Source organism: Atractosteus spatula, chromosome 1, assembly GCF_055471065.1.
Source record: "Atractosteus spatula isolate fAtrSpa1 chromosome 1, fAtrSpa1.hap1, whole genome shotgun sequence".
NCBI lineage: Eukaryota > Metazoa > Chordata > Actinopteri > Semionotiformes > Lepisosteidae > Atractosteus > Atractosteus spatula.
In genome coordinates, this window is record NC_142706.1 from 57,143,910 (window position 1) to 57,357,317 (window position 213,408).

Sequence of the window (213,408 nt, forward strand, 5' to 3'; positions counted from 1 at the left end):
ACAATTTCTTTAAATCATTTTTGTAAATAAACAAAGTTTCAATTAAATTACACTTATGTTTTGGACTTTTGTTATGGTTAACCATCTTCATATGGTAAATGTTATAACAGCTTTGGCAATACATTATTTCATAACCAAGGCAAGACTACAAGTCATTAAACAATGTCATTAAAAAAAACATTACCACAGTCAAAGTCCCTGCTTTTTATGGATTTGTAAATGTTTTAATACTTGCTTGATGAAGTTTTTTATCTGTTTTGATCTGAAATTTTAATAATGATACAGAGATTTATTTAAGATACCTTGTCACATTCCTAAAAATAGTGTTTCAGGACTGAATAAGTAATGATAGCTAGTCTATGTATCCATACATGAAAAGAGAGTTAATTAATTAAATTAACATTTGCCATCCAAACCTAAGACTTTCTGTGTCACTAATCAGACCATTCTACTGTTACAATGTTTTTTTTAAATAAAGAACATTCAAATGTTAACATTGTTAGATTGGCAGCATGAGTACACATACTTTTTGTATTCATTTTTCTTATATTTCTGGGCTACCCAGTCTGAGTGAGGTCTTGGACACATCTGTATGCATTGTTGACATTGCTATTGTCTCATAATCTTCATCCTTTGAGGTGAGCTTGCAAAACCGGAAAAACACATTCAAATCACGCTGAAAGTTCCTGTTGAGGAATCCATAAAAGATGGGATTTACACAAACAGAAACCATTGCTGTCAAGTGACACAGAGAGAATAGGGGGTTGTGGTTGCAGTTCATTATGATTTCATGATTCCAGTCAATTACTGCATTGAAAATATTGAGAGGAAGCCAGCAGATTGCAAATGCCACCACTATGGAAAACAGCATGACATTTATTCTTTTAGTTTCACTGGATCTGTATTTATTTTCTCTCATTTTGTCCATCATGTTATTTCTTCTTTTGAGACGCACATAAATCTGAAAGAAAAATAGTAATTATAAACAGTACAAAGACCAGTATTCATATTATTAAAATATGTTCAGACTCATTGTAATTCCATGTGTCATTTATTAGCCTTATACTAGAATGGATATCACAATTCAGATACAGTGTATCACAATGACTAAAATATATTTTCAGAACACACACATTAAAATAAGTTAATAAGAAGACTAAACTTGTACTTCCAATTATTTACTTGATAAAGAGAAATAAGAAACCACACTCTAACATTAAGAAAACATGTTATACAGTTTACAGTACTGTGCTGGAACTCATGAGAAATTTTAATGGATGCATTATGGAAAAATAAAAAGATTACATTAACAAAATGAAAGAAAAATATTAGATTTTTTTCAATAGATATTATTGTAAATAGATGTTCCTGTGTGATCTTTGTCACTTGAAGTTAGTAACTGACAAAAAGATAATTATTGTAACTGACAATAAGAGGGTTTATTTTTCACTCATTCCCTGCTTGTGTATCTTTACATCCGCTCCTCAGAGGCTAGACCCGGAATAACACTAGACTAATTCCACAGGCAAGTCTGGTTCAATTGCCCCATTTAGGGCCAGTGCTTTTCTAGGTCAATTCTTGACTGTTTTCACCACAAAGAACAATCTATTCTGTCAGCTACCCAATTTCTATTTTCTATTTTAAAAGCCACATTAAATATTTTCTGGTCAGCGGAGATTAAGTCCAATTCAAATTAGTTAATTTTAATTATGTATAAAGAAATAGAAAGCTAAGCACAAAATTACATCCAATATAAAAATTAATATAAAAAAGACAGACTCAGTAAATTGTAAAAACAAAATGTCAAATTTAAAATATGAGGTAATGCATATGAATCTAAATGACTTCTTGTAGAGTTTTTTTACCACAGTAATGTTTTTGTACTGTATTGTATGGTTGTTATTTCTCTTTTCATGATTTTCATTTTTTTAAGAGATTTAAGAGATTTAATTTATGTCAGGTGTCAGCATATATCATATGAGACACATACATTCAATTTAAGTCCTTACATGCAATTATAGATATCAGGCACATTAATGCAAAATGCATTAATGTTAAATGCATAACATACAGATAAATATTTGGTCATTAGACAGGAATTTAATATCTGAACTTGTCTTTCAGCATTGCCTTTGCAATGACATACCTGTATGGAAGACCAGGCCGTCAAATCTGAAAACATACTCGGATAATTATAACGCCCTCCTTCAATAAAAATCTGTAGAAATCGGTTACATGTAATCCCTTCGTGTTTAAAAAACATATTGCCTGCCTGCTGTAACTTTGGTTTTTTATTTAGACTGACCAGGGACCCTAGGGAATGTTTGACAGCTGGATATTCATTTTGTGTAATTTGCATTTTATGTTAGGTTTTAAATATATTCATGCCAAATATGTCTTTTATGGCATTTATACTAACACAGGAGGCTATACCTAAGGTATAAAAACACTCAGAAATGCTTTGTGCTTTAAAGCTTAGGGAAAAATATATGATTGGTGCCTCTTTGCACAACTCTCTGGAGGGCCTGTGAAATAAACTTACTTAAAAACTACCCTGAACTATGCCGTGCCTTCTAGCATCCCTACAAAACTAACCTGATTGTTTTTTATCAAACAACTGATTATTAATCAGATTTGTAGTCCTACTGTACATATAATAAATATTCTGGCACATAAAGCAGATTATTTAATAAGTGTCTTAAAATAATCTGTGATATTATAATTTAACAAAGAAAACCTGCAGAGAATTATATTTCAATGAGTCCCTAAGACTGTCTCCCTGTGGAAAAATGAATTACTTAGTCAATTAATGGTTAGTTTAGATCACCAAAATGGCTATGATTTAGATCATAATATTAATAAATTATGATCTTGTATTTATATTTATTTGTATTTATATTTGCAGGTGTTATTCATAATGAACATCATAAAAGTATAGTTAATTTTAAATAAAACATCTGTATCAGTGATATTTCCAAAATAAATCGAGCTCTATTTTCATTTTTGCACTCTCACAAAGTCTGTTTTTGTCGAGTGCTAAATACAGTATAATTAAAATAATTTAAACAAAATAAGGAAAATGCAGATCCGAATCAATCATCACTAAGTTATATACAGTACCAACTGGAAAAGATTTCCAGATGCTCTGCTGCATCCTTTTCAAATAAAGTACTGTTTTGTCACTGCCTATTAATTTGGAAGCATGCACAAAACAACTGTCGTTCATATGGATACATTTTTTTCCATTGTGGTGACCATTTAAATTATACTCAAAACATCACTCCATTGCTGCACTAGATTGTATACCTTTTATCTGGGCACTTTTAAGGCAAATAAACACAAAACTGCAATTTTAGTTAAAATGTAATATGCATACCTTACCTTTAAGTAACATATGAATATGAAGCAAAGAGGTCCAATATACTGTATGATGAGCATACATGTGGTGTAGGTGAGCCTAAATGTTCGTGAAGGCCACTCCTCAACACATACAACCTTGCCAACATAATGTTCGTAGAAATGTGGCAACAACTTCAAAGGATCATCAGTCACTAAGGAGAACAGCATGAAAGGCAGGGATGTGAGGATAGCTAAGACCCATATTATAGTTATCCCAATGTAGGCGTGCATATTGTTGGGCCTCCATCCGCGGGGATTGAGAATGAGCTGATGACGTTCAACAGCTATTAAGACCAAAGAAAAGATGGAAACAGAAATAGAGAAGCACTGCACCATGCTGTTCAACTTGCACATGGCTTCTCCAAAGATCCAGTGGTCCATGAAAGTATAGACAAATGTAAAAGGTAGGCACATGACAGCCATGAGCAAATCTGAAACTGAAAGATTGGCAATTAAGATATTGGTGACGTTATGCATTTCCTTCTGCTTTGTAATTACAACAATCAGTGCGAGGTTTCCAGACACCCCCAGGAGGGCTACAGCACTGTAAGCAATAGCCATGATGAAGAACATAGGAAGATGAGCTTGGCATTCCTCTCCAAATGACAACATTGAAATGTTCCTACGAGAGCAGTTCTCGGTGTCTGAACAATTGAAAGGATAATGGAAAAGTATTTCACCCATTTTCATTTCCTAATATGCAATGTCAGCTCTCAATCAGTAATTCCATTAGGTTCCAGATCTTTTTGTTTAGGGCCATGTTTGTCTGACGTTCTTCCTCAGAGTACTGAAATAAAACACAAACAAGTGCACTTTAGGTATGTGGTGTGTCCATAGTAACAATATAATTTATGTAAACTGGATTGTATATAAGAAAATAACAATAACAAAATAAAAAATCTCAAATAAAGGTTACCGACAACCAGGAAATGAATCTGTAAAATGAATCTTTTTTTTCTATTTGTATCATTATCGTTATCTTTCTAGGTACATATTTTATGTTCTCAGGCATGTGTTAAAAAACAACATCACAAACATGATGATTCTAAAAATGTCGTGTTGTAACTGTAAGATAAACACAGCTTACTATCACAGGACATCCGCAACATTTCTGTCATAAATCTTCATCATCAAGGAACAACAGCCAAGAGTTACATAAGTTCTAATGTTTCCACCTGATAACATTCAGCACTCAGCTTTCTGTGCAGTGTTAGTGTGTCAGCCTCAACAGAATCACGCATCTTATTAAAATAGCTCTTAAGCTCCAGCAGTAATTGTTGCTTTGGCTCTATTTCCTCAAGCACTTCAATTGTATTGCTTAGCCTCATCCACCCTTATCCAGTCCTAATGTGTTATCTTCTTTGAAAACACATAGAATACAATGTTTAGGTACATCTCTGATTGTAATTCATCAGAAATTAAATTAATTAAATGAATCTATTTGTAGTTCAACTGAAATATGATTTAGGATAAAAATGCCTGCTGTACCATAGACTTGTTATGTATTACATCTTTAAACACAACAAAGAGCAAGCCAGTCTAACAGCAGGGAACCTAATGTGTTTGGTGGTTAAAGACACAAATGTGAGGTTAAAGTTCTTATTTTCAGATTGAAAAGACATAACACTTAACAAACGTTTGTCAAAATAATGAGGTCCACCACCATTTCTCAATGCAATATTTCTCACCAAATTATTTCAACAATGTTTTACCACTGTCTGCTTCATCCTGGGGTGGTATGAACTTGACTCCAAATGTAGTCATTCTAAGAACATTATAATTATTAAAATCCGAAAAATCAAAATGCCTACAATACATTCTATAGATTGTTAGTCTTTCCTGTTTGTGTATCTGCCTCAACTCGACACTTACACATACTGTAGCAGGGAAAGAATATCAATATAAAAATTTAATTAATTAATTCAGTTTCATGAGAAGAATGCAGAATTTAATCTGCCCTCCCTTACCGTGCTTTACACACCAATGGAAACTGCTTCCATTTAGCTTCTTGTATAAATGATTGACTTGTTATGTTAACTTAGCTGTATTAAACTCAAATTTTGTTTTATTTTATTTGATAAACATAACAATGATCCTTTTACGGATTTTACACATTACATATCTAGGACCATGGCTTCTTTTGATTGGGTGAACATTAATATCAATTATAAATGTAAGAATTTTGTTTTGCAATGAACACACAATGCCTAAAAAGAGCTATCTTCTAAATTAACCCCTCACTTCATTCATCCCCTCAACATATGAAATGAGACAAACATTGACTGAAAAACTACCTTCATTTTTTGAGAGATTTTCACAAAATACATCAGCTATAAGATCTGTAAAATAAAGAATTTAGACCAACGTGTAATTGTTTGCTTTCTAATAGGACAGGTTTGAGGGCTTCCAATATGTCACACTTGAGGTATTTCATGAAGTTTAGACATGCATTTTCAAATTAATTTCTGCAGACTTTTAATAAGAATGGACTTTGTATTACGAAATATACATAAATGTCAGGCTTAAAGCAAAAAGATACTGACATATTGTCATAATTGTATTTTGAGATCAGCTATCATTAATTAAACTTGACATGACATTACTGCCATAGAGAAAGGATGGGGGAGCTGCAGCTTCAATGTCCTTGCATGTTTAACAGTTCAAGGTATAAAATGAGTATTTTAAGCAGACAGCACTCCTCTGGTCTCTGAGGGGTTTTTGAATGCCCTGCATGTAATGACCAGGATTTTGGCATAGTTGCTCATGTGTGCTGTGCAGTCAGAGAGCTCAGAAATGTGTCTGTGGTGGTTTTCGAATCCAAGATCACTCAGATTGACTTCTGTCAGTCACTGTGACACAATGACAACAGCTTTGCCACAAAGTGTCTTGAGGTGTAGGAGTCCCTCTCATAATTTTGTGAAGGGAGGTGTCCCCATCGATGCATTGCGAATTTTCTTCATTCAAAAAAACGAAACATGAAAAAAGCACTTTTTGCAATGTTTTTTTTCCAACATGTTTTTCCAAAAATACATTTCAGAAAAACGCTTTGCATATATGAGCCATGGTAACTGGTAACTTGGTGATAGCTGTGATAGCTGGTTTAACAATGCCTTCTGTGTTTAAAATGATGCTGATATAGTGGAAACACTCCCCTATTCTAGTCTCTAGGATCATGCATATTCCCATGGCAGTACAGAGGTTGCAATGTTATTTTAAGTTGTGTAATTTGAGCATTCAGAGGTGTGTATGGGTTGGTGGCTATAACCCTGAGTCCAGAAGTACTGTACACATTACATTATAGCATGGCACCTAAGCAAAACAGAATAGCTGAATCAAAGCAGTTTGGGCTCTATAATGCCAAGGTTGTAGTTCAAACCTGAATCACATCACAAGCTGACTGAGACTGGGATTCCCAATGTGACCACCTGAGCAGTGGTATACAATCAGAGTGTCACCAGGGTAAAGTCTGGAAGACTGCCAAATACCATAGAGGTAGAAAACTAAATTCGGAAAGATTTAGATAAAATTCAAGACTGAGCAAACTCCTGGTAGATCATGTTTCATGTAGACTAGTGCAGAGTTTTGCATGCAGGTAACAAAAACAAAACTATAAATACAACTTTAGAAACACTAAGAGAGAGGGGAGTGTTTACAAAAAGACTTAAATGTTTATGTTGATATATTTTATGTTGTTTATGTTGATGTTTCATCTTCTAGACAATGTGGGGAAGCAATTAAAAGGCAAATAAAATGTTAGAACACGTTGTTAAAAGTGTAGAATTCAAGTCAAGAAATGTTATGTTAAAACTGTATAATACACCTTTAGGAAGGCTTTCATTAGAATATTGTGTATAATTTTAGTCATAATGTTATAAAATAGATATTGCTGCCCTGGAATCAGACCATGGAAAAGCAACCAGATATATTCTGAGGATTCCTTACCCAAAGGGTTGTGGGAAACCAATCTAATCTTTACGATTGCTTTGACCACTGAATCTGGGACAAACATCCCCTTTGGCTCGAAGTTGGAAAATTTGACACCAGCCAGGTGTTACCCATTGTATCTAGATTCACTTCATAATAGCCTTAAGTTTGAGTGTGTGTCCATGGTTGTGTCATCCTATCCAGGGTGTATTGCTTGCCAGAATAGGCTCTGGCTCCCCTGCGACCCTGTATTGGAAGAAGCAGTTAGACAATGGATAGATGGAGTAGTGCATTACAAGTACTTAATTGCTTTTTATTTGCAGGTAAGTCTTCTCAGTTGCACATGTGTGTAATCAATGATTCCAAAGATCTTCGGAAATCAGAGTTCACCAAAAAAGATTTTTTTTTTATTTACCATTGCAACTTGTCAGATTGTGGAAATTGTATGGTTTTCCATGCACTACAACTGCACTCACATCTTGAATACCTCGATTTACTGTATAGTATTTACTGTGCCATGCCTGCTTACTATAGCAGTCCTATGCAAAGAACCAGTGGAATAAAAAGCTAAAGCTGCTGACATTTTTACTGCTTTATGGAGACTATGTTTTCCACTTTCATTTTTTACAAGTAGGTCTGCCTGCAGTGACAGATGTCAGTTACTGTTTGTTTATATACAGTATCCCAAGCTGATGCCAATGTTGTATCTCAGAAAGGGCTAAGTAATTTATTGCTTTGAGGTACTGGTTCCGTGTTACTCATTGTTCTGAGTGTACTGTGTCTGATGATCATACAGTAGTATCTGAGACAGAGGAAGATTTATTTACATATTCTTATTTGTGATTCATTTGTGTTGAGTTCTTTTGCTTGCATTCTGTAGTTTTCTCCATCTTTCACTGTTCAGTCTACTGCGTTTTTTATTTTCTTATTGTGTTCTGACAGTCAGTTGCAAATTGCAACGACAAATTGCAAACATTTGCTCTTTATACTGTACAGTATGTCTGTCTTCATAAACTCTGATTAGCACTAATCATTTACTGATTTATAATCTAATTTATTCCATGATTAATGATTGATATTTGTGAAACTGGACTACAGAATGCTCAGTGCTTGAAAATTTGTATTTATTAACGTTTCTGAATGTTTCTATAATACCTTGAAGATGTTAAAACATTAAATATCACAAATCTACCACAGTTTATTGTAGTTGTCTGCCATAATATTATCTTCCCTCTCTTCCGGTCACACAAGAACTTCAGCACGTGGTTCCATAAAGCATAATATACATCACATCCATTACTTTCCTCCCCCTCAGGGTATAATTTAAACTTTTACATTTATTTTTTAACTACAGGTTAGAGGTAGACTCCTCCAACTTTGATCATTAGTTCAGGGGATTTTTCTGCCCTATTAACAAAAATGGGTCCCTGTTCTATTTACAAATATGGTCTGATCAGCCTCTTCACTGAAATCACTCATCCTCCAGAGCCTTTTCAGTCACTTTAGTTTCTTTACACTCTTCAGAACTCTTTAGTCTCTGGAAGGATGGCACAGATTAATTCAACTCAACTACACCATGTCTCTGCATTTTAAACACACTGTTTCTTTTCTATCATACCCATTCCTTCCAAAGGTCTCCTTTAGGACCTCTATTGTAACAGGTGAACCTACTAATCGAGAAGTTACCACCTGCTGCAGAAGAAGATCTGTCCCACCTGCGCACATTCAGCTCGGGGCAATTTAAGAGCTACCTGTACCTGTGCATTTCTAGGATGCTCAGTCACAGTAATTCATTGCTTGTGTTGGCACTCTCATTATTTCACTCTGATATTGTTTGCTTGTGTGTCTGTGATTCTTGGATTTCCCTTGCACTGCTTTCTGGGTTTTCCTGGCCTTGGACTTGCTTAGACTACTTGGTTTTGTGTTTACATCTCCCTTTGGAATTTTTGTCTGCCTTTGGATTATGGTTCTACACAGTGTGTTGTTTTCACCTGAATCTTGCTGCCTTTTTTCTGCTTATCTGGCTGACTGCTTACCATAATGCCCAATCTTCCAATTTCACTTAAAATCAGTACTAGTCACCCCCCCTAATGAGACACTGGAGCCTTATAAACTAAATACTGGAATAGTTTACTTAGATAAGCTATAAGTATAAGCTACAAATTTCTGGATCTTTCCTTCAATAGTCACACAAATCCTTTATCTCAATTCTTGAAAGTTCTTCGTTCACACTCTCACTCCTATTAGACACGCTCTGACAGAGAAACTGCAACCCTGATAGCTGCTGCTGCTAAGGCGCAGTAGCCAAAAGATTACACCTGTGCTATCCAGGCTCTCTACATTCATTTCTGAGCTCTTACTCTTTTTGAGTCCTGCAGGAGCCTAGATACAGCTTTCTAGCCCTTTTCCTCCTGGCTGCAAATATACGCCAGATTTTTAATCCACGGGAGTGGCCAGTTACCCACATATGTACAGTATGTCACATTGTTGTACTTTATCTTCTGTATCTTGATCAACACCTAGCCACCTCGCAAAGCTCCAAGCAAAAGCTTTCTTTCGGCACATTTCAGGGTGCACTTCATGCCTCTGACAGTACGTACAATAATATGGTCATGTCCAGAAAATTGTAATATAACAGACGAAGGAAAAAAAAGAACAGAAATCAATTTGAATTTGTATCTTTATGTACTGTATGGGTTTATTGGGGTTTTGGTTTGACTTTGTGCATTCTGCCAAAGCACATTGTTCATCCCTGCTGTAGCACATAGTATTAGCAAAGGGAGATATAGTGAGGCATTTGTTAACAGTTACAATTTATTTCTGCAGCATTTTTTGGTTGTCTCTGTTCTTTTACCTCCAACATTGATCCATTGGTATGTTGGGGGGATTTCTGGATTTAAAACTACTATCTAAACACACTGTCTAAATGTGAATAATGAACAGCATACATACTTTTATGCATGTTTGCTGTTGGCATCTGGTAAATGAAGACCTTGTATTGCACATCTTTTAGAAACAAATGTTATCATAAATAATAGTAATTTCATGGATTTGTGTATTTACACAGAGTGCAAAGTACATTAGTCTAGTACAGATAATTCCATGATAGTATAGAATTAGCATTGACATTTATAGTAATAAATGTTCAGAAGGGAGCTGTCTAGTTCTGCATCATAGAAATAAAAGAGAAGTCACAGACAGACTAAAAGAAGAGCAAATAAAAAATAAGCAAAAAGAACAGATGGTCTAGACACTTATTATCTGGACTCGGTGACATATCTCACATTTTGATGCAGAAACAAAAGAACATTTATTTCATTTTTCTTGATGTGCCAGTGCAGTGAAAGCAATGTCCCTGAAGTGTACCACATGAAAAGATAAACACAAAACCTTTCACTTGGCTTTTCAGTTTTAAATCATATTTTATAGGTGCAGTGTCACTTTTACTTGTACTCCTATATAATGTGCTTTAAGATTTATTATACATTTGTCCGTGAAACACATATTATATATTTCTTTCATTATATTCTGTCGTCTGCTTGTCTGTTCATACTCTGGGTTAATACTTTTAGACTACACATAAATAAAAATGGTAAAAAAAAAGGTCCTTTCAATTTCAGTGATTTACTGGACACAGAAAGCTGTCCACAGTGACACAAAACAAATGCCAACAAATATGTTCTCCTCTGTTTAAGTCTGTCATATTTTTGTTAAAATTTTCTGGCTTTGAAAAGAGGATCTGTAGCTTAAGCTAGCACAAAGGATACACCCTGTATGGGATTGAATATCTTTAAATTGTGAGAAAAAACAGACCATCCACTAAAAACCATGTGGCTTTGTTGAGACCATACATAGTTCACACAGAAATTGCCCCAAGCCAGAATTAAACCCAGGACCCAAGACATGTGAGGCAGCAGTCCTAACTGCCACATCTCTGTGATGCTTGAGTGAGAACAAATAAGGCTTAACATGATGTGACAAAACCTGACCTCCAGTTCAGCTTTGATGGGAAGGAATATGTACTCCAGCACTATGAACTTTTAATGATATCAATAAAAAGTGGCTATTTACTTTTATATAATTTATCAATTTAATAAATTTTACAGAGTTACCAGTTGTGCCCAGTAACATTCCAGAGTTTCTTGAATATTTGTATTTGGCCCATCTGGCCCATTTGGTGCTTTGGTAGCTTTTCAATTGAAAACACTCATCCTGGCATTTCTTAATAAAGTTCTGGGCAAATGATTAAGTGTCAATCAACAGTACAGGAACAGGGAGACAGAAAAACATAAAACATAAAACAAGCAGACAGAAAAATTGGGACAGACAACAGGACAACCAGGGAAAGAGGAAGACAAAAGGCATATGTTCCTTGTTCCAAATCACCCAGAAAACCTGACTGCAGCTCAATATTTGAATCTTCTTCTGTGCTTTTTAGTAAACTAATGTAATCCCTTGGTTAAAAACACCCTCACCTGATTAGTGGGTGCATTTTTAGAATACTTAGATAGGTTCCCATTCATTTTGTAGCAACCGGGATTGCAGAGAGAAAGGCTTAAACCTTGGTTGTGTTCTGTTTGGCTTAGAAGGTTACTTTCTCTTACTTTGGTCTTTGTAGACAATGTACATTATAAGAGTTTAAATATTTGTTTACAAAACAATCTAGAGTTTTTCTGGGTGGTTAAGAAGTTATGTTGTGTGATGTTTAGTGTGTGTATTGTCACTGCTAATAAATATTAGTTTATTCCAGTGTTCCTGAATTCTTGCTCTTTTCATCAAAGCTGTGCCAGAGAACAAAGAACTCATGTGCCTCTAACTATACCAACTACTCAAGTACTGTATATTGGCAAAATCTTTACAAGCTGGGGGTTATTATGATTTAATTTACTTACTGATTAATTCACTTGGTCATTTCCTGACATTTTTCTATTTTCATAACTCCCTGTTTGTAACAAGGCCAATTTCTCAGAAACCAACTGATGTACCAGTATGTTTTTGGACTTTGGGAGGCAACTAGAGGACCCAGAGGAAGCCCACAGAAAAACAGGAGAACATACAAACTGCATGCAGACAGCACCCCAGGTCCATAACTGAACCCAGGGCTGTAATGCTAACCACTGTGTCACTGCAATGCACTGCTCAAATGTGTATAATCATGCATGTGATTTTTGGTTCAGCTTATTACTTGTACAGTCGACTTGCAACTTACGCACACTCATCATTGTGGACATAGCTTTACATCGTTGGCTCCGCAAATTAAAAAATACTGAAAAAATGCTTAATTCCCCGAAAAATTTATCAAGCACACCTATAAGAGCTAGTTAGTGAGCCTATACAGTCGTCTAGTTTACTATTATTTACTGCTTGGATATTTAATATCTTAAATTACCATAAGAAGCTAGTAAGTGTTTTTCATAAGGGTTATATGGTAAAATGTGACTATACGGGAATTTGGTTTTACATGCTACTTGAAATCCCTTACCTGCGTAAATTGCAAGTGGACTGTATATCCTTGCACACTCACGCCTGACTACTTTTTTAAGTGGGAAAATAGCCTGAATGTCCATCTGTTAGATTTCTTTGGATATCTACTTAAAAAATGGACCCATGAGGCTTATTGCACACCCCATTACCTCTGTATAGAGCCATCACCTCTATTTAAAGTGTCATTGAGCACACATTTATAATGCTGAAAACATATATAAAGTTTGCATATAAGAAAATGCAATTTGTTGATTGCTCGAATGGAAAACAGTCCTCTGAAGACGTATAATATCTGTTACAATTTTTACAGTTACTGTACATAATAGATTTTACTTCAAAATGTACAAATACGCATTACACATTCAGAGGGAAGGTTGGACTTTGTGGGAATAAGTCACAGGTGTGAACAGCTCTCTTCCTCTGTTGCTGGATAGGATCAAGGCTGTTCACAACAACAGAGCAGACAACCACAGTGCCACTCCCTAGATAGTGGTGAACTCTGCTGTGTCAAAAAATCAGGTTTTCTGCTGTTGCAAGAAAATTTGACAATGTCTAGGTGTCAAGGGAGCAATGTATAGTAACTTTCTGTAACAGGCTCTTGCACACTGAGACATTACACCTGCACATAAAACTGCTGCCTTTTGTTACTAAGCACGGGTTCTTATCTATGAATATTTTGTAAGCTAAACCTGGAGCTAACATTCAAGTGAATACCCATTTAAGACAGAAGCACAGAAGGCTGACTGAAAGAAAAGTATATGGTCTTTATCAGACAGAAGTTGTTACATCATTGGATATAAGATGTCAGAACACAAAACATTGTGACTGGATGGGTTTTAGAAGCCTTGAATGTTCTCAATTATAAAATGGCTAATGACAGAATATTCCATTTGTGCAGCTATCCTGATAGATTTATCCAAGGATTTTGATTGTGTGGATTACTTAAATCTTCTCAAACTGATGTGTAGTATTGATCTTGATATTAACTGCTATTCCTGGTTTTAGAATCACAGCCTCTTCAGGTATTGAGATGCCTCACAAGGTTCTATAATGAGCCCTACTCAATTCTCCATCTATTGTAGCAATGTTACTTTGGCATTAGTTAACTCTTATCCACGTCTATGCTGACAGCACCATCTTATACTCAACGAGACCCATTTTATCATCTGTAATAAAAGATTTGCATCTCAGTTTCAACATACTTCAGCAAGCTTTCTACAAACTGCATCTCTCCTGAACTGAATAATAAAAATAAATTTCTGCTATTAAAAAAAATGAATACCAGTATGCTCTCTTAATAATGATCACAAATTTTTTACTTTACCCAAAACAAAGTTAAAACAAAAGGCCACAGAGAGTAAATATTTAGATATCTGTCTAAATTTAGAGTTAAAGACTGTCAAAATGTATATACTGTAACAAACTGACGTGATTTTCTTTATCACAGCAAATCTTGATTTACATATTCTACTAGGCATACATGGGAGTGTAAGTGTGTATCCCAAATGGTAAATCTGCAAGTATTGCAATTGGTGCAGTATCATATGTATCAGTATCAACATAGATGTGCATTGGGACTACAGCTCTTCCTGATCTATGTCAATGATCCACATTATTCATTATTTTAAGATAATCACGTTTACAAAGGATAACAAAATAAAAAGATTAGCTAATTCTGTAGCAGCTAAAAAATAAAGAGATGTATAATGTAAAATAACAACCTTAAAATGGCATATTTTAGCCTTCTAGACAATGTGAGGAAACAAGATACACATTCAAACTACATGTAAGATATATAGTTAAAAGCACAGAATTTAAATCAAGTGAATATATATTAAACTTGTATGATGCAAATACTAAACTGAACTTTCAAAAAAGCAACTACCTACTCGATCATTTCATTTAATTTCATTTCAACATTTAATTTAATTTCAACACTCATTTCAACTTATTGCAACTACTGGCCCAGTTGTCCTCATTAATAAAAACCTGTTTTCAACTGACTAATCTAATTAAACCACCTGGGATTTGTTACATTCCTTCAGATTTTTTTTTTTCAAATTAAATGAAAGAAACACATTAGGAACATATATTTAGACGCTGATGAAAAAGCCATTCATGGCTTGACAGTAATACTGGGTTACCCGTAAAAATAATGTATCAAGTCTTTTTCTAATAAACGTTCTTTATGCACTTGTATGTGCAATCATTGAAAATAAACTAGTATAAAAAATCACATTCTACAATCTTACAATCTCACAATCTCTTACTTCACAATGTACTTCAAACATCTGTTCTGTAGTATAAACCTCAAATAAATCCTTTACTGAAATATTTATTCAGATTAAATTTTTCCTCTGAAAAATCAAAAACAAGAAATAGCATACAAAGCACACATTTGTTGACAATTTCATTGTAATTGGAATGACTAGATGTCACAGGATGCAATAAACCAAGACTACTTCAACCTGTGAAGTATATAGTAGATCAACATCAGCAAATTTAAAAGCTGCACTTAGAAGACAGAACAGAAGACACTCAGTTTTTGGAAGATGGTTTTGATTGACATCTTAATTTAAGTAATGTTATATTTCAGCACATATTTCTGCTATTATGTTAGGATTTCAAAGCAGTAAGAATGCTTCCCATGGCACAATCTAGATTTCACAAAACATGACATGAGTCATTGATAGGAATCAAAATACTATCTTTAGTACTGACTGACAGTCACTCCTCTGTACAAAAAAAACGTTTTTATTACTATAGATTCTGTAGGTAAAATTATTCACCGCCAAGCATCTGGGTGCAAGCAATTTCTCAGATTTAATTTGGACATTAAATATCAGTAACAAAAAAAACATTGATGGTACAGAAAAAATTACAAATTTTGAATTAAGCACAAAAATCGTGAATTTTGTGAAAGTACTGTACAGATGCAGCCATTCAAAGTGCGCGTCACAGACACGTACCGCAGGTGACGTCGCTCAGTATGACGCAAGATGACGCGTGGCACCGCAGTACGTGATTGGTTGACCGACAGGGGCACTCGTGGTCCGTTGGTCTGTCGTAGAAAGACTTACAGTAAAAACGTCTTTGCTGTGCCCGTTGTAGATATTGAATTTTACCACTGAAGGGAAATCTTAGTAGCTGAGCATAAAAAGAATAGGAGCATACTGTAACGCGTGTGAAGGCCATAAACGATATTAATTTTGGAACATAAACATACAGTATATACTGTAGCTGGTCTTGGTACTTTAAAGAAAAAAATACACACCAGTATTCCATTTCTCCCTAAACATTTTAAGCTTTGAAGTCTTTAACTAACATGATACCGGAGTCAACAAGCATACTTTTAGAATTTGATTAAAAGGGAATATAATATGGAATCGCGTATCTAAAGAATTTAATAACGGTATTCGTGTGCTGCGACAGGGCTGTGTAGGGCTTTTTCGCCTGCCTGTTCATGTGAGCTGTCTTCTAGCCGACTGGTCTAGGTGCGTGACTAGCAACTGGGAGGTTGTGTGATCGAATCCAGCTGGTGCCGGACTTTTCTTTTAACAAACATTTCTTCGAAAAAATAGAATAGCGATATTATGGACAATAAATTGACTTTTATATTTCAAAATATCGCAACATGAACGATATTTGCGATATTTTGAACATATCTTCCCTTCTGACAGCGGTTCCTCCTTCTATTGTGTGTGTGTGTGCAACAGAGTAAATTTTTATAGAGAAATGGAGGCTGGACAGTATGCGTTACAATATAAACATTTATATTGATTTAAATCGTGTTCTGATTTAAATCGCAAACGCGTGTTTAATTATGTGTTTTTTAATCATAATCAGGCTAATGCATTTCTACATTTTCTGTATGAACCAGCTTAGAGGTTCATACAGAAAGACAGCTTGTGTTTAAATTGAGTGTAAGGTAATTTATGCTTCTAAAGTCATGGTCAGCATTTATTATTGTACTGTGCTGTAAACTTTTTCTGTGCCTAGTCACATTATTTTATAGCGTTTTTATTGCGTTATTAAATCCGGTGGCGCTGTGTGTTACAGTAGTTTCCTGACTCCCATGTCACATGGTCTGTGATTGAATCCCATAGAACTATGACTTTATTTTTTAACAAACATTTCTTTGAAAAAATGAAACGTTTCCCTTGGTCAGAGATTAAATAAAACCTCACTCGCACCAAACAAATTTATATTTCTAAATATCACAAAATACGTTCATTGTCTTCCAATCGAGTCGAGTTGACATTGGAAGCCTGCCACACCCGGACTGTTAAACCAACGCATTAGCACGTCAAAGCCCATCGAGGGTATTGAGCCAGTATTGGCTTTAGTATTCCCCCCTCTCCCCTCAATTCAATTCAATTCAAGGTGTTTTATTTGCATGACAGATGGGTACAAGCAGTGTTGGGTATGTATATTGTAACGCTTACGGCAGACAGGCACTGTGTAAGAGCCGGCGCACCAGAGCAGCGCACCGAGGGAGCGTCTGCATTTCTAACTTAGTTTTTAAAATTAGTCAAGCAATATGAAGCATCTCCTTTTACTTAGTGCCTGAGCATAAAAAGAATAGGAGCATACTGCAACGCGTGTGAAGTCCATAAACGATATTAATTTTGGAACTTAAACATACAGTATATGGCTGGTCTCGGTACTTTAAAGAAAACATACACACCAGTATTCCATTTCTCCTAAACATTTTAAGCATCGAAGTCTTTAACTAACGCGATACCGGAGTCAACAAGCATACTTTTAGAATTTGATTAAAAGGGAATATAATATGGAATCGCGTATCTCAAGAAATTAATAACGATATAATTATATTCATGTTGCAAAAGAACTGCAACGGACATAAAAACTCCCTTGCTTTTAACAGAGCGTTCCATAATTTCTAACTACGAAAATGCCAGGTGAAAGGATTTGTAAACATATTTTGTTAAAGCAAGTCAGAACCCATTCAGAGCCTACATTACATTTTAGCGTTTCATTCTGAGCAGAAGACCCTCACACCTGAAGAAGGGGGAGGTGTTTTTCGCTGGAAATCTCGCCTGCTTCTACTTTACAACCGGAGTGCTGGCTGTGACGAATTAAACCGGTATTACAGGTTACAATCACAGACCATGTGACATGGGAGTCAGGAAACTAACACAGCGCCACCAGATTTGATAACGCTATGAAAACGCTATAAAATAATGTGACTAGGCACAGAACAAGTTTACAGCACAGTACAAAAATGCTGACCATGACTTTAGAAGCATAAATTGCCTTACACTCAATTTAAACACAAGCTGTCTTTAGCCCTCTAAGGTGGTTCATACAGAAATGTAGAGATCCAGGCTCAGAACACACAGCTTCATTAGCGAATACATATGCAGGACAACTAGAGAAGACGTTTTACAGAGGATGGATTTTTAGAAACATCCCATCAGTGACATCACTGAAGTCAACTCCTAGGTACTGTAACTGTCGTGTGGATAGTTTCACAAGAATCAGACAAAGGTTTAAGCATCGCTTGTTCTAGATAAAACTGCAAAAAAAAACAACAACCCATAATGTACTTCTTTGCGGTTCTGTTTGCCCAAATCATATATTCACAACGTGAAATCTAGAAAATAATATTACGTAACCAAAATCCGCAATATGGAAACAGAACCTGTGTAATTGTTGATAGATGATGTACTCGTAACATTTTTTCAAGACGAACTACAACATTTAAAAAATGACTTGTATGTACTTGATATCTCTAATCAATCCACGGGTCCCAGCACGAAACGAAAGTAAAACGCATACCGTTTCGCGCTTCTTATTAGTTGCTCAAAAGTAATTTGACCGTATGAAATGCATAATATAAACCTAGAAACATATACGTGAGTAGTACTTAAGCACTGTAGTATCGGTGTTAAGACATACCTCTCAAATACTGTAAATCAAGTTAAAAATATCTCAAGATTCTGGTCATAATGAAACCATGTTTCGTGTATGTTTTCTTTAAAGTACCGAGACCAGCCATATACTGTATGTTTATGTTCCAAAATTAATATCGTTTATGGCCTTCACACGCGTTGCAGTATGCTCCTATTGTTTTTATGCTCAGCTACTAAGATTTCCCTTCAGTGGTAAAATTAGATATGAATATTCAATACTTAAACGGGCACAGTTAAGACATTAAATATACATATACATACTGTATACAGTACAGTTTGCATACGGTAATATGTTTATGTCCCTAAATCAATCTCTTATGAGCATGTGAAAGGCATGGTGAATCACTGTACTTTGCATGATTGGAAAAAAATGCGTGATTGCGAAATGCTGTGGCGTTACTTTTACAAAGACGGTCAATGAAAAAAAGAATGTGGACCAGGGCAATACTTTGAGTTTACAGCTTGTCCAAGGTCATTTATTATTAATACTATTATTAATATCTTCGTTAAAGACTTTGATGGCTACAGCTCAAACATGAGAGGTTGAGCTTTATTAGCTCCACCTTGCGGAAATTCCGGATACTATTATTTTGCTAGCGGTATTTACCGGTAACTCGCGGTATTTACCGGTAGCTTGCGGTAGACTGCGTACAGCGTACCGGAAAATAATGCGGTATCGCCCGCGCATTTTGAATGGCTGCATCTGTAAGTCACCATGTTGTCTCATACGCCTGGTCTCACCACATGTGAGAGCGAGAGTTCCCAAGAGTTGTAACATTATGCAGGCCTTCTGCTTGTGATGTGAGAATTAACAAGCAAGTTCCATTTATCAGCAAAACGGTCTTGAAATCAAGAGCAATATTTCTGTTGGATTTAAAGAGAGGTATTCACAAACCTGCTTGTTTACAATGAACTGTAATAGCGCAGCTTCACATCATGCTTCACATCATCTATGAATATGGTGATGCTCATTCCTTGAAATTTAGACTGTTGTGATGTACTGTTTATTGGAGGTTTTACACTGTAGCGGCGAGGCTTAATAATAAGGCAGAATTAAGTGTTTCTGAGCTTCCCAAATGAGGCCCCATTTCTCTGTTCATCTCTGTGGAGCAGCCACAGAGAGACCATTAGTGCAGGGTGATTTAAGGTTTCCTAGGACAGCTCCCAAAGGGGGATGCACTTAGCTAAGTCTGGCTATCATGATCAATGGTCATCCACTGGCGCCTATCAGTCTAGGGAGTGCCGGATGGACATCTGGACTGCATTACTAAGTGTCAGGACTAAGTGACTCATATCTCACCTTGATCAACCAATCAGGGACTGGTAGGGCTGAGTAACCCACGTGGGACTCTGATGCCCATGGAACTTTCAGCCAATCAACAAGCTGAAGTTCCTCCAGGTAAAACAGGCAACACAGGCCTGGAGATTCAGATTCAACGAGATTCAGATTCGGGAGATTCAGTAAGATTCTGGAGAGGATTCTGTGGACTGTTCTAAAGGGAATTCAAAGGAGAATTCCAGGGCAGGACGGCCCAGGAGCAGAAGGCTCCCAAGGGCAGGACATTCTCGCAGCGCGCCTCCTGACCATCCCGAGACTCAGCCCGGACAACCACGGAACGGCCAGGGTGTCCGAGTGCCAGAACTTTCCTTTGTTCTAAGAGTCTAGAGTGGAGGTTGCCAGAGAATAACCAGCAGCAGGCCTCGTGAACAGGTCGGAACTGTGGACAGCTGAATCACTATTCAGAACTAGCGCTTCATCAGGAACGAACCGGTCCTCTTCCTGACTTGCTGGGACCCACAGTCATCTTTTCTCCTGTGCACAAACTTTGCTAGTTAAAGCCAACACTAACTAGCCGGTCAGTGAGCATCAGCAGCGCACCGTCGCAAGCCGCACAGCACAACCTGGCACCGAGCCAGAGAGCGCGGATTGGACAGCAACAGCCTGCAACTGTTTCTTTGTGCCCGCTGGAGATCTGAATCCCCAGAAATTGGATGAGTATTCAACTTCAATGCATTACAGCTCGAGAATTCAATTGTTATCCCAACCAGTTGATATCAATTTAATTCCTAAGAGTTATGTACTTGTTTTGAGTATCTAATGTAGAAGTTGTAACCAAGTTCACTTTACGAAACGGTCTTAATGAATGATATACTGAACGTATGTCCTCTTGATATATGTAACTCTTCGTAACTGATTGAATATATATCTTTTGTATTCTGATAACCTTCTCGATAAGATCTGTTAGGTTTACATGCATATTCTATGTATTAATAAATGTATCCTCGTGTATTAGTACCTGTGTGTGTGCGTTGTTTGAGTTATGTCGCATGGTTGGATTCTAAAGCCATCAAAAGAATCAATTTTGTGATTTACTGCTACAATTAATAATTGTCTCAGTAAATGCCCAAACCCTACAGAACTGGTGCCTTCAGAGAGCCACTATGATTACATATTTGGCGTCCCTGAACGGCTATGAAACACTACATTTATGGCGTCCCTGGCACGGGCGTGGCAAGACTGAAATGAATCAACCAAGCGGAATAATTCAATATAAAACGCCGCGGGTTTCATTCACGATAATACAGTGTGCTGAAAGCCGAAAGAAAAAGTTCCCCTTGCTCTTTAAGCAGTGCTTGATTGTTTTGTGATCTTTTGCAATCTACCGGTTTGATTGCATACTTGATCTTAAACTGTGATTTCGTACTTAAAAGTAATACTCTTTAAGTTTAACGATGGTTGCTAAAAGGTCTGAATTCGAGTCGCTATTAAGCACTCTCTCTAGCAGCGACAAGTCTGACCACGATCTCCGTCATATCTCCGTCAGCGGAGAAGCTAGGAGAATAAACCTCCATTCTCTGAGAGAGCTAGCGAAGGACATAGAGAGATTTGACCCCGCAGTGTCAGAGAATAATATCGAGAGTTATATTCAAGACCTCAGGTATAACCTGCAGTACCTGCCAAACGCCACAGAACAGGAGAAAGTGTTTCTGGTCAGGAAAACTACCAGCAGAGCTGTACATGAGTGGATGGCTAGGCAGATGAAAGAAGTCTGTAATGACTTTGAACAGCTTTGTCATGCACTTATCGAAGAATACAGTGCGTTTATTGACCCGACTGCCGCGATAGCCGCCGCCCTTAACATTAAGCACGAGAGAGCAGAGTCCCCTCGCGAATATTACGAGAGACTTAGACGAACTTATTTTGCAGGGCGAAATGATGAGGGTTGCGAAGAGAACACACATTTCAAGGGTTTATTCATTGCGAATCTCCACCCATCAGTCAGAAAGATGATCTTAATGCATACAGATGCACAGACCATGAAAGTGACTGATATTAAGAGATTCGTGCAGAAAGCCTGGGAGTATGATGTCCAAAGTCGCTCTGAGCAAAAAGCTGCTAAAGCGACTGTGTTCGCCGTCAGAGCCAGCAGGGTTAATTCCCCCCTGCTCGAAGGAGCACAGGCTCCTGAGCTGGCTAAGCCCCGTTCCAAAGCAGGCACACAGGACCGCACCCAGCGTCCTAAGTGCCATGAGAACACCGGGGGAGGGAAAGGGCTAGATAAAGCTGAACAAAAGGATTCAGTAGCCACCCGCCTGGCCAGGCTTGAACAAGCTTTATTAGGACAGGGACAACCGCTCCCCAAGGCTGCCGGAAGCGTGAATGAGCTGATACTCTCCACTGGAGGAGGCGGAGACCCGCCCCCTCCCACTCCCTCAGTCTATCTGATTGAGCGGAAGGGTTCCTGCCTGGATGAGGTCAGCCACTCCCAAGTGAGTGCTGACTCCACCCCTGAAGTCACAGAGCAGGCAGTAAAACACAGAGGAAAAGCAGGAAGCTTTTACCTCAAGACAGCCATGGGAGATGTCTTACCCAGTGAGACACTGATTGACACTGAGGTTGAAAGGTGTTTGATGTCACACGGCAAGCTCAAACGGGTTGAAAAAGAAAAGGGCATGCGACTCAGAGTGGAACCTTTGGTGGATCACCAGAAAGGCAAAGTGTGGAAACAGGTCAAGGCTCCTAAGCCTTCTGTACAGAAGGAAAGGGGGGCCAAGAGGCAGACTGTGCTCACACAGTGCCCACCGAACACAGAAGCCTATGTGGAGATTCCTTCTGTTCCCTCTGGACAAGAAATAAAAATATTTTCTTGTTCCCCGGATATACAGGGAAGTCGTGTCCCGGCTGAGGTCACAACAGCCTCCCTGCCACAGGAGCGGTGCTCCAAGCAGCCGCCTGATCCACCAGGTAAAGCACACCCCTTTTACATCCCTAAAGAGGAGCAGATCTCCCCACCTGGCGATGAAAAGGAGCTTTCCCTGTGCACCCTGGCACCCAAGAGGGGTCAGGACCACCACCCTGCAGTGGTGGAAGGGATCCAGATGGCAGGAGAGCAGGTTGGTGATGTAGCCCTCACCCTTAGCCCTGAGAGGTCCTCTATTAGTGAGGATCTGCTTGAGCAGCTGTCACGGGGCCACCGCCAGGTGCCCCTGGTGCAACATTCACAGGTTAGACAGGAGGTCCAGCTGGACGCTGAGACTACTGCGCTGTGGACACACCTGATCCCAGATGCCGATTCCCTCTGCTGTGACCCAGGGAACCTGCAGTCAGGTAACATTATTTCTCACAACTACCAGGTAGTGAGTGAGACTGACCTGATTGTTCCTGCCTCGACAGCAGGGTTTCCAACACACCCAGTCCCCCAGAAGGGACAGGGAATGAAAGCCGAGCCGGTTTTCTTACAGCCACCAGCTCAGTCTGTCAGTCTGAGTCTGACCAACAGTGGTTCAGCCAGACTGGAGCTGGATGGTCAAGCCACCCGCCTGCCAGTGCAGGACATCGCAAAGAGGGGTGTCAGAATCCCTGCCTGCACTGACATGGGCCTGGTGGGTGATAGCGAGTTCGAAGACAGTGAACTAGCTATCTCAGTGCTGGGGCAGCTCCCTGAACCCCTAGCGAGGGAAGGGGGGAGCGAGCAGGTGTCCTACACCTACCCCCAGCGAACGATTGTAAACATGCCGATAGAGGGATTCCTCAATCAGGAAGTGTGCACGGTGGACCGGAACAGTGAGAATGGGGTAACAATCTCAGATCACTTAGGTGCTCCAGATGACCACTCAGCCGAGGGTCAGGCATGCTCCACCGCTGCACCACCCCCTGCAGGGTTCCTAGAGCACAGGCATGAACAAATCGAAAAAGCAGATGCCCTGGAAATGGAGGAGCAGCATCAGCCGCTGCGTCAGATCTCCCCAGATTTCCAGGATGTTGGTGCCCAGGATGCCACATGGCATACTGAGAAAGACACCATGTACAAGCTGTGCCAGCTTAGAAAGGCAACAGTCACTCAGAAGGAGATGACTGGGATCAGCCACCCTAAAAGACTTTTGGGAGGACTGATTGCTGCCACCACTGTTGTGCATTTGCTCTTTTTGGTAGGTTTGTTTGTTACTGGCACTCTCACCATGACTGCCCCAAGAAGGCAGGTGTCAGAGATGCCAGAAGGTAGTGACAGACTGTATCAACAGCAGCAAAAGCTGGAAAGCTTAGGGAAAACCCTACAGGCAACTTCCTATGCAACAGGGTTAAACCTTATTCCCCAACCAGTGGACATGATTGTTGGTGTTATACAGTGGGTTTATGCTTGTGTGCAACAGGCCAGAATGTTGACACAAGACCTGTTAAGGGAGTTTAGTGCCACTGTAGCCAGTCTAGCCACGGCACAATTCCCAACCCACTTGATTCCACTCTTCTCAGTAGAGGAGTATGTGACATTAACCCCATCACTCATAGCTCACCCAGAAGGCAATCCAAGATTGAATTTGGTTCCAAATCTTGAGATGGGTATGGCTACCAAAGCTATCCATTGGCTGTGTCTAAACGATTCACCAATGAAGGGTGTAAAGCTACTAATGGGCAGAGGGAGGTTAATGAACCCCATGAAGAGCAGGTGGGAAGTAAATGGCTGGTCAGCACACCACATTTAACTGTCACCATGACTTGTGACAGGCATGATACAGCTACCGCAATGCAGCTACCTAATCAAAACAGTTTTCCTGTAAGTTCCCGAGGAGGCCATAGTACAGCTTGAACTTAACACTGTACGGTCTGGAACCAGACAATATAAGACCAAACTTGAGGTCGTGGATGCCTTCAGGTGCCACACTATTGAATTGGATAGAAATCCAAGAAACAGTAAGCCCTGAAGAGGTACAGGTAGTTAGTTTGCTTTAATGGAACAAACCTCCAAACCACCCTGGCAGGTGCCCAACACAGGTGTTGTGGTTCATCAGGTGGGCTGGGAACAGGAACTGTTGTTATTGTGACACTACTGCCGGGTAGCTGGATCATGACTGGATGTACTCTGAATGCTGTACTCTCACATCAAGATGTACTCCGGGTAGCATGAATGAGTCAAAGGTAGCATGTCAAAAGAAAGGAAGTGACTTCTCCCCAAATATCTACTACAGAGGTATCAGATATTGACAGTGAGCTTCCTGATGTGTAATTCCTAGACTTAGATAATGTCTCCTACCGTGTTTATACATACTCCAGATGTTATTCATCCTGTTTGTATCCAATGCTGGTTCTGGTATGAATTCTCGAGGAGTAATGTGGACATTTAAGATTAATGTTCTAATGGCAAGGGACATCACTTAACTCTGTTTTGTTTTGAAGGCAACAATGCCTCGGGACCTCGTGACCTTCAAAAAGGGGGGATATGTAGCGGCGAGGCTTAATAATAAGGCAGAATTAAGTGTTTCTGAGCTTCCCAAATGAGGCCCCATTTCTCTGTTCATCTCTGTGGAGCAGCCACAGAGAGACCATTAGTGCAGGGTGATTTAAGGTTTCCTAGGACAGCTCCCAAAGGGGGATGCACTTAGCTAAGTCTGGCTATCATGATCAATGGTCATCCACTGGCGCCTATCAGTCTAGGGAGTGCCGGATGGACATCTGGACTGCATTACTAAGTGTCAGGACTAAGTGACTCATATCTCACCTTGATCAACCAATCAGGGACTGGTAGGGCTGAGTAACCCACGTGGGACTCTGATGCCCATGGAACTTTCAGCCAATCAACAAGCTGAAGTTCCTCCAGGTAAAACAGGCAACACAGGCCTGGAGATTCAGATTCAACGAGATTCAGATTCGGGAGATTCAGTAAGATTCTGGAGAGGATTCTGTGGACTGTTCTAAAGGGAATTCAAAGGAGAATTCCAGGGCAGGACGGCCCAGGAGCAGAAGGCTCCCAAGGGCAGGACATTCTCGCAGCGCGCCTCCTGACCATCCCGAGACTCAGCCCGGACAACCACGGAACGGCCAGGGTGTCCGAGTGCCAGAACTTTCCTTTGTTCTAAGAGTCTAGAGTGGAGGTTGCCAGAGAGTAACCAGCAGCAGGCCTCGTGAACAGGTCGGAACTGTGGACAGCTGAATCACTATTCAGAACTAGCGCTTCATCAGGAACGAACCGGTCCTCTTCCTGACTTGCTGGGACCCACAGTCATCTTTTCTCCTGTGCACAAACTTTGCTAGTTAAAGCCAACACTAACTAGCCGGTCAGTGAGCATCAGCAGCGCACCGTCGCAAGCCGCACAGCACAACCTGGCACCGAGCCAGAGAGCGCGGATTGGACAGCAACAGCCTGCAACTGTTTCTTTGTGCCCGCAGGAGATCTGAATCCCCAGAGATTGGATGAGTATTCAACTTCAATGCATTACAGCTCGAGAATTCAATTGTTATCCCAACCAGTTGATATCAATTTAATTCCTAAGAGTTATGTACTTGTTTTGAGTATCTAATGTAGAAGTTGTAACCAAGTTCACTTTACGAAACGGTCTTAATGAATGATATACTGAACGTATGTCCTCTTGATATATGTAACTCTTCGTAACTGATTGAATATATATCTTTTGTATTCTGATAACCTTCTCGATAAGATCTGTTAGGTTTACATGCATATTCTATGTATTAATAAATGTATCCTCGTGTATTAGTACCTGTGTGTGTGCGTTGTTTGAGTTATGTCGCATGGTTGGATTCTAAAGCCATCAAAAGAATCAATTTTGTGATTTACTGCTACAATTAATAATTGTCTCAGTAAATGCCCAAACCCTACAGAACTGGTGCCTTCAGAGAGCCACTATGATTACATATTTGGCGTCCCTGAACGGCTATGAAACACTACAACACATTACTGTTTACATTTTACTTTTACCGTGGTTTCAAATACACTCATCAATGCTGACTGTTTCAGTTGCAGTTCCCCTTTATTCATTGGTATCAGCAGGGTGGAAATTTTTAAGACACCTTTTTTTGCCCATAACAATGTTTAATAAACCAGGTTATATACTGTATATCTTAGGTCAGGATGATATAGTGACACAGTGGTTAGTAGTGCTGCCTCACAGCACTGGGACCCTAGGTTCAACTGTGGACCTGGATTGCTATCTGTGTTTGTATGTTTTCCCCATGTTCGTATGAGTTTCCTCAGTGTGCTCCGGTTTCCTCCCACAGTTCAAAGACATACTGGTAGGTTAATTGGCTCCTGTGAAATTAACCCTGATGTGAGTGTGTGCGTGTTTATGTTTGTGTGTGCCCTGAGATGGACGGACATCCTATCCAGTCTGTCTCCCACCTTGCACCCCAGTGCTTCCTTGGATAGGCTCTGGGCCCCTGTAACCCTGAATTGGATAAGCGGTTATTGAAAGCAATGTGATGATATTAAAAGTCATTAAAAATTCAGATTATGTGCCTTCTATGTGAATCAAAAGTGAAGTAAATTAGTGGACCTGTGCCATTTACTACTAATGTAACACGAAACATGAATCTACTGAGGGTGTTTTTATCAATGAAAACCCAACCACAAATCTTTTATCGTTTCAATAACAAAAACAAAATAATTAATCTTAAAGTTTCTGACATTTATAATGAATGCCCAAAGAAACATTGCTTAACTGTAGCAAACACAAAACACAAAGCTATTATAAGGAGAGGAAATTACATTTTTCGTAGCAGCCAGACCGACATTTTATTGAACAGGCATTAGATAAGTAAATCTATTCTATTGATTTTATATGTGTAATCAAAGAGTTGATCAACTTGGAAGCAGCAGGGAAAGTCACAAGTTAGTAGTGTGTGTGAGACACATGTTTTGCAGCAGGTTGTGGATGCTGTCTTGTGGGATTCTTGTACTGTTGCCTCTGCAGTGCCTGCTTCATCATTTGTCTTTGAGCCCTAGATATCAGGCATCTAAGTCATGACTTCTTACTTTCCAAAAATGCTGTGATGTCTTGAGGAACTTGAGGACCAGTACTGTCCTCCTGGAATACTAGCATGTCAAGAAATGCCCACAGGAAGAGCAGCAGGTTAGGGCCTGGGGCTTGTTCAATGTAGAGGTGCATAGCCAATTTGCAATAAACCACAAGTCGAGTTCTGTATTGAATAGATACTCCTGGAAGACCCTCACACCTGGACCTCCTTATTGATCTTTGGAAGGTGTCATGTGTATTATAATATACTTATTGATGAACTATGCTGGGTTGTAACATCCTGGCACATTAGAAATTGCTGGTTCTGAGCACCCCAGATAGTGAACAACAATGTACTGACTTACCAATAGCACAAAGGCATTGTTGTCCTGATAAGCAGGATGCATTGGTTTCTGTCTGGGTTCTCCTTTCCTGATTTTCACCAGCTTGAATAATAGTTTGCTTGTTTCCAATCAATGCCATCAACTAATGAAGTAATTTAGCACTTAGGCAGCAAATTCAAATTAATCCCAATATTCCAGTGAATTATGAACAATCAATTAATCAAAATAGTGACAAAAATATTTAATCAATGTTCAAAATATCTATATTTGTATAGAATTTGGATACACCAAATTATATGTTTCTTTTCATACTCATTATATTATGAACAGCTTTCCTAAATACCCAATTTCAAAGACAGAAGAATAACAGAGAAAATGAATCATACCTAATTACAAAGAAAATATTAGCAATCAAGCAGAACAAGAACTTGTACCAGCTTGAGTATGAAGCAGTACCAATCATGTGTTTTTTATGTAGTTTATTTGGCAAGGAAATACTCACGTAAGTACCACAAATGATGTAAAGATGAAGACAATAAAAAACCACGACAGTAATTCCAGAAGGTCACTACCCCACATCTTTCTTAAAGGATGCTGCAGGGAAATGGCATAAAATTGAACTAATGGAGCATCTACTGTAGAGACAGTATAATGTCCATAACTTTCATTGTGCAGTATTCTACCCTTACAGGTCACAAGCAAGGTTATGTAATATAAAGCATATAAAAAAAAATACAGTGGTTTTGGCAGTGCTTGAATATAAATGCCCTGAGAAGGACATTTTTACTAACAAATGTAATTGAACATAATATAAAAGTAAAATACTTGATAACTCTATTCAGTTCGCCCTAAGTCTATTGATGTATTATACTTGTAAATGAAAGGCAATGAAGACTGACCATCTTTCACAGGCAGATTTTTTCCTGCCTTCACTTTTCATGTTTCTTCTCACACTTTTCAAAGGGATAAAAACATTTAAGTTCTCTTCCACTTAATTAAGCACAATATTTTTGTGTTACTATAAGCTTGATGTAATATTAAAACTTAGAATTGAAAACTGTACATTTTGCTAATGAATGACTTAAAAACGTTTGCCATTAAATACAATGGTCTTGTTGCTCATTATCACAATTTATTTTTCTCTAATTTGCGGTCAGAAAAAATCACAAAACTCTTACAGTCAATTTAAATTTCTATCAAACTTAAATGACTGAACATTTAAAAGAATAATATGTATTTAGTCTACGTAGCATACAAAATGCTTTATGTATTTTATTTTGATTTGTTTACGTAAAGACATATCAAAGCACTCCTGAAAAAGCAGGGCATTTGGGAATCACTGCTATTTCACAGGACATGAACCATATAGTTTCTAGTGTTGCAACCCCCCCCAAAATGTACAGTATAAAAAAAGCATATCTGACCATATAGTATAAGATCCTTTAAAACCTGGGCATGAAGAAGCTTTGTGAAAAATTCTTTAATATTCACAAATTATTTCATATTAATAATAAACACAATAGCTTTGATTACAAGTAACATACACAATAATTAATTATCTTGTCATTCTACATAGTGTTTTAGTTCATTTTTAACACTGAATGGAATTTAAGCCAGATGGAGGATTTTCCAGTGAAGTAATGAGGTAACATTTAGTCACTACCCAATAAAAGAAGATTTATAAGTAGAGTTCCTCAATGACAAAACATATATCTTTGAATATAAGTCATGGCAATAATATTATAGTATTTAAAATATTCAATTTTATATTTTTATATATTTAATATTTATATTTATATAATTTAATTTTTGTATAATTGTATATTTTACACTAAAACTACAAATACACTTGTATAAGAGCTTTTCTTATCATTTTTATTTTTCTGTTTACTTTGACTTTGCAATACCCCATACTATGTTTGCTTTGATCCATCCTATAATGTTCCACCAATTACAAATATATATAAGCATATTGTTTTTAACTTAATATTTTGTCCACGACCTGAAGGCTCAAATTTAAGTCTTCTAAGGGCAAGATGAATTGCAGTAAAAGTCAGTAAAAATGCACCTTTGGCAGGAATTACAGCAACAAGCCTGTGTCTAAGTTTTGTATAAGTCTCTACCAATGTTGCACACTGGTTTGGTGTTAATTGTGCCCTTTTACTTGCCAGATTTGCTCAAGCTCTCTCAAGCTGCTTCAGAATCGTTTATGGACAGCAGCTTTCAGATCTTTCCAAAGATTCTCAATACTGTAGGATTCAAGTCAAGACTTTGACTAGGCCACTCAAGGACATTCACTTTCTTATTCTTAAGCCACTCCAGTGTGGTTTTGGCCCTGTGGTTTGAATCATTATCCTGATGAATGGTGAAATTATGTCTCGGTTTTAGATCTAAAGCAAGTTTCTGTTGAAGATTTGCCAGTAATTTTCTCCATTGGTGTTCTGGACAGGAATGCCCAGTCACCGTTGAGCACTGGTAGTGTTGCCAAAGGCAACTTTGCTGTACAGAAATATTTCAAACAAATCCTGGGACTTTATTTGCTGTCCTATCAGTGGACCCATCATGAAGTACCAACATACAGTACTAGCATGACAATACTCATCCTTATACTTCTCAAGTTACGATGGTACTCTTGTAAGATGAGAATGTGACAGTTGTGCTGTGGATGCACTAATCATCACATGTGATCCCCAGAATGATCTGGGATGACACGCAGTGTCTAGCGCCCACTCCTAGACACATGCTTGTCTGAGCTCTCTATGAATAGAATAGGATAGGCTCCCACAAAAAAGCATCTGCAACATGGTGCAAAGCATGTATCACAGATGTACAGCTTGTGTTTATCCAGTTTAAACATCTACAAGCTTGTACAATACAACAGATTCTCATAAAAAAACATAAGAATAAAAGAAAGGATAAAAATGAGAAGAAAAATTTGGTAATAGCTAATTCATCCAAAGATATCACAAGATATCAAAAAAAAATAAGGGCACTAGCATCAACAACATACAGTAGCTGGGTCTTTTTTATCAGACCGACCCATACAACCCATTACATAAAACAATGTCTACTGTTTTCAGTTTACTGTTTGTATGGCTACCCACTTTGTCTAGAAGACGTAAATTATATGCCAACATAAAGACTTAAGTGCTTTTCATAAGCAGCTTCTTCAAATTTAATGTTTTCCATTTTATATCTATTGTTTATCTTTTTCTGAATTTGAATGTAATATTCTTCATTACTTTTTCATCTGAAAGGTATTTGCCATGTTTTAACATAATCAGATTTTAACATAATCAGATTTAACATAATCTGTATCATTGAATTAATTTAAGACAAGCAGTGTTCTTAATATGGATCCCTGTTGTACTCCACTAATTACTTCACCCCAGTAGTGCACTCACTCCTTTTCTGTACTCTCTGTTTTCCATAAGCAACGCTATGGAATACTTTCTGAAAAATCTAAATAGACCATACTGTGTGCACTGTGTAAGTCCATTACTGCTGTTATTTGCTGATAAACTCTAAGAAGTCAGTTATGTAGGACCTATGTTTTCTAAAATCATGTTGTCTGCTCCACTGGATCTTATCTTCATATAGCTGATCCCCTAGTTAATTCTTAATTACTGTTTCCGTAACCCTACACGTAATAGAATAAGCTACACTGGTTTACAAATACCCAGTTCACCCATTTAATGAATGAGCACAAGATTAGAAATGTTAATGGTGTTAATGGTCTATGAATGGCATCTCTTGTTGCTTATATATAGTACTATATATATATGATAATTATATATAATTTGTAGAATATAATCAGGCCCTGGAGATTTGATAATCTGCAGTCTAGTATCTGTAATGCTTCTGTCAGTTTTATTTTATTATTAACATTTAATACATGATTTTGTCCTTGTGCAGATTGAGGCATGTTGTTGAATTTTTCATTAGTGAACACCTGTTGTAACCTAGAAAAAAACATTTTTTATTTTTTTTAGCTCTTAATGCTACACTCCTTTGTACATCTTTCTTTGTATTTCTAATTTCATTTTTTTTACCTGTGCTTGCAATTTATTATATTCCTTTGTGTTTAACCAGATCTTGCTCTTTTTTAATATATTATATTTTTGTTACTTGATATTTAACACCACTTGGGCCAATGCTTTCATGCCTTTGACTTACGTTTGGGATATATCTGTATTTTACATCCAGTGGAATATCTTTAATCTGTTTCCACCCATTCTCTACTGACTCTATATCCGTCCCATCCCATCTGTAATATTCTTATGCGCTCTCTCATTGCTTCATTTCTTATTATAATCTGCAGTTCTCCGGGCTCCAGATCCTAATTGTTTAGAAATTCTGTTTAAGGAAAGAGTCCAGCTCTCACAATATAACTAATTTATATTGTAACACAAATGATCTAAAAATTAATTTTAGTCAAAATCATATCTTTCTTCCCATATGTGTGCAATGTACATACTTGTGCAATAGTATACATGCAATGTCTAATTTCGACTCCTATCTAAACAGTAATTATGTTTGGCAGGTATCTTTAATTTAGGAAACACTGCCAAAATAAGTTAAATGATCTTCACTCTGTGGATTTCCACTGTCTAAACAGTAAATGGCAGCTTTGAACTCAGAGGTGTATATTCAAACCAATAGAAACCCATGGGTCAAAGATAAACTATACAGTACAGTATACACTTTTTACAACAAAATTGAACATTTAAGTGAAGCTAAGTGCCATTCTTTCATTCTGCAAGCAACGTATTCAGTTACATCTTTTTAGTAAATCTATATATTTGTTTAAAGGGAATTATCATCAATTTGCTTCAAGGGCTCCAAATTTTATTCAGACTATCCCTGCCTTAAATTTATTTTTTTTTAAACTCAATTGTCTGAGTCCAGTTTACTTGTTGCTGTTAAACATGGTTACTGTATATTCATTTTCAAATAAATTTTGAAATAAAGACTTTCAATATCACCAAGGAACTACTTGTATCTTTGATTTTGCCATCATAAACACTTATTGAAATACATAATATCTAATTAGTGAAAATGAAGTAACTTTAAAAGTGATTAACTTTTCAAACTACTGTGAAGTCTAGGCATCAGAACAAAAAAAAATGATTTAAATGAAGCTACCGGAGTAAATTAACAATAAAACAAATTACACAACTCGATTAACGACTTACCGCTAGTACAAAGTAAAATCAACATATTAAAACACGATTTAAGAATGAGTACTAGGGGATTACTGTACATCAAGACTAGTGCTAAAGATGGTTCTTGTGTGAAAAATCCAATTGAAATGACAATATATATTTTATTCATATCATTAACAAAACACTTTACTGGGTTATGTAATTATCTTATTAAACCATTCTGTAATATTTATTTTACTCCGTTCATCCACAGTAGACGACAACTTAATTTACTGATAGATGTCCGTTTCCATGTAAAAAAAAAAAGTATCGGGTTACTAGTAGTAGAATAGAATAGTAGAATACAACTACTAATAACATTAACTAATAATAATACTAATACTGCGTCACGTGTATTGCTGTATATTCTTAAAGGGACTGAAAATATCCTAAGCAAAATTTTTAATCTAAGCTTAACTTTGAATAAACTGTAAAGTGAAAGTGTGTTTGTCTTCGGCAGTATACTTTTTGGATTTCCTTTTTGCAGTACAGGACTTTTAGAGCGACATTATTCTAAACATTAACCAAATAACTGCAGGTAAGACAGTAAAATTAGTGAAAGCGGGTTGTAAAAATTCCAAGGTGAGTCTTTTCCCTACATGACATTCTTTGGGGTCAAGGTACAGCACAGCATGTGTAAAGCTGTACTTTTACCTAAACATTCCTTACTTTACCCTTAAAACTTGACGTTTTATACGTTTAGTTGAGTAGAGGTTTTACACTTCAAATTAAAATGCAATAATGAGAAACAATACTCCACATCACCGACATGATTTGATATTAAAACTCCTGAAATAGCGGTGGAAATACAGAATTGCCAGCAGCAGCTTGAAAACACATTTTCAACTACTTTATCACTCCACATTAAACCTTCCTAACATCTGAATATCTCTCTGGTATTATAGCACATGCTAAAAAAGATGACAGCAAACTTTAAATTGTAGGAGCAATTAGTCTTTTTAAAATATTCTTAAAATATTCTTTAAAAATGTCACTACACTTAGGCATCCATCAACGTGAAGAAATGAACTACAAAAGAAATATACTGAAGAAAGTGAACAAAAAAAATCAATGAATACCTACCTACACAGCAGATAGTTCTGCACATGCTTGCTTCTACTTCATCCAATAACTACAGTACAGAAATAAATTGGCGACGGAGATGGTAGTATTTCCCCAACAGTTTAAAGAAGGAAGGAGGAGGTGCTCTCGCTGCCCAGCTCCACCTCAAACACCATCACATGTTTATAATATTCACCAAGTTGTTCAAACACGTCTAAGAACATATACACAAACAATGAGCACAGAGCTATAACGTCGCTGCTTGGCATTTTTTTTCTATTTCATTTTATCCCATATATTTCTTGGATACACTTCAAACACTATTTCGCGTCCTGATTACCGAACCTTCAGGTAATTTTAAACGAGATGCACACGTGTTTACTTAGAAGTTAGCGCCATCTACCGCGTATGCACTAACAATGTACAAAGTATAACGAGGCTTTATTTAAAATGGTCAAAAATTGCATGCGTTGGTATCCGTGAAAAAGACTGGAAATATTTTCCTAATTACCGAAAAAGCAGTTAGAAAGTGGATGGATGGGAGCATAAAAAGATATATTGTACTTTAAAAAAAGAACAGTGTAATGTCCGTTGTGCAACTTGTCTTGAACATTCAAGCTGTAAATGTACTTTATGGAAAGATGTTTGAGTGCAGGATACGCAAAAACCTCAGTATCATCTGTATGGCAGTCCACCGTGTTATCATTTGGGTTTTACACACTGAACCCAAAATCCAATAACTGACATATTACATTTGAGCTATACTGAAATGGTACGCGCGTTTCAATTTACAAAAGGGAAAATTACCAGTCATTAAGCTTGGATAAAAACGGCGAATTCACAGCAAATCAAAGGATGCAAGCAAAGAAATGGGTATTTCTTTGTTGCCTCGGGGTTTGTTATTTAACTACAAACAAGTCAAAAAGACCATGCATGAAATTCACTCTGCTGTAACAGAGAGACAGTAATGTTAAGGAATTAATGGTGGTACTGTCCTGGGTGCTGAAAACCGTTTCCACAGAGCTCTAACACAAAGCTGGAACCGCGGAAATGGCGTGTGAATATTAGGCAGGGCTGAGGCGGTGGGGTTGAGTTAAATAAAACTATTTTATGATATTTAGCTTTATACCGTTACAAGGTCTATGTTTAATTATCTTTTCAGTTCTCAGAATGTTAGCACTACAAATGCAGCTTTATAAACGGTAAATTACTGCTGATAAACTGTGAAGTACCTATCAGAAATGGTGAGAAAGATCACCGCATCGCAAATATCCCTGAGGAAAAGCTGGGACTGTTTTACCAGTAATGCGTACAGCTTTAAGACGGACCTCAAAACAAATATTAGATAGAGATTTTGCAGAATATGAAATGTTTGCTTTATTTATTTTAGCACATTATATACAAAGTGCTGTATTTCTACACAGAGAAGCTTTAGCTTAAAGAAAACTCGATTTAAGCTTAATGTCGATTCTCGAAATTCTTTTACGACACAGAGCACGCTCATAAGGAGGATTTTATAACAGGTAAAACTTCCAAACTCTGCGGTTGATTAATCTCGAACGATAACAGGATCATTCAACTAAAGTACAGTTAAGAAAATGCAACTGTTCACAATAGCTTGCTCGTAGGACATAAAACACACTTGTTTAATATTATACTTGTATTTCGTCTAGTAAAAATTTTGAAACTTTTGTTAACATACATTAACAAAATATACAGTACTAACGGTGATCACTAGATATTTTCCAAATGTGAGTTGCTACAGTACGTGACCTAGAAAGCTCACATAAGAAGAACGAAAGTTACGCAGCAAAAGCAACCCGCAAAACCCAGAACAGAAATCTAGTGTATGAGGGTAACATAAGGGGAGGCGTTTCCACTCAAACTATAGGGATGGGAAATTGCTTCCCCAGAGGGAAAAGGCTGTGAGCATAAACTTAGGACGTAACGCATGAAGTCTTGCGCACTGATGACACAGACTGTACAATATCATGCTGGGCATGGTTACAACCCATATATATATACAGTATAACAATTTATTTTGAAAATGAAGATTCGAAAGTTAGAAAAAAAGTTCTTATTTTGATGTCTATGGATATTTAGTTGATTTTATCAGTAGTTTTATCATTATCCTTATTTTACTTTAAAAATAACACGATTTAAACATACTGTAACTAGACAGACAGAACCACTTAGTTGTCAATGAAGATAGCCTCAAACTGCCGAATAAATGACTAAAAGAACAGAAGGGCGATGATAAAAATAAAAGTGTGAATACAGCCAAATGCAAATATTTCTGATGGGAATAGTTCAGCTGACTAGCCTGTATTAATTTACAAATACTAAACTTCGGACTACTGAGAGCAGTAGTGAGCATCACGTGTTAAAGAAACATTAAAACCAGAAGCCCTTATATTTTCACTGTGGACTAGACAGCCTGAGTGAGAACAACATGAAGCAGTGATCGGAAGACGTCCAGAGGGTGCATGAAGGTAGCGTTCTCCTTAATTCGTGTGTTTCCGTAGTGAAATGTATCTCATCTTATACCATTTTAAAACTACAGGTTATTATTATACGAAACAGATTTACGCGCCGTTATGCGAATAGCTTGATTTTATAGAACAGACGGTTTCATATTAGTAGAGCAACTTATTTATTCATCAATTAATATATATTGAAATCGCATGTTTTCCTTGTACAAAATGTTTAATTTGTCCTGTGCCACGACATTGGTTTGCATTTCCACGACTTACAGCATGGTGAGTTAATAAGAAAAATCCTCCTTACTCTAACAAAGGCTGTTTGTGAAAGCATTAACAGTATAAAATATTCATTTTATGTTAATCATTTTATGATGGTCGTATTCCTCTATCACTATGCATATTAAAGTGTGATGTACACAAGAAGTGTTATAATCAGTAGGTAGAACATTGCATTCCAAGAAAATTTGGGAATGGGAATCCTCTGATAATTAGAGTCAGTTTGGGAGTTTTTTTATAAGATTTATTTTAATGATGTAATTTGGCAATTTAGGATTGTATATACGGTAGGTGAAATCAGTATAATATATCAACTGAGTAAGTGACAACTGTAGGGCATGTTTAGAGTTCTTTGACAAATACAAAATACAACTTCTTAGGTTAGAACAACAACGAAATCAATGCAACAACAAATTCATACTATAGAGTTTAGTATATCCATGAATGCATGCTTTATGTTAGTTATGAGCTCCTTTTGCAATTATTTTTGTTTTTGTATTCCATAGACTATTGTATTATTATACTATGAGATTTTATGTATTGAGTGAGTGAATACTTACTGTAGCTCTGCAGTAGATATTTTCTGTAAAAAAGAGGTCCCTTTGCCAGAACACCCTAAGGAGGCAAGCATAGCCATAGCACAATGAAAAAGAACTAGAGATTGAATAGAAAATTACATCTTCTTAGGATTTGGAAATATGGGATTTGAGAGGAATTACTGGTGATTTTGTACATGTATGTGATTTTAATAATTGAAACGATAGCATTCAGGAGAAATAAGATATACTGTAGCTAAATTGGAGAATATTTATTTTTTTATATATAAAGATGTTAAAAATAGTAAAAGTTGAATAAGAAAATAAAGCTAGTGCAGTCATATTAAACAAGGTTTACACAAAGAGGATGAGTGTACACCAAAATATCTTAATAAGAACAAGACAGAGAGTGGTAAAACAAAGAGTTTCCACAAGACTAAACAATATGCCAAGTGAATTATTGCTCATTAAAGAAATTCTACAAAAGATAAAGAACAAACTCATTAATGGGGTGGATGAATTGAGCAAACAGTGGTTTTAACACCCTGTTTTAAGATTAACTTGAATAACATTTAAATACTGTCACTATCAACTTTTTTAGGTTTGCAATAACGATTCTTCTTCAGTTCATATGATTGGGGTGCATAAATGTCATCTACTGCTACAGCTTCACAGTTTATGAGGACTTGGTCCATGCTGGGGAGAATTCTGTATGGAGTTTGCAGGTGCTCCCTGTGTCTACATGTTATTTCTCTTGGTTTCCTTCCATCTCCAAAGAGATGTTATTTAGATTTGATTGGCTTTTTTTATGGCCAGCAGCCATATCACTCTGCAAATCACAACTGGCAACCCACTGAAGCTAAGCAGGTATGATCCTGGTCAGTACCTGGATGAGAGACCTCCTGGGAAAAACTGCTGCTGGAAGAGGTGTTAGTAGGGCCAGCAGGGGGCGCTCACCCTGTGGTCCATGTGGGTCCTAATGCCCCAGTATAGTGACAGGGACACTATACTGTAAACAGGCCCGTCCTTCGGATGTGACGTAAAACCGAGGTCATGACTCTCCATGGTCATTAAAAATCCCAGGGTATTTCTCGAAAAGAGTAAGGGTGTAACCCCGGCGTCCTGGCCAAATTTCCCATTGGCCCTTACCAATCATGGCTTCCTAATAATCCCCATCTATGAATTGGCTTCATTACTCTGCTCTCCTCCCCACTGAGAGCTGGTGTGTGGTGAGCGTTCTGGCACACTATGGCTGCCGTTGCATCATCCAGGTGGGGCTGCACATTGGTGGTGGTGGAGGGGAGTCCCCATTATCTGTAAAGCACTTTGAGTGGAGTGTCCAGAAAAACACTATATAAGTGTAAGCAATTATTATTATTATAATTGTTTAAATTGTCACTTTCCCTGTTACGCTTGAATGGCTGGCTTCCCACCCAGGGTGAGAGCTCTCATGTATTCTCAGTCCTGCCTTGCACCCTATGCTTCTGGGACACCCTATGCTTCCATGATCCTCAGTAGGACATCGAGCCTTCTGATTATGGCTGGATTATTGCAATGGAATATATTACATTTTTCCACTATGGAACACAATAATGATAAACTTAGTTATTTAGCCTCTAAGTTTAGTTAGTTAGCCTCTTGAAGTAAAGTCTGTGAACTACAAGATAAAAGAAAGTGCACAATATAAAACAACAATATAAAAATGTAAAAGACAATTAAGGCTTACTTAATATGTCATCTTACTTTGGATCACATTTTGTTACATTGTGATATGAATATACATGTGATTCTCATGCATCTCTTATATGACTTATTGGTTTTAATTTCTTGTTGACAGATTACTAAGAGAGCATCCAGAATGGATCTGGAATATCCCAATGGAAGTGAAGTATCCAAAGATAATACCTCAGCTTTATTTAATTCAGATTTCCCATTATGGGAAGATTTCAATAGCAGTGTAGATGATGTTCGATACTTCTTGATAGGGCTGTACACATTTATAAGTATCTTGGGTCTCCTGGGAAATATTCTTATATTAACTGCCTTGACTAGAAAATGGAAAGAGAAGACAATCATAAACTTTCTTGTTGGAAACCTTGCATTTTCAGACATTTTGGTTGTTTTGTTTTGTGCACCATTTACATTGACTTGTGTACTGCTGGATCACTGGGTTTTTGGAGAAGTCATGTGCCACATTGTTCCATTCTTACAATGTGTTTCTGTTATGGTTTCAACCTTAGTACTGATGTCAATTGCTATAGTTCGATATCACATGATAAGCCATCCATTGTCCAGACATTTGTCTCTGAATGCTGGATATATCCTTCTTGGAATAATTTGGACACTTGCTCTTTCCATCTGCTCCCCCTTGCCAGTGTTCCACAAGACAGTAGACCTGAGTGAAACATTTCACTTAGAATCACTAAAAAACAAGTCACTGTGCATTGAGTCATGGCCTTCAGGTGGGTACAGAACAGCGTTTACGATAAGCCTGCTTTTTGTACAGTATATTTTGCCAGTAGTGTGTCTCACAGTTAGTCATGCCAGTGTATGCAGAAGAGTCAGTTCCAGTGTTCCAAGCCACCTGCAGGTGCAGACAGAAGAAAAGGAAATGATAAATCTGACTTTACAGCAACCTGACCAGAAGAGCTGCATTCCCACCCAGTTCGCGGACTCGGAAAAGTGGAAATTAGTACTTGCACAAAAACAGCGAAAACGGTATAACAAAAAGACATCCAGTGTGGTTCCAGCCATGTATAGCCATGAAAATGATTCTGCTGAGTACTTGCATCCTCAAAGCCAACACCACCCTTCAACTTTGCTCTTATCTGGTGTACCAGTGTGTTTTGAGCTAAAAGAAGAGGAAGCTACAGAGCTACATAAAATGCTCACTATCTCAAAATCAATCTCTAGAATGAAAAAGAGATCCAAAAGCGTTTTCTTCAAGCTGACCATTGTGGTTTTAGCATTTGCTATCAGCTGGATGCCGCTACATATTTTCCATCTTGTTACAGACTTCAGCGCAAACCATATCTCCAGTCGACACTTTAAATTGATATATTGTATCTGTCATTTGCTGGGAATGTTGTCATGTTGCTTAAATCCTGTTTTATACGGGTTCTTAAATAACGGTATTAAATCTGATTTGCTATCTCTTCTCAAGTGCTTCTACATATCTTAATTACACAATTGTGAGTAATGTTTGCAAACTTTATAAATAAAAAGAAGATTCACATTTTCCTAGATAATATTTGCTTTATACACACATATTATACTGTACATACAGTTCAAGTATGAAGCTGCATCAGCATGTATAGGCTGCAAAGGAACAGATAAAGTTTTATTCCATGCTGAAAGGAAAAGAAAAGAGACACAACATTCCATACTGTTTCACACCTGAAGAGGCTTCACAGCCAAAACGCTGTATCTCTTTTCTTTTCCTTTCAGCATGGAATTAACCTTTACCCATTCCTGTACAAACAATAAATACACTATAAACATATGCAAATGTATTTCGGAGTACTTCACTTAAATCAGTTTTGCTAATTTAAATTAATATAGCAAGAGTATTTTAGAAAGTATGTAAGTATATTGTGTATTTTGGGAATTCTCATATGTCTGCAGTATTTTCTATATTTGCCTTTACATTGCATTGTTTTGTGTGTTTGGGTAGTGGAAAATCCAGCACAATAGATTGTTTAATTAACCAAAGAAAATCTAAGAAACCTGTTGATTGGAACCAAGGTTTAAGAAATGATGGCTAATCTATTTAAATATATAATGACCTTTTCCAGAAAAGTAAAGCCTTTTCATGACAAAAGATTGATTTATACCCCTGGTAGCAGTACAAAAATATTAAATAAAAGCAATTGTGAAGAAGTGATGTAAATAGAAGAAGCAACATTTATTTTCAGGATTTCACAATTTATTTGTGTTTGAAACCTAGGTGTGTGATGTGTGTGATTTGGGTGATTTTTATGGATATACTAAATGTGTCTCTATAAATACTTTGGTCCTAATGGAATGGTTATTGCTGTTTCGACTAATATGTTTTCTGAAATGGTGTTATAGTGTATTTGACAATGCATTCTTCTGTATGACCTTAGTCTGCTAATACTGTATTTACAACTACATTTAATGGTATAGCAACTGATTATTAGAGATTTCCAAGAGACTGATTTAAAAGCCAGTGTATGAGTACCATAAAGTTAATGTAAAATGAAAACCCATAACAGTAAATAGTAACATCTTGAAATTATAATCAGTTGCACACTGGAGTGCAGAATGAGCATGCTGAACATTCAATGCTGAAGATTGACTGAACATCTTCTAAATATTTTAATAAAAACAGAAATTTACATTAAATTATTCTGTTACCAGCCTTTTGTTTAATTGTTTTATTTTATATTCCCATTGTTATTTAGTAGACACAAACATGCAGATAATGTTAAGATCTTAAAACCTTCTGTCATATTACTGTATGTTTGACTGGAGTGAGCTTATGCTACCTGTAACATTGATTAAAAATGAGAAGAGGTCATTTGACCTATCTAGCCTATTTGATTGTCAGTAGCTAGTTAATTTCAGAACCTCATCCAACAGTTGGCAGGCTTCTTGAAGGAAGCCAGGGAATAGACAACACAGCTGGGTAGCTCTCACCATACTCCCACAATCCTTTGAGTACCTAAAGAAGTGACTAAAACATATTCTATAAATATTTTTAGAGTGCTTAAATTGATCAAAAAAAGTTAGCTCTGCCCTTGAAAAAATTGCCACATAAACATTTGCTAAAATGTATAAAATTATTTAGACAATATTACAGAATTTAAAGATAAGATCTTGAAAACTCTAGATTATTCTGATTTATTTGAGATCATTATTTTTTTGCGTGTTTTTACTTTTTTAGTTTTTTTTTATATTTAACATGAAGGTTAAACAACTTTCTCTGGATTTACAGAGAAATTGTTAAATACTCAAAGATATTTAACCAGAATTGGAATGGAGGGAATTCAAAGAAAAAACTGTGAGGTAAAATAAATACAGAGTAGAGAAAGCACTGTTTTTTTCTGACAAATGCTTCAAATTTGAGCCCTTAGTGGGCTGCAGACCTTGAATTTACTATTTCCAAAAGGAATGTTTATCTTCGGATTACTGATTTGGCTCAACCCAATTTCTAATGTCTTTTTTAATCAGAGTTCTGCTTATCTCATGTCAGTAGGAGACTTTAATTACAGTGTCCTGCTTACTTTAATTCTAGAGTTCACAGGAATTAATCCATTGTAATTCATCTTGGCTTCCGGGCTGGTGTTTATTACACATTACAGCAAAAAGCCTTTTAAGTAAGACGAGATAAATTGTCATAATGAGTGTACATTCTGATGACTGTTGGAATTGCAATACAGCCTCTGACACACCTAAAAGTTTAACTAAAAAACAAGCCACAATTGTTCTACCCATAATAGCTCAAAGTTTGCATTCTACCACAGTTACATCAATTTTATTAAAATAGAATAACCCCCTTATCTTTATACACAGGTTTCCCTGTGTACATTTGAGTAATTACCTTTTTAGTCATTGGAAGCCCCAGCAGACTGATGGACTGATGAAGCTCACAGTTGTGCAGAAACCTGTCAGCACCATGCTAAAACTCACAGTGTTACTTAGGTGGTGGTCAAACATAAGTAATGGTGTATTGCTATTACTTAGCAATGTCATCAAATAGTTTAAGTAGGTAGCTGCATCAGCATGCGTAGGCTGCAGAGGAACAAGCAAAGGTTTTTTCCATGTTGAAAAGAGAAGGAAGGAAACACAACGTTTTGGCTGTGGAGCCTTCTTCGGGTATCAATTGCAAGCTCCGAAGAAGGCTCCACAGCCAAAACGGAATGTCATCAAATGCCAGACACCACACATAAAACAGAAAATAACCCAAAACACCGTAAATGCTAAACTCTTCCTGTGCATTGCTATACAACACAGCATACCAATGGTTTCACCACATTACCACCAAGAACTCTCTTACTTTGTTTCTTCAAATATACTGGATTTTTAAACTTTATAACAAATATTGATACTTACTGTTAATTATTGATACTCTATCAATAACAATAAATCTTATTTCCTGAATTGTCTTTAACAAACAATTATTGCAAAGTTGCAGGTTCACCTCATGACACAGTTGTTCTAATTTGATAAGAACAATTTACAGTATGGCCATGAGATATGTCAGTTTTCTCAGGCAAAAATTCATGGAGAAAGGTGGAACAAATAGGGACGACAAGTATGGTAAGTACAGTACAAGAGCGCGCAGATGGTATGGATGATGACAATTCATATACTGTATGCCACATATTTTTTTTTAATGGATTTGATATCACGATTGACCATAGCAGGGTTTTGAAAGGGAATCTCAGTAGGAAATTTATTCCTGGCCAGTATTCCCCATGGAGTCAGCCAGGTTGAGTCCACTGCACTTCCTTAGGCCCACCATCCTGGTGTACTGAAACATGGCTACCAGGCTGTAGTCTTCGAGTCACAGTCTCCACAACCTGGTAAGAGCCTCCTTCCGTTTCGCCCTTATCTACTAATTTATCCATTCCTGCACATTCAGGCATCCTATTATTATCTTGCCTGTGAGTCATCTAATCTGTATTGAAAAATCCCCCAACTATTATATTAAATGGACCTCTAGTGGCCAATTCTCCGACACTGCAGTGCATCCTCACCAGGGATATAGTTACATTATGTTGTAGGACAGTAACTGCCATTATACGCTATATTTTGGTCAATCATTTGCATTCTGTAAATTTCAATTGTATTTAACAAGCTTAATTTTGTCCTTGAATGAAACATCATTTTGATTATTTTATTTTATATCCCTTTGATACAGTGCAGAAAGAAGGACGTTCTGATCACACCTTTGATTTGCCCCATCATCACATCATTTCACACACAGTATACTGTAGGCAGACTTTATTATTTGGAAACTTCTTTCTTTCATTTCTGTTTACACATTATGCATTTTATATGGTCTAATCCAAGCAATATCATCCATACGGTATTCTGCCTTTAACACTGTCTTAGACTGATCAGGTCATAGAAAAAAGTGGGCCTGTACAGTGCTGTTTATCTGCGTATCGCCAGCCCTTGTCTGTGTATGTGAGTTGCTATTGTTTTTCTTCTGAAGAAAAGTGATTGACGGGGATTAGCTGTCTGCAGGAAGGATTGCGCTTGGAGGACTTGAAATTGTCATTACAGGTTTTAACTGCAATGTTTGTTTTAATTAAATGTAATGACTGAGAATTTCTATGGGGAATTCATATGAGAATACCCAGTATCTACCATTGCCAGGCTTTTTTTGCATTGTATTTCTGCGATCAATATAAAGGGGAAACTTCTCACAAAACCTTACAAATAATATTTAAATAGCATTACAGGCTGAGGTTGTTGACAGCAGGGGTCTCTAAGAATCTAGACACAAGCCGTAACGCCTAACTAGTACCAATATTTCCACTTCCAAGAGTTTCAAACTAAGGGATGTTTGCTTAGTAGTGCTGGCTGTGAGACACACTAATCAAAAGAATCTTCTGCTTTACCATATTTCATTAACTTCTGGGTAAATGATTATGAATGTCAAGACTGTAGGATAAAAGACAGAAGACAGAACAAGAGAGAAGAGACCACAAGAAGAGGGAACAGGAAGAGAAAGCCTGGAGTGTGTGCCTGGTGAGAGGCCCTTGTTTGAGATCATCCAAAAAAACCCGATTGGAGCTAAGTATTAAACCTTGCTAAGAGAGCTTGCATTTAGGGAACTTGGAGTTCCTGAATGAAAAATCCTGTTAAGTGGGTGCAAATAAGTTATTTTCTGGCATCTGGGCTTGCAGAGAGAGATTTAATCGTAGGTTGTATTCTATTTAGATGAGAAGGCCATGTGTGCTAAATAATTGCTCTTTTCACCAAAACTGTGCCAGATAAGAAAGAATTCATATGCCTTTAATTATACAGTACCAACTGCTCGGGTGTATTCTTGGAGAAATCAAGAATACGCGAAATTTGTGGTATAATTGGTATAATTAGAGGACAGTTGGGGGCTAATTATGCTTGTATAATTACAAGTTGGGTGTAATTATTTATTTTAGTTATTGACTAAGCCACATGGTCAATTCCTGTTATTCATAATTTTTGGAACCCTCCATTTGTAACAATAGCATATTTTTTCCTCTTTTCCTTGTTCTCTGTATGACCATACATGGCTGATTAAATGTGCAAATAACATTAATAACATTCAATATTGCATCAACATGTTTTCCTAATTCAGAAATTGTACTCTGGGTATGTCCATTTGGAGAAGGTCACAAAGCACATCTCTCTAATAGCACATTACATTAACCACTTATTCATATGCTGCATTTTGCTCTCTATATTCTGAACATCATTGTTATTAAGGTTATCAGCTGATAAAGGACAGAAATGAATTAGCAACTGAATGGCATTGTAACCTTGGAGAACTATGCTCAGCTACTGTATATGGGGTCTCCAGGCCCTTGTTTTATTTTGAACCTATATTTAAAGGTTAATTTTTCATACCCACATAGTAGGTTAGGCTGTAGTAAGTATTCTCTTTAGTTAAAAATACAAATAATCTGGTTTATTTCAAACAAAAAACATCAATATACTTTTGAAAATACAGTATTACATAAGTCTTTTATATCTTCTGTGATGTATCAATATTTACTTGTTGATCAGACATCCTAAGGAACATACATTTAGAGAGCTTTTTGCATTGCCATTTTGATTGTGCATGAGTTAATATCTTTTTTTTTCAAGTGATTATCCAGCTCTTCCATAACTAATTGAACAAATCACAATTGTTTTGGTTAACATGTAGAAGAAAAAGACTAATAGCAAATATTATAAATGGTGTGTATCTTTTTTCGCAAGTATATTAATAGTCTGTCCTAACAATGGTAATTCTAAGGTGCAGAATTAGTACAACAAAAAAATAAATTTGTTTAAGTCCTTTCAAAACCAGGTCTTGTTATTAGAGGCACTATTAGAAGCATATGATTTTTTTTCTTATCTGGCACAGTTTTGTTGAAAAGAGTAATAATTCAGGGACACATGGTCTTCTCAGCTACTGTAAATAGTCCAGGGAGTGAAGTCCAGTAATAATGATTCTCTCAGTGACGTGCCAGAATGCTTCAAGCCATCTCTGCAGGGTCATCCTGCCACACAGTGTGGACAGGCTAATTTCAATCCAAATTTAAGATTTCCAGAGGACTAATACAAAACTATATTAGCTCATGATAGTATGAAATCAATATAGTTAATAAGTATTATGTAAGATTTTTTAATGTTTTGTAATTTATTTGTGCTGTAATTTAGGTGCTTTTCAATGGTGAGTGTTGCACCAAAATCAGAGAAACTAATGTCTATACCATCTGGATGCAATCATAAGGGTATGCCAGCTATCTAAATTGCAGAAAGCATTTTTTTTAGTAAAAAGCTGTTATCAACATTTTTCCAATAGGTTCCTTCAGTCAACAGATCTGTTTGTAAATTCTGGTTATTTTCAGTCAAAACACCAGAGATGAGATGATAATTAATAAGTATTTGAAAATAAACCTTAGAATGGAGTTGTGCATAATTATGTGCAGAGCACAGCATTGCTTGATTGAACATTTTGTTTATTAGCTAAGATTGACAAGTTTAACAAATATTTTACTCTTTTTCTTTACAACAATTTATTTGCCATTATGCAAGTACATCCATCCCTACATTTTCTAATGGCTTCTAATGTAATCTTTCATTAGCGCTATGTAAAGTTTATTTAAAAACAGATGGAAATATATTAACTACTAATAATTAAAAGTGCACAGATTTACATAAATAAAGTCCGTCTATGGTAAGTTTCTTTGTAATTTTTTTTTCAAATTATGATCAGACAGTACAATTAGGGAAATACTTAAGTCTGTGCAGTAGCCTAGAATATGTTAAAAATCACACCAAAGGTTTGATTTCAGGGCATCAACAGCAACCCTGAAGAAATCAAGTATGTGGAAGCCTGTGAGCATAGCCTCGGTGTTGTTACATGTTAGCATTAGGATGTTAATTTGCATCCATATCTTGATATCAGGGAAAGTGCAGTAAGCACAACAAGAGTATCTGATTTGATTTGCATCAGAGTGTCATCAGCACAGTGAAACCCAAGTCCATGATCTAAGAGGAAATACGTAAATATTTATATAAATATATACGTAAATATACATAAAAATAAAAATAAAAATCTTGGATTCAAACAGCCATTTTTTATGCATTGGTTACTGGTAGCCAAATAGGAGCAAAACCAACAAAGGGAAGGGCAAGTGATCCCAAGATTATGTTGTGTACAATCCACGCAGCAGGATAGTGTGATTGACAGTATCTAAATCGAGAAGAAGAATCTTAAGTGACCAGGATCACAATCTATCAAGCAATTGGTAACTACCTTAACAAGGGTTGTGCCATTCCAAATTGAAGACTTCCAGATGAAGAAAAGAAAACTAAAATCCACATTTTAATTAAATATAACTGACATTTTTAATGGTGACTGATAGAAATGAAGCTACAAAATTCGTTGCATGGGCAGCACCATGTAATTATTTTGTAGTGAAATAATTGCATGCAGTTATTACGTTGTTTATTAAAGGAAGGAACAATACTTACCTGGCTCAATCATTTACTGATAGTAGAGAAAAGGACTTAAGGAATACTGAGATTCCTCTCAGTAACACTGGAATAAAGGGAGGATCTGACTGCCTTGAGAGCATTTCTAGAGGCCTGGAGGTGTTCATAATTCTATAGCCAAACAGTCAGTCCTGTCTTCCTCCACATCCACACAACATGTTGTCCTGCTGTGACCGTCACGGTTCCGCACAGGCTCGTACCCTCGCCGTTTCGCCCTGCCAGTTTCTCCCTCACTACCTGGGCGCGAACCCACTCCGGCTTCACACAAGAGAGAACCAGCCGGTTGAGCTAAAGGAGACCTCCCCCGCTACCTTCACCTCGGCGAAGGACACTGCCGTCTGACACGGTTCTGCGCAGGCTCATGCCCTGGCCGCTCCGCCCTGCCAGTTTCTCCCTCACAACCTGGGCACGAACCCTGGTCTCTGGCGTCACACAACAGAGAACCAGCCGGTTGAGCTAAAGGAGACCTTCCCCACTACCTTCACCTCGGCGAAGGACACTGCCGTCCGGGTCACGGCACCAATGTGACTGACACGGTTCTGCTCAGGCTCATGCCCTCGCTGCTCCGCCCTGCCAGTTCGTCCCTCACTACCTGGGTGTGATCCCAGGTCTCCAGCGTCACACAACAGAGAACCAGCTGGCTGAGCTAAAAGAGACCTCCCTCAGTATGGGCGGCTGAGTTCCCTGTTATGCGCAGGGAGGGCAGTGACATCACCATAGCTCCACTACACTGACGATTTCGGAAAGTGTAGTTTGTGTTTCAAGAGAATGAACAAACAAAATAAAACAGGTTTTTGCAGGAGCTAGAGTATCAATACCTTCATTGTAAATGGCAAGAGAATCTTCAAACAAAAAACATATACAGGTAACAGGGTGTGTTTTGTGATTTCTTCCATCAGACTAGCTAAACTGATCTACAGGAAGTCCAAATACTATAATAATTTACTATTGATAGCAAGTAGAGGGCACTGAGGTGCAGGAAAACATCCCTGTGTACAGAAATGCCTCATCCAAATGTAATCATGAATTAGTTTTAGAATCTTTTAAAAGGCTACAGGGTATCCAAGCCAAAGAAAACAGATTGACTAAAAGGGTATGAATTTGTTTGAACATTGTGCATTGAATAACAAGCAAAGGTTGAGTTTTACTTAATTCAGAAAACGCTGAATATATACTGATGGAAAAAAGAAACACAACATTTTCTGGAATAAGAATACTAGGGCTGGGTACAGCCTCTGGAAAACGTACTGTGGTACACATGGACGTACAGCAATACGTACCGTGGCATACCGCAAACTATTTTGCATGTTTATATATGGAGGCTCTCTCATAGTTTGATTTCATGATTAGTAAAGCATATTGAGTTGTATACAAAATAAAGTAAATTAAAATGATGTTGTTTTGTTGTTTTATTGGAACCAAAGAACTAGAAATAACACTGAACAGCAGCAGAACAATTTAAGAACATGCAGATTTTTGTCAATTATTAAATCTTTTATCACAAGGTATTGGAGGTTAATTATGCTTAGCAAGGTAACAATGTAAAATTCAAAATATGACAAGTGCTTGTAAGTTGTAACATTTTTTCTTTACAAGGAGTAAAGTTGACATTCACAGCCTTATGAAACATGTTTAGCATGTTCGATTGCCCATGGTTATTTCATCTAAAACTTCAAATAATCCTCAATACTTGTTTAAAATAATGGTGAGACAAGACATTCTATATTGACTTAAACAGCTTAAGACAATCTTATTTGCAAAAAAGAAAAAAATCAAAGCATGTCTAATAGTAGTAACGGGATTAAAAACATGATCAAGACTATATTTCCTTCCCAACTAGAGTTACAGTAGAATCAGAAAAACAAGAAAAAACAGCACATGTTCAATGGGTCATTGGGAATGCCCATATTGATGAAAGTCAAGGTCGTTCTGAACCAATCAGCTATGATTATTTCCACTGTCCTGACTGCAGAGAAGGTTACTGCAGGTTGGCAGGACCATTCAAGATCCGGTCGCCCTCGAGTGACCACACCAGAGCAGGACAGACACATCAGACTGGTCCATCTGAGAGATTGTTTCAGATCTGCCACCCCTACTGTTGTTGAAACTGCTGGCAAGCACAATGACAAGACACTGATGCTGCTGGCCTTAGAGCAAGGTGACCTGTCAGAGGCCCTCTCGTCACACCTCCTAGACCTCACACCCTAGACATCACACCGGCTGCAATGGACTTATCAGCAGTGGCATCAGGTTCACTTCATGGTTGAGTCCCTCTTCAGCCTGTTCCACGATGACGGGAGGGCCAGAGTGTGGAGGAGGAGGTGTTACGTTTCTTTCTTCCATCAGTATATATGAATATTTTTATGCTTAGTAAACATTTACAGTTTATGAAACACATGAATGAATTTGGAGACTATTGAAGGTTACAAAACACAACACAAGATATGAACAGAAAGTGTAAACAAAAGTGATGTCGTTTTAGTACTATAACTAATTATATTGGTATCAAAGGTTATTATTCTGTTTGGAAGAGATTATATCTGTTCTTCAGTTGTACTCCAGTTCTCATAAATGTGACAGACCCCAGCACTTTTACAAGTTTGTCCTCCTACTGTATATGCCTAATTCTTCCCATATGTGGGACTCATAGCTTAATAATACTACATAACAATGCTACTGAATAATACTAAAATAATAATACATAGCTTTATAATAATACAGAATCAAACCCCAAATACATATCCTTAATGCATCTGTTCCCCATACCTTGTAAATTACACCCAATTATGTTTATATAAATGTATTGAAAATATTTTTGGTTTGCTTCTTGACATCAAAGAAAAAGGGAGAAAATGTCATGATTTGGTTTTCCTTCTGAAGCTCTGCTTTTATGTGATATCAGATGGAATAATAAACAGAATTTAAAAGTGGATTTAAAAATCAATAACATTTTGAGAGATGTTTGTGTATAAAGTGTTTCACACTAAGAGGAAACCATACTATAATGTTTTCACAGGAAAAATATAATTGCCTAATCAAATCTACAAGAACCTGACAACTTGTAATGACCTAATAACTCACTAATGTAGTTTATTGTTGTTTTAATGCACTGCCACCTTTAACATATTACTCCAAGAAATTTTAAGTGTCTTTATTTACAGTATATTGCTGACAATTAGTTGATATGGAGCTGGAGCTGACATAATGACTGTATTGTAGTGGTTGTGTGTCTAGTCACTAATTTTCTATCCATTAGCCAGTTTCAATCCAGTTTATGCATAACTTGTATATAACACCAATGGCCTTCAATTTAAGAATTGAAGAATCTATTATGTTGGATTTTCTCAGATGAATTTTGAAAATCTAAATATACCCTATTGTATTTTTTATTTGTATTTATCACTGTTATTCATTTTTTATAAAGAACTGTTAAGTTAAACAAGGACATCACAAATTAGTATTGGAAGCAATGTGTTTCAGTACCCTTCCCTATGAGACACATTTTTAAAGGTTTGATTAAAGTGCTCCATGAGTCTGTCTACCTTAGGATGGTAGATGGAGGTTCTTAAGAATTGTATTCCCAAAAATGTGTCAACTTCATGCATCAGACATGTGGTCAACAAGTTTCGTAAGTTTACCTAAAGTCAAGATTTCATGGGTGATGCCAAATCATGTTTACATTTGTAATTTAGCAAGTGTATTGATGAAGGTGCTTTAGACTGGCATAGCTTCAGGGTATATCATCGTGAAGACACATTCATGTCCATCACTATTCAGCTAAATGGCAAATCTGTAATGGGGAAAACTTGAGGATGAGTGCATGGTCTGGACTGGGAGAAGGTGAGCTGGCAATCAGGAAATGACATGCAGTATCATTGAATGTCTACATACTGTATACACCAGGCCAAAACACCCTGAATGTCCCCCAACTGATGCATTGAATGCATATGAAATACAAAGTGTGCATAACATTGGGGAACTACTGTATTAGGCAGTTCTCTTCTTCTACATGGTTATAAACGCCTCTACTCTACTACTACTCTACTACCCTTTGCTGTTTAAATGACAGAGTAAATGATATATAATATAAGAGGCTGAAGATTTATTCTCCACCTCGAATGGTATCCCCTTTATCTTGATGACCTGAGCTCTGGTATCACTCAAGGTGTTATCACAATGTGTCCAAAAAGGATCCCCTCTCCCAGGTCTCCACAAGATTGGTGGGTGATGGTTCAAGTTTATGTTCCAGGGTCCTGAACATCACCTTCCCCAGTTTGGATTTATTCCATTTTTTATCCATATACTGTATATCCTATATATGTATATCCATTTTCTTTCCCAGATAAGTAATGGTCTTTCTTGGCACTTTCAGGAAAATCATTGATTCTTTTCACCTCTTATCCACATATTGGCTTAGATGTACCTGTGAAAGGATAGACATAAATTAATTTAAATCCTACAGATTTGATTCTCCAGTCTATTCACCAGATCTCTTCAGGTAAATTATGCAGTTACTTTTCTAACAACTGTCTTTCCATGACTTGACAGGGGATTTGGAACTCCAATTCTAACCATTTTTGATGAGATATGATATCATATATTTATGAATAAGATGAAAGGTGATGTAATAGTGTTGCTCGTGGTATTGCTGGAACTATTCATGGGAGATGACCCATTAGGGATCAAGGATTTCAGCTATGAGGGGTTTGTGATTTGATGTAATATCGCTGTCTAGATCAGAGTAAGTCTTTTGTGCCACATCGCTTAAGAAGAGGAACATAGTCCTCATGGGACTCCGGCCTCTAGACAACAACCACGTCTCGATTTGCTCATAGTCATCACGTACACTTCGACATCATTATGTGAGGTCATTTTCTGCAATGCATAAGTGGGTTGCATTTCCACTTGTCATTCTACTCCAGTTATTAGATTAGCCTTAGCCAGATGCTTGAGTGGTTCTCAACCATCCTTTTTAAGCTTTAAACTAGCTTTGTAAGCATCCTGTGGGATCCAAGCAGTTTTCTTCTAGTCTGTTATTTTTATCTTTATATAATCTTGGGCTTTTTTTTCACTGTATTTTGCTTCCTGCTGGGCAGCAACAGACTAGACCAGAAATACATCCTTCATTCCTGTTAGCTTTTCTGTCATCCTTCCACTTCGGTTACTATGTTGTGACAAGGTCCACTGGGCTCCTGGTATGGTGGTAATGATTTCTGCCTGATAGATTGATTTCTTTGATAGATTAATTTCTTTGGATGTATGTATGCATGTGACTACAGCCCAGACTGAGAACACTGAGCTCTTCCAGGTCTGACAAGGGTTCTTTCTTCTTTTCTGTCCAGTCTCTTCCTGGGCTTGTATCTTAAGGTTCAGTATATTTCTCTATTTCTTTCCTTTTTTGAGTTTTCAGAAGTGGTCAGCCACATTCAGTTGGCCTCACTGTAACGGGAGCCGGTCCAGGCTCCCGTGAAGCGTAGTTCAGGAACCTATGCAAACGGTATAATCCAGAAGTAAGCGGAGAAGGACTTCAGGGAAAGGTACAGCAGGATTAAGACGGCTTGAGTGACGGCGGTGATCTGGTGCTCGGGGGGCGTGGCAAAGGCAAACAATCCAGAAGGGGAAACCAGGTAGCAGTCCAGAGTCCAGGAACTGGGGGATCCATCCGAGACAAAGTTAAAATCTGGAACAGGATCCGGAGCAGGAACAAGGAGTTAAAATAGAGTAACGAGGCCAGGCGCTCCGAGCCCCGGACTCAGACGGCCAGGATGCAGGGGAATAAGGTCTGCCCTCAGGCTACCAATGAGCCCGGGGAATAGGCAAGCCTTGTGGCGTCCATCTTCCAATGTTGAGCCAGAAATACCGAGAGCACCCACCTTAAATAATGACGGACAAACAGGGGGCAAGTGCACCTAATGAACTAAAATACAAAAGGGTCGGAGCGCCCTTAAGAGGATGGATGACGATCGTGACACTTACTCCAATGAGTCCAAAGGTAGACTGTCTCTTTCTCTCACCATTTCCTTTATAAACTCCTCTCCTGAATAACAGCTACTGAAGGAGTGATTTGAATTCCATTTGAGCCTTTATCCTGTGAAATTACTTGTAGAATTCACAGGGTGAATACTTTGTAGAGCAGGATCCAGGGCTGATGGCAAAAGTTGGTATACAGTACCACTCAGCTTTTGTGATTACCTACTTCTTTAATAATGCAGTGAACTCTGCTGCAACTAATCAAAGCATTCTTTTATTAAATCATTCATCTCCCTTGTGAGCCAAATAAAGATGCATTTCAGAAGACTGAAAAGTTTAATAAATTAAATATTATGGAATGTTCCAAAGCATCAGACATACAATATTACAATGAAAGAAAAATCTTGTCATTCTCTTGCTGACTGACAGAATATTAAAACAAGAAACAAAATATTTGCACCTGACACTCGGAACCGGAAACAAAATTAGATGAAAGTTGCTTGTAGCCCACAGACACAACACTGTGAAGTATACAGTAGGTTCTTTAAACCTATAGTGTACTGTATGGGCATCCTGAATTCAGGTGGCTACCACAGGTTGCAGAATGTACAGTATATATTGTACAACCAAGGCACTTCTTTTCAATAAGTAGTACGGTGTCACATTTCTGATAATAAAGTTGGCTAAACTTTTATTTGAGTAAAATTTATTATATAAAACAGAACTTTCTATACATTACTATAGGTGCAATATCCTTAGGCACATTCCTGCAGGACTCTCAGTAGTTAATGACACTTAATTTTAATAATCTAAGACATCCTCATGATTTTGTACATTATGCTCCATATTTACAAAACATTTCCACCCACCAAATTGACACCTGTTTTTATCCAGGATTTTGACTATTTTTTATGTTTTGAATTCTCATTACAGCATCCCTAAAGGAAGTTTTCTTTCTTGTTGTTGTACAAAGTTTATTTTCCTTCTGGAAAAACACATGGATTTTAGGATATTAAAGAAATTATATCTAAATGTTATTTAGTAACTTAATCACAGTAACAGATTATATGCCAAGAAAGAGGAACCCCAGAGTCTTCACTGTAGACATTTTGTCCCAAGACTAAGAAATAGACTTAAATGAACAAACCCTGCACATCCTTTATATAACAAACTATTGTATGTGAGATTGTGCAGAAACCCTCCACCATCAGTCTAAATCATAACACATATTATTTTACTTGCTGTAGTTATTTGAGGATTAAACCTAAACTCTCTTAAGAATTCTCTTGGAATGTGACACTTAACTTTTTCTATTTCATAACGTTCTAGTACATTTCTCAGTGTTGAGAAATACTCAGCTGTGTATTTGATAATACATAACTGTTACATTTATTAAATAATATTTAATATTAAATAATAGTGTTTAAAGAACTTCATTTGGTTAAATTCTGTATTTTTTCAGTTAATTAATGTTTGAAAATTGCTCTTAAATTACCTTTGATCAGCGATACATATCGATCAGCATATTCCATTTTCCCATTCATTTTTATTTTAAATAGAGATTGTACAGTATATAGTGTTTACACTCACAACATAGCAATATCTTTATTTTGTAAATTTAAGCGTGTATACAGAATTGTAATAGGGTGGTAATATAGCCAACTAGGACTCCCTGAAATGTGAATTATCCCATGAAACAGATTGGTCTTTTTCTGTAGACGAATTCACTCATGTTGAATGGGGGCTTTTAAAGATAATTGAGTAGTGGTTGATGAAACTCCTCATAACAACTAAAAGTAATCAGACATCAGACAGGCACTGATGCAAATTTGTACTAAAAAAGGTGCAGAGGTGAACTTTTCTTTTTCATTTATGAGACATCTTACTTAATGACGTCTTTAGTCATTTTTAATTCACATTTTACTTCCATCTGCCCTAAAGAAATGAGCTTAGAGTGAGTACAGGTGTTAGACACTTATTTTTGATTGCAGTGAATTGGGCTGGAAATAGACTCCATCTCCCCTTCACCTGCCGACTGTTGTCTGGTTTTAACAGATTGATAATCTTGTCAGGGCCATGCTGGAAGGCTGGGTTAATGGGAGCATCCTGACAGAAAACAAAACGAATCAGTGCAGAAAAGAAAATGTGTTTTCCATATGTAGACAAGTAGTTGGGTAGGTGCTGAAGCTGGTCTTAAACTTGTTTTGATGCTCAGGCTTCTCTTTTGCCAGCCTCCAATATATGCACGAGAAACTTATCACATACAAAATGAAGAAATATGGGGAAGGATGGTCTAGAACTGAATCCTTTTGACCAGGGCTCTGCTCCTGTTCCCTGGCCAGAGATTTAACTGTACAGACTGAGTAATCAGATAACCTTTAGATAACTTCCAGGTCCAGTGCTGCTGATTTTTTTATAATGCTGCTGCCAAACCAACCCTATCCTTTGCAGGGTGTCAGGATGTCTCCTCCTGACATAAAAAACAAGCAGTAAACAGGGATCTGTAAACCTACAGATACCAATGCCTACCTGCGCAGTATTTACACCTAAATGTACTCAGTTCCAACCAAGCGAAAGCCTGAACTCAAATTAATCCAGACCTTACAAAAAAGCATTCACACACAAAATTCAAGCATGCCTAAGAATAAGGTATTGTAGCGAATTCAGGTTCTTGGGGTTTCTGCCCTTACCGCTCTTGCCCCAAGTCGTCCTCCGCCTCAGAATCAAACTCAGGTCTCCAGCATCGCTCAACAGAGATATTGCCGGCTGAGCTCAGCCCGGACGGCCAACATCTCTGTTATGCCCAGGGGAGTAGAGGGCAGTGCAGTCACCGCGCTGCAACCGGCTTGTACAACCTGTATGTCGGCCGTGCGTTACAGTATACTCAATAATAGGGAAAAAAAAACAAATAATGAGGACACATTAATAATCAAAGCTGTGAAGTTTTCAGTCCTAGCTCAGCATTTTCCTTGGTAATAAAAACATAGGAAAGGTTGAAAACCAGAGTAAATATTTTGATTGCTAGTAGCTAACTACAGTAAGTGGAGAATAAATGAGAGTTTACAAATAAAGATCTTATCCAGCCCTTTCTTGAAGAAACCACTGTTATTGGCTTCTACGACTTGAATGGCTAGCTTATTCCAACATCTTACAACCTATTGTGTAAAAGAAATGCCTCCTTTTGTCATTTATTCTGTGTCTCACCTATTCATGTCTCACCACTTTGCTACTTTGTATTTGTAACCCTTGTCCTCTGATTCCTGGTAGCAGGCAATAACTATTACTATATTCTCCCTTACGAAAATGAAATACATTGCAATATATCAGACAAAATTTGTGGACATATTTTTCAGTATAATGCAAAATATATTTACTTCAAATATATAGATATAAGATTATATTTGAAATATAATGAAATATATATTTCCCATAATATATTTTAACAAACATATTTCCAAATATATGGTGCATAAGATATGCAATATACTGTCTCTCCAGACCCACGTTTCTACCAGATCATTTACTTATTTATCTTATCTATTTATCTGGAAAAAGTTAAACAGTTTTTCCACATGAACACTTTATTTTGAACTCCCTGTAGCTCACTATAAGTAGTTCATGTAGGTAGTTGCGTCAGCATGCATAGCCTGCAAAGGACCAGGTAAAGGTTTATTCCATGCTGAAACAACGTTGTTTTCTTTCTTCTCTTTTCAGCACGACTGCTACACAAATTGCAGAGATTAGGTTTAGAAACCTGGCTAGTAGTGTAGGTCTCAATGGCTCAGAAACATTGCACCCCTAAGAGAACTGTACACCCCCCCGTAATCACACTGAGCTAGTTCTTCTAGTGTTTCTACTTGCTGAACTGCATTGTCCATTGTGACGTCCTACGGGTCCAGTCCAGGTCTCTAATGGTTTCACCTGTGGTAGTCAGGTGTTTGAGCCGAGAGTTAACTGTATCAGTAGCATTCATAACGATTAAATTTCTACCATGGGCAAGGGAGTAAGGTGGAAAAAGTGAACAATTAAAAGGCATTTGTTGCACCGTTATTCTAATACAGGAATAAACCGAGGATTTCCTGTACCTGTTTTTTTTTTAAGAATTAGGAATGTGAAGTAGCAGAGTAAATGGAAGACGAAAAACATATAATTTCGTTTATATGATAAGATGCTCCTTTAGGTGTTGACGTGTGGATCACCAGTTCATTATTATTATTATTATTATTATTATTATTATTATTATCACCAGTTTGAAAAACAAATTGTTGCTATGATGAAGAATGAGGGAATTTCAGTAAAGGCTAGTGTGAATCTCCTTCATATTGTAGCGTTGCAGGTTCTTTTCAGAACTAAAGAACAGTGGAGACGCGATTAACCAGCCAAAACACTGACTTTATTTGACAACCACACCAAAACCAAACACAGGATCTACACACACATGAGGAGACTGACGGAACACGTACACATATTTAGGGTGGTAATTACCTAACAACACACTACACTTTTACAGGACTACACAGGGCACTCGAATTACTAGGACATTATTTACACAGGTAGGGTCAGCCGCTGGTCATCGTGCTGACCCTCATACTCTCCCCGGCTACCACTCCCAGCATGCCCCGCGGTACTACGAGCGCCTAGGGGCGCTTCCTCCTCACCACCAGGCGAGGGCGTTACACTGCCCCCACCTGAAGCGTCTGGCGTCTCGCCGACGTCGAACACCCCCCTCAGGCTGTACTCGTATCCGGCCAACTGCTGCGGAACCCTGCGTGAGCGGCCGCTGCGCCGCGGTGACGGCTGGCGACCCACGGACGCCCCACTATCGGCCGGCTCCAGCCCCGGCTGCTCCTCTAGAGCCTCCCCACACGGCTCCTCCTCCCGGGCCCGGTAGGGGGCCAGGCGGTCTCGGTGCAGGACCACCACTCTCCCCCGTGTTCGCAACCGGACACGGTAGCAGACCTCGCCCACCACCCCGAGTACCTCAGCGGGCCCCTCCCACGACGGCGCCAGCTTAGGGCTGAGGCCTTTGCGGCGCCGCGGGTTGTACACCCAAACCGAGTCCCCGGGCTGGAAGGCAGGCCCCCTGCAGCGCAGGTCGTAGTACCGCTTCTGCCGGACCCCCGCCTGTGTCAGGTGGGTCCGTGCAAAGCTGTGCACCCGCTGCATCCGCTGCCGCAGGTCCCACTCGTAGTCCGGTCCAGCCGGCGGTGCCGACCCGTCTCCGGGCGGCGGGCCGAAGACCAGGTCCACCGGTGTTCGCATTTCCCGGCCCAGCATGAGCGAGGCCGGGGTGCACCCGGTGGATTCCTGGACCGCGGTCCTGTACGCCCAGAGCGCAAGGGGGAGGTGGCGGTCCCAGTCCCGTTGGTGCCGGGACACCAGGGTGGCCAGCTGGGTGGCGAGCGTCCGATTAAACCGCTCCACCAACCCGTCGCTCTGGGGATGCAGCGGTGTGGTCCGCGTCTTAGTGATCCCCAGGCGCTGGCACACTCTGGCGAAGACCTGGGACTCGAAGTTACGCCCCTGGTCACTGTGTAACTCCTCCGGCACCCCCAGCCTGACAAACATCCCCTCCAGCAGTGCATCGGCCACCGTGGGGGCACTCTGGTCCGGGAGGGCGTAGGCCTCCGGCCACTTCGTAAAATAATCCATGGCCACCAAGACGTAGCGGTTCCCGGCCTCAGTGCGCGGAAACGGGCCCAAAACGTCCACTCCCACCCGCTCCATAGGAGCCCCCACCTGGTGTTGTTGGAGGGGGGCCCGGGAGCGCTCGGGGGGGCCCTTCTGTGCCACGCACACCGCACACGTTCGGCAGTACCGCTCCACGTCCCGGTGGCAAAGACCCCAATAAAAATGGCTTCGGAGACGCTGCAGGGTTTTTTTACCGCCGAAGTGCCCCACGCCCGGCTGGCCGTGCACCGCTCGGAGCACCGCCCCGCGGAGCGACCGAGGCACCACCAGCTGCCACCGTACCTCGCCACTGGAGGGTACCCGCCACCCCCGGCGCAGCACCCCGTCCTTTACCTCCAAGGCCTCCCACAGGGCGCAGAGGGCCTTGACGGACTTTGGGTGCGGGGCGAGCTCCTCTCGCGTAGGCCGCACTCCTGCTGCCCTCCAGCGGAGCACCGGCCCCACGTCAGGATCAGCTGCCTGACGCTGCGCCAGGTCTGGCAGGCCCACCCCCAGCGGCCCCTCCCGGGCCGTGGCCGCGGTGCTCACCCCCGCCACGGGGCGGACAGCCCCCTCACGCTGCTCCCGCCGGGCGCAGTGGTGGCAGTCCGCGGCCTCGCAGGGGCGCCGCGAGAGAGCGTCGGCATTGAGATGGCGAGACCCCGCACGGTGCACGACAGTGAAGTCGTACTCCTGCAGGATCTCTATCCATCGCGCCATCTGCCCCTCCGGCTCCTTAAAGTGGAGCAGCCAGGTGAGGGACGCATGGTCGGTCCTCAGCCGGAACCGGGTCCCGAACAGGTACGGCCTGAAGTGGTGGACCGCCGCCATCACCGCTAGCAGCTCGCGACGGGTCACGCAGTAGTTCCGCTCGGGCCTAGTCAAAGCCCGACTATAGTAGGCCACTACGCGCTCCCCATCCGGCCCCTCCTGCGCCAACACCGCGCCCACCCCCGAGTCACTCGCGTCGGTATCGAGAACATACGGCAACCGCGGGTCGGGGTAGGCCAGCTCGGGGGCCCCCACCAGAGCTTCACGCAACCGGCCGAAGGCAGTCTCACAGCCCGAGTCCCAGTCAAAACGGCGGCCCTTGTCGGTGAGGCGGTGCAGCGGGGCAGCGATGCTGGCAAAATCCCGGACGAACCTCCGGTAGTATGAGGCCAACCCCAGAAAGCTGCGCAGCTCCGCGACGGTGCGTGGAGTCGGCCAGCCCCTCACTGCGGCGACCTTACCTGGGTCCGTAGCCACCCCTCGCGGTCCAACAACATGTCCCAGGAAGGTCACCTCCCGCCGCAGGAGCTCGCACTTGCGGGGGTTGAGCCTCAGGCCAGCACGGCGGATGCAGGCCAGCACCGCCTGGAGGTTCGTCAAGGCCTGATCGAAACTCCGGGCATGGACCAGCAGATCGTCCAGATACAACACACACTGGTTCCGCGGGACCGATGCCAGCACCCTCTCCATCAGCCTCTCGAACGTCGCCGGGGCATTGCACAGGCCAAAAGGCATGACAGTAAACTGCCAGAGGCCCTGGCCGATGGAAAAGGCCGTCTTCGGGCGAGCATCGGGAGCAAGCGGTACCTGCCAGTAGCCGCAGCGGAGGTCCAGGGAGCTGAACCAGGTCGACCCGGTGATGTAGTCCAGGGCGTCATCTATCCTCGGCAGGGGGTAGGAATCTTTCCGGGTGACCTCGTTCAGCTTGCGATAGTTGACGCAGAACCTCCACGAGCCGTCTTTTTTTTTGACCAGTACGGCTGGCGCCGACCACGGGCTCGCGGAGGGCTCAATCACCCCCGCTGCGGCCATCTCCCGGATCTTTTCCTCGGCGGCGGTCCGCTTGGCATGAATCATGCGTCCCGGTGGGATGCGGATGGGCCGAGCGTCGCCGGTGTTGATCTCGTGTTGGACCAGGGCAGTGCGGGTGCAGTCCTCATCTCTCGCCGCAAAGAGATCTTCGTTCTGGGCGAGTAGCTCCTGGAGCCGCTGCCGCTGGTCCTGATCGAGGCCTTCGCAGCTCCGCTGGAAGAGGTCCTCCACGGCGCGCCTCGCTTCCACGCAACGCTCGGCCCCCGCCGCCGCCGCCTTGTCTGGCCCCTCGGCTGACTCGGGAGCAGGATCCGGCACGCTCGCTCCCCGGCTCACAGGCCTGGTCTGCCCCGGCGACTGACGCCGCCGCCGCCGCCGCCGCCTCTTGTTCCCCCGGCTCCGGCAAGCCCGCGTCCCTCGGCCTTCGCCGGGCCTGCCCTCCACCAGGTGCAGTCGCTCCCCCTGCCACACCAACTCCTGCCGGTCCAAGTCCAAACTGGCCCCCACTCGCTGCAGCAGGTCCAGCCCCAGAATGCAGTCCTCCTGGATGGGTGCGAGGTAGCAGGGGTGGCGCACCGTCGCTGCACCCAGACGGAAGGCAAGCACCTGTTTCCCCCGGACTGCAGCGAGCTGTCCCGTCACGGTCCTTAGCCGCAGGCTGGAGGCCTCCCATCCTGGGGGGTTGGTGCCCTCGGTGTCGGGGAGGACGCCCGGTCGGAGTAGGGTCACCGAAGAACCGGTGTCGAGTAGGGCCAGGCAGGGTTGGTCCTCGATTCGGCATTGGAGGTACAGGCCTCGGCTACAGCCGACTCGCCCCACGGTGGCGTGAGGGGCACCGGTTTTTACAGCGCTCTCCGGAGCGGGGGTTGAGGTGTTCAAGGGCGGCCTTCCCCGCGCTGAGCCGCCCCGTTCCCGTTTCCCGACGCTGATCGGGGAGGACGAGGCTCGGGTGCCCGGCAGAGCCGGGCTCGGTGTCCTCTCTTCCCGCAGCGGTCGCAAATCAGCGTGCGGGGCTGTTCCGCGGGGGTCGCTGCCCGGGCTGGCTCCTCTTCCCCCTCGCTGGATTCCTCCGTCGCCGTCTCGGTCAGCCGGCAGGGCGCACTGCGTCTGGTGGCGCTCCCAGCCACCCCGAACACCGCCTCAGCCCGTGTGGCAAGGACCAAGGCCTGCTCCAGCGATGTTGGCGCGGTCAGCTGCACGTGGCGCCGCAGCTCCTCTGGCGAGAGGGCCTTGAGAAAGGCCTGGAGAGCCATCTCCCGCTGCGCCTCCCGGGGGAAAGTTGGGTATCCTCGGCGGGCGAGGAACATGACATCCGCGGCGACCGGGCCCAGTCGCTCTCCTGGTCGGCGCCGCCGCAGGGCCAGCCTCTCCCGCATCAAGTCCGGCGCCTCCTCTACACCGAAGCGCAGCTGGAGGGCTGCCGCCAGCGCCGCGTAGTCGCCTCTGTCTTCCTCCGGGACGTCCAGGAGCACCTGGCAGGCCGCTCCTTCCAGCGCCGCCGCCAGGTGGCCGGCCATCTCCGCCCGGCTCCAGCCATTCGTCCGGGCCGCGAGCTGGAACTGTGCCTCATAGGTTTCCCAAGGCGCTTCACCATCGTAGCGACCTGGTCGCACCCGCGCCGATGGGTGTGGGAATCGCTGATCGGCTCCGGCAGGGAGGGCATCTTCTCTCCGGGGCAGCCGCCCCAATTCTACTGGCGGGGCCACTACTGGATAGCCCTGGTAAGGGCTGTGGCCACCTGTCGCACCCAGGAGTTGCTCAGGCTCCCTATGTGTGCTGCCGATGGGTTCTGCGTCTGTCAGCGTCAGCCGGCGCTTAACAGAGTCGGGTAATGTCTGCCACGAGTTGCTCATTCATCCCACTTCTGACACCAATGTAGCGTTGCAGGTTCTTTTCAGAACTAAAGAACAGTGGAGACGCGATTAACCAGCCAAAACACTGACTTTATTTGACAACCACACCAAAACCAAACACAGGATCTACACACACATGAGGAGACTGACGGAACACGTACACATATTTAGGGTGGTAATTACCTAACAACACACTACACTTTTACAGGACTACACAGGGCACTCGAATTACTAGGACATTATTTACACAGGTAGGGTCAGCCGCTGGTCATCGTGCTGACCCTCATACTCTCCCCGGCTACCACTCCCAGCATGCCCCGCGGTACTACGAGCGCCTAGGGGCGCTTCCTCCTCACCACCAGGCGAGGGCGTTACAATATATAAGCAAAAAATCGTTTACAGTCTATTCCATCTCTAATAACGAAACACCCCGTCTTTTCAAAGGACTGTAATATAAGGGAAGGGGTTACCGATATTGCTGAATGTCTATTAAATCACGAATGACGGTTTTTCAACGCCGAAACACATATGAGAATATATATATGTGTGCTTACTGGATCACAGTCTGAAATTAATTATCATAAATATACGATCTTATTCCCTGTACCGTATATAAAAACTTTATAAAAATCGCTGAGGCAAATGAAACACAAATATCCATGGCAATGTAACTGACCTATCCCGACAGAGTACCATCGCTGTTCCTGAATTTCAAGATTGTATAACATTTAACGATGTTTTATTATTTGTGCATTTCATCGTTGTTGCGTGTAAAGTCAGGTTTTTCTGATTTTACAGACATTATTCCGCTTTAGCAATTTTTGTTCTTTAAATCCAAAATCCGTTAAACTGGAGGTTTACTGTACTCATTCTCTCCGGAACATCACATTGCGGTTTACCGAGATAGGGGAAGAAAAATAATGTCGTACCATTTTCCGTCCTCTCTTACTGACGGAGTTGTGCACGTGGGATACAGCTCCTTTACAGAAATGGTGAGTTTTGTATAATATATCATAAGGTAACTTTACTTGTAAAACCAGAGTGATGGCATTTTATACGATTAAATATTTTTTCCCTTTAACATTCTCTAGTTCTAGTTTAAATTGTAAATTGAAATATCTGTTCATGTCGATTACTTTTGATGTTACTTCTAAGTAGCAACTTGTCTGATTAATATATAGATATCAGTATGTAATGCAGAGTTGATATAGTAACGTCCTTATGTTGAGATGGTTTCAAGGTAACATACACCGAGGTAAAAATAAAAAAAACGTATGCCTATTTTATTTTAATTTAAACTCCTTGATAGCCAGCACTACACCAAGTGAACACTAGTCGTGTTCAATTGCAGTACATGTAAACTATCTCTATCAAGTACTACTGTGCAGAAAAGGCACCCTTTTCCACAACTGAATAATCCAGACATTATTCTCAAATGTTAGTCCGCCTAAAATGGGGTTTCTGTTTTATCGTACGTAAGAGAAAATTTCCAATTTAATTAAGTGTGCGAAGCGTTTTCAGTAGCATTCCCTAAAGATTTTTGTTTTTTTAGTGTAGAGACCTTTAATATATGTCTTAATTTTTTGGACACTTTATGTATGTCATAGTGGGTAAAGCACTAACCGACACACTTGTTTCACACTGCCTTGTCTTAGCCTAAAGCCCCCAAAGGCAAAGGAGCGACGGAGAAGAAGGTTGTGCACCCTTACAGCAGAAAGGCTGCTCAGATAGCGAGAGGGGTTATCAAACAGGAAAGGAAGGAAAGGTAAGAACACCTGGCGGATTCCATAGTGCTCTTGATCTCTTGGAAAAAGAGCGAGCAAAGAAATACAGTAATTGAAAAATACCATCGACCCATGAGACCTGCACGTGTGTCTCCTTCCTGTATTTCCACAAGAATATGCCAAGATTTTTATAGGGTTATTTTTCCACATGATTATGATGTTTTTATAAGTAAGATGCACTACGTTAGTATGTAGAATGTCCTTTCTCAGAAGAATGTAAATAGTGCATTGGTTGGTTTGGCTTACTCCCACCAGTAAAGATCACATGCTTTGATGTTGGGTAATGAAGGCATCACAGGCCAGTCCTTTTCAATGTGTATCAGGCAACTTTTTTTAAAGAATTCTAGTGTCAAAATTTGGGTTAACATTTTGCAGACTTCAAATTATATTAAACTTCCATGTTGCAGCAGAATTCCCAGTCTAATAAGATTTTCATAAATACTCAAACCGGTTAATTCATGTCCTTTTTGCTCCCTCTTCTGAATAATGTAAGACCTTCAAGCAATTATTTAACAGCAAAACACTTATAACAATTGCAGTCTCAAATGACATTTATTAAACTCTTTGAACCTTTTCAGTCAGATTTAGACAGACATAGCATTGGAACAGCCCTTGTTAAATTACTTAACGATTTGCTCCCCACTCTAGGTCACTGCATTTTCATTTACATCTGTACCTAAGTGCAGCTCTTGACACTGCTTGATACAACCTTTGCACTGGGAAAATTATGTATGTATCACTTCTGTATTCTTTCATTGGTTTGGCTCCTTTTTGACTACCTAAGAGGCAATTTATAAATCTAATCTTGGCTGTTTAAAAACTGATGCTATTACGTTTAGGTTTTGTGCTGGGGTCTTTACTATTTCTTCTTGCATCTTGGTGTAATTGTTTGCCATCTTGGACATGAGTTTTGATGTCATGGTGACTGAATTATTTTCAGAGCAGATCAGATACTGCTGCTGTGGATTTTGCACATTACCGGGCCATTGATATTAAAAGAATGAATGCAAAAGAACTCAAGCTAAACTGTGGGAAACCTAAAGTTGTGCTCATAAGCTCCTGAGCTTTGCAAATGTATTGAACTTGGTGTTATTTCTGGACCTGAATTGTCATCTTAAGGGATGTGTCACAAATGGGTTTTTTTTCCTCCCACCTGTAAATATTTCTCACTTGAATTAAGAAATGAGAAATGTTGTTACGCTTGTATGTAAGTTGTACATAAAAAAACCAAATGGACAGCATTTTCATTATTATAACCATCACAGGTTTCATTATTAACGCCCTCATTTTTTATTTCCTCAAAAGGCTTGCATAGAACATTTCACAACATCCATTTTATAACTGAAACTCATGATGTATTCTAATTATCCACTTCATCACTCCCATTGAAAAAGTAGAGCTCTTTAAAGGTTTGAGTCCTGTGAAACGTGTTTTTTCTTGAATAGACTAAGGGTTACTTTTAAAAAAGGAGTCCATGGTGTATCTGTGACAGTGAAGTTGCATATTTTTGTGAAGCAGTTTGGAAGCTGTAGAATACAGGGGGTTGGAGGAAGCTCACCCAATGACAGAACTGCTGGTACGCAGTCAGTGACAAAACACAACATGTCAGTACAACTTCAGCCAACTCCGGCATTGGTCAGGCGATTCTTTTGTCACTATTGGGAACTCGGAAGTAACAGAGGGTGTCGCAGCTTGTATTCAAACTGCTGACATGCAGGATGCAACACTGCTTATGGAGTGGAAACTTCATCAGATGGGCTCTTGGCAGCATAGTTGGGAATATTTTAACTGCTACAGTCCAGTCCCCCACTTTTTATGTGCTTTCCTCTTTTTATGCTAATATGAAATGCCTTAGAATTCAGCAGAATTTCTTAAAACTACACTTCTTACTTTGTATCTTCTAGGACAACTTCTTCAGTGTCATTCATGAGTTGATTAGAGACAATAATACAGAAATATGTTATTTGCAACAACAGCAGTTTTTTTCTTAATGAAATAAAATGTGCATTTATGAGAAATTGAAGTATATTGTTCTATTGTGCTATTTATATTTTGAAATAATCTTATTTAACACCAGAAAAAAATGTAAGGAAAAAAGGAAATACACCAGTATGGTGAGCACAAATAGTACACAGTATTCAAAGAAAACTAAATATATTAATTTGTAAGTGTTCACATCCTTTCCAGCTGTAGTGGTTTGCTAGAAAATGCTTGATACATTGAGCCCCAGTCCTTATTTTAAGGTTAGAGGTATAATGCATGTTTTCATTTTCCTTTCAGACAAAAAGTTGAAAAAGCTATTCGTCTGAATGCCATAGGTGAGCTATATATTTTTTTACTTGCAAATTTGAAAATGGTACTGTACAGTGTATTGCTTCTGTTTGCTTATTTGCTTTATTTCCTTCTAGGGGATAAACTTCTTTGGTTTCAGAATCAGCTTGACCCTAATAAAGCTGAGTATACAAAAAAAGATGCATGTGAAATTGTAGAAAGGTAAGGGATTTGTTTGAAATAATGAAATATAGGTATATATATTGTGTATTAATGCTCACTTACAGAAGTGGCACCACCTCACTCAGAAATGTAGACATTATAAAGCTGCACTTTACACTAGTTCCATGACTTTGCTTTTCTTAGTCTGTTGTCTGTCAGTTGCTAAGGCTGCTGTGGAGGGAAGGAGGGATTTAGAGGGGAGAGTGTGACTGGGCTCTGTGTCAGTTACAGAAGTGACACTATTCCCCTCTGAAATCTAGGCATTGTAGAACTGTCACAGCAGAGGACCTGGTCTTTTGGCATGTCAGAGGTATTCTTTATCTAAGGTGTGGCATTGTGTGTGCTTGGAGCCTACAGGAGACCAGCATTGGATCCCTGCGGGGTCAGGGGAGATCTGCACAGATTACATTCATTCCTAAACATGTCCTGTATTTCAGATGTGTTGTTGTAAATATTAACAATGTGCTTTCCATATTTTTTCTGAAAACCTTAAAGTGAAAGGTCATGGGGCAGACGTTCATTGGGCTATTTAAAATTTAAATAATTACCTGCAGCTTTTCCTTCTGCTTTGAGGACAGAGTATTTTTAGACCAGTTGTCTAAAGAGAAAGCTTAGTATTTTGTCAAACTTGCCTCTTGATGTTAAATGAGAACATTCTTATAACCCATATTCATTCTATACCCCCCATTGTATTTTCCTATAAAGTAATTGCATTCAATATCTGTAAGTGCAGAAACAAAAACTGATGCATTGTTGTTAGTCATAAGATCTGACCTATTTTTGTCTCAAAATTGAAAGCATACTATTATTTTCCATTGTCCTGTAGTTATTGAGTCTTCTTTTCATCCCTCCTTTTCACAGATACTTGCATCGATTTGACAATGAACTGGAACAGATAGAATTAGCAAATAGCATTAAAGGCAGGCAAGGAAGACAACACAGCTCCCGAGAGAATGTCATCAAACAAGCCATTGAACGGGAAAGAATGCAGTATGAGGGATATGGAATAGGTCTGTTTTCTTTTTTCTTTTCTTACGGATAACATTTTCATTGTTTACTTTTGACCTGATGCAATGAACTAAATTATTATTCGAATTTAAGCAGATACATTTTTTAGTTATTTAGTTATGAGATTGCTTGAAACTTCCAAATTATAACATGCTATGTCTAAAAAGAAAATAAGAAACTCAATACACTAGTCTTCCTTGCACACTAGTGGTTCTTTCAGATATAACTTATTGTTGTCTAAATTTTATTAGTATGTTAGTATGTGTATAGATTAGCATTGCTCGGATTTTCTAAGATTTGAAATGACCTGTACAACTTGCAACTCTTAGTATAGTAGATAAATTGAATATCTCTTGAACTAGGTTTTAATGTATTACGTTATTGACAATCAAGTTCAGAAATATTATTTTGCTTATGCAGTTTTAAGTTTTATAATTAACTCTGCAAGTGGAGTATATGCTCATTTGATTTTTTTAAATCTTTTCCTAGAAATTCCGGATATTTTAAACAGTAAACATCTGAAGGCATTCAGGTGAGACACATCTCATTACTTGGACGAATAATCAATTGTGACGATGCACAGGCAAAAATGCCTTTCACTGTAAATACCATTCAAACATATCTGTCATATCATTAGAGTCAGGAAAATATAATATATACACAGATATATTTAGAAAAAGCTTTGCAGCTTGCATGATTTTGAAGACGCTCTGTTGGGTACACATGCTCTAAAACTAGAAACAAAAGGGATGTTGGGTCTTTTAAGATGACGCAAATTAAAATATTTCAAAATCGTTATATATACAAATTGAGCATTAGAAGCAGGTGGCTACCTGTCATCACAAACTAGTGCATCATATCTAACTATACTGGATTGTTCATTGTTAGTCCCTTGTTCTTGAAGCTTTTTTAGTGTAGGATCTGCACACAGAGAATCACAAATATTGCAGAACCACAGAAACATCACCAATTCTTGACATAGCCGTGACTTGAAAAAATTATAATTGTGTGATACCATCCTTCAATTATATTTTCTAGCTTTATGCCAGCACTAGCTAATGGTGGAAAATACTTTCAGAGATAAAGTGCGCTGTTCCGCTTTTGTCTTTTTAAACACAAAATATAATTAATAAAAGGATTGTTTTTAAAGTTAATTTCAAGCCATATTAAAAGTTCAAAAGGTCAAACTTTCTGCATTTGGAAGTTATTTTATAGGCTTTTAAGTAGCATGCTGTTTCCAAGGACTGCCATGATAATCACAGACATGTCAAAAAGCTTTGAGGATTTGACAAAATGTCAAAAATCTCCATGCATTGGCGATACATTTTTCTTATGTTATAATATTTATGCCCAAAATGAATGTGATTTTTCATTTCAAAGCTGTAATGTAATAATCTTAGTGAATGTTATTTACAATGCAGTCGCTCTGGCTTGAATAAGTGATATTGTAACAAGAAGTCTCAACCTGCCAGATTCAGTTGTTCTGGTGGATTTGCCAGTTGGGTGCCACAGAAATGTGCATATTAAGCACTCGTTTGCAACAATGCCAAAAATTTGGTTTGCATTTGACTTAATTCATATAACATTTTCCTTAGTAATACACAATTTCCTTATTCCTTACAGAAGCAAATGTCAAATGTGTCGAGTATAGAGCCCATCTGGTTTTCTTAAAACCAACAGAGCAGTACATCAAATTAAATGTTTTGAAAAGTGAAGTGTGTAAGTTAAACTCAGCCTTGCATTATTTTTTAATAACAGGGAATGGAATGGAGATCTAAAGAAGTTGCCAAATATTAAAATGAGAAGAGTTTCATCTAAAGCAAAAGAAAACAGTCAAAAAGACACAGAGGAGGAATTAGCACTTGAGTTGGATAAAGATAATTTGTCTGAAGAATCCAATTCTGAATCGGAAGAAACCCATTAAATCGGTCGCTCGGAATACCCCTTCCACAATGGATTTAGGAACCTGCTATGTAATTATGTAAATCATCCAAGGTAGATTTTCCTCAGGACTGTATTTTTGCATCGCTGAGAACAAGTGGCATAAAACCTCTGCAGAACGAGTGCTGCCTTGAGATTTCAGAAATTGTGTAGTACCATTATCTTAACGGGAAGCATGGTGCTGCAGTGGTTAGCATTGCAGTAGCCTTGGGTTCAGTGATGGACCTGGGGTGTTAAGTGTGTGGAGTTTTGTATGTTCTCCCCGATTTTGTGTTGGTTTCCTTCCACAGTCCAAAGACATACTGTGAGACTAATTGGCTTCTAGGAAAACTGGCCCTGATTTGAGTGTGTACGTGTCTGGTCTGTGTCTGCCCTGTCATGAACTGCCGTCCTGTCCAGGGTGTGTCCTGCCTGCGCTTGTTGCTTTCTGGAATAAGCTCCGGCTCCCCTGCAGCCCTGAATTGGAAAAAGCGGTTCGAAGATGGATGGTTGTTATCCTTCCGCAAACAACATTTTTGTGGAAAAATTCTGATGATGTAAATTGCTTTCATCCTTGTTTGTGTTATGTCTTTAAAGATGCTGCTTGTATAGAATAAATTTGCTGGTTTCTCCAAGTATATTATCCATACTAAGTTGACTTTGTTACCGTGTGCTGATGATCAGTAATTATGTTAAAATATCAAATCATAATGATAAGTATAGTCCTTGTTTAAGGTTTAAATCAGTGATTGCATGTAAAAAAAAGGACTGAAATGGAATAATGATAGATTTTCCACCCAAATTCTTATTTGAATGTCATCGCTTTACACCAGCACTTGACGCCAGAGGTAACAAATCAGTAGGACTAATAGATCTAAATTTGAAAAAAAAAACAGATTTTTCAGAATCATTTTATATTTGTAAGTAAAAAATAGAATTATCAGTGTTTAAAGAGTACATTTTAAAAAGAATACAAGGTGAATCCAGTTTTTGGTAGCAATTTATATTAAGATACCTGTATGGTGAATATTACCAAAGAACAGTTAATTGAATGCCAACACATATTTAATACATGCTTTATGGCGATACATGAAGGGTGTTTATTATATTTTACTGATAAAAGTTTCTAAGTACATATCCAGTCTTATCCAGGAAGGAATTACTCATTGTGTTGAATGCTAATATATCAATCATACATGAAATGCTTCAGTTTTTAATTCACTGGATGCTGTAATATTTCTGACAAGAAAGTCCAAAGCAGTGGTCGTTTAATCAGTCTACGCAGCTTGTGAGAACTGTTTGCTGTGCCGTCTTTAGTCTGTATCGTCTGCATTTGATTTTGATGTGCTGTATATAATATCCCATTTTTATGACTTCTGCCTTTTTAAAAAGGAACTCCAGGTATTTACTTTGTTTGAAGTGTGATGGATCTGAATGCAAATGTAAGCTGTTCTTGTAAGCATTAGGTCTTGCATATCTTATGCAATTGCCCTCTTTCAAGCTAAAAATGTTTTGCTCCTTACATTTAAACCTTGATTACTATATAGCCATCACATGGTTTTTGCATGTTTAAATACAAAAACCTTGTATTCAAGTTGAAATTTTTAGTAACTATATTGAAATATAGTATTTCAAAGGTAGTCAAAGTCAGAAACATTACACACACATAAAAACCACACTGATTTTTAAAGATTTTTATTTTTTCTGATAATTTTTGTCCAGTACGTCTACATAGAAAGTAGCAGTGTTTAAATTGATTTATAAAAGAAATCTGTATCTGCATTAAATCAATCATAAGTTTCAAAGGAAATATATATATATATCTCAAACTATACTGAAAGCCATATTTAATTTGTAATTGAAGGATATTTTTGTATAGATCAACAACCAAAACAAAAATGTTATACATCATTTTTATGACGACTGCATATGTGATTACCTCAGTTTTAAGATGATTCTGCCACAGTTCATTTATGAGCTTGAAGGTGGTTTGGTAGTCTATAGGCTTGCCCAAAGAAATTGTCCATATTTCCGTACAGGTAAGTTATCTTCTAGGGGTTCCTTTCCATGTTTTTTCTTCATCCTGCTATGTTTTTTGTTTTTTTCTTCCCTTTAAACTTACTTTGCCTTACTTTCCCACAATTAAAAACACTTAAATATTTAATTAAAAATAAGGCAAGCTGCTTTTCACGTTATATCACAGCCACTGACACCCCTGGGCCCGGGGAGAAGGAGAAGAAATGGTGAAGCAATCAAGAGAAAACTTTAGCAGAAGGCATTTTATGTTGCAGAGGAGATAGACTCCAGGCCAATAGGTCCCCATTTCATCTATTCTGGCCATGATTACACTGACCTTTCTGTCTGCATCCTTTTACAGAGTTGTCATAACGCTTATTCCAGAAAGGCATAAATTTACCCACACGGGATCTCTTTTTTTTAATTGTTGAGTTCTGAAAAGTGAGAAAATGCAAAGGAAGGGTTTCCAGAAGATTTCTTATGATTGGCACACGACGCAGGCATCGTGGTTTGTAACAGATAGCCACCAGCCTGCGGGAGGATACTATTCCAAACTGCTGTACCACCACCTTACCACCTGGTTATATAAAGAACCGAAGAATGTCCCAAACAAAACATATTCTCATTACAGCAGCAAAAGTATATAGAGTTCAATCACATTTTTACCAGAAACTGGTTATTTGATTTACCGCCACTGGATAGAATAGATCTGTTTCAGACAGGTTGACAGATCTGCTTGATCATCATCACTAATCTCCCTTTCTCCATCCTCCAGTCACTAGTTTCCCATTGGCCACCCTCCAGATCCTCGCAGAACTAAACTTTGACCTTCCAACTTAACTTGGATTGCTGCTTAGACTTTGCTGTTTTTTTTCTCCTCTACTTTTCCTCTCTCTCTCACGCCATCCTCTCTTCCTCTAACTCAACTGTTCACCTACCGTGCGTCTTTCCATTGTATTTGTTTGACAGATCTCGGCAGGCTTTAAATGAGATGTTCCCAACATCTACCATAGAGGACAGCTTCCCGTTAGGCTTTTAAAAGTCAACAGCAGCGCCCGATGAACTCGGAAATGCTGATTTTATCATTTCACGCTTCTGCTTGAAAGAAACCTGAAGAACTGCAGAAAGCATCTGTACAGATAACCTCTACCAGTTTCCAGTGGCTAAGAAAGCTGAGTGCTTCTTCAGCACACGAGCTACAGTATGAATTGTTTATACTTATAAGTAGCGTCGTCTTTCCAGGGTGAGGGCACAATCCCTGAGACCATGGATGTGGTCTGTTTGTTTCCAAAGACTTTGAATTTGATTTGTATGGAAAATGTGCTGTTAATACCCATATCGTTTATCCCAACATGAACAACAACAGCTGAGCCTTCACCTGCCTTTCCCCTGGCAGAGAGGTCTGATTTTCAACTTTACTGCACTGAGTATGGGGGAAAAAACAAACCAAAATAAAAGGAAATATCAGATTGGATTTAAGCAGTAAAATGTCTGGCCACTAAGTGACTAAGCAGTTCATTAAGCAATGTGGTGTTGAGCTTAGATGAGACCAAAGACTACTGTATTTAACAAACAAGTTTCACTCAGACTGAAACCAATTTTCATTTGTTCACTTAAGTCTTCAAACTAAAATATGTGACTGATTGAGAGTTTTTCTACACCAAATTAGATTTACTGATTGAGTTTTTTTAGGACATTAGTGAACAATTTGCTATTAACACAAAATGCACTGTTAACATTTCAGCAATATCGTTAATGTATTTATTGACTTGGATTAAAAGTGAAACAAAGTGGCAAATTAATAGATACAAAGGTTTCACTTCTCTGGTGTTTTCAAATCAATGATTTCCCTGGATGTGAGATGCAAGACAATTCTGGAATCAGAAGTTGGTGTTCTTAGGGCTTTATTGTCAATATGCTTTTCAGAAATTTGGGGGCATAAAATTGGGGACTAAAGATATGACAAGACATTAAAACGGGAAGAAGGGGTAAATTGTGTATCTGAAAGTTAACATCAATATACTCCTTTACATGATAAAAACAACTAGTGTTTCTATACAACATTTTGGAGAACAGTTTTACAGAATAATGGCTATGTGAAGGCCAAAGCTATCACAATGAACTAACTAATGTCATCCCATCATTTCTTGAAAGATGGTAAGAGAATCTGTATTGTGTTACTTTGTTCAAAGTTCCCACAATTTTTGTAAAGTAGAATCTCTTGTTCTCAGTCTTAAACACACTTGCTTTTAACCTCCGCTTGTGTTCTCATTTTCTTGTTTTACTGCTGATCCAGAAGTAGGCCATTGGGTTAATATTACAATACTTTTATCAAGCCTCCTTATATTTCTTTTCTGTTCAGTATTAAAATAATCAGTTACATTTGTGTGTGTATAATATTCCCTTAAGATGAGGATTACCTCTGATGCTTTTTGTTGAATAATATAAATTTTAATTTTCAAATCTATTGTGCAATGTGGCAGACTACAACCTGTAAGAAAGTTGTACCCAGAATCTAAAATTGGTATCTCCTCATGTAAAGAAATTTGTTTAAAAAAGACTCCTATAATTAGTTAACTCTTAGAACATCTTTGTTCGAGCATTTATTCAGATTTACTCCATTCAAGAAATATCTGGCATAAATGCCATACGTATTACAGTGGTTAGAACAATTAAAACATCACTGAGGCCTCATGGTGTTTTCCCAATTATGTCTAAGGAAATTAAGGATGCTATTCATAGACCTTTAAAAGGAACTTAAATGGTGAATTCACAACCCTTTAGATATAATTGTGTGTCAGCTTGACTTACAATACTGCAGTGTTTTACTGAGGGAAAATACATTCAGCATTTATGATACTTTTACTCATCCATAAGAAATAAAGTAACACTTCTCTGACATCACATAATGTATACATTCACAAATTTATTGCACCATTTTTTTGTACATGTAATTTCACACCTTCAGTCATGTCTGCAAACAGGTAACAGAGATTAATTATTTGACATTTAACCCCATTGTGCCTGGCTTGAAGTGCAGTGTGTGAATAAGGGTAGATCAGTTTAACATAGTAGCTTGTCCGATTTTTTTCAGTGTCTAAACACATTTCATTTTAAAATGCCAATACAGAAATTTAAATGCTATGTTTTTTGGTTCTTGTGCTGTTACATAATTCTGGTATATGATAACATGAAAAGAACGTTTTTTAAATCCCACAAATTGTGACTGTAGATACAATTTGAAGAAGTTACCACACCTCTCTCTGTAAGAAAAACAAAATAAACATACACTGTTACTTTCGGAATGTCCTTAAAATAAATCCTGTTTTTCACAACTTTTTTCTAAATATTAAAATGGAAAACTTCGAGTTATTTTGAAAGGAATCCCTAATCTTGTATTTTGTGTTTGTCTACAGTTTTGTAGCTAGGGCTTGACTTGATCGTTGACTAAGTATATGTCAATATGGGATTTTCAAAATGAAATGAGCATTTTTTAAAATAGAATATTAAAAAATGCTGAAGCTCAGCACTAAAGTCAACTGCAAATACATTATGCAAATTATATAACATTTTCTTTCGGATGCCCCCTATGAGTTCAGTTCTATAAATACCTCATGTGATTATCCCTTTGTAACTAGGGAATACCGAGAAGAGGCAATTTTATGTTCCTTCCTTTAAGCATGTGTTGGTTGTTATCCGATTTTCTCTTTCGGGTGATCCAGCTGATAAGCAGTTGGGATTTCACAGTCACTGCTTTGAATGCCTGTAGTGTTTGTGAAATGTTCAAAACCCTTCACAGTTCTTACATACAAAAGAAGCAATGAAAAACTCAGCCTGTCAGACAGGTGCTACGTCAGGAACAGCCCCTCCAGCTGGTCTGTGAGAATTTGTTTCTGTCTGGGACACTGGCACTGCCACAGAGTCTTTGTTTCCATTGCTCTGATTATTGGTCGCAGTCTTTTCCTCAGCCTTTTTGACTGTGTCTGGGCAGTTCTGAACAAATATAACCCGGTTGTATGCTTTGAGTCGTCTCCATAACTGCACATAGACTTTGCACTGAACATACATAAAGACCAAGCCTCCTGTAAATCCAATGGCCACAACAACCAGCTTTGTCCAAAAGGGCCATTCAAGCACACCTGTAACAATGCAGAAAGTTACATTTGCTTTTCATTAGTCAATGACAGAAAATACATGTATACTGTATATATCATCTATTACATTATGTTGTGACCGGACAAATGTCTACCAAATAGTGTCGAGTAACAATTTCCATCAAGTACCCTACAGTATATTAATATATTAATTAATTCATATGATATTTGCAAAATCTAACACAATCTACACATATTGTTTTCACGGTCATTAACATAGAAGCAAAACATTCAAATCTGATAAAAAAAAGAATCCTAAAAAAAGTAAAACAACCCTGTTTTATCTGAAATTCTAATACTCACTTTACTAGCACGAACTATAAAAATCAACATTCAAGCCAGCTGTGTTTTCTGAGTATGTTTCATTAGTACAATGGCTCTTGATGTTTTTTTATGTATTTTTATATACATCTCTGTGCAAAAGTATCAGCTATTTATAATTGTAGTATGTGTTTCCCTTCTTTATGCAGCAGCACCATTCAATGGTGAAATTGAATACTGAAATTGTAACTGTTTTGTTTAAAACAGTTAATCCTGACGATCTGTATTTTTGAAGTACAAAAAGTAGCCTTTTAGCCTCATGTAGCTGTATAGATAGGACAAGAATTTTAATCACAATGAGCACCCAACAATGACAGTTCAATTTAACAGATCAATATCTACATTTTAGGTATACTGTTGTTTATCTTGAATTGTTTTCATCAAGTGTTTGAACATTCCTAATCTAAGTAAATATTTTGATGCTCTTACATTTGTTGTAACTCTTTCCTGTGTGTAAAATGTTTGAGAATTTTGCATGGCATTAATAAAATTAATAAATGCATTCCTTGAAAGAAATATGCATTACATTACACCATCTTATTATTTTCATACTGGACATCTACGAATACAGCCAGACTATGGCAGATCAACTCAGGAGCCTCTCATTCTCTTGTTTTTCCTGTGTTCCTCAGCAAGAGAATTCTCTATAATCAGACTTGCAGTTCTATGCTACATTTTACAAAAAACATACTTTTCAACTTGAAAGGTTTGCTATAGACTTTAAACAGAAATTTCACCAATCTTTTGTTTTTTACCACTTAATGTTTCACCTTGGACTTCATTTTGTTATACTTGGCAAACCAGTACTCACCATTGTCATTTCCTTGTTTGATCTCTTCAGCTGTTCTGTCAATTAGTACATAAAGGGACCAGACTACACAAGTAATAGCGATGATGTGGAATGTGACAGAACAGAAAATCTTTCTCCGTTCACTTGTTGTCATCTGAAGTTTCTCCCACTGCAACAAAAGAATACCCAATTACATGTGCAGAGTGCCTTTAAAAAAACAACACAAAACTGAGTTTGTGTTTGGTATGAGAGATGGGTCAAACAAAGTGTTGGAAGAAGACTCTGTATGTGGCACTCGGCAATACAGGATTTGTACAAAAAGTACACACATGTGGCAGACTCCACACTTCATAAATCAGTTCAAAGTAGTATGTTTATTATAGAACTTTCTTTGAATGTTTATGTAAATGAAGTGGGGATCTTACACATCATACACCCAAGCTTCTCTCTCCCTGTCTGTGTGCCTGTGTGTCTCATGGAGAGCAAGCTGGGGTATGCGAAAAGATGAATTCCTAATGCAAGAAATTGTATATGGCTAATAAAGTCATCTTATCTTTATCTTATCTACATGTTCTTTAGAACCAAAACAATTTCAAATCACGTCTGCTAAAATAACTTTCCATTATTCTACATAACCAAAGGTTCGCCTGGGCACCATGTCATGTTTATCATAGAGCATGCTATCTTCCGTATCAGCATATTGATTTAGTGAGAATGCTCAAACCTCACATCACATCATCTCTTTCCAGAACTGTTTATCCAGTTCAGGATCATGGTGGCCGCTGAGCCTATACCGAGGGTGCTCAAACCTTTGTTTTCTGTTTTCCCTAAAGGGACAGATTGTTTTGTCATCTACAAATTGTCTACTGCATGTGAGATATGCATGAAGGACCCTGAATCAATAATGATATGTTGTCTCCCTGGAGCAGAACTAGCTAATATTTTTTTTACAAAATCAGATAGGTTTCAAGCAAATATGGGTAGCAGCCCTGTTTGTTTCTGTTCTTATCGAGGAAAAAAATGTCAGCATGAACACCACACTTTCTATAAGAAACAATTTCAAAGATCTTGGGAACATGTAAAAAAGGGATTAAAGCCATGTTTATTTTCACCATAAAACTTTCTGTAATAATGGCAGTGTGTAAACAGACACAAGGGATTGCATCTAAATGATAAGGATACTGGTCAGCATATGGTAAATTATTCAGAAACTATGGAAGAAAATATGTAAGGAATTTACATGGGAGGTAGAGCCTAAATAAAAACCCCAGAAAAAAGCAAAACACCAAAGGACTAAGTAATTAAATGTTTGTATCAAAATGGCTGGAGTTTTAAGAACACATTAGGAGTTAAAGAGAAGTACTGTAGTAGCTGTATTAGTATGCTGTTACAACAGAATCAAAGAAACATGGCTAACAGAGAAATATGGTGACAAAAGAAACATTATTGGATAGATATCATTACTATATTGCAAATGAGTTAGTTGTTCAGTAATCAATCTCAATGGACTATTTGCCAGCAAAAAGAACTATATCTTTTTAGTCATGAAAAGAGATGTCTACAAGAGAGAGATTTAAGCATCAAAGTCAACACATTGGACTTCTTCAGAACCAACAGTGAAATATGAACTAGTGGACTCGCATTGAAAGTACTGGGAAAAATAACAAAACAAAATATTTTTTTCTAGGCAGAGAGGTATGGGAGTCTGGAAAAAGGTACCCAGCCATATTGTCAAAATATTGATGTGATTCTGAGATGCCTTCCAAACTAGCAACCAAATGAGCTAGAACAGGGGTCTCAAGGAGTTCCTGGAGGGCCTTCTGCTTTTTGTTTCAACCTGATTAGTAAATCAGAAAATTAACCTAATTATTTCCTAAATTACACATGTAAAGGATTTTTCTAAAGGTCTTTTACAGTTCATTACACAATACATTCACTTCATTAAAGGTACAATTACTGTATCTACAAATCACATCAGAACTACTTAGAGGTATTACACTTATGCACCTAAATAAATAAGAAGGACAACTGTGTAACTGACAACATATTCGGAACGAAAATCAGAAGACACCACCCACTCCAGGAATTGTTTGAAACCATTGAGCTGGATTGTTCAAATATCATCCTCTTGTTCTTATGTTCTATTGTTTAACTATTTAAATATGCCCAGCAGCCATATCATTCTGCAACTCACAACCGGCAACCCACTGAAGCTAAGCAGGTGTACTTTGAGTGGAGTGTCCAGAAAAAGCACTATATAAGTGTAAGTAATTATTATTATTAAATAATAATAAACTTTATTTTATATACATATAGAAGGTGGCTTCTCAAAGTGCTTTATAGAATGACAACAACAATAAACAAAAAGAATACACAAGATAAAACACAATGACAATACACAGAGGAGACTGTGGATGGTGGTACTATGTATAGTAGAACCAGAGGGGTAAAGAATGGAACAAGTTAAGTAAAGGCTCTTTTAAAAAAGAAGGTTTTGAGTCTGGATTGAAGGAGTTTAGAGAAGGTGACTCTCTGATATCCTTGGGCAGAGAGTTCCAGAGCTTGGGGGCATAACAGGAGAAGGCCCTGTCACCCATAGAATATAGACGGGTTTGGGGGACAGTAAGGAGACCAGAATTAGAAGAGTGGAGGTTGCGAGGAGGGGAGTAGGGCAATAATAGTTCGGATGGGTATTGAGGTGCCAAGCCATGCAGAGCCTTCTATTGTAGGTGAGCATGAGGATTTTAAAGTCCACACGGAAAGATAGGAGTAATGTGATCACTTGCACTAGACCTGGTCAGGATTCTGGCTGCTGAATTTTGGACATACTGCAATTTGTTCCATTTTGATTTAGATACCCCAGCGAGTAGAACATTACAGTAGTGAATTTGGGAGAACACAAATGTGTTGATCAACTTTTCAGCCACAGTTAGTGATAACATAGGGCGTAATCTAGCGATATTTCTGAGGTGAAAAAAAGATGTTTTGACTACATGCTGCACATGTGGGTCAAATGTTAAGTCAGAATCGAAAATCACCCTAAGGTTTTTCAATTTAGACTAAAGCTAAAGTACAGAACAATCTACAGATAGGGTTACAGGATTGGCTTTACAAAGTTGATGGGGAAATTAAGATGAAGGAAATTTTGAATCATCCATGTTTTTATGTCAGAGATGCAGTTAGATAGAATAGAGACAGCCACATCAGTGTCAGGTTTGGTATGGATGTATATTTGAGCATCATCAGCATAGAGATTATAGCTGAAGTCATGTGATCTTAAAAGCTGACCAAGGCCATGTGATCTTAAAAGTTGACCATGTGGAAACATGTAAATGCTGAAAAGCAAGGGACCCAGTATTGAGGCCTGAGGAACACCACACTTAACAAGACCAATTTCAGACCTATACCCATTAAGAGAGACAAAGTGACAGTGATCAATGAGGTAAGACTTGAACCATTTGAGAGCAGTGTCAGAAACTCCAAACACAGTCTCAGGACGAGAAAGTAAGATGTCATGGTCTACAGGGTCAAAAGCAGCACTGAGATCAAGAAAGATGAGTATAGGAAGACAACCAGAATCAGAAGCTATTAGAAGATTGTTAGTGACTTTGACCAGGGCAGTTTCTGTGCTGTGAAGTTGACAGAAGCCTCCAGAAGATTGGAGGGATTCGAAAAAGGTTATTTGCCATGAGGTGGTTATGTAACTGAAATGTGACAGCACGTTCTAGAATGTCTGCAAGAAAGGGTAAGTTGGAGGTGGGGCGAAAATTGTTTAGTTTGTCAAGAGCCATGTTAGGCTTTTTTGGCACGGGGTAATGGCAGCAGTTTTGAAGACCGCTGGTATGCCAGTGCTCAAGGATTCATTTATAATATTGAGGACAATGGGACAGTGAGAAGAGAAACAGGACTGCAATAAAGTGGTGGGAATGGGATCTAAAATACTTTTGTGGTGGGTTTCATGTGTGTAACTAGTTTAATTAAGGGATGCTGAGTCAAGAAGGGAGAAGTCGGAGAGAAGTGAACCAGAAAAGTTGGATAAGGAGGGAGGAGGTGTGGAAATGATATGCGTAGTGGAGAGAATGTGATGCCGCATGTTGTCGACCTTGGAGCTAAAAGAAATCTAAGATTGTGTTGCAAAGTTGCGATGAGGCAGGTAATGTGGTGGGGCAGTTTGGCTTAAGCAGTGTGTTGATGGTGGAGAAAAGATGTCTGGGGTTGTTATGGTAGTTTTCAATGATGTGAGAGAAGTAGGTGGATCTAACAGACTCTATTGTAACCTTATATTCAGACAAGTAATCTCTCCAAGCCTGATAATGTACATTTAGGCCAGAAAGACGCCAACTACGCTAAAGTTTGCTGGAGGCTGCCTTCATAGATCGCAGATGGTCATTTTTCCAGGGGGTAGGACGAGAGAAGGAGATGGTTCGAGTCTTTAGAGGAGCAAAGGTGTCAAGGGTAGATAAAAGAGCACTGTCAAGGAACTGTATTTTGTCCTCTAGAGGGTCAGAGGATGAGAAACAAGATAAGGAGGATAGAATAGAATTGGCAAACCTTGGCTGATTAATTGATCACAAGTTGCAAAAATTTACAGAGTGTGAGGGGAAAGTGTTAGAAATGGGTAATTCCAGATTGAAAAGAATAGCTAAGTGGTCAGAGAGGCCTAGATCAAGGGAAGAGCAGTAGGAAACAAAAGAGTCATTTCCTATAATTACATCTAGGATGTGTCCTTTGTTATGTGTAGGGGTACAAACAAACTGAGTAATATCAAGCATCCCAATAGAGAAAGGATGTCTTTAGCCAGATTGGAAGACCTTGAGTCAATGTGTATATTAAAGTCTGCTTGAGTAAGGATCCTTTTAAACTTAAGGCATAAAAATGAGAGTAAATCAGCAAATCTACCTAAAAAGGCTTCGCTGGGTATGGGTGGTCTATAAACTATGGCAATGATAGTTGATTGGGGGATAGAGACATTTAAACAAAGCAATCAAAAGAAGAGGGGGGAGGTATAGTAATAGGACTTAAACTGTAAAAAAGTTTGTAAATAATAATGATGCCCCCGTCTCTGCCTGAGAGATGCTGAAGGTCAAACAAACCATACCCAGGAGGGACTAGTCCATTGTTTTGACTGTGACAGGTTTCGGTTAAGCACAGAAAGTCCAATTTTTTTCCTTGATATAATCACATAAAAGAAGAACCTTGCTGTTTATGAAGCGGGTATTGAGTAGCGCTGATCTGGCCAGTCTCAGGGATGCAGAGGAAAGCAGAGTGTGCTCCAGGCATGGTAGCGAGGGAAGATTTTTTAGGTCGGCGCCGGAACGAGATGGACTTACAGTCTTGCGCCGAAAGGCAGAGACAGACAGACAAATGAAAGAAACAGCGTCCTGGGCTGAGATGGAAGTAGCGCCTCAGTCGTAGGATCCCAATAATATGGCAATAATCTTTTACCAGGAAGTACTTTTGTTTTAGTTGAGGCAGTTGCAGCAGTTGCCTTTAGTTGAAGCAGTTGGTGTACCTCAGAGACGTGTTCGATGAATTCAAGATGGTGCAACAAGACGGGAAGAAAATCCAGAGTAAGGCAGCGGCAGGTGGTGAAAGTCTTCAGCTGAGCAATTTCATCAGGAGCTAGTCGGCAGCAGTCACAATGCAAGTGGAAGTCGCACTTGTAAATTGCAACATGGAGCAGATAAAGTGAAACGGATAAAAATAAATAATTAGAAACCAGTGTTGCAGAGAAGAAAAGAAAAAGAAAAAAAGTAGATCAAAAATGAAAAACTGGTGAGAGGAGCAGCAGCCAAACGTCTCCTTAAATGTCTCCTTCAGTCACTGTATATCAAGTAAATAATATGAACTCTTAAACTAGGAGTTTTATTCAATTTCCCATGAAGATTAAATCAATTAGTAAATCCATTGCATAGTGTAAGTGCATATGTGCCTTGGATCTAGTTTTTACTCACAGTGAAACATTGCCATCTAGTGGTATGTCCTGAGAACTAGCGTCTAAACTTTGCTGCTTCTCCAAAAAAAGATTGAAGAACAACAAATTTAAGAGACTTAACAGAGGTGACACATACATGAGTTCTGAAAAAGAACAATTTGCTCCATTTGCCAAATGCAGATATGTCAAAGGCCCCAGAGTGGACAAAAAACGTTTTGGAACCTTTTAGAATTTTATTCTACATATATTGCACCTTTAATACCAAGGTATCTCCAAGTCCTCAATAATTTACAATGGAATCTTAAAAACACCAACAGCTGAACAGAACAATGAAGTAACTATAAAAAAATAACATAGAGCATGATTACACAGACATATAAGAGGAAAACTAAGCTGCATAGTTATTTTACAAGTTAGAAATGCAACTTTAAAAGTGTATTTTCAAATGATATTTAAATGTAGACAGACAACTGATTGTAGGAATTATATACTGACAAAATTCTACACCTGTTATAAAATTCAGTGCACATTTACTCTGGATTACTGAACATGTCCAATTTCTGATACTGTCCACTTATTTTAGAAAGCATACACTTACATTTAGTAAATAATTTGTGAATATGAAATATTAAGGTTCATGTTTCAAATTCACCTAATTGTTATTCAGCAAAAATATCAAAGTACAGTATTAAGAACGATGCATAGTGATACATCAGAAATACATGTATGCATAATTAATGGTTTGTAGCAGACACTAGATTCAGATATTCTTATAGAAAACGATACTATCGAAAAGGTGAAGAGAAGATTGCTCATTAAGAGAACTAGGGTACAAATGGACTGAACAGTTATTGAAAGTACATGAACATTGTTTTTGGTAATATGATACCAGATTCTCCCACATTCACCTTTTAAAATATAATTTTTTATAAGTTCATCCCCATTGTCCATAACAAAGATATCAACCCACAAATAGCAAACAAAAATGCAGAAGAAGCCATTTATAGAAAGGTTTTTAATACGAGAAAGATGTTTTGAGGTACAGTATGGCAGCAAAAAGCATCCAGCTAAGTATGAAATTCTGTGGCAGTTTAGTTGAAATTGCATTTTTTCTGCAGTCCCTGGAATGACCTTCCCTCAGCCACAGCTGCAAGGCTCAGACAGCAGGGGTTAAACCATCTGGTCTCATCAATCATTAAAGATGAACAGGCCGATCGCAAGCTGAAAACTTCTGTCAGCACACACAGCTTGCTACACTCTGCTTCACTTTTCATTAACACATTTAGTAGGAACTTTTGAACTAGACTTCTTGGCTGACAAACCCTCACATCTTTGATGAGGAAAATGTAGCCTGAACTATCAATTACTGTCTTGGCAAATGCAAAGTTAATATACCAAGAATATTTTGGTATATTACAAAAATTATAAAAACTGATTTTATAATTCAATGCTTTTAGTATTAATCAAGGGAGGGCATTCATTTTATTCCTATGCAGTAGTTTGGCCAAGCTGTGATTAAGTTTTGATTTGAATTAGTTTGCTTTATTGGCTGAGGGAATTTCAATCTGACTGTAAGGAACCCAACAGCTCAAGTAAAAAGGCTGATGAGGGGTTAGAGTGAGGATGGTGTGATGATATTGTGCGAATGGGTGCTTTAGAATCTAATGTATGAGAAATATAATCATGATACTGATATGTAGGTGAGTGTATGTGGGAAAGTTTGGCCTCCTTCTGAGCTTTCACTTAAAACTCTCATATATAGAATTGGTGGTATTTCTACATTCGGTACAGAACAGTACTTGTTGTAATTAATGTGTTTGGAGTTACCTTTTCACATATACCATCAACTGACATTTCAACCACGTGACAGTTGTTCCTTGGGGAAGAATAGATCACTAATTTTTAATTGAATCTTTTAATAAAATCAGAAATTCTTGCCTTGTATGCAACAGTGGGGTATAAAAAATGTAATATCAGTAAACTAGTTAATATCCTTCTTCCATTAAAATTAATGTTGGAGATTTTTACAGCATTTTTGACCTTTTGAGGTTATTAATTTTAATATAATTAAGAACAACTGTATGTGGCCAACAGATGAATCTCAGATTCCCACTTAGTCCTTTCAGTTCTTCAAAAATATTCAGACCTACTGTATAATGCCCCATTTTGTGAAATTACAACTTGACCTTTATACCTACACCCTACATTAAATTTAATATTTCATTCAAACTTGATTTCTCAAACTGAAGTCTTCTGAGTGTAAGATAAATTACAGTAAATGTCAGCAAAAACAGATTTTCAACAGATTGTCAATGGGATTTAAGTCAGGGTTTTGACTGTGCCACTCAAGGGTATTCACCGAATCCACTTCAGGGTGGCTTTTGCCTTGTTCTTTAGATCACTGTCTTAGTCAAAGCTAAATTTTCATCCCAGTTTAGGTTTTTAGCAGACTTAAACAGATTTTCCCCTAGTGTTTGCCTGTACGTTGCTACTTCTATCTTTCCTTCATTCCTAATGAGCTTTCTGGTCCTTGCTGAGAAGGATTCCCATAGCATGATCCTACCAATGCCAAAACATCCAATTTGGTCTCAGCTGACAACAACAACTTTCGTCCAATGTTTGCAGGATCGCTTTAATGCTTTCTTGCAAACTACATGTATAAATTGGCATGAGTTTTCAACTTTGGCATACAGGCTAGTTTGACTGGTACACATTTTCTCCCATCTCAGCCATTGAACTAAAAAACATCTGTAGCTCTTTCAAAGTTATCATTGGCCTAACAGTGGCATCCCCTCATCAGTTTCCTCCTTGCCTGTCCCTCAGTTTGGAGGGGAGTCCTGAACTAGGCAGTGTCTGGATGGTATCATGCAACATTCATTTCTTGATAGTTGAGTAGACTGTGCTCACAGGGATATTCAGAATCTTAAATATTTTTCCTATTCTGTGTTTTTCAATGACTTTATGATTTGCTTTGAAGGCTCCTTAGTCTTCATTACTCTTTGCTTCAGCTTCACTACCTGACCAAGGAATCTCACAGATACAGGTGTTTTAATCCTGAAATAATGAAAATCACAGTTATTGCAGACAAAGGCCACTCAGCTAATTGTGTGGCTCATTAAGGTAAGCTTGTGGTTTAGGAAAGGATCTGAATTGTTATGCAATCACTTGTCAATTTTGATTTCATATTTAATGTATATTTACTTATGTCTCCTTTTTTTGCACTGAACATATTGAATAGGACGTCTACATAACCAGTTTTAGTTGCTATGACATAATGGGAAAGTTTAAAGCAACAGTATATGAAAACCGTGCAAGGGTCAGAGTACTTTTGCAAAACACTATATACTGTATATATTACGCTGCAAGGATATACTATACTTTTTTTCATAAGAGCCATTAAATGTAGTACCCCTTTCTGCCTACACATTCTATTTAATCATGTGTTTTCAGAATTTATGAGTTGTTATGAGCATTTTATGTACATCTGTTGATTGCATAGAGCATTTCCTTGTCTTGCAACTCACATACTTTTACCATGTGAGTTACCTTGACACATTACACAACATTACCTTGGCACTGCCCAACACAGTAGATCAAGTAGAGTAGTAGTAGAGGATCAAGATCAAGTTGCAGGCACCATCAGTCTGGACCTGGCTTTTCTGTGTTGTCACTTTTGAATCGTTTCTGTGTACAGACATTGTGTACCAGTTCCATGCTTTACTAGGTTCTGTTGCCAATATTGTATATTACACAGCAGTTTCTTTGTTGTTTAACTTCTACATTGTATCGTAAGGAACAAGTAAAAGTTTATTCCATGCTGAAAAGAGAAGAAAGGAAACACAACGTTTCGGCTGTGGAGCCTTCTTCGGGTGTCATTGTATCATAAACTTTGTATTATAGTACAATACTGCTGGTTGTTAGATCACTGTATTTAGATTTTCTTTCTTTACAGACATTTCACAAATCTCACTTCCACAAGAGTGTGCACTTGAGCCATCTTACATTAATATTGTAAATAACTTAGTTTCATTTTTTAGTTTTGCTTTAGGCTTCAAATGTTTGATTATACAAAATATTTGTTTCCATAAAGTGAGCTATTTTTCAATGTAGGATGACAGTGATGAAATATTTAGTCAAATGAAACTTTTGAACATCCACCTTTGATTTTCAAGGGTTCTAAAATTTAACATGTTCACATAATAAACTCAACTCACCTACTGCATGTTTTCTTAGTAAACATTATCTAATATAACTTCAATGAATTATTAATTCTCCTTATGAAACCTCTCAATTTTTACAAGGGTAACAAGTTCTCAATTGCAAACTGGAGGTAATCTATAAGAAATAAGTTCAAATTTGTTTTTTTTATTGTATACTGTAATAATAACTAGTGAAAATAAGTTTAATACAGTAGGTCCACACACATTTTTAAATAACAATCAAATATAATTATCTAAACATCAACAGTTATCTCACAGTTTTTGATTGAAGAGTCATCCAAATTCAAATAATGAATGCATATTTGAAATCTGTTTAGTTTTACAGCAACAGAGCTGAGGGAATACAGGCCTATCAATCACAACACTTTTTCACTATTTTCATGCATAATTTTATTGTTGCTTATAAAACTGAATTCTTTCTCCAAAACAGATTTAAAAGAAATGTCAGACAAAAAGAGTCATTTGATTTTAAGTAAGTAAACAAAGAATAATTTGATGCTTGTGATCAGGGGACTCTTGATTTGGTTTGTTTTTTATAATTTTAAAAATGATTTATGAAATTCATTATATATGGTAATTTTGTTATACGCCTGACATTATATTTTTATGCAATTTTTTTTTATTTTTAAGGGAAAGAAGTAATTATATCATATTTCTTGAAGCTGTTATGGGTTACGCACGCCAATGAAACGGTGCGATGGTGTTTGAACAATCCATCTGCTGCCGTTACGAATAATAAATTACTTTACACAGCAATAAAACTGGCCATTTGGGCACTGTAAGTTTCAAATATATATTGCACAGCTTGATATAAAACTGACAATCTAGAATACGTATAAACTTAACTCATTATAATGTGAAAGTCAATTCTCATTAATGTTCCTTTAATAGAGCCTTTAATGAAAAAAGTTTGCTGAACAACACTCCATTGTGAGCTTCACTTGCCTCTAACCAATTCTTTATCCAATAAACACTTAGCCAATAGAAAACAAAGAATCACAGGACATTTCCCCCTTTTTTGCTGCTAAACAATAACCTTCAGATAGAAATGTGGTTTCAGAATATAGAAACTCTGGATGGAGAATGTAGAATCCTTTAAAATAACTTTTTGGATAAATGAGAAATAAGGTGGCAAACAACTGCACTATTAAAAGCTGTAATTTGAGAACGTTCATAAACAAATAGCAGTCATTATTGTGTCATTACTTATGGAATGAGCTATTGCTCTAGCCATGGGGCACCCTAGCTCTCACAGACACTGCCTCCCCGAGTTGTGAGATAGATTGCATGCATTTGTATCAATGAAACAGCATGGTTAGATACCACATAAACAAAACAATCAAACAGATGATAAAAATAGGCGAGAGATAGCAGGAAATATATCATCCATATCGGCCACTGTTTCCGTGTTTCTTAATATACAGTACAGTACAAGTTCTTCACAATTCGTATTGTTTCTAAAAATATTGTTTTTGCATTGTTGAAATCACTGTGCTAATTCACACAGAACCAAGCAAAATAAGAGACTGAATTAGCATAAAAATTATTACAAATAATTACAATGTTTAAATGCTGTACTGTTAAATGGGGTGATCATAAATAAGCAGAATACTGTATGTACCTATTATAGATGTCGTCCTACAAAATTACTGGAAAACAGAGCGAGTCATTATGGCTAAATGGCGCCAGTGCCATGTGAGAAGAGATTTGATGACGGAAATAAGAAGTGGTAAAGTGAATGTCACATAGTTCCCTTCCCAGAATCACTGTAACTGCTGAGTCATCACATTCACATCTCTTTTGAAGCAATAACAGATGCTTTGTAAATGGTATATTATATACTGTACCTGGGAATGGCCGCTCAAGAATATGCTATCAGAAATGGTTTTCATAAACATTTCTATTACAGATGGTCAAATAAAAAAAAACACTAACTGGACTTAGAACAACTGTAATATACTTGAATTCTACTAAGATATAAAATATATACATTAGTTTAGCAAATAATGCATTCATTTCTACTTTTAAAGACTTTTAATCATTAGTTTCATACAACCTTTATTATTATCAATATTTTCTAAATGTTTCTTGTACATGATTATTATTAACTGCCCCAGAAAAAAATAATTTATAATGGAATTTGGCCCAGAAAGCAATGTCTATATCAACTTAATTGATTTATCACATTTTTATTCTTCCTAAGAAATCTTTTATAATGTTTACTGCTTATAATTTAATTATATTATATAAATAACAAAAAGCAATCAATTTGTCCCTCTACTTTTATGTTTTCCAAGTTAACAATATACTTCTTACATGAGAACTACATAATTGTACTTTGGAATTGAAAATAATAATATTTTCTTGGAATTAACTTTGATACTGTATGTTTGTGGTCATCACCTTTATCCAAGATAACAGACTGTACAGTTGCTACATTCAGTCTATGATCTGAAGTAGTGCCCCGTACATAATTCAGACTGTTTCTATGGAAACTATGTACAACTGCATCAAAAATCAAAGAACACACAGATCTTTTGCTACAGCCAAACAGACAGAAGACATATTCCAAATTAGCTTAAAAGGAAAGTCAATCCCTCAGTGTAGCAACCTGACCTATCAAGCTTTAGCTATTACTTCTGATCATATATCCTTTGTTAAATAATATATGAGAAGGTAAGGTTATGCACATGTCCTGGGTATTGCAATAGACACTGGATTATCTGTGTGATTTACTTGCCAATGTGACTCACCATTGTGAAAACTGGTGTATTAAGGTTTCAAAAGAGCTTTGTAATAAAATATATAAGGATATATATATATAATTGTATCAGGATTTTTAAAGGCATCTACACATATAAACCAAGAACATAGTTAAGTAATTGTGGAAAGGTTACTCCTCTTTTTTAATTACCAGCTGTACTCTAGTTAATTTTAGGTTTGTCCTTCTTCTGCTTTCGGTATCAGCGCTTGAAGAATTTGTGAAGTGGTGAATAAAAGGGGCTACATGTCACCCAAAGATAACCAGATAATGTGATATGATCTGGTTACCTTGCGCAGCGGTTTGAGCTTCGTCTCCATTATGAAGTCGTATTTGCAGAGTTCGCAGCAGCGCGTGTCCGAGCTCTTGATCCACTGGTGCAGACAGGCCTGGTGCACGAAGCGCAGGCTTCCCGTGCAGCGGCACGGCGTGATGAGAGGGCTGTCCTCATCTCCTTCGCAGTGGCAGATCCTGTGAAAACACACACGCGGGATGAATAGAGCTTGGAAACCGCCTCTCCTTCCCTCTCGGCTGCTGTTTTTTGCACATTTGACAGTTTCAGATCCCGAAGCTGAACTCCAGAGCACTACAGTATGTGAAATACAGGGAATAAGGCTGCTTGCACTTCCCCCTCTTGTGTTCTTGCAATTATCTTTTAATTCCCGAGACACAATTGGGAATCAGACATTGTTTTGGTGATGAGTCTTGATAAGACGGTAGCAAAAGGTTTAGTTGAATATAAATGCATACGCACACTTGTAACAATAGTATGTGAGTTGTTCATTCTTTGGATGTTAATTCTAACGTTATATGGGTGTAGACCTTTTGTTTTAGTTTGGTGCTGTATATTATAATCTAATTATATAATTTGAAGTGATATGTAGTTTATTAGGACAAGGGTCTTTTATTTATGTTTAATAATGAATTTTAAATATTACTTGTTAAAATTAGAGTGTGCATGTTCTTTTATCACAGAGTCCTTAACTAACAATGGCACTAGCAATGATACACTTCCACATGCTAGTGGTTTCTGTAGGGCTGAATTTTTTGGCAGTGGCATACTATAAATAAAATGTATTTGTGGTGGAATTGTAGAAGGTTGTGGCACTGGTTTTGGATTGTGGGAGTATGAAATAAGTGATCCAGTCACATTGTTGAAGCTGAAACCCTAGTTTCTTTTCAGAAAGGGCTGCAAGAGATTTTGGGGGGGTAATTAGCTACTAAATAACAAATGGGCTGAAAGACCTTTCTTTTTCTTGCTTTTCTCATGTCCATATGGTTTTGCCAGTAATGTAAAGTTAGTTAACCAAATACAGACTGCCATTTGACAAGTGCACAGTCATCTCCTAGTACTAGTGCTACAGGAGTTAGACCCCAGATTCAAAGGGTATATTCTTTTGTTCATTTCAAAATCAGTTACTGTTTTGTTGACTGCAAAATCAGTTAGGTTGGAATTCATGCTCTTCATGTCTGTGTGACGGGAAAACTATTTGTATGTGTTGAGTCATGGCACAATCTTGGAAATAAAGATATTCTTTGTTCAGATAGCTAAAACACAGATGCTCAACGTAGCAATTGTATTAGTCATCAATTAAGACTCAGTAAAACTTCCAAGTTACTTGCATTTTCCATTGGGCATGTGCTGTATAATTTTTATAACCTTGCTATATTTACCAAGAAAACAATCTTTTCCATTTTGCCATTTTTCCATGTTGGAACTAGATGGTTATGATAATACTTCATGCTATTCATCACTAAGAATGTACAATTTTCAGGAGATGGAGTTATTCATCTCAGCTATGTCTCCCCAGTTTCTTGGTTTAAATCCAATTAAATATGTTAGGAAAAATAAGCAATCTTGTAAGGCTGAACTACAAAAAAAAAATAATTGTGGTGGAATTGAAGAAGGTTGTGGTGCTGATTTTGGATTGTGGGAGTATGAAATAAGCTGTCCAGTCATGTTTTTGAAGCTGTTTGAGGGATGTAACAAAGCTTGTTGTCACTGTGGAATTATGTGGTCTTATCAGCAGCTCAAGCTGAAGAAACTACTCTAGAATAGTCACCTTCATTTTATTTTCAATATAAAACATTCCAAACATGTTCCCATTGGTTCTTTTACAAAATATTTTCTAGCATATGAAATTTCAGAAGTCACTTAATACTTTTGGCTAGTGTTTATACTGTATATAGTTGTATATTGTTGCAAGCACACTAGCAGCATTTCAAACAAACTTGGCTAATTTTTCAAGAGTCAGTTCTTTTATTTTGCTTGTCCTGATAAGGGCCACAGGTTTATTGAATGTCACAGATAATTTATTCAACTTTATTTTGCTGTGATGCCTTTCCTTGGATTATTGGACACTTATTCATCATTGCAAGTGTTTAGTGAAATGTTCTAGCTCAGTGGTTCTCAAACTATGGTACGCGTACCACTTGTGGTATGTGGAGCGCCGCCAGGTGGTACGCCATATGACCCTGGAACTTTATTGTGTGCGCTGAAAAATTGGGACGGGTTTTCATATTTTCTATTTTAATCAAATTAGTTTGTGTCGAATACACAGCCAACGTACTACGATACAGCATGCACTAATACTTGAGTGGACACAAGAGCTACTATGTAATTCTATACCATTCTAAAGGAATGTGTGCTATGAACATAAGTGACCAATTGTATTTACAAAAAGTTATCTCCAGCAAATAGGGAGGTAGGAGAATGTGCATGATCTTGGAACAATGCCAATGTTGTAAGCACAGAAAAGCATAGAAATGCGTACTACAAATGCTGGCAATCTTGTGAGCACAGGAAAGCGTGATAGATATCAGAAAAATATTTAAGAACTGTTCTAGGTTAATTTGAGAAAAATACACAGAGAGTCTCTGTGTTTCACTCCCATGCGCATGAAATAAAAACTTCTTTTAACTTCTGAGACGGACTTCTGAGATGGGGAAAAATGCAAGCCTGCGGATTGCTAAAACAGGTAAGCCCCATGCTATTTTTAAAGAACTTTGTTTACTGTTGGCAAAAGAGCTGACACGTATTATGTGTGGAGAAAAGGCTGCTAAACAGCTCAACCTGCTGCCCCCTCCGAAAGACACAGTCACTCATAGAATTATTGATATGGCGGATGATATCAAAAGTATACTGATAGAGTGTGTTAAGATGTGCTTTTCACTTCAATTAGATGAGTCTGTAGATGTCATTGATTTGGCGTGAGAGCACATATTTCAGCTTCTGAATGAATTTATTGAAGAGAATGGCATCGACTGGATAAAATGCGTTGGAGTTTGTACAGACGGTGCTAGAGCGATGACAAGCCGACACAGCGGTTTAGGTGCACAAATTAGAGAGGTTGCTCCAGATATGAAGAGGCCTTTGCCATCAAGAAAATCCTTGACGATTTAAAATCTGTTGTGAATTGTATCAAGGCTTGACCAATGAATTCACATCTGCTTTGCTCGACTAAACAGGCTCACCCGTCTCACTGAAATGGTGGTTTTATATTGTTTTTTTTTTTTTTGTTCCTGTTGTCATTCTGTAAAGTGCTTTGAGAAGCCACCTTTAAAGGCGCTATATCAAATAAAGTTTATTATTATAATACTTATTTTATGTGTGTGTGAGTGTGTGTGTGCACGCACGCTCATGTTGGTCATTGAGATTTTCTGGGGTTCCTATGAGAAGATGACTTGTCGGTGGTACCTGGACGCTTTGGTTTGATCAGGGGTGGTACTTGGTCCAAAGAGTTTGAGAACCACTGTTCTAGCTAATTAACTCATTTGAGATAGGGGGCTCCATTGCTTAAATCTGAAAGTCCATGCACACTTCTAGAACATTGTGAAAAAAAAAAGCTGAGCATGATGAACACTGATGATCATGTATACACATGCTGTGCACTACAAAGTTTACCAACCTGCAAACTTCCAATTCATCATCGGAAGGCTGCTGGGTTCTGCCATCCTGAAAATTATGCTTCTTGACACGAGGCACAGCAAGGGCTTCATTACCTGAGCCTCTGTCTTCATAGGTCTTGATGATTGTATCTTCATCGGGTAGTGATGGACTGTCAGCATTTTCTCCTATGATTCTTGCATCTCTTGAAGTATCCTTCTTTTTCTCAAAATGAGAACCACTCAACTGAGAAGATTGTGAAGTAGAGGAAATTCTTGTTTCCTGCTTCCTACAAGGCCTTCTACGGTTCTTTAAAACTGGGGCTTCCACCTCTGAAGGGATGTGATTTTCCTTCTTCTCTTCGTCATCAGAATCAATTGAAACTAGTTCTATTGCATCCCGTTCTGCTGCTCGATCTTGATGCTTGGTAGGCTGATTGCATCTTCTCCCTTTTTTGGAAATTCTTGCCTTCTCCCGACTCCAGCTCCTTGCCTGTCTCCAGTGCTCCTCATCTGAAGAGGAGTCTGAATCATGTTGGAATCTATTGTGTTTCAGCCTGAGGAATTCTTTGCGTGACCTAAAGAGTTTCTTACTGTGACGCTTTGGGCCCTCAATGCACTCACAGCTTTGACAGGTCTCCTTTTTTGTTCTATGCTGTCTTTTGGTCTGTCTCTTACCAATATGCTGACCCGTATTAGTCAGGACTGTGACAGGAGCGCAATGCTCAAAGTCATCTTCCTGAACCTCATGCAGAGTTGCAGGCCTTAGCAGAGCAGAGCAGCAGCATCAGTGACAACATAAAAAGATGGAAAATGAAGAGTGGAAAAAAGAAGATGATAGGGATAATTAAACAGACAGAAAAAAATAAAAACAGTGTTTTAACTGGGGTTCTTGTTTTGCAACAACTTCCCAAAAAGCTTTTTTACAGGCACAAAGGCCTTCAACAAACTATATAATATTTTAAGGGTAATGATTAATAACTTCTCCATTAGAAAGTTAAGTGTATGGAAACACCAGTTTTACATAATTTAATAACTGTTGATTAAGCCAATTTTCTCCAAACTTACAGCTTTTTCTTAAGATGTTTTGTCAAAGAAGAAAACAAAGATAATATTTTTTTTCCTTAGTTGAATACTCCATGCTAGCTATCGTGCTGACTTTTTAAAAAAATAAACTTGTTTAGGCCTTTTAACAATGCCTTACTTGAAGCCCAGTTTACAAAAGCAAGTGAGTTAAAATAGATGATTTCAAAATAAAATGCAAGCACAATTGGTAGCCACAGTAGGTCATACAGAAATGAAAAACAGACCATAAAAAAGCAAAGCTTACAGACATTTAATCAGAAGACTTCAAAGTTGTATCTTCTCCACCTACCTGCAAATATCCTGAGTAGAAGGAGTAACAGACGTTCGTGACAGGCTTGTCGGAGCTGTTCCTGTTGTAGGACTACTTGCCTGCAATGACCAATCATATAATTTAACTTTTTTCTTCAAGAAGGACATTATTAGGAACACATTTGTTTTCTTATAAGTTCTTGGTAATCATGTTGTGATCCAAAGGCAGCACTTAGACGGACTTCAAAAAGAAAGAACTAGGATTAAAAAGCGCAGTAAAAATGAAAGTAGTTTCAGGAAGTTTCTGTTTGCAGCTACATACAGAATTTAACCCCTGCATAGCTCAGTTTTCTGAGGTTACTGTAACTGGTAGAGGTTTGCCTACTTCTTTTTTTATGTTTTTCACTTCATTAAAATGAAGTTGCACAATACAGGAAATTTCATTTAAACTGGAAATGTACCACAGTATTCATTTGAAGAGGGGAAAAAAGTCAGCAAGGAGATGTTGCTATAATTTGCATGTAACACTGTTCCTAAAACAATATCAGTAAAATGACAGAATTCTGAAGCATTTTAATATTGGAAATTAGCATTTTAAAATTAATCAAGTATTAGCATGTTAGACTATTTTATAATATTGTGCAACAAAGCTATGGATTCCGGCAATTTGGAATCACACTGATGAATATTTTACACAGCTACGAAGCCATGTAAAACGAGATATCTATACATCTGCAAGTAAGCCACTCTCACTCCTGTGAATTTTGATACAATTGAATACTGAGATTGTATTCAGATGTTCACAACTTTGCATAGAATGGGGTATTTAAGGTCTTACAGACACAACTATACAAAACAAAGGCTCTATAAACATACTGTATTAGCAACAGAATGCAGATTCAGAAGTCTGGCTCTGTATGATAAGATAAAGGTCATGGGTGGTACAGTGGTTATTTCTGCTGCTTCACTGCTCTACGCTCCTGGCCTGGGACATCTTCTGTGTTGGGTTTGCAGGTTCTCCCTGCGGATGCACAGGATTTCTCTGGGTGCTCCAGTTTCCTGTTCACAGTCCAAATACAAGCAGTCAAGGTTAATTGCCATCTCTAATTTGTTCCCTGTAGGTGTAAGTGAGTGAATGTGTGTGTGTGTGCGTGTGACTTGTAATGGACTGGCGACCCCTCCAAGGTGTATCCTGCCTTGCATCCATTTTCTGCCAGGTTAGGTCCTGCCCTGCTGCAATCTTATATCGGACTAAGTGGAAAATGCGTGGATACAAAAAATGTTAATGTGTGTGTATCTGAGACAGAAATGGCTTGAGTGAGATTACATATCTGACTTTTGTCTCCATCTGCCCGATTCCTGCTGCTGATGAATATTTCTGAATAAACACCCCATTAGAGAGATTAAGAGGGATTTTCTGAAGCACTTCTGTAGAAAAACACATTTTGGAGACACACACTTGTAATGTAATAATTGCTTACACTTATATAGCGCTTTTCTGGACACTCCACTCAAAGCACTTTACAGGTAATGGGGACTCCCCTCAACCACCACCACTGTGCAGCATCCACCTGAATGATGCAACAGCAGCCATAGTGCACCAGAATACTCACCACACATCAGCTATTAGTAGGGAGGAGAGCAGAGTAATGAAGCCAATTCATAGACAGGGATTATTAGGAGGCCATGATTGATAAGGGCCAATGGGAAATTTTGGCCAGGATGCCAGGGTTACACCCCTACTCTTTACAAGAAACACCCTGGGAATTTTAATGACCACAGAAGGTCAGGACCTCGGTTTTACATCTCATCCGAAGGACAGCGCCTGTTTACAGTATAGTGTCCCCATCACTATACTGGGGCATTAGGACCCACATAGACTGCAGGGTGAGCACCCCCTGCTGGCCCCACTAACACTGCTTCCAGCAGCAACCTTAGTTTTTCCCAGGAGGTCTCCCATCCAGGTACTGACCAGGCTCACACCTGCTTAGCTTCAGCAGGCTGCCACTTGTGAGTTGCAGGGTGATATGGCTGCTGGTTAATCACCCTGCAATGTAGTATTTAACAGACAGCCACTGTATTGGGATGCCTTTAACTGACATATTACAACTAATCCTGAATTGGTGTTAAAAGTAGTTATACATTCTGAGGTGTTGAATTATACAATAATGCTTTTATTGTGATTACATTAGTGCCTTTATTAGTTTTCACCATTGGCAAAGTAGATATTTCCCCATACTGCCAAGATATTGGTGTAGGCGGTCTCTCAGTTGCTGTTAGACATTTCTAATTGGCCTGTGAAAACACCCTTAAACACCAAACTGCATTTTGAGAAGCAAGCAGGAGCAAATTGAGAAGTAAACTTCAATCAATAGTGCTTGTGTTTACTGAGAACGGGAAGTGACACATGTATGTGGTTGCAGCATATTCTCTCAAACTAGGTTAAGGCCTAACAAGAATTTGAATCCATTCAGCCCAAATCTATAATTACAACAATTATCAAAATGAAGTTTTTAAGAGTGTTAACGTACATGTTTAATTTTATAGTTTATTCACTGGAGGAATATAATAAGAACAGATACAGTATATTTAAGCATTCAGACACCAACATCTACGTATCAGTATTACTAAGACAGCTGAAACCACAGACATGTAGTTTTGGTTACAGTAGTTATGCTGAAGATGAACAGCTTTGTTTACCTAATAACATTCATTGCTATTGTACATAGCCAAACTCTATGCTTGACCTCCTAGCCTGCTCTTCCTGAAACCTTGAAATATAAAATACATATATATGTTTTGTGAGTCACACACAGAAAACCGGAAATTCTAGATTTTAAATCCAAACAAATCTCATTCATTTGGTGCCAGAAGGTTAAGATGCAGATATTACAATCAAATATGTTGCTTTCCTTGTTGGAGTCAGTGGATCCCAAACAAGTAACTCCTACATTTGGGCATTTGTAAACTGTACATACAGTATGTTTAAGTTCCCCACTTGAATTATTCATTTGTTTCTTTACTATTCACAACTGAGAATAGTTTTTGAAAGTCTGTAAAAGCTGGCAATATTACTGCTTCTCTAGGATTATTAAACTATACAAACCAATATTAAAACTCAAATCAAAGGTTTTGCAATTAAATTCTAGGAAGAAGTACAGTAGTTCAGGTGGGTAGCTGTGTCAGCATACATAGGCTGCAAAGGAACAAGTGATAGGTTTATTCCATGCTGAAAAGAGAAGAAAGAAAACACAACGTTTCAGCCGTGTAGCCTTCTTCGGGTGAAGCCTTCTTCAGGTGTTACCCGAAGAAGGCTCCACAGCTGAAACTTTGATTCTAGAAAGACAGGCATTTTTATAAAAAGTTCTCATCAATAGCTTCACATTTTAATTTTCTGTTTGAAAAACTGAAGTTAGAAAGCTCTGTGCTGTATTTGATTAAAGTCAAAATGAAATAAAATAGCTCAATACAATTTTAATCATCTTATAAATATTGCAAAAAATGTGTAATTATTGTCTTTTCTGATCTTGAGAAAGTAGACCATGCTTTTATCTCATGCAGTTTGAACTACTGCAATGTTTTGTTTCCTGGTGCCACTAGTCTAATCTATATCAAGGTTACGGCTGGTGTAGAATGAGTCAGCTGGGGATCTTAATAAAACAAAAAAGACAGAACCTGTTACTCCAGTCATGGCTTTTCTAGTTCTAGAAAACATTCTGTCTTAAGTACAAAGCCCTCAATGGTGTGGTACCAGATTATCTGGCAGAGAGATTTTCTTCCTACTAATCTCAATATACAGTACATGGTTTGCAAGATGTTACCTTCCCTGCAAATGGAAGGTTAGGTTATAGAGAAAGAGAGAAACTGGCCTTTGTTTTCAAACACGACTGCTGTGAAATTGACTACCTTTCAACATGAAAAGCTTTCCTTCTGTTTCTAGTTTAAAATCAGTGTTGTCATTCAATTTTAACAGATTTGTTACAGTGTACCTTTAATTCTGATTTGATAGTTTTATGGTCACTTTTTAAAAATTTTGTATTTTTTAATTTAATTTAATTTTAATTAATTTTTTAACAGCTTATAAATTCTGTTTAGTTACTGTTTTTTTCATATCATTGTTAAGTGAATTGGTGGCACAGTGGATACTGTGGCATAACTGTCTTGCAGCACCGGGGCCCTGAGTTATATTTGTGACCTGGGGTGCTATCTGGATGGATTCTGCATGTTCTCCCCATGTTTGGGTGTTTTTTTTCCCCGAGGTTCTCTGGTTTCCTCCCTGAGTCCAAAGACATACTGGAGGTTTAACTGGCTTTTGGAAAAATTGGCCCTGGTGTGAGTTTGTGTGTGTGCCCTGTGATGGACTGGCGTCCCATCCAGAGTGTTTCCTGCCTTATGCCCATTACCTGCCAGGATAGGCTTCAATTCCCCCATAATCCGGTATTGGATAAAGAGGTTAGAAAATGGATGGATGTTAAGTGCTTTAAGCCTTGTGCATCAGAAGTGTTCTATAAAAATATATGTAAAGAAGATATTGAAGATTTAGATTTTCTAGTACAGAACTACAATGTAATAGAGTTTGAGTTAAATCCATGTTTCAGACAGTCAATAAATGACAATATTTTCCATATTTATATATTAAGGTTTATCACCTATTGAATGCAGAAAATCAAGTTTAGTCAAGCCACCTCATATATCAAACAGTAAAGTTATAAAAGTAACATTTTTTAGTATTGATTATCCAAACAATGTAATAACATAGTGAAGAAAATCAATTACTTCTTTTTACCTTGGAGATGTTGCTTGATCGACTTGCTGAGCGCCCAGGTGACTTTTCATTCTGTTAGAAAAGATACAAAATACAAAATATACAAAAAACCTCCAATAAATTGTTAAATTTGCTTATTTACATATATGCAATCAATTGACTTTAAAATAAGCAGTATGTCAAAACACCAAATCATGTTGGCTTGACTGGCAATCCATGTTAATTACAGGGTAAGTACTTTTCACAGTGGATATATACAGTGTACACAGTATATATTTATTCAATTATTCTTTATCACTGCTGTAATTACTGTTTATTAACAACTGGTTAGTCATTATCTGTTACACTATTTATTTGCTTTGTGTGTGGTTTCTAGAACAGTTTTGTAATTAGGGAGTTCCATTCCATGACCTTGTCTAATACAAATCAATCCTATTAACTTATTTCACTTCCAAGTATAACACATGTTTATAGTAGCTGTTTTGTAATCAAAGAGAAGCTTTGGTATGTGGCTCAATGGAAAGTGACCTTAGGCAAAAGAGAAATTGGTTTAGTTGCTTATATTCCATGAAATTGCTTGTTGTTTATCATACAAATCTACTTCATTTTGTAGTGTACCTTTTTTGTACTCAGGTTTTCTATTATTTTTGCATGAATTCATACACTTATATGTTACATTACAGAGCCTTGCAAAAGTATTCAGACCCTTGCATAATTTTCACATTGTGCCACGCTTTCTAAGCACATTCTAAGCAAAAAAAAAGAAAAAGTAAACAGATAATATGAATGAAAAATGAAAAGGTTATGATTGGATAAGCATTCAAACCCTTTGTTGTGGCATTCTAAATTAGTTAAGTAATTAGTTGAGTGGCCTATGTGTGTAATAGTAGTATTTCACATGATTTCAAGGAAAATGCAAGTCTCTATATGGAGTCATGAAGACCAAGAAGTTTTCAAAACAACACAATGTACAGAGTAGAGTAGAGGAGTTTACTGCTATATACCCTTACATTGGAATGCTATTTTTAAACCCTTTCACTCAGGATATGCACAGCACAGTACAACAGACAACACCACACAATGTAGACAGAACATTATAAAATGGTACATAATAAATATTGCTAATATGTACAGTCAATAAACAACCAGAACAATAAATACATGGTAGAATAAACAACCAGAACAATAAATACATGGTAGAATAAACAACCAGAAAAATAAATATGTGATAAAGAACAATATATATATATATGTTGTAATGAACATACTGTAAGCACATGGTAGTCCAAGTAAAAAGTGCTTAGAGCAGAGATGTATTGAGTTCTGAGGCAGCTGTTTATGATGCACACTGCTGCAAGGTAGAAGCTGTTCTTCAGTCTAGTGGTTTTTTCTTTAATAGTGCAGTACCACTTGCCAGAGCGCAGTGGGGAGAACAGTTTGTGGCTGGGATGATTGGGATTTTGAATGATGGATTGGGCTTTACTATGACAGCGGATGGTGTGAATCTCACCGATTGATCGTAAGTCACATCCTATAAGTAGCAGTAGCAGCTTCCCTATACCACATTTCTTTAGGCACTGCAGAAAGTACAGACACTGTTGTGCCTTTTTCAGAAGGCTACAGTCCTGTGAGATTAAGCCAAGTTGGTTGAGATCTGCACACTGAAGAATCTGAAGCAGCTGACAGTTTCCACTGTTGTACCCTCGATTATGATTGGGGTGTGACTCTCTTTGGGTCTCCTGAAGTCCATGAGTTCTTTTGTCTTGATAGCATTGAGGACCATATTTATATCAAGGCATCATCTTGTGAGATACTCCACCTCACTCTTATATGTGTACTCATCATTATTACTGATCAGCCAGATAACTGTGGAGTCATCAGCAAATTTGATAATGTGGTTTCAGCTGTATATGGCTGAACAGTCATAGGTGAAGAAGGAGTACAGGCTAGGGCTGAGACAGCAGCCTTGGGGACTTCCAGTGTTTAGGATCACTGTAGTGGTGATATTGTTGCCAGTTTTTGCCACCTGAGGTCTGCCCATCAGGAAATCTAGTATTCAATGGGTTCAAATCTAGTATTCAGATCTATGGGTTTCAGCCATGTTTCAGTGAACAGAAGACAAAGCAGTCTCTCATGTAACACTGAGTGTTGATCTGACTGTGAAGATCGTCCAGCGATTGCACATTTGCAAGCAGGATGCTTGGGAGCAGGGGCCAGCAGACACACTGCCAGAGTTGCGTTAACACGCCGCTTCTCTTACCCTGCTTCCTCTTGTGTTCATGTCCCCATTTGCTCTGTGCTTGAGAAGCAAAGTCTTGTACCTTTGATTCCACTGAAGTCATATCCAAAGCTCTAAATGTTAGATCCATTAGTGTTTGTTGATCATAGGTAATATTTTTTACACAAAAAATAAGACATAACACAATAATAATCAACATAAATGAGAGAGCCACACAGGAAAAGTTCGTCATGAAATGACGCCATCTTAGAATATAAAGATAGATCTGGAGAAGGGGATGAAATATTTAAAAGACCCTTATTATCCCTTCAAGGATGGTGAGGCCAATCATTAAGAAGTAGAAGGAACCCAGATACTGTCAGGATCTGACTGTCCTTCCACATTGAGTAGCCGGGCAAGGAGGAAATGGGTGAGGGATGCCACCATGAGGTCAAAGGTGAAATTAAAAGAGTTGCAGAGTTCAGTGGCTGAGATGGGAGAAAATGTCTGTGGTCAGCAACATGCAGCCACTTCATGGGGATTGTATGGAACTGGAAAAAAAAACTCCATTCCAAATGGAATCTTGCAAACATTTAGCAAAGGTTTTGAAGTCCAAGAAGACACAACTGAAACATAAATGCAAAAGCATCTATGGTGGGAAAGTTGGTAGGAAAGCAGGTCATTTCCCTACTCCAACTTTCTTAACAGATGCACTAGACTGTTACTATTTACAACTATTAGAAACTGTTAAGGCCTCAGGTCTTACTTGAGAGAAATTAGTTATTTATTAGATAATATTTACCATGCCTTCTGTCAAGCATGACGGTGGCCGCATTATGTTATAGTTCTATATAGAACTATATATAGTTCTATATATAATTTTAGAACAGTATTTTTTTTTAGTTAAGAACAATTAGAACAACATACTGTACAACAACATTACAAGTCCCATTACAAGAATTAATGGCCTTACACATAGACAATTCAGTGGCTCAGATAACTCTGATTTATAGACTACACAATTCTGCACATATACTGTAGAAAATGCAGCGTCTGTTTGACCAGTAGCAGCTGTCATAAAAAACATAAAAAGCATATATCTGTCCATGTTGGTATGAGGTTTCTGTGATTTCTGTTGTTCATGAGGAAAAAGGATTAATTTAAGTATGCAAAACAGAAAGCTATGGCAAGGTTAAACTTTAAATGTGAATACTTTTAACTAGAGTATTCTAAGCTGTTTCAGCAAATGGTGATTCACTGAGAATTAGAATAAATGAGAATGAGAATTTTCAGAATAAATATAAATTCAGCTTAACAATAGACTGTTTGTTGCTTACTAACTACTATATAAATAGCACTATTCATTCTTTTTAGGCTGAAGATTAATTTAATAATATTTGTAGAAGTTGGAATTTATGTGCATATATTGCATTTTCATACTTCAGGAAAAATATTATTGTTAAATTGCTATACAAAATAAAATTAATAAAACAATGGAGATTTAGCCTGCTAAAGTCTACTATTTAATAGGTGAAAAGTGTCTTAAACAATGCAAACCAAAAAAGATATAGCTTAGCTTTTAACAAAAAATAATATTAAAGTCATTAATATTTATTTGCTCAACAGATGATTTGCGTAAAGAAGCTTCTAATTTCTACCCAGATTAATCCACCATGAGATACCTGGCTTTTAATTTATAAAATACAAGATGATGAAGCTTTAATTTAATATGAGCAATGAATGGATGTATCATCTGCTACAAAGCATACTTTGTAAAATACCTAGAATTCGTAACTATCAAAACATTTCCCCCCAACATTTCAATTATACAGTGGACAGCAAATATATCACTGTATAACTGTGTGTATTAATACTTCTTACTCAAAATATTATGACTGCAAACACAAGTCTTATGGATTCATTTTCCAAGGAAACTATAATACTGTACTGTGTAGCACAGTACTTATAGGTAATAATACTCTAACCTCATAAAGCAAAATTACACACTATCAATTATCACACGGCTACAACAAAGACCAAATGAAGATTTACTGCTATTGGGAGCTCTTGAATAACATTATTGTTAAACAGGCATTAAACATTCTTAAAGGAACATAAAGTAACACAATCCTTGTAAGCTTTTGAAATGTATATACTGTATAATATTTTTTTCTTTAGCATAGAACTCTAGCTACATAAGTGCAAGACAAAGAAATTCTGTGATATATTAATAGAAGATGTTTCAAAGGGCACACACTTGATTTATGATCTAGTTAAGATCAGTCAAGGATTTCATACAAAATATCAAGAATATTTCTTCTGCAGTTTTGAAAAATAATAATCTTCCTAGACATTTTTATCCATATCTTCTATGGATCCTACCTCTGAAAAACAGTAGAGAGGCACCACATTGAAATTGTATAACACTAATGAAGATGGCATTTTGTTTTTCCAGATTCGGTATTGTACTGTATAGAACATATCTATTTTCATGACAACTGTATTAACAGTAATAAAAATGTAGTTTTTTTAATCACCTTGAATTGTAACTGCCCAGCTACAAAGAGATACAGTATACTTAAATATATATTTTGATTTGTTTTATTGATAGGTTGAAAATTATTCGCCAAAAATAAATTGTGGTAGTTTTCTTTGCTGTAAGAAGCAATTTACATTTTTTCTGTTCTATTTTAAAGTCTGTTTTTTCAGTGTTAAATTGCACTGACTTGAGTAAAATGCAGTTTAATTGTGGATTGTTTTAGTCAAATGTTTTGCTACACATTGTTTTTCTTACAGAGAATGAGTGTCTTTCAGTCCAGTTGAAATTCATATTGAAAAAAAATGCTTACAATTAAAATTACAATTAGTAAGTAATAGTATAGAGATTTGTACCATACAGTATATTATACGTGGAGAACCAATTCATATTGTAGCGTTTGCAGGTTCTTTTCAGAACAAGGACGAGTGGAGACGCAATTAACAAACAAGCATTAGCTTTATTCGTTTTCAACCACACAAAACCAAACACAGGATCTACACACACATGAGGAGACTGACGGAACACGTACACATATTTAGGGTGGTAATTACCTAACAACACACTACACTTTTACAGGACTACACAGGGCACTAGAATTACTAGGACATTATTTACACAGGTAAGGTCAGCCGCTGGTCATCGTGCTGACCCTCAGACTCTCCCCGGCTACCACTCCCAGCATGCCCAGCGGTACTACGAGCGCCTAGGGGCGCTTCCTCCTCACCACCAGGCAAGGGCGTTACACTGCCCCCACCTGAAGCGTCTGGCGTCTCACCGACGTCGAACACCCCCCTCAGGCTGTACTCGTATTCGGCCAACTGCTGCGGAACCCTGCGTGAGCGGCCGCTGCGCCGCGGTGACGGCTGGCGACCCACGGATGCCCCACTATCGGCCGGCTCCAGCCCCGGCTGCTCCTCTAGAGCCTCCCCACACGGCTCCTCCTCCCGGGCCCGGTAGGGGGCCAGGCGGTCTCGGTGCAGGACCACCACTCTCCCCCGTGCTCGCAACCGGACACGGTAGCAGACCTCGCCCACCACCCCGAGTACCTCAGCGGGCCCCTCCCACGACGGCGCCAGCTTAGGGCTGAGGCCTTTGCGGCGGCGCGGGTTGTACACCCAAACCGAGTCCCCGGGCTGGAAGGCAGGCCCCCTGCAGCGCAGGTCGTAGTACCACTTCTGCCGGACCCCCGCCTGTGTCAGGTGGGTCCGTGCAAAGCTGTGCACCCGCTGCATCCGCTGCCGCAGGTCCCACTCGTAGTCTGGTCCAGCCGGCGGTGCCGACCCGTCTCCGGGCGGCGGGCCGAAGACCAGGTCCACCGGTGTTCGCATTTCCCGGCCCAGCATGAGCGAGGCCGGGGTGCACCCGGTGGATTCCTGGACTGCGGTCCTGTACGCCCAGAGCGCAAGGGGGAGGTGGCGGTCCCAGTCCCGTTGGTGCCGGGACACCAGGGTGGCCAGCTGGGTGGCGAGCGTCCAATTAAACCGCTCCACCAACCCGTCGCTCTGGGGATGCAGCGGTGTGGTCCGCGTCTTAGTGATCCCCAGGCGCTGGCACACTCTGGCGAAGACCTGGGACTCGAAGTTACGCCCCTGGTCACTGTGTAACTCCTCCGGCACCCCCAGCCTGGCAAACATCCCCTCCAGCAGTGCATCGGCCACCGTGGGGGCACTCTGGTTCGTAAAATAATCCATGGCCACCAAGACGTAGAGGTTCCCGGCCTCGGTGCGCGGAAACGGGCCCAAAACGTCCACCCCCACCCGCTCCATAGGAGCCCCCACCTGGTGTTGTTGGAGGGGGGCCCGGGAGCGCTCGGGGGGACCCTTCTGCGCCACGCACACCGCACACGTTCGGCAGTACCGCTCCACGTCCCGGTGGCAAAGACCCCAATAAAAATGGCCTCGGAGACGCTGCAGGGTTTTTTTACCGCCGAAGTGCCCCACGCCCGGCTGGCCGTGCACCGCTCGGAGCACCGCCCCGCGGAGCGACCGAGGCACCACCAGCTGCCACCGTACCTCGCCACTGGAGGGTACCCGCCACCCCCGGCGCAGCACCCCGTCCTTTACCTCCAAGGCCTCCCACAGGGCGCAGAGGGCCTTGACGGACTTTGGGTGCGGGGCGAGCTCCTCTCGCGTGGGCCGCACTCCTGCTGCCCTCCAGCGGAGCACCGGCCCCACGTCAGGATCAGCTGTCTGACGCTGCGCCAGGTCTGGCAGGCTCACCCCCAGCGGCCCCTCCCGGGCCGTGGCCGCGGTGCTCACCCCCGCCACGGTGCGGACAGCCTCCTCACGCTGCTCCCGCCGGGCGCAGTGGTGGCAGTCCGCGGCCTCGCAGGGGCGCCGCGAGAGAGCATCAGCATTGAGATGGCGAGACCCCGCACGGTGCACGACAGTGAAGTCGTACTCCTGCAGGATCTCTATCCATCGCGCCATCTGCCCCTCCGGCTCCTTAAAGTGGAGCAGCCAGGTGAGGGACGCATGGTCGGTCCTCAGCTGGAACTGGGTCCCGAACAGGTACGGCCTGAAGTGGTGGACCGCCGCCATCACCGCCAGCAGCTCGCGACGGGTCACGCAGTAGTTCCGCTCAGGCCTAGTCAAAGCCCGACTATAGTATGCCACTACGCGCTCCCCATCCGGCCCCTCCTGCGCCAACACCGCGCCCACCCCCGAGTCACTCGCGTCGGTATCGAGAACATACGGCAACCGCGGGTCGGGGTAGGCCAGCACGGGGGCCCCCACCAGAGCTTCACGCAACCGGCCGAAGGCAGTCTCACAGCCCGAGTCCCAGTCAAAACGGCGGCCCTTGTCGGTGAGGCGGTGCAGCGGGGTAGCGATGCTGGCAAAGTCCCGGACGAACCTCCGGTAGTACGAGGCCAACCCCAGAAAGCTGCGCAGCTCCGCGACGGTGCGTGGAGTCGGCCAGCCCCTCACTGTGGCGACCTTACCTGGGTCCATAGCCACCCCTCGCGGTCCAACAACATGTCCCAGGAAGGTCACCTCCCGCCGCAGGAGCTCGCACTTGCGGGGGTTGAGCCTCAGGCCAGCACGGCGGATGCAGGCCAGCACCGCCTGGAGGTTTGTCAAGGCCTGGTCGAAGCCCCGGGCATGAACCAGCAGATCGTCCAGGTACAGCACACACTGGTTCCGCGGGACAGATGCCAGCACCCTCTCCATCAGCCTCTCGAACGTCGCCGGGGCATTGCACAGGCCAAAAGGCATGACAGTAAACTGCCAGAGGCCCTGGCCGATAGAAAAGGCCGTCTTCGGGCGAGCATCGGGAGCAAGCGGTACCTGCCAGTAGCCGCAGCGGAGGTCCAGGGAGCTGAACCAGGTCGACCCGGTGATGTAGTCTAGGGCGTCATCTATCCTCGGCAGGGGGTAGGAATCTTTCCGGGTGACCTCGTTCAGCTTGCGGTAGTTGACGCAGAACCTCCACGAGCCGTCTTTTTTTTTTACCAGTACAGCTGGCGCCGACCACGGGCTCGCGGAGGGCTCAATCACCCCCGCTGCGGCCATCTTTTGGATCTTTTCCTCGGCAGCGGTCCGCTTGGCGTGAATCATGCGTCCCGGTGGGATGCGGATGGGCTGAGCGTCGCCGGTGTTGATCTCGTGTTGGACCAGGGCAGTGCGGGTGCAGTCCTCATCTCTCGCCGCAAAGAGATCCTCGTTCTGGGCGAGTAGCTCCTGGAGCCGCTGCCGCTGGTCCTGATCGAGGCCCTCGCAGCTCCGCTGGTAGAGATCCTCAACGGCGCGCCTCGCTTCCACGCAACGCTCGGCCCCCGCCGCCGCCGCCTTGTCTGGCCCCCCGGCTGACTCGGGAGCAGGATCCGGCACGCTCGCTCCCCGGCTCACAGGCCTGGTCTGCCCCGGCGACTGCCGCCGCCGCCGCCGCCGCCGCCGCCGCCGCCACTGCCTCTTTTTCTCCCGGCTCCGGCAAGCCCGCGTCCCTCGGCCTTCGCCGGGCCTGCCCTCCACCAGGTGAAGTCGCTCCCCCTGCCACACCAACTCCTGCCGGCTCAAGTCCAAACTGGCCCCCACTCGCTGCAGTACGTCCAGCCCCAGAATGCAGTCCTCCTGGATGGGTGCGAGGTAGCAGGGGTGGCGCACCGTCACTGCACCTAGACTGAAGGCAAGCACCTGTTTCCCCCGGACTGCAGCGAGCTGTCCCGTCACGGTCCTTAGCCGCAGGCTGGAGGCCTCCCATCCTGGGGGGTTGGTGCCCTCAGTGTCGGGGAGGACGCCCGGCCGGAGTAGGGTTACCGATGAACCGGTGTCGAGTAGGGCCAGGCAGGGTTGGTCCTCGATTTTGCAGTGGAGGTACAGGCCCCGGCTACAGCCGACTCGCCCCACGGTGGCGTGAGGGGCGCCGGTCTTAACAGCGCTCTCTGGAGTGGGGGTTGAGGTGTTCGAGGGGCGGCCTTCCCCACGCTGAGCCGCCCCGTTCCCGTTTCCCAACGCCGATCGAGGAGTGCGAGGTTCGGGTGCCCGGCAGAACCGGGCTCGGTGTCCCCTCTTCCCGCAGCGGTTGCAAATCAGCGTGCGGGGCTGTTCCGCGGGGGTCGCTGCCCGGGCTGGCTCCTCTTCCCCCTCGCTGGATCCCTCCGTCGCCGTCTCGGTCAGCCAGCAGGGCGCACTGCGTCTGCTGGCGCTTCCAGCCACCCCGAACACGGCCTCAGCCCGTGTAGCAAGGGCCAAGGCCTGCTCCAGCGATGTTGGCGCGGCCAGCTGCACGTGGCGCCGCAGCTCCTCGGGTGAGAGGGCCTTGAGAAAAGCCTGGAGAGCCATCTCCCGCTGCGCCTCCCGGGGGAAAGTTGGGTATCCTCGGCGGGCGAGGAACACGACATCAGCGGCAACCGGGCCCAGTCGCTCTCCTGGTTGGCGCCGCCGCAGGGCCAGCCTCTCCCGCATCAAGTCCGGCGCCTCCTCCACACCGAAGCGCAGCTGTAGAGCCGCTTTCAGCGCCGTGTATTCGCCTCTGTCCTCCTCCAGGACGTCCAGGAGCGCCTGGCAGGCCGCTCCTTCCAGCGCCGCCGCCAGGTGGCCGACCATCTCCGCCCGGCTCCAGCCATTCGTCCGGGCCGCGAGCTGGAACTGCGCCTCGTAGATTTCCCACGGCGCTTCCCCATTGTAGCGACCTGGTCTCACCCGCGCCGATGGGTGTGGGAATCGCTGATCGGCTCCGGCAGGGAGAGTATCCTCTATCTGGGGTGCACGCTGACCAGGAGTAGCGGCCAGTCGCCCCAATTCTACCGGCGGGACCACTACTGAATAGCCCTGGTAAGGGCTGTGGCCACCTGTCGCACCCAGGAGTTGCTCAGGCTCCCTATGTGTGCTGCCGATGGGTTCTGTTTCTTCCAGCGTCAGCCGGCGCTTAATAAAATCGGGTACTGTCTGCCACGAGTTGTCCATTCTGCCCGCTTCTGACACCAATGTAGCGTTTGCAGGTTCTTTTCAGAACAAGGACAAGTGGAGACGCAATTAACAAACAAGCATTAGCTTTATTCGTTTTCAACCACACAAAACCAAACACAGGATCTACACACACATGAGGAGACTGACGGAACACGTACACATATTTAGGGTGGTAATTACCTAACAACATACTACACTTTTACAGGACTACACAGGGCACTAGAATTACTAGGACATTATTTACACAGGTAAGGTCAGCCGCTGGTCATCGTGCTGACCCTCAGACTCTCCCCGGCTACCACTCCCAGCATGCCCAGCGGTACTACGAGCGCCTAGGGGCGCTTCCTCCTCACCACCAGGCGAGGGTGTTACAATATTAATTAAATGTATTAATTAATGTATTTATAATAATTTTACAAATAAGAGAGGATTTTAAAATGGAATGCAGAGTGAGCAGGATTAGCAATAATTATAATAAATAATCAGAATTTCCTAACTGTAAAAGATATGCCAAGAGTATACCTTTGCAATTGGTATAGTTAAAGGCACCTGGGATCTTTGTTGTCTGGCACATCTATGGGGAAATCAGTAAATCAGAGGCCAACTGGGATAAAATATTTATTAACAACGACAATAACACACACTAAACAACGTACAACGCAACATACAAGTTACTCTATTTACAGTACAAACAAGGCATTTCAGATGCCTAGGATCCAGAAAAAACACAGACTGCTAACACCCTGTACTCAAAAATCCTATATAATTCCTAACAGACCAATAAGACAGATAGACCTGCATCCTAAATAAATCATAATATAATGCAAAGCTAAATCTCTCTTCATATAAATCTGGATGTTTCTAAGGTGAATCTATCTCCCTGTTTCAAACATTCATTAACCAGGAAAGACTGTTTTTAGCTAGGGGAAATCAGAGTTTCCTAAAACAACAGACAGCAAGCTCTCTAAAACAAAAACAAGGTTCAGATACTTAGAATCTGGTTGATTCGAACAAGGCCCTCTTGCCTGGCACACTTCTCATCTGTCTGTGTCTCTCCTTTTCAGTTTCTGTCTACCGATCTTTTATCCTGTGCTCCTAGACTGTTGATGATAATTAATAAAAACATAATTACCATTATTACCTATGAGATGATTCCTTTTGATCAATGTCTCTCAGATTCCCTAAAGCTCAGTAAACATCTGCTATTATTGTTTCTACCTGCTTTGAAACCCTGAGAAGTGCAAATGTTGACACTATCTAGATGCTGTGTCCCTATCTCCCTATCTAGCTGTTACAATAACAAGTTTGAATGAATAACATGAATATACAAAAAATAACTGAATTTATAGTACCATACAAATAAATCTTTCAAACTTTAAACTTAAAAACTTTGACCAATGGACATTTTTCTTTCCCTTTCATTGGAAAACTCACACTGTTTTATTTAAGGTTACAGTTTCTTCATTGACCAATACAGATCTCAGCACAAATGAAATCACCATTGCATGAACCACATTTTTTCACTTATCCGGGATAATTAATTAAGTAGTTGTGCTATAAGAAATAAAGGACTGCCTCATTAAAACTCTCCGGCTAACTGCTACAAAATCACCTGTAAAAGTGGTTTGTTTTGTTTTTCTAATAGTACAGTGTTTACAGTTGTATTTAATCAAATTCTGTCTTCCATCCAACAACAAAGGGTACAGTTGGACTTCAGTCTCACTGCTTAATTCAATCCTTGTAATTTTCATAAGTGGACATTACAAATAGATTAAAAATCTATTGTGTCCTGGAGAGAATGAACTAGACAAAAAACATCCTGACATGAGGAGGCACTATGTACTTTGATTATGCATGAGATCAGGGTATCACAAAACATTTAGTTTCAGGACAGCCTTACTCCAATGAAGTCATGATGCATGAAATTCTTTTGGCAATGTTTAAGAATGTGGTTATTAATTTAATTTAATTTATGCACGGTTTTATTAAATGTAAATTGATGTATTTTCACTCAGTTCAGTTGTAAATTAAACTGTTTTAAAGAAAGGACTCTGGAAATTAAAACACTGCCTAAGCTGGCTTTCGTACATACACTTGAATACATGAATACATTTTTCATACTTCTATTCTGTGTATTCTAATTCTGTGCATTGTTTTATTAGATTCATCGATTTGCAATGGATATTCAATCATACAGTAGTATGTGGACCTAAAGAGAATAAAGTAGGTTTCTGTTCATAATTGCCTACTTTATAAATGTTTAAATTTAGAAATTTCCACGTGAACAAATAAGAATCAGAAAAAAATACAGTATCACATGCTGCTGCCAGACAAATTATACAGTATATATGAAATGCTCCATCACACCAAATCTTCATGGTTTGAAATAGTGAAAGAACACGGACAGGGCCATAAATGATTTTGTAGAGCCAAACTAGACGGGTCTGCACATTTAAAACAGCACATAACAACAATGATTAATATTTTAATGATTCACCTGCAAACTGAGCTCCACATCCCCAATTCCTTCTGGGTTTACTTCTTCATTTGCTTTCTGCCTGCATCCAGCTCCTTCTGTGCTACAGATATATACCATTTCTGACTTCAGAATGTATCCCAAGTGCACTCAGCTTTTTCACCTCTAATATTGAGCAGTTGAAGGAACTGAAGGAAGCAGAAGGAAGCTTCACAGATAGCATGGGATTTGTCCAGACTGAAGCTTGGGAGTGTTTGTTACCCACACCTTTAGGAGAGCAAAGGGAACTCTACCTTTCTGAATAATTTATGACAAGTGATAAAAGCTAGATAGCCCTTGAATCTAGTGGATAAGTTACTTTGTACAACTGTCAGTACTAATAGTTTTGGTACTATAGTTTTGCTGTTTTTGCTTTTTCTATAGTACATAGTTTAAAAGTGCAAGAATAGTACTTTACATCTTAAAAATATAAGATTTATTTTATCCTAAATGCTTTATTAAAGATATTTTGAATTAATACAAATTAACTGAAGTAGAAGCAGAAGCTAAATATGTGAACATGTTAAGCAAAGTCAGTTGCTCACATTCTCATTTACAAATGCAAATGATTTTTTAATGGTTTACACGTTTTGTGGAAGAAAAATAAGCTTCAATTAATCAGAACAGAAAAATATGACTCCCTAAATGTACAAAGAAATTATGTTAAGTATAAATCTGCTTTCCTGTTCAGCTAGTCACTGCATATTACCCTTCTGTTTTTCAGGGTACAAAGTGTCCTCTTTTCGAGTTATTAGCATATGTTTTTCTGGCATGCTTCTGAGAGTACTGAGACTAGGCTGCCCCTGCATTAATGACAAAAAACGACATGCTATATTTTACAGTTTATTATCATGGTATAGTGTGGAAGGTGAATTCAATATTACAGTACATTGTTTTGACAGATTTGAAGATTATTAATATTATATGCATGCATCTTAGCTTGTGTGACATGATACCCAACAACTACCAACTATCATTGTTGCTCTGCCTATTACCTACCACAATAATGCATACTTACATGACATATTCTCATACATTTCAAGTTAACTAATATCTATTCCCAAACAATATATTCTTTCTTCGGTATCATCTTCAGAATTATTCCAGTGAAAAATGCAACATACTGTAGCTCGCATCTGGGTTACTGTATGTTCTTGTAATGTAACATCTGCCCAGTGCTGGCATGTCATTCAATAATGCCTAAACCACCTGTTCTCATCATTGTACAAGTATACAAAATTCAGGCCAAAGTCAGGTTTTGATTTCAAGCAAATGACATTTCTAATTACTATCACAATCCTTGGCCCAATGCTATCTACTGTCTCAAATTTCTGTTTTTGGAAATGTTTAGTGTTAAGGTATTCCACTGTGTATTTAATTACATACTGTATAGCATCAGTTGTATATAAAATATTTCATATAACAGCATAGAAGAGCACATTATAAACACGAAATTGAGGATATTCTCCACGCAGAGATCAGTCCCCTTTAATTTAGCAATGCAGTACTCCGTCTAATTCTGAATTTCCCACAATCCATACCATATACTGCACCTTATGATGCTGAATCACAACTAAAGTATTGTATTTGTGTTGGAATTCATTTCTAAAATTGGGCATTTCATAATACTTCTGTACATAGTGTATGGCAAATAACATGTTTATTTTTTTACATACCTATTTGATAGTTTTGTTTAAATCTAAGAACATGCTTTGTAGAATAGAGCCAGTACCACACTCCACAACTTTTGGCATAGTGAAAAATTAATCTGACACTATGATGGCATGAAAGGGTCATGACATTATTGATATAAAGCATGCAGCCATTAAATGAACCTGACAAATGTAGCCAGTCATAGTGGTGCTGCCACATATCGATCATTAAGAAACATTGCAGAAGGTCAATATTGTTCTCCCTAACAACAGCACACCCTAGTCCTCTCTGACGTCTAGCATAGTTCTTAGAAATCTAAGAACTTTACATTAGACTGCTAAAGTATGCCACCTGGTCTCTGACTTGTTAGTAGAAAGTTTGTTTTTCAGTAGTATGCAAGAGATTGCCTATGGATTGTGATATGTTGGTCCCAATGGCCCATCAAAGTTGTTGTTTTTGGTACCTATAATTTTGCCCAGTGCCCTTGTAAGCACCACTGGGTCTCTAACCACATGTGTAAATCTTGGAAATTCGCCATGACACCAATGAGCGACTTTTCTGGTTAATCAGAACTGCACAGTTTCTGCTGACTGATTGGAACACACTGAGCTGTGCAGCCATGTTTCTTCTGGTCTGTAAGCTCTTAAGCAGCATAAAAGATTAACGTTTTTCATTTATACTACATGGAAGACATATCAGGTACTTTTTAATTTATATTCTTTCACATAACTTTCATGCATTTTGTGCAACAGCTGCAAACTCTGTTATGGAAAAATGTATGTGCTACGATTAGCATGTTTTGATGACTGTGTTATGTTATATTGATATTAAAAAAACTAAAATATGGAATTACCCTCAACGTATGTGTATTGTCAACCTATGGTTGCACCCCAATTACTAATCATTCTGAGTTCATATTGAAATCATATATCATTGAATGAATAAAAACAACATGTTTTAAATTATGCTTTTCAGAGGTGAAGATAAGTTGTTTATTGCTGCTTGTAAATGATGACTTAGCAGAAACATAAATATCACATGTAAGATTCATTTCAATTCTAAATCTCTGTGTTTCTGCTTTGGTTCCTTATGAAACAAACAGTTACGGTAAAGCACATGACTGCGATTTAAAATCCATATGAGTCACAACACTGCCATCAGATGGCTTTCCAGCAACAAGCATCACATTTTGTGAATGGCAAATATGAGACTGAAATATGCTTGAAAGATAACTTGGTTACATCTATTTAAAGGGAATATATAAAATAAGGAGATTTCCTTCCATCACAAAATATATAACAAACATTGCATATTTTATATATATAGTCAGCATATCCTGAAAAGAAAATAATGGAGCACACAATGAGGAAATATTCAGACCATGTTTAATAAAGATGCTAAGATCTTAGTATTAAATTTTAAGATGTTGGTTTCCTGTAGGAATAATTCTTGTACTTAAAACAAAAAATACTGTTACTTCAAAGAACTTTAAACACTGAGAAATGCAAGAAAACTTGTATATTTAGAATTGATTTTCTTTTCATTTGTCAGTTCTACGTAAATATAGACAGCATTAAGATAATTTCTCTACTTTAATCAATTTTTCTATAACCCTACATATTAAAATTATACCTGGAAAAGCATTCCTCTTTGTTCCTTTTTGACTTTTGGTGTTCAAAATCTGACAAATATTTTATTCCAAAATTAGCACTTCTGAACACCAGTATGAATGTTAAAGTACCACACTACTGTTAATGATTATGTAGCCTCCTGCTTAAAGTTTAAAATACATAGTGTGAGGTTTAAATACAGTATGTTTGCAAGCTTATTCATAACACCTGAGCCAACAAATGAGTCCACAAATATTCATCTGTTTAACTCCTGCAAACAACTTACACAATGAATTTTAATTTATTCAGTGTGGACATTTCTGCTAATATTAATTAATTGAAATGATTCTTGTGATTTGACTCGGATTGACTCAACTTTATTTTCTTCTTAAACTGAGAAAGCATACTATTTATATTTATTTGGTTACCAAACACATTATATAACTATGAAACTATGAAAAGGCAAAAGCTAAGAATCACCAACACATACTAAAGCCTAAGTCACCTTTTCAGACTTTCAGTTTAAGTTTGGCTTTACAGATATATATCTGTCAATGTATGCTGCTATGCACGTCACTTGCATGTTACAGAACAATACTATTTTCTAATGGTACTCCATAAACTCCATAATGTTGAAACAAATAGATTCAATATTACATAGTTCCTTTAGCAAAAACCACATGCAAAAAAAATCCCCCTTTCACTACAACATATTCTGTTACAGTTTCAATTATTCACAGAACTGTGGAGGTCAATGCCCATTTGCCTGCAGTGTTTACTCTCTTAACGTAAATATAATGATGATGTACTGTATAGTTCTATTGAATGCCTCAGTTCTTTGTATTACCTCCTTTTAAGATAAGATCACTTTATTAGCCATATACAATTTCTTGCATTAGGAATTTGTCTTTTCACATACCCCAGCTTGCTCTCCATGAGACACACAGACAGAGAGAAGCTTGGGGTCAGAGCACAGGCTCAGCCATTGTACAGCACCCCTGGAGCAGTTGGAGTTAAGGGCCTTGCTCAGGGGCCCAACATAGTAGGATTCCTTTGCCAGCCACAGGATTTGAACTGGCAACCTTCCAGCCACAGGCACAGATCCTTAGCCCCAGAGCCAGAGAACTCTTTATACACCAGAGAAATCTTGGGAGGCCTCTATATAGTTCTGGAGGTTTTCATTGCACTTCCTAAGAGTGGTACAGTATGTTATTGTTGATTTGTTTTTGTTGAATTGTATTTAAATGAATACTTACAGCAGACGTATGAATAAACGACCCTTTTGTTTTCTGGAATTCAAATAATTGTTTATAACAAATATGACTCTGCTCTGTGCAATGCTAATATGATTTACACATAACATTATCCAATCTGTAACTCACTTTGCTAAAGGATATATCTATATAATATATATCTGGAGGCACTGGATATATCATTTTATTGTTAGAAAGGGACTATGTAAGAAATGTAGCTCAAGGATGAGTTTAAGTTTTTGTTTAATGGTTATTTATCTTTATTTTCTTACACTATTCAAGGACTATTTTTACCTTATGACTGCTTGTGGATGTCTGTTTTCCTGTGATGTACCTATTTTAAAAGCTTGCTTCTACATCACCCCCCACATGTGTATTATAATACAATACAAATAATATTTTACATTACATATAAATTTGACTCTATTTTGTATTCTAATAATTCCTCCAATAGCAATCCTTCAGTCCTTATTGTAGATATAATGAATTACTTTAATGAAAACAAATTCAGAATTAGTTTATATAATGTCAGACTAATCTATAATCCCAGTCAGAGGTCCTGGCTACTAAAAGAAACTGCAAATGTTGCAAATATTGCTCCCCATTCATCAACATGTGTAGGTCCCCTCTCATTCCTCATACATAAAAAAAGCATATGAAAGTTCTTATTAGAAAATAATTAGATTTAATATTTGCCTTGCACTAACAAATGAAAAAAAAAACTTTCAATGCATCAAACCTGTCTTACTTCTAAATTTAAAATTGCTTTAAGACACAGAAAAGTACATAAATCCAAGAAACATAAAAATTAGAGCATAATACTACTGTATATAGGACCAGTAAAAGCCCTTACTTCAATGAAGCTCTTAGAATGAATATTCTATTTCCTCTGTTTTTCTGTGAACATGCAGTACTTTTTTGATAATGTTCTGTTCTGATTGTTTTCAGAGGCAGCAGGGCATACTGCATGCGTTTGTGTTCCACAATACCACTATCTTCTCAAACGGGAAACAGGTGTTTAGCCAGGCCTGACAGGATACGGCGCAAGCACAATCAAGAAAAATGAAATACAATTCGTATACAATGCAGTTCAGGATGGAATGAAAGTCCTTCGCTGCTCCGTAACTTTAATGATCACAGATTACTGTATGGAAATAAAGCCAGTATAACATGTCTTTTATGCAACAATAATTGGCCTGAAAATGGAACTGTGGAACATCTTGGTATGAACAGAAGCTGAGTAAAAGTAGAACCTTTACTTAGATTGGTTAATGGAATCATGTTGGAACGTTTAAATGCAATATAGTGCCAAGAAAAAGTCTGTGAACCCCTTAGGATTTTCATATATTTCACTCATTTGAAACCTAAAACATTATTTGATTTTAATCTAAATCTAAATCGCACCAATACATCAAATTAACCAAATTTTATTAACAGGTAATCAATTTAATATAACAATACATTCTAATCATACCAAAAAAGCTTTTGAAGATACACTGTTGGATAATTCTTGTGCTGCCATTGAAGAAGCACAGTGCACAAAAAAAGTTTCAATAATGTTGACACATTTTAAGACATTTTAATAGCTATTAAAATACAAAATAATTTTCGGTACATTGAAGATGATAAGATTAACAAGGGGTAGTTTATACATGTTTGTAGACTTAGTTCGGTTACACAACACTAATCCATTTGTAATATTAGCTCTTGTTGATCTAAAAACTATAAAATGTTAAAAGTTTAAACAATTTGAATTAATTTTTAAATGTAGGTCCCCTATCAATTTACCATCTCTCCAAGTGTATGTCAAAGGAATTTTACTCTATTTTAATGAGTGTATTCACTGATAATGGGTTCTGACTGCACACCTGTCAAACAAGGATCAACATCTGTTTTTATTATACTGTATGGAAAATTAAATTAATTTAGAAAACAATTGCATAGGAGAAAGAGGGTACAAAATGTAGAAAAAATCAGCAATTGCTTGTAGAGTCTCCAATTATCATGCATGAACCTCTCTAGCATGGACAAAAATCTGCATCTATCAAAAATTGTGATTGTGAATTGAAGACAATTGAAAAATATGATTTGCTGTGTAAAGATCAAAGCTCTAATGAGGACAAAACCCAAGTTTGATAGTTAATGCTCTACACCTAATTATACATGTTTTGGAAATAAGTTACCTAAATTAGAACAATGCTAAAATAAAAAATAGCTCTGTTAATTGAAGTAAGGGTCTTAAAAAGAAATTTAGATTTAGATTTAGACAGCACCACAAAAAAATACTGATATTGTAAAATACTTAACTACGTTGAAAAGATTTGTGGTGTTTGGTCAGAAATTGTTGAATTTTTTTTAGGCTTAGACTTTTTTCATTCCACAGATACAAAATTCAATTATTTGCATATTTAGCTACCTTTCACCATCTATGTTATATAGCTTTGATTCAACAGTATATTGTAAATATGCATAGAAGGTTAAAAAAAACAAAGTCTATAATAATATGTTTGTGAAAAAGGTCATTTATGCTAATTCTTGTTCTACATGTGCTCATAACTGTGTTTACTTATAATCTTTACTGATTTCCTCACATAGTCAATAACTCAAACACTGTATGCAAAGTTAAAAAATGAAAGCAGAAAAAGGTATAGCATATACAAAGACAGATTGCTGCTAAGTCGATAAGTCTTTCTGCTCTTTTCTTTTTACGTTTTGTTAATCAAAGTTACACTATGGAGGCAGAGTCTTAAATCCTGGATTGCCTTCGGCAAGGTCATTTGGGATATTTAAGTGTCTCTAGCTGCTAATGCAGCTATGACATCATTGATTTGATTTAAAGCAGATCAGAAGTTAACAAGATTCAAATTACAAAGGACAAATGTTAAAATGTCGATGTAAAAAAATGCAAGTTATGAAAGGAACCTGACTTCTCCTATAATCTTGAAAATCACCAATACTAAATGAAAACTGCAGTGATTGGTGCAGAAGACGTTCCTAGGTGAAATTAAAGCACAACCATTTTTTTCTTGTTCAAGGCTACAAAATCTTCAGGGTAAGCACAAAAAAAATGTCCAAATGGTGTGAATATAAAATAAGAACCACAGATCGCAGTCTGTTCCTGGAAAGCCTTGTGTGTTCTGGTTTTTGCTCCAACCTAATTGGAACAAGTCAATTGAACAAACTAATTATTTTATAAATTACACCTATACCTATTATCTATACCTGTATATGCAGTATGAGTTTTGTAAAGTCTTTTAGTTGACTATACAAGTCATTCAGTTCATTGGAGAAACATTTACCTATTGAATAAATAACTTCAGAGGGCATGATTAGATGTATTACAATTATACAGCTAATTAAATAATTAGACCAACAATGTAAGTGAGAACGTGGTTGGAACAAAATCCAGAAGCCCTCCAGGAACTGATTATGAGACCCCTGGTATAAAGAGTTGTGATTAATTTCTCTGAGGAGCCAGAAAAAAAGGGCTTGATGACTACGAAGCAGCCACTTCAGAACACCACAGAGTCACAGTGACTGGTATGTTTTTAAATAATTCACCTGTTGCAGATCATTGAATAGGAGCAATTGTATGGAATATGACATTTTTACCAAGATTTTTCTGTGTATATGAACTGTTTAAGCAGTTAGAAGTTTGTTATAATGTTTAATTTGAGAAGTTTATTTTCACCTCATTGAAGCCTGAATCCTCTAGGTCACCTCCAATGAAAAGTGGTTAGTGTACTAATTGGTCAGGACGTTAAAGTGGAATGCTCGATAAATACTGTGCCAATGGCAACAAACCTGGCTGCTGGAATTAATCCCCAGTTCCGTACTAAAAAACTGGTCTCAACTGCAATGTGTCACAAATGGAAATTTTTCCATTTTTATGTCATCAGGGAAATGTTCACCAGGGGACCTACTTCGAAAGGCTCTGGTTACTAGCATGGCACACTACATGTTACAAGCTATTAATCTGTGGTACATACTTTGCATAAGGTTGCAGATGCTGTTTTAAAGGATTCTGCGCCATTCCACACATACAGCTTCAACAAATGTGTTTCTGTTCCTTGGTGTCTAAAATCTTGTGGTGTACGGGTGTTAACCCCGGTATCCTTACTAAAAAAAACCCTGGCCTTTACCCAAACCCCATCCCTTAATTGGCTTCATTTTTGTGTTCTCCCCCTCATTGATATCTGATGCGTGGTGACTGTACTGATGCATCATCCAGGTGGGGCTACGTATTGATGGTGGTAGAGGGGAGTCCCCATTACCTGTAAAATTCTTGTGAGTGGAGTGTCCAGAAAAGCGCTATATAAATTGAAGGATTATTTTTTATTTATATATTATCTAGTGTGACGATGTTGTCCCTCAGCCATGATTAAGGGGGAAACACAAGAAATATATCCCTATGCAAAAAGTGTAGGTTGCTTTCCCATAAAATTGTAAAAAAAATTACCTTCTCTTTAAGAAAACTTTAAGAAAAAGAACATAGGTAAGCTTTAGTATAACAGACAATGGAGAAATTAATTTTTAAGTTTCCAAAAGAACACAGTAAACACTGATTTAACCTTTCTGTTGAGACTATATTAGTAGTCTATAAAGACTTCTGTTCTAACCATTAACTCTCTTCTACAGAACTGGAGGTGAAGTTCATATACAGTATAAAGCTATCATTCCTGAATTTCCCACAAATGAAAGATTAGGGGTGTAAATCCACATTTCTCCTGTGGGGCTATGAATCCATTATAATAACTATATAACTTTTCTTTAAGAAAAAAATATTTAACTGCACTTGTAATGGAAGATCAGAAATTAAATGTGTTAATAAAACGTTTAGAATATGATATCTCAGGAATTACCATTAAAATATTCAGGACTTTACATAAATAAATACTTTTTCTTGCTGCATTTGAAACTTTTATACTGCTTCACACATTCTGCTTTTCATTAGATCCTCCCTTTGACAGAAGGCACTAGCAAACCAGTCCACTCTGTCACAACTCCCTTCACACTGTGTTTGTTAATTGGATAATCTTATTGCCTCTGTATGACAACCACGCAGTGTTACATTCTTAATTAAATGGAATGGGTACTTGAAGTCTCAAAACAAAAAAAAAAGTTACTAGTAAAAATAAGGACACAATCAAAAGAGAACTCTTGTTGTACACAGAATATTCCCATAATTGCATTAGTTCAAGTGTTAAGACTGTATACAATTTACTCGAATCCTCTCTTTTTCATGCATGGTTGTGATCTAAAATGATAAGGAAGTGCTGTCCTCCTCTAATAGAAAACATTAGCAAACATACATACTGTATATAACTTTTATGGCACTCCCTTAGAAATTAGTATAAACAAGATACAATTCACAAAAGGAAGAAAAAGTAAAAGAAAAAGATACATATTTTTTCTCATTTTAAACACTCTTTTTCAAAAGAAATGGGCTTATCCTCCCATTATCACAAAGTCATTACCTCTTGGTAAGGGGAGTGGCAAGGTCAGGATAGTGAAACCCCCCCTCACTAGTGAGGAATGAACCAGGAAGACAGCTGCGAGGGTGATGATGGGAGGAAGAGAGGGTGCTAGAAAAGATTTGCATAAAGCTGTACAGCAGTTTTTGTACATAAGAGAGCAGAAGTGTAGAACTGACCTCCACCTGAACTTCTATTTAACATTTAGAACTACTGTATTTATAAGAAATTTAAGGAAGCACAAAGTAAAAAGAAACAATAGAGAAACAACAACTCTGAAAACTCTCTTAGGAATCAAACCCACTATCTCATCAGTTATGACTAGGAGCCTGATATTACTGAAAGGGGAGCTAGTTGTTTTACATGCACACATTTAATTAGACATCTCATACATCTGGAAATGAAAAATATGTATTTTTCAAATTGTGTATCTACTTCCAATATTTTTGCAGTCTCACAAAAGAATGAACCCCCCAATTGTTATCTGCAATGCCTCTTCACATTATCAAACAATTCTTCTCTTCTCTCCTGTTCTCTTGTTTCCTTATAGGCTGCTTACTGTGTTAACTAATTAATGATAAACATTTTTAAAACAATTAAAGAACCACGATTACAAAACCACAATTTCCTTTTCATTCATGGAATTGTACAATCTAGAATTGTTAGGTTAATACAAAGTGATTTCAAATAGCTTTATTGCCATTGTGGTAATAAATAAGACCTGGTACTTTATAAAATGTGAAACCATCTTTTTGGCTATCATATTGAGGGAATTGTAAAACAAAATACATTACGTATTCATTGGAACATACTGACCATGTATATTCTGAGCTGTACATTTCAGAAGACACAATATGAGACAATTGCAATTCCAAGGTCATGAGCAGTGCCTGACGAGAAATTTAATTTAGAATGGTTATTTCTATTTTAACATTCAGTATCAAGCATGGATTAAACTAAGTCTCCAGCCAGCTGAATTCAATTATATTTTTTTAAGATCAAACCATCGTGGACAAAATTACCCTATGCACTTTTATTCTATTACCCTTGATCTAAAATATGATAAAAATGATAATCAGTTGTGTTTATGTAGCACTTTTCAACATAAAGGAATTTTAAATGCTTTATGCACAGGAGGGGACCCACTTCATTCAGCACTGAAGTGTGGCACCCACCTGCGAGATGCGTAGGAGACATTGTGCATCAGCAGCCTGGCTGCACAGTAGGGAGAGAAGTGCAAAACCGCATTGCCAACTGATTTACTCATTAATGGAGATACTCAGTAAAGAGAGATCATATCTATATATGACACTATGAGGATCGTGTCTTATATGAAACTAATAAAGGTTTTATTGCCTTAATTTTTAATATGGTGGTATCAGTACAATGTACTTATGAAAACTTACAAGGGGAGACATTCAAAACCCACTAATTTGCAGTGAAATTAAGTAGCATGTTTTTCCATGCCGTGTAAAATAACTTGCCAAAAAAGAAAAAAAAACAATAGTATGTTTGTGACATTGGAAAACAGGAATACTTAGTACCTTTACAAACATTGTAAACCCTTAAAGATACACAGCAATGAACTGGAAGACATTTTTCCAGTAGTGAGAAAATAAGGTGAATTGTATTATACTCATAATCACAGATCAGCCATACAGTACCTACAGTATGTAGAAATTGTGACTTATGGAAAAATGTCTTTTCTATATGCAAACCACTACCATCTAAAGACTGTGAAATGCTCACTAAACGAGAGAATTGTATTAAAGGACAGAAAATTTAATTCCAGTAGGCGTGATGGATAATGATAAAACTGACTAAAACTAAACAACACGCTTCAAGCAATCTAGTTGCAAAGCCAGGAAAATAAAAAAATAAGATGATTTCTCCTAAACATATAAGAAGTAGTCACCACACTTTTAGTGAACCAACAAGGTAATGTTGTATAAAACCCTACTAGACATTCGTGAAAATCCAAGCTGAAAAGGACAGCCATCATTTTGTTTTTCTTAACATTCACATTTTCTATACTAAGAATGCATCTCATAAGATAATATACAAGAGCGCATTTTATAGCCATAGAGCTACGAAGTATTGGAAATTCATTTAAGATTAGCCTTTACTTTTACTTTTATATTAATTTTAATTGGCACCAGAAAAAAACAAAACAATTCATTGTTTTTTTTTGTTCTCCTTCCTTTATAATCCCAGGAAGATCAAGCACAGAACCAGACTGACAGCTCATGCTATGATCATCCAGTTAAGGAAATCAAAGTGGCACCTGACAGAGACAAGATAGGTAGATATAAGGCTCATCAATTGCAATGCTGAGCAGCACAAATAATCTGGAAAGCTTGCTGAAGCTATCCTTGGCAGAAATATTGAAAAGGGTATTTTTTCACATACCAAAAACAGATATTAATAACCTGCAACTTAAAAGCACAATAGGTGATTCTGAATTTGGCATCTGTTGTATATAACACAAATAACCAGACATTCTAATTAAAAAAAAAGAATTACAGTCCTGTAACAGTTTCCATTCTAGTACCTTGTATTAGGAGTAAATGAAAAATGTCATGTTTTCGTTTTCATTGAGAGGTACCAGAAAGCAATCCAAAATCATCTCAATTTTAATTTTAAGGTTGTTATTGATTGCTTTCATTTGATACTGTAAATAAGTACTATTATTCTATAATCTTAATTAAACCAAATCTTATTATTAAAGAAATGATACAGTCTTCTAGGACAACTAATGTTTATTTTAATGAACAAAACATAATGCCAACTGATTAGATAATTAGTACCAGATTAATTGCATGACCCTGGCTGAATATAAAAGATCAGTCTAGCGAGAGAAAACATAGTCTGCTCCAAACTTCTCACATGGAAGGTCTTTGGTTATATACTGTGAGCTCCAAAACAGCAAGAGAAAAACCCCTGTGTTATGACGACATGAAAAGAGTGCTTCCAGCTTTTACAATAATTGCCTTAAACCTTCACTAAAGTCCTCTTTGGAAGGTTTTTCCTACTGTTTAGGAAGAGTGCTTTGGTAAAGGTTTAAGGCAATTGCCTCTAATATAAACTTAGAGCCACTCTAATTTTGCATATATTATAACACCAGGGTTCTTCTCTAATGCTAATGCTTACTCTTGAGACTTAACTTTTTCACTGGTACCCAGAGGACTGTGCAATACTGAAGTAAATTCCACATGCAAAAAAGGAGCGAGGTAGGAGCTATCTAGGAGAGAAATCAATACCAAGCAGCGTGTAGCGAGTTGAGAGAGTTTAAAAAGAACTGAGTGCAGAGCGGTACAGCGGGTGGTGATGGTTTAACATGTGCGGTAGCGCTTGCTATGATTAGTCCACTGCTGGAACGGGTTAGGTCGTTTGTGGGCTGATCTCTGATGACTGGCAGTTGTGAAACCATGCCACTCTATATGATGAGGAGATAGCATTAGGTTGTTTTCACTGTGTATACAGTATAGTTTTGTTAAACTATTAAATGTTTCTTACATGCTAAATGTAAATTAGCCTTAGCCATTCCGAAACATCAGGGATAAAAATATGATCAGTTTTATTAAGCTCTTTGTGAAAAAATAAAATATCTTTTAGTATTTTTTTCTTGAAGAGTATGGCAATAATGAAGCTGGTTTGTCTTGGTCAGAAGTTTGAAAAGCGGGCTTAATGGATATAGGTCACTTTACGTCAAGACCAAGAACGAGTTGTATTTCAGACATTATTATGTGGAATTAAATATCAAGTCTGTTTCACACAAAATCCTCTTTATGACTTGTCCTTGTGCAGCTCACAGATAAAAGAATCCTCACTCCCTCTAGTTCAAAAGCACGTGATGTCAAATTGTCAGTGTCCCCTCAGACTGACAGCAATGTGCTCTTGAAAAGTAAGATTTAAGGAGGAATTTCTTTAATGCAAATTCCAGTATTAATTAACAAAATTTAATTTATCATTGATTTTGGCATTTAAATTTGTTATGTTTATTTGTTTATTGAGAAATCAAGCTCATCTGATTTGCAGTCTCTGTGGCGCAGTGGTTAGCATTGCTGCTTTGCAGCGCTGGGGCACGGAGTCAATTTTGTTGTATAATACAAACAGCATAGTCATGTTTTGCAAAGGCCAGAATGCTCTGGATGGGCAGTTAAGTGCCAGGAAGTTATCTGCATCTGCATCAGAATACTCTCTAGCAATGTGCTGGCCACTCAGGGAGGAGGTAGAGGTGATTGTTAGGCCCATATTTAACATACTGGCTAGAAAACAACCATGTCCATTACTTTGGAGACAGATCAAGGTTTAACATTAAGATTTCTAAGTCTGCACACTTCAGCATCCCACTGTTCTTCCCAGAGATGCACCTAGACTTCTGGGGAGAAGATTTTGGTGACAGCACAAAGGTGATACTGAATGATAGGTTTGAAATTTTTTTTGTGCAGTCTGACCAGATCAGATCACGATTAAGCTCAGATGTTCAGATGTTAGAGGCACTGCTATTCGCAGCAAATCTAAGTAGGAGAGATTCCATTGACAAGGAGAAGCTGTTGAAAGTGTGTTGACAAAATACTAACAGAAAAAAATCCATACAATGTTGTCTACCCTGTAATCACAGGAACTCAAGTTTTTTGGCAGGGGACTATGCAACCTCATTCAAAGTAAATGAGCGAAATGTATTGACATACAAATTTAAGACTGGCTAGCGAGTTTGGACATGGCTCACTTTTTAATTCAAGTGCATCTTAAAGCTTTAATATGAACTTACTTTAATGCTACAAGTGACATCTTGATTGTAATATACCTGTTGAGTGGGGGGTCATGTGTTCTGGATCCCAAGCTATGATAGCAATAAATCTGCATATACTGTATGCAGATTTATACAGTTTTACAATGCCTCTCTGGCTTTTAACACTATAAGATCTACACATGAAGTATAGATCAATTTGGCACACAGATACTAGAAAAAGAAATAAGATCAACTGAACTTTCAAATGACTAAATTGATGATTTGATTTCTACACAAATATGGGGGATGTGCTTCACTACAAAAATGGCAAAATGTAGCCTTAACATAACCAAATGATTCATAAACAATTTTGTTATTTTTATAACAAAAAACACTTGCTTTTTGTTATATAACCACCCAAGCCCTGTTGCCACAGGAAAGAAAGAGAAGTGTTGGCAGACTCCTCCAATCCACTCAACTTCGAGATACTCATCTTTTAAACAGGCTATGCAGCCCCATACTAGTGGTTCAGTAACAGTTTGAGGAGAGAGGCTTCCCTTATTGACGTCCCCATCCATCTGAAATCATTTAGGAATTTGTGGAGGTAGCTTTGGTCACCAGGAGATAGTATAGGTCAGCCAAAATGTACAGTATGATACTGCTTGTACAATTCTCATCACAGTCCACTTGTGAAGAGAGGATCATTGAACTCAAACTTTTGCTTGGGTGAGAGCCTTTAACTGTTCTGTTACTCACGAGCCATATCATAAAACATTTAACATTAACATTTAACTGTTTTAGTAATTTGGCATTCCAAGAACGAAACAAGACAAGTCTTAGCTACCTTGTCAATAAGCCCTTCTAAATAACAACATCTCTGAATCTCCAGAACTATTTCAATGCAGTGCAATCGTTCAGATCTATAAGAATGTTTTCTCTTTAAGTAATTTATTTCCTAAGTCTTAAGCTCAAAATAAAACTTCTTTCTGTGTTGTAATAATAATCAGATGAGTCTCACAGGAGATAAGACACTAATTCTACAAGCCCCTGCATTTGTATTTATGAGTGCAATTAATTTTTCATGAATTATATATTGACAAGTAAGGCCTCAATGGTAAGATAGAGGAAAAGTCAAGTGGCTGGAAAACAACGGGGGACCACATGAGTGAAGGTAATAGAGCGCTATATACAATTCATGATAAATGTGCACATTTCTGTGTATGGATCTTTTTTGTGAATACAGGATCAACTTTGATCTTTTATGAGGCAAAAATAAGGTCATACTTTGCAATTTCCTTCATAAAAGGCATTTTCTAGTTTTATAACATTCCACAATATTAATTTAAAAAGTAACATGACCATACTTTATCTGCCTACAAAGCAATATGGGAGCATTTTGCATCAATACGTGTAAAAGTAGTCAGTAGACTGTTTCCTAAATATACTGTAGATTGCAAAGAGAATAGAAAATGTGAATTCAATTAAAAATTTAATAATTTTGTCAGTGCTGCAATAATATCATATTGATACATGTTCATATCATTGAATCTCATTAACGTATTGTATTTGATGATCCTGGATTCCTGAATTGTTTCTATTTTCATTTTTCTTGAAGATCTTGGGACCCATGAGTGATGCAAACAAAGGTACACACAATTCTCCTTGTTAATTGCCAATATGTATAACAGATGACGGAATTAAATGTTAAGAATAAATAATTATTCCTATATCAAAATTGTTTTTCAGTAGTTTGGACCAAAAACAAAAAAGATAAGCAAACAATATAGCTAATTCAGGTATAATAATTGTGCACAAAACACATACTGCCAAGAATGCCATGTGTTTCCTTAAGAATTGCCTGAAATAAAGACAAGTACTTTAAAAGATTTTGCTTCAGCAAATACACTGTGGAAGAGTAACTCTTCCTTTGGTAAGACAATAATAAAAATATTCTAATACGTTGTTGCAGATTTTGTGTATTTAGAGAGAGTAACTTTGCAGTATTAAATCTTTGTTTTTCCTTTTCGAAAAGCTGCAAATTATGCTCTAACAAGAAAAAAAAACTTTGATCCCCTCTGTTTTCTGATCTTACTGTCAGAAGTATTATTCCTTATCCAGCACTGTTATTTAAAGCTCACTGCTTTTTTTCTTGATCTCATACTAAGAGAAAATCACCTGATATTCTCAGCATGTGATATGTACCTGCTGTTGGAAACCTATTTTTTTAACATGGAGAAAGAGAACTAAAAGCAATATTTAAGAGGAGTCTGAGTCTGTCTTTGTTGACTGAATCATATGTACAGTGCGTTTTGTTTGCACAGGCCCTAATGGATTAGCCACCAACTCCATATCAAATTAAACTCCACAGATTCCTTAAACCAACTGGTAGCCTTTGACATTTCATTGGATTGATTGGATTGGACGCATTTTAGCAGTCTTTCATATCTCATTACTTTCTTAGTTTTCCTTGATTTAAAAGCAAGTGAACTATTGGATTTGTCTAATGAGGACAGGTACTGCTGGAGTTAAGAAGCTCTGTAATAACACATAATGATGAATCTAACCTTTTAAAATATTACATATTTTTCAGTGATGCATCAAATTATTTATAATGTCCATGTATTTCACTTTCACCATTTAATTTCTGGGTGTGTTAGTTTTTATATATACCATATTTACCTGAATGTAAGTCATGCCTGAATTAAAGCCGCACCCAGAAATTTAAACTGTGGAAATTGAAAGCTTTAAAAAGCACAAGTGACCATTCCAGATAGACATGGTTGAGGTGATATCACTTCAGTACCTACATACTGAGGCATTGGGTTGGATATTCTGGTTCAGGGAGGAGTGCCTTCTACTCTTCCACCAACAGCACAAACATGTTTCCCTAGAGGCTTCCCATCCTAGTTCTGACCAGATCAGGTTACAAGGTGGCAACACTGCTATCTTGTGATTTTATTGGTCGTGGTAAATAAAATGTGGATTATAAAGATGAACATTAACAAGTGAAGAAAGAAACAAACCTTGGACAATACCAACTTTCTTGTGTTGGACAAAAATGAAGACTTTTTAACGAGTGTGTGATACAATGTGATATCATGACAAACATTCCTAGTCAAGTTTCTTTAAAATATTCATACATCCGTTTTCTAATCCCTTTATCAAGTACAGGGTCACAGGAGTGCTGGAACCTATCTCAGCAGTCAAAGCCTGCAAGGCAGGATACACTCCGGACCAGATGCCAGTCCATCGCAAGGCTCACACAGACACAATCACACTCACACCAGGGCCAGTTTTCCCAGAAGCCAGAAGATTGTGAGAGGAAACTGGAGCATCCGGAGAAAACCCTGTGAACACAGGGAGAACATACAAACTCCACAGTGATAATACCCCAGGAATTTGACTCAGGGGCACAGCGCTGCAAGGCAGCAATGCCAACCATTGCACCACCATGCCACGTCTCATTAAAATATCCTGCCTTGTTAAATAATTTCTGCTAAGATAATCATTAGGAGTATATTAATATTCTAATTCCCATGTGGGCATAATGATGCTCACAGCATTGTCATTCAGCAATGACAAGTCTTCCATGGGGAAGACAATTGTTTTCTCCATGGAAACCTTGCTTGAGCATATTGAGTTCCAAAAAACTAAACATAGGAAGGGTAGATAGTGTCTTCAACAAAACAACAAAATACATATTTCCTCTGTCACCAGTATCACCAAGACTTGGTCATTTATTTAAATAAACAATTTAATTTTAAATTTTATATTTCACAATAATTTAGACTATTATGTAAGTATAGATTTGTGAGTTAAACTCCATTTCTTGATTTGCTTCAGAATGAAGAGCTGTATACTGTAAGCATTCAAGCTACAAAGAACAAGCAGAAGTTGACATCATGCTAAAAAGCAAAAAGAAAGACAAAAATGTTTTTGGATGGAAAGAGAGGAGAAAAATGTGTAGGTATGGGATAGGAAATACAAAAAATGAAACTATGAGAATGGGTCAAAGGTGAAAATGGAGCTAAAGAGATGGGTCAATTAATTTATAAATAAACTGTGATATTAGAAAGAAATATGTCTATATTGAGTGCTGATGTAATGTGAGAACCAGGTTTAAGGACATTTTTGGCTTCTGATGTCTTTCTAGTGTAGGGTCTTTGAAACTAAGTGTACTGATAAAAAGGTCAAAGTAACCATGGCTGGGGGAGGTCAAATGTGGAAATGTTTTTTTCTCTCCTTGCTATTTTACATTATTACTTGAATGTGTGTTATATTACACCATTTATAGTACAAAATAAATATGTTGTAACTTGTCTCTACATAGTTGTGCTGAACCTTTATTTATTTAACATTTTATTTATGAAAATAAATATATTGCAATTACTACTTATATACTACCCTTTGCTAAGCACTTCTATTGTAATTCGTGTACACTGGTGATGTCTGATGACCAACAACAAGCAAAAAAATCTAACTATCAACATTTGTGATATATTATCAATAAAACCTATAGTAATAAATAAGGTCATTCTGCCAAAGTTTTAAATAATGTCAATTTAATTTTGTGCTCTTAATAAAATCACTTTTATCTCTATAGTTTCTTTTATTATTTAGGACTTTGTAAGACTTTGAGGTCATTTTAATAGAAGAGGCAGAGTAAACAATAACTGGAATATTGCCATGCCCAGACAGGCAGTGGCTCACAACCCACGGTAGCCACGGGGGAATGCAGTTCTCCTCCGAGCGAACCCGTTCTTCATGGGGTTCCAATTATTACACGGTCTGGTCACGTGCTGATTCACCCCTCCTTCTACCTAGCCGGCTCCTCATCTAATCAAGCCTGACTGTCTATAAAACACCTGAACTGCCGTGGGGAAGATGCTAGGCCATTTGATTTCCGAGAGACCACTACGCTCTGATCTGTCCTTGCGTCTCTCAGTTCCTAATAACAAAACCTAGAATATTCCCTGTTCCTGACTTCCAACCCCAAACTCCCATTACCCGAACTTGCCTTGATCATGTTCTGCTTGAAACTTCCCCATGGGTCATTTACCTGATTCTTTCTAGTCTTTTTCCATGCCTGGATTCAGCTCTGCCTCCTGGCTTTCTCAGCACTTTTTCTCTCTGCCATTTTTTCCCTCTCTCCTCTGCAATCTCCGACAGTTTCCGAAAACTGCCAAGCAACAGCAGTTGGATTGCGTGCCTGCCTTTAGACGTGGATGTCAGTCCGAGCAAACCAGTCATAACAAATATAAATTATGAATGGGGAGGGGTTGGCATCTTTTCTGAAACACTTGATCTTGGCTTCAACTCAGATCATAAAATGAGGAATCAAAAAGGAGCAATTTTAGGTATTTCCCAATTGAGAGAGAATGTCAAGGGCCAACACTGTGTCTGGTAGGACACCAGCAGAAAAGAGGGACAAATGAAAGGTTCCACTTGCCACCCCTGCTGAGGCAGCAAACAAGACACCTAAAGAAGTGTGGACCATAGCACAGCCGACAATGTGGCAATGTCTGAGGCATGGAAAAAGACAAAAACACAGGAGACATTGCCGGGGGGCAAAGGCACAGTTGGAAGATTGCCTAACGATGAAGACAGGATGATTTAAAAAAAAACTCAATTCCATCACTACATTTCTTTACTGTTCTTTCCCCAGCACCCTGTATTTGAACCTTTCACATAAATAATGTTAAGGGAGGCTAGATTCCAGCCAGAGGAGGGAATGTCTGCTTTCCTAACAAAGTACCAACATAATTTTAGCCTCGGAAAGGCAAGCCAGTGATTTCTGCTGCTGTGAATCATTATTTTATCAAGAGTAGCGGATGAAAGCAGTGAATATTCTTGTTTAAAATATTGAACTCTCCAAAAATTAGCCACATGTTGACACTTTTAAAATGTGTGAAAAATTGCCTGTAGAGCTTTGTATTCACATGGGACTATTATACGTTTCATATTATAATGTCTGCTAAGGGTCATGTACACTCTGTGAAAGAAATTAAAATGAATCACTTCATAAGATTTTCAAATGGTGAATTCATGCTGTTCCAGGAAATGTATTCATTTATAATATTAGATAAAATTTTGAAGCCTTTATGAGAAAAGCATACGCAGAGGAAACTAATCATTTTGTTTTGCCCCTATATTATGCCTAAGGGATATCACAGACACACGTCCTAGCATGCAGACATAAGATCCAAAAGAAATTAGAGATAGGTAGCTACTGAATATACTGTATATATAGCTCAGGTAATGTACGTAAAATATTCACTCTATTTTCAATTAAACGAAATGTCTAGTAAAGTTTAATTATAAAACCCAAACCTCAAATTCAAATTCAACACAAATATACAACTTTTAGCCAGTAATAAACAACATCACCCCAGCACATCTACACATATCATCTTAACATGCACTAGTAATTAGATAAATAACAGTGAGAACAGATATAATAACAATGAGAAAAAATGCTAAATCAAAGTACTAGGTACTTGAATCTTACAGCATCTGGGTAGGTATTGATATGGAACCTAGTTGCTCTTATGTTAATACACCCAAGCAAATTACCAGAGGGGATGAAAGTAAACAGAGGATGGGCAGAGAGGAAGAGGATCTTTAAAACTTTGCATGGAGTGAGTCCACAGAGGGAAGGTTGTATCCTACAAATTTGGAGGTGATATAACTTACTCTCCCTAGCTGCATCTTACAGGAATTTAAAATTCTCCACCACCTTTACAACCTGACCATTAATGATAATGATGAGACTGCTCTCTTGCCTTGCCTAAAGTCCAGCAGAAGTTATTTTGTTTTATTGACTTTTAATTCCAGGTTATTAAGGCTATACCATTCAACAAATTCATCTATTTCATTACTGCATACAAGCTCATCATTGTTGAGAAGGTGAGAAGACAGGATCCTGAGGAGCGCCTATACTGAGGGTAAGAGATGGTATCCTTCAGCTTCACCACCTGCTTCCTATCACAAGGGAAATACAGTAGCCAATAACACAACGTGTGACCCATCTCTTCTAGCTCATCGAAAAAGATTGAGAGGGGTGATTGTGTTAAAAGCAGAACTATAACCAATAAAGTTGAACCGGACAGATGTGCAGGGTGATTCTAGTTGTTGATATATATCATGGAGCCCAGAGAGACTACATCATTCATTGACCTGCTTGCTCTGTAGGCAAACTGGCATGGGTCCAAGTGCACGTTAGACAGGACGTTGGCTATGAGTCACTCAGAAACCTTTATAATAACAGACGTCAAGGCTACGGTCTGTAGACATGGAGGCAGATCACAGTGGATTTCCTAGGTATTGGTAGCCATGTTAGCAGTGCAGTTTCAGCTACTGAAACAAGGTCCAGCCCAGAAGCTTTCATGCTGTTCTGTATGTGGAAAAAACATCTTACATCATGCTCCTGAATTATAAAGGGTGGTTGGAGGGTCTCCATTGGCTGTCTAGGTACAGTCCGTTTCATGTTGTTTTGTACATTGTACCTGGAGTAGAATTCATTGATCTTGTCTGGGAGAAAGGGATCACCTTATTTCACCTTGCATTCAGTGATTAAATTAAGGTCTTGTCAGATGCCTTGACTGTACCTGGTGCTTAATTTATTTTCTAGCTTGTTCCTGTATTCAGTTTTGGTCCTCTTTACTGCCTGTAGGAATTCATTTTCCACAGGGTTTTAATTTCCCTGTTGAACCAGGGTTTATTATACTATAATTGCACATCGATTTGCAAGGAATGAATACACTCTCACAAAAGTGAATATATGATGTCACTGTATCAGAATGCTCATTAAGATCACAACAGGCCACTTTAAACACGTTCCCATCTCTGATATCAAAACAATTCCTTAGCACTTCCTCAGTCTCAGATGACCACTGTTTTACAGTTCTTTTAGTTCATTTACATGCATAAGACCTCCGCCTATATCTTGAGACAAGAAATACTGCATTATGATCTGACTGGCAGAGAAGGGGATGGACCAGTGCCAAGTATACATCAAAGATAGTGTGGTAGCAACAATCAAGTGTTCTATTTTTTGCAACTTCTATCTGCTCCTTATATCTCGGTACAACCTTTCTCAGGTTGACAAATTAAAATCCCCTAAAACAATGACAACGGAGTCTGGATATGAATTTTTTACCTCAGTGATTTTAGCCGCTAATTGCTGGATTGCAGAAGCTGCACATGCATCCGGTGAAATATAAACAGCTGCTCGTACAACCCAGGGAAATTCTCTGGGCAGGTAAAAAAGCCTGCAGTGTGTGACAAGAGTTTTAAAAACTAAATTTTAAAAGTACCTTAGGATCTGAGCACCATCATTGATTTACATTAAAACAGAGACACCTTCATCTCTATAATTAAGTGAACGATCAGCTGTCCGGTACGGAAGCTTATGAGTGGCAGGGAGAAAAAAACATTTTGCGTTTATACAAGAAAAGTATCTCGTTTATACAAGAAAAGTATTGTGTGTAAACACAAAGGGATAGGGGAACGTCAAACAAAAGGAAGAATTCCAGGACTGCACACAACCCATTATACAGTTTGTACATTGGTGGTATATGTCTTACTATCAAGTCATCATGAATGTATTCCGATCTATGTTTAAAGAGTATTGAAAAATCTACGTACAGTACATTTTTCTGCATACGTTTGGAAAGCCGTTTCATTTCTACTTGCCTTAGAAACGGCAAAAACAATACGTGTTTAACCTGGGAATGCTTATTGACATGGTGTTGTACTTCGTGTATACAAAAGACAGAACAACCTTTGCTCCTTTAGATTATTTTTTTCCAAAAAGATGAGTGTGACGATATTCTGCTGTTGTTAAAGTCAATACTACTTCGCACGGGACAATATTATTGCAAAATATAGTAGCCGACATTGTTCACAAATTAACTATTTTCTTTTAACACATTAATTTTCTTGTTTAAACATAATAATTTTCTCATATACATGCTATATTTATCTCATATAAACGCAATACTACTGTATCTCGTATAAACAAGATGTTTGTTTGTTTTTTCTCTATGGCGTTAATAAGCTTCCTTAGTACGGTCTCCCAGAGTAAAAAGAAATCCTGCATTTCCATCACAGAGTCTGGCACCGACGAACTCTGCCAGGTTTCAGTGAATAAATACTGAATCATTCAATTATACTGACTGAATAAATGAAGCCAGTTCATCCTTCTTGTTTGGTAGAGAGCCGATCGACAAAAGAAGGCTTAGTAGTGGTGAGCGGAGATGACATTTCCCGAGCTGGAGTTCTTATCAGCCCCATTTCCAAGTCAGGAGTGCGCAACAGGCGAACAAGGCACCTTATTGCTCGTTCAAATCAATAAAGTAATTTGATGATAAAATCAGCTTTGATTGTAGATTGAGATTCAGTACCCTTTTGCATAATTGCAATAAATCCTGTCAGTCATACTTAGACATACAGTACAGAGAACTCGGCAAACAATAACAAACAAAGCAGACAGAGCTTGGTCAATGGCATCTTGTTAAAGATTAACTGAATCTCCAGTTACGCATTTCCATTAAAAAAATTAACTCAGAAATTAAAGTTATTAAGAATGTTATGCTATTATGAGTGTTGTTAACAGAGCACTTCTACTGTTTTCTGAGTACTTGGAAGCAACTACAAAGATAGCTGTTCAGATGAAAGTTTTTACAAATTCTGATTGTTCTTGTTCTAAGTTTCCTGAAGAGTGGTCAGCTTACTGAAGAGTGCATAAGTGCATGTTATGCTCATTAAGCTTGACCGATGATCTGTGATCACTAAAAAAAGCACATAGTGGCAAATCAATTTTATTTTCTGTTTATGGATGTCAATTTTATGTGTAGCAAGTAGAGCTCTGCACTTCCCCCCTGCAATGGATTCATGGTTGGCCTGTTGTTCACAGGAGGCATGATGCAAAAACTCAGTGATATAAACCCACTGTTAAAACAAAAATAAAAAATAAAAAGAATGTTTATGATCTGTCAATGTCGCTTTTGTGTGCACAACATTTTTAACTATATATTGCCATCTGTTTTAACAGTGAATAATGAAAAGTCTATATATCAGACTACAAGAGCAGTATAAGCTAAGGTGGAATTGGATACAATACGTTTAATTACAACTTCTAACGAATAACGTAACTTCTAACGTAACTTCTACCACTTATTGGGTTTGAAAGAGAGCTACTACATTCTTGGTTGTTTTTAACTGATAGACCCTGTATGAAATTCATTTTAAACCAGAAGTGATGTGTAGATATTTAATCAGAGTGCAGGTAGGGTAACTTAACTACATGAAAATGATCAAATATCTTGGTTACACTATATTAGCTAAAAGTGATGAAAGTTCTGGAGTGCTGAAACTATGTTGTTTCTCAATTGCTTTTTGTAGGTTCAGTGCTTCAATGATTTATAGAGGATTGGAGGTATGTACTGTATTGATGTAGAGTAGACTTAGTTAGCACATGAGAAGCAGTAGTCTGAACATGTTGAATCCTGTTTAGTATTACAAAAGATTCCCAAACAGGTATTCCATCCATTTTCAAACGGCTTTGTCCAGTACAGGATCACAGGGAACACTGGAGACTAACCTGGCAAGCAACAAGAAGTATTGTATTGAAGTAGTCTAATATTGATTAAATAAAGACATTCATATTTCAGCACCAGACAGGCAGAACCGGGGTCTGAACTGTGCAATATTACACACATGGAAAAAAGATAACCCTTGTAACATTCCTAACATGCACTTTAAGCACAGGTTAAAACGTATGACTAAGCTTTCTAACTTCAGTTTTTTTTTCTGATTTATCGACAACACCATCCGCAAAAATATTGCAAAGCTAATATTGGGAGTATGATTTCACTCATGTCACATCTTGGCTTAAAATTTTCCGCTGCCTTCTATTCTAACGTGAAACAGAGACCTGTAAAGTGAATCTGCTGCAGCTGCATCTGATCTGGTCTGCAAATAAATAATGAGTATAGCAGGTAAACCTAATTTCATGACGGTGAATGATGAGACCAAGAGGCAGCATGTCAATACTACACAATAAAAGTAAGTGGGACAGCACCAGATTAAGACCAGACAAGATTTAGGGATTGACTCCTGCTTGTCAAATAGGAGCCAAACCAGCAAAAGGTCCCAGATAATTGGCCATGCAGCCGGATGCTACTGTACATACATGTATACATGCTGCATTTAAATCCAGAAGAACAAGAATATTAAGTGACCAAGAGTCAGAAGCAATCAGCCAACTCCTAACTACTTTAACAAGGACTGTTTCTTACCAGTGTCTCTTAACCCTTATTAAAAAGGTTAAATAAGCTCATAACATGCCTACAAGGTGTAATATGCCTTCAGGTAGGGTGTGAATATGAGTCTGCTGAAAAGCATTATATTTCTTATAGTATCACAATACAAAGACGGCCCAAATACCTTCCACTTGTTTTTCCTTTCGCATACACTGGGAGGAATTAAAAATGCACAACTGCAAAGAATTTAAACGAGAATCTGTGGCATTTTATATGCTTCTCCGTATATTATAAAATAATTTTATATAAATTACTGTATATATATATATTATTTTAGGCTATTATTCTATATTATTATAATTTCCCATAACATAAATTCAGTAATTTTGTTTTAAAGGAATATATATATATATAAACCTGGCTAATTGACATAAGTAATTTTAAGTTTTTATCAAGGTGAATAAAGATTTTAAATTATTTCTTTCAAGGAGCTTAAAATGCCAGGTATTTTTGGAACCGGGTTTTTAGTAAATGCAACTAGCACATGGAAATCCACATTTGTCTTTTCCTTGAAAATGTAATTGGATAGTAAGGATTTATTTTTCTATTTATCTTTAACTGTATATTTGAGCAACATTTGTAACCTAAACATAGTGTAAAAGACCTCATACTGCTATCCTTTACATTAAGAAGATACAATAATGAAGAGGAAGCAATAAAAGGTTCAATGGCCAAAGCATGTTTTAATCTTACTTTCTACTTTTCTGTGCGAAATGAACCACTACATGTTCCTTTTCAGCCTGCACACTGTCACAGCTTCCCACTCGAACCTGTATATAAAGTCCATGCAAGAATAAAATGAAAATGCCATATCACACATTAGAATATGCTAGAATCCCAAACCAAATCCAGAGTTAATATAAAACATAAAGTGGTTGTTTTTTTTAATTTTGTTGTTTTAATTTCATGTTCAGTCTCTATAAACCTTCCTCTTTAACTGGAGTAAAAGGCTCTTTTACATCATTCTTGCTCAGTACCCCACTGAAGCACTATAGTGTATGGTATGAATTGTCAATACTGCTACAGTTTTTATAGTTCTAAGCACATCCTGTGAGGTGGTTTATAGATGCCCCAGATCCAGAATTATTACTATACTAAAGGCTGGGATAGTGTCAAAAAGTGTGTAGGTGATATTTGAATAGAAAAATTATCGAAAAACTGAAGTTGCAAGGGAACTGGTACTTCACATTTGTGACACGATGCGTTTCAATAATGCAATATAAAAGTAAGTAGACTGAACAAAAACATGTGAATTACTCTCTTGCAGGCTATCAAAGCGACAAATGTAGAATTAAACTACTATACATAAGGTCACTGTTTACGAAGACAACAGGCTGCATGAGTATCAATACAGGACATTTTCAAAATGTGAATCACTTAAAATAGCATTTCGTAACTTCAATCAATCTCAAATTCTGGCAGAAGAAGAAATCTAAAAACAATGCAGCAATGAAGACTATGTCTGAGTAAAAGGCATATGATGAATCAATAAAAGCATGAATATGTTGTTTGAACAGGTTTTAATCTCTGTTGCGTTTCTGTACTGTCATGTATATATGAAAAGGGCTTAATATAAGAAAGACATTTATTATTTACACTGAATGTATGTGAATTGCCTCATGCTTAGCATTTAATGGGAAATGCAATTATCAAAATAATAGAGGTATGCACACAATACACAGACTTGGATGTATTCATTAAGGAACATTGTGAGCGTGGGCACTAGGAAGTTGACAATTATTTTAATCACTCCTGCATTTTTTTTGTTTTGTAATTGAACTAAAAGTTCGAATTATCTCACATCTTTTTAAAATAAAGCAATACATATTGCATTCATTTAAAATCTGTAAAAAGAAAGGAAATGATAGAAAATACAAGAGACAACTGAAGAGAACTATGATTAGTACCAGCAAGCATAAAATTCTTTCTCATACAACTCTTTAATTAGAGTAATAAATAAAAGTGATCTAATCTTACAAACACTGTAAACTATACGGCAAATAGTTTAATCTCAGTTTTTAGCTTGTACTCACTGCTATTAAATTCAGAACCACGTGTTCCTCACCTCGTTATCTTTGTTTTTGTCTTTGTTCCGGCTGGAACTTCTCCCATTGCTGGCCGTCTCCCTGGCTGGGACCACAGAGATCTGCTGGAGTGGCATCTTACAGGGGCTGGTGCCTTATTGGGTCCTTATTCCTTCTCTCCTCCAAAGCAGCCTATTTGCACAGTTGTTCACATCTTTGCATCCTCCACGTCATTTCTATCACAAACAAAACGACAAAAAGACACAATATTGAGGCCAAATTCCGGAGAAAAGAACGGTCACATCAGAGTGTTTAGAAAATGTTTAGAATTCATTTGCAGAAACAAATTAACTCATCCAGAAAATCCTGCTGTTGACAAAGATAGCTTAATGCAAGTCATTGCTAGTGTGAGACTTGACATTAGACTTCCCTAGTGCAGTGTGGAAGCCAATTTTATTTCTATAGTACCTAATAACTGTCATGGAAACCGAAGAAACCTTGCTCTTGCAGGCCTTTATTATTAGATGCTTCAGTTAATGGCACAGACTCCCACAGTTGGAGTGGTGAATGCCTGTGTCCAGGGACACTGAATTGTACTGACTTGGTAAATAAGCATAAGGCTCCAAAGGCTTAGTGTCTTATTTTAGATCCAAATCCCATCCTTCTTGAGTAGCATAGATAGGCTGCTGTGTTGCTCATGCATCTAATCTACTTAGTTCAAAAGATCTACTCCTAACTAAGGAGTACCCCTAAATGAAGGGGGTGAAAAAATGATGAAGATACAGGGAAGTTAACACAACTGCTTAACCAAAAATGCCTGAATTGAACAAGAATGCTAAGTGCATTCCTGAAGAGAAATTAAAAAAAACATGAATACCTAATATGAAGAATTAATGCCTCACTTTTAATTATTTATTTGAGTTAACCATATAACATAAATACACTTTTCTAATGCTCCATTTCCTATGATCACAGAGTGCTATTAGTGTCTGACACAACACAGAACGTTTCTTTATTTTTTCTTCAATAATAAATGGTTTATTATAGCATTCCATGAGTAGTAAATCCAAATGTACTGTGCATGGTCTGTCTCTTTCTCTCAGGCATACTCCCAGATCTCAGCCACCTAGCCACCTCCAACAGAATTAAACTCTGGTGTGCCAAAAGTAGGAGAATTCAACAAAGTTGGAGTCCAAGGAGCAAAAATCACCTTAGCTCACTTGTCCTGCTACACTATGGGTTCTACAAAATGTATTATTTTTACTAAATAAATTGTATCAAATTTTCATTTAAAATAAAAGCTTGCCTTTTCATACAGTATATCATGTAATCCAATAAGTCCTGAACTACTGAAATACAGAAATAATGAAATGTTAGCTGACTACTTCCATACCTGTTTAAACTGAAGGATGAAAATAATTACAGATTGTGGAACCTTAACAAAGACATCCTGGCATTTTGATACACTTTATTGCTTTACTATCAACCTTCAGACACACTTCTAAATAACCAAGAGCCTTTAATATTTTCCCCTTCAAAAATTACAAATGTACCAGTCATTTCTTAAGGTAATATGTATTTGTACAAAGTATTGTGTTTAATACATATTAATAGCCTATTTGTAGCCAATTTCCAGTTAATTAACTACTCTTGTTATATAACATGTTTCATGTCTGAATACACTCACATCAGATTTTCATGGGTTAACTTTTGCTAAGATAACCAGAAATCCTGTACAAACAAACATCATTAACATTTTCAACATTGCTAAACAATTTATGCTAGGCTCATCTGAACCTTAATGAAATTCCAATATTGCTCTGGGACCTTGAATTGTTTTACATCTACAAATTTATTATTGCTATAATAACACAACAGAGATTATGTCACACATTTTACATTACACAATAATTTATAAAATACTTTTTGTGAAATCTTTTGTTAAATTAGCAACTAAATTTCAACTTACATGTTCAGTATTATTTCTTAAAATTTTATAGAAAAATGTGGGGATTTCACACTTTTTATGTCTGCCTTATTAAGGTTACCTACTATAGCAAACTACAGCATTAATTTTATTCTTAATTTGCTCTTTCATGATACTGTACTAACATGTCACAGGATTTTGCCAGATCCTAAAGCATGTACAGTATATTGCTGTAGAGCAATATGGGAATACAATAGAATGGAAATAACACAACAGGAGGACTTGTTTAAACAAAGCCACATTACCTTGGCTGTTAGGAATCAATCGAAAGAAAAATGACCAGTCTAGACATGGATTCAAACTATACAATATACATCAATGTACAATTTATTGATACAGACAATGTATATGAAAAAAGATAATAACTGAACAAATCTGCCTAGATACAAAATGGCTGATTGTTACTTGAGGGTTATCAAGGATTAAGAAGAGATTCAAAATATAAAGATTAGGCATTGATTATGTAATTTCTAACTCTTTAATCAGTCTCATTTAAATTCTCAACATTAGGATGCTCACTGACAAGTAAGTACTTTTACTTATGTGAATTACATTGATATTAGAACGTGTATAAGACAACAGTTGAATTATTGAGACTGATCATGGTGAATATTGATTTCTCCAACAATGGAGGATTCATAATTCTCAAGCAGAATGAAAGAAATACAGCTGATGGTGCTCGTCGAAGTCGTGTCCAATCCATATTCTTCTGTGCTGCCACCCATTCCTGGTGTAACATCCATGAACCACACAGAAAGTCCTGCTGTAGCCATGCACTGACAGCCAGTTCCCTTGGAGGAGGACCTCCCGATTAGTGTTGAGCTGGACTAGCTTTTAAAGTTTGTGCCTGAATTGGAGTTAGAAACCGGTGAGGAGAAGTAGCAATTACTTCTGTTCATGTCATGTCGATGAGAGTTCAACCATATTTATTCTGGTGATAAAGCGGTCTCATGGCTGGCTAACTTGCTGCAGGCAGGACCTTAAGCAGAAGACTGTTTTACATACAGCTCTCTAGTAAGTTAGTGACTTGAACAAAAGTTTAAGTCCTGAGACTCAGACAACAGTAGTGGCAGCCACGTCATTGTCAGATGGCCAAGTTTCGACAGATCAGAGAGAAGCCAAGAAAGCAGCTGGGCGGCGCCTTCCAAATGGGAAAATTACAATTGGTGATTGGGTGTGATGTCATCATGTGGAGTCGGTTTCCACATCCTCCAGGCAACTGATTGATAAGTCATCTTTTGGATGATTGACCATGACCTGTCTATTCAGAATCATTGTCATGTGCTTATCTGTGTCCATAGACGTCAAAGCCTCCATGGACGGACATCCATCATGGGGAGTACTGGTTCTGGTTTGTGTCTCCGTCCTAGGATTGTACCACTTATCTGGAAGGCTCATCTCCCTCCATTACAAGGTATTTGTCACGGACGTCCAAAGGGACTAACCGTGGAGAGCAGGAGAGCGGAAAAAGACCCATATGCGTAGCGGCGGAACGGGAAAAAGGCCCGGGCTCGTTAGTGCAAAGAGTTCAGGAATGCCATATAGAAACCTATGCCCTCAGGTAGCGGACGTGGGGCGACCTGGTGCTAGGCGGGTCTCAGGACATCCGAACGTCAATGCTGAGCGAGGGCAGAGTGCAAGACCCGGAAATATATAGCCCAAGGGAAAGAGAGGGACCGGAAGGACGACAGGCAGGAAACTAGGGACAGGACAGAGAAGGAGCGCCCTCTGGCTGCAGAGGGCGTGACAGTATTACAATCAATAGGGTTATTCTGTAGCCAAGCCCTCACTAAGAATCCACAGCAATGCTTTTTTAGTTATCCACAATATTTTTTAGTTATTAACAAGCATTGCTTGTTACAGATATGATACTAGGTGAAGGTGAAGCACCTTATATTTCCGTTGCTTCATGGGTTTTACTTTTACTGGTCATCACAGTGTAATTAAATTGATGACAAACATACAAACAAATATAGCTAGAAAAATCTGTGTTTATGTTTGCGAAGTCTTTGCTTCCAGTAGTTGATAAAAATACACATATACTGTAGACATTTAAAAGATACAGACATTTTCATATGTTTCAAAAAGCATAAAAATAAACACTGGCTCATTGTAATTTTGCTCCACTCACTCACAAATTGTCTGACAGATTACATTTAAAACATTGCTTCATTAATAAATAGTGTTTCATCACGCTGTATTTTTCTAAATTGTGTAAAACTGCAATTACAGATAAGCATTCTATAATGATAAAATCCATTCTGTTGTAATGTGAAGGTAAGCGCAGAAGTAGTTTCTCCTGGAGGTATCTTAAGGTGTAATTCCAAGGCTAGAAGATATGGCTCAATTTTGTTTTTGTAGATTTTTAAGATGGTCACTTGACACCATGTTTGACATGAAATTAAGATGAGATTGCCTCTAGGTAAGTATTACAAGATTTATAACCATCACGAACAAAATACAGTAAGTAAGGGAATGTTCCTTCTCTGGCCAGCCGAGAGGCACTATTCCTATATAGAATATAGTACAATTATCTAAATTCTACATCTATTATTTAACAATTACAGAAATGCCATCCTAAATGCACATGTACCTTATGTGGTTTTCACTATCCTCACAGAATTTTCTGTAAACCATTTTCCTTGAGTTCAAGAACCATCCGTGAGCTGCAATGCGTGCTGGTGTGAGAGTTTTTTTCCCGAAAAGAGGAGAGAGAGAGCCTCCCCGCTGTCTGATTTTGTTCTTTCTCAGTCAGCCTCCTTTGTCATTAGACAGGCCCACAATTTGTCTCAGATTCCTAAAGTGTTCTACACATATTAGTGTACATTATTGCATTAGGCTTTGATGTTCAATGATATTTGATGGTGGAAAGAAGTGTTAGTGATTGTGATTCCCTAAATAAAAGTGATAGTCATTAAATAACAATAATAATAAATTAAAAAATAACATGGCTCCTAAACATATGAGAAAAGGTGAAGAGTCCAGTGTTGCTAAGCAATCTAGATCCGTGATGAGCTTAGAAGAAAAAAATATAGTGTTTGATAGGTTATGTGAAAGATGAAATAATAGGCTGTTGGCTGGCTGTGTGTTGTAAATCAATCCACAATTTGTACATTAAGGAAAAGTGAGGAAGCTATGAGAGTGGGTGTAAGAAGTGGAACAGCAACGTCACTTATGGTCTTTTACATATACGTGACCCGATCTATGTGGGCCTTATCACTGCATTAAAGGTAAAAATTATGTCAGAAATGCATTTAAAAACTCCCCATACTATATTATTTCCAAAATACAGTGTTTTTCTTTACACTGATGTGATTGTTTTACTTATACATTATAGATAAAAAAATGTTTGAGGGGGATTTTAATAGGTTGAATCGTGACTTCAGTTCCCCTAACCCTATTTTTCCCATAAGGTCTTAAGTTTAAAAATTGTAAATGTACCTACCTCAAGATTTTTCAGGAGCAAAGTACTTGCAGTTGGCAAGGGATTACTGTATTAAAGCTACTGATGACATAATTTTGCTTTAGCTATGTTATCAAGTATTGCATGGCTTCTAACATTGCAATGGATGTGCTGATGTGGCTGATATGCTTAAAACATACACAGCAACATAACCTGATTATTAACATTGCAGCTGTGTCACTTGATAATACTGAACTGAAACCCTTTGATATGCAATTATGCTGCATGTTGACTTGATTCCAGACTAACTCATTTACTGATAGGAAATGCATGGTCACGTGCAAAAACGTACTTGGATGGTGCCTTCAAAAAAGTGTAAAATCCCTAAAACAGGAAGAGAAACTGGATGGATAAACTGCACAAGTACAAAAATCCAAACCCCCACTATCTGAGCAACTGTCAAACTAATACACTGTAAGCCTTCCAGGGTGTTCATTAAATTCTTGTGCTGCTTAAGAAAAACCCAAATTTTAGCAAAACAGCAGCTTAACTGACATTATGTTTAGATTTAAAATATTCTTAGCCAGTCTGATTTTCTAAAAGACCCATATTGGTCTTATAAATTCATGGAAGAACTGGGAGGGAAAGTCAATGAATGGCGATATTAAATAACTATATCGATAACTACATTCTCTCTTATACTGCATTAAACAAACAGATAAAGCAATGGATTCCTTCCATTAGTTGGAAGTTTCCATTGGAATAATACTCAAAATACAAAGGCTTATATTTGAATTTATTGAATGTATACTGAACCAGAATGATTTTTCCCAAATGGCCATTGGCACTACTGAATGGATTAAAACCATTTATTTTAGAGATACATATTTACAGTATCTATGATATCTACTAGCCAGTTTATTTTAAACTGGAGGTACCTCTTTTCCATGTTATATTCCAGGCATTCAGTCAGTCAAGGTCAGTGTTATCCAGTTTTGTAAAATCTAGTCAATGGAAACTCTGAAGCAACTCTTCCAATAAAGAGGAATCACATTTGTTACACCATTAAATTCACCAAAGAAAAAAGTTCATTTGTGGTCAATGTAGTCATGTGTGACAACACACATTCAAGATAAATAGATATAGATAAAATTCCATACAGGGCAGTATTCAGCAAAGCTTCTTGAGATTGCTGTTTAGAAACTGATATTGCTCATTTAGCAAATGTGGTTAAATTTGTTTGTTGGAAGATTTAATAAGTATAAAAATGGTTAATTATTTAAACCAATGCCTTTGTACACATTCCAGTAATTCCATATCATGTTTATAATAAACATTTTATGATGCGAAATTAAGTGAGACTTTTTTGATGTTCATATTCTTAGAAATAACAGGAAACAAATAATCCCACCAACTAGGCAACTCAGTCAATTCAACACTCGAGAGAATACAAAACTAATACTAATAAAAACAAAAAAAATTGTTTTCTTTAAAGAGGAAGTAAATAAATAAATGATCAGAACTCTACTTGCAAAAATTGAACATTTCAAATCTAGGGAATTATTCTGAAAATGTTTCTGCAGCAAAAAAGCGGTAGATCAGTTTAGTTTATATTTGATGCCAGACTCAACATGAAGTCAATTACCCTGTTAAACACTCTTTAGTTAGCCTTGGGGACTTCCTGGAATGGAAATAGTTATATTCTGTCCTGTTTTGAAAAGACAAAACAATAGTCAGCTCTATAAGGTTTCACTGTGCCTTTTCATTATGCATTTTTATTCACCTGAAGCCTTGGATACCTTTGTAGTTACTGAGCATATTTAATGAAAGTCAAACATCAATTGCAAGATGTCTTAGGTTCTCACAGGGGACTTTACCATTCCTATAAGATTTCAAGAAATGCACTGAAGAGAGAAAGGCTTAATTCCTGGATAGAGACATACAGAAGCAACTCCTCCACACTTTGGAAACTGAGAAGCTGTCAAATGTAAAATGTGTTATGAATCCCTAAAACCCAAAATATGCTGTTACACATATTGTATAAGCAATATGAGACTGCATCAAATTAAATGTGTTCAGCAAAATGTTGCTATGTCTTGCAGTCTGCTTTTCTTGGGTTTTAAAAAGCTACCTGTGAATCTTCTTTTCAGTGAAAAACTCCTAATGATACTTGCCAGGTTAGAATTATGGGGAAGTGTCAGGGGAGAGTTCTTTCCGGACCCTATGCAGACGACACGATCCAGGGTTGAGTGAGAAAACACGAGGAAAAAGGCATGCAGGATACGGGAATGAGAAGGGGGGGGGCGTGTCCATGGAGTTCTGGTGGTCGGGGGAGGTGTGGCTGAGGCAAACAATCCAGGGATGAGTCAAAAGGGAAATCCAAAACGGTGCAAAAAGTCCAAGGCCAGGCAATCCTTCCGAGACAGACGATTAAAATCCAGAACCGGGTTGGGACCGGCAGGGGAAACAGGAACAGGAACAGAAACTTAAAACCATAATGGAGCCAGGCGCATCCAGGTCCTGGGCTCGCAAGATGTGGAAACCAATGCAGAGCCCAGATTAGCGTCAGCGTCTGGCTTTTAAGGGGGAACTGAAAAGGGGCTGGAACAGGAAGCAGGTGCAGGAGATGAAACCAACAAGGAAGGGCTGGAGCGCCCTTAAGAGGAGGGGTTGCGATCGTGACAGGAAGAGGATATGGACCCCTCCTCTTCCTCAATCATTCAATTGTCTGCTCTCTATTAAAACCCAGAGTGTCAAACACTTATGTCTAAAGATCTATAACCATAAGAATATCATTCATATTAATGTTGATAAAACCAAAGACCTGGTTACTTGTGATAGTAATGCATTTTCAACCTCTCTCCCTTATTAAGAGAGAGAGAGATTTTCAACCTCTCTCCCTTATTAATCAGCCTGTGGAGGATGTTCATTGGATCAGATACTTAGTAACAATAACAGTTACTGTTAAAATTTAAACTTTACATTAAAAAATGCATTTTTAAGAAGATTAGTTAGCATATATTTTTGATCAGGAAACTAAGAGTTTGAGAATCAAAATGTTTTAGAGAGGGTTTATTGAATGTTAGGAGAAAACATCCTTAATTTTGGCATCACAGTGTGGTATGATATAACTGAGTATTAGGAGGAAAGGAAAATTGTCCGGAATTGTTAATATTGCTAGTAAAATAATAGTTCAGCCACAGAAACAGGTTAAAGAGCTGTATTATATTGCAGTTCAAAAGATATCTCAGCTGATCCCTCCCACCCTCTTCATTCCCATTTCCAACTACTATCTTGAGGGAGGCACTTTAGAATCCATGTGGCCAAAAAAAATGAATACAAGATAATTTTTGTTCCCCGTGCAGTCGGTATATGAAATGCAGCTAAATGTCTGTTTCCTGTACAGAGCTATTGGATCATGTGTAGTGATAGCGAAATATGGGCAGAACGAGAGGTGTGTCTTGAGATACAGTAGATAAGACTTTATTGATCCCGAAGGGAAAGATCTATGTATTGTTGCGTGTTTAGAACTATTGTTTGTTTCAATGTGTATTTATTTTCTGTTAAGTGTCCTTTTTTGTTGTTTTGTACGGTGATGCCAAAGTTAAATTTCCACCCTTTTCATGGACCAAAAAGTCTTATCTTATCACTAATTGGCTAAATACTTAGCTGTCTTTCGAGCATGCCAAACACATTCTCTCCTGCTTCTTTCCTGCTCCTTGCCACTGCACTGCAAGAATGCCCCTGTAATTCTTTTCATTCCTTCCTTTTCTCCTGTCAACAATGCCTCTCTTCCAACTTATCCTATGTAGACTCTGCCTGGCTTATGCCACTCCAAGGGGAGCCACACTTCCCAGGACATACCAGCTCACCTTCACTACAAAGATTACTTTATTACCACAGTCCTGAAATTCCTTTTCGAAAAAATTCATTCCCAGTCCTCCACAAAAGTAAACATGTAAATCTTATCCCTCCTAGCCTAGCTACTTCAGAGTTTATAGATGTGTTTTGCTCTGTCTATCCTCTTAGGTGTCAGGAATTGGATCGTTACAAATACTACTGTACCACTGTGTACTAGCCTATCCTAGAACTGCAGCTTGCACCTCCACCTCTGCATCTTCTGCTTCATATCCACCCCCCTCACTCAGATCCCTTTATCAGTTCCTGTTCTTTCTTCAGCCTTCCATCTTAATTGCTGTCCTCAGGTCGATTAAAATTATTTTTTTATGTATTTATTAAGATCAGCAACAATTTTAACAATGTAGTCTGTTAATTTCTGCAGAGATGTTCACTCAAAGCTCATTTGTGGCTAACAGCAGGTGGCTAACAGCCTTGCTCCATATCTCTATCTCTATCCACATTCCCTGGAGCACATTTTTGGTAATCATCCAGACCGCCCGTTTGTGGAATTCTATTGGACGGTCCTTAAAATGGATTCTCTACTTTGGCATTTTTAGGTACCACCCTGGATGCAGTCAACTTCAAAGCTCGACTCCCTCCAGACAAGCTGTCTCACAAACGTGACCTACTTTCCTTGCTGGGTCTTTTCAATTTCACTGTTCGCATCATATCCCAAGGAAGGTCATTCATTTATCAGCACTTCTCTTAGCTCTTTCTACAACCGTTATGTCTCCCAATGTCTGCATCACAATATCTGTTGAAGCTAGTAAGAATATAAAAACGCGGAACCTTTTACTGCACCGCTCAAATAGCCTTTCATTGTTTCACAGCACACCACAATTTCTCCCTTTCCAGATGCTTCTGCAGCAGGCTTCAGCGGTATTTTAAGTCTAAGTGGTTCTGTAGTCCCTGGCCTTGCCAGATTTAAGAGCTCTTACCATACTTACAATCCTCTGCCCTTTTGGAAACTCACCATTTAAAGGCTGCTGCTCACCTCTTATGTCAATGTTGGTCAGGAAAGACCAATCCTGTTCTGCAATAACAGATCCTCTGTCCTCATCATCCCATAAACTGGCACAAAAATGTTTTTTTTCCTCTCCACTGTGCAGTCAGAACTTCACATGGCATGTTCCTTTATGTTCACAGGCGTTGGGCGAACGTGTTGGGTCTGGGTACATTATTTGAAGGATAAGTGACACTCGCTTCCCTAACCTCAGGTTGGTCACACCACCTTGACATGGGTGAGCCACAGGGGAGCTCTGGTCATATTATTCTTAGCTTAGATTCAGGTCATAGTCATGAGTCCCCCAGGGGCTGTCGAGTCAGCCAATCCACAAGTACCAGAATCGTGCACTCTGCCACAAGCCCAGGCTTCTCCCAGTGAGCAGAAAGTCAAGATGATGCAAATATTGTTGGTTGGTGGAAAAGATGTTGGAAATCTTTTCTCTTGACCTTGAATTGCAAGCTGGTACACTAGTAAGGTGACAAGGGAATGCAGCAGGAGTTCCTGTTTGTTAAACTGAGGTCCAGATTCCTTCTAGACATTACATCTTCCATGACCTTGCTTCTAAGAGTAAAGAGAGTAAAGATAACCCCGGTCTTCTCATTTAATTCAAATTTGATTAATTGGTCAAAGTACTCTGATTTCTTACTTTTTTTACATCAATCAAAGTTTATATATCAAATGCACAACAATACAGCGTGTGGCAGTTGTTGCTGGCAATAAAATGTCTTTTCTGCGAGCTAACCATGGGGGGGGGTCACAAAATTAATAGTGCAATAGAAATTGAATAAAATAAACTCAGACAGAGCTCAATATAAATAGAGCTGTGATTTGTCCAGTGTGTATGCAATACATTATGACATTATGTCCAAGTAGTGCAGTATGCCGAATACAATGAAAACTGTATGTCCATGTAGCCATTTCGGGTGATTTGCTGAAAGAACTGCAGCTTATTTACAGTAGCAGTTTTATTGCCTGAAGGTAGAAGCTGTTCCGTAATCTGTCTTTGACTGAATGCTTTGATACCGTTTACCGGACAGGAGGAGAGAAAACAGTTTGTGACTGGGATGACAGGGGTCCTTGAGAATGGACCTGGACTACTTAAGACATCTAGCTGCGTAGATATCCTGGATGTTTGGTAGCTCACAGCCTGTAATGAGCTGCGCTGACTTCACCACCCTCTGCAGTACTTTGCGATCCCGGAAGGAGCAGTTCTCATACCAGGTAGTGATGCAACCAGTCAGGATACTCTCAATAGTGCCCCTGTAGAAGCTGGCCTGGATATGTGATGGCATTCCAAACATCTTTAGCCTGCGGAGAAAGAATAGGCGTTGCCATGCTGTTTTGACCACGATGTTGGTGTGGTGGGTCCAGGTTAAGACCTCTGTGATTTTAACTCTCAGGAACTTAAGACTGCTGACCCTCTCCACTGAAGTGCCATTGATGTAAGTACAGTAGGTGTGTGTTCTCCTTCCTGGTGTTTCCTATAGTCCACAATCATCTCCTTAGTCTTACTGATGTTCAGAAAGAGGTTGTTCTCCTGGCACCATGCTGCCAGGGTTTCAACGGTTTACATTATCCGTTGTGAGCTCCCAGTGCAACTGGCTGCTGTGCACCATGTAGGTGCATGCTCTAAAATAAAATTATAAATGCAGGAAGCATTTGGAATAATTTTATACAAATGCAAGTACTTGCTATTAAGGAATGATCTTTAATAATCAGGTCAAATTCAAAGACTAATGTGGGCCTCTTGCAGCTGCAGAAACAGATCTGAATGGCTGGTCTGAGCATAGTTAAAAAGATGCTTGTGCTGCTTTGGTAACCTCCAGATTCCCTCCCCTGGTATTACTGGGTTTTTGCCTGTCTTGATTATGATTTTTGGAGCTTTGTACTGCCCACTTCCACAGTGCCAGGGGCGGCTGTGGTGGGATGTTGGAATATTGGTGTGCTGCTGCTGATGTAGCCAATATCCTGATGCACAGGGCTTTCATCACAGCAGTCTAATGTTAGGGGATTCGTATTCATAACCATCAATTGGTGGACAGGGGTGCGTTGTTGTCTATTTTCCTTTATCTTGATTTGTTCCTTATTTGATAATTTAGGTTAAAAACTCTACCCAAAAGGTTATCATATCAGGTTTACTACATTCATGTTTTAATTCTCCCCATTTCTTGAATCATTTCAACAAGCACATTGTTGTGCAAAGTTTTTCTGCTCTTTTCATGTAATGTTTTGTCTTCCTCATGCATAATTCTACAACTATCTAAACTTTGGCCATTTTGATTAAGGCACTGTAACAATTACTCTTGATAGATGCATTTGTAATATAAAAATAGATTTTGGTCTTTATGGATATAGAGAAAAACAAATGATGTTAAAGATTTGTTAACTACTACTGTGGTCAGTTTCTTTACATAAAATTGAATGTAAATCTAATTATTATAATACTAGAGGGAAAGGCAGTCTGGGCCAGGAATTAAACATGGATCATGATCACTTCCCTAGCAAGGTGGTAATCTGTAATCTGCTGCTACAAGCATTCTTGGAAATCTATCAGAAGCCAGGCGTGTTACACTGCCCCTTTCACAGCCAAACATTATCCACGTGCTGCATAACACAGATGGCTGACAAAAGCCCCTTAATAAAATCAAGAAACCAGGCTGGTTCAAAATTTAACAAGGGCTGTTTAAGAAAGAATAGAAAAACAACATCCCTCTGGTCTTTGTTATGAGAAAATGACACACTTCCACATTCTCAAAGAAGTCAGTGAATTGCCTAACCTCAGACAACGTAACTATAAACAATATGCCTTAGCCACACATGGACAGCTTGGCATAGCTAACATAAAGTGCTGCAGTGTTATACCACAGACTACCTGGACACACAACGATATATGCAGAAAGCAAATCATGAACTACTGTACCTCTCACCATCAAAATATGTCCTATCATGCATAGAACGTAAGAGCTTAGATTTTCACTGCATTAAAATGCTATAGTGATCCAAAGCTGCTTACTTGTTCTGCATTTCTTTTGCTGGTATGCTACTCAGATGTTGTAATTGTTTCAGACTAGGGCAATAAGTGTTTCCTTCACAAAGGAACAGTACTTCATGTTTTGGAGAAAATGTAACTGGCTTCTGGGCAAAGGAGGAACGTGAGAGAGAAGATGGGACAGAAAGTGAGGTGGTGAGCAACTGAGATGTAAATATTTTTCCATGAGCTATCACAATGTTATTAGACCTAGACTACAGCCAACATTGAAGGTAGTTGATAATCTTGTTTTCCTCTCCTGCTCTGGCAACTGAAGTCATATTATTTTTTAATTTGTAGTTAAAAATTAAAACTCTAAATGCTGAATCTTCCCATTGTACTTCTGTATAGTTTTAGGCATCTGACAACTCTTGTGAAAAAAGTAGTGTATCTTTACTCATCTATGCAACATAGCACTAAAAGCTTCACAAATTGTGTCCAAAATTGAAGTGTTTCTCTTCATGTGTTGTGAAAAGCATTTAGAAACAAATTAGCAACTGAACCTTAATAAATCTTGTTTTTTCATGCTTTTTAAAAAACAATGCTTGTTAAAAGGATTGTAAGTCAATAATCAAAAGGGTAATTACTAGATTAATTTTAATTCATCTTTTCATTTGGAATATGTTTGATCATTAGATCATTTTGCTAAGGAAACAGTGGCACAGCTCAATCATACGGATCACTTGAAAATACAGTATGTAGTCTGCATTCACTTCATCAGTGCAGAGTGCATTATCATTCTGTAGTTGCCATGCTGTAGCATATTACAGCATGCAGCTGTAATATCCCAATTAACAAAATATCACTTTACCCAAAAAAACTGAGTTAAGAGAAAATACATACTGAACATTTCAGAAATCCAGCGTCTGTGGGAATGCAGGTCTAAAAATATTGTCAACATAACACTTTGCAGTAAGATTGCCACTGGTGCTTTTTTGTGATCAAAATTGTTTTTTTTTTATTTTGGAAAGAATGCAACAATTTCAACAACAAAAGAACAACTATTTTCTCTCTTGTCCTCCTCGACTCAGCCCTGAGACTCTCCCTAGGTGGTAAACAAGTTGACTTCAAAAAGTGAATGTGGACCCCAAAACTAGTAAAGTGCCAGCACCAAAACAGTAAAGGTCCCTCACATGGACCCCAGCAATTATTTTGTAGTTTCTCTACTAGAGAAGCTCTACGAGAAGCATTGAATGGTCATAAAAGCATCACCTATTGTCACTGCCCAGATTCATTTTTGATGCACAGTCTACTTTCATACGGCGCAATGCTACTGATTCATGATGTTGCCTTAGTAGGGGTGCCTCTGTTGAAAACCAGCAGCTCTGAGCAGTCAGTTCATGAAGCCTGATTTTGTTATCAACTGTAGCTGTTATTGTGGAACCTCCTGGTTTTTATACTAGGTTGATTCATTCTGGGTTGATAATTTTGTAGCACTGTTGGTGTCTAGTGGTGGTGAAAGAATGGATTGTGAATGCCCTGGTATTGCATGCTGTGATATTCCTGCCAGCAACATTCCAACTCTCTTTCACTGAACCATGGCTTTATTGTTGTGTGGCTTAAATGGGAAAAATCTGTATATCTTCTGTAGCACCTAAACATCTCTTTCGCAAGTACAAACACACTCTCTTCCTATGCATTTTTTGCTGTATGTTTTACATTTCATAATCAAAATATTGAGTGCAAATGGGGGAAGGGGGTGGCTTCAAACATTTTCTTCAGGCATATCTGAGCCTCTTTCATAGCATCATAATAATTTGACTATATAGTATAAAACACATGTGGCATGTTTCAGTGTAAGTACTGTAAATAAGGAATCATAAATAAACTTTTAACTGAAACACTAGAAATCTTGGCTTGTCACCTGAAAAAAAGCATCTTGAATGTATACTGTACATTTGATAAAATTAATAATGTATTTTAAGTTGATGTTTCCAGTACTGGATTTCTAAATGGAGTTTTTAACAAAAGCTGGAATAACAGCAAGCAAGGTCTTCACCTCGGATATTTACCTCATCATGTCATTCTTCATGATAACACTATAAAACTATAAACGCTATCAAAAGCCTCTTTCTTGTTTGCTCTTATCTTTCTGCATCTCTCTTTCACCAAATCCCTGCCTTTCCAGTTACCCCTTGGTTAACTTCTCTCTCTGCGTGAAGGTCTTAATTTTCTCGTCCTATGGCCAGATGGTTGGCCCTCAGCCACGTAGGTTAAGCTAAAACCTTTCATGCCTACTCCCCAATAGACATTTGTAAATGCATTTTCTTATTGGAAAAGAAAATGTTTTTCATTGTGAATATAATTTGTATCCTGGTATAAAACTGTTATAAAATACAAAAACCTAGCATTAGAACCAAAATTGTTTTTCTTATTTTATTGCCTCAGCATACAGGCAGTGTGCCAATCTTTTCTTTTTTCTTATGCTCATGTGTTATGCTCATGTGTTGCAATCAACTAAAAAACAATATAAACTGTATTTATTCTAATTAATTACTGCATTTCTGCATTTAAGTTGCAAATGTCTCAGTTTCTAATTAAGACCAGGGAGATACTTGTATATTTCTCCTTTAAATGTAAAAATGCATTTTAAAAATTCTGCATGAGGAATATTTCCTGTAGAAATTTGTGTGGACTGATCTGAATGAATGGAGACCATTCTTGAATTGTTTATCCTTCGTAAGTTACTAAACATACTGTACATTTTGTTCTACGAACATTTTCATTGCAAACAAACTGTATTGATTGTATTGTTATTAATTACAAAAATATATAACTCACATATCTAATAATTACATTTATTTATCTGTGTCTATTAGCAACGTTTAAAATAGTTTGAATACTAATATGGTTGGATATTTCCAAAATTATAAACAAATCAAATGAAACCTGCATCCCTTTTTTTTTTGTTTCAATTTACAACAGTACAGTAACGCTAGTGGTGTACAAAAGGTCAAGGAATTACAAGCATGTTCTTGTTGCTAAGGAACCATCTATTTTAGTGTAGGCTGTCGTGATGGTTTCTAGAATTTCAAAATCCTTATGAGAAGAGAAATGGTAATGAATTAGTCTGTTCTATAGCATGATATTTCATTAAAGGTTTGATTTCCCAAAGTTTAAGTTTTACTTTTCTCCATCCTTGGAAACAGTGCAACTGAGATATGCACCAAAGACGATACATCAACAACAGTATGGTGTTTTCCTAAAGCTGTGGTGGTTTACCACTGACAAATATGGCCTCAACGATTAATAATTATTTTATAAAATAACTCCTGTGGTTTAACAGGTAATTAGGAGTGTATAAACACTTAAATAGTCATTTTGTATACTAGAATAATTTCGTGGTGTTTGAAGGTTTTTTTTCCTAACGATGTACAATAACCCACTGCGTGAGTCAGTCCATCAGTAACTTGTAAACCAATCATTAATGATTCGCGTGGCCAGATACCAATTTTTATAGAGTTTGCCAGTATATTTGTATCCTTTGTCTACTATAGGACACCTACTGTATGGCAGTATAAAGTAATACTGCATGTCAATATACAAGTTACATGGAAGATACAACATTAAGTGATGTGGAAGAATACATTTTATTATGTAATTATATTGAACTAAATATATATAAATATAAGTAAATTATAGATAAAATAAACTTTCCTAAAATGTTTTTAGATACCTTTAGGGCATGTGCAAGTTTTACATATTTACCTTCAAACAAGTTAAAAACAAATTTAGAGAGAACATTGCTACAGTTCAAAATCTGTGACATTGTAACATCCTTGGAAACCTCTTTGAATTTTCTATTTTAAAAAGTACAATTCACATATGTTTTTCTTTGTGGTACCCCTTGTAAAGTAAGTCATGCAACACTGATAGAAAAATTAAAACAAAATAAACAGTCACGATAAACGTCTTTGTCAGTCCCATGCAAGACACCATTAAATCACACATTCATATACTGTAGGTAGATTACTCCTTCTTCATTCAATGTAGAGTATGATTATTGCTGAACACCAAATAATACAATAATGTGCAAAGCTAAACTCGATTTCAAATGTAAGTACTGTATATTTGTTATTATAAGAACGTGTTATGCTCAGTTTTTCTTTTTTGAGATGGGGGACTATACAGGTTGAGCATCAACAGCCTACAACTAATGTGCAGAAATATTGGGTCTTTTCAAAAAGTAAAATTGCAAGTGACAACATTTTTTTTTACACTTTATGAAGCCATTTAACCAGGTGCTTTCATATCTGTCATATACAAAAAACCTCTAAGCATCTGTCAGCCATATGCATTCAATTGATAAATCAGAACCCGATTAACTTAGAATTGTTAAAATTCTAACTCATGTTCTGCGTTCACAGAAAATCTAATTTATATTTCTTACTAGACATCTTTCTGCCTGTGTGACACCAACAAGTATTTATGTACTTTATATCATCTTTACAAATGCCAGAAATCCTGACTTTGCAGCAGCAGGAGTACTAATTAGGGTTTCAATTAACCACTGAATAATGAAATTCCTTTGCTTTATCACATGCATCACATGCAATAGTTTTCAACTTTCTTCAAGTCAAGTACCCGGAGGAGCTCACAAGTCTGATGATGCATGTTATCACTTTGATGTACTGAAGAATTCATTGCCCAAAGTTCCCCTGAGTCATAATAACCCCTATTGAGATAAGTTTATGGAAAAGTATACCACATAAGACGATTTTCATATTTTCATAATTTCATTGGTACTATAATACTCTTTGTTCTCTAATGTATTTATTTTGATAACATTAATAAATAGCAGTTTCTCTTTCGGCTAAGACAATACTATAAAGATAGCAATTCCAGCTTGCAAAACACTTATCAAAAATACCCAGCTGTGTGTAATTCTTAGTTACATGAAATCTTTAAACTTTTCATTTTTCTCTAAGATTGCCTTTCAGTCCACGGAACATGAGATGCAATACAAGTGTCACATTACGCCACACTTCAGCCGTCACTTTTTTCTAGACTGCAGCTCAAGATTTGATTGAACTGCTTTTGCAAATCTAATTCTGATTATAGTGACCAAAGCTGTTAAACGGAGATACCAAAGTCGAAATTACAAAAACAAAAATGCATGTCTCAAAAATACAAAACTGTTAAGTCAATTACAGTCCTACAATTCTAAATTTGAAAGAATTATTAAGATAAATTAAAAAGACCATAGAATGTATGCTAATCTATGCTAATGAGTGTATACATACTGTAAGATCAATTTTTCACATACAGGAAAGAAAACTGTATAGAATAAAAATAAGTAGCACTGCAGCAGAGCCAAATAAAATACCTAAGCATGTAATTAAACAAAAATTTAAACACCCTTAAGCATCTTTCACTTCATGCTGCTCGGAGGAATTGGAGTCTCAGAGTATTATTGTCCTGAGACTAACTCCATACTAAGTTTTTAATGAAATGACACTGCTGAAACAGCAATTCACCTCCTAAGCAGCAAGCTCAGGGAGCTGCTCCCTCTAACTCCTACTGCTATTTCGTTTTATTAATCCACTGGGGGAGTTCCTCCAACTGTTCTGGATAAATAATAAAACCAATCCATTTTTAAAGGCACATACCAACCATTCTGTCCTCAATAAGTCAATTGGTTTGGTGGAATAAAAATGCATATTTTGAAAATGTGACATTCTGCACAACCTTGTGCAATTGCTTCTGCACTCAGATATGATGGGGTTATGAGTGAAACATCTTCTTAAAATTTATTCATTGGCTATCTCTCATAGTTGCAAATGATAGGGTTCCATTAACCCAAAGGTGACTGACAAGGCTGATATACTGTAGAACCCTCAAACTCTCTGACAGATTGAGAAGGTGTTTTCTGAGACATTACAATACCTTGCAAAAGTATTCAGACCCAGTTTTTACATTTTGTTGGTTTAAAGCTTGTTGTCATGACACTTTGAAACATAAATTAATAGGTTACCTACTTCATACATTTAAAGCAAAAATCGAGAAGAAAGAATTAAATAGATAATGTGAAATAAATATGGGAAAGTAATGATTGCATATTCAAAGGCTTTGCTTTATTAAATGTATATTAATTTTGGTGCACAAAATTACCTTAATGAGTGACACAATTAGCTGAGTGGCCTCTATATGCAATCATAGTGGTTCAATTGACTTCTCAATAAAAGCACCTGAACTCTGTAAGGTCCCTCAGTCAGGTAGTGTATTTCAAGCAACCATTCAACTATGAAAGCCACAGCATTTTCAAAACAACTCATGGATAAAGTTATATAAAAGCACAGAACAGGAGAAGTGCATAAAAACATTTAAAAGACCCTTAATATTGCTTTGAGCATGGTAAAGTCAATTTAAAAAAAGTTGAAGGCACCCAGACACTGCTTACACTGCTCAGTCGCTCCAAACTGAGCAGCTGGTCAAGGAAAGGTGAGGGATGCCAGCAAAAGGCCAAAAACTGGTGAAAATGAAAGATGGGAGATCAATGTCCATGGGTCAGCAATATCCCGTTCACTCTACAGAAAGGGTTTGTATGGAACTGAAAATAAAATATCTTGAGGTTTGCAACAAAGCACCTACTGTAACTGATACTGCAAACAGTGGCAAAAAGTTTTGTCTTCAGAAATGTATGGAACTTTGTAGTCTAAAAGCAATGCATTACATCTGACACAAACCCAGCATGGTGTATCACTCAGTCAACATCATCCTTACTGTCAAGCATTGTGGTTGCAGCATTGTTATACAGTAGTTCTGCTTCACATTAGCAGAGACAGAAAGACTCGTCAAGACAGATGGAAACATAGAGCAAACTAAATCTTAGAGGAGAACTAGCTTCAAACCTTAAACTAGGACAAAAAATATAATTTTAGCAGGACAATGATCCAAAGCACAAAGCCAAGGTTACACTACACTGAAAAATAAGAAATGAGAGTCCTTGAGTTGCCCTGTTAAAATCCTGATTTCAGTGTTTTTGCGAATTTGAAAACTGCTGTCCATAAGCAATGACCAAACAACTTTAGTGAACTCAAATCTGCTAAGATAAATGTGCAGAAATTTCACAAAGACAGTGTACAGTCCTGTGGCTGTAATTGCTGCCAAAGCTGCTTCAGTCAATTATTCAGTTCACTTGTATGAATACTTACAATCTCCCAAGACTTCATATCAGTGCTGCATGTCATAAGATAACCTTCTCTTTGATGGAAGAAGATAACCTTTTGGAGTCTGAAGAGCACACAACAGGGCTGATGGCAGACGATCACAGCTTCAATACTTGTGAAGACTGCCTGGGATACCACATTAATGTTGGTGCATCTGTCTTCCAACTTGATATGCAAATTTTTCTGCAAACAGCATTGGGCATACAAATCCTTGTTTCAAACATCTAAAATGAAGTAGGAAAAATTACTGCATAGCAGATTGCCAGTTTGGCTTCACTGGTTGCAGCCATTTCCTCATGCTGCCAAAGACTGCACCTGCAGATTTCAGACAATACTGGATTTCTTCATCGACATCAGTCTTCTGTGAAAGATAACTCTTAAGGGATTGTAAGAGCTCTGCATTCTTTTGAGATTCATTGTTAATCCAAATCAATGGCACCGGGATATGTGCATTTGGAGCTTGATGGTGGAGATGTTTGATCTTCTGAATGTTGAATCAAAGTCCCATCTTCTCATATGCCTCAGTAAATATGATAACAATTGCCATGAGACTGCAGAATACTCCAATCAGTGTGAAGTCAGGGTGGTTTTAGTTTTTGCCCCAAATCATTGGAGATTAAAAAAATTAAAAGGCCATTACGTAAGTCGGTTGCACTCCAGCAAGGAGATTGTAATGAAATTTGTAATGATTGTAATGAAATTTGCTTCAGTACTGGGATGGTGGTGTTTGTCTTGAAGCAGGTGGGGACTACAGCTTGGCCAGGGACATGTTGAAAATGTCTGTGAATACACCTGCCAGTTGATTGGTGCATGCTCTGAGGACACGACTGAGTATGCCGTCAGGTCCTGCAGCCTTGAATGTGTTCAGATACAACTGGCAGGTGTACTCACATTTTCAACATGTCCCTGGCCCAAGCTGTAGTCCCCACCTGCTTCAAGACAAACACCACCATCCCAATACCGAAGAAAGCCACAGTGACATGCCTTAATGACTACCACCAGGTGGCACTAACCCCTGTTATCATGAAATGCTTCGAGAGGCTGGTCATGGGGCACATTAAGGACACCATTCCAGACACACTGGTCCCGTACCAATTCGCCTACCGGCCCCACAGATGAAGCAATCTCCATTGCCATACACACTGCCCTATCCCATCTGGATAAAAAGAACGTATACGCAAGACTACTATTCGTCAACTTCAGCTCAGCTTTTAACACCATCATTCCAGAGCACCTAGTCAAGAAACTCAGTGCACTGGGTCTTGACACCACCCTCTGCATTTGGATTCTGGACTTCCTGACAGGTAGACCCCAGGCTGTCAGGCTTGTTTGGAAACCACACCTCCGGCACACTAACTCTGAACACTGGGGTCCCACAGGGTTGTGTACTTAGTCTAATGCTTTACTCCCTCTACACCCACAACCGTAAGGCCAAACATAATACCAACTCCATCATCAAGTTTGCCGATCACACCACAGTTGTAGGTCTGACCAAAGACAATAATGAGAAGGTCTACAGGGAGGAGGTCTATCTCCTTACAACATGGTGTGAAGACAACAACCTCACCCTCAACATCAGCAAAACCAAAGAGTTGATCGTTGATTTCAGAAAACTGGAAAATGGTCATGCCCCTATCCACATTAACGGGACTGAAGTGGAAAGGGTCACTAACTTCACATTCCGTGGCAGCCATATCACCGAGGACCTCACATGGTCTCTCAACGCCACTTGTCTGATTAAGAAAGTGCAACAGCGCCTGTACTTCCTAAGACGGTTGAAGAAGGCTAAGATATCTCCCCAGATCCTCACTAACATTTACAGATGCACTACAGAATGCATACTGACAGGTTGCATCACAGTGTGGTATGGCAACTGCAGTATTGCTGACTGCAAAGCCCTACAGCGGGTGGTGAAAACTGCCCAGTCCATCACTGGGGTTGCTCTCCCATCCATCCAGGACATTTATGACAGACAGTGCTTGAGGAAAGCTCTAAGCATCATCAAAGACCCCACACACCCCAGCTACAGACTGTTTGACCCTCTACCATCTGGAAAACAGTACCAAAGCATTCGGGCCCGGACCCAGACTCAGAGACAGTTTTTACCCCCGCACTATCAAACTATTAAACTCCCAGCCTCTCTCACCTACGATCTGAACCCTTACAGTGCCTTCTCTCTTTATCAAAACTCAAACACACATTGAAATCTACCTCTACCTCACATGTCAAGAAGTTCACTCCCCATAATTTTCTATCCTTTATTTCATTCTGTTGGTGTATGATGTTGCACAACTGATGATGTTTTGCACATTACCTGTAGTCTCTGTCTTTCTTTTCTTATAAAATTGAATTGTTGTTGTTTTTTTCTGTACTACTTACTGAGAGCAAGCTAAATAGCATTTCGTTATACCATATACCTGTGTATGAGTATAATGACAATAAACCTGAACTTGAAATGGAGCATAGCTCTCAATGTGATGGCACTTGACCCTTGTTTGGTCTTGTTTGCACTATAAAGGCACTGAGCCTGGTCAGTACCTGTATGGGAGACCTCCTGGGAATAACTAAGGTTGTTGCTGGAAGAGGTGTTAGTGGGGCCTGCAGGGGACGCTCACCCTGCGGCTCATGTGGGTCCTAATGCCCCAGTAAAGTGATGGGGACACTATACTGTAAACAGGCGCCGTCCTTCGGATGAGACGTAAAACCGAGGTCCTGACTCTCTGTGGTCATTAAAAATCCCAGGGCGTTTCTCGAAAAGAGTAGGGGTGTAACCCCGGCGTCCTGGCCAAATTTCCCATCGGCCTTTATCAATCATGGCCTCCTAACAATCCCCCTCTATGAATTGGCTTCATTACTCTGCTCTCCTCCCCACTGATAGCTGATGTGTGGTGAGCGTTCTGGCGCACTATGGCTGTCGTCGCATCATCCAGGTGGATGCTGCACATTGGTGGTGGTGGAGGGGAGACCCCATTACCTGTAAAGCGCTTTGAGTGGAGTGTCCAGAAAAAGCGCTATATAAGTGTAAGCAATTATTATTATTATAATTATAAAGGGCCCTGTAATACAGCTATTATCAAGGAATACTGCACACATATAATCAAGAAACAGGTGAAGGATGCTGACATACTGTATTGTGGAGGACATGAAAGATCTTCCAGAGTACCTTATGATTCACCTAGTCACATTGACTGCAAAATAGAGTGGATTTGTGTTGTTCTTTACTTCCTTCCTTTACGTTTTTTCCTGTAATTTAAGGGGTATAACAATCACATTGGTATGCTGATATTCTTCAGTACAATTCTTTTAATAATATTTAATAATAATCACTTACATTGCATTCAGGTCTAGCAAATTTCACTATAGGTTGCTCTCTACCCTTCCCTTCTTACACATCAGGACACTTCACTTTAGGTTACTTTTTGGGGTCGCTGCATTGTCTTCCTCTGACCACCAAGAGCTCAAGCCTCAAACTAGCTACAGTAGATTAAGGTTGTTGTACTTTACATCCTGATTTCCTCAGCCAGGCAAGTTAACACCAAAATATGAAGCATGCTGTCCCTTTTATATTCATTGTCTGATTTCACTGTTACTAGAATTTGACTGAACTACTGAATTGGGAGTGATGAAATTGAACATATGTTGTTGACTTGAATCAAATTTCATCCTTCCTGGTTCTCAAAGGGACTGGTCTTTGGGTAGTCAGGACATAAACAGTTTCTTTGACGTGTCTGTCTACCACTGTTCTTCATGTCACAAGGTCCCCTTGGAACATTTGTTTTTGCTTGTTGGTGGACCAGTTTCTTCCACTTGGAATTCAGGTTGCTCCGCCATGCACAGAAAACCACTTGTGATCAAGTTCATTGGTCACTTGGTCACCAATTCTAGTGTTTAGGTTGATAGCTTTTCCCTAATACATCCTTGAACAATGCTCTGTTTTGGTAACATAATCACATAAATCCACAATTTAATATAAAAAATATTAATTTAGTTATCTTCAATCTTAATTATTTATCTTATCTCTTGCATAGACTTATGTATACAGATAAGCCGTAATAATATTATTATGGACATTATATATTTTCTATGATGGTCGATCTCTTCAATTTAGTTCACAAATTATTTTGATTTGGAAATTCATATTGCCCCATTGTTTTGCTGACATAAAATGCTGGATATACTCTATGATTCCTTCCTACATTTGGGTTCTGATAAATCTAGAATTTCGATCTGAATGTTACTGTGAATCCTCCTTTTTCAGGCTAATATGAGTAGTATTATTAACACACTGTTTTTTATTTTCAGTGTTGCCTGTTTTCTTCCACGAGCAGAAGCTGAAGGGTTAAGATACATTCATTATTGTCATGCACTGCTTTGCGGTATTCCCCACAGTACTTTAAGGAGGCTCCAATACAGTATGTGCAGTTGCTTCTGTTCTAACACAGAAAATCTTACTGATAAAAGTTTAAATTATTTTTTATCTCTTTTATAGCTGTATTTTTTTGTGCATATTTTTTTTAAAAAATAACTTGGTTTATTTGTTTTTCAAAATTGTTTCAAAATGCCCTGGGGGTACTCACAAATGGCGCTATAAAATAAAGTGTTTGTTTTTTAAGACTTAGGAGAGCTTTGAAGTTAATTAATGTCTTAAAGGTGAGAATACAATTTAGCAAGTTATATGCTACTGTAATTTGTGAACTTTGTTCTTTTTAGTTTCAAATAGGTTACTTCCCATCAGTCTCCCATGGACTGTCGGCATAAATATTCATTTTTTATAGACAGCCTATACGTCTTCCAGATAATGATTTGTATTTACCAATAAAAATACTGTATATAATTGTTTTTTAAAGTATTTCAACTAAATATTTATATGAACTTTCTCCAAATATTAAATGACTAAATTCTAAATTACATTTTACATATATAACAGTTAATATACTATGTAAACCACTGCAGGTACAGATACAATTATATGATTATATAATATTAATTATTACAGTATGTATTCCTACATTTACATCATTTACCCTAGTTGTGTCCACTTTTTGTTGCAAACCTTTCAATTTTGTAGATGCCTCTAATCAGCAGAAAACATTAATTTTCATAAATTCAAGCAATGATTAATTCAAGGATGTAGCTAACAGCTTGGATGGAATGAAAACCTACTGACCCTGTGGGACAGGAGTGTCAAACTCATCTCAAATCAAATCTGATTTAAATGCACTTCAAGAGGGTCACACCTACCATGATCTAATAAGATACTAGGCATATCCACTATATAGTTTTTTTAAAGTGTTTTGCATTTTTGGTGTTTATTTTGCAAATAAATAAAAAAAACTCAATCTAGATATAGGGAACAGTAATTGTGTCCTCACTGCAGGCCAATTTTACTAATTCATTCGCCTCAGAGTATAGGATTGTTAGTCTTATTAACTAATTTTATAGATGTGAATATTGTACACAGCTGTCCTGTTGAGAAGAATAACTGACATATTAAAACTACTTACATCCATCTTTATACAAATCTAGATCTATGTTTAATTTAATTTAATATATTTTTACTATTTTCTCCATCTTCTACATTGAAGATGCTTCCCTTTGTAGAAACTTTGTGATTTCATTTACTTTTTTCACATCATATTTTCCTCATTCTTTATATCATGTTGGCAAAATGTGTTGCCACTGCTTAAGGTGTTATGAAAGCAAATAAAATAAGGAAAGCAAGAAAAGAATTTCCCTCAGCTAAAAAACTTGAAGTGAAAGTGTTGAAAAACATGAATGGTAGAAATATATTTACATTGCCTTGAATAAAGCTACACTCTGCACATGTTCATTAATTTGTCATTTTTATATATTTGTGTTGTTAACTATAATAGTACTGCAACACAGAGTCAGAATTGTTGTTTTCAGAAAACTCAGTTCCTTTAACTTGTCTGTATATGACAATATCCTGGGAGAAGGAAACATTCTTGTTGCTATTCTTTCATCTTTTTAAAACTATATTTTTTTGTCTTAAAAGTGACCCTGAATGCTATTATTTCCTCTTGAAGAGGACATTATAAATGTGCCACTTTCTGTAACTGCTAATCAACCATGTGATCAAAATAAGATGCACCATAGAACTCCTGTGGGCAAATAGGAGTCCACTGCACTTGAGAAGCCACTGGTGAAAGCTTCTGGGGTTGCTGACACTCTACCAGTTAAACGCCAGCAAAAGGGGGGATAAGAGGTTTGGGACCTACTGTATGTCATTTCAGATAGGGCTACTAACAGCAACAGGGGTTGCCAACAAGGAGCCTGGATCCAAAGTAAAATCTTATCATACACTTGCAATGGAAGGGGCTTGTTGGGAAGGAAGTCTTGGCGACTTGGGTGGCTGCTATGGAGACATAGGAGAAAGGAGGATTTGGGATGAAGAAGAGACAACATCGGGGATAGGCTGGGACAGTAGGTGCTGTGAGTGGGATCCTTGAACATAAATAGGGAAAAAGGGAGGGAGAGAGAGTGGAGTGAGTGGGAACTGTGAAAAAGGAGGTGGCGAGGAAAAGGTGGTGGAGGAGAGGAGGAGGTGGAGGAGGCCTACTATGACAGTTCAATCCAGAGATCCTATCACAGGTGATAACATCAGAAAAACTGGAAGAGAAGATCAGATATCATGGCAGCTACAGGGTGACGGTTGTTTTTTATGTTGTGTCGTAGATGCTGAAGAATGGCTTATTCTAGGTGACGAAAGAAACTCCCATCTTGGCTTTGAGGAAGTGTACAGGGGTTTGCTGAGTTTGGCTGTCCTACAATGTCTGGCAAGGATCATCAGATGGTAGGGTAGGAGCAGATAGAAGAGTGAGGAAGGATAAAAAGGTAAGGACTAGGAACATAATGTGCATGGGACGTCTGTATTTGACAAGACCAAAATATCACGTTTTAGTGCAAGATTACAATATAACCTCCTCCTGAACTTCTGTTTAAGAACTCCACTAAGAGACAATATTGTTTGATCTACGAGTAGGATGGAATACAACATAGTTTTCCAATGGATCAGATCAATGTAACACAGCAGCTGAATCTGAAATGTCAGGTAGGGGTTAAGCACAAGAGAGCAACATAAAGACACAACACAGAATGTCCTCAATAATGAAATATGCATGAAAATATTAGGAGATTGGCATCACCTGCGTGAAACCAGTGTTGCCCATATAAGGGTTCAGATAGTAGATAATCTAGTCTACTAAGAGGGGAAATTAAACCCTCACTGTCAAGGGGACAGTAAAAAAGCAGAGACTCGAAAAAAAAGACAAGACTGACTTGTCTACTCAGGGGCAGGTTAGACCCTCAATATTAGGGGGACAGTGAGTAATACAGTCTTGCGGTCTGACTCCACATAAGGTCTTGTAGTGTGGGTTAAGAGTAAGGTCCTCACTGTTAGGTGTGATAGGGAGTAACGGGGTCTCATGGGAAGAGGCTGAAAGGGGCCAGTTCCAACAGCGATCCCAGAGGGGACTGGGAAATGGTACAGGCAACCTGTTCTAAGGGTGAGAGTGAACTATGCTGTCTTAGCATTGTGTCATCACAGGTTTCAGCAAGAGACAGAGTCTCATGGTGAGACGCCTGTAAATTGTCTGCTCAGGTTTGACTGAGACATTCGGTTTGATTTTCTGGGGGAAATTTAGTCTCAGAGTGAAACAATTTATTAGTGAAGAGCTCTAGGGCTAAAGGTTAGATCAGACTTAAGGGTATATGCTTATGGAGAAGGTTTTGACTGTCACACATGGCTCAAGTTACAGTAAATATCAAGAATCTTTGAAGCGAAGAAGTCATTAGGTTTGGGAACGTTCAAGACACGACATATCCTTTTATATATGGATCTTTATTTCAATATTTGTAAAACAATTTGCTTAAATATTTTAGCTTCATAACGAGTCAGAAATGTGCATTAAAATTACAAAATGTGCCTGCAATTACTCATAACAATAACTGCTGAAAAGACATTGATTATCTTGAAGGGCAGAGTTCTTAAAATAAATTTTAGTATTTGCCAAGTAATGGATACATTTCCTAAAGATAAACTGATGTATTTCAGTAATGTCAATAGGAAAAAAAAGTCAGTCTGTTAAATGAAAAGAATGTTTTTAACAATTTCCAAACTGCCATCACAATATACACTGACACATATAAAATTACTGGTAAACCTGTAAATTTGTCATTTTTCACACTATTTAATTCATGTGCCTGCATGAAATGTTTATCCTTTGTAGAGGAGAGCATATTCCCTTCTCAGTCAAAATAATGAAGACAGCTTTCCAAATCAGAACTAATCGAAGGAAAAGGATTAGAATCTCGGAGAAACATGCTGAAAAGAAAAACGATTAGATGCCTGCTGGTTTCAATAGGACCCACAAAAGAAGGTAGATATAGCAAATGGTATCGGCGTTACCATGGTTGCAAGAAAGAAGGAAGTTACCATGACTCCAAGGAAGAAGAATACTGTATAATGGATGTGTATTAATAATTTAAGAAGGACTGACAAGAGATCTGACAAGAGTCTGAATGTTGGACACTGCCTACGTACAGTAAATATGCAGGTGAGATAACAAAGGTGTGCCTGTTTTTGCTATTTCCTCAAATAGGAAAAATGTAACCAGCAAAAATATAGTCTCAGAAATGAACTGACAGAAATCCACAGTAATAAGTTGTCATAGTTGTATATAAAGCGATGAAGGTATGATTTCTAATATTTGTGGGAGAATTATTTTTAATAACAAAATTCTACTGTGATCTCTACTCTCTAATGTATTTATTTTGAGAACATTGAAGAACAACACTTTCTCTTTCATCTAGGACTGTGCAATAATTGAATTCAAGAGTCTCAGTTCTTCCCTTCAGTAGAATCCGCAGGCGTCCCCATGGTTTTTACCACTATTGTACGCACATATGGAGCCAAATAATAAATAGCAAGAAAGCAATAAAACTACAGGACATCAAAAGAAATGGGATTTAGTATGAAACTTCATAAGTAGGTCCAGAGAAGAACAGAAAAAAAGTGTGTCAAATGATTAAAATTCACAACTAACATTCCTATCCCAGATTCAAACTAGGATTTGCTCAGCACTAATAAATCACCATTGTGACATCCTAAGAACTGCATTAGTTGGAAAGAAATGCATCAGCCATTGGTAACAGTAGTTTTTGGAATCGTCACATGTTTTAAAGTGATTATATGATCATTTTACAATTCCTAACTCCCAGCAAAAATTATAAGTTGTTTAATTTCATACAGCAACTGAATTGATTTATAGCAAGAATACATGCATGGACATATTCAAATCATTTTGATGATGTTGATATGATATATTTGGTATATCTTAATAAAACAATGAACAATCTGCTTGTCATCAGCACCATGTGCATGTTCTAAAATGTGTCAGAATTATGTGTATAATTCAAAGAATCATAACTGCACAGAAACACTGGATTTTAGATGTCTATAAGATACTGTACTTTACTTGAAACACAGATCTTAAATGCTTGGAAACATCTGTAAAAGATTGTATAAAACTCTAGATACTGTGTAATGTTTTTTTCCAATTTATCTGGATCTTCAAAAAACCCTAAAATATATCACGTCAAAACCCCTGATCAGTAAGCTAAACAGAGCTTATTAGGTGCTAAATGTGACAATAATGTGAAAATGTTAAATGGATAATTCCTGAACCATTATCAGCTTTTTGAATACTCGGTACATTTGAATGTCTGCTTAAACTTTTCATAGACAAGGCTTCATCTTTAGTATACTGAAAAATTCAATAAAATAAAAATAGGACAGTAAAGCAATTGAGCTGAGGAAGAAAGAATATAAAATATCAAAAATAAATTATAATAACTGTATATTAACTTTACTTAAGCCACCGTATAATTTATACAGTTCTATATTGAAATCTAAACGGGATAGATTATTTTCCCCATTTGTTTTCAGCAGAATTTTTAAAACTTGTTTGAATAGATCCATTCTATTGATCACCCTTCGTACAACAACTCTTTGAAACAGTACTTTGTTTTTTCAACAGAATGACCTGGAGTTTTCAATATTTTGCACTGGAATATGCTTTGCAGTTTGAGTAAAACTAACTGATTCATTCTTTAATTGGTGAAATCTAAATATTCTACTTAATCTATAGACGATTTAAAAAGCTGAATATACAATGCTGCGCTTGTGGGTTTTATTCCTGTAGTTAGCTTATATGAATTACATCTGTACCATTTCAGGTATGGAGACTGATAATGTACTGAGACTTTTTCTAGAGATTTGCTTAGATCTGATTTATTCTGAGTGAAGCGAAAAATAGGTCAGTTACACATTTAGTGTGCATATGTCTCAGAAATGCATTTTCCGCTTTGTGACTGCAAAAATGTGGCACAGACTAGCTCAGAAAAATTTGTTTAGCTTTACACAGCATTTTAAAACTGAAGTTCCGGTCGCTAATTCGTATTGTTCATTTCCATGGTAACAAAGATTGATTTTCTGACCTGAGTGTGTTTGATTTGGCTTTCCTCCGAATATTTAAAGAAAATGTCAATTAGCGTTCTGTCTCCCTTGCCAACACTTTGCTATACACGTGCTCAGTGGAAGACTGGCTACAGTGGTCACCATTTAATTACCAATTCCTTTCCTTTAACTTAATCTGTTTTTATATTTCAGATATTTCAGAGGATTTGTATTGTATTTTGCTGTGCAGAGCAACTTTGCAATATGTAAATGACTTTGCAATATGTAAATGAATTGTATTTTAAATTTACCATGGTCATGGTCACCCCTACTCTTTTCAAGAAACACCCTGGGATTGTTAATGACCACAGAGAGTCAGGACCTTGGTTTTACATCTTATCCACAGGACAGTGCCTTTTTATAGTATAGTGTCCCCGTCACTATACTGGGGCATTAGGACCCACACAGACTGCAGGGTGAGCGCCACCTGCTGGCCCCACTAATACGTCTTCCAGCAGTAACCTTAATTTTTCCCAGGAGTCACCCATCCTATCCAGGTACTGTGCAGGCTCACACCTGCTGAGCTTCAGTGGGCTGCCAGTTGTGAGTTGCAGGGTGATATGGCTGCTTTACCTGGTCAATACTGAAAATGGATACCTCTAAGGAAAAACAGATGGCTGGTTTATGTGCTGTTGGTGGACCAGTAGGTGGCGCTTGTAGGTTCCCATTGGAATGTAATTTCTAGACCACTGTCCTAGTATGGTGACTGAAGACGCGGTGCTGTTGGAAGTGCTGTCCTTCAGTTGATCAAGCAGTTAGGACCTCAAGACACTGTTCATAAAAGTATGGGTCATGGGTAAGCATAGCAGGAGTCATCAGTGCATCTAGTGGAGGGTTAGCAGGGTAGAAAATGAATTAAGGTAAACTACAGGTTGCTGGCAGAAAAGACAACTTTTAAAGAAGTCAACTTGTCTTCAGAAGGAAAGTGAAAATACTTCACATCAAAGGGAACCTCACTGAAAATGAGAAGTTCAAAGGAAGGATGTTTTATCGGTAATAAAACTGTTGTCTTTAAATAATTCTGGCATTGCTCTGACTTTTACCATCTGGTAAAAGTGTGAAACCTGGTGTTCTCACTCAATTCCTCTGGGTTTGTACAATCCGACCTATTTAGAGTTCTATTGTTAAAGAAATGTCTCACTTTTCCACCTGATTTGCTATGGAGAACTGCTGCTGGAGTCTAGCAGCAGCCACACATCACCAGGTGAGTGCTGCAGTTCAGTGGTAGATAAAGTGGGCCCCCACCTGTATGTAAAACATTTGGGAGTAAAAGTACTATATAAATGCAAATTATTTTTATTATTATTTTAATGATACTGGTCACTCTTTGGGGAAACACTTTTTCCAAGCTAAGAATTTTTCAACACCCACGGGCCTTTAAAAAGCTAAACTAAAATATAAAGCATCATTTATTATGGCACACACTGACAGTCCCACTTAATCAACTCTGCTGCCATACGTCACCCATGCACATTTTATAATACAACTCTCAGACTCTCACAAACACTTAAAAAGGTTCATATATAACCAATTTATGAACTATTTTGGGTGTAGATAAAGTTAGCTGGGTGTATTAACACTGCAATCCTTTCTACAAAATACAAAACCAAAAGAAATAACTACAGAAAAAATAACAGATCCATGACTTAAAACTCTTTATATACTTTAATCTACTGTTATGATCCAGGGGGTGCTTCATTTGCAGTTAATTTCTTGATTGCACTACTCAAGAATCCTCTGACTAAAAACACTTTCCCTGTTTGTTGATGCAGTTTTAGAATAGTGAGACTAATTCCCATTCACTTGTGAGTATCCATGTTATAGGATTGGAATTAAGTGTTGTTCAGGATCCTTTTATTTGGAAGGAAGTTCTTTTTTCATTTTGACCTGTTAAAGTATTGCGTAATAGTTTTGGATTACAGCTCTAGGATTATCTGGGACTGGAGTATTTACCTTAGGCCTCTGAAACACATACTGTACAATGGTACCAATGTGTTTTTGTGTAACAATGCATGTTGTGCAGTTGTATTATAATAATATTTGTTAATAAATATTTGATTTCTCAAGTTTGTGAAGTCTGATTAATTACCAGAACTGTGCCATAGAATAAAAATCTAATTTTCCATTTCTCACATGCCTCAAAATGTACCTTATGCTTGAGATATTTCCTGACCCTGCTATTGTGTAACAATACTACACCCACATAATGATAAAGATTTGAGTGTTCGTATACACCAACAGTGGTGCATGCACTTTACAGGTAAAAACAAAAACAACAAAAAAAATACAATTAAAATGACAATAACTTTAAACAGAAAGAAAGATTAGATAAAAATGAAACAAAATCATGGAAAAGGGAGAAAAGGTAGACACTAATGAAAACCCCGACTAAACAGATATGTCTTGAGCATAGATGTAAAAACTGTAAGAGTTTACATTTCTCAGATTGACAAGCAGTGAGCTTGAGAGCTGTGGATCAAGCCAGCTGGGATGCTTACTCTTATAAAAAGGTACTACCAAAAGATGTACCTCAGCAGAGCATAAAGCCCAGTTTGGTACATAGGGAGTAGTGAAAGATGCCAAATACAGTACTTGGTGTGTACTGTAGGTCTTTTTTGGTGGTGGTCGAGGGGAGTCCCCATTACCTATAAAGCGCTTTGAGTGGAGTGTCCAGAAAAGCGCTATATAAGTGTAAGCAATTATTAATTATTATTATTAAAAGTTAAAAGTAAAATTTTGAACTGAACGCATTGGGTAATGTGGAGCCAGTAATGACACGTCAGAATTGGGGTGATTTGGCCAACGAGCCTTAAACACCTTAGAAGTCGAGCAGCTTTTTTGGATCATGTGATGTTTGTTTAGGGAGTGGGTAAGGAGACCACTGTAAAGAATATTACATTAATCCAGATTAGATGTGATGAAGGCAGCAGGGTTCATGCAAAAGTGGCCTCAAGAAAAGACCAAATGTGTGCAATGTTTCTGAGACAAAAGTAAGAGACTTAACAGACACAGTTTTTACATAAAAGTTAAGTGTTGATTAGGTTCAAACTGCAGAGTTATTTTTATTCAAACAGCACATGATTTATAAATATTTGTAATGTGTTCAAGAGCAGGAGGAAATTATCACTGCTGGAAGGTACTATTTTAGAACAAAAATAACGCTAAGTGCATGCACAGTGACAATCATTATTATTGAAAATTGAGGATTTTACTCAAAGAAAAAAATATTCAGCATGCATAACATATTACAATGCAATACTACATGCACTTTGTGTATGTATCTGCCAAGCTCATCATGTGATATTCAAGGGGATAAAACGGGGTAGACTAGTGGAGAGCTCAGCTCATGGATTTCCAAACCCGGTGGTGATGTGATTTCAAAAGGACTCTGTGTTTATTTAGAAAGTTTACATGTAGTCAGTTATTAAGAGAAAATGCCCAAAAAGTGCAGAATGGATCAAACTAGATTAACTATTTCTTTGTATCCCCGCGAATGGCGATTGTTTTTACTCTCTGCCACTGAAATGGACACAATTCCATTTACTGTATGTAAACCATACGTTTCAAGTAAATTGGATACAATTCTTCTCAGAGGTGATTACAAGACTTTTTGACCACTTTGTGTATGCATATTTATGTGAATTACATGTAAAACATGAATTACCACAAGTACTAACTTTTCGCATTGAGAACATTTGCAAACTATTCTTATTAAATTATGCTCTGGGGAAAGTCGCTGTTGGTGAATGATGCTCCTAATCAATCAGTGCCTTTAGTACTCTTTGGATCTTATATCTGTTTTGACCTCATTGGGTACATCATAAAACCTAAATGAATATCAGAACCAAATGTCTTTTATTATGTTCATTTCATCATTAAAAAAATCAATTCCACCATCTTTAAGTCTAAAGTTGGATAATTTTAGGATCTGTAGATTAAACCTTGTAGATGCCCTAAAAAGAGATGAAAACATTGCATATACTGTATTTCCACCATTTAAGAAATGTGCACATGTATATACTACATGAATACCTCATCTAAACTTCTGTTTTAAGAAAGTAATTTTAAATAGACTGTCTAATGATACACTTTAACGTATCTGATCATGATACCATGGTTTCACCTCCATTCAGACAAAAATGTATTTCAAATCTCAGCAGTATAGACACAATTAAGAGAAATTGTAGAAATCAGAAATATTTTGCCTCAAGAAAGTGTCTCTTGGTAACAAATGAGGTATTAGATTAAATTGCCTGGTCCACACGGGACCAACAATACTTAAGAATGTAAGACCATAAGAAAGCTTACAAACAAGAGACCATTCAGCCTATTGTATATTGTATACTATAGTTGATTCAGTAGTTAGGAGCTAATTGATTTAAATATCTAATCCATCTTTTTTTCATGAAAGAAGTTAGTGGATTTCTCACTTTGCCTAAACCTAAGAATTTAAAACAGTTATTAACCTAGGAGTTAAAAACTAAAGCACAACTTTGTTTTGTAATTTGTAATACAAAATGTAAATGTATTTTGTACAGGGTTTTAATTATACTGTATTTGCGTAAGTCTTTGATGGCCTAAAGGTATAGGTCTAAGCTTATTTCAGGGCTTTTAAGATAAGATTGCTTAATTAGCCATATACAATTTCTTGCATTAGGAATTCATCTTTTTGCATACCCCAGCTTGCTCTCCATGAGACACAGACTCACAGACAGGGAGAGAAGCTTGGGGTCAGAGCACAGGGTCAGCCATTGTACAGTGCCCCTGGAGCAGGTGGGGTTAAGGGCCTTGCTCAGGGGCCCAACAGAGTAGGATTCCTCTGCATGCCAGAGTATTTGAACCGGCAACCTTCCGGCCACAGGCATAGATCCTTAGCCACAGTGCCACCTCTCCGCCCTTGTAATTGTAATTGTAATGTAATTTTGTAATTGTTTGTGGCAAACAGTTTTGTAGACTTAAGGTTTGATCAACATGGAACAATCCAGTTACAAATAAAAGCAGAAACTATAGGGAAAATCAAATAAAGTAAGGGATTTGATCAAACATAGAGCACATTCATGTACGATTGTATACCGTATATTTATTTTACATTGATTTTTCACACTAATGTAGATGTAATCTTCTTTTTAAAATAAAAGTACAGTAAATGCTAATATCAGATAGGAAGGAAAGGCTTGATGCTGTTAATGAGTGATAACCTTTAATAGACTTATAAGTGCACTTAGCTGAGGTATATTCATCATGTAACTAGGTTACATACGGTATAGAAAAATATCTGATGGCAAGGTTATATGCTTCTAAGAGATTATGCACTTCCCTCAATTGACTCTAATACATACTGTAAGAACAAAAAAATCTCTAATGTCACTTTGCAATGCAAATAGAAATATCAGGATAATGTACTGTAATTGCAGTGTCAGTAAAATGGTGTGAAGTATCGATAGGCTTTAAAAACACCTTTTCATCAGTTATGAAGAGATATACTGTATGGACAACTTATAGTATACAGCATAAGCATCTACAGTATATTTCATGTGTTTTGTTTTGTAGAAAGATTGCAAAATACTAATAAGAAACACAAACCTTGAGTGTCTCTCTGGTAAAGCGAAACCCGAACAATTTAAATCCAACCTGTGCCACTTGCTGATAGTCAGCAGATGTTCACACTGGCATCTCTGAATTGGCCAGAGCCCTGGCACAATTAGACTGGTTTAAAGGCAGCAGGATACTTTCAACACATAGGTCACAAGTAACCCCTATGGCTGGCCAGGTGCCTATTGAAGTGGGAATTTTAATATACCTGCCATCTAATTGGCACATACAGTAAGCTTGTTTGATTCCATTTAAGGAGACCACACTGAAATCACTCTAAGGGAAGATATTGTGTTTTCCATCAGTTCTCCCAGGGGAGTGTAGGAGTCTGTGGGTTGAATAATTAACAATTTGTGTATTTGTGGTATGTAAGTGGGACAGAATTTTAAAATGGCATATTAGAGAAAAGGGATTTAAACATTAAATAAGTTTAAAAATGAACTATTTGTCAAACCTTACACTTACCAAACTAATGTTGATAATTTATTCTTTAAAAACAAACACATGGGCCTCAGGATCTAATGTTTATTGTGGTCTCAATTACCTGCTCATCTCCATTCCAAAATATTAGTGAAAACCATCTTATGAGATTGACATAAGCACTTTCTTTTTTTTATTTTCTCTCGAAAGTGAAGGTATTCTAAAACTACCAAAAACAGAACCTGATCTCTCATTCTAATCCCAAAAGAAACTTGCATTTCTTGTTTAATTCAACTTTGTTTTAACACTCATTTATGTACTTTACATTAGATATTACTTTTGCTAGTCATCCTCCTTAATGTCGATGTAAAAAACAATTTTCATCAAGATATTTATCAATATTTTAAGTTAGATCATTAAAATAATTTTCTTAAGGCAGGGAGACTCCAATATTGGAAGAGAAGTGTCAATCTGACTAGACTGGCCTATACTGTATGTTCTATTCCATTTAACCCTAATGATAAAGTACTGTACACAATATCGTCCAAATATACATGATGCTTATACAGCAAGTTTAAAATAATGAATACGCATTTAAAGGTCTGTAAAGTACATAATTAAATAGGCAAAATGAGCTGAATGACCTCCTCTGATTTGTCATCTTTTTTTAGATTTGTGTTTACTTATAAGGTACCATTGGGTTTTTTTTTCTAACACATAAATGTTTACACGCATTTGAACATGAACATTGTACTGTTCTGTCCACTGAATCCTCTCCCACTCTGCTGATTTTACCAGAGTTCAGTGGAAAAAGACCCTCTGCCAGCAGAAAGAAAGCCAGGCCGGGAGCATTCACAGGAGGGAGACGAAGCAAGGCAGGCTGTAAAGCAGATGGGAGTGCCATCAGGGGACTAAGAACAAACTAAGAGGAGGCAGGTTGGAAGCTATTTTTTAACGTGAAAATAACTTTTAATCAAAAAAGCCTCATTTCACCTTACGTTGGCTCAGTTATTAAATAGTTTCCATGGAGGATCTATTGAATTTATTTTAAAAAAACATAATATATAATGGGAATACCATCCATCCATCTATTTTCTTACCACATGATCCTTGTCAGGGTCGCAGGGCAGCCAGGGCCTATCCCAGCAAACAACTGGAGCAAGGGGGGGTACTCTCCCAACGGGACACCACTCCATCACAGGCTACACACTCATACCAGGGTCAATTTTCCCAGAAGTCAAATTAACTTCCAGATAGCACCCCAGGTCTGGAATTGAGCCCAGGGCTCCAGCCCTGCTAGGCAGCAACACTACCCACTGTGCCACCATGCCACCCCGTGAGAATATTGATTATATGAAAACATATGTTGTTGGGACTGAATCAGCTTTCTACTGTATGTTTTGACAAAACAATACAAAAGAAGCTACAAATACAGTACCTTCTTTTGGTGTTCAATTTTAGATGTGAACCTAGATTGCCAAGCTGGGTTTAAAGTTACAAGACAAGTTGTGTCTACAGTAGCTTAAGGCTACATAAGAAAACTATAATCTTGGACTGGAACTGAACTACAGTAGAACATTAGAGCTGTGAGGCAGCAGTGCTAACCATCATATCACTGTAGCACCCATAGGTGCAGTAAATTCATATTAAATACATGAAAACCCTGTACTTCACTTTCTTACAAAACACCAACACATCTGTTTTGTATGTTATGCAAATTGCAACCTCTTCAGGTCAGAGAAACATTTATTCAAAATCAAAAACTCAATGTTTTGGTAATCTGGCCCTCCTTTGTAGACAGAGGTATAGTATAATACTAATTGCCTAGAAAAAAAAACTTTACATTCTATTATTTCGGTATGCAAACATGCACAAGTTACACAGGGCAAATGAATTTAGCAGTGTAACAGTTTACATGTGCTCCTACTTAGTTGTCCCTGTGCAGTGGAATGAATACATGTTCATTTAGTGTGTGTGACAACATTTGCTGAGAGCTGAGGGAGAAAGTAACTTAATGATATCCTTTTATTATATCTGTTAGCTTCTGGCAAATTCATATTATTACAACAGATATGTGGTTCTTTTTGTCTTTTTTTATTTCTCTCAATACAATTCTTTTGTGTCAATTTGCTACATTGAAACAAAAGAACAGAATATGTTTTCATCATCATAGTGAATTACAGTAACTGATGCAACCCCCGCCACACACCCTTTCCCTTTCTGAGGACTTCAGAGGACAGATAATAGGAATGGAAATCGTGTAAGGAACACGACTTCCATTCTTACCCTTTCCCCATGCCTCATTTCAATCAGTTCTGAAGGCATATCTACAGCTTTACCTTCAGTTTTAGAGCATCTAGAGACAAGCAGCAGCACTTCTAACTCCTCTTACGTGAATAAAAGACAGAAAGGGGAAGAGACCTTTTCTGTCTTAGACCCTACCTTTTTGTTGGTGCATACACATACTTTTAATTTAATTCATCTAAACAAATACAATGTGGAAAAATGCACATGGGATCAACTGTTGGCCAAGTTTCCATATCCAGCATCTGTGGATCATGCTTCCCTGACCACAAGATACAAAGTGGGCTGCAGGACTCAAGGAGCTTCAAGGTGTTCTTGTTACAGTAACAGCTGCTCAGAGTACCTCACACTGAGACAACCTGGCAACTACAATAAGATCAAGAAGAGCATAGAGTGTCAAGAGGACAGGGTGTTACTGTTCAAGAAATCCACAAAAAGTAAAGGCTGACACAGGGTAGCGTATGGTTAGAGAAAGGGATTATCATCTTTGTTCCAGAGCAAAGAACTGCCGATCAAGCGTCAGACATCAGAAGGAAGAAGTTACTTCTAAACCAAGTCTTTTTGCTACAGAGATCCACGGTACAGATGGAGAAAAAAAATAGTAACTCTGCACAGATCAGAGGAAGAAGTATTTCTAAGCCGAGCAAAAACTCTGCAGCATGCTGGGCATCATGTGAATAAAATACGGACTTTTTAGTTTGGGAGAAGATCCCTGCCTGTGGTAGATTGGCAAAGGAGCTTTGAACATGAAACACACTCCAACTCCAGCTACTGTACTTCAGATCCAGTTACCTGTCACGCCCTCTGTAGCCAGAGGGCGCTCCTTCTCTGTCCTGTCCCTGGTTTCCGGTCTGCTGTCCTTCCGGTCCCTCTCTTTCCCTTGGGCTATATATTTCCGGGTCTTGCACTCTGTCCTGGCTCAGCATTGATGTTCGGATGTCCTGAGACCCGCCTAGCACCAGGGCACCCCACGTCCGCTCCCTGAGGGCATAGGTTTCTATACGGCATTCCTGAACTCTTTGCAGTAATGAGCCCAGGCCTTTTTCCCGTCTCGCCGCTACGCATATGGGTCTTTTTCCGCTCTCCTGTTCCCCACGGTTAGTCCCTTTGGACGTTCGTGACATTACCCCAGTACACCTTTCTGTCTAACTGTAAAGCACACCCTTATACACAATAAATAGACTATACAGAATATAGTAGAGATTTACATGCACGTATTGCACAGAATACACAGCATATACAGACAATCTATATGCAAAATTCCTTAAACCCCACTGGGGACTACCCCTTTATTGCATTTCATTCAGTTCATTATACAGAATATGCCTTATTAGTTTCAGTCTTATGCAGTATATTAAATGTTTAGGGCTGTCTTGCAAGTGGCCACTAGTAATTGTCTCCGATTTATATTGCACCCTGCCACAAGATTGAAAATGAGAAATTCAAGACCAGTGGAAAAGGGGTTAAATTAGTACTTCAGGAGCCGAAAGTATCAAGAAAGGAAAATTCGCTACAGTCCATATGAGTAGTGCCACAGGGAACACAGAATTATCAACATGTTTAGATGTAACCAGAAAATAATTTATGAAACGTTACATGGTTAAATGCTGTCAAACAGCCCTTGACAGAGGAAAGTCAAATGCTCCCTGAATGGCTTTAACAAGATACGACTTGAATGAAAAATCACTGAGAAGATCAAAACAAACATTGTAGCTGACAGAATGTTAGGACCATTTTAGAAGACACAAATTAATATTTGTTCAATTTTAATAAGGCATTCCAAGCCAAAAAACATGACTAGGGGCTGATAAGTTCTTATAATTTATAAAACAGTGTACTTCTAGGGAAAAAATATCCTGAGGAAATTATTTGGGATTTAAAGCCACTGAGACCTGGTGTTGTTTTTGCAAATAAATTCAGCGGGATTTGTTGTATCCAATAATCACAGTTAAAGTCATAAAAAAGCACAATATGCATTTTAAATGTATAAACTAAAGAAGAAAAACATTGTTATCAAGTCATTTATATAAGACAACCTGGCCATCTCACTTGACAAATATAACCATACAGTCTTTGTAAAGTACATGACAGGCTGAGCGCTTGACAACCAATTTTTAATTGCATGTTTACAGAGCTCAAAAGACTGAGGCAGGTAATGTCTGCACATTTCAGGCATAATGTCATGAAACCAAAGCTGGATAGATAAATATGAAAGGTCACAAATAAGATTTGAAAGCCAGATGATTCATGGTGTGACAGGTTATATTGAAATTAAAGGCGTTTATTAATGTTAACTGCTTGTCGATGTAATAGATAATGACCACTAGGTAATTTTTTTTTATTTAATAAGCACCCTATGTTTTAAGTTTTAGTTTTTGGTACTATTTAAAATTACACCTCTACTATTTAGGATTATTCAGTTCCCCAGGTATAACATTTTTTTGGAACCTACAAAATCCTCTACTGTATGTTAATCAAAAAACAGTGCTATTAGTAAACTAATTAAGTCTGTGCAGCACTTAAATGCAAAAGAAAAAATATCAGTCAGACATCTTGGTTTATGTATGTACCTCCTTTTCATATTCATCCTGTTGGTACTAGTATTATACTTTTTAAGCTTGGCATTACTAGGCCAGACACTTTTTGAAGAGCTACAGTAGAGTAGCATTATGGGGTAGGCATTAACAAGCATTTAATTACCTGGTGTTAGCATAAAACGTATTTCTGGAATCTGTAAGGTACAAGACAACAGTAATCTGAATGTGGCAAACAAAATGGCAGACAGGCTGCCATTGTGCTTTATATTGGAGCACCATTTTACCATATGTTAGCTGCCTTGTTACTAACAAGTCTGGAGCTAATTGATCAAGAGGTTCTTGAACAGAAGCAGATTGCATTGGAGACTGCATTTTGCCAAGCGGTTATGACCTCCTGTGGGTGGTATAAATTATCACAGCAATTTATGAGGTGCAAAGTAGAAGCAGGTTGTTCAGGCTATGTGTAAAGTTTCAGTTCACTGGGGGTAGCATTTGCCAAGACAGAGGCAGCCTGGAGTGCGAGAACAAAATGGTGGCCTTCCAGCCATCTTCCTGTACACAGAAATGTCAGATGTTACTGATATAAACCCTTACACAAGGTGAAACAGGCCTCCCGCAGATTAGTGTTATGATCCACATTATGAAAAAAGGAAAAAATAAAATGCAGCACTATGGACATTGTGGCTTACACAGTAATTAGGTTTTCACATGATAGATGTTTATTGCAATGTTATTGTACCTATAAAGTATGGAGTTATGCCACTGTGACAGACCACTTTAACACAGTTTATAATATACAGGTGAAAGATTAACATGGCAGACAGTTGCCAATTTTACTAAGCTTTACTAAGCTTTAGTTGTTTAAGTCAAGTTTCAATTCAGTTGGTATGCACTTTTTACATGGTCTACCATGTTTTTTTCTCACTACTACATATTTATTATTTATTATGTTTATTATTATTATGTTTGTAATGTACTGTCTCTATTGTGAAGTGTTCTCTGTTGTACTGTGTCATCTGTTGTACTGTGTATGCCCCAAGAGATCAGCACGAATAAGAATTCCAATGCACATGTACATATGGCAGTAAATTCCTCTACTCAATTCTGCAATGGCTGTACCATTAATTTATTTAAATTATGACACATCCTTATTAACCCATCTTAAGACAAAAAGGCTGACTGAGTACCCTCACTATTAGAACGTTCCTAGAACAGTTTCCAAAAGTTTCAAGAAGTGGAAAGAAAAAACTAAAAATCGTCATAATTTCAAAGAGTTGTTTCGAGATGGCATTCCTGGAAGCCTAACTGCTACAGTATGTGTAAATCTCTCAAAAGGAAAAAGCCTTGCTTTGTTTTCTTTATTGCATAATGTTTGGTCTGCTGAAGCACTTACAAATAGAAATTACAGGCGTGAGAAGAAACAATATTCTGAAGGCCTCAACAGCCAGACTGGTGTATATCATGTGGCATTACGTGGAGGCGTGCCCAGTGGCAGAGCCCTGGTAAAGTACGACGTCTCGCCTTTGCAGTCCCAGCTGTCTAGGCTTCTAGATGATCCACAGCTGTACAGGTCCTATTAAGGCATACTGGACACCCCCGACAGAACGAGCAAGGCCACCCCTGGAAGGGGGAGTTTTTACACTGACAGTCCCGGAGGTGACTGCACCTGCGTGAAGGGTTCTGTTTCTCTTCTTTTTGTCAGGCCCATCACGTACTGTATCTTCACCGGGGTGAGACACCTTTTTCACGGACCTTTTGTTTTTGCCTTACGCGCCCTGCTCAACAGGACTGGACCCCGTTGAAAAGGGTAAGTCCAGCCTGGAGGACACACAGGCACAGCGGTACACCTTTTTGCCTTTTTGTTGCATTATTCACCTTTTTGTGTTATTTTTGGTCCCTGCAGAAACAGTAGATCACAACAGTTACATTAGCAAAGTTGTTCATAATTGTACTTCAGAATGCAGACTTTTCCTAAGGTGATATGAGATTTGAAATCTTAGAGAGAAACTATTACATTAGTAATGGAATCAACCATCACAAGACTTTTATTCTAGACATCATTAATTACCATACAAATATAATCAGACATCGCCTTAATCTGAAATTAATCTTGGATTGATTTTGGCAAAGGCACGTTCAAGAAACAAGGAAAAATCCATAGCACACTGCTTTACTTCAGAAATTGCTTGGCCAATGAACTTTTAAAAGGTAAGTTTCCACAAAGTTTACTCATATTTTGCCAACTCATACAGTAAGTACACTACTCACTACTTGCTTGGAAACCTCCAAAAACCTCTTGTAATTTTCTAGGAAAGACACAGTTTAATGAGACCAAATAGTTTGGTTTAAATCAGCTGTGACTCATACAGCTGTTTCTATAATTACATACCATCATACTTCCAGCAGCTCTATTCGATGCCTGAAAAGTTGCAATGTGTCACGTATTGAAGAGGAATAAGGATTACAGCCAAGCTATTTCAAGTTAGACTTGCATTGTGACACACTAATTGTACATCCTTAGATTTTAGGAAAAAAATTGCACACGTTACAAAGGCAAGCAGAAAAGATTGCAAGGATGAGCAAAAATTGAATTACCCAGCCTTGGGGCTAAAGCCACAACAAGAAATATATTAGGGGGCTAAAAATAAAGTAGTTCTAGACAAGTTGTGTGCATCTTACAATTGATGAATTAGAAAAAAACGCTGTTGCAGCAGAATCTGACAAAAGAGTACTGGATTTCCAGTGTAATCACCTTTTGATCTATATGTGTTCCTTTAGTTCTGACCTTGAAACATCTATTTTAAGGAATGTGATTGTTATAATCCCTTTAGCAGTGTAGGCATGATGCATTTTGTTCTATGGCGTTCAATTTTATTTTTTTTAGGAAAAATCCAAATCACTATTTAAGTTATCTTTTCTAAAGAATTTTGACTGTTGTAATATATACATATATATTGATTTGCATAAAGTTTAATATGTAAAAATACTGAGTTGATATCAGAGCACACAGGCTTGTCCTGGTTTCAGTAGCACCGTTCAGTATATAAACACTTCTGCTATCCAATTATACAGCCAGGTGGATTGGTACAAAAGGGGTAAAGTACCCCAGAAAAGTAAAACAGCACTGTTTGAAATGGGGACTTTACCCCCAACCTACAGTATCAGTTACAAGTCTGAAGGCTTACCCACTCCATCCATCCATCCATTTTCTAACAGCTTTATCCAATACTGGGGCACAGTGGAGTTTGAGCCTATCATACTACACTATGATGTCCCCCTGAAATTTAACAGTCTCAAAAAATCATCACATCAGTAATAAAAGTACCAAGTGTCACTGTCACATGATTACCTGAAAATAACAAGGCAATAACAAAAGCAGCATAAATGCTACTTTCGATGGCATAAAACAGTACAAATGGAGCACTAACATTTCAGGTAGGTTTCAGTGATTTTACCATTTGCTGGGGAGTTGGGGGGGCACTTCACAGAATTGGACCAGATAACATGTCCTGGATCATTAAATTCCATACTGCAGGGAGAAATATGACTACTTAAAGGAGACACTCATATCTGTGTCTTCAGACAACAAGGTGTGGTCTCACATTGTATTCTACTTAAGATTAATCAGAAATGCACAAATAAAAGGACTGTGACCTAATCGTGCTATGGTTGCGAGTAACAACAATGTAAACACAAAGACATGGATAATGACTGTTCAGACCTTAGTTATATGTTCAAGTACTTTATCCGAAAATAAAGATATTTTCCAAATATTTCCCCGGTCTGAATGTGTGAGACAGCAGAGTTTCTAATGTTGTTTTGCAGATATGTTACAAACTACCTGGGTCAACTCAGTACATAGTGCCCATTTAAAAAATCCCGGTTCTTTTTAACTTTTACGAATTTGCTTGGCATAAAAAAGATATAAAAGCAACGGTCTTGTAATACAGGAGGTTGCTAATTCTAACCTTTTCAAATACGTGGCTGGAAAGTCAGGTAGAACCTTTAAACTCCCTTGATTTTCATATTTATTTAAGGACACAATGAGAAACTGGTTACGTTTTCAGATTTTAAAAATGACACAGCTACGAAGTATTAAGCCGTGCTAGTTCAAGCCTTTTTTAAAAACATGCAACTGTTTGTTTTTTAAGGCTAAACCCGCAATCTTCTGCTTAGGGTATGATATTGGAGACAAATTTAATTTTCCTCTTCACACAAACTCACAGAAGATACGGGTATTAAATACAAAATCAACGGTCCACCCCCCGGGAAAACATGGAAACAAGATCACAGACATTTTTATCCCCACACCAGTGACAGAGTGCTTGAACTTAACAAACATGAAATCAAACTTCCGAAAAAGAAGGCGCTATATCTCAGGAACGAAAGCTAATCATTTCACAGAAATCTAGTTTGGGAAGTGGGAAATTACTTTCGGCGGCATAAACTGGCACAAACGCAGCACTATCGAATGAGACCAGTTTGGTTTTCCTGCAACATTGTAAGGGGGCTGAGTGATATCAAGGCGCTGTATCTCAGAAACAAACGCTACTTTCAATGGCGAAAACCAGCAGAAACCCAGCACTAACGAATGTAGTGGTTTTAATCGTTTGTGATGTTTGTAGCGGGGCCAACTTCACGGAGCTGTTAGAAATCTAATTTCAAAGAGCTTTCTTGGGCACATCTGCAAGCACCTTATCTAAATAGCTGTAAAACATATTGTTATGTTAATAGCCAGCCCCGTGAATTACGAAACCCCTCATTGGGGTTTTGTAAGCGGATAAGGTGACACTATTCATAAAATAGTTAATAGTTATAACAAAAATATAACTACCAAAATGCTTGTTTCGTGAGGTTCAGAACCATACCCTGTTTTTCCCATAATGTTTTAAATTCCATCAAGAGACATCAAGATAACTAACCATATATGGTAAGAAATACATAGAATTCAATTTTAAAAAGACAGATGAAGTTTTTCATCTGTAAAATATTACCCTGCGTGCATGCCTGTGTGTGCCCAGAGATGGTTTGGTGTCCTGTCCAGGGAGTATCCTGCCTTGCACACTTTGCTTGCAGAATACACTGAGGCTCCGTACGGGTGTTTTTTAACAGTACTTTTTATTATTTTCAGGAAGAAAGTTGCACATTAAACATTCAAGTACCATAAATTTCTATTTTAAAGTAAGAGGGTTTTTAAAAATATATATTTTAAACAAATATTATACAGTAAACATCAAATGAGACTCAACTATCATATTTTATCATATTTTAATGAGGAAATCATGCTCATTACATGTATTAGTCACAAAGGTGTTCAACGTTTTTCAGGATACACGTTTCCAGGCAGGTTAGAACTTTTTGCCGATTTGGTATAAAAGAGGGGAATCTCTGTCTACCGGTCCTCTGATTTATCTGCCTCACAGCCACCACCTCTTCCACTGCAATAAAGTGGAAAAGGGTCATGTCAATTCAGCCAGTGAAAAAAGAATATTTCACATTACTTTATTAGATAACTTGTAAGAAGCAAGCATAAAGATGACCAAATCTATTCATTAATGTTCATTTTAGTTGAGGGGATAAATAAAAATCTACATTATAGGAACATGTATTCATCCATAAATGCTCACAGGCACTGTGGAGTAGTTTTAAACCTGAAGATTTATGATGACATTACACAATCAAGCTTAAGAACATGACAGCCAATTTCTAAGACAAGTGATAGCTTTCACACTTCCATCATTTCGAGCCAGGAGGTAAAAAATGGATGTCGATCTTTAACCTGCAGCAAAGCCGTATTAAGTGTACAAGATGTACTTAATGGATACCAGTTTTGTACTAGATATTATCCTACAGCTGTAGTCTTAAATCATGAGTCATTGATAAGGTAGCCATTAGAAATTTGTCATTTGGATTAAAGTAAACGTTAGTAGAGATATTGGGATTTGGCTCAGAGCAGTCCTGGCACTAATCTTACATTATTAAAAGACTCTTCTGCAGTTCATGTGGCACTATGGAAGCAAATGCGAAAATCTTTTAAGCTGGTGTATGAAATGTTCTTGGTATGTCTCATAACATATACAGTAGTTCTCCACCAAATCACTTGTGGTTCCATTTACTTATCAGCAGCTACCTTGAATACAATGAATCTACATGCATTAAAAAATCTTACGATGTTCACAATTGAGTATCCTGTTGTAAGGTGTTATAAAGTTTTATTTCAATGAACGTGACAATCTTGGCATCAACGTGGCACAACCAAGCACTCGACTTTGACTGTTCGATACATCTCTAATCTGAGAGTAAAAAAATTAATTGCAGTACAATAAACAAACTAAATATATACACAATACGCTAAAATCAAAATAGTCTTGCGTAAAATTTAAATAGTCTTGGATAGTTCACTGATATTCTGAGTAATAAGAACTACACTGTTTCAAAAGTAGAGGCTTAAGTAGATATTGAAGGAAAAAGAAAAGTTTAGATTCTATCTTTCCTCTTGTTAAATTGTGAGATGATTTGAGTTTCAACTCATGGTGCTGCAGATCCTTGCATGATTGAATAAACCTAAAAATAAAAATGTAACTCTTGGATTAGCTATTGCACAGACTTGACCTAAATCCAACTAAAATGTTATACTGTAGGTTTATTTGAAGGAAACGCAATATGAAAGAAAACCAATAGGTGCAATTTAAAGTGGCTCGCATTGAAGAATGGTTACAGTGTTCAGAGAACTGATAGGAACAACTCAAAACTGCTATAAAAAATATGAATCAAGAAGGACACATTCTGATTTAAAGTATATTTACATTATTTAATCTTTATTATGTATTCTTAATCCCACAGAAGTATAAGGTTTTTCTCATACTGAAACATGGTGCCTTCTATTTATTTTGGACTGATTTTATTCTAAGGGAAATTTTTTTTAGAAATGAATGTGTGGATCTACAGTAGATGGGAACTTTTACTCGTTTGAAGTATTTTTGTTACAATCACTGTCCTGCACCATCAGTCGCTCGTGGTTGCCCAGGGAAAGCAGAGCTTCCTCACAGGGGTTCACAGTTTTCCAGGGCTTTCCACTGTGACCAGATCAGCCTTCCGTCTTAATTACCAATCACAATTCCAATTATTCGCCCTTTTCTATATAATGATGAAGCACCTCTTATGTAATGGTGCTTATTCTTTACTTTCTCTCCACTGCACTCCGTGGCAGTACTGCCTTCACTCACAACTGTTTTTCACTGGTTAAATGTTCAATGGCCATTATTTCAGGGTGTCTTCCACCTTGGAATGCTCCACTTGTCCTCTTCATCGTTTTCCCAGTCTTCGCCCTGCAGCGCTGTTTCTCCAGTCTTCACCTTGCTGCGCTGCTTCTCCAGTCTTCACCCTGCAGCGCTGCTTCTCCAGTCTTCACCTTGCAGCACTGCTATTCCAGCCCTGTGTCCTCAGCTCCAGTCCTGCACTCCAGCCTTCACCCAGCACTGTGGCTCAAGTCTTCATCCTGCACCGCTACTCCAGGTCCATTTCTTTTTCATTTACTGTATTTTCCATATGGATTTACATGGGAAAGTTTTACTTAACAAGTCGCTTTTTCAAAGGTAAGGGATTTCATTTATTTCGGTGAATTTTTCCTTTTGTGATTGCATTTTGCTGGAGAATCGATTATTACAGACGGACTTCGGATGGTCTCTGAATTGAAATGCTAGATATACCTTCCAAAACGATTTGTATCTGGATATGAAACACTGCTAAAAAGATTAGGTTGTCCTGTTTGTTGTGATATATGGTTGTATTTGTGTTTTGATTTTGCTGGTCAACATATTTATAATTCCTCCAATGTGCTGTTTCTGTCTGAAGTGTTGTTGTTAGCATTACGCTATTTATTTCTTTGTTTATTACGAAATAGTTTCTCTGTTGTAAAAAAATAATGGTTGCGTTAAGAGGAAAACTTAATGTTCACTTGCATTTGTGATATTTTGAGAAAGGATTAAAAAAAGGTTGGTAACGGAACAGTTCTTTCCAGACCCTAAGCAGACAACACAATCCGGGGTTGAGTGAAGAAACACGGGGAAAAGATCATGCAGGAAACGGGGATCAAAACAGGGGGCGTGTCCTTGGTGCGCTGGTGTTCGGGGAAGGTGTGGCCGAGGCAAACAATCCTGGATATAATCCAAGGGGGAATCCAAACGAAAGCAAAAGTCCAAAACAGGGCGGTCCATCCAAAACAAACTAGATAAAAACTGGAACCAGGTCAGAACTGGCGGGGGGGACGGGAACAGAGAATAAAACCTTAACGGGACCAGGCGCTTCCAGGTCCCGGACTCGCATGATACGGAGATCAGATGCAGAGCCCGGGTTAACGTCAGCACCTGGCTTTTAAGGAGGACTGGGAACAGGCTGAAACAGGGGACAGGTGCACAAAATCATGTCCGAAGTGAAAGGGCCGGAGCACCCTTAAGGGGGAGGGACTACAGTCGTGACAGTAGCGTTAGAAGTGAATTGACACTTGTATTCGGATGGGCCTATGATGGAGTGGACAGGGTTAAATTCCCTACTTTCTTTTTCTCAGGCTGCCTTGTCAACTCACTCCATTCACTATCTTTTCTTTCCTCTTCTCTTTTCCTTGTCTGTGTGACTTCCGGGGTCCCAGAGGAGCCTCCCTTGCTCTGGGATTCTGTTCCCCAAGCTCTGTCTGGGAGCTCTGACCAGGACTGTGATGTCTGGGGACTTCTGGGAGTTGAGAGAGGACCAGGGGACAGGTTTTGAAGTGAGGACCCGTCCTGTCAGCCCGGTCCAGGAGGTGCCAGGGATTCCAGTTCCCTCCGAGCGGACCACCCCGAAAGGAATTTCCTACTTAGCCATTGAGGACAGACCTCTCCTCTCCCTGATGCCTACTAGGCAAAGCACAGTTTTGGACCTGAGTGGCTCTTCCCTTCCTTTTTCATTGTTGCCTTCTTTAAATCAGGAGCTTGGCAGGGGACCTGATCCCCAGTGAGCTCATGATTCTGAGTTATGATTGAGCACCATCCATCAGACCCAATTATTTTTTTCCTTTTTTCTTGTCTTTTTAGTGTTTATTGTAGATTGCTCCTGGTTTATGGTTTATGTGTTGTTTGTTGAAGAGAAAATAAAAGAAATTCTTTTTAGGGTTGACTCCCACCTGCCCATAACATGGTGACAATTTCATTGGCTGCGCTAAGTTTCCCATTTCCTCGGAAAGCAAGGTTTGGGATCCTTCCTCGTTAATCTGCTGTGTATGGAATAGCTGTGGTACACTGTCAACCTTAACACTCAACTTTGTTACTGAAAATATGTATCATGTGCAACCAGCACAATGTGGCATAATCTCTCAAGCAATTTTGTAATTCCTTTAATTACTAAAAAGATAATGCTGTACCATGCTTCCAAAATTGTATTTATGACAAAGTAAGAAAGCATAACTAAAAAAAAAGAAAGGAAGCCTTAGCAATATGTTTTGTCTTTATAAACTTCTGCCTTATTTGTTGCACAATTGCATATTGTATTTTTTATTATTTTTCTTTAGAATTATGGAAGGCTTTTTCAATGGCTTTTGAGTCATTTATTTGCAGCTATACAGCTACCCACATGTAAAAAGATTAACTCTCCAACTTAAATCAGTTAATTATGACAATTATGTGCAAGGCAATTAATAACAACATTCATCTGACCCTTTCAAGAAGAGGGCATTCTCTTCCTGTGTAGTCTCTCTTTATAGTGTAAGATGATATTTAAACAAATTTAAAACTAATTTATTTCCCACTCAATATGTCAAGAACCATTAGTGCATATTACTGTATTACATATACTGTATCATGAATAACAGTGTTTATAGTTAATTCAAGATACTTCTTCACCTGTCTGACTAAATTGGTTGATATGGCACTTGTAATAATGAAACAGTATGGAATTCATGTGAAATAAACATTGTAACTATGATTAATATGTTTTCATGTATTTTACCTTCTGATACCTGAAGTAAACTTTTAAGTCTAAATACATTACCTTGTAGGCAGCACAGTAGTGCACCAGATAGGATTGTCAAACATGGGACCCTGGGTTCAATCCCAGACCTGGGGATTTGGCATCTGGTGTCTGTACTGTGTGTTCTCCCCATGTTCATGTGGATTTCCTCCAGATGCTAGGGTTTCCTCCCACAGTATGTCCAAAGACATACTGGTAGGTTAATTGGCTTCTGGGAAACTGGCCATCAACCTACAGTGGGTGTGTTCGCCCCGCGATGGACTGGTGACCCATCCAGGGAGTTTCCCCCACAGCCCTGTATTGAATGATGCGGTTTGAAAATGTATACATGGATACGATGCCTTGCAAAAGTATTCAATCCCTTCTATCTCCATTTTGTTAGATTAGATATTATGTATGGCCCCATTAAATTGTCCTCTCTACTGTAGAAAGAGCATAAACAATGACAACCAATTCATTTGTATTTAACTCTTTTATTGCCAGGATATATGGGATTCTTTTTTGAGGGATGTAAGGTCACTCCGCTCCCCTACAACAGTACAGGAGAGCCAAAGCATAGTCTCGAGTTCATGCTGGTCTGTGCCATTTAATGTAGTATGTGTACCGCTTTAGTTTTCTGAGATACCAGGCTTTTTTTTTCAGGAAGTGTTATTACTCAGCCTCCCTGAGAGAGCACCAGATCAGTCTCATTTGTCAGAAAAAATAGGATTTATGCTGCTCTGATTTCTGATATTCTGTTTCACTGAGTGATGTCACTCAGCCCACGAAGTTGCACCCTCCCTCCAACAGACAGTAGAAGCAGGGACTCCCAGTTCCTTTGTTTGTGTCTTTTAAGGTACCGTTGGCGCTGCTTTTTATCAGTACTATTAGCACAAATATGAAGTATCTGAGTAATTAACGTTATTTTTTTACCTTAGTAAGAAGAGGCTTGATATAGTTCAACTTTTGCTGTGCATACAATACTACAACAAAATATTGACATTGAAATGAATTCTTTTTCTTAGTTGATGCTGTTGCTTACTTGTTGCTTTCTTGGTGCATTAGGGGATCTTCTCCATCTTAAATGACGACTGTGCACTTATCTTTTTATTTGTGTGAGCACTTGTGTGAATTAAACAGAAAATTAAAACTTAAATCTCTTAATTTATCCTCAGTGGGGAAGATCTTTTTATCCACATACTGTATATACCTATATATCATGATGTCCATCTTGCAACACAGTGGTGCACAGTTTCATGGTATAGAGAAATTAGCCAAACAATATATTTATCACTTTGCACATAGTAGCTTGCTAAACGAAAAATTAAATGCCACACCAATATTTTGATAACAAGAATCATTTTCAATAATTACATCTGGTGTTTTCTAAATATTTAATGGTTTCAAATTACCTTCAAAGAGCTCTATCATGACTGCCAATGGGGTCCTCAAAATGCTTGATGAACTTAAAACTGGGGCAGATGGCTCAACACAATTCTAGGACAGTGATATTTCTATTTCTGTGTGAACAAACTTTGTCCTGAATGCCCTATGAACCGCAGTACTATGATCATTGAATCTGCTGCAAGTTATTGAAGAAAAAGGTATCACAGTACAGGATTTCCTGCAGGAAAAATCTTAGGCCAGGAGGTAATCTCCACCCCTCACACCCCCCTCCCCCGCTATCTAAAAGCTAAATTACCATACTAGCTTATTATTGTATCTAAACACTATTATCCTGAACAAGACGTTATTTTGATCACAACAACTTGCTTGATTGCATAGGATTCAACAAAGATCTACTGTAGGCTACCCATGATGCTGCCCAAGAGTTTTGTGCTTGAAATGCATTTGCTATTTGCTATTTGCTATTTTCTGTCTGCAATAAGACATCGTTGTGCTCTTTTTGCTATTGAGGAGCTGTTTATTATTTTGTGCTCACTGAGGCAATAAGTCTTTTCCACTGTGAAATATAAGTGGATTGCACTCCCTTTATTATTCCTCAGAGATGATGTTTCTCACCAACCTTCACAAGCGACAAAGGGACACAGTATCAGCCTGTAAACCGATGATTCAGCTGCGAGAAAACCCTGCGTGTTTTTCTACGTTGATTATTAACATTCAACACTCAAGTGTCCAAAATCCTAATGCATGTGTTTTTCTATTGAAATTTGCGATTGCATACTCTTTGTATTGTTTCTTTCATTCACCTACGAAAAAAACAAATAGTTTTATTAAAGGAATGATGAGATGCTACAACAATTTCAAGATTTTACATTCATTACTAGACTTGATGCAAAATAGTAAAACCAAGGCATGCGACCCTGAGATCTGGTCCCAATGCGTGAGACTGCAAAGCTATGCAATTATATACAGTACAGTACCATCATGGCTGCTGGCTGGCAAATGACCTGGTGGTGTATTACAACAAAAAAGTATTTCAATACGGATTCTTGTGTATATTTTGTCTACGTTCACACATATTCTTGGCCAGGTGTCTCCAATTTATAGGCAGGAGGCCTGTCTGGCCTGTATACAACTGCTGGAAATCCTGCAGTAGATGCTTCAAAACAGTACTGCTACTAATCCTACAGTACAGTATGTAGGATCCAAGACATGTTGTTCTGAAGAAGAGACCTGACCATGATATCTGTCAGTTGATTGTCCTCTCTACTGTAGAAAGAGCATAAACAATGACAACCAATTCAGTTGCTTTCCAGCATCTTCTGAGAGTATAAACAATATCTCTACACATTGAAAATTGACAACTAAACAATTCTCTGTAGGGGTCCTACATTTTGATTCATCTCAGTTTTTACACAACCAAGGAATCACAATGACAATAATGAGCATTAGACTCGGTTTTCAAACCGTGTATCTCAAAGAGTAGTTTTCAACTCCATGTTGTACTCACCTGGGCATGCTGCACTTTATCTTGATCTTGATCTTGTTTTGTGATTTACAGAAATGCTCTTTTCCAATGTTTCACAAGCTTTCTAACCTGTTTATATATAAGCTTAATAACCTATATGTGATGCATTGTTTGTTGTGCATCTACTGTAGTTCATCAATCTAACATTCACGTTATTGTGAATGTATTTAGGAAATGAAAGGCTGGTACCCTTCAATGTTAACCTAAGAATTAGAGGTAATTAATTCAGCAACAAAACCTTTAGGGAACAACAATAACAAAGGAGTAAACTTAATTTTCCATCTCTGAAGAATACTAAAGGTAACGTATACAAAGTGTCCGTAGTATGTGGCACTGTGTTTTTAAATCTAACCCACTGAGTCAAACCCACTTCTTCACCCTGTAGACAGTGGCCAAGCATGGTCTTTCTTTTTTTAAATGGTGCCTAAGGAGACATTTCTGATTTAGCCAAACTGGATTTATAGGATAACAGCAGTTAAGAACATTATAAAGGTTAAAAAATGAAAGGATGCCATTTGACCTATCATACTCATTTGGTTGCTACTGTAGCAGCTTATTGATCTAAGGATCTCATCCAGCCACTTCTGGAAGGTTTTCAGGGAGCGGATTTCTAGAACATGGCTGGACAGCATGTTCTAGTCACCTACAGCCCCTAGTGCAAACAAACCTTTATACTTATAAAGTCTTCGTAACCTCCGGTTGTGCCCTTGAGGTCCTGTTGAGCATTAAGTCATCTGTTGTGTTGATATAGTAATTCGGATACAGAAGTTTATCATCATTGTATAAACTTCAGACTTTCAAATCCTAGCTTCAGAACACTGCACAACACTAATTTCCTATTTTCTGTACACTACCTACCAAGTGTTATTTAAGCGGCCTTGCTTGAATGGTTTGTAAGTATAGAAAGCAATCAAACCAGTAATAACAATGGGAATTCATACAGAACACTTATAATGGGATACATGGCAGGTAATAAATTCAAAATAGAAAGTACAGATTAGACAGCCAATATGCAAATAGTTTGCATATGGTACAGTGTTCAACGGAATTACAGCAGTGGGGTTGATTTAAATAGGTTTAACTTAGGAAAAGATCTTGATCTTAGGAAAAGCCTCTTGGACAGTAGCCAAAAGATCTAGTGAATTGCTGAATGGAGGAAAATTGTCAAATTATCAGATGTTTCTTATTTTATTTTTAATTTTTAAATATTTTTAAAGATGTTTAAATATTCTTATTTGCTGAGTTGGAAAAAATCACTATACAAAACGTCTTGCATCTTGGTTCTGATCTAAACTGGTTCATTCACTTCTCATACAAAGGTACTATATTTTGAACTGTACACTAGAATAAGAATGTTCTCAGAGTATATTTGTATTAATGTACAAGACTATCCAACTATATTTTCTATTTTCCATGTAGCACTTAAAGTGATTTTTATCAGCATCCTTTAAAATGAACGGAGAGAGGATTCTATCGATATTGTATAAGATGTGAACTGCATTCTCAACTAGTTTTTAGACAACACTGAATGTTCACGTTTTGCACAATTTGTACATTTTGTATAAGTATTTTTATACATAGTGTAATTCAAGAGTTTTCAACTTTGTTACCCAAATATATTTCAGTTTCAGTTGTGCAGTTCCTTTTGTGATCAGAACTTTCCTGTTGTGAGATTCCAAATTTTCCCACCCTTCAGTGTATTTTATAACTTATTAAAGCTCATGAACAAGTGATGTCCATTAATGGGGATATCTGACAAATGTTGCTGCTATTTAATTAGCATTTCAGCTGTGTGTGTTATTTTCTACAATGGTTCATTGTAGGTCTATCAAAGCAGTAGGATTCAATTGCATAAGCAGAATAAAATATAAAAAAGTAGAACAAAAGGAGCTTAGAATCAGAATAACTAAATTGATTTACATGTATAATCATTACTCCCATTGACATGAAATTAAATGTGTTTTATAGTAATAGCTTATTGCATGCTAAATAAAAAAAACATAAGAGGAATTCGAATAATTCAACATTACTGTTAAAATTTGTATCCGATTACTAAAATAATATCTTTATATTCCTAAATAACAGCAACCTATTTTGTTTTTTTTTAATTAAACTTACACCAAAGTTCAGAATATAATGGCAGGGCTATGTCATACAAAGTTAATAATTACTTGCTCCTGAAGAATAATATATTACTCAATAGATAACCATTACAACAAGGATATACATGCAGTATATCATGCTATTGATTAGCCATCTTCAAGGGATTAATTGCACATGTAGAAAAGGTTAATTAAACAAATGGTAGGTACTTAATCTTTGTCACCTCGTATACTATCAGCACTAAACTTTTAACCCTTGTGAAGCATAAATGTTTAGCAGACTTTTTTATTATTTTTTGTAAAGATCGTCAGAAAATGGAGGAAATATTCCAAGTTCCAAATATATAATTATGTAGTACATGCATCATTTGGGACTTTAAATAGAATTTTTGACCAGTAGTTCTGAACATTTTTTGTGCAGCAAGCATGAGTTTGCAGAGAAACAGATGTTCCTTTGGGAGAGTTAAATTGATTTTAATTGTAAAGGCTGTCTCATACAGTTAACCAAAGAAATGGGGAACAAAGGTCTGGTCACCTCTTTATGAGAAGGCCATTAGCAATATTACTACAATTAAAAACAGTAAAAGAGGAAAAAAGGCTAAGAAATATGATTGGCTACCCGTGCCAGACATACAGTAAACACAACCACATAGAAGCTGGAAGGCAGAGACACAGACATATCCAAAGCGTCACACAAAGGAGAAAAAAAAGATTACCAAAACAACCCCAAAATACTTTCCAAATATTTGAAATAGACACTTCATCATCTCTTGAAGATGCCTCATTAACACAGACCCATGCTGTGTTGTTTTGAAAGCTCCTTGGTCATCAAAGAAGAACGCCTACTTGTAATTCACAACCTGACTGAGGGATGTTACTCTGACAGGTGTCTATATTGTGAAATGATGTGAACCACCATTATTGCACACAGACAGAGGTCACTTAAGTAAGTATGAATAAATTTAGGCTTGCCACTGCAAAGGATTTGAATAATATTGATTTTTCCATTGTTCTTTCGTATTAGGCAAGTTACTTGTTTTTGTTTTTTGCTTTGACTGTTAACAAATTAAGTGCTACTTCAAAGTATGACTGCAAGCTTTAAAGTAATAAAAGGCAAAAAACTATGCAATCATCTGAATCTGTTTGCAAGGCACTGTATTTAAATTACTATCAAGTTTCAAAACAGTATGCAAGCTCACCAGTCTTTGTCAATGTTAACCTGCACTGTGGGGATACATACCCAACACTTACATACATACTGTACACTTACTATGATGTCCATGAAATATATGCATGACACCACAGCAAAGAACATCATCCCTCTTTGCAAATAGAGTTTCCAATAAAAATCACATTTCTCTTGTCAAGGCCAGCAGAAGTATTTGGAACACAACTGTCAAGTAAAATAATTAAATAATATGTACTTAGGATCTGAATTCAATTCTAAAAAGTCAAATGGTTTTACTTGAATTTAAGTGATATTTTATAAAAAAAGTAGATATATTTTCTTGCTTTAAGATAAAAGAATTATTCATTTTCGCACACTGCACAAATTCTCAGCTTTGACCCATATAATCCTAAATATAAATATTATATATAGAAATTGATCAATCTCATGTTATACCATTCGAGGGTATAACATTAAACGGTAAACAATTATAAAATATTTTCCAGATGCTCATATCCAGGGCAACTTACAAATTATACAATAAATTATCAAATTAGAGCCAAAAGAAAACACTTGTACTGTATTTTAAAAAAATTTAAAACCGAATGACGAGAAACACAAAGCCTTGGAAGTGCAATGTCTGTACAGTGCATAACGGAGTGAAAACCATATCAATGGAGTAGTAAACAATGTGTAGGCAGGAATCATTGATCACAGTATAGACGGAATGCCACTGAGTACTGTGCGTAATAAGCTGGCATTACACGATCTCTCTTGCAGACATCAAATGGAACTGTAGTTGGTATTGAATGAGTATCACATTAGCTGATTAACTGATCTCCTCTCGTAATCCGTTTGCCTGTTCAAACATAATCAAAGAAACTGTTGATCCTAGAAAATAAATGGACGATGCCAGCTGGTAATTTGTTTTGAATCACTGTACGTGTGTTCTTACTGTTTTATGGATTATTAATGGGGAATTAGGTCATCTCAACACTTTATTCAGAACTCTAGCCTTTACCTATGTCTGCAAATTTGTTCAATTGTTCCAAGCATACAATACATGGCTCTACTCCCCAATTTAAAGAGCAAAATTGCAGCTTGTATGCTGTACAGTACATACAAGATTTAATATAACAGAAAAAAAAACTGTTTATGCATAACTTTTTCTAGGCTTAAAACATTTATTCATCACAGTGCATGAATTTTAAAATGATCCACGGGTTATCCTAAAGTGATCTTTAGAACAGTAAACATCTTCAAAATCACTCTTACCTACCAGTCATTGCTCCTTATGCTCATTCCCCCAGTTATATTCACCATTAAAACCCAAGAGGTAAGAAGGAACATTCCCCCTTATAAGCCCATTAAACTGATTGTTCTAACAGGACCCAGCAAAAGGATTGCACGTGTTACACTTATTCAAAATGTAGCTGCAATCCAAGATGTAAAAAACTCAACACCTGACAATTCTAAATATTTGTAAAAAAACCAAAAATCAGTAGTTGAATAGGGTGAACTTCAGAACTTTGAGAAACTCTTGAAACATATCTTTAAAATTCATAATGCATAGATCACATCAAATCCCCCAGAAAAAAAAAATAATTTCTTGGTTCAATTTCATAATAATCATAGCATTTGTTTTAAATAGCTATGATATTTTTCATTACAGACTAACAAAACTGAGATGCATACTTACAAAAGAATACAAAAAAATCACTGTAAACTAGTAGTAGTAATAACAAAGGTCTGTTATTTATTATAAATAATGCTTTTCTTCCTATGATAATTCAATTTTCTCAAAGTTTCTTCAAAGTTCTATTTCTCACACATTTTTCAGAAAAAAACACCAAATTCTACATACAAACATACAAGTTTCCATTCTTCCTTTCAGTTGTACGTGCTGCATTGAAGTACTATTTTTAGTGAGACTGCACTCTCAACATAAATTCTAAGACTTTGATAAAAAAATACATGTATGTACACTAAGAAAGTACACACAATAAGTCTACGTATTTCTAGTACAAAATACAAGAAATTGACAAAGTAATATAAAATAATACAAAATACAGAATAAGGCCATTATGTACAATATTATGTAAATTATACTTATAATAGGCTAGATTAAAGGTAGCAGAAGTAAGCCAGAGAAGAGATATACAGTATCAAATATGTGAATGTAAGATATGTAGAAAGGGCAGAGTATCATTCTTGTACACGGACAGTTCTGAATGAAGAACATGTACTGTATATGTATTACAGCTGTGTGTACGTTCTCAGAAATGTATTGTGCTTAAACAATATTTACAAGCACCTAACATTATTATTCAATTCACGGAAACACATTTCAACCATTTATTCAATCAGTGTCAAATAAGGTTGATTTGGAAAAACATACTATTTTCAATTAAATTCAATTTCTATTGGCATTTTCAGCCACTGGACATACTGTACATTGACTCACTGCTCTAAACTGTGAGATAACCCATTGACAGCTGTCAGTATATTTTTGAGTAAAAAAAGCTGGTGATAAGTATCATGAGCAGAAGCACAGTATTAACGACTTTAAAATGTGATGATTTCTATCTGTGTATGTGACAATTTCTGGACATTAGAGAAATCTATTAATTACCTCTTGAAATGCATACAATCCATTTCATATAATTACAGTATCACTGCACACGGACTGAAGTATTATGGGCTCCATATAAGAACATAACATAATCATTTTTCACTGTTAAATTCAGACTCCCAACGCATCTCCATGACAGTCAAGCGGACATGAAGAAAACACTCTGGTGATCCAGAAATTATCATCTTTCTTAAACTAGTACATCTGTAGAATTTTCTGAAAACTTATTATAAGTAATACGTTAAAAATGTAAACGTTCTAATTAAGATTTTTAAATATAAGATGTTTGTTATTTAAACAGAACACTAACTCAATTTTGTAATTTTAGAGGTAAATCTAGTAGATAAAATGTTGCCAAAAATCCAAAATCTTTCTCGGGGTGTTTCCCAAATACTGCTCACAAACCACAACTGTGATACCTACTGTAAAACGATAAAGCCCTTAACAAGTTACATATATAAAGGCCAGATTTAAACATAATACAACATTTTGCCAGACTATTTTAAACTACTTTTCTTTTGAATACCATATTCATACTATTATTTGTTAATTGAAAAAATGGTTTCAAGCTAGGAGTTATCTTCCCAGTGCAGCTCAGTAGCAAAAGAAAAAAATGCAGAATGTGTAAACGTCTGAACTTGTAAGACCCTATAGAAAAAAAATCCTTATTGCCTGTGCGCATTTTCAACCAACAGCATTCACACATTCCTTATTCGAATTTTAAAAATTATTTAAGTGTCCTCCATAATCACGTTATAATTAACAGGCTCGACGACTTCATGTTACACACTTAGCTTTTGGGGACAGGTAATCCTACAATCAAAAATAAATTATTATATTATCCTGATAATATACCGTCGTAGATAACATCATTTATGAGCCGGAATGAGACACAGCATGGATTTAACATTACAGACCATATTTTCAACACATTCCCCAGCATTTCACTTTTTCTCTTCAGACAACCATGTCCGCGGAAAGGGTTAATTAACATTCCTTTATACCACGTTTTAGTGTTTTCCTGTTAAAAATAACATCGATAGAAAAGTAACAATAAAACTAATACAAATTAAATTAAGTGCAAAATGAATCAGAAAGTGGATACGATGGCAAAAATGTTACTGATCTCAGTTCGCAGCGTGGTCAGATTACGTGCCGAGATTTACATATACTGTAGATATTTTTAAGTATCGCACGTTTTCCTTGCAAACCACGCAAAAATACATTCAAAGCCAGCGATATAAAAAGCAGTGCTGATGCATTACTTACCAACAAGCGATTAATTACATGGTGCACAGTTGTATTATATCCCACAATCTTAACAACAAGGCTAGCATCTCCACATGCTTTTCATTCCCCAACCAAAATAGTCACAACAGCTAGAAAACACGCCTTTCTTTCAAGTCAGCTGTAAAATACAGCATCCTCTCCAGCTGAGCTTAACCAGTGTTCACATTCTATGTTCTACTGAAATGATGTCATGCTGTAGAGTTGTCTGCTGTCCTCAAAGACTGGAATAATCAATTGCAGAGGCGGTGATAGCATACCTTCTTAGTAAGGAATAAGAAACAAATGAACTGTATGTATGTCAAATAAATGGATCACTTGCGTAAAACGAATGTTTAATCCACGTTTGTAAAACCATTATCAAGAACTGAAAAACCAATAAAAGTAATAAAACTGTCAAATTATTAAGAAAATCTATCATTAGCACTATCAGTATCTGCACTGACAACAGTATGTTCGTACTATTTGCATTATTTATATTGAAATTGAAGGTAGTAAGTGCAATTTACACAGAGCAGGAGCTACTCTATATGTGTTAAAATACAGTACTTTCAAATTAAGAATCTGAATATATTAAAATCGATCTAGTGCCTTATAAGATACTCCTGTAAATCCTTCTATTAGTATAACAGAAGCCATGCATTAAGGTTTAGCGACAAGATGGGCAGAGCAAGTCTTAACCCAGCGTTTTCAGGCTGGTCGAAGATCCTGTCACAGTCCTAACATGCAACTTCCATCAAAAGTTTGATGTCAAGCCAGCACTGTCAACAATATTAATGAAGTCACCAACACCGCAATAGATGTTATGAGTATATATTCAGTCTTGTCACCATACTGTTTAGTTTAATAAAGTGTTGTTACATCCGTTTCTAAAAATCAGGCCTGTAAAATGCAAAAACTGCAGTAGTATCTACAGTATGTGATTTGATTTGCAAGTAAATAATGAGTGCATGAGGAGAGAAGTGAAACTCAGACCCATGATACCAAATAATCTGATGGAGATCATGCCCATCAATGGGGAAGAAGCTTAGAAAATTGTACAGTATGTAAACAAGAAAGGGAACTTTTTTAACAACAGTACTTCTAAACATCTTCCAAAGGAACAAGTAATAGGTTTATTCCATGCTGAAAAGAGAAGAAAGAAAACACAATGTTTCGGCCATGGAGCCTTCTTCAGGTGTCTTCCCACCTTCTTCAGGTGTCTTCCCACTCGAAGAAGGCTCCATGTGTTTTCTTTCTTCTCTTTTCAGCATGGAATAAACCTATTGCTTGTTCCTTTGCAGCCTATGCATGCTGACGCAGCTACCCACCTGAAATACTTCTAAATATCTTTATTGGTAACCTTGAATATTTTTTTAAAAAATCTAAAATCTGGGAAATTCTAGCTAAAGGGGGGGACCGCAAATGCTTTTTAGTGCTCTTTTAAGGCATGTCTATACAAAAAGCTTACATGCCAAAGTCAGCGAAACCACCTTACTCCAAACATGCAGCAGTATCAGGAACTCACACACAAATGCAAAGAGACACACAGAAAAACAAATATCATAATTGAAAAGTACACTACAAGCAATAACGTAATAAATGATCTTTCAAAGTCCCAGGATTAAGGTATACATCAGAAATTATTTGAAATCTTTGCACATATTTCTTAAACATTTACAATTTAAGATATAGTTGAAATTCCTTGTACAGTATTTCAACTAGTGCAACCACAGATAAGGAACCACCTTTATGTCAATACATTTCTTTGAGGATACTTTGATTTCCTTAGAATCAAAGCATCATGCAAATTAAGAGAAGTGCTTAGATTGATCACGAAAAAGCCCTCTGAAGTCTGGTTTGCAAGAATGCAAGATAATTATCACAAGAAAGTTATTCACAAGATAATTATCACAAATGGTGACCCCTAAATGCATTGATTGCTTTAAAAAGTTAGCTTTGTAGCTGACGTGGCACTTTTAGGGGTGCTAAGATCCTTTTTATCCCACAACAGTTCTTTATATCTCCCAGCAGCAGACATTAGTATTGTATAAGCAGTTACCCGTTTTATTCAATCTTCAATCTAACTGCCTACCCAATTCACACAACACATACTGTAGCACAAGTTATTCACAATAGCCACTTACTCACAGAAATGTACAAGTACTCCATGGACCCCAGTTACCAACACCTAAATGTCCCAAAGGAGCATTCCAGTTCTATGAAACCAGCTCTAGTCTGTGTCCTGATGTGCGTCTTTCTTCCATAGCGAAGAAACTGTGTAGCTTTAGGCATCCCAGCCATGCTGAACACTGTGGTCCCTTATGCGTTGCCCCCTACCACCATCTTTTCTCTGACTCCAGCCTCAAGTCTGGGGGATTACTGAGCCCTCCTTTACTGCTTGTTGTCGAGTCCCTGGTGTCCAACTCCTCTCCTGGCTACAGTGTTTCCTCCATTTTATTTTGTCTCTGTGTGCTGTACATGTGGGTTTTTTGTAAGCCCCCCTTTCCAGGACTCTGGGCTCGTTCTTGGGGGAGTGAAAGTGTCCCTTTTATGTCTTGGGTGTGGGCAGAGCTAACTGCTCAGGGCTCATTGATCAACAGGCTGCGTGCAGATAGCCAGGTATAATGATGCACTGTACTGTATATTCACAGCCTGTTCTAGAGCCCCTTCTCAGTCTGAGATCCATTGAGATGTGTCTTGCAATAACACATTACTTCTGAGCTGTGTGATAACTAGAAAGTGCACAAGCAAAGAGGACTTCGATCAATGGTAATCTCGAGAACAAGAAAAGATTAATACACCGCCCTTAGAGAGACACTGGCCATTCTATGCAAATTTGAAGTAAGCATAGTCCCCACCACCTGTTACCTCACACCCTTTTTTTCCCCACTCTGTGGCATACAGTAATTTCACCAGAAATCTGAGACTGAGGGATGGTATCGTTAGGTATTGGTTATATAATATTGCAAATACTATTTTCATTTTTAAAAACATGGATTTGGTGTTGGTGGACCAGTATGTTGCATTTGTCACTCTGGACAAAAGCTTTGAGAGGTAGAGATTAATTTCAAAGAGGAGAAAGAGGAGAAAGGGGAAAGAGAAAGAGAGCTGGAATATAAAGCAAACAAGAAAAAAAAAGTACAGCAGATGAGAAAGAATATCCAAAATGGACATGGGATGGACACCTGAGAGTTGAATTCCAGGAGACACGTCATAAGTCACAGCTGTACTGTACTGTAAATGAATGGAGAGGTTTAAAAAATAAATCAGTCTATAGCTGAGAGCTGGTGGAAGGTGTGATCCTTTTTTGAGGATATTTTTTTTCTGTTAAAAGAGTCTAGGAATCCCTTTAAAAGCACATACTGTACAGGAGACAGAAATGTCAGAGTAATCATGACCAAAATGTATGTTTGAGATGGAAGAAGTTGTAAATGTGAATTGTGTGAATTGGTTCTCACCTTGAAAACATTTTTTTTCCAAGAATCCTTTTTTACTGCCAGGTCAGCAGAGTTATCATGAGTAACAGGATGGAAAAGAATATATGAACATCTTCGCTGGTTTGGTGCAAAAATGTTTCTTGTCTTCTTACACTGGGTTCATCCCTGACACGTACTCTTCCAAAACCCAGTCAAGACAATACTGAGCTAAGTAATTATAGACCAATAAGTTGGATTTGTTTTACACAATGTAAGATTATGAATGCAAATATTAGAGCTAAACTAGAAGATCACCTATGTGGAAATTATATTTTAGGGAATACTCAACATGGATTTAAAAAAGGTAAATCTTCCTTAACCAGCTCCAACCAGAGTTCTTCAAACAAGCAAAAACATTAATAGTTACTCAAAAAACATATGATATTTAATTATTTCAGAAAGCTTTTGATATAAATAAAATATAAAATATAAAGAAATAAAAGAGAGAGTACACTGGGGTGATAAGTGTACAAAGAACACTACTCTTCCTAACGTATATCAATGATCTACATTAGTTAATAAATTATTATAGTTAATAAATTATTAATTTTAGCAGATTATACTAAAATAGAACTAGAAAACACTATAAAAACTGCAAATAAAATGCAACCTACATTTTGATCAAATTCAAGACTGGGTTAACACCTGGCAGATGATTTTTAATGTAGACAAGTACAGGATTTTACATGCAGGTAATAAAAACATAAACTATAAATAAAAATTGGCCGACACTGAGCTAGAAAAGTCTGCTTATGAAGACATTTAGGTGTTAATGTTGACTCTCTGACAGTGTGGTAAAGCAATAAAAAGGCAAGAAAAATGTAAGTAAATACTTGTCAATGTTGTATTTCATAATACTCCACATTTCTAATGTATAAAGTTGGACTCACTTGATGCAGGAATTTGTTTGGTTTCTGTTTTGGGGTGTCTGATAACAATTAGTATCTGCAGTTGGCATTTCAGGCTTTGTTGATTTCTGACTTGATGTTCTTATTAGCACATACTATACATACTAGCTCACTATGCTGCCCAGATTTACGAAGTACTTTGCATCCTCAATTATTGATAGTAATAAATTTTTTTGATGAATTGAGGTGCATTGCTTTTTTTTCCTTACGATTGACTTAGAGTCAACTTTAACTGTTGGCTCACAAAATTTGCGACATTCTGTTGCTTATCAATGTTATGACATGAAAGCAATACAAAGCAATCAACAGAGACCAGGTGTACCAGACAAGAGAACAAGGTTCCCTGAACTGTCGACAGTGGTTCTTCTAATGATTAAAAATATGATAAGGAGAAAAAATGTAAGAAAGAATGAAGCCCTGACAGTTTTCATTGCACACAGAAAACCAATCTGTTAATGTGTTGTTGTTTTTTTCAGGTAGTTCATCAATTTTAACTTTACCCTGGGGAAGAGCAGATTATGACGGCTAGGACACAGGCAGTGGTCATTGGTCGTTGGTAGGCAGCGGTTACAAAAATCATCACCATTGAATTTGGTACCATTTTACAAAATGATTCACTATCACTTTGGATAAATACAAAATTGAATGTTAAACTAAAATATTCTAAAAAAGGTTATTTTGTAATAATCATACAAGGGAAAAACATTTTTCGTAGAACTGTGCGTGGTTCCAAAAATGTCATAATGGCACTATGTAATACCTACTGAAGTGCCAGTGTTGTAACAGCTCACCAATTGATCCTCCACATTGTAACAACTCAGCAATTGATCCTCACTATCTCACCATGCCCCTTCTTCCGCTATTTAAAACTTCACCCACACTACACTGGTGCTCGGTATTAGGAGAACCTCCAATCTCGAGCTCACAGCCTGCTCGGCAGGCCCCTCACTAAGCTTGTTCTATCTCTTCAAGACTTCCCGGCTTTTTGACCATGACCTGCTCCTACTCGACCACGCTTTTTGTCTCTAGTCCTTTGAATTTGTTTGCCTCGGTACACACCTCAACCTCTAACCTGCATAGGGTCCCATAACCATCTGCTCTTGACAGTGTTTTTGCTGCTAAACAATAAACACAGCACTTTAGATATGTTCTGCTGTATATCTCAAATACTAACTCAGACATGATATTTTCTGTCTTAGAAATTTCAAATCCTGATCCTCAGGAATCCAGGAATTCCACCACTCAATTTTTGTTTTGAAGATTTGTGAGATGTGTTCATCACATGCACATTTTTATCAACCTAAAAAAATTATGTGGATGATTAATCTTTAACTTTAACCTCAAAAATGGGAAAGTGCAAAAAATCAGAAATGTAAAGGACATTTTATGGCTATAATTAAATTAATAATAAGCTATTTGCTTTTATATATTGAGAAGCCACCTTTAAAGGCACTATATAAAATAAAGTTTATTATTATTATATAAATGTCATAATTCTTATTCCATAGTCCCTGATTCATAAGAAGATGGATAATAGTGCACCTGTACACAATGTGAATTGTGCAGTAATGTCAAGATCCACTGCAGAAAGGCTCTCCTTGGAAGCGAAGTGCTAATCAGTTAGCAAAGGTGTCAAGAAATGTAAAATTAAGACCTTAACAGAAAAAAGAAAATATTACTCAAATAATCATCTAATAATGTGAGTAAAGAAGATGAAAATAAGGCACTGACCATAACACATGAAGCCCAGGTGAAAAAGATTTCCTTTTTTTTTGCAAAATCATGCAGAAATAACATCAACCCAACCATACTAATCAAGATCATCATTAACTTTTGATAATTCTTTGGAATAAAATAATACATTTGATAAATTGATACTTTTTTTAAAAATTGATTACTATTCCATAGGAAGCTGTGATGAATGCCAACTCCTACTCATCTACTTTAGCAGTGAGCATTTCAATAATCTGTCACTGTTGGCTTTCGTAAGCACCCAAGGCTCCAAAGACGTACTGGAGGTCCCCTTTCAGTGCAGCCTCTCTTCCTCCCTGAAGTAAATTCTAAATATGGAGAAAAGTTTGAGGTATTGTTACAAATATATAAATATATTATTACAAATATATTTATGAATTTTGTACAGAAAAGCTAGTCTGGGTATAACAGCATATATCATATATAGATTGTCCTTATTACACCTATGGTTAAGTAAATAATCAGCGCATACATTTAAACATTACTTTAATATCTGTTTTTATTAGCAACAATACTGTATTTCTCATCCAAACCTATATTCGGCCTAACTTTCCAGATAGCTATGTTTTGGTAATCAGAGTTATTGCAGAACATAGTACAAGTTAATTAGACAACAATTACTTCAAAACTTACCATTTTAACTAGTGGCAATTTGCAGTACATTTCATGCAACATGTAAATTGGGCCAGGAAGAGGCAAAAAGCTACAATAGCTTGTCAAAGTTTTGAGCAAAGTAGGAAAAAATGTATTTTCATATTATGTTCAGTATTTGATTGGGCATTATATAAAATACCTTGGCATTAGATTAACTTCAGCCCAGTTTCCATTTTTGTAACCCCGCATCCATATCGTGATCACATTTTCAATATCATGATTTGCCTTTTCAACGTTCCCTGGCATTAATTGTGACAGGGCTTCCCGCGCACAGTTTTCAGTTCAGGCCATTAATCCTTGAGGCTTGGAACAATGCTATTAGCACAATCTCTTCCAATGACTGACTGCAAGTAAGGGGAACTCCTACACGAGTTAATATATTGATCAAGTTGAAGGCTACCTCCTTCGTAAGGCGGTCCCAGTCAACTAAAATATACTTGAGCTCACCATCTGGATGGAATTTGAAAATCAATTTGATCGACTTGACAACCAGAATCGAATGAGAAATGAGCAGTTTAACAATGACATCTTTTTCTACAGCCTTTCTGCTTTTGTTGACAAGGCTCATGCAGCTGAATAAACACTTCAATATCATGATGGCATTATATGAGGAAAACGGCATTATGTGAAATGCCTAGGAATCTATGAAAGAAGTATTTTTTCATACTCCGCCGAAAACAAAGCTGACATTATATAGAATATCTTTGTATCTGAAGCTCTATATAATGTTGCAAAGAACAAAGGGTCTGGACTACTGTTATTTCTATACAGCAGGGTTTATCATCAGGTTTTAGCTGTCTTTTTCTCATGGGAATAAAGAATGACAATAATGTTTGTTTATCCCCCGTTAAAGAGGTTTTGGGTATTAAAGGAATCTGTGAGTCCTGTGTCTCTGCACTGGAACACAGCTTTCTTCTCAAATGTTTTGCTCTTGCTTTCTTGCTTTTAAATCAAGAGATTTATTGTTTATAAAATAATCTTTACATTAAAAAAATTGAAAGTAAAGGAAGACACTATATGGTATTATAATCTCTGTATTTCACAGGAACATAAGAAAGTTCTTGATATGGAATGGCCATTTGGTTCATATGTTGACCCTAACATTGATGCTCTAAAGGAATTCAAGAAGAGCATTAAATTAAAAATTAATATTTAGACCTACTATTGGTGGAAGCTCCTTTGGCAAAAATAACAACAGCAAGTCTTTTTGGGTAGGTCTCTTCCAATTCATCTTGGCAGAATTGTTTTGCTTTCTGTTTAGGTATCATGTATGGACAGCAGGTTTCATGTCTTTCCACAGATTATCTAAAAGAAGTCACTTTGACTGGGCTACAAAAGGATATTCACTTTCTTATTTAAAGCAAAAATGTTGCTTATGCTGTATATATCTTAAAAATGCTGTCACCAATGTACTTGACAGTAAAATGATGTTGGAAAAGTGATGCACTATGTTGAGCTTCCTTCAGGTCTGATAGTTTCCAATTCAACTGAAAAATTCAAATTTTGTCTGACCACAATACCTTTTGCCACATATTTGCAGTATCACTTGATGCTTAAATGCCTTGTGCAGACCAGCTTTCTGGAGTGAGTGGAATATTGTTATCCATGCACAATATCTCTGATCTTAGCCATTGAACTCTGTAGCTCTTTCAAAATTATTGTTGGCCTCACAGTTGTGTCCTTAACCTAGGCAGTGTATGAGTGATATGAAAAACATATGATTGGTTATAAAGTGTTCAAAGGTATATTCAATTTTTATGAGTTTTTACACTTTACTTCAGATCTGTACTTTTCTTTGAAGATATCTCTAAATTGCTATAAAAAAAACCTCTCTAGTCTTTATGAATTACTCCTAGCTTTAAATTCAGACTCCCAACTAAAGAACCTTAGAGACACAGGTGTATTTATTGTGAAATTATGTGAATCACTATTATCACACACAGCTTGAGGCCACTCAACTCATTGTATGGCTCATTAAGGTATTAATTGTGTCTAAATTAATTTAGGTTTACCTCAGCAAAAGGCTTGAGGTATTTATGCATTATTTTCTTTTTTAATTCTATAATAATTATCTATATTTTTCTGTTTTCTTACTTTGTTTAGAGTAAGCTATTTATATAACAATATTAATTACTACTTCAATGAGCCATCAATGCAAGTTTAAAACAGCAACATTTAAATACTGTGCAAGGGTAAGTGTACTTTTGGAAGGCAGTGGCAAGGTTCAGCCTGGTCTTAAGGCATAGATAGATAGATAATACTTTATTAATCCCGTAGGGAAATTTATGTGTTACAGCAGTCCAGCCCAAGACAAGCAAAACAGACATCAGGATAGTTATAAAACAAAAGACAAACAAGATAAATAAAAATAAATAAATACATAGGTGTGTGCAAAATGTGCTGATCATAGTCACTGTAAAAACAATAAAATATGTGCAAAATGTGCATAGGTTTATACAGACTGATTGTCCAAAAAGTACAATGGAGTAAACATGCTGTCCATAGAGGAGCAAATGAAGGGCTAAAAGTCCTAGCCTAGGGCAGTGTTATACACCCTGACAGCCGCCGGGAGGAAAGACCTGCGGAAACGTTCCCTTGAACACCG

The 213,408-nt window shown here is 37.9% G+C and overlaps 4 protein-coding genes and 2 pseudogenes across 5 annotated transcripts; 3 read left to right on the plus strand and 3 right to left on the minus strand.

Moving 5' to 3' along the window:
* Positions 1-344: 344 nt before the first annotated feature.
* On the minus strand, positions 345-34,640 carry npy1r (neuropeptide Y receptor Y1). Its single transcript, XM_088916042.1, has 3 exons — positions 34,618-34,640; positions 3,382-4,186; positions 345-961 (listed from the first exon to the last, which is right to left on the minus strand). The coding sequence occupies exons 2-3, from the start codon at positions 4,087-4,089 to the stop codon at positions 545-547; spliced, it is 1,125 nt and encodes a 374-aa protein (XP_088772168.1). The 5' UTR covers positions 4,090-4,186; positions 34,618-34,640; the 3' UTR covers positions 345-544.
* Positions 34,641-37,064: 2,424 nt separating this feature from the next.
* Positions 37,065-41,072, plus strand: LOC148841325 (neuropeptide Y receptor type 5-like). Its single transcript, XM_088922172.1, has one exon. It carries the CDS (start codon positions 39,750-39,752, stop codon positions 41,070-41,072), a length of 1,323 nt encoding a protein of 440 aa, XP_088778298.1. The 5' UTR covers positions 37,065-39,749.
* Positions 41,073-60,384: 19,312 nt separating this feature from the next.
* On the plus strand, positions 60,385-61,411 carry LOC148841326 (uncharacterized; annotated as a pseudogene).
* Positions 61,412-62,931: 1,520 nt separating this feature from the next.
* On the minus strand, positions 62,932-64,637 carry LOC148841327 (uncharacterized; annotated as a pseudogene).
* A 192-nt stretch (positions 64,638-64,829) lies between these two features.
* On the plus strand, positions 64,830-71,751 carry tma16 (translation machinery associated 16 homolog). The gene is made up of 7 exons (XM_088921024.1): positions 64,830-64,901; positions 65,565-65,674; positions 67,974-68,011; positions 68,102-68,186; positions 69,048-69,196; positions 69,684-69,726; positions 70,953-71,751. The coding sequence occupies exons 1-7, from the start codon at positions 64,830-64,832 to the stop codon at positions 71,116-71,118; spliced, it is 663 nt and encodes a 220-aa protein (XP_088777150.1). The 3' UTR covers positions 71,119-71,751.
* A 4,285-nt stretch (positions 71,752-76,036) lies between these two features.
* Positions 76,037-204,231, minus strand: marchf1 (membrane-associated ring finger (C3HC4) 1). 2 transcript variants are annotated; one of them, XM_088911884.1, is made up of 8 exons: positions 204,014-204,213; positions 142,091-142,285; positions 101,318-101,368; positions 96,572-96,651; positions 95,220-95,960; positions 91,602-91,782; positions 78,417-78,564; positions 76,037-77,269 (listed from the first exon to the last, which is right to left on the minus strand). In XM_088911884.1, exons 2-8 carry the CDS (start codon positions 142,184-142,186, stop codon positions 76,968-76,970), a joined length of 1,599 nt encoding a protein of 532 aa, XP_088768010.1. In that variant the 5' UTR covers positions 142,187-142,285; positions 204,014-204,213; the 3' UTR covers positions 76,037-76,967. The 2 variants fall into 2 exon arrangements, with proteins under 2 accessions (XP_088768010.1, XP_088768021.1); XM_088911895.1 differs by lacking the exon at positions 95,220-95,960 and having other exon boundaries at positions 204,014-204,231.
* Between the last annotated feature and the right edge of the window lie 9,177 nt (positions 204,232-213,408).

Coding starts and splice junctions, on each gene's coding strand:
- tma16 (XM_088921024.1), top strand. CDS start 64,830: ATGTCGTACCATTTTCCGTCCTCTCTTACTGACGGAGTTGTGCACGTG. Junction 68,012..68,101: donor TATTCGTCTGAATGCCATAG/GTGAGCTATATA, acceptor ATTTCCTTCTAG/GGGATAAACTTCTTTGGTTT. Junction 68,187..69,047: donor GCATGTGAAATTGTAGAAAG/GTAAGGGATTTG, acceptor TCCTTTTCACAG/ATACTTGCATCGATTTGACA.
- LOC148841325 (XM_088922172.1), top strand. CDS start 39,750: ATGGATCTGGAATATCCCAATGGAAGTGAAGTATCCAAAGATAATACC.
- npy1r (XM_088916042.1), bottom strand. CDS start 4,089: ATGAAAATGGGTGAAATACTTTTCCATTATCCTTTCAATTGTTCAGAC. Junction 962..3,381: donor TATTCATATGTTACTTAAAG/GTAAGGTATGCA, acceptor TTTTTCTTTCAG/ATTTATGTGCGTCTCAAAAG.
- marchf1 (XM_088911884.1), bottom strand. CDS start 142,186: ATGCCACTCCAGCAGATCTCTGTGGTCCCAGCCAGGGAGACGGCCAGC. Junction 96,652..101,317: donor GATCAAGCAACATCTCCAAG/GTAAAAAGAAGT, acceptor TGGTCATTGCAG/GCAAGTAGTCCTACAACAGG. Junction 78,565..91,601: donor AGCTCAAACCGCTGCGCAAG/GTAACCAGATCA, acceptor CTTTTGTTGCAG/TGGGAGAAACTTCAGATGAC.